The 243,793-nt window shown below is 42.7% G+C and overlaps 6 protein-coding genes across 14 annotated transcripts; 4 read left to right on the top strand and 2 right to left on the bottom strand.

Annotated features, from left to right (window-relative positions):
* Nucleotides 1-4,063: 4,063 nt before the first annotated feature.
* On the top strand, nt 4,064-21,328 carry NMU (neuromedin U). Its single transcript, XM_074589301.1, has 9 exons — nt 4,064-4,313; nt 7,678-7,736; nt 11,405-11,452; nt 11,551-11,610; nt 12,151-12,180; nt 12,287-12,337; nt 18,869-18,922; nt 19,849-19,888; nt 20,989-21,328. The coding sequence occupies exons 1-8, from the start codon at nt 4,184-4,186 to the stop codon at nt 19,882-19,884; spliced, it is 468 nt and encodes a 155-aa protein (XP_074445402.1). The 5' UTR covers nt 4,064-4,183; the 3' UTR covers nt 19,885-19,888; nt 20,989-21,328.
* A 3,349-nt stretch (nt 21,329-24,677) lies between these two features.
* PDCL2 (phosducin like 2) lies at nt 24,678-31,215 on the top strand. The gene is given in 7 exon segments (XM_074589478.1): nt 24,678-24,716; nt 25,658-25,778; nt 26,259-26,349; nt 28,822-28,965; nt 30,491-30,699; nt 31,057-31,183; nt 31,185-31,215. Coding segments are annotated over 7 exon segments (762 nt in total).
* A 4,097-nt stretch (nt 31,216-35,312) lies between these two features.
* On the top strand, nt 35,313-99,463 carry CLOCK (clock circadian regulator). 8 transcript variants are annotated; one of them, XM_074588096.1, is made up of 25 exons: nt 35,313-35,470; nt 46,493-46,594; nt 49,669-49,756; nt 55,788-55,846; nt 64,664-64,778; nt 67,313-67,403; nt 69,045-69,104; nt 69,297-69,445; nt 73,820-73,911; nt 75,154-75,243; nt 76,731-76,851; nt 77,957-78,070; nt 80,134-80,252; nt 84,113-84,195; nt 84,421-84,527; nt 85,171-85,318; nt 85,536-85,611; nt 86,462-86,603; nt 86,993-87,093; nt 88,050-88,139; nt 89,046-89,192; nt 91,345-91,551; nt 92,793-93,001; nt 93,305-93,557; nt 95,881-99,463. In XM_074588096.1, the coding sequence occupies exons 6-25, from the start codon at nt 67,357-67,359 to the stop codon at nt 96,067-96,069; spliced, it is 2,544 nt and encodes an 847-aa protein (XP_074444197.1). In that variant the 5' UTR covers nt 35,313-35,470; nt 46,493-46,594; nt 49,669-49,756; nt 55,788-55,846; nt 64,664-64,778; nt 67,313-67,356; the 3' UTR covers nt 96,070-99,463. The 8 variants fall into 8 exon arrangements, with proteins under 8 accessions (XP_074444197.1, XP_074444191.1, XP_074444198.1 ...); XM_074588090.1 differs by having other exon boundaries at nt 89,034-89,192; XM_074588097.1 differs by having other exon boundaries at nt 35,334-35,448.
* An 8,301-nt stretch (nt 99,464-107,764) lies between these two features.
* TMEM165 (transmembrane protein 165) lies at nt 107,765-118,627 on the bottom strand. Of its 2 annotated transcripts, none has more exons than XM_074588088.1 (6): nt 118,403-118,627; nt 116,780-117,005; nt 114,030-114,205; nt 113,014-113,196; nt 110,083-110,188; nt 107,765-108,687 (listed from the first exon to the last, which is right to left on the bottom strand). In XM_074588088.1, exons 1-6 carry the CDS (start codon nt 118,574-118,576, stop codon nt 108,611-108,613), a joined length of 942 nt encoding a protein of 313 aa, XP_074444189.1. In that variant the 5' UTR covers nt 118,577-118,627; the 3' UTR covers nt 107,765-108,610. The 2 variants fall into 2 exon arrangements, with proteins under 2 accessions (XP_074444189.1, XP_074444190.1); XM_074588089.1 differs by having other exon boundaries at nt 116,780-117,002; nt 118,403-118,615.
* A 286-nt stretch (nt 118,628-118,913) lies between these two features.
* On the bottom strand, nt 118,914-126,721 carry SRD5A3 (steroid 5 alpha-reductase 3). The gene is made up of 5 exons (XM_074588085.1): nt 126,314-126,721; nt 123,391-123,542; nt 122,783-122,977; nt 121,261-121,383; nt 118,914-120,720 (listed from the first exon to the last, which is right to left on the bottom strand). The coding sequence occupies exons 1-5, from the start codon at nt 126,508-126,510 to the stop codon at nt 120,461-120,463; spliced, it is 927 nt and encodes a 308-aa protein (XP_074444186.1). The 5' UTR covers nt 126,511-126,721; the 3' UTR covers nt 118,914-120,460.
* Nucleotides 126,722-189,936: 63,215 nt separating this feature from the next.
* On the top strand, nt 189,937-223,089 carry KDR (kinase insert domain receptor). Its single transcript, XM_074588084.1, has 30 exons — nt 189,937-190,160; nt 191,642-191,732; nt 192,244-192,440; nt 193,614-193,738; nt 194,069-194,237; nt 195,480-195,619; nt 195,815-195,983; nt 197,578-197,689; nt 197,783-197,946; nt 198,786-198,942; nt 200,042-200,162; nt 200,756-200,864; nt 201,590-201,934; nt 202,842-202,988; nt 203,144-203,275; nt 204,926-205,032; nt 205,442-205,577; nt 205,850-205,954; nt 207,180-207,293; nt 208,532-208,620; nt 210,630-210,786; nt 212,261-212,361; nt 213,705-213,827; nt 213,971-214,082; nt 214,480-214,579; nt 214,696-214,801; nt 216,657-216,808; nt 220,267-220,363; nt 220,476-220,564; nt 221,431-223,089. The coding sequence occupies exons 1-30, from the start codon at nt 190,109-190,111 to the stop codon at nt 221,648-221,650; spliced, it is 4,038 nt and encodes a 1,345-aa protein (XP_074444185.1). The 5' UTR covers nt 189,937-190,108; the 3' UTR covers nt 221,651-223,089.
* Nucleotides 223,090-243,793: the final 20,704 nt, after the last annotated feature.

The following is a 243,793-nucleotide window of genomic DNA, read 5'->3' as shown; positions in this document are numbered from 1 at the left end:
GGAGAGCCCTGAACATTTGCTGCCATCAGCTCCCCAGCGGCGTCTCTCTCAGCCCAGGGGCTGCTGTTTCTGTGCTGATTTCCAGTAGTTCAGCCAAGTTCCCCTCACTCCTTCATTAGAGGCTCCTGAGGTCATTTAAATTTTACTAATTCATAAAGGAAGAACTGAGGCATCATCTTGGATAAAATAATAAAATAACATTCTGAGAAAATACAGGGCCTGTCATGCCTTTGGGTTTTGTTGTTGTTTGTTTCCTATTTACAGGGAGATGTCCCTGAAGACTTCTACTAAGTGAATCTCTTTTTGAGTTAAGTCAACGCTAATAAAGCCCATTCAGAGATGCTGGTTCTTGAATTGAGGGACTGTTCTTCATGGATCTTTTTCTGTTCTGATACAAGCTTCCTGTGCATTATTAGTTAGTAATATCATAGAATCATAGAATCAATCATAGAATCATAGAATGTGTTGGGTTGGAAGGGACCTTTAAAGGCCATCTAGTCCAACCCCCCTGCAGTAAGCAGGGACATCTTCAGCTAGATCAGGTTGCTCAGAGCCTCACCAAGCCTGGCCTTGAATGTCTCCAGGGATGGGGCCTCCACCACCTCTCTGGGCAACCTGTGCCAGTGTCTCACCACCCTCAGTGTAAAGAACTTCTTCCCAATGTCTAATCTAAACCTGCCCTGCTCTAGTTTAAAACCATTGCCCCTCGTCCTATCGCTACATGCCCTTGCAAACAGCCCCTCCCCAGCTTTCTTGTGGGCCCCCTTCAGGTACTGGAAGGGGCTATAAGGTCTCCCTGGAGCCTTCTCTTCTCCAGGCTGAACAATCCCAGCTCTCTCAGCCTGTCTTCATAGCAGAGGTGCTCCAGATTTTTGATCATCTTTGTGGCCCTATATATAGAGAGAATACCTTGAAGAAGTGCAATATCTGAGCAGGCATTAGTTGATTATTGAGACATGCCTCCCCAAATTTTAATTCTCTAGAAGGTAAACAATTAAGAAGAAAATCCATGTATGCAACTTGTTCATTCCCCAGAAGGAGGAATGATATTAACGGACCCGTCTGAAGTTGTGAGAGACACCCGTGAGCTCGCACGCACGGACCCATCTCTAACACTCTCCAGTAAGTTTGGAATATTTTGGTGAAGGGAGTGCAGCACGGATAAAAAACTCTCTTAGTGCTTAAGTTCAGAATGTAGGTGGAATGATCTCTCATCATTTTTATCAAAGTCGTAGAAAAAAACCCAGTACACGCTGCCCTCCTCACAGGCTGCGTGTGTGCTCGCAGGGAGGCAGTGACGTACCTCCCGACCTTGCCTTCTCTGAAGACGCAGAAGACGATGATGGTTTCACATACTCAGCTGTGTGATTTCCTTTCCACTAGCCATAATTAACATTTATTCAAGCAACATTAGGAAGAACATAAATATTTCAAAGAAGCTAATTACAGCGTCCAAAACATCCTCCAAGCTATTCGTTTAATGAGGATGTGCTTTGTTCCTGCAGGAGTGTAACATTAATTTCATCAAGCAATTAAAAAAAAACAAAACCAGACACCATAGAAAAAGATGTGTTTTTTTCTCCTGTTTACAAGGATGCTCACTTGCATTTCAGTGAGTTCCTTGCATAAAGATGACAATCATAAGCTATGTAAACCTCCTATAAACTGAGTTTCAAGCTTGGAGAACTTGCTCTGTCAAAATTCGCAGAGTTTTCAGTGGAAATATTGTCTCCGTATAAGCTTCAGTTTGGGCTTAATGCAAATATACATTTTTGCTAAAAGTTATATTGTGTTTTTTTTTCTAGTGTGCGATTAGGAGGATTACAGTTATGCCCAAATCAGTTTACCTGACCCGTGTATCAGGAAATGCAAAACTATATTGCTGCTTTTAGCAAAAAGGCAGAGTCTAAAACGGAAGGGTTGGAAGAACTGGAAGACTGTAGCCTGCTCGGATGCAGATGACGTAACTCGGGGTGCAAATCGGATTGCATGCGTAACGGTTACTGCTTTTGCAGGTGAAAGATTATGGAGCAATGCAAATCCAAGCATAGAAATAAGTCTTAAGTGTTGTTTTTTTTTTTTCCCAGTAAATGGAAGAGCTAAATCTTTCCATCTGGAAATTTTTCTCACCATCTTCAAAATCTCTTTTAACGTGTTTTTGTGCAAGTGGACTCAGCAACATTTTCCAGTCTGCAGTATTAAACCAGCTATCACAAAAATGCAGTTTCTGGGCTAATCAGAGGTCTTTCACTCTTTTTTTCACTGTTCTTAAAACACTCTGCACCATTCATGGGTGTAGAAAGTTTACAGGTATTTAACTCTCCAATTATAAAATACTGTATTTTCTTTCACAATCTATTAAATATTTAACAAGAATGTATTAATTAAAATGCATAACAAATTAAATCCTTCCCCGGGCCAAGGCTCAGGACACTGATTCATGTATTTGAATTCAGATAGATTAGGAAGATAACCTTTCAGCGCTGATGACTTCCCGTTTATTATAATGTTTTCTGAATAAATGTCTTCTGGTTTTATTAACAGACGCCAGAACCAAGTGCAATTCCTTAATTTGGATTGTTTTAAAGCAACTCTTTTAATTAGGTAGATATAAACACATATAAAATACAAGCTTTTTAATTTATGTACTGGCTTTCCATTGACACAAGGATTAATTGTGTCCCCAGTCCTATTAAGGGAAGCTTTGCCACCGGATCTGAGGGAGAAGATACTTCTCTTACTATGAGAATTTTATGGCATCTCAGCGTGCTGCTTGGCAAAGCTTTTGAAATGTTGATGGCTCGTCAAAGCGGCCATGGTGGCAGAGCACAATTTGTAGCACATACGACTAATAAGGGTAAGGGCAAAGAGCAGACAGCAATCGTAGAATCACAGGATGGTTTGGGTTGGGAGGGACATTAAAAATCACACAGTTCCAACCCCCTGCCCTGGGCAGGGACACCTCCCACTAGACCAGGCTGCTCAAAGCCCCATCCAGCCTGGCCTTGGACATTTCAATGGAAGGGGCAATGCTATGATTATAAATTTGAGTTACCTTTTGCTTCGCAGTGACACCCACCGCTCTTGTCAAGCATCTTTACTCCACCACCCCCCATTCATCTCCCAGTCAAAACCCACTGACGTGGTCGAAAGGAAGTACACATTGTTTAAGAACAATCTCTGATATTTTACCACTGTCTCACAGCTGGACCATGATGTAATATTTCCTTTAAAAGTCAGAAAAAAGCAGCCAAGCTAAAAAATAGGAGTGAATGGGAAAAGAGAAAAAGTGGAGATAAATCATAAGGATAGACTGTAAATTGGGAGATGCTGCCCTGAAATGCTCTCTGTGGCATCTTGGGGTTGGAGCAGCACCTCAGCTGGGCAGGATCATCCCGGAGCGAACTGGGACTGTCAGGCATGTGCCTTTGGAGGAAGCCAGGCCCTGCCGCCGGGCTGGGCAGCAGGAGCAGCTCAGGACCAGCACCAGCATCCTGCCGGGACTGAGCACAGCCTGGTGGTTCGGGGTGGCATGTCTGGTAAAATGGGGCTTGTGGCGATTCAGGGGCAGCTGGACTAAGCTGCAGAAGTGTCTCTACAGATCTGGGGTCTGTGTGCTTTTGAATATGTTATAATGGAGCTGTGTCAGCTGTCTACAGGTATAAACACCACCTAAGAACCAGGTCTGCAGCTGTGTTGTGAGTAAAACGCCTTGCTAAACACAGAATTAGGATTTTAATCCCCAAATGTCACCACATTACTGAGTTCTGTTCCACAGGGGGGCTAGAACTAGATGATCTTTAAGGTCCCTTCTAACTCAAAACCATTCTATGATTCTATGATTTTGTGTGTATTTAAGGCATGGGGAGAGTCAGGAGCCCATCACACCCCCCTTGCAGCACGGGGGTCCTCCAGAAAATCCAGCAACCGGCGGGTCCTAGGGGACAGGTGGGTGCGTATCCTCAGAGCCTCCCCCCGCCATCCCATCCACCCACCTCCTCCATGGCTTTTCCCCGCCAGGCTGGGCGAGCAGGGGCAGGGGGAGCGGCGGGGCGGGGGGGCGGGTGGGCAGGACTCAGCCTGATGCTCGTCCACGTGTCAGGGAGATTTAAAAAGTTTGGGGAGGGAGGGCACGGCCAGAGGAGCGGCCGGCAGGGAGGCAGCGCAGGGGGACACCGCGGCCATGGGACACCCCTGCCACCAGCAGCCCCCCCAGCGCTGCCGGAGGAAGGCAGGGGACGGCGCGGCGCCGCCGGGGTCCCCGCTCCTCCTCCTCCTCCTCCTCCTCGCCTCCTCGATGCCTGCTTGCGAAGGTGAGGAGCATCCCTTTGGCAATCCCTGCGATATTTTTTTTTTTTTTTGGGGGGGGGGCGGGAGGAGGTGACCCCAGCAGGTTGCCAGCCTGGCGAGGGGGCTGCGAAGCCGAGCCGCCTGCTCGCCGCCGGGCTGGGACGGGACGCGAGGCCGGGGGAGACGCAGGGATGCGCGGGAGGCTGGAGATGCTGGGCACGGTTTCAGGGGTTGGTTTTGGGGGGGTTTTTCCTCCTGTACCCCGGCAGGATTAGCCTGTCTCGGCAAAACTACACGCCAGCAACTTGGAGAAGTGGCTTTTGTTAAAAGCAATTTCGTTTTAAATATATCTTACTCGGATTTAAAAGCTAATTCTGCGATGTATCGCAGAGTTGTAGGAAAAATTCGGACCCTCTGGAAGGCACTTAGCCTAACCTGAAGCAATATTCATTGCATGAGGAGTCTCTGGGGGTGGGGTTAAGTGGGAAAGGATAGAGCTGCTTTAAGCAGAGAGCTCGATTATCTTGATTTAATTTGAAATGTTGTCTTAAACCTGAAAGTTGCTATTTTTTCTAACAGGGAGTGCTTGTTTGACAAGCACAGCTAATGGGCTTTTTAACAAAATGTACTCCTTTCTATTCTATTTTCCCACTACAGATAGATTAACTACATATACCTTGCGGAGTAAAGTAACATTACAAAATAAGTTGGTGTGCAAGGAACAGTTCGGTTTTGTTTGTATTATATGTGTGTGAGTTACTTTCACCAGGAATTTTTGTTCTGGTTTGATGTGGGTTTTTTTAATATCAAGAATCAAAGAAATCCGAGTGCAGTATACTGAATATTCCGTTAAAAATAAATTCCGGAGACATGGAAGAAGAGAGGGAAGGAAAAGGAGGGCAAGGAAGGTATTTGATCATTGTTCTCACAGATATGATTGCCAGGAGTTCGTGTAGGGAGAGCCGTGGAGGGAAGAGGAGATGTAAGAAGTGAATCCCAGGTTGAAAAGTGACTGACACTGTGCAGCTGCCATTCTGCTGCCTTGGGAGAAGCTGAGTTTTCAGAATTTGGCAGAATTGAAGGATAAGAGAACAAATGTATCACGGATAGCATCAATTTTGTTGGAGGATTTCCTCTTATATGTTCCTTTTGAATAGGATTGCTTTCCTCAATAGCACTTGACCACCCTCCCCCCCCACCCCCGCCGTTATTTTGTGTATATTTCAAAATAACTTATTGTTTCCCTGCATGTGCCATTGTGTATGTGTATAAATGGATGAAGACCTGTGCGGGGGGGACACATAGTCCCGGGTGTGAGCACAAAGCAGATGGGACTGCACGCAAAATAAGAGTTTTGTGAATAAGTGGAGAAGGGTTAAGGAAACTTAGGAGGTGGTGAAATAATTGCATCTCCTCTGTCCAAAAGTTTATGCTCCAGGCAAAAAAAAAAAAAAATGTAAAAAATAAAAGTAAGCTGTAATATTCAGGCTTTCTTGCCTGCTGTCCTAAGCTTTACAGGCTATTGGATTTCTTCTGCTCCCTCTGGAAAGCCTTGGGAACCAGGCAATGGTAGAAACAGCGTTCAGTGACAGGCAGGCAAAGGTTTAATGGGGAAAGTGCGTTGATTTGAGGTGCTGCCCAGTTCCACAACCAGGATACCAGTCCCAGACAGTACTGCAATTGGAATACAGAAATTTAAGAACAGAAAACAAAGTAAGAGAATTGTAGCACCTTTCGTTTATTTGGAGTTATTCCTCGAACTAAAACAAACATCAAAAAGAAAAAAAAAGCAAATTTTCATCAGAAAGCAGTTTTCCTATTATGTGAACCTCCTAGAGATTTCAGAAATATCCCACTTCTACACAGGGTGAAATTAAGACCCCTTCTAATTTTATTTTTTTTTTCCAGAAAATAAGCATCGAGAATAATTAGCAACCTTAAGTCTGTACCGGTACCAAATTACGGTTTTGAAATCTGCCCTTTAATGCCTGGAACTAAATGCTGTTGCAATTATTGTTATTAGTGGTACTTGTAAAACAAATGGAGGTGACGTACGTTCATACCCTGCTCACCTGACCATTCTAGCTAAATCTACCATCACCTCTTTTGTGTTTACTTTGGTCCAACTGTTTGGAAAAAAAATGTGACCACAGGTAATTATAGACTTGGAGGTTATAAAATCTCTAATACTCTGAAGACTGCAAGAACAGTGCATAAACTGGTCAGGCATGGCTCATGGGCAGCAGCTTTGGGCAGGGGGATAAATTAGATGACTTCGTAGGGTTTCCTGCAGTCCTAGGACTGTACAGATAAAGCACCACCCTCTCCAGCACCAACCTCCTTCCCAGGTGAGTTACAACGCCATCCCTGGAGACATTCAAGGCCAGGCTTGATGAGGCTCTGAGCAACCTGATCAAGTTAAAGATGTCCCTGCTTACTGCAGGGGGGTTGGACTAGATGACCTTTAAAGGTCCCTTCCAACCCAACGCATTCTATGATTCTATGAACACATCCCCACATCGATACACTTGCGTGGTCTCTAGTGTGCCCACAGTTCAGTGATGTTCATTTCTATTATTTACAGAGACTCTGATAATGCAGTATTATTATTAGAAAGATACGGACAGATAAAATAATAGTATTGAAAGGTGGATATTCTGGGTGCTGGGCCAGGAGGGACCCAGAGACAGTGAATTCCTGGTTTGTAGCCTGGATGGGCAGAGGTGGAGAAAGGAGCTGCCCTCAAGCCAAGCACAGCATCGCTGCAGCATTATGGAATCAAGAACACGTTCAGTTTTCTAAGGGACTGAGCTTGTCCACATCACATACGCCACAGAGAGGAAACAAAGCTAGTTACACATGTACTGTCTGTCACCTCATGTCACAGGTATTATTAATATGCAAGAGTACGTTACATAGCACATCTTTAATTGTTTAACTGTGACATGCAACAAAGCAAGAGGTAGGATCCAAATTCTCACCTTGCGATGCAAACATGCTGGAGGTGAGCTCAGTTCTCAGAAAGCTCGAGGTTGTAGATGCTGGAATGTGTTTTCCTGAGCAGATCTTGGCATTCAAGAGTTGCCATGCAAATTTTATTGCCTGCTACTTATTGCTGAGAACGGACTAATGCCAGCCTGACCCCTGGTGAAAGCTGAGTGACTTCCACACTGTCTCTTGCTAGGAGATCTGAGTGTCCATATCTGCTATGAACTTGTGAAGAAGCCTCCCGTGTTGCTGACATAGAACAGGCAGAAACTGATGGACAATGATGAGTGTGCTAGGTATCATCTTGTGTTTGGAGTTTTTATTGAAATCACCGATACGGGATACTTATACAAACGACCTTTGCTGTACAGCACTGCTAAGTGTGGTTTGTGCTTCCAGGGGCACCGATGCCATCCCAACCACTCGAGGCAGATCAGGATTTGCAGCTGTGGAAAGAGGTAAGCAACATCTGTGCACTGCAGTATGGTATACTCCATTTCTTCTATGCCCATCCTTGCCATGGTCACACCTCACTCTCCAGTGTTTCTCTTGCATGGAGTTCAGGTCCTTCTTTTTCCAGCCCTGCTTCTTCTGTACATCTCCTATCCTGACATCAGCGAAGAAGTGAAACATCTTGTTTTCAAAGATTTTCTGAATAGTTGCTCCAGAAGAATGTTGAGGCTGGGTGTTGAGATGTTGTTTGGGGAAAAGACTGTCTTGGCTCAACGGAGAGCTACGTTTGATAACAGTTGTCATCTAACTGTCCATGACCAGGCAGTCACTGTCCCTGCGAGAAACACAGCGTCCCATCTAGTATTTTTATAGTCTGTACACAATTGTTTCAACTCATCCAGTCTTTCCTCTTACTTCTTCTGTTCCACTCCCAGGGCTGGGACACCGTATTTAATCCTATCCTGGCCTCTCAATTTGCTAGGTAAAGGGTAATGTACCGTGTCAATTAGCCCCTCTAACATTTTGCTACTGATCGCTATCATTACTTCCACTCTCATCTTTGAAACGAAAGTGTGTTTTGGCTCTTCCCTGCCCTTTTGGAACTGATGGAGTGGCAGGGCACAACACGCAGAGAGGGTTTAGCCGGCAACTCACGTGCCCTGGGGTGGCTGTAACCTTCAAGTACTCCATTGACATTTAATTTTGTAGCTTCTGGTAACACTGGAAAGCAAATGACTCACCAGGATTATAGATGCAGAGAGTAACTTTCATCTTACTGTGGGCTTTACAGGAGACACTTCCCTTGCTGCCAGCTCCCCTTAAAACGTTTCGGTAGTGTTGACTCAAACACCAACATATTCCTAGGCTGGCACTTGAACAAGCCCTGGTGGTCTTTTTCTCCTAGAAGAAAGTGGTCTCTTGGGAAGTAAGGCCCTGACAGCTCTAAGGAGTATATGAAAATGAGACATTCTGGATTAAAACTGCTGCTTTACACATTTCTGCATTTATTGCTAAGATTTGCTATTTGTAACACAGTATTTGTCCCTACACCAACTGGAAGCAAAGGCAAAGTTTCTATTGATATCAGCAAACAAAAAAGTATGCATAAAATACTAAATTCTGGGTAAAATTATGCAACTTAACTGTTCTAATACTTACTATTATAGCAAGAATAATGCAGGAGTTGAGAGGTTCTAAGGAAAGAGAATTAGATGCATAGGGTTATACCCTAAATCAACATGGCTACAGAATCACACTAATTCACCAGAGTTTTCTGGAATGAAAAGAATCAGTTCTTCCCCGTTTGTTACTTTATTAGTGGATCATTCAGGAGAAGCCCTGCCTCTACATTAACTTGGTAAATGACTCCCAGTTTATAAATATGGGAACTTTGTAACTAAGTATTGTGTTCCTCTACTCGTCTCTCACATACTTTCATTTCTTTATGTTATTTAACCAACACCAGCACATCAAAGATGATGCGAACTATTAATTATTTTTTTTTTAAAGGAATTAACAGAAAATGGCATTTCCTCAGCCTTTGTTTTGTCCATGCAGGTTTTGGCTGAGAGATACTGATTTGTGTTTGACACAGTGGAAGGCACAGTATCTTGTCCTGCTACTGAATTATGGTAGTTCTCTAATAGTCACCTCCAACTACAAAACAAGCGAATAAACAAACAAACAAAAAAACAACAACAAAATCCCTCACCAAGAAGAAACAGCAGATTTTTAGCGGAGGCTTCCACGGTGACTTCAGTTTAGTTTCTCTCATTCGCTGCTCATTTCTCCCTCTACGTTTTCTTGCTCTGAAAGTGGTGAAGCTGAACTGATATACCCGGAGACAAACAAATGCGTGATGAAGGGAAAAGAGAACGGGGAGGATCTGTTACCAACAAAAACTACTTGAAAGGGGAATTCTGTGAGCTATTAGCTTTCCCAGTATCTCTGCTAATGCTTTCTCGTAGATTGTCTCCAGAGAAATGAATCATCTCTTGTCTTGAAGCGCTCAGATATGCATTATTTGTTTATTGCTTTCTTCACTTAATGTTTTCATTGCTAAAGAGTGTTGTTTAGGGCTTTTTACATATAATAAAATCGTAAGACCCATTGCATTACCTACTCTTTATTTAAAAAAAAAATAATTTTAATGCCGTCTATGAACTAGATGACTAGCAAAGCTTTTTGGCATCTAGACAAACAGTATCAAATATTCAATGCAAGAAATGTTGCATACCAATGCAGCTTGATATTGATACCATTTTAAAGTTATATACTGAAAAGTTAACCTTTAAAGTTAACTTGAAAGTTAACTTGAGATTTTTTTCTTTTCCTTACAGAAGACTTAGAGCTTTCAGCACTGGTAACATTATTTCCATTAATTCCAATGCCCTTAATTCCATTTCTTCTCCCTTCTTGATTGACAACTCTGCTAAAATTGATTCAGTAGTATGGAATTCTTTTGTCTTGGCAAAGACACAATAGAAAGAGGATGTGATTAATTGTCTACACAAGGTAATGAACAGTAGGGAAATGACGGGTAGGGATTGCTTGTTCATTACCTCTTCCAAGACAAGATCGTGACAGCACTGAATGAAGCTGGCTTTTAAAAGACTGATCAAGACAAATGGAAGTGCACTGTGTAGGAAACCACAGGACATTGGGGATGCTAAAAGTCTATGATGGTTCAGAGAGAGATTGGTCAAATTCAAGGCACAGAAACCCACTGTGATTGGAGAGCGTGGGTTTTACTAGAGCACTGGTCTCTTCCTAGGCACTTCCCTGGGTGCCAATGTATGGCCAGTTTTGGAGATGCAGAGCCAAACAGACATTTATTTTGATCCAGGTGAAATGGCTGATTGGGTTTGGGGCTTCTTGTTTTGGTTTGTGGATTTATTTTTGGATTTTGTTTTCTTTTGTGTCTATGTGTGTAACATTCCGTTCTGTGCTGACGTGTCCAAGTTCAATTGCAATGACTTCTTCCACGGTGCTCTTTGAGTTTAGATCTCTTGAAATACATTGAATATATCTCTTACTGGCACTGGGATTTGGGAACCATGTCCTTTAAACAAAATCTTGTGAGGGTCCTCATTTGCCAAAGAAAGCAGCGCGAACCTTGGGTATTGGCTGCTTGGTGACTCACACAAGTTAACCGGCATGCATAAGTCGTGCTGGCACATATCATAATCGTTCAAGAAGATGCGTGTGTCATAAGCCTGCAGGGAGGCTGGAATCCAATCACAAGGGTGGTGTTTGAGGACTGCTCTTTGAGTCACTTGCTTTGTCATTTGTTTCGTAGTTTTGTATAATCCAAAGATATCACAGAAGAGATGTAAGCTCATAGTCCATACCCCAGATGCTTAAAATCATAGTTTAAAATATGACTTAGTCTGAGAAGGCTACAAAGAGGAGGGATGTGCGTGGAGTTAGAGAATAAAGGACCCAGATATGTATGTGTTTGTTGTGATCAAACAAGTATAAATTTATTTATTTGGTCAAGGGCTTTTTTTCCCCCTTGAATACAAAATATTTTATGAATGTACCTATAGGAATTCCTGATGGTGGACAAGCTTGCCATACCTTTGGCTGCACTGAACTGGTTTTGAAATTACATGTATTTCACTGGTTTTTATTAACCTGACTTCTTAAAAAAGAACTGTGTGAAATTTTACAGATAGATGATGCGTGTTCTGCCTACCTGTCCAGAGATTCTCAGCCTCAGGTGAGTCAGAAAGAGGTTACTTTATTATTTTGATACTGTTTGTTGTACACAGTAGGATTGGAAGTCTAATACCTGAGTTCATGTTTTCTTTACATTAGGCATCCAGTGCGCTGGAGGAACTTTGTTTTCTGGTCGTGGGTTTTCTCCAGAAACCACAGGTAACACACACGAAAGGCTACGTAGCATTTCTGAAGCCTGATAGCTCAGTGTGCCAATGTCTGCAATGAATTCTGAGGACCCAGTGTCTGAAGTGTCCCTCAGTGCTGGAAGTAATACTATCAGTTCTCACTCTGAAATGCTATGTGTCCTAACTCAATGCCTGTTAAAGACTACAGGGAGACTACAATGTTTGGAAAATAATCTTCAGGTTGAATACAAGGTTTCAGATGTTTTTATTGCTCTAGATTAGAAAAATGATGAGCTCTCTATGGAGAAAGAAATTTACCTGTAAGAGCATAGGGACATACAAAGGAGCATCCGCTAAACCCATCTACTCTTCTACTGGAAAGTAATCAATGCTCCCTACAGAGTTTAAAAAGAGTAGTTACATTGATAAGCAAAGACATGTAATGTATCTGTCAAGGAAGGATGATATTCCAATCTGGTACTGAAAAGTTTATAATGTAACCAAAATTACCCATTGCGCTTTTTTTTTTTTTAACAAATAAAAGCTTCTCTACCAATTATTATTCCTACAGGGTTTAGATGAAAAAGACAACACCAAAAGGGTAAGATTTCTATGTATGTTTTATGATCACACTAAAATTGTCGAGAAAATCATAACACCCTTGCCCTGTTTTGTAGTAAAACCCCACTTTTAATTTTTTTGAACAGTTCTTATTTCATTATTCTAAGACTCATGACTCAGGCAACTCAGACATCACGGTAAGTGGCGTAGCACTTCCTTGTGAGTACGTGTGTGCTTGTATGTAAAAACAAGGTAACGTTCCTTTTTGCAGTGGTCTCTCCAACTGCATAGCAAGCTCTGAACTGGGATCTTTGTGTTTAAGATATAGAATACACTTTAATAACATGGAAGATGACCATCAATACAGTCCAAGAGTGTAAAAAAACAACCAAACACTCACAGAATCCCAATTGCATCTTAATCTTGTAGTTATGACATTTAAGAATAAGACCAAATGCTTGTTTCTGGTACTGGAACATAACATATGTAGTGAAACAATGTGGATTTATAGAAGCTGAGAACATGACCATAAATGTCAAGAACGCTTAATGAATTTTTATTCATTATTAATTAAATTGTATGCATTTATTTGTGCATGTCGTAAATATGCATCAGGCAAAATAGTATTTAAGTATCACTCAGATTTTGGTTTATATTTTAAATGAAAAACATGATTTTAAGACCAGCCTCGTATTGTTGATATAAAAATATTCTCATAATCCAGCAATATAAGCAAAACTACATGCGATCCATTCTTGCTTTTAAAGTGCAAACATAGTCTGTTTTTTCTGTGCATCTATGTGTCTTTTCTGTGCACGATAGGATTTTGAGAAAGTTCAACCTATTCATTTTTTTTCTCACGTCTTAACAATTATCTGATATGTTAATGTCCATTTTTGCCTTGTTCTTTACTTTTCTTCAGAAATATGCAGTATATTTCCTAGAAAGTGATATTGCTGACATCGGGGTCAGTATTCTTGTGATAGAACTGCTCTGGAGGTTTTGATGGTTATGCGGGCACAGTGAAATGAGCTATTTCTGCTTCAGAGATTACTGCATCCGCCTTCGTCCCCATCCTGAATGCCTTTGCCCCTGCCTGCTCCCAGGCATTGCTGCTTTCTCACTTCTCCTGGTTTAGCTGTTCAAGTGACTCTTTCTAGCCCAGTTCTCAGAGATACTGACTTAGGTGAGATCCATCATTCTTTGGCTTTATTAACTTCTCTCCACCTTCCTTGGAGGTATTTAAAAGACAGGTAGACGTAGTGCTTAGAGATATGGTTTAGTGATGGTTTTTGTCAGAGTTGGGTTGATGGTTGGACTCGATGATCTGAAAGCTCCATTCCAACCTAGGCGATTCTATGATTCTGTGATTCTATGACTGCAAGACAGAGCCCAAGTGGGAAGCTGGGATGCCCTTTAACTCCTCCGCGACATGTCAGGCCTCTACCGTTTTAGCTATTATGATGCCACATTGCCTACCTTAGGTAGGCAAAATTGGCTCCAAGTAGGCAAGTTCATTTTACCTATTAACTAGAGTATCACTTTGGTAACTCTAGTTATTCCATAAATTGTATTTCTCTTTCTTGTATCACTTTTCTAAGAAGTAATGTTAAAAAATACAATATTTTTAAAATTATGTTTACATGAGTTTAAGGTTGAAAGTCGTTGACAGAACATGGGGTTTCTACCTGATCTTCCACGGTGGACTTCTCTCCACAAGCCCGCGTGGTTGTGTTTTGCGAGGGGGGCACTTACACTGCACACAATGCCACCGTGCTCAACCAGGATCTCTGCAAGCATAAAGTCTTGCTGGACACAAGGAATTTCACGATTGGAGCTTGTGCAGTGGCCATGTTACAGCGACCAGTGCCATGGTTACAAATTTTCCCTGAGAATGGATCCCTCCTGCACACTGTTTTCTAACAAAAAAATATTTTTCTTGCTGCAATTTAAGTTACGTTGAGTAAAATGAACTTTTCAGTACAAAGGAGATTGAAGATGCTAACTTCCACAGCAGATAATGGTAGAAATGTTAGTAGGAGTAGTGTGTGGAAATGTTCTCTGTACCACTCACAGAGGCTGATCAAAGTCTGAATAATTGCATTTGCCGTTCTGAACTTTCAATGAGTAATGGTGAGGGCGCATAGCTTTTCCCTCCATCGCTGTGTGAGTCACAGTCCTAGTGTAAATATAAATGTTGGTACCTGTTTGTTGTCAAGTCCGAAAGCTCAAAAAAATAAGTTTCTCAACTAACATCTTCGGTCCTTTTTTGGTGCATGTTTGGTCCATAAGGCAATACTGCAGGAAGAGACGTTTTTTGCATAATATGGTCCGAATTTCATTGTTGCTCATGTGTCTGTGTTCGTGTCCTCTCAGTCGTCTGTCCTGCATCCTTTGCTGCAACTTGTTCCCCAGCTTAATGAGAGAAGAATGAAGAGATACAAAGTGGACGTATGTAATCTTAAACTCTGCATGTTTGTGTTCTCACACTCGTGATTTATTAGTTCTTCTAAAAATGTCCTTGTACACCTTTCTGCTCATAACATTTTTATTTTCATGATTTAATAACACAGTAGTGTATTTTCATCAGAAATGTGAGGTTTTTCTATTCATTAATTAGTGAAAAATAATGCTGCTGATATTTAACGTTTAAAACAAAAAATACTGAAGTAATATATGCTTAACAGAACAGTGGTAGAACACAGAGCTTGTGTATCAAAATGGATCTGTTAGTTCTTTTATAAAAAGAAAAATACTTTCAGTTATCTGTACCATTAATTGCAGTTGAGTCATATTTTCTAGGGGGGTGTCTTTTTTTCCCCCCGTTTGGAATTCAAAACATATCTATTCCTTAAATATATACTATTTATGACTTTTAGCACTAAGAATTTCCAAGTAATTTATAGATGATTTTACTGTTTAACTTAAGGAGCAGATAAGGAAGTTCTCTATGGAAGAATAGAACTTTCTCTATTTTCCATAGAAAAGCAGTGTGTTTTGGAACAAAAGTTTCACAATAGTTTCAAATAGCCCAGCTGTTTCCAAAATATCATAAAATTTGTGTATATTTGTTGCAAATGCAATTTCAAAAATCAAAAGGCAGATGGCTATTAATGTCCATATCTTTAGTGTGGCTATGGAGAGAAGAGAAAAATTCAGGCTGATGTATAAGAATCTTTCTTTACAAGAATGCTAAAGATTCAACTATAATAGAGTATACCAAAACCTAAGACGCAGATTCTTCTTGGTTTACATTGACTTCAGCTTGGTTATTCCTTAGATTCACTGATATGATTCCTCATAGTCACTGATACACAAGTTAAATTAGTGTACGAATGTATAGTATTTAATACTCAGGTAGTGGCATCCCCATAAGTAGGACTTTTCCTTTATTTATCCGGATAAAGGCTGTGTTGCTAATTGCCAAATTTTCAATGAACTCTTAATCCTATGATTATGTACATCAGCTTTCATCTAGTCATGGTTGTGGTCGGCAATACTATCTAGCCCTCTCTTCGGATCACAGCATAGTCCCAACTATATTCCCTGAATCACGTTTTTCTTATCCAGTGACAGAAAAAGCACCACACTAGTTGAGACTATATTTTCACCAGTCCAATATCCTGTGTCCAACAGTATCTTGCTGTGCATAGACAGGAGAAACGTAGAAGGACCAGAGGAAGTTTGGAGCCATCAGTCCTCTGGTGTACTCTCTAGCTTGTCAAGCACCTCCTAGAGACCTTCCGAGCTGAAGGCTTCATCTGGACCATTATGTAAAATAGTCATTAATGGATTTAACCACCTTTGATTTCTCCCTATCTGTTTTAAATGATTATTTTGTGATGTTTTATCGTTTGGCATTTAGGCCTATAAAGTGAGGAGATCATTAAATCCCAAGGAAAATGTCTAATACTAAATATGCACTTGAATACATTTTCTTCTGTAAGGCTGAGGCCAAGAGAAGCAGTGACATGGCCAACACATACAGAATATAGCCATTTTAAAATATTCATAAACCCAACACAAAATCTAAGGAAGCAATTGAAATTCTAAATTGAATTGCATTTTATAGAAAGCAACTTTTTTGTTTTCCTGTTGTCAATTCCTGCTGTGAATACCAGTCCTCTTGTTAAAGGTGTTATTTACTGGTGTGCAGTGCACAAACACTGGACATTTACAAAATGCTATCATCTTCTAGAATCAATTTTGTCTGCAGGTGCTTTTGGGTTTGGTATTTTTGCATGCACCTTATCTATTTTAATGTCATAATAAACCTTTGAAATTCATGTATATTGTGCCTATCATATTTGTTTATGTGGCAGATTTCAGTGCATTTTAGTAAAAGAGTTTAAAATCCTCTCTAAATGTTATTGCTAAGGGTCAGAGCAGTTTACAAGAAAATGAAGAAAATACGGAAAAAATCTGCCATCAATAATAAAAGTAGGGCAAGTATTCTCTGACTATGAAAAATCTATAAGTCTCCCTTTCCCATAGACTCTACCAGATGGGCCGATGGGGAAATGGCATCAGTAAATCCTAAAACCAGTAGAGAATCAAAGCAACTCTGCCTAAGATGTGCAGAGGAACTCTGACCCCACGGTGCAGTTCCTACAGGCTGCCCACCTTTGGTTGGACTATGTGGCTCTGGTGTCACAAGCTGTGCTTCAGGAAGGGTTAGCTTGCTGATGATTTTTTTTTTTGTCTCTCCTCATACTGGGAAGAAAACCAAAACTTGCTGTACATAAACACACCCACCTCTCTCCCCGACCAGGCAAGGAATTGAAGGAGAAAACATACTCTATTAACTTTATTCTTTCTTCCCAGTTTGGAGTGATACCAGATTTTGTCACGAATTTGATTCCTCTTGAGCTCCATCTTGACTGACATAATATGATTTAAGGCAGAAGACATAAAAGCATTTTGTTCACAAGTCAATTGAAGAGATTGAACAAGATAACTTTTGGAGGGCAGACACTAAACTCTAAATAAGTACAGTTCTTCATGAATGCATATGTTTCTGTATACATATATACATGCAGGTTTATGAATATACATGCATGTACGCTATAGAACATATTAGGGTGTTGTTTTTTTTAACATCTCCAAACCCTTGAAAAGTACGCGGCAAGTGTATAATGAAGACAGATTTTAGCTTCAGTTATTTTCTAATATCAACCTCCTGACATGAAATCAAACCAGGATATGATGTAATCTTCTTTAAGAGGTGTCTGGTTCTAAGTAGAGAATGGCATATTAGTATGTTAAATGTCCATGAAATAAATCATAATTCCATATTAGTAATTGTACTCTTGAGTCCTTTAATGTTCTAGATTAATTTCTTTAACTTGCAACAGCTGCCTGGGTTTTTTTCTGTTTTTATGTTTGTTCACACATTGAATAGAAATAGTAGAAAAATAATGAAATACAAATACCATTAGACACTCCAATGGCAATGCACAAAACTCTACTAACAGGTGAATTTTTAGCTTTTTCCAATTATAAACCCCCTCTAGTGTTGAATGGATGATAGATCTGAGATGGGTATTTCAAACCCAGGTAATGCTAGGATGAGGCGGACAACAGGAATAAAAATCAGACACATGTTTTACCTACAGCAAAGAAACTGGGTGTAATGGTATACCCGATGAACTGAAGTTGAAATTAAAACCAAGACTCAAAAAATAGTGTATAGCTTAAACCCTACTTCATTTGAAAGCTTCCTTGGATTGAAGATACTCCTGTGTTAGGAAATGATGGGAGCCATCCTGTTTTACACGATTCTTAGCACATTCAAATTGCAAATGGAGTGATTGCTTTCTATAACAACTCTGGTTATGATCATAGCCCGAGAGATCACATGATCTCAGTTCTTAATTGAGAAATACCATCATTGCTAAATAAATTCCATCTAGATTTTACATTCTGCTAAGCACAAGATTCGAACTATTTTGTTTCTGAGTTGGCCTGTCTCTCCACCTGCAGGACCGACACCTCACTCATATAGCGGATATTAGCACAAGCAATAAGAATCCTGTCATTAAGCTTATGTGTTCTCTGATCATGAAGGTCTCATTAAAATAACTGGATACTTCATGCTTTGTATTTGTTACATTTAAATGGAATTTCTGTTTTCTTCATCGTTAGTTTCCCCTGCTTTGCTGTATGGATTAGTAGACAATTGTTTCTCGGTGTGCGCAGCGCAGACAGGGAAGAATATCATAAGCACTGGTCTTTTCTTTGGGGGTTAATCTGAGTGGGGTGATGAAGATACACCTCTGTAAACAGTCTGCGATCTCATTCCTGGGCTGGAGCCTGAGTATTTGTGGGTTTTAAGCTTTGCCTTGTTGTCTGTCTGCAAGGTGCAAAGACCAACTTGATTTTGTCTATAGAGACTCCGTTACCATGAAGGCACTGGTTGTGTCTGGGTAGTGAAACCCGGAAAGTGGAAGGCAAGGGCTGCTCATCATTACTAGTACCGTTCTAAAGCAATCTGAACTGAGCCAAAACTTGAGGTGGAATTTGGCCCTCATTCATGTGTTCTCTGCTATTTCTACATGACAGCATGGACTCCTTGTTACTGGCATGGAGAGATATATATAAAGCATGCCTTAAGGGGCAAGGCTGTGTAGTAGTACTGAAGAAATGCTTTTAATATGTACATAAACAACCTCTCTATATGGATTCACGTACAAGAGTAGATATGATTTGAAATACTTTTTTTTTTTCAGGAAGAACTTCAAGGACCTGGAGGGATTCAAAGTAGAGGCTACTTTTTCTACAGGGTATGGTTTGTTTGACTTTGTTTCTTTTCGTTTTGTGATGTACTGAAACAGATACTTTCCCATTTTCCTTGTGTTTTGACCAGTAAGATCAGAAACTAGATACAGAAGTTCTCATGAGAATGAAACTATTCTGTTCATCTTTGGTGCCATAGAGCCTTTTTAGTCCATTTTTGCAATATTGAGCAAGTTAAAGATGGCAAGTCAAACTTAACAATAATTCTCTTGGTTTTGGTTAATCTTTTTTTCTGTTTAAATAAGAAAGTGGCTAATGAAAAGAGGGCAAGTTTGTATAGTTGTATTTCTTATGTATCAGGATTGGATCTGCAGAGCTCTTACAACAGGCCAAAGTTATTGGTGATATTAACACCGATGCATTCATGATGCCAGAGTGAAAAGCAAATTCTTATTAAGCTCAGCCAGAGATTTTCTATCAGCTTTAGAAGACATTGTATCACGTTCCTTTGTAGTGCAAATATTTCTGAAATGACCATGGTGAAAAGTGAAAAACTCTTTGCCTATATTAAAGAACAGTCTAAAAATAAAATCATTGAGTGACATGTATTTCTTTGTTAATTACAACACTTACACTGCAATAATAACAACAATCTGGAAGCACATCTTAAGAAAATGCAAAAAGAATTTAGGGATAATGGTCTCTTAGAGTGACTTCTTGTGGCTTTCTCCCCCTATAAAATCATACAAGATGGGTATAATTCATTCTTCACTCTGTATACAGTAATTTTTATTTTATAATTCTCCTCCAGAAGTGGATATTAAGCAATAACTGGTCTTAGGTTTATCTTTAATGATGATCACATTGACAGAACTGAGAAATTTCCCAATTTCTATACATACCAAATTGGGTGGCGCTTTGTTACTCAAACCAGTCAGTTTTATGGAAGGCTTATTGGATATTTGTCTTTCAGCCACGCAACGGAAGGAGATCAGTGGATTTTCACTAAAGAGGTATGTATTTAATGCTTTTAATCACAATCTATATTTAAATTAGTTTATTTTTATACAAATAGAGCACAATATTTATGTTGAGGAGTAGTCTCAGAAAGCCTTTAATTGTTTGGCCAACTTAGATTTCTCCAGGCAAGCTCTTCCCAGATGTGCTAAATTCATGTACGTTCAGGTGAAGTAAATAAAAGCTGTAGGTACTGAGTTCCTACAACTGAGAACATACAGCTGTTTCAGGCAGCAAGAAATAGAAAATATCCCAGATCTGTAAGCAATTTGGAAAGTTAACAATGGTGTCAGGAAGAACTGATACAACTGGCTATTGAACATATACTGACATCCTGTGGGCAATTCTCCTGTTCTTACACAGCAAAAAACCTCACACTGAAACTAAGTACCGGCTTCAGGATTTAATTTCAAATCATTCACCTCTTTGGAGCAATATAAAAAGGTTTCCCTATGCCAATATTATAATGCTCTGTTTTCTTATGTAGAATCATAGAATCATAGAAGCTTCATGGTTGGAAAGGACCTTTGAGATCATTGAGTCCAACCATACACACACAAAAAAAAAAAACCAAAAAACCAAACCTCTACAATCTGTGCCACTAGAGCATGCCCTGAAGTGCCACATCTAGACGTTTCTTAAACACCTCCAGGGATGGTGACTCAACCACCTCCCTGGGCAGGCTGTTCCCGTGCCTGACGGCTCTTTCAGTACAGTAAAGTAGTTCTTCCTAATATCTAATCTAAACCTCCCCTGCTGCAACTTCAGCCCATTTCCTCTGGTCCTGTCATTATTCACCTGGGAGAAGAGGCCAACACCCACCTCTCTCCAACCTCCTTTCAGGGAGTTGTAGAGGGCAATGAGGTCTCCCCTCAGCCTCCTCTTCTCCAAGCTAACCATGCCCAGCTCCCTCAGCCTCTCCTCGTATGACCTGGTCTGCAGACCTCTCACCAGCCTGGTAGCTCTCCTCTGGACACGCTCCAGCACTTATACAACAGTTAACAGTTACTTATACAACTGTCTTACATCTCTATCATATTTTAAGTATTTAGTGTTATATTGTACCAACAGCTAAAGCTTCATTCTTATTTTTCAGGATTTTAGATTCCTGACCTAGAACGAATGCTGCAGGAATGCTGAGAACATGGACATACTGTTTTCCTTACAAAAATTATTCGTTACCAATGTACAATTAAAAATGACTAGAATGTAAATGTTCTTAAATTAGATTCCGTTAGGATTCAAATGTTTCTTTACTTTGTTGATTATATTAAAAGCATATTAAAATTATTTGTTTCCTAGTGTTATGATGTTTACAGCTGTGTGTAATGCAACTGTAAAAAAGTCACAGAGTATGCATGCAACATTGCCTCTAATAACAGTTATGTACATTTATTTTCCCTTATAAATAAAAGCACTCAGTTAGAGGGTTGTTTTAATGAGGGTGTTTGCGATGTAGACTACCGATTTTTTTTTTTCGGAAGATATCGTAAGTGGTTTGTGCAGCCTTTGAAATCCCAGCTTATCGAGGCAGGCCAAACAAAAGGTGTGGTTGGCTTTTCAAGATGATGTTCTCCATCCCTCCACTGGCTTCGCTGTAGCCTGCGGACTCCCGGCAGTCTGCAGGGTCGGGATAAGTGCTCTGCAGGTGGTCTACACAACTATGTTGATGACAGAGGAGTTGGCAGTCCTCAATAAGCCTTAAGGTTAATAGTGCTTCACTGGCTGAAAAAAATTAGAATCTCTATTCCCTTAACTAAGGGAAAGTGAATAAGTTGCCTGTTTTGAAGAAATATCTTTACTTCTTTCAACTAAAATACGACATCATTTTTTTAGCTATGTCTTTTTTTTAGCTATTAAGAACACAGAAGCAGTATGGTTCTCATTTAGAAGAATTAACTGCATTAATTAAATTCTTCCAGAATTAGGATCCGTTTGAAAACTCAAGTGTTTTTGATGTAGAATTAAAGAAATTCCACTCAAAAAGAACAAGTTAGCCTAACACTCTTCCTAGCTTCTCCCTCTGAATTTGTTTTCACACCATGGTTGAGTTAAAATATGATGTTGAGGTTGTAATTATGTTTAAAGTGACTAATTCAGTGTAGCAGCAGATTCTTGTTCTTAACATCGTTTGAACTCACCTCAGCATTACTGCTCCTGCTCCTGCAAGCTTGGACGAGCCGCTGAGCTCCAGAAGGTAGCTGGGAAAACAAGGTGGAAGCCTCCGAGGTGGAAGGCGGGTTAAAAAAGTCCTTTTCCACTTCTTACCCACTGGTTTTCACTCTGCAGTGTGCTCTGCCTCCAGTCGCGCTGGTGCCATTATTTGTGAACTGAGGACCCCGTTTTATATGACCCCTGGTCGGAACTGACGTGTGGCCTTCTGCCACAAAACGCTTGTTATATTGTATTGTATTAAGTTAGGTTATTTGTTTCAGTTTTCCCCCCACGCTGCCTTACACCACACCACCGACAGCTTCCACCCAAGCAGGCCGTGGGAGGAGCAGGCCGTGGCTGAATGGCGGGCAGGGAAGCAGGGCTGCCTCCTTCAGTCGCACCCCCAGCCTACGGTGGCCCAGGCTGAAACTACCCCCTGTTTGATGGGTTTGTTTGTTTGGTTTTTGTTTATTCTTGCTTGTTTTCTGCTTTTTTTTTCTTCTGAAACTGTTTTGTCAGCAGTAACTGACAACCAACAGGCCAAATGACTGGGGCCAGCTGCCACCTTGCTGCCCACCTGCCTCATGCCGCCATCATTAGAACTGGTGAGGGCAGGGCAGCCCTGCACCAACAGCCACCACCATCCTGCCACCGTCGGCTTGGTGGCCATCCTGAGGAGAGGCAGAGCCTGGGGGGAGCCATGCAGGTGGGCAAAGAGGGTCACCCCAGCCCCGAGCTGTCCTGGCGGGGCGGCAGCTGAGATGGAGGGCAATGAGGGAGTTGGTGCCGGGATGCCAAGGAAATGGCGGAGGCTGGGGGGGAGCGGTGGTTGGGGCCAAGAGGATTGAAGTCACCCAGCCTTTGGGCTCCCAAACCTGATATATGCATCACCCCGGCAAAGCTGGTGGTAATTAACACTGTCATTAGCAGCAGTGAGAAGTGTTATGAGATTTTCACTTGGGATTGTGGCCTGCTAGTAGAGTAATACTGCTTCAAACGGTCTAGCTTCATACTCCAAAACCAATTTATGTTGGATCACTTTTGCCATCGCTTGGCTCCTTTGCACTCTTACCCTCAAATATCTTCTCAAGTTTTTGACACACTTTCATTTATTTGGTCTGTGCATATTACTGCAACCTTGAACTAACGTTAAGATTAACTTTTAAAACATTGATTTAACTCAATTTGTTAAAAAATTGTTAAAGGTCTGCTAGCTTCTGATCTTTTCTTCCTTGAGACCGGAGTTCAGATTGGTCAGAGACACCTGTTTCTGTTATGTTTACTGTGATCTAGGACTCCTGATCCAGTTGTTTTTTTTTTCCTTTTACATTTTGAGATGTAACAACATCTAGAAAACGTCCAATGTTCAACTGGTTACACAAACATATTGAACGCTACAAACATTAAATAGAAATAGTATAAAATACACCATTTCAGTAAAATACTATGGAAAGATTTTAGGTAGGACCTAAATTTACAGAAAAAACACAATATGCCAAAATCTTTCCTGACAAAAACAGGCCAGAGCTTATCTTTTGTTACCTACATTCCAATTCTGTTTCAGTAGTCCTTTTTGTTGCGTGGTTTCGAAATTATTTGTCCAGTTACGATTGATGATTTTTATTATTGCTTTTAATGCCTCCTGATTCTTCGTAATCCTTCTGCTACGGAGAAGGATTTGCTTTCTGTGCAGTGGGGAAATCTGATCCTGAATTAAGACAGGAAAACGTACACTTGTGTGGAGGCCAAAGTGCACGTGCATCATCACGCATGTTTCTTCAGTGGCTCCCTTGGAGGAGTAGCCCTCTTGGTTCTGTGGATTTTTTGACATCCTGGCTGTACCTAAGTCAAAATTCTGCATTGGTGAAGGCTTGAAAACTTGCAGTAACACTGACTGCAGGACTTCTTTATGGAAGTAAACCCTGGGGAATTACACTGCAGCAAAATCTTCATTTGGGTTTTTCCTATTCCAGACCTATTAGAGACCATCTAATTCATCAGATTGTATATGGAGCTTCTCTTTTATTTTTTCCAATGGATTATACCAATTACTTTTCAATCAAAGAAGGAGAAAACATCACTTATTCTTAATTCTGTATCTACGTTTTCATATGCGGATAAAGTTAAAGTAAGTTTGCTAGTATATTTGAAAGACATGGTGATGCAACTACCATGTTCTTAGAGGCAGACTGTTACAGGAAATAATTTTCCAAATATTATAACTAACTACAATGGAGTCCAAAATCTGGATACAGGAGCTTTGCAGAAGGAATCAATTAAAGTATTCAGGTATGAAATCTCTTCTTTATCTTAGCAATAAGGCACTAGATGTTTGCAAAGCCAGAATGCTCCAGTAGTAGTGACTATCGGCAGCAGTACCCTTGCCTGCAGTCTGCTCAGCCCATGCTCCATGAGTGTTCGAGGAACTCTCACGAACTACTCCCACTTCCTTTCCACTCCAAACCCTCCAAAGTCTTGCTTCCTCACTCATGCCAGAAGAAACTGAGGGAGGTAAGAGTCTTCTCCTGAACCCGCTGTACTTACCTTCCTTGTGAGCAACAGCACTATTCTGTTTACTCTCTGTGTGCGTTTCTCAAGTATGGTTTCATGGCTAATGTATGTACTCATGGCATGGTAGTAATCCAGTGGAAATCCTGGATGTTTCCTCAGGTAACATTTTTGTCATGTACTTTTTGTTCATTTGATGCTACTTTATTAATGAATCATAAATATCGCTAAATGTTTCTGATATATACATATTTATAGAGATTTCTTTATGGACATTTTCAAACAAGACATTATTTCAGGGCCATAAACCCCACACTTTTTGATTAACCTGTTTTAAAATCTGCTTTACTACTTCTTATCCATATTCGAGGCCTCCTAATGTGTTGCCATTCTACCATTCCAACAGTAGTCCAGTTACAATAAACAGATTCTTTTAATGTGATAATTTCTGTAGAAATGTAGCCTTATAAATAGTGTACAGTTCCTTCATCTTAACCATTTAATTAAAATTACCACAAAGGTAGACTTAACACCTACAGAAGACCTGTGTTATTAACATGGTCTACGAAGTAACTTACGTTGACACATTAATATTAATCATTAACTTAAAATAAAAAGGTCTTTTTCTTCTGATTCTAGGCATGCTTTTACATGTTTATTCACACCTTATTACATGTTTATTCACACCTTATTAATAACATAAAAAAACATAAATAAGATACAAAAATCTTGCTTGTATAAAGCTCTATTTCTTTAAGTGTGTTTAAGTAAGCTGTGTATAGTTTGGGGTTTCTGAAGTAGGTTTCCATATATCTTTTAGACAATTGTTTAGCTGATAATTTGGAGACTAATTGTTTTATCTATGCTTAAATTTTGAGTTTTCTTTCTACCTTTTTTCCTTGCCGTTTTCTGTTCAGAAGTGAAAAATGACAAATGCTCATGATAGAGAATGGTCCATGAAGATACTGCAGCCTTTAAGTAATGGTTTCCTTTTGTTACATCCTTAATATATGCCAAAGTGAAAAAGGCCTGGTTTTGGTTTAAAAAAAAAGGCACACAAGACTGATTTGTTGATTTAGTTTTGTTTCATAATATCAAACCAGGATCCAAACGAATTTACTGAATGGAATGACACAGAGACAGATTTTAGAATACTTCCTCCAAAAGAAAAACTGAAAGATGAAACTGAAGAAATGGTTTTACACTTGCAGAAAGAAGCAGAAGGCAAGTAAAATTAAAAATACATGCCATTTGTATAACAAAATTTTTAAAGTGGAGGTATTTTCAATAATGCTTTTTGTAACGTAAATGTACGATAATTATATTTTTATTTTAATTACTTTCGCTTGGTTATTTTAAAAAGGATTCTGAATTAAACATACAACACAGTTAGTGACAAACATTATGGCATGTAACATGTATGGATAACTAATTTTCATAACTTCATAAAGGAAGATTCACATTCTGAGAAACTGGTAGTAATCCGCTCCTGTATTTCTGTATTTTCCGCTATAGTTATAGTTAAATACATTTCTTTTTTTCCTCTCTCTTACCCAGAGTTATGCCAAAGTTGACTAATTTCTGAAATAGTACTTCTTTTTCTTTCATTAGTTCCATGCCTGTGTAATACTTCTCATACATTAAAAATGTTTGCAGACACTTTGGAGAACAAAGGGTAACTAATTTTTTGTTTGTTGTTTCTAGTGAAACTATATGAAAGAATGAATCTTGAAGAACTGAAGAAAGCTGAAGATGACTTTGATGAGGCTGATAGGAAAGCTATTGAAATGTAGAGGTAAAGTGAAATATTTCTACCCAGATAAACAGTGTACGTGTTACTATTGTACTTGTACATGCCCCTGAAAAATAAACTCAGAATCTTTTGAACAGCAATGTCTGCTGACGGACACAACTGCCCTTTTTCATCTTCTACTCCTTTGCCAGCAGACAGACAGCACTCACTGTACCGTCCTACTTCTCCCTGATTACCAGTGGCAAAGAGAAGCAGTTTACACCATATTTTACTTCGACATTTTGTTAGAACAAAATTATTCCCCTTTTAAAATACTTAATTTAGTCCCAAAGCCGGATATTTAAAAGAAAAAGAATAGAAAGGGCCACAATGGAAACCACTGTTATACAATCCCAGTTCAGCTGAAGAAATACCGTGCTACTGTATGTAGAGGTGCATTTTATGTTTGAAGTGTTCTGTACTCAGCGTTTACCCGAGCTACACAAGTAGCTCATTCTCTGTTTGCCTGATTAAACTGTATCCCTCACTCTGCCACTCCAAAGATACTTTATTCCAGTCCTTAGAAGTCAGAGAAATGGTGATAAATATTCAAAGAGAGGAGAAGTTCTGTATTCCGTTTTCTCTCTTAGCAATTTCCATGGATTTCAAGGCAGGAGGAAACGGACAGACAGTAGGTCGTGGGTATCCCTTTTCTAGTGTGTTGCACAGGAACATTAGGAAAAACAAGGTCCCAACATACATGGCCCCACCTTTGTGAAAGATACTGAGTTTGTGCATATGGACCGTGTGCCAGCTATATCAGGATGCAGTGCCATTAAAGAAGAAAACTGTATTTCAGTGCTGAAATCAAACTGTTTAGTATTTTTAATTGATAATTAAATAATTAATCTGAGTATTAGGAACAAAATACATTTCTGCCTTTTGGATAGCACTCATTTCTGGTACAGCATGCTTTCTAAATATATTATTGAAATAAAAATGCAATGTAAAATGTATTATAAACTACAGTTTCACTGTATCGTATGCTGCAGTTGCGATGCTGGAATGGTGATAGTTGATAAACTTGTGTGGTTTTGAAAGATGGTTATCAAGTCAACTGTGGACCCCTAATACACAACTATTGTGTTTATTTTGCTTCTTGTCCAAGACTAATTTTAATGGCTTTTTTATTTCTTACTTCATTTGAAGTTCATATTGAATGAAGGCTCAGGAAAGATCTAATCAATGTCTTTAAATATCTGAAGGGAGGATATAAAGCAGACAGAGCCAGAGGGTTTCCAGTGGTGCCCAGTGGCAGGACAAGAGTCAGTGGGCACAGACTGAAACACAGGAGGTTCCCTCTGAACATCAGGAAAACTTGTTTTTACTGTGAGGATGACTGACACTGGCACGGGCTGCCCAGGGAGGTTGTGGGTGGACTCTCCGTACTCGGAGATGTTCAGAAGCCGTCTGGACAACCTGCTCAAGGCTGACCCTCCTTGAGCAGAGGGGTTGGACCTGATGATCTCCAGAGCTACCTCCCAACTTCAGCCATGCTGCAATTCTGTGACATACCATGTACTGTTCTTAGGCATAACTGTGGCACAACCCAGGACCTTATTCAGCTATTTAATAGGACTACACCAATCATTTTACTCACAGTATCATGCAGAGCCAGCATGTTTTATGCATTCAGGTTCAGAAAACTTTGGCAACTTTTATGCAGACTTAGTAATTATAGCTATACTGGACATCCACATGTATATTTTTGTAGGCATTTTACAAAGTACTGTGCTGACTTCTGCAGAGCTCTGCACACAGAGCTTTTACACAGAATAAAAATGCTAATATGATCAAAAATTTCCTCTGTCTACATTCTGTACTTACTGCTTTTGCATTGTTAAAATTATTCTAGTGCTAACACTGTGTAACTAGTACTGTATTCTCATAACATAATAATTCACATAATTATGTGGAAGTTGTGAACCTAAATTATCATGCATTTTTGCTAGAGTATAATAACATTGCAGATATATAATCTTTTTTGAAAAAGCCACTTCTATAGTGGCTTTCAGTTAGTAAAATTAATCTCTGCTTTTAGTTCAACAAATCTCAGTGAGGCATCCTCCTTTTCCAATTTGCAAGGATTTTTATAGATGAAGACTGCCATCTACTGTTTTTACATTCCCATTTTCATGAATTATTTTAAAATTGTCTCGTAAATACTCGTATAAGTACTGGTAGTTCTTCCTCAAACTAATCTCATTTTCAGAATCATAAAAACAATTAGTACCTGCTTTAATTTTTTCTTGGTTTGTCTCAAATGATAAACCCTTGTGCAACATGTTTGTTACCCATTTCCCGTATTTTAATGTTATCTTATTGAATAAAAAGTAGCATGGAAGCCATTCTAGCTCTGAAATTACATTAGAAGACCTTGAGCTAAAGGGTTACTCAAAGCATTTTTAAAGGTAATTAGAGAAATGCAATAGATATTATTTTAAAGTGCATATTTTATTATTACTTTTTAATTAGGCAGCAACGCTTGCAAGAATGGAAATGTCTTCAGAGGAGGCAAAAGTATGGGGAGCTAAGAGAAACTGGTGGAGAGCAGTATGTAAAGGAAGTTACAAATGCTCCAGAGGATGTTTGAGTTATAATTCATCTTTATCGGGCAAGGTAACTACATTCTTGCTTAAGATGTTAAATACTTCAATAAAGAGAACTGAACTGGTAATTAAAAAGCAATACCAAGAAAAATGAAATGCAATAGACTAATGAAATAGCTATTGTTTGGAAGCGATGGAATCATAGAGCATGGGACCTCCTTGGTTTGTTAATTCACTTTGTGGGAGTGAATCACTTCACTTTTGTTCAATTATATGAAAGATTTCTTTTGCTCTCTATGCTTACCACCACCTACTGAACCTCACTGAGATTTCTGAGTTTCACTGAGAAAGTGGTGTCCGCTGTCAGCGTTAAAGGAGTTCGTTTGCAGCAGTGCTCTTCCAGGATTATTCTACCTTTATTTCCCCTTTAACTCGAACAGATCAAAAGTCCAATAGGAAAAGTCTCAGCTGTGAAAACTGACGAATGCTAGGGAATTTGTTGGTTTATTAGTTTTCCAATAAATTCTCTAATGGTAGCAGAAGTCGTGACAGGATCCAGCAGAAATGTCAAAGGACTCCCATGATTAGTTCAGCATATGTTAGCGACTCTATTAGATGTTTTTCAAAAGCACCAAGAATTAGAACATTTAATGCATTTTTTACATTCAGACGAGTTTTCTCTTCTGTTTCTCTTTCAAGCCTGTTGGGAGGAAGCTTCTTTGATTCTCCTCAGTTTTCATGAATTGAGTATTATTTCCAGGAGCAATAGGAATAAGTCGATCACATGAAATTGTTCAAATTGCAATACTTTAAATTTACAGATTTGAAGAAAGAAAACAGCAGCTTTTCTGGATTTTCATTGTTTTTTGTTTACTGGTGAAGCAATTCTGCACTTTACCATTGCATAAATACGAGTCTGTGAGGAAACTCCTAATTCCTTAGGAAGGAATACGAGATCTCCGGAGTCTCTCCTGGCTAGTAACAAAACCGCCTCACCGGTCTTTGGCCACGAGAGGGTGCTGCTGGAACTCGTCGAGGGTCCATAGGCTAAATCGGCTTCTGGAACTTCTGGCAGTTCCAACAAAGATGCTCACTTCTGAAAGGTTAACGGGCTAGAGCGGAACAACAGAAAAACATCAAACCTTTACAAAGGTTTTCCTGACGTTACTTAGATTTTACTACAAGAATTGAACGAGTAATTAAATGTCAAACTGAAAGCCAATTCATAGAAATTAAAGTAAAACTTATATTACAGATTAAAAAAATCTCATTTAAAGTCTAGAATAAGTGGACAAAATGAGCTTTAAAATCTTCACGGAGAACAAAATTGAGGCACGATGCTTGAAGCGTCTGGCTTTCCTGACATGTTGTATAAACTGTGCCTATTATGTATTTTAACTTGGACAGCTCTTTAAATCACAATGATCTTAGAAGCAGTTAAGTAAAATTTGTGGTGCAATTCTTATAACAAACTACAGTAGAAGCAGACTATAAGAAAACATACATTTATTCTTCAAAGGCTTTATTTTTAATAACTTCAGTTATTTTACAAATCATTTACACCGCTATTGTCATACTTCCTTATTCTTTTCTAGCATCCCACTGTGTTTACTGGTTAACGACCATCTCAGCCTGCTAGCCAGGAAGTTTCCAGAAGTCAAGTTTCTCAAAGCCGTTGTAAACAGCTGCATTCAGAGTTACCATGACAGATACTTACCCACAATACTTGTATATAAAACTGGTGAAATAAAAGGCAGGTTCATTGGAGTAGCTGAATGTGGGGGAATATATCTTAAAGTGGAAGGTATGAGAAATATTTTTAAATAATTCACATTATAGAAAATTTTATGTTGTCTGTAACTGTTAGATCTAAAGATCGCTGCTTAAAGGCAGAAAAGGGTTTGGATTATTTTTGTAGGAAAAAAAGTCTGCAAAAAGCAAAGAATTAATTTATCTAATTCTGTGGTAAAACTATTGGATAAGCATGGATATTTTGCAATTTCATGGTTAGCTATTTCACTGGGATAAAGTTGGGTTGCTGCAAGGATGGTTCTATTTTTTCTTGTTGTTGAGCTAGAGCTTGATCTTTAGTAAAAGTCCTTTTCCTCTGAAGTGAGAATTTATTGCAATTATTAGAATAAATTGTAATTTGTTTTTACAGAGCTTGAATGCAAACTAGCAGAAGTTGGAGCAATAGAAACTGACTTAGAAGAAAACCCCCAAAAGGACATGAATATGATGACACTGTCAGCGCAAAATATTTCTGCTTGTGAAGACACTGATACAAAAAAGTGATGCGATGAAACCACGTATTACTTGAAAAAATTCTAATGCAGATCATCTGTTCTGATATAAATTAGCTCAAACGTAGTTTTTTACTCCTTTGCTAAGCCTGAAACAATTAAAAAAAGAAGTTTTTCTGGTTTTGATCTGTGGAAGAAAACTGACGTAGTAAATGAAAGCAATACTTACCTTTGGATACGTATAGATGCCTGTCACTGACACCGAGCGCCTGCATTCTCCCTTTCATGCAAACTCTGCTTCGATGGAAGGGGAGGGTATTGGCTGGTGGGCTCTAATCCGTACTTTCTTCCTCCTTTTATCCAGCATGCGTGCCAGATACTCCTTTAACTCTCAGCGATATGACCATAGTGGAACTCTGCTCTGCTACGTGCCTTGTCAGTGCCCCCCCGAAAAGGTGACCCAAAGACAATTATGTGTACAGCGATACAAAATCAGGATTCGGCCCTGAATCCATTGACTAACAGTTCCGTTTGTTTGACAGGTGTTCAGGAATTTTCTCCAGTGTCAAGGATAATCTTCCCACTCATTTAGAATACTGACAGTTGGATCAGTTGTTCCTTCCTAAGAAAAATAAGTACATCCTTAACAAAACAGTTTACGGTACAACTGTAGGTAAGCAAAATTACACAAATGAAGAGACCACACTCCTGACTCAGCATTTTTATTATGAGTAGTGAATGAAATTGTACAGTACGAATGTTATTTTCCCAGTGACTCATCCTAAAAAAAACCCCAATCTCAATGTGCTAATGAAGATTTAGTTATATACAGCTGACATGGTTTATAGCATCAGGATGCAGAAAGAAAAATGAAACAGAAACAGTCCACTTAACAGTTCACACATTGATACCTCAGAAGAGCAAGAAAATTAACATCACTGTTTTTTTCCACCCACTAGGATACAGCTGCGGTATTAGTAGATACCGAACAGCAGATACCTCTCCTAGAAACTTTTATTTTGCAGATTCAAAGAGATAACGAGTAGATGCATTTCAGAGATAATGGCTTATCTGCTGGTTCAAACTAAAGCGAACTAGTAGTTTTAAATGTAAATAGGTCATCAGTGACTTCAGATATGATTCCACAGCCACGTCAGGTAAACATCAGTGTCGGCTGCTGTAAAAGGAGTACTACCACCCGCTTCCTCTTAGCGGTGAAGCTCCCTCCTGCTACTGTGGCTGCCATGAGGTACATCGGCACAATGTGCAACTCTGCAAGTGCTCGCGTTGTCACACTGGAGGCAATAGGAATGTGTCACTAGACATGACAGGAAAGGGATGAATCTCCCCTTTGGTGACCCTGACTTCATCCAAGTGAAGTGACCCTGCAATCACGATTACAGCCATCACATGCGACAAAGCAAAATCCAAGGGAATCTGCAGGTTAAAAGGAGATGTTTCTGGTTCTTAGCCGGTTACACCATTTGTAGGAAAAGGGTCTAGGAATGAACATTAGTAAACCTTGCTTTACAAGGATTATGTAGATTGTAACAGGCTTTAAAGTCTGCACCTTTGTTAAATCCCCTGATTTTAGTATTCTGGAGTGATGCGAAATTTAGTTTCAAAAGAAGCTTCCTCAAGGAGATCCTGTTCTGAATATGCCAGTGAGGATCAAAAAGGAACATTCTGCGCAGAGGATTGTTCTATGGCTCTGAAGCATATCATGCACAAGATGGCGATGACAGTTCTGCAGGAAACATGGCTATAGTTAATGGAAGTAAACTGGAAATTTCTGCATTTCTGACCCAGTTTAGTCCCATCGTTCAGTAATTCTCAGAAGATTTCCTGCTTGTAATTTGGCAATGTCTGAAAATTATGTTGGCTCTCATGTAACCTTTGTGAGTGAAACAAAACTATCACTACACACCAGAGCAAACTCACGTTGACAGTAAGAGCCAGAAAAACAGTATTTCTAGGTGGAGAATAGTTTCACAAACCCACACCATTTCTAAGCTTTCTGTCCTGTTCCTGCAGGATCCTTTAAAATACTTTCAAAAGAGAAGCAGCATTAAAAAAATTACCTTAGTTAAAAAATTACCTTGGTTAGGCCACAACCTCGGTGGAAAAATGCAAATATGTGTGATTTCCACAGCTACATTGCCTGTTTTGATCTTGTCAAATACCAGAGAGTAATTTGCTACTGCGACACTGCAGTAGGTAGGGGTTATGCTCCCATCCATGCAAGGTGTGGAGTCAGACAGTACAGTATCTCTGCTTTCTTTTACTGAAGAATTACTAGTGGTTACTAAAGATCTCGCAGCAAATTTCATACATACAGCTTGATGCTATTTTTAGTCTCCTGATTTCTTGGCTATATTCTAGTTCTGGTAATTATGCATTTTTGTTGCAAAATATCCCTGCATTTTCTCCTGGATTTTCCATTCCTGCTATATCCTGTTATCTTTATTACATTTTATCACAGGAGTATTATTGTAATGATTAATTTTGTTTATATCACATTTTCCTCAATTGAAAGCTAGAAATAGAGTATTATGAATCAGCAAGTAACAAAAATAAGCGTTCTTACTAATGCTTTTTAAAATTCTTCCAGTGGAAAAACTGAGGTCATGGTTAGCTCTTTAGCAGCATTACTGCTAAAGAGGTTCCTGCCCCTAGAAAACCTTTGCAGAAGACTTTGGTCACAAGGTGAATCAAAATGGGAAAGTGATCTACCCAAAAAGTAAACCAGAAAGAAAAATCCATGAGATTGTGCAGCCAAGACAAATTCCTTATTTCATTCCAGACACAAACACTAATTAAGCTCCTATAGATACACATTTGTAATTATGTTTTTAGATATATTGCTGTTTAGGGGATCAACTGAAAAATAAACATCCTTGTAACTGAGAAAGAAAGCAGGGAGTATTTACATAGTATTAGCACTGAGCAACGTTTTATTTTGCAGGAACAGGTTTATGCTAACATAATCAATGCACATTTAAGCATATTCCAGTCCTGCAGGCGGCTGGAATCCATTATAGTTGTACATAAAGACCGTGCAGTATCAGTCAGTCATCTCCGATTAACCCTGACACCTGATGCTCTCTGTATTTATTAGCTGTGCTGTTTCACAACTTTCCCTACAGTCAATAGCACAGGCACATCTTACAGCTTTTATAAGTTTTACCAACACAAAAATGCCTAATTTTATTATGAGATAGCCCTGCAAAGCCCTGTGACAGCTGTGTCTTCCTGTGCCAAAATGATACATTTTCTGAAGAAATCTACACCTCCTGTGTGCTCTGCCTAACCAAATACTTCAGCCCTTACACTAAAACCCATACAGGGCACTTCAGTTTATCAAGTTCGCAGTTACTCTTTTACCTTACAGCCACATAAAAAAACCCAAACCAAACTGTAAGGGCTGGCAAACCAGAATAAGGGACTTAAACTGCTGCTTTTCAAGCTGGAAAGCGGGAAACGGACTTGCTGTGAGCCTTGCCACAGTTTGCTGCTCCAGAAATCCCCCAGACCCCAGCAGCCAATGTCAGCGCCGCACAGCGCAGACTGCACAAACCGTGCCATATTAGCACGGCATTTTAAAAGTTACAGGATTTCATCAAACGTAGGGATTTTAAACTCGGCTAGGGTCGTTTCTTATTTTTAACGCTAGGTAAGACTATTTTATAAAACCGGTATGAAGAACCTTGTACGAGAAAGACAAGCCCGTTCCCTGCCGCTCCATTAAGTCTGCACACACCGATAAAAGATACCGCCAGGCCGGGTCTCTTGTACCCCCAAATAACGCGTGGCGGCACCGTCGGCGCTCCAGGTCCCCCCATCTGCCAGCCCGGCTACCGTCAGCTCAGCGAGCGGCCGGGCCGCCCCCGCGGCCGCCATTTCCCCTCAGCGGCGCGGCGCGGGGTGAGGTGAGGCGAGGTGAGCCCAGGTCAGGGCGGCGCGGCGCCTCACTGCGCACGCGCGGCCCCCCTCCCCTCTCCCCCCCCTCCGCCGGGCGCGCAGGCGCAGACGGGCTGTCGGCCGGGCCCGCGCATGCGCGGCGGCGGCCCCGGGGCTGGAGCAGCGGCTGCTTGCAGTGCGCCCGGGCGCACGCGCGGTGGCGCGAGGCGCCGCGGCTGCTGGCGGTGGGGCTCGGCGGCGCAGGCGCTGTGGCGACGGAGGAGCGGGGAACGGGGGGGGGCCGAACTGGGGGGGGGGGACGATACTGCCGGGCCTGGCTGCTGGAGGAGAGAGCTCTGTGCCGGCGGGCTCGGGGCTGCGGCGCGGGGAGAGGCTGATCGCCGGGAGAGGTCGGGCGGTGTGCTGGGCCCGGTGAGGAGCTGTGGGGCGGGGTGGGAGGCTCTGGCGGGGCCCGGCTGAGGCGGCGGCGGGGGAAAGGCGGAGGGGAGACGTTAAAGTTTGACAGTGGCGGCAGGTCCCCCTCCGCCTCGGGGGCAGCGGCGGCGGTCGGGGAGGGAAGCGGCTGCCCTTGGTCAGGGCGCGGGCGGCGGCGGGGGCGGGGGGCGCTGGCGGGGCAGCCGCTAGGCCCGGTGACCCACTTTGCTCCTGTCACAACTCCCGGGCACGTTTGGAGCCCTGCCCGCCTGGCCCGGCGCCCGACCGGGCCGCTCCCGCCACCACCACCATCTCCTTATCCACCCCCAACCTTCCGCTGCCCGGGCTGCGCCGCCGGGGGGCTCCCCGGCATCCCCCGCCGAACCGAGCCCAGCCGCACCGCGGTGAGCCGGAGGAGGAAGGGGGGGGTGGTTGCACGGTGAGGGGTAGCCGGCCGTGGCTGGGCCTCCGGGCCCTCCCCGCGGCGGGACGGGGTGGCGGGGCCTGGGGCGGTGGGGGGTTGGAGGGGGCCCGGCGGCCGCGGGGCTGGAGCCGCGGGGCTTAGTACGGGCTGATTTGTTTCCCCTCTGTTAACTTTATTGGGGTGTTTACAATGTGTTCGTGCCCTCAAACGTGAGGGCTTCGCGATGGCCCACCCCCGGTCCCCTCCCGACTGGGGTGTATCCTTAAAAATCGGTGTGTCAGATACTCTGAGCCTGTGTGAAACGCGACCAGCGAGGGACTGCAAATCCCTGGTACCTCATTTTTGTGTTTCTCTTAAGGTAGATTTGGATTTGTGGTTGGCTTCGCTTTCAAATTCCTGGTGCTTTAGGCCTGGATATAAGTTCGAAATCTTATTATTTTTTTTTCATGATGAGGCATGCTTGTAAACTAATCAAACATATTTGCAGTGAGATTTTTATAAGACCGTTGTTTTCATGTACACGTTAAAAGTTGACCTACTAAGAGGCACAAGAAAAGTCAGGTATAGCTGTAACTGGGATATGAAGTGGCGTGTAGAGGCAGAATGGCTGATAATAGATCCTGATCCTCTAAATCCTTCAAGTAAGTATCTTTTTTTGATGACATAGTTTAACAAGCGGCGTTTTTGGTGGCGTTGTTGACTTAAACAGGCCTGTCTGTGCCTTGCTCCCAGCCCTCCACCTCGTTGCTGCCCCCCTCAGCACAACGGTTCCTGGAACTCTGGCCTGTAACTGGGTTGGGGAAATGATCCAGGTTAAAATTAACTACTTTTTTTTTTTTCCCCTTTTAATGTGGTTATATTTAACCTAGCGCATTTCTCTGGGTGACAGGTGTGCCAGAAGGCAAGAGGATTGTTTAAGCAAATACTCTAGTGGAAGAAGAACTTGAGAAAAATACACCTCAACTCTGGTAGTCCAGGCAAAGTTCAATATGAGTAGTTGCAGTTGTTTCACCCTGTTCAATCTTACAGGAATAAAATTGATTTTGTCTATGAATACCTGCAGGTGGCCAGTATTTGACTGTTATAATAGAGGAATTCTACTTGACAGGACTAGTAACTTTGTGATTATTTTTGTTAATAAACTGTTGATTTTCATACATATCCATTTCAGATACTTTCTCAAAAGTGTTAGAGATGCTGCTTTCATATTACCAAACATTACACGTTCGGGTTAGAGTTTTTGGTTGAATGTGGGCGCTAGCATTTTTAAGGTCTGAGAAATTTGCTGGCAAGGCAAGAGTTACCTCTTCTTAACAAACAGTCCAAACAGGGAAAAAAAAAAAAATCTCCCGGGTTGATATTTAATAGTTTAGGATGTCATTCAGCCATGTTTGGTTTTTATTTCTTCCGCTTCATGTTCTTACATAGGAAAGTTTTGTAGGTAACATACAGGTAAAATAAAAGGATGTGAGGAAAGCAGAGAGTGTCTTTATTAATGCTCAAAGGACCCCATAGACTCTCTGTTGTAGGTAACTTTACACTTTTTGTACTCAGCAATTTAAAAACTGCATGGTAATTACTTTAAATTTAATTTGTAGTGTTGGTTAATTATCTTGTTAGTATAGAATTTCAATGAAGTCATGAATCTTCATGGATGGATTGGTCTTGCCAAGGAAACTGCGGCTTTCAAGAGCTTTGAGCTTTTGCTATTTTTTTTTTGACCCTATTCTAAATTTGTGCAAAAAGTTGAAGATACAAATTAGTAGTAGAGTTACTGACCCCCATACTCCCCACATGTTCTTTATATGAAATGTTTTTATCAAATTGAAAAGTTGTGATTTTTTCTGTATATACTAAAAATAATAGATTTTTGTTGAAAATAGTTGTGAATCAAAAACGCAATTTTATTCTCTAGGTAATTTCATAATTTCAAAACAGCTCCTTTTTTAGCTATGCACCCCTTCAGGAGAGATCTATAATTTGCTGTCTAAAGCCTCTCTGCTTCAGCCTAGTTTTGTAGATTAATAATATGGATAGTTCTCCTCTCAGAATAGAAAATTAGTACTCTAATATAGTTTTTAGTACAAAACACTCCATATAATTAGGAAGAAGCAGAATTACAGCTAAGGTGCTTTCCTTTTCATCACATTGTAATGAGTTTGTTTTTCTTGAGGAAAAGACTTTGGTAGATATTTGAAGTAAAGAAAAGTGCATTTTAGTGTTTCAGCCTTTTTAAAGTACTCATTTCCAAATGAACCCTAGAAATTATCAAGGCTGGATGATAAAGCAGATCTAGAAATGTTTCCGAGGATAGAAGGTATTAATAGATAGTTGCATAGCAAAGACATCAGTAGTTGTTCCTGCTGGTCTTGCCTTCTCTTTATTCATTTTGCAGCATATTTTTAACCTTTCTATGTTAATTGAGATGGTTCACCCTGTAGAAAGCTCTACTGGCACCACTGAAGGGATGGCAGAACAACAGGAGAGAGTCGCCAGGCTGCTGGGAAAGCAGTAGCTCGTTTAAGGTGGCTTTGTCTCTGGAGGGGAAAAAAATGTCTGTCTGTGGTCTCAGATATGCAGCCAAACCATTCAATGGTCTCTCTCACCTTCTACTAGTACTGAGTTATTAGTAGTGGTATTGGTATTAGTATTTTGAATTTAGTGGTCTTTCAGAATAGAAAAAGGTGTAGGAAGCACGCCTTCAGTCAGGTTGCAGAGTCTGAAATGAAAAGTTCCAGTGTCTCATTGTAACTCTGGCACAAGCAAATTTGGCTGTATCTAATGGGAAGGTATCTCATTCAGTGTTGTGGGTGGTCCACCTGGGGGAAAAAGGTTACTATTGCAGTTAGTTATTTTGTTAACTGGGTTGATGGTGGTCTGTAATAATTTGAAACTGTTTGTTGGTTGTTTCCCTGCTCGTTTGTTGCAGGAGTGAAAGATGTGAAATGCAAAATCACGGAAGAGGAGGGAGACTCATGGTTAATGCAGCTGTGTGCTGCCCTGAAGGATTGAATTCTCAACCCTACTGCTGCCACAAAATTCCTTTGTAATGCAAAAGCCACTTTAATTTTGGCATACCTCATGCCTGAGTGTTTAATTTTATAGCCTTAATATTCTCTTGCCATACTTTTTATGTGTAATATAAATTCTTAATTATAGCTGCTTTCAGAATATATAATCATATATGTAAAAAGTTTCAGTGCTCTGCGGTTGTTATATATTTAATATTATGTGGAAGCAACAAGGCTTCTCAGATTCTTTCAGTAGTTTAGTGTTGCACGCTTTGGACTCTTTCCAACTGTTACATTTTGTCATTAAAATCACTAAATGTTCTGAGGAGCGTTGCTGAGTATATTACAAAATCATCATTAGTAGTATTAATATTTTATTAAATATAGATCCTTAAAAATTAGATATACCCATGAGATTCAAGACTGATAAAAACCTCTATTTAGAGAGTGAATCTTATGAAGCTTAGTAGATAGTATGGGCATTTCTCATCTTCATGATAGAAATGTAGCCAAATTAGGCATAAATGTACCTACTTAAATGCTTCATCCTTATAACTGAATTTAATAATCTTAGTATGTGAGAAAGCTTCAGTGTTGAAGCTAATATTACTTTACCTATAATGACAGCCTGGTACCACAAGATAAACGGCACTAGAATACTATGCTTATGTTAAAATAGAAGAAAACAGTTCCTGGAGTAAGACAGATCCATTTAAAGTGGATTTAAAAACTAAATATATGTGGCCTTGCTCCTCTGTAGAGGTCCTTTTAGAGTTCCATTAAAAAGGATATTTACAGGTATGCCTGAAAAGGTTTTTGATGTATGTTACTTTGGTATATGGCCAGATCCATAAAATAATATACAGGAATCAAAACTGTGATTTAGATGGATTTTGGGTGTCTAGCCCAAATAAAATTGTAGCCATGTGTTGGCTAAACTTTACAGGTCTCTAAGTTTTCACTAGTAAAGTCTTCCAAACACCTTGAAGTTTTGTTCTCGCTCAGATCATCCATAATCTTGTCACAACTGAGCATCTTGGCATCTAAATCTGTTTACTATTCATAAATTAGGCAATCTGTAAATTAGGCATTCACTTGTCCAAAGGCATGTTCAAACCACACCTCAGGCACACCTACGGGATTGGACTCAGACCAAAACCCTGTGGTGACTCTCTCTTTTGTTCAGAAACACAAAGAGGGGGAGGAGGAAGAGGTTTTGTTGATGTCTCTTTAATCAACAAACAAACAACAAACCAACAAAACTCCAAACCCTAAAAATCCACTTTTGCTTGTGTATAAGATGACTAAAGTCTAATTGGGCCAAAGAGAGATACTAGGCCACTTGTTTTGTTGGAGAAAAAGGAGGGGAGAACTTGTGTTCTGGCCTGTGATCCAAAGCCTATTTTGTATTTGCTTCCATTTAAAATTTTAATGCCATTAGGAACTGGTAACCAGGACTCGTCTCTCTTAATTTGGGTGCCCCTCTCTCTAGAGAGGCGTTGCACACTGCTGGTTCTGTTTTGTCCAGCAAAGCTTTCCTTTTTATTTTTTCTTCCATGTTGTGAAGATTGCTGCCACAATGAGAAGTTGCGAGTTGATCCACCTGCTGAGAGATTACGGTTTGAACCCTTTCTGACAGAGATTGGCTTTCAGACTTTTCTGTTCCAGGTTACTGTGCTGTAACCCATGCTACTGGACAAAATGAGAGGGCATCTTTTTCCACCTGCTGGCATGTTCAAAGAATATATTACTCCTGTTTTGATGGGAGCACCTTTTGCTGAGGTGCTGGAGGGGGTTCAGAGAAGGGTAACAAAGCTGCTGAGGGGTCTGGAGCATAAGTCTTATGAGGAGCAGCTGAGGGACCTGGGGTTGTTCAGCCTGGAGAAAAGGAGGCTGAGGGGAGACCTTCTCGCTCTCTGCAACTACCTGAAAGGAGGGTGTAGCCAGGTGAGGGTTGGACAGGTGATAGGACAAGAGGAAACAGCTTCAAGTTGCGCCAGGGAAGGTTTAGATTGGATATTAGGAAAAATTTCTACACCGAAAGGGTTATTAAGCATCGGAACAGGCTGCCCAGGGAAGTGGTTGAGGCACCATCCCTGGAGGTATTTAAAAGACGGGTAGACATAGTGCTTAGAGATATGGCTTAGTGATGGTTTTTGTCAGAGTTGGATTGACGGTTGGACTCGATGATCTGAAAGGTTCCTTCCAACCTAGGCGATTCTATGATTCTATTCTATGAAAAGCTTAGCTATGCTTGTCAAGGACAGGGACCAGGATTGTGAGTACTAACCTTACCTGTGCCCTAGGCCTTCAGAAACAGGTGAAGGTGAAGGCATAATATTGTGTTCACTGGTTACCTTTATGGTTTGCATCCCTACTAACTTTTTCAAAAGTCTTGCTGAGTGATGCAACTCTCCTTGGTTTTGGTACTTCAGAATTGTGGATCCTGTTGTATGAAATCCCCTTTTTGTGCCCTGCTAATAATCTCTTTTAGTGAAGGCTATAGTTTAGGGTAGTGTTGCCTATTACAGACAGAGCAGGCAGCACAGCTTAATTGCTAACTCATCACATGGTAGTGGTGTTGCTTTGGGACACAGAGAAGAGGCAGAGTATCTGGGAATGGGCTGATCATCCAGCATGATACCTGAATTTTAAGTACTTTATAGTAGGTTTTAGTATCGCTAACAACATCATCTACAAGAGTTTTTAGCTTGTAGCTCCACAAGTTTGTGAGTATATCTCAATTGCTTGAAGAAGGATGATCTCAGATTCTGTAAATGTCTCGTTATCTGCTGAACTGGTAGGGTATCCAGAAAGTTCCAGGACATTTTTAAACACCATCAAGGCAAGTGTTTGTGACCGTAGAGGAGGCAGACCTGTAACAAGTGGCTGTTGTAGGAAGAATTTCCTAACGTGCATTAGAAATCTTGAGGAAATACGTATTTTCACATACTAAATTATGATCTTAGAGAATGAGAGTATGAGATACTAAGGTGCCTAATAAAAAAAGGATACTTCAAAATAAACTGTATTAATATAGCTAATGTCATATTTCCAATTCTGAGAATGTGCTGCTGTTGTAAATAAAACATAAGTGACTATTTTTACATTTGACTAAAGTTCTTAATGTCATAGTAAATATTAGTTTCTGGGATTTAGGAGCATTTGATGTGTGTGTTTATCTGTTTCATTGCATAGTTAGTGTAATGTGAGAGGCTGGTTTTGCCTTTTTGGTTGTGGCTCTTACTGACGTGCACCCTGACAGAGCAATATTCTGTCAGTTTGGTGGTGGCTGCTGGCGAGTAGGTGGTTGTGAATTCAGAGAGGGTAGACTCCTGCTGGTGTGGTAAGGTAGTGGTTTGTTATTTTTCAGATGGATCTTGTCAGAGAAATTCCAAAGCTTTGGATCTTCTGAGTTTTCATCAATCATCCAAAAGCTTCAAGATATATTAGGGAAAAAGTGTTTGTTACGTGGAGTGACTTTCCCAGTCCTTAGTCCGCTAAAGGTATAGTTTGAAACCTAAGTGTGAAGTTATGAAAAGCCAAAGAAATCAGGATACATTTTGCCAAAATCTGCTTACTTCCCTTGTCTCAGTAAACAACCAAGAAATTTTCTCCATTAAAAGCTGTAGGGAGTTGCCTCTTTTTTAAGCCCAATTTCCTAAGGAAATGTGATTTATGTTTTTTCCTGGTTTTCACTCATTCTTTCCTTACATATTCACCACTAGCTTTTGAAATCGTTGACCAATTGCAACCATGTTTGTAGGAGAGAGAGAAATCTCAAAGCCCATGATGTTCCTACAGGTTTTGGGAAAACAGGCAAACTGGGTAGAGAGGAACACACGTCGCTGCCCTCTCTTGAGACAGAGATAATGCAATGCGGGTTTGGCTCTGACCTGCTTTTTTTCAGCAAGCGCTGGCTCTGCATTGGATAGAGGAACCGGAGAGGGTTGTATGTTCCAGCGGGGCTTGAGGAGAACATGGGGCTGTTTTGGAAGGGGATGGGGACTGAGGATCTGGTGGTGTGTCAGAGGGGCGATGGCAGGGGAAGCTGGCTCCTCGTGCTGGGGGAGAGGAGAGCTATCAGAACGGTGCTTTACTGCCCACTGAAAAACTTGCTTAATGTTAAGCTGATAAAAGGTATTTTGACCATCAGCCACGGAATTATTGTCCTGATCAGAATTAGATGGTACTATATTTCACTGACTGCAGGGTTTGGTTTAGTATGTAAAATAAATCCTTCTGAAATAAACAGAATAGCTTTAAGGTGTGATTAAATTCATATTTTCCCATTGTTTCAGGGGCAAAAAATGGTTTTGGTGTATTTCTTTGAAAAGACCAGAACTTAGACTTCGCTTTCAGTAGTAAAAAGGAAAAGAAAGTGTAACTTGACCTTAAGGAATAGGACTTTTCCATCTAAAGGCCGTAAGGAATAAGTGCTTTTAATAGTAGAGAGATAAAACTGATAGGGTGCCGTCTAAAGATGTCTGTTTGTACCAGTTACTGTATGGAATATGTCCATTAATAGCCAAAGACTAATATTTTTCTCTCAGCATAGGAAAAAAAGGTAGTACCTCCCAAATAGGGTTTCCCGTAAACCCACTCCGCTGTCTTGTAACATGGAGTTATTGAGAAGCAGAAGGAGCTGGACTTCTGTCTAGAATGACATTTCTGGTTCTTTCCTATCTTGCCTATGTTCGCGTTACCTATTAACCATGATAAACAGCAGACTGAAATTTACCTCATTATTTTCAACCTATAAGATTTTATCAAGTCTCAGTGGAGAATTTTAGTCTGTCCTACTCATAGGCTTAGAGAAACTTCTGATAGACTTAGTGAGAGTGAAGAAAATTCTATTAGCTTGCTACTTTCATTTCCTAGAGAATTTGCTGCTCAATTCACAAATTTTAATTCATTAATTTCAAGTATTAAAATGCGTCAGTTTTAAAATATCTTAGTGGACTGCACAATAGTTAGGTGACTTTGATTTGTGCTTATTTGCAAGTAGTTTTCATAGTAACAACAAATATTCTAAAGGAAACAGGATTTTCCTCTGACTGTGATTAGAAAAGCAAGTAGCAGCATGAATCACGGCTTCCAAGAACTGTCGGAATAGGAATGCAGGTTGTGTGTGCCCCCCACTCACACACTTTTCTTGCTGTCAAATTTTAATGTAGTAATGTGATTTAATAAATTTTTTCTTGCCATCCACGGCAGCAACATTCATTATATATAATCAAGCTACTACTAGCAGTTGCGTGGTTGAGGATGAAACTAATGTAGTAGTTCCAATGATAACTCTCTAACATCTCAGCAGTTTTGCTTAAAATATGTTTTCTGAAAAAAATTTTTTTTTTTTGTTAAAATACTGTACTTCAGGGTTTGGTTTTTTTCAAACTGTTGTTTTTTGTTTTTTTTTTCCAGCTCAGAAGCATTAGCTAAACATTTTGTGCTGCACTAAAGCTTTGCATGATGTTTCATAGATAGTAAGATACAGTTCCAGCCTTGGAGAGCTTGTGATCTTAATTGCACTGACATAGAAAATGAAGAGAATGACCTCAGAAATGGGGACAAGGATTCAAATGAATAAGTGAGTCATAGTGAGTGAATTAAACAAGTTGTTGTTTCTAAGAACAGAATAAGGTACATCAGCAAGGAGGAACATGAGAATACAGAAGCAAAAGACAGCATAAAGCAAGTCCAAATATTATAGGGATTTGAAGGAAAAGAGGGAAAATCTGTGTTTTTTGCAGGATCTGGAAAGCATAATAAAATCAGAAGAGCAGTCTGAATCAAGATGAGAAGTAACTAGATGTTAGGAAATGGGGCAGGAAAAAGATATTTAAAAACTTATAAATTATGTTGATGGATTTGGATTTTATTGGGGGGAAAAAAAAAAAGATGAGAAAGGAAAAGGATTTGAGCATGTGCTGGTTTGATGGGTTTGGCAGGAAAGTCAGGACGCAAATTCTAGTACTTAGATTTTTTTTTTTTAACCCCTTCAGAAATTTAGCTGTCAATTTAACTCGCTGTTAAAGTGAGTAGGAAAACAACAGGCAACTGTGCCTGAAAATTCAATGTCAGGTGTTTGTGTTGCTCTGTCACTATCTCCTATTACACCCAGTTTCTGTATAAGCTGAGGAATTTTTATGAGTTTCGGCGCAATTGAGGTGAGGCTATACAAGCTTCTAACATCAAAGGTAATTGAGGCACTACCACTTATGAAGTCAAACGGATCGCAAACTTTTTTTCATTAAAATAACTGAAACTGCTTTTCAAAATTATTTTAGTTAAACTGGTATGATAAAATTTACGGTTGATTTATATTGAATTATGTTAGTCTTTGTATTGCTGGCGTAAGAAATGAAAAATAACCTCTCATAAACTTCTGTATATGTTGTTTTTTAAAATGGCACTTAGGCACTTTTCCTGCACCGTAGGGTACAGTTTGGCATTTCTTATTATACTGGTATTTGATTAGAAACGTTGATTTCTAACAGAATATTTCATTTTACTGCATAGAAAAGTAGAGAAGTAAATGATAATGGCCTGCCTTGCTTATCCCATTAGACTGGACCAGTAGACCTTCTTCAAATATTGGCATTCTTCCTCCCTAGCTGCTTCTTTCTATGTTGTATGTACTGGGGACAAGGTGGTAAAGAACAGGGCGTTTGATGTTCCTTTTTTTTTTGTGTGTGTCAAAGGAAATCTGCCTATCCTTGCATACGATGGAAGGAAATAGATTTATGTATACCTTAAAGGATGTGCCCTGCCACGTGGGAGTGCTGAGTATAAAGCATCAATAGCAATAACTAGCAGTAGTTTTGTCAGCGGTAAGATTTTATTACCAAATTGGTGCCTGCGTATTTAAAACACAGCACTGTATGTAGGAATGTGGAACTTATGATCTGTAGTAGATGGGGAGGTATTTCTTTGTGGAATAAGTAGAGTGTTTGTGAATAGAAATACCTATTGTATAGTTAGCTTTTGCTCAGTACAGCTTAGTGAAATTAGTTTTCATTAGTGAGGAGAAGATGTTTGAGTTTTTCTTACACTGTTGTGTGCCATGTTCTCGGAGAGTTTTAAACTGTGTTCTGAGGTGGATCTCATCTCCTGTTTGAACCATCATATACACACACACAGAGTTAAGATTGTACTGATGTATTGTCTTTCCAGAAATTTGCCTGGTGTATTGTTGGTGTTCTGCAAGGTCACAATACACCCCAAAGCAATTGTAATATAATAATTGTAATATTAATGTTTTGTAGGCAATGTCAGAACCGTAACTTTAGTGTTACCATTAGGCTGTTGCATTTGTCTCGCGGATCTGGATTTCGGGCAGTGCCAAAGCTACGTAAAAGGTGGTACGCAATTTTGAAGTTCTCCTTCATGTGTATTTACTTCATTATGGTGGATAGAGGAATTGGAAAGTGAAGCTGTGGACAGTTTAGGGATGGAAATAAAGTGACTGAAATGGCAGGAGAGAAAGCAAAGAGCAGGAACCAAGGGCTCAGGTCTAAAAGTTGTTTTGCATGGATTCACCTTTATAGAACTGTGGGGTTTTTTGTTGTTGTTGTTTTTCAGAAGACTGTGCCAAAGAAGACTTTTGCTCAGATGACATCACATTTGGACTACTAATGCTACCCACCCACTCTACAAGGCACAATGCATTTCTAGATAATTTAAGTAAGTATGTAGATTTTTATTGCTACTAGAACAGTAATGCTTTAAACGAAGCATCTCTTTTTCAACCTCAGGCAAGGTAGACATTACACTTCAGTTTGAGATTGAAATTAATGTTGTGTGGGGGCAAGAATAAACTTCTAATGAGCTTTTAATAAGCTTTCATCCTGTACTGGAACACAGAATGAAACAATTGAACTAACTGTACCTGAGCTGCCTTGGAAGCTAGAAGGAAAAAAAACCCAAGACCTCACGATGGCACTGCCCCCAGCAGTGCAGTGTGCTGATGTGGCCCGGTGGTTTCTGGAGACTGAATTAATCTCTCTCCCAGGGATGTGTTGCAGTGAATGGGCATATCTATCGCTGTGCTCGCAGCTTTTTTGGGTGTTGGTGGTTGCTTTTTTTTTTTTTTTCCAGATGCTCTTGTTAAAGTGGAGATGAGCTTAATACCCTATTAATGTAAGAATATATAGAAAGCAAAATAATGTATCTTAACGGGTTCAAGTAGCAATATCTCTGTTCACATGTCATCTTATTTCTGAAAGGGTGGCATCTCCCCGCTTCCTTGATTGGGCACTATGTACTGTCCAGCTGAAGATGGGCCAGGGAAACGCAGATTTTCATCTTTGCAAGATTTGTCTTATCTTGCAGTAAGGTTACTAATTGCTTTGTACATCCATGGTCACACAAAGGGAAATGCACGACAGACAGGGCGGTTTGTCTTAGGAGTGACAAAAGGGTTTGGATTCAATGTATCATGAGGGTCATGGCCATGGCCCCCTCTCGCCTTCGTGTAGGTGTTCATATGTTTTCTCTTTGTAAGTAGATATTATTGTTAAACTTTTACAGATGTTCCGTTGTTTTTTTGACTGGGTTCAAGAAACTGATGTATTTGGATAGATCAGACGCTGTGCCATTGCTGAAACTGGATGATTTTTGTCTTGCTGGCAGAAACCCTTCCTATATTCCTAATGACTTCTCGTGCATTGGAGATGTTTGGTCGTGCGTGAAGGAAAGTGAATGGAGTTACATGTAGAAGTGCTTGTAGTTAATGATGCTTGACGCTTTCTATTCTAAGACCCTGCTTTTAGTTGATTATAATTTAGCAAGACTTAAATCATTGAGCAGTAAGTCAGCCTGTGTCTGAGAATGGGATGAGGGGAAGGAATGTACTGTTTTCTTGATTCAAAATGCAACGAAAATCTTGCCACTGGAAAGATAAAGCACCTCCATATGTTAGAGCAAGCACTCGAGGTTTTAGGAGAAAACTTAAACTGTTATGCTGCAGTATCAGGCGCTCTTTTTTTGCCTTTTTTTTGGTTGTTTTTGGTTTTGTGCCATCCCAAACTCTTGCATTAGGTGGCATGATACATTCTGAAAATATGGTTTGTACCAGTTCAGTGATTTACGTAAATCCATTTCATCTGTCCAACTCAGATGAGGTAGATATATTCCAAATCCTTTTAGTCATAACCGGACAGAGCTACTGAGCATGTTCGAGCTGGGCTGTGAGAAGTAAACAGGCCTAATCTCCTCTACTCCATTGTAATGTCAAGTACAAACACTGAATAAGGAGGCTTTCTTCTGCACTCCTTGTACTTTTCCTTAACAACATCCTCCGTCTACTCTTGATTCTGTCTGTCAAGTGCTGCTTCAGTAGTAATTTCCATAACTGTTGTGCATTTTTGATTCAACTTTTCTACATTCTTTGATTTTTATTTTTTTTCTTCTTCATTGCTGTTCTTGTGTTCAGAACAGCCTATAATAAAATAGATTGATTTGAACAATGCATACTGTGTGTGGTTAAAATTATGAAAAACTTCGTTTTGAGCATCCTGAAAACTTAGGCATGCTGTGCACCTTTGGTGTTGCTTTTCAAGTAACCTTTTTAGACCACGAAGTCTTACTTTGCTTTATTAACAATTTTTGTTTTCCAGGGTGTACTTCAGTTTCTTTCCTGCTTGTCTCTCCATGGGCTGTTTTCCTCCACATTTATGTTTTCATTAGTCCTTTTACTTGTCTTTCTTCCTCAGAGCTTTTTTTTTTTTCTAACTTGTGCTGAAAATCCTCATTTTAAAACTGTTAAGTTACAGAACTTTTGTATTTACTTATAAAAAATGGCTTTTATACGTTTTTCTTAATGTTTTTCATAGAAGTGTGAAAAGCAAATCACTAAATATAGAGAAAATACTTTTGGCACTGATTTGTAGAAATAGAAGAAAGATTCGAAAGCTGTTATGCTCTTTCTCACTGACTTGTGGGGCGCTGTGAGTGCTTGCAGTAGTGCCTCTGTGCTTCTCTGGAAATGTGCCCACATCACTACTTATGTAAAAACACGTTTACTTAGGAGAACAGTGAAATCAAACCGGTCTTACTCCGATTTGTTCTTATACACCTGCTGTAAAAGGGCAATGAATAAGGAGTAGCAGCAGCACAATCAGAGCCCATCCACAAGGAATGGGAAATGTAGTATCGTAGGGTGGTTCGTTATCTTGGTCAAAATTATTGGGGCTGCTCTGTCTGCCACAGTGAAGAAAAATTGTGACTCATTAAATCAAAATTTGTTTAATAGTGTATAAAGAACTAATGATCTGAAGATGGTCTCTTGGTTCCTAACTGAGATTTAAGGGGAAAAAAGAGATTGTTTCTGATTTTTCTGTTATTAAAACCAGAATTTTTTAATGGTTATATTATAATATACATAATATATTATCTGAATATAATACTTACATTAGAATTCTGTAATTGTTTAACAGGCTTTTAAAAAAATCAATGGAATAAGTTGTTTTTAATGTTGATGAAAACTGCTGCCAACTAATTTTTGTTATTAAAACCAGAATTAGCAGAATTAAAACCATTAAAACTCTCGGTGTTTTGCATTGAAGCCCAGGTCCACACAAAAGGAAGGTTCTGGAATTAAAAGGATTGTCATTATACTTAAAATTTTCAAATTATGTACATGTGAAAGTTTGTATAGTACTGTATAGTGTTGTTCTGTGGTTTGTTTTTTTTTTGAAAATTTTTTTCTTTAGGAATTGCTTTAAAGAGATCTAATTTTCTTTTCATCTAAATTTTAGCAAATGCAGAGTGAAGCCCGTTCTTTCATTTGCAAAAACCTTCTGGAAGATTACTTGGATGTTGTATATTGAATGTCAGTGAAACTAGGTGAGTGTCTGAATATTTTGATTATTCTAGGCAACTAATGAGTTAATCGTGTGTGACAAAGTCCTGTTTATAACTTCCAATGCTAAGAGAAAGTCTGGCATTTAACCTAAAATGTAGAAGATTCAATTATTATATAAACAAATGACATAGCTCAGAAAGAAATTTAAAAAAAAAAAAAGGGCAAAGATTAAGCAATATATTCCTGGCTTTACTCCTAAGGTAAAAAGCTGTATGTATGCCAAATATATTTTTATCTAGTGTTTCTGTAATGAAGTTCTTCTGTAACGTAACTTGCTTGATTAGTTTCTCTCTGCATTTCTGTCATGGTGTTTCTGTGGCTGTTCTTTGAGATGTTGTTTACAGCCAGGCTAATTTCAGTAGGCTAATATTCCTCTGTCATTAATCTGATTTTTCTCAATTCACGTAGTTGCTTAGCACTGGATTTAGAGATCAGTTTGAATGATTGAAGCAAACACGTGCTCATCTTTTGAATTTTGTTTGAGTTAGGGCAAGTTAAATCACAGTAGTAGTGCTTACACGCCTGTCTCAGTCTACACTACCTGAATTTCCAAATAAAAACCAGCACTGACAGCTCTATCTGAAAGTTCAGAGTTGCCAGAATCTTTGGTTTTCTCTTGCTGTATTTAATAGCACAGGTAATAGGAGGAAATAAATAAATGAGAGAAAAATCTGAGAGAAATAAAGGGGAGACAAGAAAAGAAGTGAAATATTTAAAGTGGGAAAAAAAAAAGGATGTAAAAGATTGAGTGAAGAAAGGAAGAAAAGAGAAATGCAGCCAAAATGAGAGGGATATCCGGTTTTGTGTCTTCTGCTGAATTGTGGAATAGGGGAAATAAATTCTTTTTATGGTAGCCAGCAGATTGCCATGGTACAGTCTTTCAGTTGCCTCAAGTATTCTGTTTTGGTGAGATGACACCTACTTTGATTAGTCTGGTTTGGGAAGGTAGGATGTCATTCTGGTGTATGCATTACCATTTTGATTTGGATCATTAATACTGATTTGGAGAAAATCTTTCGATTATCTCCCCTTATCGCATACTTGCTCAGTGTGTCTGAACAACATTCCTGTCCCAGAAAACTAGTATGTAAGTTCAGCTGTGGGTGCAAAGGGCTCTTCTGTCTCTATTGGGGACATACGGATCTGAATTGATTATTAAAACCCGGGAAAACTTTGAATGGCCTGTGTGATGGTGATATTTGCTTCTGGACACCAGGTGAAATCTAATCCAAACTAAACCCTCTTGAACAGCTAGCATAGAAGTGCCAGCACCAGCTGCTTTGATCTACTGATCCATTTCTACTGCTCCACATTACTTGCTAGTGGAGACATAGCCAAAATTGTTCACTTTGGTTATAGGTCAGTAGATGAGGGCAATGAACATCTGTGACATGTGTCTATTCTACAAATCCAGTTACAAGTTTTGGTGCTAATATTTACAACTTTTAAAGTGTCATTAATGGTGGGTGGTTTTTTTGTAACTTTTGTTAATACAAACTGTCAAGGAAACAGACAAATACTACAAGTGACAGTAAATCAAATGACTAAATCATAACTGCTTTTTGAAATTTTGGTCGTTTAGTCTGTTTTTTCTTCCCTGCTTATATTCTTAAATTGTCAAAAATAGCAGTCTTCTGATTTCTTTAATTTCATAATTTTCATATAGAATTATAAAACTTGTATAGTTCTCATCCTAAGTGTTTTGCTTGAGTCACTCATCTGCAATGAAAAAAAAAAAAAAGTCCAGTGTTTTATTGCAGTCATTAAGTAGGAGCAAGACAAAAAATGGAGGTGTGTTCTTCACAGGTGTTTGCGTTTATTACCATCTTTCTGTGCATTGAGCTTTCATGAATCAAGACAGATTTATTTTTTTTTCCTGGACTGAATTCCTTAATTTGAGGTTGTAGATGGCAGTTGTTAAGGTTTCGAAAATTTAAGTAATATTAGTTGCCAATGTTAAATCATTTTACCTTGAAGTAATACTTGTAAGAGTTCTCCCTGTCTGTCCCGTATAATTTTAAGTATGGAGATTCCCAAGAATTTTGCACACTGACTGCTAGTGTAATATCTCACATGTCTAAACCAATGATTGAAAGGCAGGTCCTGCCTGACAAACCTGATCTCCTTCTATGACAAGATGACCTGATTATTGGATAAGGGAAAGGCTGTGGACATTGTCTACCTAGATTTTCGAAAAGCATTTGACACTGTCCCCCATAGAATTCTCATGGAAAAACTGGCGGCTCACGGCCTGGATGAGCGTACGATCTGCTGGATCAAGCACTGGCTGGATGGGCGATCCCAAAGAGTGGTGGTCAATGGAGTTAAATCCAGCTGGCAGCCAGTCACAAGTGGTGTCCCTCAGGGCTCAGTGTTGGGACCATTTCTGTTTAACATCTTTATTGATGACCTTGATAAGGACATAGAGTGTGTCATCAGCAAGTTTGCAGATGACACGAAGCTAAGCGGGAGTGTTGATCTACATGAGGATAGGGAGGCTCTACAGAGAGACTTGGATAGATTGGACCGATGGGCCACTGCTAACGGTACGAGCTTCAACAAGGCCAAGTGCCGGGTCCTGCACTTGGGCCACAACAACCCCATGCGTCGCTACAGGCTTGGGGCAGTGTGGCTGGAGAGCTGCCTGGCAGAAAAGGACCTGGGGGTTCTAATTGACAAGTGGCTGAACATGAGCCAGCAGTGTGCCCAGGTGGCCAAGAAAGCCAATGCCATCCTGGCTTGTATTGGAAATAGTGTGACCAGCAGAAGGAGGGAGGTGATTGTCCCCCTGTACTCAGCACTGGTGAGGCCACCCCTTGAGTATTGTGTCCAGTTCTGGGCACCTCAATACCAGAGAGATATTGAGGTGCTGGAGCGAGTGCAGAGGAGGGCAACGAAGCTGGTGAAGGGCCTGGAGAATAAATCTTATGAGGAGCGATTGAAGGAGCTGGGACTGTTTAGCTTGAGGAAGAGGAGGCTGAGGGGAGACCTCATCACTCTCTACAACTACTTGAAAGGACATTGTAGAGAGGTTGGTGCTGGTCTCTTCTCACAGGTAATTAGCAATAGTACAAGAGGGAATGGGTTCAGGCTGCAGCAGGGTAGGTTCAGGCTGGACATTAGGAAAGAATTCTTCACAGAAACAGTGGTCAGACACTGGAATAGGCTGCCCAGGGAGGTGGTGGAGTCACCATCCCTGAATGTGTTTAAGAGTCGTTTAGATGCGGTGTTAAGGGATATGGTGTAAGGGAGAACTTTGTAGGGTGGGGTTGATGGTTGGACTCGATGATCCCAAGGGTCTTTTCCAGCCTAAATGATTCTATGATTCTATTAGGACTAAACTCAGTGATACTTCTTGTTTATTAGATCTTTGCAGAATCTAGGTCTTAGCTTTGACTGTTTTCCATAAAATTTTCAAGATTCAAGTAAGATTTCTATTGACAGAGACGTTTAAAAGGACAGCCCTATAATATAATAATTAAAAAAAAATCTAATGTTGTAGCAGCATAAGAATCAGCATTTTTCATTTTTTTAATAAAGCCAGATACTTTTTTTCAAATCGTGTTATTTGCAGTGTAATTTAAGTTGCTTTTATTCAGTCTATTCCCTCATGTTGTAACTAGCATCAACATATTATAAAAGTATATTTTATTCTCTTAGGCTTAAGCATCTCTCCATTCAATTTGTATAATCCTTTCTACTAGAGCGTTTATTACTGCCATGTGTGTATGTAGCACTTTAGCTAGCAAAAAAACCAATGTGTTAAGTAAAAAATCAAAATTTAGTACTTAGCTGCTTCATATAGCAGCTTTGGGAGGAGGCAGTTTCAAGCCTCATTTTAAAATGAAGAAAAATGTCGAGAGTCAAAACATCAGAATTGTAAGCCGGCAAGATAATCTTGTTTTACAAATAGTGCAATATTATGTTGAAGTGCGTATTTCATTCTTATTCTATTTGCGTATTTGTTAATGTGTTAGGCATAACTAAAAGGTTTCGTGCCTTAATGTACACTTAAATACAGTACAGCTGTTTTCACTAGCCTCTTAGCATGTGGCTTCAACATACAATTTGTATTAATTTCAGGATTTCCTGTGAATATTGACAGCTTTTGGAATCCCATTCCTCGATGCCACTGTTAAATAGGCTACTAGCAAGATCCTAGGTCATTGAAACCACATTCACAATGTTCGGAGCAGAAGAGAATTGCCATTTAAAATAAAATCTGATTATAGTTTTACTTTTTGATAACTGATATATTAATTGAAAATTGGAATGGCTATAATGCCTTTATAAATGCTTTCATAATGTTACTTTTCAGTACTTAATTGGATGATCTAAGTCAGGTGCTGTTAATAAAGTGGGAAAAGAGCCTATACGGGTGGATTACTGCATTTGCTTTGATCTAAAATATTGTAAAATATATCTAATGCAACGTGATTTTTTTTAACTAGATCCTACTTGATGTGGAGATGGCAGTCTTCTAAGCAGTGCTAATTTCAGCATCTTCAGTAGTGACCTGGAAGGGAAGGTTTTAAATGTTTGCGAATGAAATATGGTGATGCTAATTTGGGAGGTGTTGAGAACTTGAGAGCGCAGAGAAAGCTTTGAGGAGCAAGAAGTAAGCAGACTGAGACACGTGTTTTGGTAGTTAGAAATAGTGTCGTCTGATCATTCTGTGAAAGAAAAGCTTGAAAAGTGGTAAAAGCGCAAAAAAAAAAAAGCTGAAGAGTTTAAAGTCATGCAAATATAGTGAGTATAGTCTCAAGTAGTTGATATGATTTTGTGTTGAGTATTGTAGATGGTAAAAGGGACTAATAGTTCTCACGTAAATAACTTTGAGGACTTATTTGAAATGTTTTAAAGTTTATAGGTAAGTATCAGGACAGAACCTGATTTTCCACAAATACAAAAAGGAGATGAATTTGTGACCTCTCTTTTTTTTCCCCCATACCTAATGTTGAAAATTCTTACCTCAAATATGGTAGGAGCAAAGCTTAAAAAGGTGTGGCCTAGAAATTCCTCAGTTATATTATGGTTTATGTCTTTCAATCAATATTGTGATCTTAAAATATTTTTGAAAGAGCTAGGGGAATGGGAAATAGTTGACAGAATTTTTGCTGAGTGGTGAATTAGTCTGCAAAGTCCAGAAAGCCTTCCTTTTAAAAAATTCCCAATGCTTGAAGAGTAATATTGTCGTCATAATTAATCAACTTAATTTGTAATTAAATTGTCTGGGCCCAATATTTTGAAGATCGTACTGATCTATGGAAAAAAGGAATTTGTTGGTCTGCTTTCGCTGCTTCTCTGGTGACCCTCAGAAGGTGAATTCGGTGGGTTTTCTGGACTCGCTTATTTGGCACAAGCTCTGAAAGTTTCTGCTCATGTCACCAGCAGGCCACAAGGGAGGGAGGAGTGCAGCAAAATTATATTAACTTCAGAGTTGACTTTATAGGCTTTTTGCTATCGCTGCGTTGCTGTTTCTGCTTAGTTCATGCAATGTATTCCCCCCCCCCCCCAATAACTCACCATCTTTCCTGCCTGAGCAAGTCCAGTTACTGACTAAATGTTGGCTGTTTCTTTTTTTTTTTTTTTTTTTTTATTCTTGCTTATAGCAGGGTGGCAAAAGCATACCTGTCCCCAAAGTGGTTACAAAGTGTTTTGCAAAGAGTAAGACAAGAAGAGTCAAGTCTTTCTGCCTTGGTTTTGTCCATTCTTTAGCCAAGACGTTTCCTCTCTGCAATTGCAAAACCTTTTTATTTTGTTTTATTTTTTCCCTTTCCTTTTAAGGCACTTCTTGCCTATGTGATGTGAAGGACTTGTCCTGTATCTCAGGTTTTGCAATCACTGCAATTCCAGTTGAGCCTGGATTGTTACATTTAAAGTTCTGACAAAAGAGCAACTGTAGTGTTTCGTTTCATGAAAGTAAGGTGTAGCACAATGCAGGGGTTTGGAATTCTGTAATTGTAGCATTTAGTTTTTATGTAATGAATAACCTTGCTCTTTCTACAACAGGCAGCTGTATTGGGGGAATAACTGAAGGATCCACTGTCAGACACCAGAATTTTAGTAAAGTAAGTCTTTACTTTTGTTGTATCTTGTTAATCTTATGAATATAATGGTCAGCGTGCTACTACAGAAGCGTATTTTGACAAATTACTTTGGAATACACTGAAGTTAGCATCCCCCGGTGTTTGCCGTGTTTCATTTTGTTCTGGTTTTGTTCTGCCTCATTCTTTTTTCTTTTGTTATCGCTTCCCGGTCTCCAGGATGATGTAGAGGACTTCTAGGGGAAAGGGGTGGGGGAGGCAGGGAGGAGGAGCTATTAGTAATTGGTAAAAATTGCTAATTTTTTAAATCGGTAATTTTTGACTTGGACTGTGCTTTAGTGTTGGAGCTTAAAGCGTTCCTACTCTCTCGTTTTATGGAAATGTGAATGTGAAATCTCACTTCTTTCTTTTTGAAGACGCTTTCCGACGAAGTGCACTGCCTACTCCATTCTTCAGGCAGTCAAACAGTCCACTCTTCACAAAAGCTTCACAGAATAATTTAGCTGTGCATGAGTCACCCGCGCTGGGAAATCCAGGCATCAGAGCACTTCCACAGCTGCACAAATCGAGGATTGTGCAATCAACTTGGAAAAAAAAAATTATGCCCATCGCTAAATATTTTTAAAATGCTTTATTTACGTGTTCGCATTTCTGCATGAGATGGATAATTACATTTCAGATTAAATATTGACTTTCTGAAACACCTGTTACTTCTTGGGTGCCATGTTTTTGGGTATTGCTGTTTGCAGGCTGTCCCAATCTCTTTTTATACAACTCTAAGAGTTACAAATAGCCACTCTTGGTACAAATCATTCTTTCATTAAATTTTCTCAGTTTCATATCGTTCATTTTGGTGAATACCCTTGTGTAAGTGTCTGTACTGAGGTTCATCTTAAAACAGTCACAGTTCATGCTAATTAACATCCTATTTGATAGACAGGTTGATAACGACTTAGCAACACATCAGGTATATAAACTCTTGTGCTTTACATTTTGCTTGAGTTTCCCATTGACTCTAAGGCTGAGTTCTGGATTCATTTTCATATCCAGAAGCTGATGGATCAGTGTATATAAACAACCCTTGTTCTGTCCAGAAACTTAATTTGTGATGGGTTGCCATGTGAGATGCAGCAATGCTTGGGAGAGTACAGATGTTTCATTTAAATATAAAGCAGACTTCTCAAGTAGTAGCTACACTACTCTTTTTTCTTTGAGCACAAATTGGAATCTCATTTTTCCTAATTTTGTTCTTTGGTTGTAATTTAACACACGGTGTAGGTCAGCATGAAACGGCATTGCTGCCAAAAGATGTCTAACCTGGTGATTCACTGCTTCCCCTTCCCCTGTGCCAGCACAGCTTTTGAGCAGCCATATGGCGAAACAAATTTAGTTGATTTAGCTGAATGAAATAATATTTCAGTTAGTTTTAGGCTGGACCAGTTTTCGACTGTGTCAAATGTGTGGTCAGAGATACTAATGCTAGCAGAAGAGAGGGAATTCAATATGGGTGTGGAAATGAGTGGTCAAAGTAATGATCAAAGGCTAACATGAAAAGTTGCAGGTTGACCAAAGAGTTTGGTAAAAGTACATAAAAATATAAATAACTATTACAGTGTGAAGTGCCTCATCTGTAGCCATGTAGTTACCTCCATGGTCTATGTATATATTGGTTTTGCTGTCTTACATATGGTAATTCTTCACCTGTGGACTGATTCAGAGGAAGTAGTTAGACTGTTTCTCCCACATCCTAGGTGAGTACCCTGTCTACCAGTTAGGAATAAGTCTCCTGTTTAAAAAAAAAAAATAAAAAAAAAATTGCGTTTATTTCATGCCACTTTCCCTCTGTCCCCTCCACCCCTTTTTAATGTATGTGTAACAGAAAGGGTAAGATGTTTCTGGATATAGGGATGTGCTAGAAAATAGTATCTTAAAGGAACAGAATCATAGAATCATAAGGTTGGAAGGGACCTCTGGAGATCATCTAGTCCAACCCCCTGCCAGAGCAGGGTCACCCAGAGCAGGTTGCACAGGAACGCGTCCAGGCGGGTTTGGAATGTCTCCAGAGACGGAGACTCCACCACCTCTCTGGGCAGCCTGTGCCAGGGCTCTGCCACCCTCAGAGTAAAGAAGTTCCTTCTCATGTTTAGGTGGAACTTCCTAAAGTTATTGATATGAAATAGTTGGTTGCCTTTTAAAAGGTAAGGTGGATTATAAACCAAGCAAAACTGATTTAAGACTTATAGCTAGATCCTTAAAATTTCTCCTAAATAGACTGTAAAAGCGTTGGGTGCAGAAATAACTTGTGTACCTTAACTTCTTACAGACCATCTTGGCCATCTGTTGACTTCTTGAATTTCTGAAGATTTTAGAATGTAATAGTAAGATGTGTGTGTAAAAAAAAAAAAAAAAAAAAAAAAAAAAAAAAAAAAAAGTATAGCTGTGTTCATTTGGACATAAAAGCTAATAAATATTCATTGGGTAGATTTTTCTGGTGTAGGATAGAATTTTGGAACGATTCATCAGTGTGAATTTCAAAACCTGCTTTTTAGCTGCCTTTCCCACCTCACAACACACATATGCATACTAAAAGTCTGGCAGTTAAGGTCCTCGCCTAACACGTAGGTTCATGTTTTTCTGCAAGATTAATTGTAGTGGATAGCTGAGTGTTTGTTTTTGTCACAGTAATGATAGTTGTAAAGTCTCACTTTCTAAATTTAAACATGAGTTTGTCAACATTGAGCAGAGATTTTGTATGGAATCGAAGAATTTGCCTTATCTTGCTTTGAATGTGTAATAATTATGTCTGTTGAATTTGGTAATTAATTTTCTCCATTACAGTTCTCAAAAATTAGCTTACTTTCTATATCTAGACACTCTTTCCTCTTGTTATTGGGGTAGAGGAAAAACAACGTTTTAACTCTTCTTGGTCTGTCTCATTTTTCAGTTGAATTTTCATATATATTTTCCAGTGTAGGAATAAAGTGTTTAATACATTTTTCCTCTTTGGTTAGGTTTATTAGTATTCTTGGTATTATTTATGCTCTGAGGAAAATGAGACAAACTGCTTTAGACCAATTGTTTAACATCTGTATCTGATAGAAAACATTTAAAATTGCTAATGGTCTGTTTCATAAATATGCACATTTGTAATTGGATGAATCATTTCAAAGTGGTGTTAACTCCAGGATAAATATCTTGGTACCATATTTTAATTTTATTTTTTTTTCTTAAAATTCTATTAATATTGAGAAATCATCAAGTGAAGAATTTTATTTTTTTTCGTCTAGTAATGTTATTCTGTAGAAAGCTGTTTTGTATGTAGCAAATAGTTTTCTGGGATAATTACTAATATTCAGTAGGAATTTAAACTTTTGAGCATGTGTGTAGTATTTTTTTTCCCTTTTCAATTTCTGAAAAAACCCTGCCAATTGCCTACCTTCCTAGTTCCCTTTAAGAGACTGGAAGAAGGAAGCTGGGATTTTATTTGTTGGCTGTGAAATAGTCCAAGTTTAGATGCTGTGAGAGAGAATAGCAGAATCTCCAGATTTTACACCATCTACAGCGCTTTTTCTGCAGCGCAGTGAACATGAACTTAGAATCCATTCTTGAGCTGGCTGCCCGCAGGTTGTTGCTGCTCAGAATCCCAGTAAAGGAAATGGAGATTTAGAGAGAGGTGAAGATTTTCAGTTTTGAATTATAACACTAACATGTTAGCTTCTCTTGATTAAAGCTCACCTTGTGAAGCATTGGTTTTTTTGTTAAGCCCCGTTTAAAGGGGAGGCAGTAGGTGTACTTTTCAGCCAGGCTTGATGATGAGCTAAATGGTATTTTAGGTGTGCACACACAGTGTATTCTCTGAAGTCTAACCCATGGCTCCCTGTTCCAGATCCAGCAGTGGCAGACGTAGTTGAGAGGTTCCTCCCCCTCCTTGTCGAGGGGTACTGTTCCTCAGCTGTGCCAATTACCAAAGGTACATGAAGCCACACTTTTTAATAAGAACATGATAATAAATATTATATTTAAAACTGTGTGATATGTGGGTTCTTTTAGACACATCATTTCACAAATCAGCTTCAGTGTGCCTCCAGAGCTGAAGTGGTGTGCTCCTCCAGTAAAAGCCATGGAAGGGTGGCAAGAAGCAGGGTGGAGCCTCATAAATAAAAGCGAGTGCAAGTAGAATTGTAACATAGCCGCAGACTTTCTCTTGTACAGACTAGTCACACAGGATTTATAAGCATTATTTCTGCCACACTTACGGTTTTGTTATTGGAGGAAGGAGTTCTCCAGTAAGGAACTGAGAATGCAAAGAACTGAGGAAAATATTTTAAATGAGAATAAAGTAGAATAACAATCGATGGACAGGTCATTAAATGCTGCCTTTCAAATTTTTCTTATAAATTTGGTTAGGTTTGTACTACTTCTTGATTATCCTTTATGCTTGTCTACTCCCTGCAAAGGTAATGGACCTAAGCAAGCTGCTGTCACAAGTCTGGCTAAAAGCTTATAACTGTAAGCAATATCCTCATAGACAGATGGATGATGAGGATTTGAGGAAAAAAAGCAGTTCTCTCCTGCCTTCATCGCATATTAGTCTGTCCCACTGTCAGGAGAGAGCTTTCCTCTGTAACTTGGGACTGAATGCAGTTTGCGATTTCCATTTTTTTTCTAGCGCGTGGTTAGAGGAAACACGCCTGTTCATCATTCCTCTCTCCACTGGTGTCCACTCACAAATTTTCCTATTAAAAGGCCATCTGGGCTCAAGCTGTGTGGATGTCTGTGCTAGAAACAGCACTCTCCTACTCTGTTTTCCTGTATCTACAGAAGATGACATTTCTGGGATGGGTCAGCTCTTTGCACAAGTCCAGACCAAGATTACTGTTGGTTTGTTGACACGGTAGAGAAAAGTTTGCGCTGTATGACTATTCCTGGCTGCTGGAATAACCTTTTCAGCTGCAAAGTTTGGACAACATTTCTTGAAATTCCTTTTGGCCCTATCTTCTGATATTTTTGTTTGTTGGTTTGTTCTGCTTTTTTTTTTTTTTTCTTTTATTTTGAGGTAGGAAATGAGAGACACATAAAAACATAGTATTTTAACAGAGCCTTTGATAGCCTGTGAGAAGGGATCAATCAGTCATTACCCTAATTTGCTTTCGGTTGGTGTATATACCATTGCAAGCAAAGGAGCGAGTACCTCAAAACCTGCCAGCTTGTTCTGTTAGGCCAAACTATCTGATTAGAAAGCAGGTTATGGTTTACCTGTCTAAAGATCTCTCACTCTCTCCAAACGTTTATGGTTACTAGAGAGGAACTAAACCAAAGCAAATTCTTCCCCTTTTCCTCCCCTGTAAAAGAGCTAAAGAGAAAAATGGTTGGTCTGGGAGGGGAGCGGGAAACCTACGGAGCAAAGAGCTAAGTGGAAAACCTGAGTGATGGTGACATGCTGTTCTGGACGTGAGATAATGGATGTATCTCTGCTTGTGCGTTACAGTGGCACGTCCCAGAATAAAACTACAGAAGTTCATAATCCAAGTTACCAGAAGCAAATGCTTCTTTGCTTCTGGCAAGGAGTATCAAGAAGGTTTATAATTATCCTCAGAATCTGTATGATGATGGGTGTCAAGAAGATGGGGTCAGGCTCTTCTTAGTGGTGCCCAGTGACAGGACAAGGGGCAATGGACACAAACTGGAACACAGGAAATTCCATCTCAACATTAGATAAAACTTTACTTTGAGGGTGGCAGAGTGCTGGCACAGGCTGCCCAGAGAGGCTGTGGCGTCTCCTTCTCTGGAGACGTTCAAAACCCGCCCGGACGCGTTCCTGGCCAGACTGCTCTGGGTGACCCTGCTCTGGCAGGGGGGTTGGATGAGATGGTCTCCAGCGGTCCCTTCCAGACCCTGCAATTCTGTGATAAGGAATAGGGCTTTGGGTGCTGTGCTTACACTGGGAGTCAGGTTCTGGCTCTGCTTTTTGCTCACAGTGTGTTTTTTCTGCTCCTTGGCTGGCTGACCCTGGTATGGAACCAGTGGTGGAGCTCTGCTGGGCCATCACAAGCGCAGACCAGCGTGCTGTGATTTTGCTTCTCTAAACGAGATCTTCTCTCAAGCTAATCCTCAGTGATTATAATAACTAGTTTGCTCCCTTGACAAAATAGGATTACGGCACAGAGATCAGGTTGTATTAAAGAAGTTAATCTCTTTCTGTTTGCAGAAACTCTAGTGTTGGAAAACTGAATTGTTTCCTATATTTTTCCTGTGATCTTTCCTGGGTGAAAGTATTTGTCTTAATAATATATGTCACCTTGCATTAATTCTGTCCGAGGACTGTAATCTGTAAAGTCACAAAAACATTACTTATAAAATCAAGATATTTATATAAGAGTCTTTTTTACAATATAAGGGCAATACTGATTCTTTCTCAAAACTATTTAGCGATGTTACCGTTACGGTGAAGTGCTGGAAGCGAAAGGATTTCAGTCACTGACTACATACAAAATGAAGTACAAGCAACACATTGACTATTGTCCCAGCCATTTTTTAGTCCAGTCCCGACAGAACATCTGTCATGAGCAAGACTGTAGCGTAATTTCACATTTTGTTCAATCTTTGAATTTGTTTCTAAGATTTAATATCGCCAACGTGCATGCCAGTATTAACGATAAAATTGAAGTTACTGAAGTTGTTTCAGTCTAAAACATGGAATGTGTTTATCAGATGGTGTGAACTTTTCACTATTACCTTCGCTTGGATTGTGGCTTTTTACCCCATGACTTTCTCAGAACCTTGTTTCTTTGGCCAAGCAATAACTTGGCACCCAGTGACTCCTTGCCTCTCCGTGAGCGGTAAGTCAGCATAGCGCAGAAGTTGCAGTCTTGCTAGTTTTTGTGATTTTGCTAAAGATTGAGCAATGTTGTGTATTAATAGTTTGTATATCCATGGTAGCAGCTAAGGTTTTTGATTGAGGACCTCAACTTTCTTAAAAATAGTAAGTTTCTAGCCTTCCGGGTTGCAGAAAAGTTTAAAAACATGCACTGAACATGTACAAAAGACATAGTATCTGGAGACAAATACACATAATTCATTGTATTTAAAAAAACTTCATGAATTGTGGAGATGGACCCATGACCTTTGGACATTTGAGGCTGACCACGCTGGCGTGTGGGCGTCTTAACCTTTCTGCTGGCTTTCACAGGCATGCCATTTCTACTGAGTTAGAGATCTGCGTGGTTTTGGTTACAGAAGCTTTTCCACTGCGATGAGCTTTCCTTTTGGTCTGGTTTAAGCTTGCTTATTTTCATTTATGACATAAACATATTCCTTTCCTCCTCGTCTTAAAATCCCTTTTTGAAATATCCTTAAAAACTTCCCTTTTTTTTTTAATTTTTCCTTCTCTTTTAGACATTATCAAGTACGGTTCTGTGCTTAAGTCCTGTGGTGTTTGTCTTAAGTGTTTAGTTGTGATTTATTATTCTTTTTAAATGCACTACTGCAGAGATGAGGTCTAAAATTTTCCTCCTCGGAACTCTGTTAGGAGCTGGGTGAGAGTTGGCAGAGTTGTTGGACTCCAAGCAGTTTAAAAACACGGGTTTCATGTTGCAGTCTCTGTAACCTAGACTTCCATGGGACTCTCTGTCACTATTAATGTTTGCACTTGTCAAACGGAACAAAACAGAATAGGAGAGGAGGCTGTAAGCACCTAAAAAAGTAGGTCAATGGGCCAGCAGGTTATTTGGCCAGAAAAGAGCGAGTGGCTTCATTGAATCATGCTGTAATTGTTTTTCTCCTGTTGGCAGATTGTTCTGCTGGGCTTTAACTGCCTATGTTAATATTTGCATCTCTATTTTAACCGCTTAAGAGCCTCTGCTAGGTGCAGGGGAAGGAGAAACGAAACTTCTCTAGTCAAATAAGAGAAAATTCTGGTGTTTTCCATAAAATCCGTTAATGAATTTAGGAGTAGCATAAGCTTAGTTTTTAGATCCCAGCCTCCTTTTTAGAGTTTAATAGGCTTTAAATTAAATTTTCTGGAAGTACTACATGTACATTGTATAGTGAATACGTTTTATTTTAAGAACAGTAAGCAAGGCAGAGAGAAACAGGATAAAGAAGGGAAAAAAAACGATTTCGTGTAGCTTAAAAAATGTAGAAAATGGCATGGTTCAAGGGAACAAACTGTATAAATGAAAAGTAATGGTATAAAGAGACTGGAAGCTGGTGATCACTTATACTACTGCTGAGGTTTTTTTATGGAAAAAGTGCATTTGTGAGGTAGGTTTGCAATACATTCTTGAAAGTGTTTTTGAAGTGGGTTTTGAAAGAAGGGGTTAATGACTGTGTCTGAGGGAGCAGCAATAATGTAGCTGGGCAACTTTGGTACTTGCCAGTAGCAGCATTTTACGCATTCTGGAGTCCTGAAAGTGGCAATTTTGGAGACTGTGAGAGGAAAAGACATAACTGAAAAAGCCAGTGGAGGCCCAAGTAAGAGTTTCAATAGAAAAGGTGTTGAAATAATGGCATAACGATATACTTTGAAGGTAGCAAGTGGAAGTGAAGATGTAGATGGCGTGGGAGATACTGAACTCAATGGTAAAAATGACATCAAGATTAACGATTGGCATAAAGTGATAGCTTAAAGCAGAATGAAATTGTTTCAGAATATCCATTTTATGAAGAGGAGCTTTAAAGCAAGGTGAATTCAGATAGTGAAATACTTGGGGTATTTTTAGTAAGCAGAATATTACATTTATAAATTACTCTTGGAATGATTACTTCTCTTTTATTAAAAAAAATAAGTGATTGTTGTAAAACTCCTTGATTACAAAATTCTCTTTTTTTATATTTTTACAGTTCAGAATTTAATGCTTTTCTGCAGAAGAGGATACATCTAACTCCACGTTGTTCTTCAAAGGAACCAGGTTTCATCACTAAACCTCACACTTTAACAAGTCCCAAAGTGTAAAAGGTAAAATTGTACTCTTAATAATAATTAATAAGGTTCCTGTGGCTTTCAGTCTTCAACGCTGAAGGGCTGAGTAGCAGTGTTAAGTAGTGTCTTTTTGTTCTCCAGAACATGAGGGAATTTGATTCTCAGAAATAGACATAGTCCTTGATTTCTTGTAGTGTTTGCTTTAAACTTGAGTGGTTTCATTGGCATTATCTCTGCAGTCTTGCCCATTGGCATGTGTAAGTGCTGAAAATGCTTAATGTATTGCAAATTTGGATGCAAAGACAGAAGGGTCAGACATTGAAGAGAAACAAATGCACTACAGGTGCGTTTCCTGTAGTCTTTAAGTTCTTTTAACTATTTGTCTTGGATACCAAATCTAAGTTGCTAGTTCTGACGTAGGACCTGTATACTGTAACAAGTGATTGATTTTGCTGAAATCTAGAAATCATGTGCTTTGTTAAAGTGAAAATACCCATTCTTAAATTCTGATTCTGCATCGTGAAGATGTCAGTTGTGTCACCGGTGAAAGGTTTTTGTATTTATCTGAACATGTATTTTTCTTTTGCAGATTAACGGAACAATGTATTTTTTTTTTCTACAGAATTTCATATTACTCTTGATCCCTATAATGTTAGGTACTAAATTAAATTAAACATTTTAAAAGGGCTAAAAATGTAATCAGTATATCCCTGTATTAGCACGTACTGTGTAAGCTAAACAAAAACAGGTTTCTAATGGGTGTCTTGATTTAAAACCTAATTCCATGCCAGTGGTGGTAGTTTGTTTTTACAGCTGTTAACAGTAAACATAGTCTGTAAACTGTGTAAACAATAAACATAGCAAACATAGACAGCGACCTGTCTATCGCTTGCTTTTGACAAAAATTTGACCAAACACTTCTTCTCAGTTTACTTTCCTCCTGCCATTTCTGGCTGGTTTTCAAATAGCATAACTCTGTTTCTTTATAAAAGCTGGCCAACTAATTTGGGAATTTTAATTTGTCGGTATGGGCAGTACAACTGTTATTTTAAAGAACTGGAGCGAAGGAGTGGTTTGCTTCCCGTGTCTCTTCAGGGCACTAGGTTTTGGAGAATAAAGGCAGGATAAAGTTGGGCCTCATTAATTGAAGAAGTGGCTACGGGGGCTCATGGGGAACTTGGGGAAGCTGCCTGCACACCTTGTGATCCTCCTTGAAGGAGATGGTGCTGCAGCACAGCTCTCCCAGCTCCGTCCCCGCTGCCTCAAGTTACGAAACTTTGTGGGGAGAAAAAACCCCATCTTGTGAAGCAAACCTGCATAGTGTGTGGCTGTTGTAGATCCTGAGAGAATTCGGTGGAGACATAAGCTTTTTTCCTCAGTTTCCCCACATATTTAAAAACTGGGATACAATTTTCCTGGAACATTTTGCAGACTGTCCGGATCATGAAGTTGCAGCTGCCATTTCTCTTGTGGTATTACCACTGCTGGTTCCACTGAATTTGGCACTATCAGAAACAAACAAATCCTTCCTTCTCACAAACCATGAGTCACTACAGTGACTAAACCTAGCTCCTTTGAAATAAATGCAATGCATTTTTACTACTAAGCTTATAACATAGTAAAAATTCCCAAAGACGTGCAAGTTCAGCTCATATAAAATTCCTTGCATCATGCAGTTCTTCCTTAATGACTGACAGTGTGACAGTCCTGCGGCTCCCTTTGAGCAGCCTCTGACATCTGACTTTTCTATATCAAGGAGAAAGGTTTAATTGCATTGGTTCATGTTTTCACAAACATTACAGCCTTTCCATATGTTCATGTAATTCTGGGGTACCTAAGAGTTGGTTCTTGTTGAATTAAATACTTATTTTAATTTTATATTTCTTCTCTCTCTGTTAATATTTCATTTACATTCTTTATTCAAAATCATGTGGACACATGAAAAATGAAAAACTTCCTACTGAACCATTGTAAAGAATAAGTGACTGCTTTAAGAAATGGCCAGATTAACTCTAACTTTCTCACAGTATGGAGGACACATTCTAATAGATACCTTATTGTCATCATTTCACAGGTCTGTTATAACAATGTGCTTGAGAAAAAAATATAGTAAGAAATAAATAATAGCTGTAAAATACTGTATCCCAAATCCTTTTTGTTTGTACAGTTTCTAAATAGAATGTATTACTACTGAGGAGTGTACTTTATGTCTGTTCAATCTTCAACATTTGGAGAGTCTTTTAAGTAAAAGTTAAAATAGAAAACAAAAGCTGTATCTGAATCATAGACAGAAAAAAGGTTTGTATTGGTTTAGTCCAGACTTATTTATCATGAAATCTAATAAAACAATGTTCTCCTGAACTCTCTGGCATGTAAAATGAGATATTAAAGTCCGGGTTGTGGTGATAATGGAGACTGCATTAGAGAACGTAGGAGGGCAGAGCAGAAGGTTGGAAGAGAGGGGAAGATTTAGAGCAGCTTATAGAGCAAACAAAAACTTCACTAGGCTCTAATGAGGAACATGCTTGTTCCTCCAGAGTCACGTTTTGATGGTTTTTCTTCTCTTACAGGCAAACGTACAAATGTCTACCACAAGACTAAAGTGTGATATGTTATGTTTTTTACCATAAGCACCCATAAAATGAGCTCCATTGCAGACAGGTATGTTAATAGACAGTAAGAGTTTTGGGAGAATTACTGTTCAATGCTTTCTTTAATAATCTTTCTTCAGTGTTAATATATAGAGAATATTAATTTATGCAATAAATAAGAGGAGTGAGTTTTTGTCTTTTTTTTTTTTTTTACAAAGTTATTTTAGTAGTTGTTAGATGGGTTGCTTTGTGGTCATTGGAAATAATGATTTTTATTGTTTGAAATGAGTCTTAAAATGTATTGCTTGTTTTCAGACACGGAACAGCATCTGTGCAATTTGAGTTGATTTTTGATGTTTACTTCAATTTTTTTTGAGTACTTCAGTATTTAATTAAGGAAAACAAAGACATTTAAACAACTAGTGATGCTGCAGATGATAGTAAAGTGACCTGCTAACCTATTTCAAGGGAAAAGTAATAGCTGAGACATGGTTTCTGCTTGATTCCTTGAGCTGGACTTTCTTAGCAGCTTAGGTGAACATCTGTCCTTGATATTCTGTGTGTTGCCATTTTTGAGACCTCAGGAAATGAAACTTGCATCAAATTTACAGAAAGTTAAACCTGCTCTAAATAAATAACAATAAAAGGAAAGGGTAAAACTTGCCTGAGTTTCTCAGTTCTTTTAGTGAGGTTTTGTGGCATTTCATTGAAACTTCAGCCTTTTGAATATACAAATTCCTTTTAATTGCTTTATATTTATGTAGTAAATGTACAAAATAATTGCTTCCTAACATCACTGCTTATCATAACGTACGATTGCTTGATGACGTTCACTTGCGTTAAGGGAAGGAAACATTAAGATAAAAAAATTAAGGGTGGACACAGAGTCAGTGTGGACACCCCTAAATAGACTGAAAGCAAACACAAGAAGTTAGAGAAATAAAATGTGAAAATCTATTATACAGCACTTCTGGAAAACAGAAGAACAGTTTTGACTTGACTTTTAAAACAAAAGGAAATTAAACAGAAGTGTTGTATGAAGCATATTGAGGCATCTTCAAAGGAAAACATGGTTTTATGTTGATATTTTAACACCTCTTTAGCCTCAATGGACAGTTGTGAATTAAGGAAAATTTATGTGATACTTGTTAGGAAACAAACATAATGAATAATTATTGTTACTGTTTACTGTTGATAGTGATTTCTATTTATAAAATTACATACATGGATGAAGTATAGCATATACCTCAGCATATGCCAATAATGATACTTCAGTATTTAGGAAAAACGTGCTTTCTTACTATTAATATTTCCAGTAATTACAATAGAAGTTGCCAATAAGTAAAAATAAATTATATTTGTCCTCTCTTATGTTTTCAAAAGGGTACAGTAATCCAAATAATCAGGAAGCTAGAAAAATAAAATTACATAGTTTTCAATTAAGTGTTCGAATATAGAAATAGTCTGACAGTCCTTTGAGTTGTGTCAGAAATGTAAGGGGTTTTTGCTTTCTGTTTAGTTAAGTGTCTTGCAGGAAAAACTTATAGCAGATGTAGCTTCAGGTAATTGATGATGGTCTTTGCAAGACATCACAGTAAAACAGTGCTTTGTTTTCTTGATGTAATGGAGATAATGAATAACCTTTTTCTCCTTTGTTGTGGTTGGACTGTACAAGAGAGAAATTTTACACTCTAATATTTGTTTCTTTCAGAAATGATGGAAGCATTTTTGATGGGCTGGTGGAAGAAGATGACAAAGATAAAGCAAAAAGGTAAGTATTAAAGTTATTTAAAACTAAGAAATATCCTATACTTGTACACTTGGGACGATTTCTAAACAATAAAAATGTGAATCTTTAATAAACAACCGTATTATTCAACGGCATTTCTTTTGCTGTTGTTATGCAGCTTATTGTAAAAAAGTGTCATATTTGTTATAAAACGTTTCCTGTTTTGTTTTTCAGAGTGTCTAGAAACAAGTCTGAAAAGAAACGTCGAGATCAGTTTAATGTCCTTATCAAAGAGCTGGGTTCCATGCTTCCAGGTAATGCTCGGAAGATGGATAAATCCACTGTACTGCAGAAGAGCATTGACTTTTTACGGAAGCACAAAGGTAATTCTTTGTAATAATAAAAAAAATTTGTAAATTCTTAGTTATTTTAATGATATTCACTTAGTACATAAAACATTGACAATTTTGCAGCTCCTTTAAGTTAATTGTCAAAAAATGTCCCCAAAGAAAGATATTCCTAAGATCCTAATTTAGGTTGCAGAGATATAACTATGTTTTCGCTAATATTTTGCAACAGCCAGTACTAATATTTTTTTGTCCCATAGTTGTCAAAGAAATCTGTTTCATAAAGAGAAGCATTTATTTTTGAAATAACCTTCAAGTTTTTTGTTGTGGACAGATGGAGACCTTTGGAATATAGTGGCTTCATAAGACCCAAGTTGTCAAAGTTGTGCTTCACAGGAAAACTCTGCTGATCCATTTCAGTGGAAGTACTTATTTTGATATTTAGATAAGACTGGTCTGAACAGTTGGTTTGTCTTTCCAAGTCCCACAGACAGCAAGATAAATCACTGAAAAACCTAGTCTGAGGGAACTTCATGCTCCCTCTCTTCATGTTGTGTATCTACACAACTGGCTGCTTTCACAAAGGGCCTTGCAGTCTCCAGCAAGCAGTATCGGGGTAGGTTGTTTGAAGAGAGGGGGTGGCATGCAGTGGGCATACAGACCAGGAGCACGGGCATTTTCTTTTTTCATTTTAGCTGGGGAAAAAAAAGGCAAACAGAAAATCTATAAATACTTTTAGCTGGACTTTCTAATTTTCAAGACATATCCACTGATGTATTAGCCAATGAGTCTGTGTTTGGTGTTTTGTAAACCATTATGTGAAATGTCAAAATGATGAGTGTCTTTGAACATCCTTGATTTGTTTTATTTCTCTGGTTGTTTGCGTCAGCTGATGGTGGGATATACCCAGATATGTTGTACTGAAGTTCATTACAGGTTGTTATTTCTGTCACGAGAAAATTCTTCTACCAAGTGTACACTTATTTATGGCTGTTAGATATTTCTGTATATAAAAAAACCCTGTTCCTGCTCCTACACTTGTTCTTAATATGGCACCTTGTGGTTCACACTGCCAAAAACAAGATTAAAAATTCAAGAAAATGAGCTGCTTCGGTAGTTAACCTATTTCCCTGCGTAATTTCTGACCATGCATACTAACTAGAAAGCAGTAGGCACAAAAAAACCAGCTATTAGGTTATAGAATAAAATAAGTAAAGCTGCTAAGTGGAAGGATAGGTATGTATTTATCAACAGTATGTGTGTCAATTTAAGGTATGTTAAGGTATGATACATATTTTTCCATGCCCTAGCGCATCTCTTCCATTAGTGTTACGGTTCAAGTAGCACCAGGTGTGTACTCAGTACTGCTGTTAAAAGGTAAACATAACAATTAAAATGGAAAGGGAGGGAGAGTAATTTGTGCAAGAATTCATAGGTTTGGGGTTTTTTTGCCAGTTAAATATTGATTATGCTGCTTTAATTCTCTGAGGCATGCTCCTCTCATAACAAAAACAGTATGAAGGCTCCTTTTCTGTAAAATTCAGTTCTGTAGAGTCTAAGGCCTTTGTGAAAATTGATTCTGTTTCAAAATCACTTTATTTTGTATTGATGATTCCTGTCATTAAATAGAGCGTAGACTGAACACATGTCAGCCGACCAGCAGCACCAGTCATAATTTTGTCTTCTAAGTGCTTCCTGAGATTATTTTTAATTTTTTTTTTTTATTTTTTTAGGATAAAGGGGAAGAAGGCAGCCCTGGAGATGGGTGCCTTTTAGGGCATGACGCTTTTGTCCTTCACCTGGTGGGACAGAATGCAGCTTTGGGTGACTGCAAGTATCATATTAAGGTCTCTAAAGCTCCGGCTGCCAGTGCTTCGTAGCATTGCTCTGCACTGGTTTACATTAAAATGTTCTGGACAAAATGTTGGCAAAGGTCAGAAGCGTTCTTTGCCTCCTGAAGGTGCTTGGATCTGTTTGTTACAATAAAGCAGAGAGTGACCCTAGCAATAAATAAATTGCTCAGCGCTGATTAGCCGCTTTATTGTTGAAAATCCTACTGTGTTCAGCCACCAGGTTTTGATTAACTGCCTTGCTTCTGGTTCTTTCTGGACCATTTCCACATTGGCCAGGCTTGGTACTCTGGCGGCAGCTCCAGAGGAACTCTCTGAGCTGGTTATTGGCCAGCATGGATTCTGTTTCTCATTGGGGAAAAACAGCAGACTAAGCACACTGAAATTATATTACTGAGAGCTTCTCCTAGGCTAGTACTGCCTATCATCTTCCTTTGAATTTGTAAACAAGAAATTTTTGAAAATAATGAAATACTGAAGAATTTTGCTGCTTATAATTACAACTAGTAGACTGATACTCATACAGCCCGCAGATAAATGCTACACAATCACAGAATGGTCGGGGTTGGAAGGGACCTCTGGAGATCATCCAGTCCAACCCCCCTGACAGATCAGGGTCACCCAGAGCAGGTTGCACAGGAACGCGTCCAGGTGGGTTTGGAATGTCTCCAGAGACGGAGACTCCACCACCTCTCTGGGCAGCCTGTGCCAGGGCTCTGCCACCCTCACAGTAAAGAAGTTTTTCCTCATGATTAGGTGGAACTTGCTATGTTCAAGTTTGTGTTCGTTACCTCTTGTCCTGTCACTGGGCACCCCAGCTGGCAATTTCTTTTGAGGATGCTCAGTGCTGATGCAGAGTTGCTTCAGATCCAGGAACTGAGGTCTGGATGAGTGCAAGCTTAGTTCTGCATCTTTGTCTGGTATCTAGCTCAGGAACATGACCTCAGAGTCATTTATCTTTGAATGCAACTCTCTGCCATAATTTTTAAGCATTTCTCTAAAGTTACCAAGTCAAACAAGTTTTTTTCCTGTTACTTTGGCTCGGTTTTCCAATATCATACTTGTTCAAATTACGGAAAATGTAAAAGAACTCCCATACTCGTGGTAAGATAATTCAGAATGGTTCATTAAAGGCATAAATTTTAGTTTTTCTTTAGTATAAATCCTTTCTACTGTAGAAGCCAGACTGACTTTTCAAAAAGATACCATTTCAAAACAGGTAGTGAAAGCCTGATCAATTTATGCCTTTTGTGAGATTTGATCATTGGAAATTCTGGTTTGTCTTATTTGTTGGTATTTTTTCCCCCTCTCTGTGCAGCACTCTGCTTCTTGCCAGTTTCTTGCATGACATTGCTGCTGTTTACTGTTCTTTTAGCTAAGTCTAAAGCTCTTTGGTAAAGTTTTCCCCCTTCAGTCTGTGAAAAAAAGCCCTGAACTGTTCCAGCCCTTTGCATATTTAACTCAGTTCCAGGTTTTCTCTTCTCTTTGAGCCATCTGAACTAACAAACCAGCTTACGGCCTTTGTACAGACTTGTGCTTTAGAAATCAAAAGGCCTTAAAGATGTAGAATCACAGAATCGCCTAGGTTGGAAGGGACCTTTAAGATCAGCGAGTCCAGCCATCAACCTCACCCTGCCAAAACCACCACTAAACCATGTCCTTAAGCACCACGTCTACAGGTCTTTTAAATACCTCCACATGGTTTGGTTCTTTGGGTTTGTCTAAATTCTTCATTCACAATGACTTGTTCAGGGTTGCTCTTACAACCGTTACGTCTGTAATGGCCTTGTTGCTCATCAATACCGAAGTACTATGTGGTCTCGCTTCTTGTTGTTTCAGTTATCAGTTGATAAGGGAGCGTCAGCTTTCAGAACCTGGGGTCTAGTTTTGCTTCACACCCATTGTTTCTCTCACCTATGTATGGGAAGTTAATCTATATATTTCTCTAAAGTCCTACAGGATTGTCTCTTCAAAATTTGTCTCTGTGTACGAACCAGACCATAATTCTGCAGCGGAATATGTCATACAGCTCTTAACAGTCTTTGGTGCAAACCTATTCTTTTCTTAATGTAACCATATTTCTTTACAGAAAAGGGTGGGAAGAAGAGAAAAAGGACAATGACAACTTTTAGTGCAAAGGTTAAAATGACCAGGATTGTCCACGATACTTGAGGATTATATGTTTTAATAACCTAAATTGATCAGGAATTTTGGCTTTCCAAATCCTTGAAAAACAACACTCAATAAAACGTTTTATTATAGTCTCAGAGGAAAGAATATTTTTCTATTGTCAAAATCCATTACTTACTGTCATTAACTTCAGCTTTACCGTGAAGTCTGGCAGGATGGTAGCACAACCTGGTAGAAGGAAAGAGAAAACAAATCTCATTATGACATAGGGAGAAGATACTTACTTGCTTTTTAAGGAGCAACATGCATATGTAATGAATAAACAACGGGAGAACCTTCTGCTACGTCCTGCTGTGTATATATGACTTAGTGGGAAAAGAATGGCTTTTGGAACTATGAATCCTCATATTGTCTATATGTTTCATTGTAGAAATTACTGCACAATCAGATGCCAGTGAGATTCGACAGGACTGGAAACCGACATTCCTTAGTAATGAAGAGTTCACACAGTTAATGTTAGAGGTATGTTATTTCTGTTTTTCTGGGAGTACAGTATTTCCTCAGAAGAGAGGCATTCCACGATGAATTTTTTCAGTTTGATGACATAACTTTTTGTATTTTATTGTATCTATATGTTTTCATGAAGATAAACAGTCAAAATTCCTGTGTGTGCAGTGCAATGCAAAACAGTTTTTATTTTAATTGAATTTCAATTACATAAAACATTGTAACAAAGCAAGTCCACAAATGAACATCTTTACCGTCAAATTAAAGTGGGTATTTTAAATTATCAACATAAGGAAGGTACTAGTCAAATAAAGAGTTGTTATGCGTAACTTAAAATCTTAATTATAAAAAAGGCTCAACACATCCATGTAACTTGTGAGAAATAAAGTGTTTAATTTCTTTGCTTGTTACACTTTCCAAAAATGGTGTGTGAGCATTACTTTGCTAAAGAAGATTACATGAATAGTTGGATTACTACTAGAAATAAACTTTCAGAATGAGCTATCATTTCCTTGGAAATGAGAAGTTATTTGTATCTTGCTAGTGAAACAATTTCTAATAATAGCTAAATGAAAAATATTACAGTAAATGAACAAGCCCTTTGTGTTTTCATTCCATAGTTAAAAAGATGTGAGCTTTAAAATTTCCTATTTAGAAATACGGTCCTGTCATGCCTTTGTGTTTTGTAGTGTTCAACTAAAAGATACTTGCGTTATGTTCCGTGGAAATAAGTTTGAGTTAAGTAGAAGATAAGGCAGTCAGAACTGTATCTCACAGTTTTCAAGTCTCAGTAAAATCTTGCTGTAATTTTATTTTGCTGAGATTGGGAATATTAAGATTTTAAATACTAAAATTCATTGATTTTACCACCTTTTTCACTTGTTCTTCTCTTAGTTTTTCCACCTCTTCTTGCTTTTGTCTCTAGCTCATTTTTCTGAGTTTTCTGATGTTTAAAATTATGATGGAATTAAAAGTAACAGGCAGGCAGAGTGGGAGATGGGGGAAACAGTATAGCTGTATATGGACTGAAGTCTTGCTGCTGAAACCACCGGTTATTTAGGAACAGAACAGTATGGGAATCATAATGCTTGTAGTGTAAAAGCAAGACTAAGAAGTTTTAGTTAGTGAAAGTTATTCTCATTTTTATAATAAATGAAACTAAAACTGGTCTAAATTATTTTCCATGTTGAATATAGCTTAACGTTTTTAATATGCTCTGTTTCTTTTTGTTTAACTGCCCATTATGTTTAATTTCAGGCTCTTGATGGTTTTTTTTTAGCAATTATGACAGATGGAAATATAATATATGTGTCTGAAAGTATAACTCCCTTACTTGAACATTTGCCAGTAAGTACAAATTGCTGTCTGTAGCATACCACTTTATCTATGGATGGTGTTCTGCTATGAGTGCTAATTAATTGTTAGCCTTTTTGGCATTATAGAACAGATATATGCTTTGTGCTAATGCTTTTTCTTCAGTGCAATTCCGTCCTGTGGGTCTGTCTCCTATATTAAACATTTCCTTTGGAAATACAGAATGCAGTGAGCACTCTGTTAGGCAGAATTATGAAGTGCCACGCCAGCATCAGTTTCTCTTCAGCATAACTGAACTAACACAGTTGACTGCAGGAGACCCTTTAGAGTTCACACCTATCACAGTCTCTACAGCAGTCAGAAGAGTGTTGCTAAAAGGCTATATCCTTGGAATTTTTTTAAACTACTTCTTTACTCCTTTCTTGCCAAAGAACTCTTATAAGAAATACATTGCTGCTGGTTCTCCTTTTTAAGTTAGGTATATAATTTGGGTTTTATCACACTCAACTCTTCTTTAATCTTGGTGGCATAGATCACTGGTAAATGTAACATCCTAGGGTTTTTTTTAAAGTTACCTTTGAATAATGTTTTTCTGAAATGAGGCTAATTAGTACTCAAAAATACAAACAATGAATAAGCGAAACAATGAATTATTTTTTAGAAGAGAGGGACAAGTCATTGTTACAGGCTAGTTGCCTTACTGTGATAAGAGTATTTTGTAAGTCTTGGAGTGGCATATTTAAAAAATGATTCTGCAAAACACAAATTCCACTAAGGTATGCATGATATCAGCTCAAGAATTTACAAAAATGTCCAGGTAATTGTGATTTTTTTATATTTTTTTTTTACAGTAGAGTTTACCAGTTTCTCAGAGGCACATTTGTCCTTTGCTTTTGGGTGTGATTTATATATTCTAAACATACATTCTATGATCCATCTTTTCTGAGTACTTAATCAAATGCATTTATGCATATAATCAGTTGTTCCGTTTTATTGCATGCATCTCTATGGTTCCCAGTTTTGTGTACATAGTTGGGGAATTGATTATGAAATTTATTCATAAAATCAATTGCAATTAGATATAATTATTGGTAACATAATAATCTCTATGATGTAGAGAGAGACTCTTTTTTGTTCCAAGACATTGTTTCAACGTATTGGATGCCACTGACAGGTTACAGTGCCCTAGAACAACACCCTATAATTTCTAATTAAAATACTCCTTTACTTGGAATTGTTGCATCCCAGGGAGGTTAATTCAAGCTCCATTGAACTTTGATGTGTATGTCTCTCTGCTGCATTCATCGTATTTTTCATTAAATGGTTCACAGTGTCAAAATTAAGACAGATCAAAGCGAGATTTTTTTCTTGCAAAATATTCATGTGTATTCCAGCAGGTGGCTTTGTTGAGTCAGTAATGTTTTTTCTGATCTGTGGAATTGTTTTGCATTAAAATAGTAGGCTTTGTGACATTGTGTGTCTTCCATTATTTTAATGCTTATTAAATCTTTTTCTTTCAGTCTGATCTTGTGGATCAGAGTGTATTTAATTTTATCCCAGAGGGGGAACATTCAGAAATTTATAAAATATTGTCTTCTCATCTGCTGGAAAGTGATTCATTGACACCAGAATACTTAAAATGTAAGTAGTTACTGCGGGTTAATCCCGGTGGGGAGCTCAGCCCCAGGCAGCTGCTCACTCCCCCCAGGGGGGTGGGAAAAGAATCAGAAGGGTAAAAGTGAGAAAACTTGTGAGTTGAGATAAAGACAGGTTAAGAGGTAAAGCAAAAGCCATGTACACAAGCAAAGTGAAATAAGGAATTAATTCACTACTAACTGTCGGCAGGCAGGTGTTTAGCTGTCTCCAGGAAAGCAGAGCTTCGTCAGGTGTAATGGTAACTTGGGAAGACAAACCGTCTTCTCCCCATTCCTCCTTCTTTTCCCAACTTTTATTGCTGAGCACGATGTCATATGGCATGGGATAGCCCTTAGGACAGCTGTCCCGGCTGTGTCCCCTCCCATCTTCTCATGCACCCCCAGCCTACTCGAGCAGAAAAGGCCTTTGCGCTGTGCAAGCACTGCTCAGGAATAACGAAAACATCCCTGTGTTACCAGTGCTGGTTTAGTCAAAATCCAAAGCACGGCACCACGCGAGCCGCTATGAAGAAAATTCACTCTACCCTAGACGAAACCAGTCGTGTTAAAAATAATCTGCTTTGTATCACATGTGATCAGTTCTTTTCTTGCTGTGTTATTTTAGCAGAAACATACGGGTGAGCCCTGAAGAACAGAAGCACTTCGCCCCCCCCCCAAAAAAAATAAAATTTTGAGCGTTGGATTGCTTTTTACTCTATGACTTCCCCATGTATTAGAAATGTTCGTCTTGTTTATAAAGCTTCTATTTAGGCAGTTGTAGGAGTTGGCAGGAATGAAAACATAGCAGCCTAATGGGTTTTGGAAGCACATGCTTTAGTAAAATTAAATTTAGGGCAGGTGCTTCTCAAAAATAGGTCTAGTTTTCAGGGGGTTTCTGTGTCATTAGCATTCAGACCCTTCATGCACAAATTCTAAAGGAGTCCTTTTCTTTAGGTTAGTTAATGTGCTGGTTAAAAGCAGTAGCCATTTGTAATCACAACTTCTACAGTATCTCAATAAGTATGCAGCTTAATTATTCCTGCTTTCCATTTCACATTTCCTGTGAGCTTCATCAAGCATGTAGCCTTTTAATTTGTTTATTCTTTTCTCAGCAAAAAATCAACTAGAATTCTGTTGCCATATGCTGCGAGGAACAATAGATCCAAAAGAGCAACCTACCTACGAATATGTAAAATTTATAGGAAATTTCAAGTGTTTGAATAATGGTAAGTAATTTTAGGGATGTTGGAGTGGAATACTTGGGCACCTTCATGGTTAAACAGGCTTGGGACTATTGTGCAAAACTTAATGGTGGACTAAAATCAGTCTTTCAAAAGAAGAGCTTGAAGCAGAGTTATATCACTTCTATATTGTTTTAAAGAAAAAGAAGAAAAACTGCCTGTCAAGTATTACATGTCTGTGCGCTTGAATGCAAAATGTGGTAATTATGCTTAATGCTTTCAATTAAAGAAAACTAGTATCTTGTAAAACATTTTTTAAAAGAATGTAAGAGAAAATTAAGCAAATGCTTTAAAATAAATAGCCTGAATTCAGTTAATTACGGATAATCCATACTTAAGCAGGTGACTAAGTAACTTGAATATCAGTGGTACTGAGAGTACCTGCAGTGAGCTGGGAAGTAAAATTTAGGTTTCCCCCCCATTTCGATTCTGTGCTTTCACTGCCAAAAATTACCACTCCGGTAAGTGGATGAGCCATTACAGTTTTCTGCACTGAATTCTTTCTCCCTTCCATTGAAGTTATTTTTATTAGTTATGTACTAATATTACTCCTCTGTAGTACATCTCTGATTTATTTGGCCAGCCCGTGCTATTTCCTTGAGAGGCAGGTTTATTTGGTCAGCCAGAAAAATATTAGCAAACCCAGCATCTTGTAAATAAACCTATGCTTTTTTATGTGATACCAGTATTTTTCTTACAAAATGGGGAGAGGTTGAGTCTTTGTGCCAAATGCAGGTATGTAATATTATAGAAAAGACAAGAAACAGGACTGAAAAGGGCAAATATAGTGCTGGTCTTGGAAAGAGGAGGAGTTAGAAACTGCAGACCTATCGCTTGCAATTAAATATTGGGAAATATTCCACAACAAATAATTAAGCTATATATGTGAGCTTCAGGAAGCTAGCAAGGAACTGAATAGCAACCACTGTGGATTTTTCAGGTAGAAACAGCATCAAATCAGTTCAGTTTCCTCTACCAAAGAGTAACACACTGCATGGGTAAGAGGACAAAAGGCAAATAAATGATGGACTTTATAAATATACTTTTGACAATTGTCATATTCTGTTCTCACAAACGTGCAAGAGAAGCACGTGTTAATTGAAATAGTGGGAGAGAAACTACAGAAACTGGTTGGAAAGATTACTGATGTTCACCCTCAAAATGGAGTTTTCATAGACTACTGGATTTGATCGGTATTTTCATTAATGTTATGAACACAGTTTTCAGTAATGAAATGATGCAATAACACTAAAAACAGGATGAGAATTCAGCCCCACATTTAGAAAATAATTTTTTTAAAAAGAAAACCCCTCAAGTTGACTAAACAAATGCAAGTCACTACGTTTAGGAATAACAAACTATTTGAACATGGAAGAAGGTTACAGTCAGCGAGATCGCAGGCCTTGAGGAAAAGGATTTACTGTGGAATGTAAACCAAACAGGACCAAATCACCATGGCCAATCACCAAATTGTGAAAATGCAAAAGTCTTCCTAAAATATAGTCTAAACCACATGAAATAATCCCTCTGCACTTCTTAGCACCCGTATGTCCTCATTCTGGTTTTGACGCCATTTGTCAGAAGGAAAGCAGATGGAAGGAGTTCAGAGTAGAGCAATGAAAGCATTCAGAATTTAAAAATCTAACTTACAAAGCAAGATAAACTCTGAAGAACAAAGGAGAAGGGATAAGATAAAGACTTTAAAGATATTTTTGAAGATGTATTCCAGTCATTTTTAATAGTTACCAAGAAGGATTAGAATTGTTATTAGTTTCTTAAAACTGCTTTGCCACAGATAATATCATGTTAACTGTAATTTTAGTTCTTTGAGAAAGTTAGTTGATGACTGTGTTCCCAGTACTACTGTACAACTACTGTTCTGTGCATATATACGTGTATATATTATACGTAGCATTTTTCTTAATGCATGTTAAGTTATAAGCAAATCACATTAGATAAATATTGGGCCATTTGTCTTGTGACATTACTGCCATTTTTCCTTCATGCTTACATTGTAATCTGTGTTGACCTCATCTATTTTCCCTCAGTTCCCAACTCAGCGCACAACGGTTTTGAAGGAACTATTCAGCGATCGCACCGGCCTTCGTATGAAGACAAAGTTTGCTTTGTAGCCACAGTTAGATTAGCTACACCTCAATTTATCAAGGTATATACAAATGAAATCACTTTTATATATCATTTTTAAATGTACTCTGAACAATAAAACTTCAGAGAGAATGCACACATTTCAAATGCGATTAACGGAAAACATAAGCCATTTTATTATATGAAACTGAAAGTGTTTTATGTTTCTTAGGTAACATAAATAGGTTAAATGTTATGCAAAGTATCAAATACGGTTGCTATCGTGAGTGCCATTTCTAAATAATCATATCAAATAGTAATATGCAAGAAATAAATTTAGAAATCCATAGAAATATAATTTAACAAGTTTAACAATCACAATGAAAGGTAACACTGAGATTCCACTTTCACTGGAAAAATTAATCATTTTAGTTGACACTTGGATGTGAAGTTTTTGCTGCTGGTGATCTTGCTGTAGTTTGACACAGATGCAGATCCTTTAGGGCTTAATGAAAGCTTGAATTATTTGTCAGCAACTGAGAGTCAGGTTTGAGGTAATAAAAGTCTTTGTGTTTCAGTACTGTTTTGTTATTCAGTAACTCAGTTGTTTCAAGAGGACGTTTTGCTTAATTGCTAATGCACAGTGAAGATATCTTTACAAGTTTAGAATTGGATGTGTGTGAAATGTATAGACTTTACTAAGTATAAGCCTGTTCCTCACCAAAATGAATCAAAATAAATACTCAGGATACAGTATAGGATAGTCTGTGATTGTGATTCAGACTGTATGTTTTCTACAAATATATTAATCAAGGTACAGGATAGTCTGCTATCAAACATCTGTTCTTACAATTCATTTGTGAAGAAATGCCATGAAATGTGTATGGCACATGGTTAGGCTGCTGTCTGTCATGCAGAACTCTTTGAATATTTCAATATTCCGCATGTAAGTTGAATGCAGTAGTGTCTTAAGCTGAAGGTTGTTGGTGGTATCCTCTGAAGACATGGTCTACATACTTTGCACTTTGGAAGTGTAGTAGGGAGCCTGTGCAGAATCATATAAACTTCTTCAGTTTTGTCAGGCTGAATAGGAATTGGGTCTCTCCAGCCTGCATGCCAGAGAGAGTTTGGTGTTTATTTTTCCTGAAGCCATGGAAATCTTTCATCTGATGCTTTTCTTCCCGTGCGGGTCTAAATAATGTTCTTCCTGTTATGCCTATGGTTGGTAGAGACGTTAAATAAGTGATTTTTTGCTTCACAAAATACATGGGGAAAAAAGACCAACCTAGCAGTATTTGTAAATATTTTTATCTGTTAAAGTCTGACAGTTTAGAATGTACAATAGTAAAATTTTTGTGTTTCCTACTTCTGGAAGAGAATATTTGGAGGATGAGGAACATCCATTTATAATCTTTCAGGTCTCTTGGTCTCTTGAGGGTGAAAGCCTTACAGATAATACTCTGGCCAAATTTTCATCCCTCTTCACCTGAACTTCCAGGCCCTGAGAGCCTAAGGAACCTTTCACGTTACAGGGGTTTAAAGATCCTCTCAAGGGTTTCAACTTGTGCCGTTCATCTGAGAAACATTCTTGTGAAGAAGATTAACATCAGCATGAAAACTTTTAATCTGACAATGCTTGTTTATAGTCTTTTGATGCCATCCGTTATTATCGAGGCTAGCATTGACTAGACTCTAGCAAATAAGTGTTACGGCAGGAACGTTAACATCCCGGTAACTTTACTAACAGATGCGTGATGCGGCCAGTAATGAGATGTGTATTTTAGTACTGGGTCGCCTTATTTAAGGTAGAACCTGCCTGCTCATCTGCCACTTTTTATTTCAGATGGTATATGGTTCTGTGGTTTTTTTTACATAGAATATAATTTCTCAAGGGTATACAGTGCTTTTGCAGAAAGACATAGTATTCAAGAGAATAATCTCTGAAAGTTCACATTTTTATTTTCTGCATATGACCCCACCACTTTTGTAAAAAAATGTGCCACAAATTTTGCTCCCCAATGAAGGGATTTGGTTCTATACATTCTTTAAAACATTTGTCTTGCATTTTGGCTGGTAAATGATTGAATCCTATCAAGAAAACAGGATTAATCCAGCCAAAAGGATTCTACCTGAATACTTTTTCTTACAAATGGAACTCCTGTCTTTTCTAGATATGTTGTTGACAACATCAACAAGATGCCTTGTTGAACAAAATAGCTTCTACCCAGGGCTATTTTACAGTGGAATATCTGTAAATCATTAATATAAATTCATTGAGTAATCAGATACTAACCTGTTGTCAGTTCCTCTCTAACAATGGTGGTTCGACTGTGATTTTACTGCCTGCACTTAAGTTATTTTTCCTTTTGTTTCAACTCGTGCCAAAATAATTACATTAAAAGAAACGACAAATCAAAACTATATCTCAAGGATATAGGCTTGCTCTGTCATTTCTTTGCTATGAGTGGTGCTTTATTAAATGCTGTAATCGTAGGAAAGTAGATGACCTTTGGCTTTTAGGTGTAGTTTCACTTTTGAAGGTTACGTTTTGCGAACTGGAAGTCACACCAAGAGTCACGAACTTGTGCCCAGAGTGCCAATGGCACAAACTTGTGCCATTACCTCCGTCATATATCTCACTTTCTGGTCATTGTCTTGAGATTTTACACCAGTGAACGTGAGGAAAAAACATTGCCTAGATAGGTTGACTTTTTTCTTTCATAGAAAGAAAACTTAGAAATATCTATTTAAAGAAATGCAAAATATCCACTTAAACTCTTTGTATTATAACCTGAAAGAATGAAAAGGAAGGTGGCCCCTTTGTAGGAACAAGAGTTCGTCTTCTACTGTATTTTTCCGCAGGGCCATTTTAGTTATAGATGTTTGCAGAGCAGCAGTGTGCTCGTCTGTCCACATCTGTCGTGAATGTCGTCCTCTGTCAGCACAGCAGCGGGTTCCATACTCTAGCCTTCAGGACATTTTTGTTGTATCTGATCATTGCTAGATTCTACGGTGTTCCTAGCAATGGGAATACCACTGCAAGCTCCTGCAAGTGTGGCAAAGGTGCACAGGTGTCCAAAAAAGAATGATTTACTGATCTCTGTTCTTTATTGTAGTTCTTTGAGGGGTATACTTGTATGTAGGCATGTATTCCATCATCCATCTTTCTTCTTGTAAGGGAGTACGAGTGGAGTTTGCAAAAGAATCTTGGCTTGGGGTATTTATCTTTGTTACTGTCTCAGCAGGAGGCACAGTCCTTGGAGGGGCGTCTTTGCCTCTCTGGAAGGGGACAATAGAAATCGACTGACATGCACTGATTGCACGTATGTCTGAGTGGAGTACGTTTAAAATGATGTACAGAATACCTTGAGGATTTGTTGTAATAGTGGAAATACAAACATTTCTCTTACCGTTCATGAGTTCTAAACGTCACAAGAGAGTGTTATTTGTAGTACATGCCTGTGCCCTCAAGGCAAAGTGATTTGGAGTACTCCGTACTCACTAAAAGGAAGAATCCTGTCCCTAAAGTCAAAGTAATGTAACCATCTTGCTAATGTTTTTTACCCATTATAAGCATATACTGTGATCAGTGTCTGGTGCGAGTGTTGCGTCTCTTCTTTTGCTTGTTACACGTTAAAAGCATAACTACAGCAACTATGGATTTCTGCTTGTACTACTGTGTTTGTAGATACTGAGCTTGAGTTTAATCTCATGCCGGGGCTGTTCTGTTTAAATCAACTGAGTGTCAGCCCGGCACAGCTGAGATTAGTTTCTGTGTCAGTACTATGCATCTAAACAAGCAAAAACAACGAAGCTGTCTAAAAATGGCATTATAACTGTTGTGAAGTTATCTACTAACTTTAGGTAAGTCTGAATTTCGAAAGAGCTTATGAATTAGAATAGAGCAGTTTTGAGAGAGATTTTTATTTTTTTACTTTTTAGGAAATGTGCACTGTTGAAGAACCCAATGAAGAGTTCACATCTAGACATAGCTTAGAATGGAAGTTCCTATTCTTGGATCACAGGTGCAATTCCTTCTATGTATAGCAGCAATAGTAGCCGAATCGCAGTGGTGACTGTAATATTTAGAGTTCACTAATCAGCATTAAGTACGCATAGCTTGCGTTGGGTTTAATTTTTAATTTTTTTCAGAGCACATACTGTAAACAAGAAAAGTTATATAATGAAACAATTTTTGGTTGGGTTTTTGTGTGTGAAAATAAAATAACATTAATTTTTGTATTAATTAGGGCACCTCCGATAATAGGTTATCTTCCATTTGAAGTTTTGGGAACATCAGGCTATGATTATTATCATGTGGATGATCTAGATAATCTCGCAAAATGTCACGAGCATTGTGAGTACGACTAAGCTGCTACAGTAAAACGGGTTTGCTTTATAGATGTCAGTTTAAAGTCTGTCAAGTTGTACAAATGTTGTAGTGAAATTTAGTGATGTATTTGAGTGAAGTGTCTTTACTCCCTTCATTTGACATTATTGCACTGCTGATCTTCATCGTTTTTCTTTTGATACAGAACTAGAAAACAGATTTAACTTTATCTTATAATTTAGAGTTTTCTTTGTGGTAAACTGGAATGCACAGCACTATGACTAATATTTCTCCAGTTCTTCCAATAGCATTTTAAAGGCTTTGTGATGTTTAATAAATGCAAAAATTTTTTAAACGTGTAATAGAATAAGCTTTCTGTTTAGCTATGGTTTTCTTCATAGAGCTATATTTAAATTTTTTCTACATAAAGTTATCACAATATGTCAAAAATCCCAGAAAAATAGAAGTTTGAATTCTGCGAGTTCTCTGAAAAGTGCGGTGTAAATTTCTTTGAAAGAAAGCTACAGTTTTAAACCTGTTCTTAGTCATTGTCATAATACTGGATTTGGATATGGTTTTGGGCCATATGAAGCCACAAAACAATGTTTATTATGTAATTGCAATGTTTACAGACTGGAAAGACAATAAACTTTATTCTTCACTTTTATAGTGATGCAGTACGGGAAAGGGAAGTCATGTTACTACAGATTCCTTACAAAGGGACAGCAATGGATTTGGCTGCAAACGCATTACTACATCACTTATCACCAGTGGAATTCCAGGCCAGAGTTTATTGTCTGTACGCACACTGTTGTAAGGTAAGTTACCTTTTAAAAATCTGTATTAGAGAAATTCTAACGGCATGGAAGCTGTATTGCTGGTATTTTTGGAGGTAGAGAAGTCATAGCAGTTTAAAGAATCATTGGAAAACTTCCTGGGATACTTTGTAAGCAAGGTACCTCCGAGGAGTTTGGTTTTGAGGTATTTTCTAAATCATCCAAGAATATACTAGTCATATTTGGTTTGTTCTTCTAGTTATGCAGAAGTTAGAGCAGAAAGACGACGAGAACTTGGTATTGAGGAGTCTCTTCCAGAGATAACAGCAGATAAAGTGAGTGTCTAATATAATTTTATTTTACCTCTTCTTTCTTTCATAGTAAAAACAATATGTAAGCACATACACAGCAGCAAGAATTGTTTTGTCCTGTTACAGATAAAATAATTATTTTGACCTCTAAATAATATGACTATGTAAAATGATCCAAGAAATCTTGGAAAGGTGTTCGTTTAACTGTATTCTGCCCTGAACTCTTACCCTCCTCTTTCCATGAGTTCATGCGCATGTAGTTATAACATGGCAACATCCATAAGTCCTTATTAAGATCTGATTCCCGCAGAGTTTGATTCATAAATGTTCTTCCTTACTGGAGGCACCCATAATCTGCAAAACCAAGGTCAACACACAAATATGGCTTAAAGGAATTCACAAGAGGAAAGTGGGGGCTGGTCCATTGTGTGACTCTGTCCCACTTCTTTGAAGTATACAAAATTCATTTCAAGTTAATGCCCTTGGAAGCTCAGTGAGTCTTAGATAAGCCAGCTTGTGCAGATGCTCTGTCGTGTTTTCCCATGGCAGTTCAGCAAGTTTCATTTGATAGTGCTCCTTGTGGAATTAACTCATCCTCCCTCAAAAGAATAAGCAGTTCACTCCTGACACAAGTGTTCAGAGTGAACTGAGTTGCTAGGGAAGGAGGTCAGCTCAGCAGTCAGTTTGTGGCCTGTGTCTGCGTGCATTTTGGTTTCTAGGCTTATATGGCTTTGGTTTGGTTTCTTTTCCAAGGATAAAAGCCACAAATGGGAATTGAGCTTACAGTTACCAACCAGACCACTGCTTCTGCACGGTCACCTGTGTAAGGGGGTTGATTAGATAAAATAATTGTTCTTTGTGTGTGTCTCTTCAGAGTCAGGACTCTGGATCTGACAATCACATAAACACAGTGAGTCTCAAAGAAGCACTGGAAAGGTTTGATACCAGCCCCACACCTTCTGCTTCCTCCAGGAGTTCAAGAAAATCTTCACATACTGCGGTATCAGATCATTCATGTAAGCACCAACTGTTGAAAATGTAATAGCCTTCCAGGTGAAGACTTTTTCTACTTTACTTACTTTAATCAAATGCATTACTAGCAGTTAACCATCATTTTATGAAAAGTGTGCAAATGAAAATGTCCTTTTTGAGAGTTCAGAGATCTGCCGACCACTCAGATTTGCAGAGGTTGTATAGTGACTTCTATTTCTAAAAGTACAATAGCAACCTATTTCAATCCATCGGATTGCCTTATTGTTGGATAATCAGGGTATAAAAAGAGTGCAAGCCTTCAGCCGTTTTTTTTTTTTATTCGTGAAAAGCTTCTTGGGATTTGATTATTGCATTGCAGAATTGAGATTACTATTAACGTGTCTCCCTCTGTTGTAACTCTGTACGTTGTCAGCAACACCAACTAAAATGACAGTGGACACTAGCACTCCTCCGAGGCAAAGCTTAACTGGTCATGAAAAGACAGCACAAAGAAGATCGTCTCTGAGTAGTCAGGTAACTCTTCAGAGAAAAAATTTGTAATTATCAGTGTAATTCACCTTTAAAAGGTATTATTAAATCTATATCGTCTTTGTTTTATTTCTTCTGAAAGCACATAATTTAAACTGTAACAGTTTCACTTGGAATACGTGACTATCAGAATTGTATCATCAATATACAACTTGGGTATACTGCATTTTAAGGCAATATAATAATTAATGATATGAGAATGCATTTTTTGGCATTAGGGTTTGCAGGACTGTGTATGAATCTCCGCTTTCTCTCATACATAAGTTCTTCCTACAATTCTGCATTTTATATAAATATATGTATATAATTACTTATACACTCACACATACACACACACACACACACACACACACACACATATATATATATATATAAAATTGCTAATGTGATGCTGTGTATCCCTGTAGAGAATTCACATAGCTTTATGACTCTAAGAATATTAGTGAATACTTTCATATAGTTTTTTGGTGACATGAGAAGATGTCATGTTTCATGTACTTGGCACTCATGTTCCAGTTGAACTAATACATTCACTTCAAAAATAGGATGCTTAATAAAATATGCATTTTTAAAAAATATTGATTTAAGAATAAATCAAAGGAGTCAATTTCCAAACATGTTGAAAAGCTTTTTCCTTACCACAAGTAAGACTTTTAAGCAGTTGTAATTTCTGTTTTTCCTGTTTTATACCTACTGCTTTTGTATATTTTTAGCAGTGGAAAAATTATATATATATATATATATAGTATTTATACAATCAATTGCTCTTGTGTTCCCAGTTCTCTAATATTTATGGTTAGATAGTTCAGGAAACATTTACTTGTTTTTATCATGTGTTCATATGATGCTATTTTGGAATTAACACTTTATGTAAAGAAATATTTCATGTCAAGTATGAAGTTCATTCTCTTCCAGTTATGGAACAATTTTTTAAATCCTAGTCTTTAAGCTCCCAGTCTCTCGGACAACCGGTAGCACAGCCAGCCATATCTCAGCCTGCAACTTTACAGCTCCAGTCTGGCATGTCCCAGGTATGGATTAAGTTGGTTTCTTGTTTAATTTTTAAACATTCTGGTTCTGAATAGGTTAATTTCTCTTTCAGAAATTGCATTCTTTGGTGCCAAAGTCACCTTTAGCATTATTTATTCTCTTGAAATGAGCAAACTCCCCAATTTGACGCTTCCATTATTTTTTTCCTTTCAGTTATATGTGTGGCTGTAGTTTTCAGCCTTGGCCATTATAAACACAGATGCAAACACAATTTAAGATAAAATACTTTAGGATATGAATTTAAAAATCCTTCAACTATGCTGGTAACTTTCTACTGATATGCTTGTAACACAAGGCAACTTAATCTATGATACACTTTTGTGAAATAAGAACAGTGGTATCAGATCCAACCAGTATGTCCTGTATCAAAGTATCAAAATATCAGGTTATACTGATGTGCAGGGAAGAACAGATGTGGCAAACATAATTTCTCTATGGGCTTAGCCTTCAACAGTTTGGGACTGCGGGTATTCCCAAATTAATTTGCATATGGTTTAGCTTTGGTTAATTTTTTTTGGTAAACTGTTTGGTAAACAATTCTGATTTTTAACCTGAGAGAGCTTTAACGTTCTTAGTACCATGTAAATTCCTATGGCATTTTATAGAGTCTTGGTGATTTGGACACCAGTCAGTTTCTTTTGCTATGGATTTGTTTTTATTAGTTCACCAATTCTGATGCATCAATGAAATGTGACATCAGTGAAATGTGAGTTCTGTGACTTTTTCATGCTAATGATTTTGTCCTCAGATTATGGTTATTAGCAGTTTAAAAAGCGGTGCTTGAATTCATTGCTACTGTGGAGGAGCGTGTTTACTGCCTGTAAATGAAATGTCATTATTTTTGCTCAGCTTTTAATTTATTCATTACACTACAGCCTGTGTTTCAGTTTTCAGCTCAATTAGGAGCTATGCAGCATCTCAAGGACCAGCTAGAGCAAAGAACACGCATGATAGAGGCAAATATTCATCGACAGCAGGAAGAGTTGCGTAAGATTCAAGAGCAGCTTCAAATTGTCCATGGTCAAGGGCTCCAGGTGAGTTACTGTAACTCTTACAGGTTTGATCTGTAGAGAATTCAGGCATCTAAAATGAGACTTGGGCACTTAATTCCATAAGTTGATCCTCCCTACCCGCTGACAGATGCAGTCTGGGCCTGGTGTGCCTAAAAGCCATAGCATCTGAAACCACTGTTCGTGAAACTAATTGCCATTTTGCTTCTGAATGGATCTGGAAGTGCCCCACTGTGTCTTGTCAATGTTGAGCAGCTCAAGCCCGCCTTCTGCCAAACCCAAATGTAAAAGGATGCAGTGGTAGTTCCTTCTTGCAAAGTTTTGCCGCCATTAGAATATTCATCCAAAATGTGCAAGATAAGCATGTATTTCCCTCTTTTAGCTCAAAGGTGTCAAATTCCTACCTTTTGTTTCTTAAACTGTCCTGTCAGGCTGTGGCCTACCCACATACCCTCCTGGTGAAGTGGTTGTACTTTCCATGATGTACTGAATCTTCATCTTCATGGCTGGAAAGGACCTTTGAGATCATCGAGTCCAACCAAACAACCTACACTCTCTGCCACTAGAGCGTGCCCTGAAGTGCCACATCTAGATGTTTCTTAAACACCTCCAGGGATGGTGACTCAACCACCTCCCTGGGCAGGCTGTTCCCGTGCCTGACCACTCTTTCAGTAAAGTAATTCCTCCTAATATCTAATCTGAACCTCCCCTGCCGCAACTTCAGCCCATTTCCTCTGGTCCTGTCATTATTCACCTGGGAGAAGAGGCCAACACCCACCTCTCTCCAACCTCCTTTCAGGTAGTTGTAGAGGGCAATGAGGTCTCCCCTCAGCCTCCGCTTCTCCAAGCTAAACATGCCCAGCTCCCTCAGCCTCTCCTCATATGACCTGGTCTCCAGACCCCTCACCAACCTGGTAGCTCTCCTCTGGACACGCTCCAGCACCTCAATGTCCCTGTTGTACAGAGGGGCCCAGAACTGAACACGGTACTCGAGGTGAGGCCTCACCAGTGCCGAGTACAGAGGCACCATCACTTCCCTGCTCCTGCTGGCCACGCTATTCCTGAAGTAGTTACTGAACCAGAGAAGAAGTCTAGAGGACGCATTACTCAGTCAAGCAGCTGACTACTTGATAGCTGTATTTTAACCAGTATATTTTTTTCTAATTTTAAACATTCTCTTTTCAGCAGCGCTCCCTGGAAGAAAAGAATGACCCTATTAGGTTTTTCTAGTTTAAGAAAAAAAAAAAAACAAACCCCACCCAAACCAAAAATATACCTTAAGGAAATAATGTAAATATTTTCAGTGTGGATTGTGAATAAAGAGTAGAAAAAATTACTTCACAGAAGTATTGAATATGTAGCTTAAGTTCTGTTGAAGAGTAGGAGTTTCTGGCATGTGCCATTTTCAGTGTTTTATCGTGTCTAGCGTTAAGCCTGACAGCAGTAAACTTACAGATGACACAAAAGGAGACATTCCCAGCTCTCTTCTCATGCGCTGTGGAGGGACCTTGTTCAAGTCTGTGGAAACTAGGGAAAATATAGAAGAAATAATTGAGAAAATACCCAAACCGCAACAGTGCTGCACATTCTACCTTATTACCCTGTCCCCTCGTAGTCTTGGGCCTAACTTTTTGGAAAGACTCAAATATTTATGTGCTGAATTCAGTTTATTCTGATGATGATGTTGGAAAGATCACTATAATCATTATGATTTCTTTGTTGCCAAGGAAAATTACATTCTTGGTGCTATGCCTGGATCTGTTCATTCTGAGATTTTCTTCATTTGAATTTGTTTCACTACTGGAGATCCTACAAACAGAAATGTGATCGCAAATACATTTTGTCTGTAGACAGTTGTAGACTACGTTGCAAGTTAGTCTCTAAATAGTACTTTTTCTTCAAGAACAAATATTAAACCTTAATGTTTAGGGCTCTATAAATCAGGATTTTGATTCGTATCTTACCAATTACAGTAGAGTCTCTGAATATTGACCCCATATGGGAGTTGGGCCTTTTGCTGTTGGTGGCTGCAGTGCTGTTTCAACACTTCTAATTACCAAGATGAAACTTTATTTTATATTAATTTAAAATAATTAAGTTCAGTTTCTCTTAAAACGTCTTGCACAGTTAACAGATTTTTCTTAAAAGCTAACTTGTGGATATTTTTTTTTTTAAGATGTTCTTGCAGCAGTCAACTTCTGGACTCAACTTTGGTTCTGTGCAGCTTGCTTCTGGAAATTCTTCAAATGTTCAGCAGCTCACGCCAATAAACATGCAAGGTCAAGTTGTTCAAACTAATCAGACTCAAAGTGGGATGAACACAGGCCATATAAGTGCTCCACACATGGTACAGCAGCAGCCTTTGCAGAGTACTGCAACGCAGGTAAAATTCTCATTATTGATTTTGCTGGAGAGAATATATGCTCAAAACCATACCTGAAACACAACAATAGCGTCCCTGACATCCCCCTCCCCATTTTTTTGGACCAATGTCCTTTGAGTCGTATTAATTTCTTGATGTTCCAAGTTTTACAATTGAAATGCGTTTATGTTCTTGATAATGCAACTTCAGATCTTGTTTTTATTTTAAGACTTAGGCATGTAAATATTTAATAACAAGTAGCTTTTTTGGAAAGACCAGTATCAAGAAAACTTTTAGCTTGCCTTTTTTTGAGTGTCTCTTAATTTTCTGTTGACGGAAGGCTCAACTTGAAAATTGTACTAGGTTAGCAAATAACTAGAAAAGCATAGGAGCAGGACGAGCATAAATTGGTGCTTCTGCAGTTGACTTTTCTACTCTTCGGCAGTTTCAGTTAGATGCCATAGGCGTATGACATCTATAATAGCCTTTTTCTTCTATGACTTTATTCAGTTTCTTTTGATTCCATGTAAACTTTTGAAATCCACAGTATCTCACAGTGTTGTTCTGCAGCTTTTCTATCTCTGAAATTTTGTTTGTTTTTTAAACCTACCACCAAGCTCATATACTGGGAAACACATTGAGCAGCTATTCATTTTTCATCTTCTCAGTCATACATGACTTCAAATCCTCTGTCACATGTATCTCCATAAAAGCCTGTTCTTCAAGCTGAACACTTCTGCTGGGTTTGATCATTTTGTATATGGAGGCTCTTTATACCTCCGACTCTGTGGTCACCCTCCTCTGAACCTTTATCCAAATTCCATACTTTCTTTTCGAGATTTGTGAAGAGGCAGAGTAGTGGTGCACAGTGTTACCATCTCGGCAGTAAGCTAGTTCCAAGCTTGCAAGTAAGAAATTGATTGACGTGGTGTGCACATTTCAGTCTAAGCCTGGCACAGAGATGCTAAAGGAGTAGAAAACAGGCTCTTGAGCAAACAGTATGCAAGTAGCTGAAAAAATACAGGAAAAAATAACCTGAAGAGGAAAAGAGGTTAATGTAAGAGATTTTCAGATGTTTGAGGGCCAGTCCCACCTCCAAGTCCTCAGTCAGCAGAAATACCTGCGTACTTGAAATTGAGCATTCATTCGTAATAGAAAAACATTGTCAGTTGTGAATAATGGGCAATGACAATGAGGAGGGCAGCTGTAGTACCTGGCTATGTTCTAATTACTGTCTCATAAAATATTTTTTTTCTTTTCAGCATAATCAACAAAATGTAGTTAGTGGACACAATCAACAGTCTTCTCTTGCCGGTCAGTCACAGAACACAGTCTCAGCACCTTTGTATAACACTATGGTGATTTCTCAGCCAACAACGGGAAATGTGGTCCAGGTTCCTTCTAGCTTACCACAGAACAATAACCAGAATGCTGCTGCAGTAACCACTTTTACACAGGAAAGACAAATCAGGTATATCTTCAAGACCAATATTCAGATGACTTGCTATAATGATATGCTTACGTAGCTGCATCATATGCAAAAGGAACTAAAGTAGCAGTAAAAAATCACGTGATTTATTATTTTAACTATATCTAGATACAACTGTTAAACTAAACTTTGCCCAAAATAACATGTTCACAGGCTTATCAAAACCGTTGTTGTTATAGCAAAGTATGAGCTTCACAAATCTGCATTTCTCAACTGCACATGATGCTTGATTTTTCTTTTTCCTGAAGGGACTCCAAATCTCCAAATATCTTTTTCCATTAACAGATTTTCTCAAGGTCAGCAGCTTGTAACAAAACTTGTCACGGCCCCAGTAGCGTGTGGAGCAGTGATGGTACCAAGCACGATGTTTATGGGACAGGTGGTGACAGCTTATCCCACTTTTGCTGCCCAACAGCAGCAGCCACAGACTTTATCGCAGCAGCAGCAGCAAAGTCAGCAAGACCAGCAGCAGCAGCTCACCACGGTTCAGCAACCAGCTCAGCCGCAGCTGACCCAGCACCCCCAGCAGTTCCTACAGGTAAAGCAGCGTTCTCTGCAAATTTTTCAAAGTCCTGACACTTTCAGCATTGCTAGCTTGTCCTAGAGGTGCTTTATCTGCAAACAGAGCGCTTAAAATCATAGAATCGTAGGATGGTTCGGATTGGAAGGGACCTTAAAGATCATCTTGTTCCAACCCCCCTGCCATGGGCAGGGACACCTCCCACTGGACCAGGTTGCTCAAAGCCCCATCCAGCCTGGTAACCTATGACCAAGCCTGATGCGTGAGATAAGTTTATTCTGAAGCCATTCTTTAAAATCTTACTACTTAAAGGAGAGCTTGTCTTTCCTGCAGTTTCACTTTCTGCTTTGTCCTGTTCTATATCTTTCCTTTGAATCACTGCTCTTAGTTGAGCATGGGATGAAGAAATGGATGTTTCCCTTTAAAACAGCTTGCGTTTTCTTTGCTTTCTCATATTAATGCAAGAAGGTATGAGAGATGACCTCAAACAGAATTGCTTGGTCTGGAAAGCAGCGTGCAGCCCAAAGCAAGACACATCCTTGTAACGTGAGGCATGAACATCTGTCCAGTGAGCAGCAAGTAACCTTGTAAGCAAAAAGTAGAGAATAACCTTGTTTTAGTGGAGAAAGAAGAGAGGACAGATTAAAAGAGAAGGAAGGCGAAACCCAAAGGCTTTAGAGATAGGCAGTCTCGAAAAGAAACGAAACAGAAGGTAGAAAGAATTGATGGGAAAATCTGTTGCCGTTTGTTGATTCCAGTTTATCACGGGCATGTAGCTCACCAGCAGGTGATGTTGGTGGGGGAGATGTAGTGGTAGGAAGAACGTGAGAAGAAGCGCCTCCAAGAAGACGTGGGTTAAAAATTATCTTAATTTGACCTCTGATGTTGCCTTCTCCAAAGAAAGATAAAGCCCATGTAACTACCACAATGTAGTTTGTGCACGTTCTTAACATTCTTTAACTACTCTGGGATTGTAAATTATTTTTTTTTTACTCTTTAAGAGTATACATGATTAAATATCCTTATTTTGCAAGTATTTCTTACTATGTCTGGTCTCCCATTTGCACTAAATTTGGGACCCTGTGCATGGTTGGAATATATACAAGTGCAGTAAGTAATTGGGGGTTTAACCTACATTTATATGCACAAGGAATGGTTACGGTTGTGTTTAGGGCTGAGTAAAACCTTTTTTCTCTGGGTCATTGGCGGAAAATACTATCTTGTTGAAAAAATCTTTCATGGGAACACACCGATTTCAGTCGTGCATCAGGCAAAGGCTTTTCGGCTGCAAGTTGACTCTCAAGAAGAGGGCTGAAGAATTTTAGCACTCATGCAGCGGGAGGCTCTTGAACTGAATCAAACCAGAGCACAGATTGGCATGTGTTCTCTGACAAGTCTGTAATAGATATATTAAAAATATATATATTATATAAATGTGTATATTATATAAAAACAATACCGTAACAACCATGCCGTTTAGCAGTTTGGTAATGTCTGTGCCTCTGTTTATAAATTATAAAGGTTGTACAAGTTTGACTTAATTCTGGTGAAAACCAGAAGATCTGTGAAAGATGAAGATCTCCAAAGGTCTGTTCCCTGTCCTAGAGTTTCTCTCCAGGCAAAAGTTTAGTATTTTTAATACAAGCTATTAAAAGTGCTAGAATTTGAAGTGAAGCAAACACTCTTTAAAAAGGGAGAAAAGTGCTTTTCCTGCCTCTGCTCACTGGGGCTTCTTGCAGTCTGAGTCTGTAGGTGCGGCAGTCGATGTAGTTTTATTTTCTACTGCAGCGTATGTTTCTGGATTGAGACATCCAAGTGCATTTGCGCCCATCCTTCGTTGCTTTTCTTCGGTAACCGTCATCTTTTAGTTCTAAAAAGATGAACATTAAGACAAAGTACTATTTCCAGTAGTAATTAATTGCCTTCAAAGGAGTCGTTTGGGGCTGCAAATGCAGCGGTTTCGTTGTTCATTTTGGCTGGGGGGATAAATGTGGGCTGTGCCAAGCCATGGACTGTGTTTTCGTTTGACTGCAGTGACAGCCACCTGCGCTTGTTCAAATAGATTCCTTAAGCCCTGTTATGCTCGTGTGGGTTGAAACGGAGACAAACTGCCGTGTGTTCCTACCCATCGTCACGGGAAATTACGGCGACCAGTTACAGCTGTTTTATTAATTGGTCAGATGCTCATATGTGCTAAACTTTGCATTGTTTGCTCGGCTTAAATGACCAAATCAGAAGTTTATTTTGATTGAACCCTTGTGAAAAGTTTCAAAAACCAGCGAGACCTGTGTTTCCCGGTGCATCAGGAAAAAAATAATCTTTTCCTATTTGCCTGTTTTAGACATCCAGGTTACTTCACGGAAATCAGTCAGCTCAGCTTATCCTCTCTGCTGCTTTCCCACTACAACAAAGCACTTTTACTCAGTCCCACCACCAGCAGCATCAGTCTCAGCAGCAGCAGCAGCAGCAGCAACTGTCACGACACAGAACTGACAAGATGACGGATCCTTCCAAAGTTCAGCCACAATAATGTGGGGCTCTGCCTCTGGGTTGGTTTTGGTTTTCTTTTTTTAAGCAAACTACCAGGAGGGGGCTGCTCCACAACACGGTTGCACTGAGGCTGCGGAGGTAGCAGGACAAAGGCTTTCTAACGCCGCGGTGTTGAGATCTACTCCTGACTTCCAGAATCTGTTAAGAAAAGCCACAAGACGGTGGTGGGGACGTGGCCAACTTCGATAGTTGCCCTGGTTTCTGTGTTCTAAAGGATTTGCTGCCATGTGTTAATTTGTCCAGGTGAAATCTCAAAATGTGACTGAAATGAGAGGGATGCTGAAAATATTGGTATTTTTATCAATCCTGTACATTTTTAAAGTGTTAAAATGGACACGGAGCAATTGTTTGAATCAGCAGAAAAAAAATGCCAGGAATATAGTCCAAAAACCATCTAATTTTTTTCAGATGATTATGGGACAGTAAATATTTTGAAAATGTTGTGTGAAATCCAGTTCTCTGTTGTACAGATGCTGTAAAATATTGTGTATATGTCTGCATAAAAGGAGAAAGAGCAAAATATTTTATATGATGCATGAAAACGTAATCTGTTCTTTGTAGGTTTGAATCTCGTTTCCCTAAATTCTCACGCCATACTCAGCCTGATGTTTTCCTCTGTTCTACCCTTTTTGTTTACAACACGATGCATCGTTATTTTCACCCTTAATGTGGGCACAAGTCTCTTGTTTGTGCTTTGTCTGTGATGTCAGGGTTTGTCCGGTGAGGTACAGTGTGTGTTGGTTAGTTGACTTCTCGAAGTTAAATTATTGATGAAGCTGTTTGAACTGGTGATCACGCATCAGGGTTCAGGACATTCAGGTTCATGAGGATCATCCATCGTTTCATATAATTAATTCATCGTTTTATTTGAAAAATAGGAATTTGCACTGCTTTCTTGCGGATGGTTTGGAATTTTATTCCCCAAAGCTATCTTTTGATATAGTTCATAGTTGGAAATATTTATGTAAAAGGTTTAAAAAAAAAAAAAAGAGTAATTTTCAAGAATGTTTCAGTTATAGGAGTAATTTGCACAAAAATATATTTACATTTAATAACCTTTTGGGCACTTTTTAACCACTTTCTCTGTGGTGAGAATTGTAACTTGTTAAAATATGTTGGAATCTTTTTATTCTCCTTCAAAACTAAGTCAGAACTAATTCAGGGTCATTTTAACAACAACAACAAAACCCATAGTGCCTTGATTTGAATTCAGGTGATAACGTTGAACATCTTGAATTACGACGTCTTCAATCTGTAACCATTTCCGATTTTGAAGTCTTAGTACGTTGTCAGCCAGACTTGTGTCTCTTCTTCATAGCTATTTCTGTACCTGTGTTGGTTTTGATTATGGTCTGAGTTGAGAACATGAGCATTTTTGAGTGGTGCTCCCCCTCAAACACTAGCCGGAAACAGAGAGGAGTCTCTCAAATCTCAGACCTTGAAGGTAATGCTCTTAAAAGATCAACAAAATCTAAAAGTATCCATTACTCTTTTTGCAGGAGGAGGAATAATAAGCTGATTTTTGTTGTTGTTGTTGTTTTAAATCATTTTTGTAGCGTTTAAAGTGTGCGTTGGGGGAGATCATGGTTGCATTTAACACTACCAGGCTATTGATTTTAAGAGATACCACTGAACTAAGACTTCAGAAGGCAACTTCACTTTATAAAGAAAATAAAAAGTTCCAACAGATAGGATGTGCTATTTTAAGTAAACGTTCAGTAGGTTTTTAAGGTACTAGTTTGTGGAAACCAGAACTTCAGAGGGAGATGAAAAAATGCTGATAGATCTGATGATTAAAAACAGTAAAAGCAGTTAAAATTAGTACTAGGGAGAGAAAGCTGGATTAATCTTGAATGCTGAGGAGGAGCTGAATGAATGTAACCAAATGGTGATGGACTATTTTGTACTACGAAGCAGTTTGATTGTATTGCTGGAGGAACCAAACCCACAGGAAGGCGATACCGGTTTGGCCAAGCCTTTGGTGGAGTCGGTTGCGTTCCGAGACCGGCTTTTGCCTTCGCACGCGTCCCACCCTTAGATCTTTTGTTATTCCCCCGAGTTACAAAGCAGGAGTTTGGCACCAAAAAAGCAGAGTAGCGAACAAGGAAGGAGAGTGGGAGAAACACAGTACCAAAGAGAACGGGATGGTTTTCTGCTCCGAGGAGCCTCTTGCAACCTGGAGCGAGGAACAGATGCCAATACCAAACACAGCAAGGAAAACTTCCCCTTCTTTAAAGGGATTTCTGGCATTCACTGGGCTGGAATAATTGTCCAAAACCCCTTTCTGTAAAGTTCTGTGTAAAGAAATCCTGCCTTGCTCTATTATCCCTACCACGCCATTCCACCTTGTTTCGAAATTAAGCTGCGTTGACTAGGCGTCTGTGCTACTTTTGCTTAATGGAAGATAGGTTAGATTAAAATTAAAAATTAACCAATTACCATAATAATATAGCACTAAAAAAGAAAACTGGGAGAGCTTTAATAGTGCTGTTAGAACTATTGAATAGCGGTAAAATAGGTTTTATTAAGCTATTATACTGAGAATTACAGAAAATAGAGATACCAGCCAGACAGTTAATGATGCGGCTTTTTATATAAAGCTTCATTTAAACTTCTCATCCTCTTTCCCCCTTCCCAAACACTCTGGTGTGCTGCTATCGGTCTGTCAGTAAAAAGGCTAAGCTCGGCAAGAGAGGAATTAGGTGATGGCTGAAAGAGAACTAGCGAAACGTCCGCTTTGATCGCGCAGCTTTTCTGTAACCCGGGAGGGAGGTCGCTCCGTTGCAGAACTGCCGGCGAGTAGAGAAAGGAGAGGGGACGGGGAAATTCAAAGAAACAAACTGGAAAAACGGAGCACGCGTTTGAAAAATTCCTGCCACGAATCGGGCAAGCGAGGGCGTAGACCTTGCGCCAGATTCCGTGCGAGGATGCGGATGCTTTGTTTCACAGCTTAATGACTAAAAAAGCGTATTTTTTTAAAGGCTCTGCAGCTTTTCCCCTGTCGCTGAATCAGTTGCTGAACTCTCCTTGATCTTTAGTGGGAAGAGGAGAACCAGGCTGTCGCCTCTTAATCAGCCTTTTGCTTCTGCCCGGGCTCCTTTACTACACTCGTAGACTTAATTTGCAACCTCCTAATAAATAGCAGGGTAACGAAGGCCGCGATGCTGCAGGTTCTGGAGGGCAAAGGTTAGAGATGGCTCCGACAGAAGGGAAGGAGCCCGTTAAGGAGAGGGTTGGGCTTATGAAGGACCGGGCTGGTGGTTCCGAGTGGCGCGGAAAAGGCGGCGTGACCGCGTGGAGCTGAGGAGACAGACATTGTTTGCCTGCGATGGGTGAGGATTTGAAGAAAAGCTTCTAGGATAACTTCAGAGGGGAAAAAAAAAAAAAAAAGAATATAGCTTATTTTTATATTATATTTAATATATATTGTATTTGTATATAGATACGAAAGGATTCTAAGTAGGAGCTCTCCATATGCCTTCCATTTCACCTAGAGGGTTTACCTTCTGCACTGCGGTTCCAGTGTGTCACCACCTTCTGCGGGCGTCCCGCCTGCTGCCAAACACCAAAACCAGTAACCCGGTATCCTTACAAGAGAGAGGTTTCGTTTCAGCTTTAGGTGAAAACAAATAAACTGAAGCTATATCAGGCAGGTTTTTTCACAGCAAAAGAAATTCTCTTAAATAGCACTTTCTCTTTTTTTTTTTTTTTTTTTTTTTTTTTTTGAGTAATACCAAGCACTTTACTGAAAAGACTATTTGAAAAGCAGTTTATTTCTTTAGTCAGTGAAACTGTTAAAAGCCGGGGGAGGGGGGGCATCGAGGAATAACTTAACATGCGTAAAACTGTCAAGAGAGACATTTCTGGAAAATGTTTCTTGAATATGGTGATCCTTCGAGGCTCAAAGTGCAAAGATTAAAAAGGCTTCTAAAACCTGGGGGGGCTTCGTGTTTTATGTGGCCAGGGGACGGGATTAGCGAGGAAGGATTCCTCGGGTGGAAGGAAGGAAGGAAGGAAGGAAAGAGGCTTTTTGAAGTTGCACGGTTGCCTATGAGAGAGAATCATCTGGCGGCTCGTTTGCCTGCTCGGTAATTCTAAGTGTTCCTTAGGATTATAATTTGCCTGGAAATGTCGGGAAGGTGTAAAGATGTGGCCTTTTTCCAATGTTGGAGTCGATTCAAGAGCCGTTTCTATTTTGCGAGGTTTCAGCCGGGTATCGTTACGAGTGTTTTAAATGTCGGGGCATCGGGAGGTGCCGAACGTGTCAGATTCGTAAGTGTCTCTATTTGAAATCATTATTAAAATTAGATGTACAGTCAGAGGGCTGGAAAATGGTTATTTTGATTAAAAGGGAAAAGAGACTAGTTTTAATAATTAACCTTTTATTTTTTTACTTATCCCTGGTGGAAAAAGTTGAAGAGAGTTAAGTGAATTTGGATTTTAAAAGACGTATTTAAACAAATCGTAGACAACTGTGAGAGAACGTTTGAAATTGTCTTGGTCGTCCACGGGACTGGATCGTTGCTTTTTCACTGTCATGATTTTTAACACTACATTCCGTGTCTTTTTTTTTTGTTTCGTTTTGTTTCGTTTTTGGTTTTAAACAGGTGATTTTAAGCTCTGCTACGCTTCATGCTCTGTCATCTGCATGAATTTTGCCGGCATGACGTGCTATAGTCGAAGAAATTGTACCGAAATAAAATGGGGGGGGGGGGGGGGTGAAAAACACAAAACAAAACACTGTGTCTCAACAAAATACTGTATGGCCTAATACAGAGCCCCCAGCTGAGACTGCGAGATGCTGCATTAATAGACAATCAATGGGTAATTATTTATGAAACCCTTCTGGGAACGGTCTTAAAGATGTCACTGCTTTGAAAGCGGTCGGTCGGCGAGTCGTTTTTGGTTTTTTTTTTTAAAGGAGAAAGGTAAAAATTATTTATTTCCAAATATATCCGGCGGGATTTTGAGTTTTTAAGCAGTGTTGATTTCACAGCGTCTTGGGTTTCGGTTTTGTTTTGTTTTGGTTTTTTGGGGTTTTTTTTTGTTTTGTTTTTGTTTTTTTTTTTTTTTAACTGGCATTAGATTTGTATACGTGCAAGGAAAACAAACAGAAAAACCCCGGTGCCGCTCATATTGACGTCAGGAAATGTAGATACAGTTCCCTGGTGTTCATGTGACCATTACTAACTGTCAATTTTTTAACTGAATAAATGTAACTCATTTAAAACTGTTGCTTTCGGTAGCTTCCGAGGTTCTAGAAGTTGGGTGTTTTTTTCCTTTCCCGAGTTGCTCGATGCGGGTGTTGCCCGGGTGTCGCGGCGAAGCCTCTCCTGCCCTCCCACCCCTCTGACAAAGGCACTTTCCCTCTCCCCCCCACCCAGAACCCACCTGCGGGAAGTTGCTGCGTGTCCATGTCTTCTTCTCTGCCCCCCTCCCCCCGGATCTCTTCCTAAACGGCCGCCCCGCTCGGCAGGCCGCAGGCCTTTGAGGTGTGTCTGTACGTGTCCGCCTCGGGATTTACTCGCGCCGCGTTTATTCGAAGGTGCCCGACGTGGCCGCTGCTGTCTCTCCGCGTGCGCGTGGAGGGGCGTTTGTCAAGCACGGCCCTTCCCTCCCCTTCTGGCAGGGGCAAAACGCCCTCCTTCAATTCTCCCAGCTCCCCCTTTTTACCTGGAACGCCGGCTGCGCCACTGGAAAAGGAAGCCGAGACTCGCCTGGGGCTGAGAGCTCTGAAGAGCTGCCGGGGGGGGGGTCCTAGTCCTTTCTCCCCCATCCCAGAGTGAACATTAATAATTAGAAATCGATTACGTGTTCAAGGAAAGGTGGGAGGGAAGGAAATCCATTAATTCAAGCTGCCCGGAGAAAAATTATAAATATTCTTAGCTATTCTTTCTGCAGTTCTTCCTGTAATCCCGGGCTGTCTGTAGTACCGCCCTGTGGAGATACTGAGCTTTTGCCTCGGGGAATTAAATAATCCTCGTGCGAGCTTTGTACCGCTTCCAGGTGCCATAAACCCCCCCTGCCCTGGGGGCCAAACCGACATTAGCCAGAGAAGTGCTCCGGTTGTGGCTAAGAGCCGTCAACACCCACCCGCGATAAGACCGATAGCGCGGAAGCGAGCAAGATTTATCAGTTTTCTTAAAACTGAACTTTGGAAATATCAATATATTTTTCCATAAGCTTATCAAGGAGAAGAGCCGGAATTGCACCTTGCTGCCGCACCTGAAGCAACGCCGTTCCAGGGGCGTTTTGCTGCCGCGCAAAGTCAGAAACAAACAAACAAAAAAAAAAAACGGGCTTTACATGAGAATGCTGCTGTTAAGGACTTGTAAAGATTAGCAATCCAAAGGTTACCTGCGCGTCTGAGTCTTGGGCATTTAGTGAGAGAAATTCCAGAAAATTTCAGCTGTCGGAGGGTAAAATATAATAAGGAACAAGAATTTCCCTGGTCTTAGTGGCATTCCTTGGAGCACGCGGTCTCTATCGCTGTCGCACCCCTTCGGCACCTGCGTTTTCACTTGGGAAGTAGCTTGAAATCCTCCAGAAGACAGACGCATCGTACGGGCGGAAAATGTCAGGGGTTAAACGGAACCTGTCCCGACGGCCCGGAGCTGTGACTCGCCCCGGTGCCGCCTTCTGGGGCCCTACGAGGTTGTCTGTGGAAAAATGCCACGTCAGTACAGCACGTGCCGTCCCATCGTTATCTCCCCGTCTCTGGAAATGAAGGATAACTGGGGTTACGTCAGGATGAAACTGCCCCGTCCTCTTCACTCAAGAGCTGAGATTTATATATTTTTTTTTTAATATACAAAATCCGGGAGGGACATGTAAGAGACTCAGCCCCTTTCCAGACTCGTGCTGTGAAATGGCTCCTGTGTGCAGAGCTCCGGCCCCGTCACCGTCACCTTTCCAGACTCGGTATCCAACTCGCCCATCTCGAAGGAGCAAAGCCAAGCCCCTTGCCGGTACCTGGCGGCTCTGCCCCAGGAGCTGCCTGTGAGCCGGACCTGCCCTTTGGTTCAACAGGTTTCCTTTGAAAAACTTTGTCCCGGCAGGACGAAAAATCATACGTTTGCCTTCATCGTTGCTGCTTGATTGCACTTTGCCACGTACGGTGTAACGCGACGGGCTTTACCCACGGCTTGGGAACAGGCACCTTCCAAAGGAACAAGCACAAGCTTTTCCTTGTTTTAAACATCTCGGTTGATGTGAGATTATTTTTTTTTTTCATCCCGGTAGAAGTGACCCGTCATCGTCTCCATTGTGTCTCTGCTGCCGGGAAATGAGCAGTTGCAGGTAGCGATGCCCTTTCAGAGACCTGTGTGCACACGCAGACAGATGCTCATCCCACTTTAGATGCTACTTTGAGGTCCCTCTGGCAGCAGGTCCCCAGCGGGAAGAGCTGCGGGACGGATGAGAAACCTGTGCTGGGCAGTTGCCTATTTATTATTTCCCACTTTGTATCTGCAGCGATTTGCAGGGCGTCCCTTCAACGCTTGAACACTCAACTTCATTTCACATTCTCCAGCTACAACAGGGCAAGAAATTGCACGGGACTGCGGCAATTAAACACTTCGGCTGGTCACCTGAGATAGAACCACAGAATGGTTTGGGTTGGAAGGGACCTTGAAGATCACCTAGTTCCAGCCCCCTGCCATGGGCAGGGACACCTCCCACCAGACCAGGCTGCTCAAAGCCCCATCCAGCCTGGCCTTGAACACCTCCAGGGATGGGGCAGCCACAGCTTCCCTGGGCAACCTCTTCCAGTGTCTCACCACCCTCACAGTAAAGAATTTCTTCCTAATATCTAATCTAAATCTCCCCTCTTTCAGTTTAAAACCATTACCCCTCGTCCTATCGCTCCACTCCCTGATCAAGAGTCCCTCCCCATCTCTCCTGTAGCCCCGTTAGGTACTGGAAGGGGCTATAAGGTCTCCCCGGAGCCTTCTCTTCTCCAGGCTGAACAACCCCAACTCTCTCAGCCTGTCCTCACAGCAGAGGTGCTCCAGCCCTAAAATGCAAGGCAACCCCCAAACTTACTTCCGTTTAAAAGGGAAAGAGCGCTATTATTTAAACCTTTTCTATATTTTCTCCCTGAAAAGCCAGGCCTTGGCTGGCTAATGCACCAACCAGCTCCTGCCCTACAAGTACCACCACCTAGGAGGTGGCTACACGTGATGACCCGGGACAGAAGCATTTATAAAACCACGTGGAACACACCAGGTTTTATATATTTTATATATATATATATTATACCCAGGACACACATCAGACTGGCTCTCTTGTCTTTGAGATTTTGCAGTTCCCAGCCCTGCAAACGCTCCCCCCAACCCACCCGCGAGCAGCTCAATCGCTGCCGCAGCAGGACTGAACTAGACACATGGTCGTGTCTCTTCCACGTGAGCAACCTGATGTGGCCAAAAGCACCCAACCGCCCTCCCCGAGGGCCTGGCTGCAATTACACAGCTTGGGCGTCTCCATAATCACCACATCTCTCCCGCCCCCGTTTCCCACAGCATTCTCCTGGAGAAACTGGCTGCCCATGCCTTGGACATGCATACCCTTCGCTGGTTAAAAACTGGCTGGAGGCCGGGCCCAGGGAGTGGTGGTGAATGGAGTGAAACCCAGTTGGCGGCTGGTCACAAGTGGTGTTGCCCAGGGCTCGGTACTGGGGCCTGTTCTGCTTAACATCTTTATCAATGACCCGGACGAGGGCATCAAGTGCACCCTCAGTAAGTTTGCAGATGACACCACACTGGGTGGGAGTGTCAACCTGCTTGAGGGTGGGAAGCCGCTACAGAGGGATCTGGACAGGCTGGATCACTGGGCTGAGGCTCATTACGTCTCCCAAGTGACAGGCGATGGGACAAGAGGGAATCACAGAATCTTCAGAGTTGGAAGGGACCTCTAGAGATCATCTAGTCCAACTCCCCTGCTAGAGCAGCATTGCCTAGAGCACATCGCTCAGGACTGCATCCAGGCGGGTCTTGAAAATCTCCAGAGAAGGGGACTCCACAACCTCCCTGGGCAGCCTGTGCCAGTGCTCTGCCACCCTAACCTCAAATGGCCTCAAATTGCACCAGAGGAGGTTTAGATTGGATATTAGGAAAAATTTCTTCAATGAAAGGGCTATCAAACATTGGAACAGGCTGTCCAGGGAAGTGGTGGAATCACCATCCCTGGAGGTGTTTAAAAGACAGGCAGACGTGGTGCTGAGGGACATGGTTTAGTGGTGAACTTGGCAGTGCTGGGTCCATGGTTGGACTTGATAATCTTAAAGGTCTCTTCCAACCTAGGCAATTCCAGATTCTGCTCAGCCTTGGTGCTTCAACGTGCAGGCTTAATGCTGCTGGGACTTGGTAAATACCTCGTCAGGACAGTACCTCAGCGGTGAGGAGGCCAGTGCTACAGTGGGCTGCTGAAAAGACAACACAATCCATTCCCAAACGCCCCGTGAGCCTAGTGAACTGCACGGCTCCTTCCATCAGACAGACATGCCCCATGGTTCCTGCTTTATCTCTTGGCGTAAGGAGAAGTAGAGGGACAAGAGTTTCTTTCATGAAGAGATCAGTAACTTCCACTTTGGGCAGAGGGTGGGGAAAGGAGGGGCAGGGAATGAATTATTGCTCACGTCCATCAGCACCTCAAGTGTCACAACACGAGCTTTCAGCTCCTCTGAATTCAGAGGGCACCACAAGTCAGATCTTCTCACCTTCTGCCTTCAACATCTCCAGGGAGTTTCAGCCCCGGGGCCGGCGGCCCAGCTCACAGACTCTCCCAGAAGGGGTTTTAGCTTCATCTCACCAGACTTAAGTTCATCTCACCACGACCACACCCACCTCTTCAACAAAGACCCACTGCTCTGAGGAGCACGGGCAAAGGAAAGGCTTTAACAAAACGTGGAAGCTTTTGATGCAAACTCACCCTTCAAGGGTAAGCCACTGTTACATATATATCTGTAAAGAACATGTATGTGCACACGCGGAGTCCCTAAGATATTAGCCATACCTTAAGTATCCAGGTATTTCAAGAGAGGACAGTGCCACACACCTCCCCGATGGCAGCGCCCTAGAAACAGAAGAAGGAATTATGATGAAAGCTGCTAAAACGCGCAGTTGGCTGGGCACGAGCGCTTTTGGAGGCTGGGGAAGGACACCAGCTGTGCAAGATACATCACGGCAGGCACCGCGCTGCTAAAAATACCCCAGTGGTGGCCACCATCACCCTCCAGGGGCTTCAGTTACACTCTAACAAGATTCTTTACATTGTGAGAAATTCCAACAGGCCCTTGACAACATTTAATCAGTGTAATTAGTAGCAGCTCCTAAAGCACCTCCTCAAAGCTTTTACTAAAATTTCATGAGCTATCTATCTAATTTTGGAATAGATTTCCAAGGATAAGTCAATGTTTGTGCCTTTTTTTTTTTTTTAAAAAAAAGAAAGGAAGACCACTATCTGAACTAAGTCCTACCAGCCAAATACATTGCTGCGACTGGCCAAAAGCAGTACTTTGCATCGTGTATAAGTTTGGAATAGTAAAATATAAGTGTGGGAGATGCAGAGATTTGTTCTGCAACTTCACATTTACCTCTACAAACCACACGCTAAGTAACTTCATCTCTCTGGTGATCCTAGCTGTTTTCGTATCAAACCAGCTTTAAGCAGCACATGCAAAGTTTGGAAAGCTTCTACATTAGAATATGAACGACTGGTTTGGCTTTTTGGACTTTGAGAAAGAATCTTCAGCGGGATGAACTGTGGCACCACAGCGACTTCACCCAGGCCGCATCTGTATGAACGCGCTGTAGTGCGGCTGCACCACTTTTGATTAATACAAGCAGCGGCTGCCCAGAAAACAGTTAAAAGTTTGGGCTTTTCCCTGTTCCTGCCCTGTTTTGACACAACCTCTGCTACAAATGCCCTCTGCGCAGGGGCTGCGACACACCACGGACAGAGTGTGTGTCTCCAGGCTGTGGGAAAGGAGAGGCTGCAGGTTTTGACAATGTTTGGATCAAATGGAAAAAAAAACAAACAAAAACCCCACACAAATACCAAAACAACAAAAAAAAAACCCACCCCAAAACCACACCACCAAAGCAACGCAGTGCCTCACCCTGTCATTAGCGATGGCGCTGCCAGCAGCGGCCTTCCTTCAGGCCAAGATGTGGACGTTTAGACCCGGAGCTTGAAAAAACGCAGCCTGTTCCCACACCACCGTGCGTGACAGGCGCTGCGCTGCTGCCCTTTTAGAGCTTGAGAAATGTGGGTTTTCCAGGCGGAGAAACCTAAGAGAAGGATTAGCAACTGCTCTGTTTGTGAGCTACAAATGGAACTGTCAAATTTGTCGCACTCTGTATTACTCCGGCTTCAAGGCAAATTAATAATATTAGAAACCGTATCTTCTATTTTACAAGACTGAGTGACTGAGTAGATCTTAGGGGGTTATTTAAGCCATTAGCTCAGAATCCAAATCGTCACTGCAGAGCAGAGCAAAGCATGCACTTCTGCAACCCACACATCTTCAGCAGTCAACATTTTCAAAGTCTTCGTAACGCTGGCATTTATGGTCTCCACAATAAATCTAATAAAACTTCCCTCACCTTAACTACACAATCACCTCTGTGGCAGGAATTACGGGAACCATCAAAAACAATACTGAAAAAAACCTCAAATGGAGACACCGTGTTTTATTAATACTCTTCCAGATTACATTTCTATTCCTAAAGAAAAACAGGAACACATCTAAATCTAAGAATTCCATTATTGTTCAGTTCTGGGAATGAAATATTGTTAAGCTGGACCATTTTATTACTTTTCGTATACTTTAATATTTCAAATTTAAAAAAAAAAAAAGTCAAAGAATACTAGCTCCAGACAGATTGCATATTGAACATGGTAGGTTGTTAATCACCACACATCAGTTTCCTGATAAAAATCCCTGATTAAGAACTTTTCCCTCTAAATTAAGCATATAAAACTCTCTGTCAGTGGCTCAGCCACTCAATGCTATAGGAACTGCTCCCAGGTTTCTTGTTGCTTCGATTATCCAGCCTCGGGCGCAACCTGGAACCGGTGTCCTCGGAGGTGGGAGCCAGCAGTTTTCTCCTTAACGCCGTCTGTTGAGCAACATGGGACAAGACACCATCTGCTTTGAGAAGCCTTGAGAGTCGGCTCTTGAAGAAAGAAGAAAGGTGGCCATGTGTAACAGAGGAAGAAAAGAGGATACTCGTGAGAGCAGACCCTCAAAACTCAGCTGAGCCAGGTCTGGCAAACAAGAAAACCAGGCAAATCCCACCACAGGAGCAGGCACCACAGAGTAAACAAACCAAACAATAAGCAGATCTCCACTGCAGAAGCTGTCCACAAATGTGTCAGTCCCATGAATCACTCGCTATAAAAAGTTCAGTGTCTCATCTTCAGTGCTTGTTTAACTATAATTCTGTACATTATATACAAAAATGCACAAGGACAGCTGCTTGGTGCTTCCAATCCTTGTTCTTCTGCAGTGATGAAAAATCTTAAAAACCAGAGTCTGGACTTATAAATAGTGCAGAAAATGCAAATGCTAAGAAGACAATGCCTCCTATGATTGTCACTGAAAAGAAAAAACAAACCAAAAAGAAATTAGATGCTGAAAGTTAAATGTCTTCCATGACAAATTACACATTTCAATTTTTTTTAAATGTCAGTTTCACAAATAATCTTACTTTAAAATTTATGCTGCAAACAGCGGACGTTGTTTCTAGCTCCATGTCAGGAAGCCCATATGCCATTCCACTAACCGCATCTACGAGAATATATTCCAGTCCTTAGAAGGACACTTTGTTTTACTATTTAGCTAGTATAAAACTGAAGTTGACGCCTGCTGTTGAATATTTGACTGTACAGGGGAAAAGAAGATACAATATTCTCATGCTGGAGCAAGCCATCAGTGAAGAGTGACATATTAATTAGCATATTTTGCACAGTTTAGGTAACTATATTGAGAGAGACAGTATCAAAAGCATTAACTGCTTGCAATGGCCACAATCTGCTGGAGGCTGGGACAGCATTCTGGGAACGCACCACTGTATTTGGACCGTTCTCCTACTCTTCTTTAAACAAGCTAATGAGTTCGACAGATCTTTGGTCTAACCTAATTAGGCCATTCCTGTGGCCAAAGATCCACGTTGAGCTAATTAGGAGCATATGAAATCATTGTTAGATTAGCACCTCGTCATCAATTTCCTCGGCAAACAAACAAAACCAAATGCAGGTTTCACTTTTTGCAGTGAAGTTGGTTTTTCTACAACCTCTGTAACTACAGAAGAAATATTCCGAATGAACACTTCACAGCGTGAAGCAGCTTCACAGAATCCTTCCAGGGTGCGAGAAACCTCACTACATCACAGGATGGACAGTTGAAGCAAGCTACAACCTAACTTGAGGAAAAACAAACAACCCACTGTAACCTTACCGGTCCTTCCTGTTACAGATAACAAGTATGATAAAAAAAAAAAGCCACATACAGAGTAGCTTTTAAAGCTTTTATAAGGCTGGCATAACTTGTACTTACGCACTTCTCTTGCTCAACTGAAGGTCTGCACTCAGAATTGTGACAGAATTTCTATTATTGTCAAACAATATGTACCGACTATTCAAAATACTGTATTTCCTTCATCTGGTGTCCTACAAGCTAGCTAACAGTGAAGCAAAACATGCTTCACCTGTGTCCGTCCTTAAACGTGGAGCTATGATACCCATTTTGACTCCTTAAATCAGAGCCAGTAAACTGTTAAGTTCAATTAAGGCCAGACCTCTCAGAAGCACCAGCCCACGGAATGAGCGCAGGGTCACCCCGCCACGAGGGGAGCTGGGACAGAAAACACAGACTCAAAAAAAATAGTTTTGGGGTTTTACAAAAGTTTTGAGAAAGACTGTTCTCAAGCACGTAGTCATTTACACCACAAACACTACCAGCATATTTTTTTTGGTTGGAGTTTTCACTTACCAGTCCTAACAGAAATTTTTTGTGCTATCATTCTCCCTCCAATAACTGCTAAACCAGTGCACAGGCAATGTCCCACTGTTCCTCCTACTGCCACACCATAGGGGTCCTGAGGAAAAAACACAGAAAGGAAACATCAGCACAGCTGAAAAAGCCACTAGTGCAACGACAACCTCCTGCCATGAAAGAGCAATGCCTTAATTCCTTGGAAGATACTCTCTGGTGTTTGCTCTGCTATCCATCACTGCCTTAAAGACCAGAAACCATGTACATCAGCTAGTGAGACAGACTTAATCAAAACCTGACTAATATAGGAGCATATGGCATGTTTCAACCAAGAAGCATCTTCAAGTTGTTAAATATAGACCCAGAAATTGCTCTTCTGTACTTAAACAATTAAGCAACCTCTAGAGGGAAGGTGGCAGCTGTTGTGAAACACAATATGCATCAGCTGGAAGAACACCAACCTAACTATAAACAGAAAAATAAATCCATGAACTGCAAATGAAAGCCTTCGGCAGCTAAAACATTGTGATTCCTTTGTCCAGCTACACAGTTTGTGCTCTACACTCTGCCTCCCCAATCATCCAAAGAGGGAAGTGTGAAAGAATTTAAGCTCAGAGGATAACAGATTGTTTTCAAAGTTTATTTTTAACAACAGCCTTCACATCACTGCATAACAAGCAGCTACTCAATATGTGAGCAACTCTTCTACGTAAAGAGGTTTCTCAGATATACTTAAAAATTACACAGTTAAGGGCACCTCATAAAATGGAAGACTTCAGCATTGGAAACAGAAAACAATATTTTAATGACCAATAACAAAGGCAAGGTAGGAGTGTGACTTTCTGTTGTACAAAGATGAATGAGGGAAAGTGCAGTTGAATCCCCTGCACATCTCTGTAAGGCTTTTAGCTCTGACAGGAAAAAAAAGCTGCCGCCGTCACGTGAGGAATGCATGAATTCCTAACAGGCAAACAGCAAAACTGTCTAAGAAATTATATGGTAAGAAGAAAAGACATCACTGACTGGCCAAAAGAACCAAAACCACACGCCGGTGCGAAACAGTGGCGAGTACCAAGCAGAGGACAGGTAGGAAACCCCCAAGAAACGCAGGTCGGAAGCAGGGCTGTGCCAGCAGAACACACTTGCCTCCAGGATCAGGACCCAAAGTTCGTGGAAATCCCCATTTCTCTGCGGTCAGCAGTTACCTGTATAGCCCCTGCTGGCAGGGGGTGGATCTCACCCCCCACCCCATTCCCTAGAGCTGTCCCTGGAAGGTAACAAGTTAGGACGGCTTCCCTCGGTGCAGTGTCTCTGGGAGCAGAAATGCTCAGACACAGCAGCCGAGGCAAAGCCAGTCTAGTGGGACATTATGGAGTTTCCTTTTCTGTTTCCTTAAACAGATGAACAATTCTTACACAGTAAGCTACTGAGGTGTAAAATCAAATTCTTAAGGACTGCTATCAGGACTAGATTCATGAAGACAGACTTAACTCATTCCCCTGGTGTATGCACTGAGACAGCCAAATTATCACCCTTTTTTTTTTCCTCCAAAGGAGCCCTGTATGTTTGCTGTGACAGGATGGACACTGCTCAATAATGAGCAGTAGGATTTTGTTTTCTTTTCAGTGAAGAATGTAGGGTCCCAGCTGACTCGCCACACTACTTAGGTCTCTGAATAAACAAAATTTCATTCCTCATAAGCACTTCTGTAGTACTCCTGCTACATAACTTAGTACTTCACAAACAAGGACTTATCTGAATATATTATGAAACAAAGAGGTAAAAAGAATCCCACAGATAAAATGAATAAAGATCCAGATCATAATCATTCACTGATTTTGAAAGACAAGATCAAGATATCTTCAATTCATTTTTTGCAGCATTTGTTTTTGTAGCATTTATACAAACACTTCATATGCTAAAGGCATAACATCCCACAGGCCTTAGTTGCAATGCTCAGCACTTCACAGATGGGATGGCACAGCCTCGTGAACACTTCCTAATGGGACACTCAGAAAATGCAAACCAGAAGTCAACCACCACCTGTGAAAAGATGGGCTTAAGGAACTTGCCTAGCACCATATAAAAACTTATGAAGAGGCAGCATAATGATTCTGTGTTTTCCAAGATGGCATGTACCTGTCTGAAGGATGAGATCATCCTCTCGTCCTGCTGTTCCCTGCCTCCTTAGCTCTAACCACCTTCCCTGAACTGTAACAGAGAAAGAGGTTCCTACAGATTATAGCCTCCTTCATACACAGCCCTGATTTATCCCCAGGGAAGGTCTGAAAGTGCACTGAAAGAAGGCCTAGGGAAAAAATGTAAATTATCTCAATGCATGAAAGAACACAGGCAAGCTACTTACGTTTATTAAAAGGCTGAGTATAAGCCTTAAATTTCGTTTAAATATAATACAGTTATATACATTCCAATCATTATGTTGAATATAATTTCATTTACAGTATTACTGCACAGCAGTTTAGGGTTTATTTTAGTTTTATACACTGTACTGTATTCACTTAGATTTTTTAAAAGTTGTCTTTTTAACAGCTTTAAGTTCCCTGTAATGAAAGTCTCTTTTTAAAGCTACTGTGTTAAAACTGTATGGCCACACAGATCAAAAAAAAAACAAAAAAAAAAAAAGAGGTTCTGTAACATCTCTCAACACTGTAACAAGAACAACTGTATTCAGCTGCGTGATATAAAACAACTATTTCCAGAAATGCCTCTGCAGTCCCCATCATGTTACAATAGCTTTAATAATACACGGAGCTTCAGTGCCTTTATTTTTAGGTCTCGCCACAGCTGTAATGCTAAGGCACAGCAAGGGTGAATCTGGTACCTCCTGCAAGAGTATTTTGTCTCTCCTGGTTCTCTGCGGGCAACCCAAAGAGGGCAAAAAAACAGCGGACATTCTGCAACACTCACCTCTCTGGCGGCCAAGACTATGGTTGTTAATTGGGAACGATCACCCCATTCTGCTAAAAACGTCAAAGTAAAAGCTTGCACAAAGATTGGAGAAATAAAATGTAGCCACTTCTTCTGAGGTATTGTGGTTCCCGGCCCTGATTCCACATCTCCTGGCCCATTTAACAGTTTAGTTCTCTGAAGCTGTGGAAGACAAAGGAGAAAAAAACCCCACCCAACCGTAAGATTAGAAACATCATCTAAACAACCCAAATGAAATACTTAAACAGTAAAGCTAGCCATTTAGTATCTGGAATGTTGTTAGCCACTGACTGCTGCATTATCAATATAATATTTATACTAGACACCACTTAAAAAAACTAGCTACATATATGCACACACATATGTGTGTGTACACAAACACACGTATATATACTTGTAATCACCTCTAACCTCCAGTTATTGTCCACCTTGTGCTGCTTGCACATAGGCAGCAACTTCAGTAGGAACAACACCTGCTTTCTAACCACTGGTTTCCTCCTATTTGGGAGGGGATCCCCCTCTTCCCAAGCGGTGGCTCTCAAATTAGGATTTGATAAAATTAATTTGAAAAAAATGTAAATAAATAAGATTAGTACTCCACACTATTCCGTGGAAATGGACCAGTATATTTAAAGCTATAACAAAGACCTTTGCGGCAACACTATAAACCTCAGCATACACACAAAGAAATAAAAAGTAGAGATGAGAGTACACTGCTGATGTCCTCTCTGCTAGTAATGCATTAAAAAAACAAACAAACAAAAGGACTGTATGGAGAAAGTCCCTTTTTTCCTGAGAAGCCAGGCTTGACCCAGAACTGGAATAACCTGTTGAAACAGCCTCCAGGGGCCACTTCTGCCACATTTACCACACATTTTGTGTGTCAGATTATTAATCAGACACAGCTGAACACCCCAAACATGGCAGTGCCCTTCTGCAGCTTCACGGCTCTAACTATTTCATCAGCCATAATTCACAGAAAGTTTAGGGCTTACTTCCTCGTCTTTTTTTTTAATTTCTGCTTGAACTTCCTCCAGCTCTTCCTGACCCTCATCCGGACTCATTTTCAAGCCTTCCCGAAGCATTCGGATGCCAAAAATGGCAAACAGTGCCGTTGACACATAGTATGTGTACACACGAGGAATAACTGTGGTGGCATAGCCAAACAAAACTGAAAAGAAAACAAACGCATCATTTAAAAAAATAAGCATGAGGATCATAATTGTTTTTCCTACATCTAAGAAATGTTCGCTAGCAAAGTCTGCTATTCAAATATCCACCAACAAATATTGCATCTTTTATTAGTTCTGTATAATTTTTTAATTCTTTTTGGCAGGACACTCTAGAACCTCCAACCATTACTAGTCGTATCAGAGACTGAAGTCGATTAACACGCAGACAAGGCACACCAGGCAAAGTTGATGTGCTGCTATTCCCAGTGGCCAGTCCAAGCAACGTTATCTTTCCCATCGAGGACTATGCAACTCCTGCCTTTCTCCAAGCATGCCATGAAACTATCATCTGTAATCACGTAAGGTTAATTCCATGTTTATATATGACTACATGTTGGATAGCATCTCTTACCAGAAATTTTATTTATCAGATAAAGTTAGGATAAGATTTTCTACAAGGTTTTCTACTAGACATACCCACAAATCATCCAGCTGTACGAATCCATGTCTGTCTTCTTTTGCCAAGTGCAAATACCTGCACGTTACTATTCCCTTCCCTCCCACACTCCCCACAATCAATGTGTCCAGCTTTGATCTTCCTTTAGTTTAAACGCATTGATCCCACTCAAAACCCAAAAAGCTACCTCCACGGTGCATCTACTTTTACGGGTATTGAAGGCAATCAAACGAAGCCAAAACTACTTCTCAAAGAAGAAGTATGTATCCAGGACAAAGTACTTGCTACTTCACAAAGTAAGACTAGTTAACATTTTTGGACAAAAAAGGCCTGTATAAATGACAGGAAATTAGAACTCCACACCTAACATCCAAGGCTGCTCAGACCATGTGCTCACAACTGTTTCTGTTGGTTTACTCTATGTGCCATTAGCTAAAAGGAAGCATATTACCGTGTGTATTTTCTTGCACACGCTTTCTCACTTGAAAAATGCACTCAGAAGTTACTACATAATCTGGAAATTAATCCACACTGCTGCTACCAAAAGTGAGACCAGGAGACCAAAATTAGTCAGGCTGTACTACCAGAAAACACAGCATGTACATATATGAATAACAGTATTACTTGCATAGCTAAATAAAAAAGGAGTTAAACTAAACTTCTTTTTAAAGACTGAAAATATTGAAGCAAAGCAATGCCAGAAACTATATTAAAAGGTTTTTTTGGTTTTTTTTTTAGCATTACTTGTGTATACAACTATAGAAACAATGGAATAATCAGAATGATAAGGCAGCTTATTTTGTCATAAGGGTAGAGCTGTCTCTAAGCACAGCTTGAAAAAAAAAAATCCCAAGTAATGATCATTTGGAGCCAGTGAGTTTAAGTGAGCATGTCTTCATGAAATCAAGGTGGGCAAAAACCCCAGGAATTTGCAGACACAGCTTGTGTAAAACAAGGGGCAGTGGAGAGAGGTAAGAAGAAAAAAGGAAAAAAAAAAAAAAAAGGGCTCCTTTCTAGAAAAGGAAGAAATAGGTGAGAACCTCTAACTGGGGGATAAAGCAGAAAAGAAAGCTGTCATAAAAAAGCAGCAAGAAAGACTTAATACAGAAAATGTGAAAGCCATAATGGGCAGGAGAAGAGAGGTTGCAAGATTTACAGAATAATTCATCACCTGCGGTACTAAATAACATTAAATGAAGCAAGGAGTGCAGAAGTGGAAGAACCATCAAAGACTGTAATATTAAGTGAGTAATTGAAGAAACTCATACAATGCTATCATTACACACAGTGCAAATGGAAACCGCTCCAAGACTGCAATAATAATTGCAACAATATATATATAGCAATAGCTACACATCCAAAAACCATTCATAGAAACAATTGCCGAGAAGCCTGAAGCCAGTTAATTGTCTGTCTCCAACATATATATAAACCAATGAACACTATTTCAATTATTTCTGAAATGGGCATGGCTAGAAATGAGCACACCTACAACAAAACTTATGCTGCATCTGATATACCTGAAGGCTGCTCCATTTTACGATCGCTGCTACATAAGCACCCATGACTACAGGTTCCTTAAGTGCCACCTGACACCTCACTCCCTCCCCAGCTCTTGGCTCTGTCAGTACCACCCATCCCAACGGATCACAGCAGAATGTCATCTTCCACTTACGCAGCTCCTAGCGCAAATCCAAACAGCTACACATACAGGGATACAAGTCAGGCGAGGGAAATTTCACATCTATTAAGAATCTTTCGCCTTAGGAGGAAAAAGAGAAGTCACTCCCACATTCCCTTTAGGCATGCTAATTTAATAGAAGCTAAAAATAAAAAGGAAACTAGCGGCCCAAAAATCAAAAGAGGTGCTTAGGCTCCCAATCCCATGCCTCTTCCTTAAACTCATAGTGAGGTCTAGGGAGTGCAAACACCTCATTACAGGTAAAAGCCTAAATATTCAATCTGAGACATGGTCCCCAGGAAAACCTTCACACTCTCCTCAAAATGGGAAAACTGCATATATCGACTACCTTCATTTTAATTTCAATTAAGATTTACTGATATATATGTACCCAGCACATTTTAAGAGGTGAAACAAGAAGAAGAGAGTGCTAACCTGATAAACACGTCATCAGTCCCAAGGCAAGCATAGCACCAGCTAGTACAGTCAAACGGTTGTACCGCATTGCCATGATGGCTGCAATGAAGAAAGTCTTATCCCCCAGTTCGGAGACGATGATGACTGAAATAGCAGCCACAAATGCATGAATAAAGCCCAAATTAGTCTTGTCAGCTGACTCTTCGTTGACAATGTGAACTGGAGCAACTGGTGACGATCCCTTCTGTAAGAGGGGGAGAAAAAAACAACAGAAAACCCCACTAGTTAATTATACTTAAATAATTAGTTCGCAGAAGTACCTAGCCTTGTATTTCTCCCGTCATATCACACTGTGTAGTGTGACACTTTAAGTATATACCTCTCACGCAGCATTAATGATCATTAACTAGTTACTGGCTGCCACCTACCTCAAATTGCTAGGTAGGCACTTAGCAAGATCAGATCGTGCACTGATTATTAAAGCAGTACTTTACTGCGCACACTATTACCAGAACATGAGAACCACTGTTAAAACAAAACATGGGGAAAGTTGCTTGAGTTCACCTCTAATATTGTTGTCTTTCCAATCCCTGGCTACTTACTTTATGACCTTCACCAAACAAGCAATTTTCTGATATAAATATTCAGAAATTAACTCTTCAAACTCAAATTGGGTGACTAGGGTAGCTTAGCAGAAATATGAAGTCCTTTGAAAAACTGTCAGAATCACCTTCTTCCCCTGCAGAATCTCTACATCTCAGCTGCATTAAAATTTTACTCTTTTTTTTTGTGCATGCTCCATTTGTTGAAAACTAGCTTAAAGACTTGCCAGCGGTCAAACCAGACCAGCAGACTCCAGATCTCACTTACCGAAGTGTTTACTTTTACAGGACTTAAAGACACGTACAGTCAAGAGCGAGACCCACAATGAGGAAGTCGATGTTCAGACGGCTTGACCAGAGTCGGCTCAGAAAGCCTGTTTCAGCACATCCACCAGCAGAGACAGACTGCAACGTGTTTTAACACGGTGCCTTCCCAGCATTCCACTTTTATAACCGCTGTAAGTTTGGGGGTTTAGTATTTAAAAGTTTCCATGCTCTCTATGGTACGCAATGACTTCCCAGAGTTCCTGCACCTTTAGCAGTGCTGGAATTTTTTTTGCTGTTTATGTTTAAAACCTGGCACGCTCTACGTGCTACATCAAGCCGTATGGTAATCGTTTTTTCATCCAGTGTGCTCACCCGGCACTGGAATCCCCTAACCAAGAGCACCAGTTAAAAAAGTTTTAACCGAAAGAAATTAATCTTAAATATCGAGGGAAAAAAACTGGCGGGTTCTGAGTCGCCAGAAAGCCTGCTTCCACCTGCTTCTGAGGAAGAGGTCGGTTAGCCCCCTCAGCATGCAGGAAAGCAGGGCACAAAAATATTTATCTGGTGAAGAAAAGCGTTAGTCCATTTTTCATAACGGACGTAAATTCTCCCTGTTAGCAGAAAGGGGGACAGCTGCAGGGCCACAGCGAAGGAAAGCCCTGCAACCTTCCCTTTTTCTGTCAAAAGAGAGGAATTTCGGGGTCCGCCGGCCTCTGAAAGGCGAAGCGTCCTGCAGGCCGGGCCCAGCCCCGCCTGCCTCGCCTCACCTCACCTCAGCCCGCGGTTCGGCTCCCTGCGCCGCCGGCGCTGGCGGCGGTTCCTTCTTCCTTCCGGACTCTTCCTCCGGAGCGGCGCTCAGCCCCGCTGGGGCCGTCAGCAGCAGCGCAGCCGCCATCAGCAGCGCAGCGGCCCGCCAGAGCGGCGGCGGGAACGGCGGCGAGGCCATGGCGGCCGAGCGCGGTGCTGAGAGGAGGGAGGGCGGGGAAGCGGCCGGGCCCCCCTCGAGGGGGCGGAGCTGCGCCGCACCCATTGGCTGCGCACGCCCGCTGACGGCCGCCGCGGACAGATGCCCCGCCCCTCGCCCCGCCCCGCCCGACCCTGCCGGGGGCACCGGCGGGTCCCGACGCCGACCCCCGGGGAGACCCGGCGTGGAGACGCGGGGAGACCCGCTGCAGCCCCCGCGCCGTGACCCGGTGAGGCCCATTCTGCACATATTGTACCAAGTGACAGCTCCTGTCTAGCAAATACACAGCTCAGCTTTGAAAAATTGCACAAAACAGAAATAGGAGGCGTAACGAACCGTTTTAATTAGAGAATTCATAAGACATACCTCAGTGTATAAAAATTCTTCTTATATATAAAAGAATATATGCATTTAAATAGAAAACACGCTGAAACAGCAGCATCCATATGCTACATCACGCAAACTCATCATTCACTCCAGTATCATAAAAATGACCAAAATATTCAATGGTTCAGTGCAAAAAGGGTTGTTCAGCCTGGAGAAGAGAAAGCCCCGGGGAGAGCTTACAGCAGCCTTCCAGTACCTAAAGGGGCTACAGGAGAGACGAGGAGGGACTCTTTATCAGGGAGTGGAATGATAGGATGAGGGGTAATGGTTTTAAAATGAAAGAGGAGAGATGTAGATTAGATATCAGGAAGAAATTCTTTACTGTGAGGGTGGTGAGGCACTGGAAGAGGTTGCCCAGGGAAGCTGTGGCTGTCCCATCCCTGGAAGTGTTCAAGGCCAGGCTGGATGGGGCTCTGAGCAGCCAGGTCTAGTGGGAGGTGTCCCTGCCCATGGCAGGAAGGTTTGAACTAGATGATCTTCAAGGTCCCTTTCAACCCTGAACATTCTGTGGTTCTATGACAAAAAACACCCTGTGCTGAGTGACATCATCTCCCCAGTAAGGAATTCCTTTGCAACACTTGTCAGGTACAGGTTTTCGTGTGTTCTCTGCCTCGGCAGTTCATTACACCCGCTCCCACAGGCTGTTTATGAACGAGCGTAGCCGTGGTTGCGGTCATCCTGCATAACTGCCCCCTCTAACACACGAGAGATTCCAATATCCTGCAGTAAGGATGACAGAACCGTAACCAAGAACATTAATTTCCTGCAAACTCTCTTCCACTGTCTCTCTAGACAGAGAACCTTCCATGATTTTCCCAGCTTAGGGATAAACAAGGAGTTTTCATCAATGAATACTGACTTCGGTGCAGAGAAGAGCACGCAGAGAATGTGTCTGTTTATCTCCGCTGCTGAGCATGAGTCATTCCTCCACCGCAGCTTTCTCTGCCCGCTTCTGCGCTTGCAGTCATAAAGCAGCGGTTGGTTTTAATTATCAACAGGGAAGCACAGAAAGACAATACTCAATTTGCCTCCCTCTGAAGTGACTCAAGGAAAAGAAACTATGAAAAAAAAAATACGCTTAAATCCTAGACAAGGCATGAAATACAGTATTTCAAATGATTCCCTGCACCCTCCTTTCTCTACACAGTTTCCATGTGTATGTATTTTGGCTTGCTGCACAACAGCAAGTGCTTTACGCATAAGATATAATTCTAAAACAGAAAGAAGCTAATTAGCATCTCTTCAGTTTGAATTAAGGTCTTCAGCAAACCATTTTTTAGCTTGTATGATACACAGACACCTTACATTTCCCCACATAAATTGGTAACACGGATGAGAATATCATTAAAATTATGAGCTTTTAAGCTAGAACTAGAGAAAATGTGCAATTTTACCTTGGCTTTAATAAACCGTAAATCTCTTATTCCCTTATAGAAAACATTTTCCAGTTTGCACTAAAGACACTTTAGAATAAATATTCTAAAAAACAAATGGTATAAATGCTTTTCGATGCTTTGGGTAGGAGCTGAAGTTTTTCTGGTAGAACTCGTGACACAAAACAGCAGCCAGTGCCTGGTTAAAAAGAACGTACATCACTACACACCACCACGTCGCGTTGTGAAATCCAAACGTGACGGCCATAGATACATATATCAGGAGTTCTGCAAAATAATGAGGGCAAGAAACTCTCTCAAACCAGTCTCCGGAAGGTACACTGTGGCTCAGACTTATGACCTTTCCTGCAAACAAACAGAAAGAAATCAGTTGGAGAAAACGTGCATGAAACAAACTTTTATCTTCTACTCACAATTACAGAACAATAGGCTCATTAAAGTTATCATCATCATCCACCTCCATCTGATCTGGCAGCTTTGCACTCTTTAATGAAATAAAACGCCACCTCTGGCTGGTTGCGCAAATACAGAGTAAGGAAACCTATTTTTAAGCCCACAGGGAGACAGAAGGGAGGTCCTCGAGGAGTGGCACAAGTCCCGAGCATTAGCATGTGTCTGTCCTTAGGATCACAGAAGCTAGACCTTCATTTAAGCTCTATAAAACTACATATACAGACACAGAGACACATACACACACTCCCCACTCAGCCATCCAATCTCTCTTCCAACAACTTCGTCTAATCTACTGAAAGCCTCACAGAAAGCACCCCACTACAGGAACTGAAAAATATGTGTGTTTTCAGGTATTAGAAGGTACAGAAGCCTACTGGAACACCCGGGAAAAAATTATCTAAGTAAATCATTGGCAGAAATGAAACTTCTTACCTGATTTACTTTTTCTAAGATTAGCTAGAATCACAAGGCATCTGTGTTGGTGGAGAGAGGCCCAAATGTACATCATAACTCCTACAAAGTGATACCAGCAGATCTGCATAGAAAGCTCTTTTCCTGAACAAAATACATTTCATTATTATATGACCAGGAAATACCTTTCCAACCATCATCCCAAAACACTGTATACATTTTTTAAATGTTACTGTTTTACAAAATTCTAGGAGTGAGCCCCTATTCCCTTGAAAACTGCTTTTAAATCCTGCATCATTTAAGTGCTCAGCTGGTAGTTCGTTTCTCTTAACCACTCTATACTAAATATATATATATTTATATATATTTTAATATATATTTTATATATATATATTTATATACATTACATATAACTAGCTTTTAATCCAGTAGCTTGAGGTACAGCATGATGCACAACCAACACATAATTGATAAATTAAGACCTCAGTATTCAACACTGTAATTCTTATCATCCTAATTAAAGATGTTGTCATGGCTCAGGTCAACATCTAAATACACAGTTGTTTGTCTTTTCCACAATGAGTGAGATACATACGCACGTACATGCATACATACAGCGACACATACATACACATGGTGCGAACCACTTAGGCCTTCAAAAAACTGTTACCTGTATTAAGGATGATTTCCAATTTACAAGCCAGTACACCTTCTCTAAGAATCTACAAGATGTGAAAAGTAGAAGAAAGGTCCAGAAAGAAAAAGGCTTTATCTAGACATAGGATATTAGAAGGTTCTTTTAAAAAAATCGTTGGATTAAACTAGAGCTGATGTGGTTGGAAGTGGTTAAAAACTTCACTAAAGTTACATACTTGGCAGTGACCACCTTATAAGAATTAGTCATGGTAGAAGCGCTACAACCAGCTCGTGATTCATCTGTACAGGGGAACAGCAGCTCAGTTGTGAGACTCGGCGGATGTGTTGGCAGAAATAAGTCATATAATTCAAATTTCTCCTGCATTAATGGAGACATTACAGTACCGAGGGAAAGAAGAGACTGATGCAAGGCAGAGCAGTGGCAAGATCTCAGTGGAAAACAAAGGAGGTGGCCAAGACAGCCTTGCAGACTCACCTTGCAGGAAGGCTTACAACAAAAAACAAACTCCAGTTTGAGAACGGAAGTTGCCTAGTGGCATTTGAGAACTGGTACCTACTACTGTCCTCCATAAAGCATATGTATCTCAATGCAAATCTGACAGGTAATGATCCTGAAAGCATCTGTGTGAGGTGTCTTTCAGGAAATAACAGTGATGGTTAACATGAAAGTGTGGGCCAGTGTCTGCGTATATGTGTAATTCTCGTTGATTATATGAAATACTGAAATGTAGTTACTTTGAACTATGCCAGTAAGTATTTTTATGTCTCATCAGTTAACACACTTCTCATACAAGCAGCCCTCTATGAAACCAAGTGAACCATTTCCCACGACGGAAACAAATGGGAGGAAAAATATGCCTTTAGTAATAACTAAGCAGGCACTTACCATTCCTGACGTTAGTAGGCACTTGACATAGCACAGTTGAGCCAACGGCCACGTAGTAAGCAAGTCCAAAGCAATACTGCACGATATGAATGACGCAGTTGGAAAATATGCTGGTCCAGAGGCATTCTGCAAGTCTTCGACAGCTATGCAGCCAAAGCAGCAGGAGAACCAGGAGCACAGAGAAGTGCTCACAATCTGCTTCCAGATAAAAAATAGCAACTTTGAGACAGACAGGAACAATTTAACCCTGACAATGTTTCAAAAAGGCTATTCCGCCCCCAGCATATTTTTACCCTCACTTTAAATTAAGTGAGCACTGGGAAAAATATTTGTAGATCTGAGGCACTGCTGACCACAGCAAGATTAATTCTGGAAGGTGCTAACAGCCCTTTCTGCTAAAAGGACTGCTGAAAGCCATCATATCCATAAATTAGCATGATTTCTACCTTGAATAATGACAAAGGGACTTGGTATTCCAGGAAAGTCACTTGGAGCCTAGTTTAAAAGCAGCTGATGAAGTAGCACTTGAGGAATACAAATTCAGCACAGGATGGTAGTGCAGCTTTCTAACATTTATATGGCCACATCATAATAGCTGGAATACTTGCCCGTGTCCTCGCTCTGAGAATCTCTGCCAAGAGCATGGTGCATGTGCTGGATCCACGATGGGAGTGACACTCCAAGGAACTCAGCTTGGAAAAGCCAGATCAGCAGAAAGCCATTCCAGAGCACAGAAACCACATAAAAGTGCGTAAACCACCTGTGGGAACAAAAATGGGCTTCATTAATATTCTCATCGTTCCTTAGTTGGAAACGTAGCTGCAGGACATGCTTGCCTGACAGTGAGTACGTTCCTTTTTGGCTCCCACATCAATAGGTAGACAACTTGGGACTCCAGTGATACCAAGCAGGAATAACCCTAATGCCTTCGTCCCCCAGCAAAATGCTGCCTGGAATAACCTCTAATTCAGCTTACTATACTAACCGTAGCTGCACTAAAGAGGAGAAAGTGTAAACCACACATTGCAAAGGTATTCCTCAACGTTTACAACTAATCATGATGTGCACAACTTTATAATTTACACCACTGAAAGCATGTCCAAATTATTTTTCTGGGCAGTTCCAGGTTGTTGCACCAGCAGCACTCCCACTTTCCTTAGTTCTAGTGGATGCATTACATGACTTGTTAAGTTCACAAATGACAAGTGCAGATGGCAAAAGGCATTCAGAAGTAATTAGTCAGCTGTGCACTAAAATATCTTGCCCCTCTGCAAATTCAGGGTCTGTGACAATCACATAGAAAAAAAGGAGAGACCACCAAAACCACTGGGTGATTACAAGGCAAGACCACATGTTTTTTTTAATAAAACGAAGTAAGCCTCAACCCCATAACACACTTATAAAAGCTCATTATGCATTACTTAAATGCAATTATGGTCAAGACAGGTAACTGGATGGACTTAAAACAGCCTACAATACCCAGCTCAAACTAAGTGATGCAGTATTTCCTTTGCTTTTAAAACCAGAAGTCCTTCTGGGTATGAATGAAAATCAGGATCTCTGCAAACGCCTGGAAAGAGGTGAAATATGTATCATGAGAAGATGCCAACAGCCTTGCCTTGAAAATGTAACTATTGGTACAAAACTAGGATATAACTGCATAGTCAGAGAAGGCTATATTTCTCTGGAAATATGCAAACTTTTGTTTTCATGGGAGTGTAGGGGTACAACACCCTTGCTCAGTGAAACCAAATAAAGTGACCCCCTCCCAAAAAGGCTCAGGTGTCTCTCAACAGCAATACAGAGGCCAAGTCAGAACCGCAGAGGTAGTGAGCACTCCTGCACACTCCAGAGTGCCTTGCCCATTAGTGGTTGGTATTCCCTTCAGACGATCCCTTCTCCTCTTCAGTTTCTTCTCCGACCAAGCAGAGACAGCAACATTTGCTCTGTTGATTTGCAAAGGCAGAAGTAAAATTTAGCCCCTCTCCCCTGTTTTCTGCTTCAAAGACTAAGAGAACTTGTATACCGATTAAAAACTTCACCTCCCAAGTTTCAAGCTCTTTCCTTACTGTTACTCAGTAGACTTCTGTCTCATCACTCACTAGGAAACTTTCTCCACATGCATTGCTTTTTGCTACCAGCAGACAACCAAGCCCTGCCAGCTTAGCAGAGACATGCCCTGCGAGCTTTTGGCAATCCCAATTACGCTGGGGACATATCTGGCCTACAGAGCGATCCAGCACTGCTGTGTCATCCCTCAAGGACACAAATGTTCAGTATTTGCCAAACCAACCTGAAATGAATCATAACATTTGACAAGATGGAACAGCAAAGTTAAAGACTATCCCAGGCTAGCGAAAATACAGCGCTTGTTTGGAAACAAGATGCAGATGAATGGAAACAGAAAATGCCTCAACAGCTACCTTCTGGATCTTCTCTGTTCTTTCAGTTAGCAGGGTTATGGGTTCACTACTCAAGTAACAGAATTGCTTTGTAGATGTTGAAAGCTCAAGACCAATTCCCTGAAAAAGCCATGTTTTTCAGACCCCATCTTCCCTAAGTCAGAGAAGTCATCTTCCCATGACCCCATCTTCTCTAAGTCAGAGAAGTCATCTTCCCATGACCCCATCTTCCCTAAGACAGGGTGGTGGGAAATTGCTGTTGGAGAAAGGTGAACTCAAATGGGAACCTACCTTAAGAACGTGGCACTTTGCAGTACGCTGCAAATAAGACAAAGCCTTAATAAGCCCTTATTTTTGCTAAGGGTACCTCAGAGCTTAAACACCCCCCCGGATATTTTCTGTAACCAGAAGCCTGATAACCAAAATACTACATTACAACCTTCCCATGAATAATAACATGCTGTGTCATGAAACTTGGTTTGAAAGCTAACAAGCTCGTTACACAGGGGGCAATCAGATCATTGGGTTAAGCTGCTGGCCAGGCAAGAGCCTGTCACTACTGCATTCAAGTCAGAGGTGAGTTCTAGTCATGAATCTCGAATGATCAAAAAAATGATGAAATCCTGTAATGTATAGAAAGCTGTATTTTTTTTGTTTGTTTTTGTTTTTTCCCCCCTCTTTTATCCTATTAAACGCCTATTACAAGATGTGTTTGGATAATACAGTGGATCTTCCGCCTTTAATTAGAGACTGTTCACAATGCAGGGTCCAGACTGTTATGTTAACGTGCTGTTATTAGCATGCTGCGACACTTTAAAAAGAATCCGTGAAGGAAGACGACGACTGAGAATCGGTTTGAGACAGTAAACCCGTGGTACATTTGCACACTCAGGAGTCCGTACTCCCGGGTCGCCCACCTCAGCCTTGCCAGGAAGGCTGGTTTTGCAGACGCTGCACAGCACGGGGATCCAAGGGGTGAGGGTTTTTGTTCCAATGCGGGAGACGTGGGCCCGGTATGGCGGCCGTCCCTCCGCTGCCCGCTTCCCCAACACCCGAAGCAGAGCAGCGTTCCCTCAGGGGAGCAGAAATGGCAGCCGGAGCCCGCCCTCTGCGCCGCCCCCTCCCTCACCTCTTGGGCACCTGGAGGAGTCGCAGCCAGGCCGGGCGCTGCCCGCCGCCGCTCTTCGTCTTCCCGTAGCGGATGAGATCCTGGAAGAGGCCGGAGACGGAGCCGCCGGGCCGCCCGGCTCTCCATAGCAGCAGCAGGAGAGCCGCCAGGAAGGCGGCGGCCAGCAGGGCCCAGCCAGCGGCCAGCACCCCCAGCATGGCCGCGGCCCCAGCGCCGCCGCAGGCCCGCCCCGTTCCGCCCACCGCGGCCCGACGCCGGCGCTTCCCCTTCCTCTGCCCGCCCTGGGGAGCCCCGGGACCGGGGCGTGCGGGATTCGGGGACGCTGTGGTGGATGGAGGGGGGGATCTGTGTTTATGCCGTTACCGAGTGCATCGCTGGCTCCATGGCCGCTTTCCCCCCGGGTTCCGCGGCCGTGGGGGAGGTGCCGGCCGTTTAACGGCGCCGGGGAGAGGCAAAGCCACTGGTCAGGCGGTGGCCTCCCCCGGTACCACCCCCGCTCCTGGTGAGACCCCACCTGGAGTCCTGCGTCCAGCTCTGGGGCCCTCAGCACAAGAAGGACATGGACCTGTTGGAGCGGGTCCAGAGGAGGGCCACGAAGACGATCAGAGGGCTGGAGCACCTCTGCTGTGAGGACAGGCTGAGGGAGTTGGGGTGGTTCAGCCTGGAGAAGAGAAGGCTCCGAGGAGACCTTATAGCGGCCTTCCTGTACCTAAAGGGGCTACAGGAAAGATGGTGAGGGACTTTTTACAGAGGCATGTAGTGATGGGATGAGGGGTAATGGCTTCAAACTGGAAGAGGGGAGATTTAGATTGGATATCAGGAAGAAATTCTTTACTGTGAGGGTGGTGAGGCACTGGAAGAGGTTGCCCAGGGAAGTTGTGGCTGCCCCATCCCTGGAGGTGTCCAAGGCCAGGCTGGATGGGGCTTTGAGCAGCCTGGTCTGGTGGGAGGTGTCCCTGCCCATGGCAGGGGGGTTAGAACTAGGTGATCTTCAAGGTCCCTTCCAACACGAACCATCCCATGATTCTATGACAAGAAAGGAAAGGCTTTCCTTGCCTTCCTTGTGCCCTGAGAAACCAAGAAGCCAACCAGCTTGGCACCAAAGGAAGACGGTTCCCTGGGACCCCCAGGGAATGACCCCCAGCCCACATCCCTCCTGCGTGCGCATGGGGATGCGGGCCAAGCCTTCCCTTCTTAAGAGAGACCCAAGTGTGACTTGGTGGCTGCTCAGGTGCTGGGTTGTCTGAGCAAGTATCACTGAGTCAACTATATGACTCCGAGCAGGTACCGAAAGATATTTCAAACTTTTCATAATAGATATGAGAGAAGTAATAAAGTTTAGTGTGGGCATAGTTATACTAGTACTTCTTAATGCTCTAGAGTGAAATAAGATTTTAAGTCAGGATTCTCAGGAAAAAAATAGTTGGACTGTATTTCCAAGTCTTTAAATACGGAACAACCTAATTTGGTAAGTCTTTAGTGCTACTTCAAACCACCATGAAATCAGTAGATTAAGAGAATAAAGCGAATGTCGCCACCTTGCAGCTCACTGAGATTCAGGCCTGAAGTACACACAGGTTTTTGACTTCAGGAGGAACTTCTGTTGATAGAGATACGCTTCCACAATGCCAGTGTGGCTGCCTTCCTCATGATACCTCGCACGGTATCTTTAAAGGTGTGGATGACTTTTTCCCATACGGGATCGAATTATGTCATAAGCACTTTAATTGTATCCCAGCCAGCTACCAAACCCATATACTGTCTTTTTTTTGGGTGTAGATCAGGCTTGAGTGAAAGAAAATTTTTAAATTTTACCAACGTACTCTCCTAAAAAGACGTAGAAACCCTCCCTAAATTATTTTGACATGTATGACTGTGTTAATCCATCCTGTCAGTGAATCCCACCAAGCAGCATGTGCTCAGCTGAAGAGCTCATAACATCAATAACATTCCTTTGGGAAACAATCGGAGCTCAATCAGTGAGAAATACGTGGTGATTTTTAGGTAGGAGAGCTGAGCTTTCCTTACCTACCAGCTCTGTCATCTGCATGACGGGGCAGGATTAGCTCTGGAGTCAGGGGCACAGAATTAAGAGGCAAATCCCTTAAATCGGCAGCAGCCAAACCAGGGGAGCTGGGGTTGACAGCGGTTTTAAAGCACTTTTAAAAATACACTGCAGATTCTCCTGGTGGAAATAGTCTGGGCCATAAAGAGGGTCCTTCCTTTGAACGTTAAACTTTTAAAACTTCAAATAGCTTTGCTCAGCAATTTTGGTGGCCAGCGTGGATGCCATTTTCTTGAGATCATGGTCTGAAGACTCCTGGCTGGGTGTATGGCATGGCCCTGCAGCATACTGAGAAGGTCCTTGGCTTCCACTGCACCCAAGTTACGTTTTTCTGTGCAGTTTGGGCTTTGGGGGTGTTTGTAAAACGAAAGATAAGGAATGTGGCTGTTACAGTGCCTATGAGACAGTGGCGGGCAAAGGGCTACCTGTGTGCTGCTGGGGGATGGAGCTGATGAATGACAGCAGGACCCCGGCAGGACAGTCACACGCACCCAGGGACACGCAGTGCATCGTGCCGTGTCCCCCTTTGGGGTGACAGGTACCCAACTTCTTGGCGCTTCAGTCATCTCCTAAATTTAACTAACCCAGAGCCGTGGAGGTACAGCTCTCACGGAGGTCAGTGAGCTAGCAAAAGTTTGATATCAAATACTCTTCCGGCAATTAACCTTTGTTTAAGGAATGGAGAGCAGAAAGGCTCTATGCATGGGTCCGTAGCGGACGGTAGGATCGAGGCTTTATTTCTCCTTGGCTGCCTGTGTCACCATCTGCGTTGCATTGGCTGCAACGTTACTGTCAAAGCCAGGGAAAGAGCGATTTAGTTGGCACAAGCCAAGCCTTGCCCTGCACTCTGTCAGGATATATAGGTGGGAAGGGAGAGAAATGAGTCTGAGGAGAAGTACAGTTGTAACAGACAGAGAAAATCCTTTTTAGTACCTGTCGTGTTCCTTGGCTCCAGCACTGCTGCCACGTGAGGTTTCCTGTGGGACAAGTAAAAGCCACAGGGTGAATGCCATGCCCACAGACCAGCCCATGGCAGGGACCATGTGCAGCAGCTTAAAGGTGAGAAAAGCACTGTTTTGGTGAACACTTCCTCAAAAATTACTTCAATCTACTATGAAAGAGCTGCAAAGTCACCCATCAGCAACTCCACACCAAGTCCCACAGTGTCCTCATGATATATCATCACCGCTGTAATTATTACAGTGAACCGTAGGTTGCAAGTGGCAGATTTAATGGTGGAAGAAAGACGGTGACTTATATTTATGTACCAGTCCTTCCTTTGCTTGTGGATGTTGGTTCTTCTCCCGCTGTATTGCAGAGCAGTTTTCAGTTAGACGGGCAGACGCTAGACTTCAGGTGGGTCATTCGGCAAAGCTGGTGATGAGCAGAAGGCTGTGAAGTTGCATCCCCGAGGCTTTCTTGGCTGCAAAGTCAGTGCTTCCCAAGGCACCCCCAGCTGCCAGCTGGTTCCAGCCTCGGCCGGTGCTGCAGCAGCACAGGGAAGCAGGATCTGACCTTCAGATGTGGTCCATTTGCTGGCTATTTCATCAGAGCTTAGGTAATTGGAGGAAGAAGGGAAGGAATAGAGCCGTGGGTCTGGGAAATGGTTTGAAGGAGAGAGGAATTGCCAATTGGTCCTCTGAAATCTACCTTCTATATTTATATTTGCAAGTTATGTTGAAGAGAAGATGTAAGTTGTACACTGCTGCTTCTCATAATTGTGTATAATTTTTGCACAGCAGTTAAAGCCCTTCTCTCTAGGATTTTTTTCCCCGTTGCCGTACATCTGTGACACATTATGTCACCCGTGAGCGGTAATGATTTTCCCGCTTTTTAGACGAATGGTTCCCTCTAGGTGGCACCAGCACTCTGCGGTTCCCCCGAAGCCCGCCCGCCCTGCACTGGGCTCTGGCTCCTGCTGCCCGGGAGAGCACGGGAGGTCCCCGAGCATCCTTCCAGTAACCTCCGAACATCCTTCGAGCATCCTTCCAGTAACCTCCCAGCATCCTTCAAGCATCCTTCCAGCAGCCTTCCAGCATCATCTGGAGTACTGTGTCCAGTTCTGGGCTCCCCAGTTCAAGAAAGACAGGGAACTCCTGGAGAGGGTGCAGCAAAGGGCTACCAAGATGATTAGGGGACTGGAGCACCTCTCTTATGAGGAAAGGCTGAGGGATTTGGGTCTTTTTAGTCTGGAAAAAGAGACGACTGAGGGGGGATCTTATCAATGCTTGTAAATACTTAAAGGGTGGGTGTCCGGAGGATGGGGCCAGGCAATTTTCAGTGGTGCCTGGGGACAAGACAAGAGGTAACAGGCGCAAACTTGAGCATAGGAAGTTCCATCTCAACATGAGGAGGAACTTCTTTACCCTGAGGGTGGCAGAGCACTGGCACAGGCTGCCCAGAGAGGTGGTGGAGTCTCCGTCTCTGGAGACATTCCAAACCCGCCTGGACGCGTTCCTGTGCAACCTGCTCTGGGTGACCCTGCTCTGGCAGGGGGCTGGACTAGGTGATCTCCAGAGGTCCCTTCCGACCCTGACTGTTCTGTAATTCTGTGATCCTCTGAGCATCCTTCAAGAATCCTTCCAGCATGCTTCCAGTATCCTTTGAGCATACTTGCAACATCCTTCCAGCATCCTCCAAGCATCCTTCCAGCATCCTTCCACCAGCAGTGCTGCAGGGCTCTCACCTCGCAGTCCCTCCTGGCATTAGCGATTTGTGACAGTAGATATACCGATAGCATTTGTAGGCTTTGTAATTTGACAATTGCAAATGTTTGTGGTTGCATGTTAGCTTTTCATGGCAAATATATGTTCTCAGCTGTGTGACACTTACTGCATCTTAATGGGTGGAATTCAGCTTACCTAACTTTACCCATGTAAAACCTAACTGGCTGAAACTAGTTAGGTGGCTTCCTAGTATAACTGATGGAGATGGGCATCTCCTGAGTGCCAGGTTTTTTCTTCCTAAATACAGATGTCTCAGCTGTTGAGCTGAATCGTCCTCCCTGGTGAAGATCCTCCTGGTGGGAAGAAAATCTTAAAGGATCCAGAAAAAAAATGGGTATAAATTATTTACCCTCACGGATCTGGATTTGGTTTGATGAGTGTCATGCAAAAAAGCTTTCACCTTGATTAAAAAAAGCACTTTCCCACAAAGGTCTGTGTCACACAAGAGGGTTATCTGGGAGTGTAACAGCTTCGTGTTTCCTGCCTGTTAAGGAGACCTGCTGGGACAGTTTATAGGCTGCTGTGAGGCATCACATAACTTATTCACCAAGGAGAATGGAGAGAGAGCCTGAAAAGATGGTGCGCAAAGGGTGGGAAAGAGGGTCAAGGCTTGGCTGAACCGTATAGAAAATGCTGGTGTGAACAGACGAGAGCTCAAATTAATGTACCATGAAGCTGGACTCGTGTGGGCCACTGTGGACTGTCATGTCTGATAGCGCTTCGTGAAATGCCTGTAGGGGTGGGAGAGCAAAGGTCTGCTTTGGAGATTTCCGACTCAGACCGTCATATTATTCAAAGGAATTTATCTGTGCAAGGGACAAAAACTCTGGACTTGATAGACTTACTCATTGATTTTATGTGGTGATTTAGGTTTATTTTCTTAATTTATGACAAAGAATAGGGAAATTGTTCAGTTACTCAGATGCTTTTTGCTGGTTGATTTGTTAAATTTTTTTTCCAAGGAAGACTTTAATCTGCTAACGAACACCAAAAATCTTTGTGGGTAAAATAACTACAGGTGGGTGTCTTGGCAATCTCTGTGAGATGGGATTTGATGTGAATTTAGGATAAGGACAACCTTAAAAGTACAAATCAAGGCCACTGTCCTTCAGACCTTTATGAACAGGCTTAAAGCCAATATGGGTGAGGACACTTAAATCTAGATGCTCAGTTATGGGACATGATAATCTATGTTAATTAAGTTGGTTGGTACCAGTGGGTCTAGGAACTTTAATTAGTAATGCATTTCTTGATTCAGCTAATTAGCATAATAGGGTAAAGTCACACACGTCTGTGATTTGTGGGAAAGTAAACCAAGGAAGCCAACAGATTGCTATATTTTGAAGGCTAAAATACTAGCCTGTGCTTTACTGGTTTTAATCATTGGAAGATAATACCGAGATACTGGGGCCAAGAAAACATAAATCACAGAGCACAAAAAAAAAGCCCTTAGAGATGTGAGAAACTTGCACTGAAACGCACTTCCCACCATTCAAGGATCACTACGTGCCCTTGGTTTTCAAATTAGAAAATGTGAGTGTTTCCACTAGCTGACGGAAAGCAGGAATTACTCTCTGATAAGAGGAGAGCTCCTGTGCAGGACTGGTGCTCCTGGGATCAACACTGTTATGTTTCCATAGCTCTTAATGCATGATTCATACACACGAATCCGTAGACTTCAAGGTGTGACTTCTACATCTCTTAGAGCTGTGATACTAAGACACATGATTTATTCACTATTCAGCTATATTACTTGCTGAGTTTTCACTGATCACAGCTAGCAAGTATATATATTTAGTTTGACCTGGAATCTGAGGAGACAGTTTGGAGTTTCATTTGGAGGTAAAAGCAGCTTTATTACAGTTTGTGTGATATGGTGCTGATCACGGGCTGGTCGCGTGCTGTGAAGGCCAAGACTGGGCAAGTCGTTGTTTGCTATATGAACCTGCATTTGGATTTAAAAAAACCTATCATTTTCTAAGGAAGTTTGTAAGGGAGAAAACTACCTAAAGCTCGCAATTATCGCTTGAATCATTTTGATTTGCAGAACAGCTTAATGAGAAATAAATACCCCTTTAGTTAAGATTATAGTTAAGTTATGGTTAAAATGAAAGCAGGGAAGATGACTTAAACTTCCCAGGGATGCATCATTAATACTTTCTTTGTCAAAGGCCACTGGTCCATGATACAACCCCAGGGCTTGGCAGGAGCAGAATTCAGACCCTTAATAGTAGCAAATAATTGTCTGACTCTGTACCAAAAATCCTCAAAGGAATTATGGAAGACATATTCACCTGTTTCTGTCTTCTGTATATTGTTTTATATTCTTTTAGAAATATGCCAGAATCTATTTGCTCGGAAAATGATTTTCCTGGACTAGAGACTGCATTGAGGTATGGGTTCAAAAGTGAAGGTTTTACCCTGAGATTCCTGTTGAAAATTTCGGACTCAAATACAAGAGCTGAGAGTTCAGGGGCACCTGCTGCCTGCCAGAGGCGAAAGACCAATGCTGATAAAAGCCATGGAGGGCGGTTAGTTTTAACGGGGCTATAAACTGAAGAGGGAAAGCTCTAAGTAAACTTGGCAGGCGATGAGAAAGGTAATAGCAACATTTATAACTCACAATTGGGAAGGGTCAAAATTACCTCAAGGAAACAAAGACCGTTTGTATGCTGCTTTATGCACTCCGTGGAAATGGATGGCATTAGTGGCCCTTTGCCCTCTGGGTCTGTACGGAGAGTATTTTAATGCTGGTACCTGTTTCATAGGAATCAGCTAGGAAACAGAAGGGAGTTTGGGACATAGCTGCTCTTCTCTGGGGCTACAGAGGTTGTTCCAGGAGGATAAAAGTTGCTTCAAAACTGTCTGAAGGGAAAGACTTTGTCTACAACCACATCTAATGGACCACTCCGTGGCTCCTTTCCATTTGGAGGTTGCTTTTCATTCAGAGGGCCAGCCTGAAAGCATGGCCTACGTGTGGCCAAACTCCAGAGCAGCTAAGCTGTACGTGTGTTGGCATGACCGGCAGCTTATTTGACTGCCGTATTTGACTTGGCTTGCCTTGGAGAAACTCTACAGTGGCTGTCAAAAGGAGCCTGCATATAGTCCCTAGAGGTCATGGGGAGCAGGGTTTGTGCAGTTGCTGTTCTACTGTTCATGTGAGTCATTCACAGCGTCCACAGGAGCAAGGACTGAAAACTATCTTTTTTTTTTCTAAAATGTGTTGTAGAATGATCTTGGCTATGAATTTGCTCTTTATTATATAGAACCTGTGTTCTAACTCTGGGATTTCATCTGCCATGGAGAAAAAAGGAAAAAAAAAAGTCCTTATGCTTTGGTGTTCCTAGGGAGAGGCAGGTTCAAGATGTGGCCGTTGATCTGGTTACACCTCAAATATCCATATGGCCCCATTTGGAAAGAAGAGACTCCCCATTTTGTATTACAGTGTTGTAAACAGAGAGAATTGTGAATGCAGCTGAGTTTGTTTTAGATACCCAGTCTATATATGAAATCCTGTACCAGGACATTTGCAGACCATCATCCACATTTATTGTGGGCTATGGGAATGCTATTTCTGAGTAGCAGAAGAACCTTGTTAAATGAGCATCATCCAGAGTGGGTACCTCTCCCTTGGTACGGGAGGCCTGTGTTCCAGAGGTGATACTGCCTGCTTCATCGAGGCAAACGCTAGGTTTGAAAATGCCAGGCTATTGCCCTGTTCTGGAAAGCAGAAGAGTATTTTATTCCATGTTACCTGTGTTTTGCTGAGTTGTGCCATAGCATGAAGACATAGGCTTCATTCATACTTACTGGTCATCCTGCCTTGGGGAAGATACAGCGGCTTAAGGAACCCTTACTGTCTGTGACCTGCGACTAGAAATAAATTAAAGTTTTCAACTACTAAGTACAGTTAACAGCTGTAAAAACAGCTGTAGAAAATCATTTGTGTTGCTAAACTTAAACATGTCACAGGGGAATGAAGGCTGTTTATGAATATTCAATTATTTTTTTTCCATTTATCCTTATTGTATAAATATCATTCTGGCAACTTAACTCTTCCTGATTAACTCAACGCAGTATCAGAAAGATAATTTAACATCTTTGTTTTCTTACTAATGCAAGTATCCACACGTTGTTATAAGGGTCAAAAAGGTGATAGCCCAGCTAGCGCATAAGGTCTGTGCTAATTGTATGTGGTTTGTGCTTCAGGCTGCTGAGTGACCTTAGCAGGACTTGGTCCTAAATACATCTGAGCTCAAGCTTTCAGTCCTGATGCGTGGGCTGGAAATGAGACGAACTAGTGCTGGCTGTGCCGTATTTCCAAATGAAGGTGTCTCTCTGCAAGAGAATGGGATTTTTATTCAAAGGAAATTAATTTTATCTGTAGCTTGTGCTTACAAATCCCAGTCTGGTTCTGAATGAAATGGGGAGCAAGAACAGAGTCAGCTCCACTTTAGCTCACACATCTTGTTTTATTCTGGCAAACCCTTACTTTGCTGTGTTCTTCTTCCCTTACTGGCACATGCTTAATTTTGTATACCCCTTTTTGCCAGCTGCTTGATTAATTTTTATCCTGGCTTGCTTTTCTAATTGATTTTTTTGTAGTAACAGATTTTTAAAGGAATTTTTTTTTTCCCCCGGTGTGCTTCCTGACAGAAAATCTCTAGTAAATATTTATCAGGAACGTGTTATATTAATAATTATCTCAATAAATATTTATTAGAGGCGTAACACTACAAAACCCTGAAGAATTGTGATAAATATGGCCTACAGCCGAGACAGAAAGAGTGCCTGAAGAGCACGGTGTGCTGCAAATATGTTCAGATGCAGCTGATCCATGAGAAATATGGTGACTTTTAGGTAGGGGAGCTGAGCTTTCCTTACCTTCCAGTTCTGTCATCTGCCTGACGGCGCAGGATTAGCTCCAGAATTAAGAGGCAAATCTCTTAAAAATCTCTTAAACGGCAGCAGCCAAACCAGGGGAGCTGGGGGTTGATCCTTTTTTTTAAAGCACTTTTAAAAATACCTTACAGATTCTCCTGGTGGAAATAGTCTTCTCGAGTTGATAGACACGTGAGAAACCAGAAGGGTTTTTGTGCTAGAGCTGGGCAAGCATGCCTGCGCCCACTTCATTCACGCCTGTGTGCAGGGCTGGGCAAAATAATTAATTAAAAAAAAAAGTCTGGAAATGGTAAAAGCAAATAAAAGGTCATCCACAAGTTAATTACTTGTAGTGCCTTACCTACAGATTTCCACTGACACAGGCTGCTCTGTTGGTCTCTGAACTAGGGGCTAGAAAAATAAACGGTTATGAGCGGGTAGATATGATTGAGGCGTGTGGGGTCTCCGACGATAAATAATCTCAGCTCTTGTGCTCAGATACCGCGAGCTAACGTCATGACCGACTCGCCAGATTCATTGTGTGCCGTTCAGCAATCGAGACAGCGGTTAATAAATATTCTTATTGTCCGGGCTCAAAACAAAGCTGAGGTCACGCGGGGCTGGCACAGTTACCTAGGAGGAGATGCAGGCTGCGCTCTCCAGACTGCTGATTTCTGGGCTGTTTTAATGAAATCTTACCCTGACAGGCTTCAAAACCCTTGGAATGAGAGCAACAAGATGACTGTCAAAGCAGTAGGGATGTATTGCTTGCGTGTGCCTCTCTCTACCCTTCGTGCCGGGAGAATAGAGGAACGCACTGGCTCTGCTATACCCATGGCTCTGTCATACCCATAGCTCTGCTGTGTTTTAACATATGGAATACTATTCCTACTGAATTCACTCCCAGTCCTCAAAACAATTAAAGGGAGAAAAAAGGGGGAGATGAAAACGACAGCAATTTGGACCAGAATGTCCAACTAATTTAGGTTTTTCTTTCCAACCATGCAGCCCATAGTGGGGAGAAGTAATACAGCCAAGGTAGGGTCACTAAACCTTCTAGGCTGGCTTGCCTGAGCCAGCGCTCAGGGTAGACAGGGCACAGGGCAATAGGTGATAAAGACCTCTCCTGCTCTGCCGGTTGTTTACGCCATTTCAGAAGGGTGTAAGCAGCCCTGTCTCCTGCTCTCATTGACAGGGATGTAGGGATAGAAGCACTGGGCGTCCTGCATGATGTGCCTGCTGGGCTGGCCTGGCGAGGGGCATGAACACCGCTGGCCAAGAAGACAGACCATGGCACATCACAGCTCTAACCAGGCCAGAGTGACTCACCCTGATCCTTCAATTTCAGTTATCTTGCCACTGATTTAGGTCTTTTTTTCAGGAGCCTCTCCCTATTCAGCAAAGGATTAAACCCAAGCTTACATGGCTTTGCTGAACAGGGACAGAGTTAAGCTCAGGACCTTCTTTATATTTATTAGCGCGATAGTCAGAGGTCTGGCTGTCATGAGCAGCGTATGTAAGAACTGTGAAGGCCCACTGAATCGCCAGCCTGCTGCTCGTCACTCCTGCATTTTGATGGGACCATCTGTGCAACGCTCATGCCGAGTCCTTCTGTTTGCCCTCAGCCCCTGCCTGACCTGGTGCCTGGGAACAACGGCACTTGCTTCCTCCCTGTCTCTGCAAAAATCATAGAATCATAAAATGGTTTGGGTTGGAAGGGACCTTAAAGAAAAGATCATCCAGTTCCAACCCCCTGCCGTGGGCAGGGACACCTCCCACTAGACCAGGCTGCTCAAAGCCCCATCCAGCCTGGCCTTGAACACCTCCAGGGATGGGGCAGCCACAGCTTCTCTGGGCAACCTGTTCCCGTGCCTCACCACCCTCAGAGTGAAAAAAAAAATAAAAAAAAATTAGTTTTAACAGTATCTCCTCTGCTTACTGGTGCTCAGTGATCAGAGGGTCTGATGGAAACCTTTGCATTCGGCATTTCCTGCCAAGGTCACCCCTTGGCTTAAATTCAGCTCCCGACCTGCTCAATGAGCTCCTCTGAAAATCCATCCTGGCCAAGGAAACACGCATCTAATGTCTAGTTTTTCATTTCATCCCAATCCGGACAGTTTTAGCCTGCTGTCCTGCCTAATTCACCTCCTAAGGGAATCAACAGCTTCCAACTTGTTTAAGGACTTCAGGAAAAGCACAGTTTAATTCCCAGCGATCTGTGCTGGAGCGACGTCTGTGTTGGAGCGATGTCTGTGCTGGAGAGGCAGCTTCGGTGTTCGTCACACCTAAAAATGCCATGACAGTGGGTGTTTTTCTCTGCTCGGCTCCTTCCTTTTATCTGCATGCAGCATTTGTTTCCACTTACATCTAGAGAGACTTGGAAAGTGATCTGATGAATTAGAAGAGGCTACTTAGGAGGAAATGAAAATAACTCTACTCAGCTCGCTGTGACTTCCTCAAGTCTCTCTGTGGCTAGTACTAAGCTGTTATGATACAGGATTTTTGAGATGCCAGGGAGGGAAAAACAAAGGGGTTTCTGTGTAACACTAAGTTTTCCACCTGGGGTTTTGGATTCCTGTTTGTGGGATGGACAGGGAGTTATCCCACCGCTGCCCACCAGCAGCGCCGAGCCCTCGCGTGGAGGGGTCTCGCCTTGCAGGAGCTCCAGTCTGGTCTGTACCGAAACCCCTGTACACTCCCAGAGAAACAAAAGGGGATTCTTTCTTCATTTCTTGTTGGAAATAAAGAACAGGCACAAATCCTAGCAAGAAATGCCAGGGGTTCTTACTTCCCTCGTTTCTTTCTGCTTTGGAAATCAAATGTGGTTTGTCCTGTTCCCCACAGGACAGTGGGGCTGGTCTGAACAAGCCACTGCTGAGGATCCATTAAATTCTGCTATCTTAGCTTTTTTATAAATATTGAACTGTATTTTGTGTTTTTCCCGTGCAAAAGTCTCCCTCTCTCTTTCTCTCCTTTTTTCTCTCTCTGTGTCTTTTTTTTTTTTTTTTAAACCATGCAGGAAATGTTTTGGAAGGGAGAGTCAAGAGACTTAAGTCTGGAATTTTTATGTACACCAGAAACTTAAATGTGTGGTTCAAGCTGATAAACTTACCACACCTCTTTCTGTTTTCTTTATAGACTTATTACAAATATCTGGCGTGGAACCGAGATTTATGGTGTGAAGAAAAGAAATATAGACCATAGGGACATGAAAAGATAAATCTCAGGAGGAGACATAAAAGGGTTTGTTCAACTTTTAAACTGTTTCTTAATGAAACAAAATAACAAAAAAAAAAATAAAAATCAGAACACTCATTTTTTAAAATGTTCAAAAAGAAGCTGTTGAACGTTAGTGATGCCACATATGAAATACAACCTCTATTGTTTTATGCCTGTGTTGAAATTACATATCGAGCGTCCAGTCCTGAGTTTCTCGTAGCATCACCGTTTGCATTGCTCTCAGCTGGAGGTTTGTGTGAAAAAAGGAAGAGCAAGCACAGAGTGCTCGAGCTAGGTTTTGAAACTAGAGCTGCCCAAAATTTCCCAATGGTGCATTTAGGAGCGCTTTTTTGGATTCATTTCAGGTGGAATGTTTTGTGAAAAGGTGTACACTTACATGAGGTTTAATTGAGAAAAGAATAAATAGAGAACTTACATTTTCACTTTTCCCTTATATGGCATTTTGAATAATTCTAATCAAAATGAGTCTTTGTGACTTCGGTTTTGACAGTGTCATGGACTCTGAAGCCAGTGTGAGCATACAGACCCCCTTCTTCCCCAGCAAAGATGTGAGACTGCTGTGAAAGTTTGACCTAGAACAACATTTAGGGGAAAAAAGGGCATTTACTCTTGACTTAGAAATTTTCAGTGGTTCAGAATTCCCACAGCCTTTGTTTGAGTGATTAGTCCCCACAGGCAAAGAGGTTACACTTTACTTCTAATCTGAAGTTGTGTGGCTTCAGCTTCTCACTTTTACAGACTTACACCTTGGTCTTCTATGGATTTAAAAATCCAGCTCGCAGACTCAACACAAGTGCATGCACCTGTGATCAAATCGTCCTTGTTCTTATTTGTTAATTTAGATGAGAACCACCACTTGCATCTGTCCACGAAAGACACAACTCCTTTGTGGCTGTTTGTGGAATCTCTGTCGGTCGAGCAGAGTCGCTCTTTGATTGCAAGCACCAGAATGAATCCCACTGTTCTGGCAGCAATTTCATCCATGCCAGACAGGGAAAAAATCTAACCTTCCTTCTCAGTTTATATTATATGACCAAGAATTGCACAGGCCATCCTATTGCAATTATTATCAACCAGTGCCCCATTAATACCTAAATACAGTTTAGTTTGAATAAGACAGTGTGTTCAATTGGTCCACCTAATTGTTTAATAGTTGAACCAAAACCTCAAAAATTTTGCATGTCAACATCATACGTCACTTAAATTGTATGAGGATAATTTTGTGAAGTCAGTAGGTTTCTACAGTGTTCACAAATAACTGGATTATGTCCTGGGTCCACTTTTAGGTTTTTACTGAGGGTGTCTTTGCCTGGAGTGGAGCTCTTTTGCCTTAGGAAAGGGGGATTTTAGGAAGGTGTAGACTCAAACTAACATTTTTGAAAAAAAATATGTGCTCTAAGTCTATGCAATTCAGTCATCTAATTGCCCAGATAAATAAATAAGGATTTACTTTCCACTGGGAAACTAGAAGATCCTGGATGAGGAACTTAATTGCAGGTGTAGTCTGTCCCCGCATCACTGGGGAGGGTTATTGACCTTTAATGGTTACTTGGTGTTCCCCGTGAAAGGAATTCTTGAGTTGTATAACCACAAGTAGCCACACCATGGTACTGCCACCACGGCTGCTCTTAGCAGGCACCTTTCCCAAAGGCTAGGTAGGTGTTCCAAGGCCAAAATGACTTTAGAGATGGACCTAGTCATTCAATCCCATCAGGATGCCTCTCAGATAAAGAAATGAGACACCTCAGTAGGAACAGGTGGGGAATTTATGCTGCTCTTACCTGAGTTGTCATTTTCCTGTGGCTAAATAAGATATTTGCTCCTGACGCTTTCAAGAACACGAAATTAACTGAAAAGAAAATCTAAAAGTAAACAGATTATCTCTGGGCCCTAAAAAATGAGATTGCTGTGAAGAATTATGTAATTCCCAAATTCGAGCTCCAGCCAGTGCAAACCTTCAAGAGCAGCCTCATCTTTACGGGGATCTACTCCGAGCTTTAAAGCATCGATGGCTCCATGCTTTTGTCATGAGCACGTAGTAAATGTGTCTAAACACAGCTACTGCGAATGTCTGGAAGTTACCAGCTAAGGCAGAAGCAGCTAATTGAATACAGCACCAGCAGGCTTAATAAAAGTGCATTGATTTTAATGTTATGTGGAAATTTTAATATTCAAGTGACTACATTACTATTGATTGCATTGCTTATTCTAAAAATGCCACAGATAAACAATTACTAGAATTTATATGTTAATTTGACTCAAATGAAGTGATTTAAAGTAGAAGGAAAAAAATGAAAACAAAGCATTAACCAATTCTTTTACTCACTTTTTTTTTCTGGTAAACAAGACGTTTCTGTGATACAACTGCTGTTTGACTAAGAAGAAACATTGATAATTATAATTTATTATGAGCCAACCAAGTATTTTCCATTTGAACAATGATTTTCACTTAGCACGTTGATGTTGACAGAAAAAGACCAAAGGCACCCTTGTGACTTTACCAGCATGTCATAACAAAATGAAGGCTTAACCTGTTTCTGAAGGATTGACTTTCAAGCAGGAAACTGGGCTATTTTGGAAACTTAGCTAATGACACTGTTATTTTTTCTCCTGAGTGATAAGGTTGATGGATACATACCACTTGTATTTTGCTTAATCCTTTTTCTCCCATGCTCAGGACTATCACTTACACCACGGTGTTGATCAATCAATGTATATTAGTATCTAGCTCTACTGACAAATGCTCTGGCTCCGTCGTTTGCAGCTGTGAATTTATTTTGACAAAATTATCTTTTTTCCATTGGAGAACTGTAAAGACTGAAATTTGCAGAGGGACCCAGGAGGATTCAGGGAATTCATCTCTTAGTGAAACCCCAGAGGCACCAAGTGCCTGTGTGCCCCAGGAGTCCTGAAAAACCCAACTAAAAGCTAATTAGGATCTTCCTTATGCACCAAAATAATGTCACAGTACATCTCACATGATAGGGTAAGTTTCTATAAAATTTGGAGATATAAGAGCAATAAATACCCAGACTTAGGAGATTCAGAAAGGGAACCAGTAACAGTGGCTACCACAGGTGTTCAAACCATTAATTATTTTCACTGAACCTTTACCAAGCCAGCTCCCCAAAATAAATTCTTACAATGAGCAGACAGTAAAGGATATAATTGGATTCCAGAGCTCTGCAGTGTCAGCGCTTGGCTTCCTTATAGAATTTAAAATCTATTTTAACTGATGGGGAAGAGTCTCCAGTTTGAAGAGAAGAGATGCTCAACAAAAACATGATTTTGCCATCGCCCGACACTTCTGCAAGGTCACGGGGGCAGATAAACAACTTCCTGCAGCTGCGGCTACATCTGGCACACGACTGAGGCAGAGAGCGTGCTTCGCAAAGATAAACATATCAGGTTGTATCTCCATAGTCTCCTACACTTCTGGATAAAGCCTGGGGAACTGAACTTGGCCCTGCAGTGCCAGCGCTAATTAATATCTGAAGCCACTTCGGCGCTAATGAATCAAAGCAGTGAGTTTAGAACCACCCCACTCCAATAATGTATGGTGACCGTGGGTAGCTTGATGCCACTGTGCTGCCCCTGAAGCCGCTGGTGATATTTCTCACCTGGAGACCGTATCTACCATCAATCTGCAGATGAGATGCTTCTGGGGCAGCCTGCTGCTGGATACCTGCGCTGGGGAACGGCTTCCTCGGGGCCTGGGGTTAGAGGCTGCCCCTCTGTGTTCCTAAGACACATTTTTAGAAGACAACTCTCTCTCTTCGAATAGCTTCAATTCAGCAGACTCGGTTGGTGGGTATTTCTGGCATATTGTCACTCAAGTAGTTGGTTTTTTCCTCAAACAAAGGCTGTCACAGCGCTTTTGGGTGTACGGTGGGATGGCTTTTGTTTGCTAACTGAACAACCTCAAATCAATAGATGATTTTCGACTGACCCCAGGTTGAAGCTTTTTCGCATGTGCAATGAGACAGGCCAAGTTAGCTTTAACCTGGATGGAAGGTTACCAAAAGGAAGTAATGGAAGGATACCAAAAAGGAATTAATTACATTTTGCATCATTTTTGTATTTGGACAGTAAAATAGCATTGCACAGCTGGAGAAGCATTTCCCTTGTAGCCCATTGGGTGAATTGTATGCATGTGCCTCTGCAGGTTTCTGGAGGGAGATCCAGTCCCGAAAAGGTGCCTCCCTCTCTCCCTGGAGTATCCCAGGAACCTGGTTGCCCCAGAGGGCAATACAGACCCTCCTCTGAGGCTGGAGGGGAGTAGAACACCCATTCCTCTGCTGAGGCTGGGCACCCTGTGGAGTAGGGAAGTGCATCTGAAAGGGAAGGGCAGGCAGTGCCCATCATTTGGATTATCTTATATATTATTATTTTGGATATTGGTTCAATGGCAAGTATATTGGTACGGTCCCACAACTGGGACCCGCAGCCCCCTGAGCCTGGTGGAGCACCTGAAAAGTGCCCCACACGCTCTGTGCAAGAAGTCCTTGGAGAACCCGTGTCCCAGGCAGTGCCTGGACAAGTCTATCCATGTAGGACGAGGGGCAATGGTTTTAAACTAGAGCAGGGCAGGTTTAGATTAGACATTGGGAAGAAGTTCTTTACAATGAGGGTGGTGAGACACTGGCACAGGTTGCCCAGAGAGGTGGTGGAGGCCCCATCCCTGGAGACATTCAAGGCCAGGCTTGATGAAGCCCCGACCAATCTGATCTAGTTAAAGACGTCCTTGCTTACTGCAGGGGGGTTGGACTAGATGACCTTTAAAGGTCCCTTCCAACCCAACATTTTCTATGATTCTATAATCCATAACACATGGCAGAGGCACCCCTCTGTGGATGCAACACGGCGGAGGGGCTGGGCAGACACAGAGCTCCTGAGGAGCCTTTGGCCGCCCTCTGTTCCATGTCAGATAGCAGCTGGTGATGGAAGGATCACATTTGTACCTCTCGTACCAGCCACATCCCCATCACAAGGAGCTTTGCCCGTCCAGAGGAGAAGCAGAAATCCTCCTCTGGAGGCAGAGGAGGACTCCTCTGCCCTTAGCTTGGCACTGAGGAATAGCTGTTTGGCTGCGTGGTTGTGTTGGTAGGAGCACCATTTCCTTGTTTGCTTATGTGTTGGGCAATTGCTGGCCCTATTACCTGTAGATGCTTACAGTATCTTCCATAAGAAAAGTAAAGTTTCTAGGACCTTGGCCCCAGATTTATCCTGTCTGGAAAAAGCATAGTTTTTGGCTGAATTTAATTCAGTTTAGCGAACAAGCAAATTAAATTAATGAGTTATAAAACATCTCTTTTCTTTGCAAAAGCCCCAGTTCTGTAACAAGCCATGTCAGGTAAGTATTTGTCCACACTTCGACACATCAGAGGGAGAACTGTAGGAGCTGACAATATACAAGCCATTTGATGTTGTGTTTCTACCCTGCTTCCTGGCAGACACCTCTCGGGGATGACAAGGGAGTATCATTTTTACATGACGGTGTTTCTACCAAACTGCTGATAGAGCCCTTCACAAGATCACAGAAGGGTCCGTATCATCTGATTAGCATTTAGAGAAGCTGGTCGGCCGGGAGGGAACCGCAGGAGACCAGAGGCTGCCACCCTCCAGGGCTGAGAGAGGAAAGACTCAATCAGTGGTTGATAAGGCTGAGCAATGATAAATCACAAACAAAACTCCAGGCTTAGGAATTCACAGCGCAATCTGTCATGAATTTCCTTCCCTTCCTTCCCTCCCCAATATCTGATGAGAATTTGCCTTTTGAAATGGTCTCTGGCAGTACAAGAAACCAAGTCAGTGAGAATTGCTGAGCTGCGCCTGGCTTTTGTTAGTTTTCTTAGGGCTCTTTTTATTTTTTCATAGCTATATCTTTGTGTGTATGTGTGTCTCTAGGTCTACTTATGCAAATTTGGCTGCTAGTAGGTGATAGCAGGAGGAATTTTGAAGTTCAAGGACCATTTTTGTAATGTTAAAATGCAAAAAAAAATCTCACGCGAGAAACACTTGGTACCAGCCTATTGACACTTCAAAAGAGGGGGATCTGAAACCTGCCTAGGAGGCCCAGTTCCCCCATGAAGCAGACTGCAAAATCCTTTAAACAATCATTTTAGAAATGACTTCAAATGAAAAAACCTTCTTTGCAGGAGGTACTTCTAGGGGGAAGAGTGCTTTCCACATCTCCACAGGTTTCTAACCTGTGTGAGCCAATGCGTGGGCTGGAGATGCATCTTCCCAGGCTGTGGCTATGGAGGAGAAGGAGGACTGTGGTGTCAGTGTAACAGGACGACACATTTGGTGAACGCACATCTCCGCACTTAGCTGCCCTGAATGACCGTGCGGTTGTAGGTGTCTTCTGCTTCCTCCCCTCTTCCCCGTGCTCAGCATTTAATCGATGCATAGGGAAGATGCTGAGATTTTTAGTTCTCCCTTTGCCTAAGTATGGTATAAATAGGACTTAGCAGAGTATTTCCCCTGATTTCAGCACTTATAGTCGCGCGCGTACGTCCTCTCTCTCACTTTCAGGGTACAGCGAGCAGCGGAGAAAGCAGGTCCTTGTTTCGTCTCTGTCCCTGGGCACAGGAGTTCCCTGTGGGCTGTGAATCCCCTCCCCAGCACCTTTTCCACTCTGCTCCTTACTTGAAGGCTGGGGGCAGGTGAGTGCTATGACCCATCTTTTGTATAAATCAGTTCCCTTCGTCTCCTCAGAGAGATGCCAGGCGAGCAAAGCACACAGGAGTGCCACGTCTCGCAGCTGCATGCCCGCTGCCCCTCATTTCTGCAACACACGCGTGCTCCGGGCTCAGAATTGGGGTCAAATGATCCACATCTACCCCGCTGAGAAGCTAAAAACAAGGAAGAAACGAGACTGTTTGAATGGACCAAGTGCAGAGGAAAAAAATAGGGATTTGAGAGGGAGCAATGGCCAAAAAAAAATAAATAAAAATGCCAGAGACCACAAAAAAGCAGGGAAGAAGAAAAGAAGGCACTTGGAGAAAAATTCACCACAGCGACCATACAGAAATTGCACATTCTGCTGCCTAGTTTGAGGGACGTATGGCAGGAGCTGCTCTGAGCCTCTCGCAGAACTGTGCTTTAAAAATACATTAAAACACTGGCTAGTGCGCTTGCAATGAAACCGGTGGGTTTTAACCTAAACACCAATGTGATCCTCCTCCTTTTCCATGGGACATTTTGGGGCAGTGTTGCACTGATTCGCTGTAGCACCTGATAGGCCGAACCGCAGAAAGTATAAATGTTCTTTCCAAAACGATGAGAGAGAGAAAACTGTTACCCGAGGGTAAAAATCATGTATCGCATGGCTGTGATAGCCTGTTTTTTTACATCTGTAGCAATTCTTGCCCTGTAAGAGCAGCGGGATTCCTCCCAGGGACGCCCGAGCTTGCAGAAACGCTGACGCTAGCCTGATGCTGGTGCTAACAACGCGCACTGCTTACTCCTATTAGACAATAACACGTACCCTGGGGTGTCTTCTGGCTTTTGATTAAGCTCCCTGGGATTCCGGCTTTGTAGATTGGCCATTGTAAATGGAGAGGCAGAAGAAAGATGCGATCGCCTCTGCTCCGAGGGTGGTACAACCACCTCTCCCGGCAGGAAGCGTTCAGATGCCCTTGATGACAATGGGCAAACAGACAGTGTTTTTGTTTATTTTCTCATAAAGTGCTGATGAACAAATGAGGCAGAGGCATTAAGAAGCTCACACTGTGAGGAGAGATTTGAGTTTATCAGCTGCTTCTTGGCAGGGTAAATTTTACATACAGTGAGAATATAAAGTAATCCCTCCCGGAGGGGTGAGACTCTAGAGTTTTGTTTCATAAATAAAAGGGGAGGAGGGCTAGCCTTAGAGATTTGCTCTTTTCTTGAGTCAAGTTTGAATAATACAGTTTATTTTCTCTGACCTTCTTTGGTGTAACGTGATCATGAAACACATCACAGCTAGCTAGTCTCTAGCTGAGGGGCAGTAGAGGATGAGACGAAGCATTGCTTAGCAATATGGTGTAGTGATGGGTTTTGTCAGTGTTGAGGGTCGGACTCGACGATCTGAAAGGTCCCTCCCAACCTAGGCAATTCTAAGATTCTGTGATTCTATCTATGGCTAAAGAACAGTCTTAAAAATACTTAGATCTTCCCTGACTAAGAGGCTAAACTCTGCTATTAAACTTTGTTCGTTTGACGGTCTAAGCCTTATGATGCAAGGTGCCATTCAAAACTTGGGCTGGTATCTACTGTCGCTGAAATCATCACAAAGGGCTCAAAATACTATGTACAGAACCTTGCCCGGCAAAAAGAGGCAGTAATGATCCCGAGCGATCACACAGATCACATGCAGAGCTCCATCCTGCTGAGCGGGGAGAGCCGAAGATACGGAACCTCACAACGAGCACACACAAATCTTCTTTTTCCTGGTACCCTTACGTAGGACATCTTTATATATTTCAGCAGAGAACTCATGCTACATGGCAGATTTGGAAAACATTTTGGAATTGACGTGAAGCAAAGTGGGATCTTCCCTCCAAAGCATCTGGAGGCCAATGGCCACGTCCACATGATCTCTTGTAAAAAAGGTGATGCCATATGGCAGGAAGCCATTTATCTGCCTTCATTGCTGTAGGGAGTGAAAATTGACAGGACAATGCTATCTGCAAGGCTCAGGGGGCTGGGTCAAATCCTGCTTACCTTACTTATGTAAATAGTTCCCTGCATCTCAATAGCTCCGTGTTGTTACAAACTGTCCTGATTTGCACTTTGCAAACGGGAGAGCAGAAATTGCTACCAAATCTTCCAAATGGAGCTTTTTCCCTCCAACAGAAAAAAAGCTTTGTCCTGCCCAACAAGATCTATCTGCACTCCTGCAGAAACCCAGTAGCGTTTCACAGGGAGTTTTCTTTTGAAGTTTGGCTGTGTAAGGCAGGAGGAAAACCTTCCCTCCCAAGCATAATCCCGTACTGTAAAATCAGCTTTATATTTATTTATTTTGACATTCAAACCGCTCTTTTTAATGCATATGTATAAGCTCTTAGGGATTTAGGTCTTCATCGCTTGGTGATTTGCCTAGTATTTCTCATAGTCCCCTATACAAGGGAGCTATTTTTAAGAAACTCCACAGTTTTGGCTTTGCCATTCCTTTACAATGGTTGGAGAGGGAAGGCTGGGGCGGGTGGGGCCCAAAATATTCAAGGGTGGTTTTCCACAATCAGGAACTCGAACCTCTTGAATTACTGCCAGGTCTTCCTCTCCCATCCATCTGAAATGACTTAGAGCCGGCGCAGGTCATGTCTGAGCTTCGGCAAGAGCTGTCCCGTGTTAGTCCCACGGAGACCCTGCTACGCTGCACCTGCCTTTGAAAAACAGAAGATCGGCATGGTGAAAAAGCACTGAAAACAATAAAGGAGGGTGCAATGGTTAGGAAATTATCCTTGAGCGCAGGCTCCGCCTGTGCCATGACCTTCTCTGCTGCAGTCTTCCTGTGCAGCTGCGGCCGAGCCCCTGGGGCTGCCGTCCGTAAAGGATGGGGGGCCCTACAACCTAATGGGATCACCTCCCCAGTGGCCATGAATGCGGTGCTCAGCCCCCCTGGGCACCCCAGATTTCACGGCCACACTTCCACCAGTGCCTATGGTGGTCTTTCTGGAAGGGTCCCAACCCCGGCAGTGCCGTGATGGCCCACGTCTCACCCAGGAGTGACCCGCAGTCACTTTCTCCCATTGCCTGACACTGTTGGAGCCCAATTCCTTAATTCCCCCTTCTACCAGATGATGTTGACTGGGGAGAGAGGGGGAGAACTCATGCATAATCTTGGATTTGGGAACAAAGATGTGAGGTAGAAATTGATTTTGAAATGTTTTGCTTAGTTGTTTAAGTATGCATGCATTTCTTCTGAATAAGATGCAAAATATTATCATAAGACGCAGCAATTCAGATGTGCTCATCTGGAATTAAATGCAATCTTGATTTGTTAATTTTGGCATTTGTGAGTGTGTGTGAAGCTGGAAGAAGAGTGATTCCTGCAGATCTGTGTATTGGCCTGGCAGGAGACTAAAGAAATCGAAACAGCATAAAACCTGGGATAGGATTTGGTCTGCCTAAATCCCACACTGATCCTACTTTCTTGGGCTGGTTAATCTCTCTACTGAAGCCAGAAATTATAAGCATAGTGTTAGCAAACCCATACCCACACTTTTAGGCCTGTCCCCCTTTTTGCACTAATCAAATTGCTAGAGAACCCCCCAAAAATGGGGTCTGTGTCTCCTCCAGTTGAAGGAGCCCGTCTGCCTACATCTGACCAGGACGTGCAGCCATTCATCCGCCTGCCGAGCAGCCAGGGCAAGCAAACTCCTCAACGGCCCTTCAAGGCCGGGTCCTCTTCCTCCAGGCAGGGGGATTCCCCGGCTCGTCCTTCCCCTCTTGGGGACACCCCGTCAGAGGGTGGAGGACTTGATTTTACCAGCATGTGGGTAAGTTAGGCACCTAAATTAGGCAATGAATCAGCTAAAACATGGCATTGTCTCTGTCTTTTCCACCAAGTGAAGATGTGCCACACAGTCATAGAATCACAGAATTGCCGAGGTTGGAAGGGACCTTTCAGGTCATCGAGTCCAACCATCAACCCAACTCTGACAAAAACCATCACTAAACCATATCTCTAAGCACTACGTCTACCTATCTTTTAAATACCTCCAGGGATGGTGCCTCAACCACTTCCCTGGGCAGCCTGTTCCAATGCTTAATAACCCTTACAGTGTAAAAATTTTTCCTAATATCCAATCTAAACCTTCCCTGGCGCAACTTGAGGCTGTTTCCTCTTGTCCTATCACCTGTAACTTGGGAGAAGAGACCGACCCCCACCTCTCTACAACCTCCTTTCAGGTAGTTGTCGAGAGCAATAGAGTCCGTTGATCTTGGTAGGTCTCCCCTTTGTCTCCCTTGTGCTTCCAATGGCACCCCTGAGACGTGGCACTGCTTCAAGGGGAGGACAGAAACAGGTTAGAGCAACTACACTCCTCCACCTCCTATCTAACTAAATGAAGAGCATTAGCACGAATTTGTTCCACACACTGATTTACCTGCATGGATGGGGCTCAGGATTTATATTTTGGAGGTCAATCTGTTATTTACATACATTTCCAAGTATCCATAAATCCACACTTACATACAGGAGGAATATTACCATTGCACTTTGGCACCAGTTTCCACATCAGTTTAATCTTCTGTATTCATAAAGGGGATTTACAGGGAAGACGGGTACAAAATTTTTAGCAGGGTCTGTTGCGATGGGACGAGGGGTAATGGCTTTAAAATTAAAGAGGGTAGTTTTAGACTAGAATTTAGGAAGAAATTCTTTACAGTGAGGGTGGTGAAACACTGGCACAGGTTGCCCAGAGAAGTGGTTGATGCCCCATCCCTAGAAACATTCCACGTCAGGTCGGACGGGGCTCTGAGCAACCTGATCTAGTTGAAGATGTCCCTGCTCATTGCAGGGGAGTTGGACTTGGATGGCTTTTAAAGGTCCCTTCCAACCCAAACTATTCTATCGTTCTATAATGAAAAAGTCTACCATTTTTCAGGACTTAAAAATTAGGCTCCAAATTAAAATATACTCCTTCTCTATGGCTCTGTCTGCATAATATAACACCTTTAATGTGGACACTAAGGGCTTGACTGAATTTCGTATGCTCAGGTACAAGGTGCCATTTGAAATTCCCTGGGGTACTCAGGGCACCCCAAAGGGTGGGCAGCTATGGCAGGTGGTCTTCAAGGGACTTATTCCTTCCTGGAGGAGTCTTGTGGGATACCCCAGGGCATCTCCAGAGGTACTACATGCAATTTATGGGCAGCTGAGTCAAGCCTTCGCTAACTTAATCTTTGTCCTCTCTGCTACGGTTTTAATTGGTTGCTTTGACTCCTGAGTCACTCAGGTCCCTAAATGTTTGTTTTATAAAAAGCAATTTAAAATAGAAATATAGAATGGTAGTAATGGGGGATCCCACTCCTGCTAATATTTTGTCTTAAGTAAGTTACTCTGTGGAGAGGTCTATCATGGCTTGTTTTTCTAGAAAAAAATGTTATGAATAATGAAGGAAAAATGCATTCAAAGGAATGAAATTTCTAAATGATAATTTATGTCATTTTCATTATGCTCTGTAACTCTTTGAAAAAAGTTCCATTGTTTGGTGTTATCAGGAATTCCAGTGGGAACTCCCTAGAGAAAGGTGCTGTTGGCTCAGTAAATCGCTTTTCATTTAAAACATTACTATAGATGGGCCCATACATGAGATAAGAAGGAGGGGGAGGTTAAGAGGAAACAATAAAATATGCCAAAATGTTCTGGAATTATGGTGCTGAGTTGATATTATTTTTTTTCATTTCCTTTTTTTCCTCCTGCATTGTCATATGAAGAACATGGCTCATATTTTCATATTTTCATCAAGTGGACAATACGGCTTCAAAGCTCTGGGAGGAAGGGGAAGGCTTTCTTCCAAACTTTTCAAAACCTCTGATCTGTCACATAAAGCAAATGTATTTATAGAGGAGTAATTAGTTGAAATTTTATTTACTGCAGAGGCTTGCGCTTTGGTTGCTTGAGGGTTCAAGCAACTCCTTCTTTGGAGTCCGTACCCTGTGGAGCAACAAGAGTTGTCAGGTTGGCAGAGGATATTCCTCATTTCAGGGAAAAACAATATGTACAATTAGCAATACGTCTTCTGACCCAAACTGTGGGTCTGAGTTGGGGTGGTTTTGGTTGGTCCCTCCTTCCTATCCTTTTTTTTTAGACACCCATTTAGACACAAGCAGCCCACCCCCACTGCCCCAAACAAAACAAAACAGAACAAAAAAATCTCAGCATTTTCCTGCTCCATTTTCAGCTCTCAGACCCTGTAAATGTGCAGCTCAACCCCAGTCCTTGCAGGTAACTCATATTTTAAGAGAGGGTTTCTATTTTTAACCCATCCTTTTCCTTCAAGAGCCCAAGTATTTTGTGCATGTATCCTGCGTAAAGGAGAGTGGATCTCATGCCCCCCGATTCAGTTTGATTTCGCCCAAGTCTCATCGTATCTGTGCGTTACAGAGCTGAAGGGATAAAAAGAGCTTGTGCTACAAATTCCGTTTAATGTATTCTTCTTTTGCACTGAAATTGACAATTCTTGATTTCTCTTCAAGAGACTCTGCTCTTCCCCTTGCTGCCTGAAAGACTGGAGCTTAAATGCAGTGATATTAAGGTCAATGTCACTCATGCTGATAACTAAGAGAAAAAAATCCTGTGGAGTTTTTATATTACGGCAAGCTTTGTATAGTTTTACAGCAAAAAAAATGCAAGCAAACTACTGGTCTTTGTATTTCTGTGGTGAGAGAAGCATTTCAGGGTTCTCCACCGTACTTGCTCCCAGACTTTTACAAGTCAGAGCAATGCAGTTGGATTTGCTTGGTACCACTAACGATTATTAAAAAGTTATTTGCTATTTCTTGTTGCAGATGTCAGCCCTTTGAATTGGTATTGCTCGTGCTTGTTGTCCGCTTCAGGGTACTTTTGAAAAAATGGCGTGGCTAGAAACAGTTTAGTTGTTTTCAAGGATAAGAAATAAGAATATGCTGCTTTCCAATTTTAAAATGGCCAGGTTTGTTTGGAAAACTGTTGCTCCTCACTTAACAAAGAATTCAAATTAAGGTGTGCATTGATCCTGTGCACTTTTTTTTCCGATACATAAATCTTTTTAAAAGTAGCCATGATCTGAAAATTTGATCTAGAATTTTTTGCCAACATCTCAGAAGAGTCTTTCCTGGATGAACTCTCTCTGTGTCAGTTCTTGCCATACACCACCTCCGCTCAGCACCTGGGTCACTTGATGGCAGGATGCCAGGGCAGAGATTGTGCCTGGTGTATTGCCTGTCAGCTCCCGAGTTTTAGGAAGTAAGATGGCAATCTGAAGGAGTGGAAAACACCACTGTTCCCCTCTAAGGCCAAGATTATCTCTCCTTGCTTGTGGACTCCAATCTTCCAAATAAGAAAGTGGGGCCTGGGAGTCCCGGTAGACAACAAGTTGACCATGAGCCAGCAATGTGCCCTTGTGGCCGAGAAGGCCAATGGTCTCCTGGGGTGCATTAAAAAGACTGTGGTCAGCAGGTGGAGGGAGGTCATCTTCTCCCTCTGCTCTGCCCTGGTGAGGCCACATCTGGAGAAAAGAAGACTGAGAGGGGATCTCATCAGTGCTTCTCAATATGTAAAGGGTGGGTGTCAAGAGGATGGGGCCAGACTCTTCTCAGTGGTGGCTGGTGACAGGACAAGGGGCAATGGGCACAAACCAGAACACAAGAAATTCCATCTCGACATGAAGAAAAACTTCTTTACTTTGAGGGTGGCAGAGCACTGGAACCGGCTGCCCAGAGAGGTGGTGGAGTCTCCTTCTCCGGAGATACTCAAAACCCGCCTGGACACGTTCCTGTGCAACCTGCTCTGGGTGACCCTGCTCTGGCAGGGGGCTGGACTAGATGATCTCCAGATGTCCCTTCCAACCCCTGCCATTCTGTGGTTCTGTGTATTCAACGCTGACTTCGTGTCTCACTGCTCACACGGATTGAGTAGTGCTTAGGGGTGTCACCAAATCAGACAGCAGGAATTAATATTTGTTCATCACAAGATCCTCTGGTGGAGAAGAGAATTTCATTCCTTGGCTTTGCATTAAGAGGAATGTTCACTGTTTAGGTTATGCTATTTCTGAGTAAAGCAAGTCTTCCCTCCCCAGAGGTTAATATTCGGGGCTTTCTTTGAAAAGCTTCACTTTTTCGGTATTGGTAACACCGCTTCCTTCTTAAACTCAGGAAGATAAATGTAAATGGGAAGCTTAAAGATCATTAGAAAATGCAAACTGAAAAGCATGCTTTTCTTTCCCAAATTGCCAATTTTAACATGAATTCTCAGGGTTTCTTTTCCCCAGCTGTTTCTCAAAACAGCCCTCATCTGCATCAAAGCCAGCTTCCTTGGGTGTTGCTCCTGAGAAAAGTCAAAATATTTCTTTTGCAGTTTCTTTGAGTTAAAAATCAGTTGGAGAGAGAGAAAATGCCGAATGGGAGGGAGAAAACTGGCATTCAACCAGTGGACATGCCACAGCCTAACAACGGCCAAATAGTAGGGGTAAGTAGGAAAAACAGGAAGGGAAACAAATTCACTTTCATTAGGAGAACTTCAGGATTTCACCTGTAATACTATCTCCTTCCCTGGTGTTTGTGTAACTAACAGGCTCCATGTGAGCAAACAGCCCAGCCGATACCTCTCTTGTCGGGTGTTCGCAGCAAGGCTTTTTCTCCCTCGGCACACATCTTACGTGCTAATTGATTCCACCTTCCCAGAAGGGCAGGATTTCGCCAGGCGGCGTGTCCTCGGCGCGTGTCTGCTGCGGCACGCTGCGGGCACCCGCAAAGAGCAGGGGGGAATTTTTAAGAGTGCGTCTAATGGCCTTTGCTTCTCATTAAGCCCATAAGGGTAAAAATGACTCTCCAGGCTACTTGTGACACTTCATATTTTTTGCACAGTGCTTCTGTAATGTAATCACCCCTGCGTCATCTGCCTGAGCCTGAACCTTTGAGATAGCAGGCAAATCCCCTGCTCGATGGACCTCCATGGCTTTGTGTTAACTGTAGGGTTTTGGGGTGCTAGAGGGTAACGCTCTGTCTGACCGTATTTGTGTGCTTGTATTCCATAAAATATTTTCTAAAAAATATTAAATCGTGACAGCTGGAACAGTGAATTTGATGTAGGACTAAAGGAATGAGCAAATCTACTGTTTGTGATAAAGATGCACCTCAAATGCCTTGATTTCATGGGGCGTCGAGTATATTTTTTACCAGGATTAAGAGAGCGATCCCTCATGTCCTTCTTCTGATTGAATTTAAATGCCAGGACAGCAGCTCTTCTGTAGCGGACTCTGCTTTGTGACTTGATTGCAGTAATGCTAAGACAAACTCTCTCTGTCTCCACGTGTCAGCGAATGCCGTACTGAATACGGAGCATGGAGCTGGGTGTTCCGTGGCTAGGACAGCCCTAGCAGCCTGTGGCGAGAGCGCTGGAGATCCAAGCAATGTAATTTGCACGGGTCCAAAGGAAAAGCTAATTTGGGGGTCAGTGGTATGGACCTTGGGATCTGTGCAGTTGCCTCTTTAAAATGAGAAAGGGAAAAGCAGACAGAGCACAAGATCTGGACAGAAGTAGCAGCTTCTAGGGAAATGGAGCAAATGTATTGCCATTCACTTGAAGTTTCATCCTCTAGCTTTATTCCACTACTAGGGCTTTTCACTCGAGACGTGACATCACTTACAACACAGGTGAAGTTCTACTGCCCATGCTTGCAGCGACTTTTCTCCGGGAGATGCCCCAGGCGGCTCTAGCTCGGTGTGGGGATGTGACCTGAGGAGAGGGGCAGTGCCTGGGGCGTCAGCGGGGTGAGCAGTGAGGTAGGGCTGAGCGAGGAGCGAGCAAGGAGCAACCCCCCCACCCCCCCACCAAACTCTCAGGCTTCTGCCTTCCTCGCCCGCTGACAGGCAAGCGTCTCCTGAAAGCGACTTCTGCATTTTTCCTTCTCTTGTCACACCTTTCTGCAATAATATTCCGAGAGTTTAACAGAACAAAAATAAATTGTACTATCTTTGTTCAGAAATAAACTCCCTCTTTCCAATATTTTTTTTAAATTACTTAAATCACAGAATCACAGAATGGCAGGGGCTGGAAGGGACCTCTGGAGATCATCTAGTCCAGCCCCCTGCCAGAGCAGGGTCACCCAGAGCAGGTTGCACAGGAACGCGTCCAGGCGGGTTTGGAATGTCTCCAGAGATGGAGACTCCACCACCTCTCTGGGCAGCCTGTGCCAGGGCTCTGCCACCCTCAGAGTAAAGAAGTTCCTCCTCATGTTTAGGTGGAATTTCCTGTGTTCTGGTTTGTGCCCGTTGCCACTCATCCTGTCGCCAGGCCCCACTGAGAAGAGCCTGGCCCCATCCTCTTGACACCCACCCTTTACATATTGAGAAGCACTGATGAAATCCCCTCTCAGTCTTCTCTTCTCCAGGCTAAGCAGACCCAGGTATCTCAGCTTTTCCTCATAAGAGAGGTGCTCCACTCCCTTGATCATCTTTGTAGCCCTTCGCTGGACTCTCTCCACTAGTTCCCTGTCCTTGAACCGGGGAGCCCAGAACCGGACACAGCACTCCACGTGCGGCCTCACCAGGGCAGAGTAGAGGGGGAGGATGACCTCCCTCCACCTGCTGGCCATGCTCTTTTTAATGCACCCCAGGATGCCATTGGTCTTCTTGGCCGCAAGGACACATTGCTGGCTCATGGTCAACTTGTTGTCCACCAGGACTCCCAGGTCCCTCTCCCTGAAATGCCATACTGTGTACTGTGTGCCACTCCATGCTCTTTTTTGCAGTACCAGTCCTTCCATAACTTAATATGATTTTTGGTTCTTTTTAAATGATGGCTGGATTCTAAATTATAAGCCGTCCCTTTGCATTTTGCTTGCCAGTGCTTTTCTCTTAAGTGCCAGCTTCCAGATTTCTCGCAAAATTCAGCTAATACCAAATACTGCTTCCCTGCTTATTAACCTGGAAAACGTGGCCAAGTCTCAGCTGTAAATGATACTGTTATTGGCAGGGCACTGCTCAAGGTGGTGAACTCGGGAGAGGGATTCTCTTTCTCTTATTTGTTTGCACAGTACCCAGCTGAAGGAGGATTTAATCCCTGCTTGGACCCTTCATACACCACCGTATTAGAAGCAGGAGTTCAACTGCTTGCTCAGCCTGAACTTGTTCTCTGTGCAAATTGTCAGACATTGTTCAGTGTCTTATTAACTATGCCCATTAAGTCTGTATTTAATTAGCATGCGTGCTCTCTGACATAATTGCAGTAATGCTAAGACAAACTGCTTCTCCACCCAGCAGCGTGCACCACGCCGAGCACAGAGCACGGAGCTGGGCGTTCGCTTCTGATAGCTGTAGGCAACCTGAGATCGCCTGTGTTTGCCTGTGTCCCATCCACCACGTACATCTGTGTGCCCGTCAGGCGTTTGCTTCTGAAATCTTGAACTTTAGAAACAAATCAAAAGGGACCTTGTGTGAACGGTGCTACTGGTCTATCAAGAGTCTTCAACCCATGCCTGCTACGTAAGGATTTTTCTTTCCTCGGCAATAGGATAATTCAATGGCTGTTCACGGCGCTCTTCCTTCCTAAAGCATTACTTTATATTTGTGAATTGGTAGGCTAGGGATCTGCTCCGCTTGCAGGAGAGCTTCTTTTCTTTGCAGCTAGTCAGGACAGTTTGTTTTGCCCCTGACAATGGAGATAAGATCCTGTGATCCTGTTCACCTGTACCATGCTCCACATCTTCTCACAAAAGAAAGAGCTTATTCTTTTCCAGAAACCTCCAGAACACTGTGAGCAGCCTGAAGGTCAAACCTGTGGCTTGGTGTATGAAAACCAGAGTGCTAGGATCGTGCAAGTAAAAATAGTGATAGAGCACTAGCTAAATTACAAGATCGTGTGAAAGATGACACTTAACTTTTCAATGAGGTCACCTTGAAGTGGATGTAACCTCATCTTTTACATCACCTCCACTATGAGATTGCTTGAGTTTCTCAATGAGACTACTTATGACCCACCTAAAGATCAGTGCGTGATTACGTTTTTGCCTCCAAAATTTACATAGAATCATAGATTCACAGAATCATAGGGTTGGAAGGGACCTCTGGAGATCATCTAGTCCAACCCCCTGCCAGAGCAGGGTCACCCAGAGCAGGTTGCACAGGAACGCGTCCAGGCAGGTTTGGAATGTCTCCAGAGACGGAGACTCCACCACCTCTCTGGGCAGCCTGTTCCAGTGCTCTGCCACCCTCAGAGTAAAGAAGTTCCTCCTCATGTTGAGATGGAAATTCCTGTGCTCAAGTTTGCGCCCGTTACCTCTTGTCCTGTCACCGGGCACCACTGAAAATTGCCTGGCCCCATCCTCCGGACACCCACCCTTTAAGTATTTATAAGTGTTGATAAGGTCCCCCCTCAGCCATCTTTTTTCCAGACTGAAGAGACCCAAATCCCTCAGCCTTTCCTCATAAGAGAGGTGTTCGAGTCCCCTAATCATCTTGGTAGCCCTCTGCTGTACCCTCTCCAGGAGTTCCCTGTCCTTCTTGAACCGGGGAGCCCAGAACTGGACACAGTACTCCAGGTGCAGCCTCACCAAGGCAGAGTAGAGGGGGAGGATGACCTCCCTCGACCTGCTGGCCACACTCTTCTTGATGCATCCCAGGATGCCGTTGGCCGCCTTGGCCATGTTTACATCTTTTATGCTGTTTGACCATCTTACTCTATGCTTGGCTGATTTTGAAGGGCTCGTGGAAGTCTGAAATAAGTATGTCTAAAGATTAGACTTATTCTGCTGTGTCTTACTGTTTGTTGCACAAGCAACTATAGTTTTTGTTATTCATCACAGCACTGAGAAATAATGTACAATAAGTACAAGGAAAATCTGTCTGGAATACTATAACCACAAAGACTATAATAAAAATCAGAGGTTAAAATCAAACTAATTGAAGTTAAGCAAAAACTGAACTGTTTTGTGTTTCTTGAATATCACATCCTAAAGCTCTTTTCTGTTAAAGAGGAGAGGAAGGTTTGTTAATGTGCGTTTGGTCTTTAATATATTACCACTGGAGACTGTAAATTTCGTTCTCTACAACTATTTGACCGGATCAAAAGAAAGAGCAGCAAGAAGAACTGAAACATGAGTATGTGCTGAATTAACTTTTTATTTTCTTTTAATTATAAAAGTTATAGCTCTGTGCCGCTGACAACGCTAAATTTCGCATTTGAGGCCTTTGGGATTGATACATCCTTGAAGAGGTAAAAAACCTCATATTTTTCATATGCCACCAAATGGTTTACTTCTATTTAAATCAGCCCTTCTTTGTAATACTTAGTTCAAGCAATTTTTAAATTTTTCACACTACGTGGCTAACCAGGCACTTAACAAGTTGACCCAAAAGGTTGTGTAATCTTTCTCCTTGAAGATATTAAAAACTGGACCAGCCAAGGCCCTGAGCAACCTGATCTAGCTTTTATGTTAGATCTAACTTAGGAGCTGATATCTCCAGAGGCCCCTTCTAGCTGAAATTATTCAAAGTTTCTGTGTTTCTATGGGCTAGTTTTAACACTCACAACAAAATATTGAAAGCAGATCAACAACTGCGCTGTCAAACAAGGTATATTTGCGTTCGGAGGAAGGAAGAGTTTTGTGATTGCTGGAGGCAATTATTCTTTGCTTGCCTTCCTTCTGCCTTTGGAATGACTTTCAAGGTGGGCTATGTTTTGTATTTGTTCACAGCATGATGGACACTCAATGGATCTGGAAATACACTCAGCTGCACACAAAAGGAAAATATTCTAAATATAGTTAAGCTCTTCCGGCTGGACTTAAACTAATCTTGTTTTAAAAAAAGAATGATCCTGTACACTTCCCATCACCAGATCTAAGCATAAGTGGTTTACATAAAATGCAGAAGAGCAGAAATCCCAATGGAGATTGGAGCCTTTTCTTGAGCAAACACTGCCAGTTTCTAATCCAAATTGTGTGTGACACTGAGATGAAACCGTATTGTTAAGCAGCCAACGGCACTCAACAGCAACCTTGATGGTTGCCAATGTAAGCACCTGGGTAGACAAAAAAACAGGCATTTCTGAACGTGGATTTGTCATCGAACTGTATGTCGGGGATGTGTGTTTTCCACCACAGGCAGAAAGCTGCAAAATGCTGTCAGGCAAACGCCCTCTCCATGGAGCCTCATAAGGCAGCAACCACCACGTGGGGTGGGAAGAAGATGGGTTGCAGATACCAAGGAGTACAAGACCTCTCCTTACTTTTTAACTCCCTTCATTTTTTATTTTTTTTTTAATATTCATCATGTAGAACTATCTAAAGCTCAATGTTTCTAATCCCCGTGCTGAGCTGAGGAGCCTGGCTCAGCCTCAGCTGCTGTGCTGGGCTCTATGGCCCTCACGGGATACCCCCACATCACTGTGCTCTGACATCTAGTGGCCACGAAACAAAAAATATGGGGTTTTTTTTGAGCTCTACAGCATGTATTGAACCAGCCAGTTACATCAGTAAATTGTTCCCCTAAGAGAAGCGGCATAAAGCCTTCATTTAATGAGCTGCAGAGTGTAGCTGGCCAGACTTCAGGCACACGAACGTTTCCCCTGAGCAAGACATGTCATTAGGCATTTTTAAAGATTAAATTCCCTGTTCAATGGGAAATATTGTCCCTGTGGAAAATGGTTAAGGAACATGAGGAAGGTCCAAGAAAAGAAGAAAAAAATCCCTGAGTAGAGTTCATTCCACGTTGTGCTGTGGCACGTGAGTTTTGGGACCAGTCACTGGCTGGAGTTGAAGACAGAACAAAGCCATGTGAGAAAAGCCTGTTTCCTTTACACTTTCCAACATAAAGGTCTATATCTCTGCTGGATAAACACAAAGTTTGAGTCATGGCTCGCTGCAGAATTACTTGGCAAAAAAGGAGTCACTTTATGCGGGCGCAAGTGAAGAGCTTGAATTCCCAGCCCTGGAAACCAATGCTCACCATCCACTACAGATTATCACAGTGAGCACTGACCTTTTTCGTGTGCCAAAAAGACACTGAATTATATGCTATGGACTCTTCGTTTTGACAGATCCATGATGAACGACTCCAACTGGGGAAAGCCTCCTGCTAATCTTGTCTTCTCCCACTCGGTGCCATGCTACAGCTTAAATGCTTAAATCTGAGGCACAATTAACACACGCAGAGGCTTTGTGCCGTGAACATGGGAACTGAAACGACCCTTTCTAGCTCTGCTACCACCTCATCTCACTTTAGGAGGAGCTAGGTAAGAAAAGTCTCATTCTCAGCTGTCTTTTTGCATTCCCAGATACTTTGCGAGTGAAGGGACTTTTTTCAAGTATAACCTGATACAAGTCAGTATCTTCTACTCATGAGCTTACAACGGGATCCACCTCTGTATTATGAGGCTGGTAAAATTTCACATCTAATATACACTTGTGCGTTTTCTATGATGAAGGCAGATACATCAGGGATGCATCTCAAAGAACCATGAAGTCCTTTACTGTCCCTGGGCAGGATGAGGAGGTAATAAGGAGCTTTATTATTGGGCAGGAACCTATTAAATGGGGTGTTGCTAATGCTGGTTTCATGGGATCACATGCATTTTCCTGGTGGCTTTAGCCCAGCTTTCTTCCAGGTGCTTTCTCCTGCTCCTCTCCCTTAGCAAGCGCTGGGTTGGAGAGTGGTGTAGGTTTTTCTCATTTTCTGAAAGTCCCCGTTGTTGCTGTCAGTCAGATCACCAGCCTTTTCATCAACCCGTTGGGAAACTAAAGAAGAAATAACAGATGCCGCTCAACTTAAATTCATGTTATATTGAGTTTTTGAATGAAATTATTATGTTTTGAAACTGATATATGTAATTTTTTCCTTCTTTCACTTTCTGTTTTGTATGTGAGAGAGCATAAAAAGGTAGCATTTGTCCTTTTCCATTCATTGCGATTTGTGAGTCTCTCTTGGGCTGGATTTTGATTTCATCTTCACCTTGTGATTCTGACAGGTGATCCCTTCCCTACAGTTCCTCCTTTCTCTTCTTCTCTTCCGCCTTGGCAAAATAAGGCTTTTATCATTCTCTGAACTGACACCTTTTAAGGATCCTTTGGAGATGCTTTGGTTTGGTATCACCACCAAACTTTCCTCTGCCACGTGTGTCATCCAGCTCTCATTTTGGATGTTGTCGAAGGGATCGTTGTGATCGTTGACTGCTCCTGGTGCCCCAGCCTGCCCTGAGCCAGCTTGTCCTGCTTCTGGGGTGATGAAAAGGAAAAAAAAAAAAGAAGTTGAGAAAACTATTTTCCTGGAACCTGCTCTCTCTGGTTTAAGAAATAAATGAGCGAGGGTCAACCACGGGCAGGTTATCTCAATGACAGCAGCGGGGCTGATGGTGCTCGTGCTATGCCTCTGCAGGGAACAGGAGTAACTTGCTCCGTTTTGGAGTTGCCTCAGGGAGAGAGAACGATCGTGTGGCGAGGCAGGTCGATACCCTGCCTTGGCAGCGTTTTAGAGTTAAATTTGCTTTCTCTACGTCACAGCCTGCTTGGGAGACCACGCGTACCCTCATGATGTTAGCAATAGTCAGGACATCTAGAAAATTTTCTGCATCAGGAAAATCTACTGGTAAAAATGATGTCCTTAAAAAACAAATACTGGTTTTGTCCATTATGACAAATAGCAACGATAATTTAAGATCAGGGTGTCCAGTCCAGCTACCTGCCAGAGCTTCCCTGTGAAAACAGCTGGAATAGTTTATCTAGGACCGCTTCTCTTCCTCACAACAGCTGATCGTATGGTCTGTAATTCCTTTCTGGATGTGTGAAAAGTTTGCATGCCTGACTAGTTCAAGGTCAGTGGATGTTAACGCTCATTTGAAAGGGTGAGGGAGAAGCTCTGTGCAATTTTATCTTTCCCACTATCTCACTGCTCGTTTTTCACTTCTCTCCGTTCCGCGAGGCAGCAGCTCTCAGCACCTCCCAAGGGAGCTGAGACCTCGGGGAGCTGACCCGAGGTCTGCACGCAAGCTGTCTCCTCTGGAATCCCAGTGGCCCACTGGATTCATCTGGATAATGGGAGAAGCATTACCTCGCCTTCAGCTTGGAGACCAGCGCAATTCATTTTTGTGATTGTCTCAGCAAAGGTGATATAGAAACATTTGAAGTAAATCAGTTGGATGATGCACAGAGTTAATGCACACAGTACATCACCGTGGTTCTCCGAGGTTACCCCGTTTACCTGGAATAAACATTTACATCTGAGCGAATAAATTGCACAATGATGCTAATAATAAATAAATAAAAGGCACCGGGGTGCTGGGCTCTTTAACTTCTATTGCAAAGGCTCATTTGAAGTGTATCTGCAAATCAAGATCAATGCACCTAAGAAAATCACATCCAGCATCTAAAAGCTGATTATTTGGTTTCAGTGAAAAAAAACCCCACTCCTGCTAAGCTTTGGCAGAAGCTGCATCCATAAAAGCAGAGCTGGTTTGAGTGCACTTTGCATCGGCTCATAGAGAGAGACGTTTGCTGCAAGCTGCTCCCAGTTAGTCTTCAAGTCACTTCTTTCCATTGCTGAGACACCTTCAGAAAGCTTTTTTTAGGTAATAGTGCCACTTTCTTGTTCATCTTTAATTGTGACAGTCCTTCTGTTACAGCGCTTACGGACTCCATACAGTCCATACTCTGACACTGAATATTATTATCACATTTTTCAAAGATTCATAGTGGTTAAAGCCAAAACATCCTGATGACTTCTAAGCTCCGTCCTGCTTTACGCAATGCAGCCGTGCATCTGGCTACAGTGACAGGGTTTGAAAATCCCCAAAATTATAATTCTAGCACCTTCTGTCTTTACTGAGCATTCCCTCACCCACTTCAACCTGACATTCATGCAGACAGAGGTATTATCTTACTCAACAGCTAGACATTTATTTTATCACCCACAACCGCAGGTGATGCCTTAATTTTAAAGGAATTAAAGCTGTATGTTACCTTCCCGAGTCTCCATTAGCATGTGTAATAGAGCATTAGCAATTTGGAGGTGTAGGAAATTTGCTGTCATGGCACTGTTCTGCCATACAAATTAGACACATAACGAGCAGTTGTGTCCTGTTGCCACAAATATGTTTATCTGGTTGTGTCTTTACAGTAAGCCATTTTTTAGCAGGCATTTCTAATTGAATAGAATCACAGAATCATAGAATCATAGAATGTGTTGGGTTGGAAGGGACCTTTGAAGGTCATCTAGTTCCAGCCCCCTGCAGTGAGCAGGGACAATACGGAATTGTAATAATAAGGAATAATAAGATTATTAAAGAAAATAATTTACAAATTCAAGGTGGCATAATTACTTTCCAAGAATGTAAAATATTAAAAGCTAATTGTTTTTCAGTGCAGCAGAAGCTCTTTCCAACTGCATTGACTCTGGGTTTTTTTCAAGCCTGAAGCCCATGGCTCTACACAGCTCCGGCACCGTCCTACAAACTTGTCTGGCATTTCTACCCACCTCGTCCAGGGATGTTTTTTTTCAAAGCCGCTGGTTCCATCCCTCCTGATTCCCATTCTGTGGGCAAAGTCAGCAGGGGATGAATCCTGTGTAGGCTCTTTTGTGTTTGCATGCTTGTGTGTGCACGTACGTATAGTATGCATGGATTATCAGTTAAATATGTATTGACATACAGCGTAGGCAATAAAAGCTAAGGCCAGAGCTTAACTCTTGTCCCTGAATTTCTCTTTCCCCTCCTGTGTTCTGGTCCCTGCTGGCAGTTTACTGCAGGAAGCTATACACTAATCAGCCTGTAAAACGCTGCTCTGGGGGAGACGGTGATCCCAGCCGCAGGCTAGGACAGATAATAGACTTGCCTCACTTGACAAAAAGATAAAAGAGCTCATTTTGTTCCTCGTTATTTCACTGGTTTGGGGAGGTGGGTTCTTTCTCTCTTGTTTAAATGACATAAACAACGCCAAGTGTCAGGACAGGAGTGGGAGCCTGTCAATGCAGCCCTATAATTAGAAAATTTCCATGCACGAGGCAAAAGGGGTGTCTTCAGGCCACTTCCTGACCCACTCACCCATAGATCAAAAACCTGAGTAAGATACAGATAAGAAAATGCCCAGGAAATGAAACGTGCTCCATATTGCTACTTCAGACGGCCTTATTTTTTGCTGCGGCTGGGGGCTGCCTGGTGCAGCACTTCTGCCTAGACACCTCATTGCATCGCTGGTGAATTTAAAAGGGTAGCAAGGCAAAAGGCTGCTCTTCTGTTGGGGCCAAGCATTTCGTCTTCCTTCCTTTGCTCTTCTTTCTTAACCAGAGTGTAACTCTATGGACGCTGCCCAACGCCGTGGGAGACAACAGACTCGCACTTGCATTGCGAAGTCCAGAATGTGTATTTCCCCTTCTCCCCTCCCCCCTCTATCTCTAAAAATTGCCCTTCCCTAATTAACAGCAGCAGAAAAATCCGCCAACCAACCCCAATGAGACGTTACCCCTGTTTAACTTTTCTATTCAGCTACTTTCTTGCTGGCACGACCCCGCCAGGTAAGCACCTTGCTCTTTGCGAATGCCTGTGCTGTACTCTCCAACCTGCCTCCCAACGCTACAAGCGCAGAACGCGCAAATTCAAACAGCCGCAATATCAACCACGTGGCCACTTTTTGGTATTAAACGCAAATTACTTAATGACAGACTGCTTTAAAGTATGTCTGCTCGGTGCTGGGGAGAGGTGGAGTGGTTCACTGCTGCTGTATATAGGGAGGATAGAGCATCTGATCCGATCTCACGGGTGAGCCTGACGTCTTAATTCTCATGAAAAGCGCCACGGGCCCTCCAGCAGGGGCGTGAGGCCAAGACCTGGGTGCTGTGGCTCGGCTGAGCGTGTGTGCAAACTTCTCACGAGCGCGAGAGTTAAGATCATCTGTCAACAGCTCCGTCCCATAATGTGCTGAGAAGCCTGGCCCAGCTCCAGGGCTAATTTTAAGCATACGAGTAGCTTCTCTCAAATCGGTGAGAGCGGCAGGGTGAGCTGCTGGCTCCGGGAGAAGGATGCTTGGGCAGTGGTACGGCTGGACCCCGAGGAGAAAGGGACACCCCGAAGTATAAGCTCAGGGGTCGGCAACCCAAGCTCAGCTGTCCCCTTTCCTACACGCACGCAGGGTTGCTGAGCTGCTTATATTGCATAGGATTTCCTGTACTGCATGATCAAATCCCATGTGACATGAGACAAGCGTATGGGATATGTCTTTTCCGGTATTTTTGCAGCAAGCAGCCATTCTTCCGGATGGTTGGGAGTCCAGGCTGGCGGGAAAAATGGCTATTGCACACCTACAGATAAACAGCACGGTACGTACCACACTTACCGTGCCTGTGCTGTGCTGTGCTGTTAAACTGGCTGTGCACGGGGCTAGACAGATGCTAGTGTGTCTGTCTAAGGGGAAAATACAGCCAGAACCATCACCAGGGTCTCTAAAAGCCTTAATATAGTGAACTTGGGCAATAGTAACGTCTTCACTTCTGCTGGGAGCTCCTAACTCTTACCAATGAAAAGACCCAAAGCGATGCCCAAATGTTTTACAACGTTATTGCCTCTTTTTGCTTGGCCTGAACGCATATGAGCCTGTAATTTTATGTAGATGTCACGTAGATCACATTTTTAGCAGCCAAAGATTTTAACAGCTTTCAGCTATTGAAAGGTTTCTGGGCGATGTGCAATTATTAGAAGAGCAATTTAGTTTCAGTTTGCAGAATTTTCTAATGAAGATCGTATCTTCAAAGTCGATACAGTGTGCCCGTCTTTTATCCAAATCACTCACTATCTCAGCGAAGGGCATGTCTATTAGAGAGCAGCACTTACGTGCAAAGCGCTTGTTATCTGAGCACGTTTAACTAGTTAAGTTCCATGTCTCCAATGTCAGCCAGATAAAGGCGGCTACTGTATATTTAGGAAACAGCCTGCAGAAAAATTCTTACCAAAATACAGAATCATATGGGACTCTGCTTTATTAAAAATGACTTGTTCTTTCCCAGCCTTTTCAGATTCCTATCTAATTTAGTGATGGTTTTTTGAGTTTGAGAGTGATGCCTTGCCAGATTTCTATCTATCCTTTGTTCTTCTTCTTCCTAACTCATTTCCAGAAGATGTAGCCTTTTTCCCTTTCTAGCTGAACAGCAATATGAGCGTTATAAATCAGTCCAATGTACCAGAAGGGTATTGGCAAAGGACTGAATGATTTGTGCCCCATATTATGTTGAACCCGGCAACCATTGTGCTTATCAACTTGTTTAATTGAGATGACCCATTTTTACTCATGTTCCTTTCCCATGAACTAACCTGGCAAACGTGTTGGCTACATTGCAAATACCCCTTAAGAAGCACCTTGCTTTCTTCTTCCGAACACTGATATGGGGCTGGGCATCTCGCAGAACCGAAAGGTCCTCTGAGTGGCTGCATGGGTTGTGTTGGTTGCTTTTGGTTTGGTGGTTTTCTTCTTCTGAAGCGCACCCCAACCATGCCCAAAGAGGTTCGCTCGAATTCCTCTTGCTGCTTCAGATGCTATCAGTTAAAAAATCAAACCATTCCATACGGATTACAGTCAGAGAACATTGGCAGTTAAGAATCAGAACCAAATGCTTTCTTCAGAGGTGTTTTTTCTTTAATTTACAACAAGTAGAAATTCAGGAACTTCTGTTATCGACGAGGAAGCCCAGGAACAATAGCTCTTTCCTGTAAGTATCAGTAAAGTGATGACTAAACAGGCACTCAGTAGCCAGACAGTAAGCAAGGCGACACGCTTCACTGGGCATGCACTGAGGTTAAGGATGGCTGCTGAGGAAGATGGTGAAATTGGACTTTATTTATTAAAATTTTCTGCCATCTTCCAAGAAGGGGAAAATGATGACAAGACCGACAAGACACACTGACTGCTGGTAAAGTGCAGCGAGGTTATTTGATAATGCATTATACCCTCACACGGTCCAAGCTTCTTGTGCAGCTGTATCACAGCTGCGTTTCAAATTATGGCCGGGAAAAACAACCAACGCTTTCTGCACCAGTCCTGTTCTGCACTGTCTGGAGGCACTGGTTATCTGGTTCACCCAGACCCTTTCACTGTGAGGGTGGTGAGACACTGGAACAGGTTGCCCAGAGAAGCTGTGGATGCCCCATCCCTGGAGGTGTTCAAGGCCAGGCTGGATGGGACTTTGGGAACCTGATCTAGTGGGAGGTGTCCCTGCCCATGGCAGGGGGATGGACTAGATGATCTTTCTTTAAGGTCCCTTCCAACCTAAGCCATTCTATGATTCTATGATTCCTTGGCCTACCAGTTCACCTCCTCATCAGCCATCCCCTCAGCCCAGGCTTCAGGGATGCGGTGCCGGTTGCTCTACCAGAGGTGACCCGCACCATGAGTGCAAAAACATCAGTTGCTTTCACTTAGTAAAATGAATCCAAGATTACGAGGACTGTGCCTGGAGAATATCATCTTGCTAAGTGCTTAATGGGCCCATGCCAACTCTTGAAGGCCCCTTTCTCTCCAGGCGGGAGCAGATACGGGCTGTTACCGTGGGATGGAGACAGCACCATCCTGTCTCTTGCGAGGAAGGCAAGTCTCAAGGCCATGGGAGCTGCTCAGTGGGGATCCAGCTGGCACAAGCAGGAAAGCAGGACCTCCGGGCTGTGGTGTGGGTGGTGTTTTTCAGAAGTGACAGGAGATGAATTTGGGCAAGTCTGTGTTCATGCATGACTGGGGAATATTTTAATAGAATATGCGCTAGGGTAAGATCCTAATTAGTGTAAGTACAATTGCTTCAGTCAAGATCAGCTGAATAAAATACTGTTTTGGTGTCACAAAGGATGGAATAGTTAAAATAAGAAAACCCCAAGTTTATTTCATCCCTCCAAGACTTGCATTCTCATCATGACTTTTCTCAGTTTCTGGTGATTTCAATGATGATTAAATCTCTTCTCAGATTCTGATGATCTCCTTCTGGCCCAGCCCATGCTTCTGGTTATACCCCATCCTGTGTGCACATGCGTGTGCCTGCTCCGGGCACTGCTCTGATGTTCCCAGCATGACAGCAAGCAGCTTTTGCTTAGAAAAGAAGGTAGATGAATTTGTTCAAAAGACTTGTTGAACTCGGCCCCTTATTTCCCAGAGAAATGAGTTGTAAAGGATTTATTTGTCATAAATTTTTAGCTGAGTTATTTCTGCAGATAACTTTTGGCTGCAGACCATTTGCAGAGTTTGCAATTAATATGGGAGATGCGAGATGATTTGCTGTAGGTTGCATGTGAAATTTCTGCTCCCTTGGCTGGATGAATATAACTCCTAGAATCAGGTTTCTTGCAGAAATTCTTGTGTGTATAAAATCTGTATTTACTTTCTGCAGGTTCTTTGTAGTGTATGGTTGATCCTGCCAGGGGCTTAGCATACTGTCCCCGCTCCAAAAAAACACTTATACCTGTGCTTAAATTTAAGGGAAAGATTAATTCCCCAGAAGTCAAGCCGAAGTTATTTTGAGCATGTGTAAGAGAAAAAGCAGTAAAGTTGGTTTAGGGTTATATGATCATGAAAAAATGTGTGTGCCTTCCTTGTCCTCAAAATGATGCTGCAGCGCTAGTCCTGTTCCTGCCCTGGCCCCGTGCTCGTGGCATCTCCACTCCTGCCCAGCCACCCCCTGCCCCACTATTCTGCTCAACACCAAAGCCGTGGTGGCTCTGGGAGGGCTGTCCTCCCCAGCTCCCGAGGCCTCTTCACCTTCTTCATCACTCCTAAAAAACTGTGCCCCAGATCCACCCCCAGTCAGCATGAGACAAGCATCCTCCTGGTTGTGTCCAAGTGGAGCAGTTTCGAGATGTTTGAGACACAACTTGATTCTCATACCAAGTTAAAGGAATCATAGAATCATAGAATGGTTTGGGTTGGAAGGGACCTTAAAGATCATCTAGTTCCAACCCCCTGCCCTGGGCAGGGACACCTCCCACTAGACCAGGCTGCTCAAAGCCCCATCCAGCCTGGCCTTGAACACCTCCAGGGATGGGGCAGCCACAGCTTCTCCGGGCAACCTGGGCCAGCGTCTCACCACCTTTTTTGTCCTTGTCATGTCCCTGTCAGGCCAGTTGCCCACTGGCTAACCTCTTCTCTTATCCCTCAAAGGCCAAATTGGTTAGTTTAAATGGAGATGATTTCAGTGACTTTGAAGAAATTACACCAGTTTATACCAGCTTCAGCTTTCTCCCACAACACTTCTCTTCAGGAAAAGAGAAAACTTGCCCCTTTCTAAAAGTGATTATGTCAAGAAGGCATCTGATGGTGGACATCATGAAACCATATAGGAACACGCTGTGCTTTGGACCCCAGTACAGAAATACCCAGGCTAGGTGTGACCAACCTGGGGATGAGGATGCCTCTGCAATCCATCTAGAAGCCCTATTCTACAGCAGCGCACACAGACCTGCTCATTGGGAAGTAGTCTAGGGCATTTTGCATCCTACTCCATCCATCGCACAGCCCCAAGTCCCTAACTGCCTCCTGCGGCTCCTAATTTCCAGAGCTGGAGGCTGAACACCTGCACAAATTTCCAGAAATCTAACTTTCTACTCCTGGGCAAAACTCCCTGCTCCAGTGATTCATCATTGAGCCATTCTTTGTGGGATTTATGGTCACACGTGGTGATGCTGTGCATTCATGGATCTGCACCCTGTTCCAGCAGGGCAGATGGCCTCAAGTCCTGCTACGACGGCTGGTGTAGGAAGAGACCATGTTGGCCCATTTTGGCTGAGTCTGGGAGACCAGAGGTCCTGTGTTGGTGTAGATAGTCCTGATGTGCAGGAACTTTCCCAACCCCTCAACAAAAGGCTTTGCATTCCTCTCTTGTCTTCATGATTCACAGGCATGCAGGGTTCTGCTGGTCTCTCGCTTTGGAGCCGCAGCCCTAGGAACTCATCATTCATCACGCTGCCACAGGGAGGTGGGAATCGGGGGCTGCCCTGCGATGGTGCGGTGGGGTGGAACGGCCCAGTAGGGGCACAGCTTCGTGCAGGCGAGATCCCCCTTTCCTGTTTGTCCCCTTTTCAAAAGAAACCTAATCCAACAGCAAATAAAACCCCTCTTGCGAAGGTCTTTAGACTTAGGACCCTGTTTAACCCTGAAGCAGAACTTTATCTTCCTTTTCCAAACGTGGTCACCTGGATGATGACTGAAAATGCTGGTGTTGCAATAGAGAAAGGCTGCCCTCGTCTTTTCTCTGTCAGCAGTCAGAGGGCTTCGGACTTCAAACTTCCAGAGTGTCAGCCTATCACCTTCTGCAAAAGCTATTTCTATTAATAAATACACAAAATTAATGACGGGGCTCCCACCATTCCACCTCAGCGTGCAACAACAGTTGTGGGTAAGCCCCACGTGAGAAATAAGTCCTCACAGCTGCTATCCTGTTAGCTTTAGCTATTTTGTTATTTTGGCTAAGTTGTCAAAACGTTCATTTCCTGATGTCTGGGAAACTGGCTGAGCAGCCCCTCCAGCGCTGGGCTCGGCTGCTTGCTGGTGAGATAGAGAGAGGCTGGATACCAGAGCGAGCCCTAATGCAAAGAAAGGACTGCTCTTTTCGTTCCTCGGCAGCAGTTTTATCTTATCTGCGCACATTGCTCTTTCCAAATCAAGACCAGCCTTTTTATTATTATAAACAACTGGAGAGTGGGAAAATATTCCCCGAGGCAAGAAGCAGCACTTGGAGTAAAGCACTGTAATGGAAGCTGCAGCACGCAGCAAAATTAATCACTCCTTAAGACATGTTCCTGCTCTCAGTGCAAAAGTGACTATCGCACCCAGTGGTACACAGGCAAATGTCAACTCTGTGAGTCCAACAAGACTGAGGACAACATGTTGAGTCGCAGCTTTTAATCGTGCAGGGTTCAGTCTCACGAGGTGCGGCAGCCGAGTGTCCCAGCCGCGGTCCCATAGTGCGTGTCACTGGATGCTTCAGCCTCAAAACACTCTTCCCACCCATGGAAGGCACAGGAGACACGTATATGCTTAAAATTGAGCACATATGCTCAAATCTCTTCAGGAGCAGCAAGGGCAGGACCTTGCCAGACCGAGCTGAAGCAAACCGTTAGTAACTGGACCCGCGTGGGGTCAGAGCACAGTTCTTGTGAGAGCTGATGTCCAAACTCAGTTCCCTCCTTTGGAGAATAAAGTTGCTTACTGAAAAACACAAGGTTTTGTCAACGAACCCTATTAAATTGCATGATCTCTCCCATCTCTTCTTCCTGCACTGTGGTGCTGCTGCTTTTTTATTAGTTGTTATGATCATCCCCATTATTATTGCTCTTACTGTGGATGGGCTTGATGCTAACCGTTACACGCGGAGTGCCTGGGTGTTTTGCAGTGCCGGCGTGTCCCTTCACGCAGTATTTTCTCCAGCGAAGCGACCGAGCCTGGCTGTGATCGGAAGAGGGTGTTTGTGAGAGCGTGGTCAAAGTGCACGGCACAGCACAGGATGACAGCCTGAGAGTCAGCCCTGCAGCTGGTGTGCTGCTTTGGAAAAGGTCTCCGTCAGCTCTTACAAATTTGCTGATGTTATTTCATTTCCATCAAACAGGCCAGGAGCCCCAGAGCTGTCTCTTTGCCCATCTGCACCTTGCCCGCCCTGCACACCTTGCTGAGAGCTTGCTGAGAAGGTTCCCTCTTCCTTTCAAAGCCTGAGGCCACTCTGAACCTATGACGAGGTGCTTGCAAGTCAGTCAAAACTCACCAAGTTCTTGAAATGTGATTGCCTCAGAGCAGGACTCTGCTTTTTAGGGGTCTGTGAACTTATTTTGATCAACAGCTTGCAAAGGGAGACAGAAAAGCAAAACTTCTTGTATGAAGTCAAGGCTGGTGGAAGCTGTTTGCAGAGACGTCCTCCAGACTCTGTGCCCTCAGGAAGGGAAAGGTGAGTACAAAGAGGGAATTGTGAATGTGATTCAGTGACACTGCCACTTATGCCAGTTCTGGAGATGAGTTTTTTTGAAAACGGGAAGCTTTGCAGGGAACACGAAGCACTAGGCTCAGTTGAGACAGCAGCGTTATGGTGCCATTACTTGATTTACCAACTCCGACCTAACTGCTCACTGCCAACAAGGGGCTAATCTCTGCTTCGCAGTTTTTATCATGCATTCCCTACCCTCAAGCAATTGCATGATTATGGGCTGTGTTGGTCCGTTGAGCTGATCTGATGGAAAACTGTTTCTTGGAAGTGGGTTTGGTTTCTGCCAGATGAGCTCAATGGACCAACTCTAACAGTGTCATTATGGCCGTAAAGAGAAGCAATGACAACTTATGCCTTGGGGTGTAGGAAGGGATTCTTCCCTTTCAGTGCAGCCTGGATCGTGCTGGAATAGGTGAAATATTCAGCTTCATTTTCAGAGGCCACATCTGAGCCATCAGCTGGACCAGCAGTGCTCAGATTAGCCCTAAAACCGGGACTTGGGATACCGGTGTTGAGGGTGGGAGGGATCTGTGTTTCCTCCAGGGCTGTAGCACTAATGCTGGCCCTAAGGAAGCCACAGGGATGCATGGCTGAGGCTGGGGGAGAGGCTGGGACCATCTTTCTTTGAAGCAGTCTCAGCTCACCCGACTTGTGAAGCCACAACGTCAGGACCTAAATCCGCCACGGTTTGTGGATAAAGGAGGTGAAAGCTGCTGTGTCCAGTTCAGGTGAGTACTACTTGTAAAACACAAGTCCTAAACCAATGTTTTTCCATTAATGTCAGCACATGAATGTCGCGGTGAGTGATTCAAGCACAAGATTTTGAAAGCTGACCATCTAGAAGATTTGGCTATTACTACAGCTACATGGTCAAAAATCTGTTTAGCTGCCAAAAGATGTAATTTCATACTCATTTGCAGTTCCCTTTCCATGGCAGGGGTCACGGTGGCACTTATTACATACAAGGAAGATGAGAGACCAAGCCATGGCATCAACAGCACACCTCTGAGTGGACGCAGAGGTCTTGTGCCCGTGTTGGCCGTGACTGATAGTTGAGCATTTTTTGTTAGAAACTGATGAGCATGCCTTGGTATCAGCGACATATAAGGAAGTGGAAGGGGGAGCTCCAAAACCACTTCTGTGTTCAGTGATGCTTCATCTTCCTCTAGAGGTGTCTATCACATGGTTGGAAGGTCTCTGGCTAAGTCCATGTTGTGAAAAACCTTAGGAGAAGATATATACCTGGTGAGACGTGATGGATTTAGGTGTCCAGGTCCCTATCTGTTCAGTCTTCTCCTTTCCCAAAGGCTCTTGCCCTTACCGAACCATTGCAGTTTATAGTCTTTTCACTAAATAGGCACTCATTCTGAGCTATTTTATTTTGCTGGATTGTAAACCACAAGGATTCAAAAGCTATCTCAGGAGACAGTGAGATGTCTTAAAGCAAAAGGAGCAGCTTCTGAGAAATGGGTGACAGAAATCATGAACTTTTCCACCCATGAATCAGACCTTCATTCAAACAAAACCCACCATTTCCCTATTTTCTTAACCGTTCACATTTCTTTTAAAACCAGAGACCATGCAAAAAACTTTGGATATCTGGATATTTATTTCTGCCAAGTAAAGGTACTGAAAGAAACTTGTTAAAAAGGAATGAGACGTTTAGACATATACAGCTGCCTCTAATGTGTTTTTTGTTTTTTTCTCGGATAGGGAGTACTTGGGCAGTAGACAAAATGAAGGAAGGATTAACTTCAAAATGTGGGGGAAAAATACCAAAGCTTTGCGCATAGTTTCTACCTGGACTGAGCATTAGGAATGTGTAGAACCCTTGAAATGAAAGGCAAGATTTCAGCTTGCTTCACCACCAAAAGAACCAAACATCAAATGAATGTAACTGGTCCAGGAAATTTAGCCGGTGCAGTTGTGTGGTGTGCTGGATTATCCGTGAAGAGCCTGATATTTTCTGTAAGTCTAGTTCCACTTCAGAGTCTTGAGACGCTTTCACTTACATTGTGCCTTACTAATTAATTGCTCTCTGATGACTAGAAACGCAATAGACTGGCAACTCCTAATGAAAAACCATCTGAAGGAAAATTATATGAGTCTTCCTGGGTTTCTCTTTCTTTACTTTTACTCAGAGTTGATAAGTTCAGAAATTTCACCGTAAATTATGTTTTCACTTTCCCCTTACTTTAATCTTTAGTCTTGAAAGCGCGGCGTGCTTTAGACGATAATGGAGAAATGTATTTTAATCTTCCTTGGGCTGGGATATTGAGCAGCCCCTTCTTTAAAATGCACTATAGGAAGTGGGAAGGGGTGGGACTCGGCATACAAAATAAGGGCTCTGCTTCCTGGCAGTTTATTTTCCGTCAATTTATTTTATCTAGGTCTGGGTGTGCTTGCCACTTTCACTGGAAATCCGTGTTCGGCTCTGAGTTTCAGGAAAGGATGCAAGAAGTAAAAATCAAATGGAAATATCCCCCGTAATGAAGGGGGCTATCACAGCCTTTTGCTACAAGATCCCTTTTATGTGTGAAATATTTATTAGTCCTTGCCTGTTCATTATTTGAAGGGATATCTGAGCTGGTGTATCCTTAGGGAATCATGAAGGGAGCAGAGGGAATGTTTACAGTGAAAATGGTGCTTAATCTCCACGAATGACAGGAAAAGATTAAGCAAACTACAGATAAACCATCTTATCATTCAAAAGTATACACGCTGAATGCGTTGTAAAACAAATACACAGCTGCTCTTTAAATCCTTTGTGCATCAAAGGACCAGAAGCACAAAAAAGGACTTATTCACCTCAAACAGGATTTAAGTGGACTCTCCATAAGAAGCTGACATTTAAAAAAAAACTTCCACTGAACAACCACCTCAGTCTAGCATCTGAGCTGGTTTGGAAGTCCCTGTTGGACCTGGAAATCAGAGTGGCTTGTTGTGCTGCCTCCACAGCAGAGCGATGTTGGCGTCGGCACCTCCGTACCCCTCCGAAACTGTTCCTGTGCTGGCTTCACTGGGCTATTAGAGCCTTTATTTTAGGAAAGGCTGCCCACGGTAGCCCGTTTTATATATAACGCAGTAGTCAACTCACATATCCAAGAAGTGGGTGGCTTGGGTTTTATGCCCTTTCTGGTTAATGGTAATTCAAAACTGTGGTTGCCAACATTGGGTGATGACTGTCAGGCTCCAGCAGAACCTACGAAAAACCTAAATATTTAGAGAATACATCCGCTTGATTGACTAATGGCATTTTGAGAAGAGTTTCATAGATGGAAAATTTTCTGTGCCTGTAAGACTTTTATCAATAATGTGGGGGCTCATGAGATACTTTTCTCACTAACGTGTTCAGAAGATACCTAACTGTTCAAATACTGTGTCATTTTCCCACCATAACATTCTCTCTCACAACTACAGCATTTTCCTACCTGTTAATGTAACAAACCCAGAGATTTCCAGCCTTCATAAAAGTTCATTTTGCAGAGCCTTTCCTGGCGTCCGACCCTGAGATGAAAGCTCTCCCTCACGCAGTCCATTACAATTCCTCCTTGGCTTAAAGGCTGCATTTCCAAAGTGCCATATGGCTCCCACTAAAGATGATCACGGTGACTGAGCTAAAGACAGAGGCAATTTCATCTACGCCTGGCAGAGGACAGTGTACAAAACCTTCAGTGGGGTGGGTAAAATGTGGAGTACCTGACTTGCTGTTGCGCCATGTCATCTCCCAAAATAAATCTCTTCCAGGTTAAGATTGTCCCCAAATATCATCTCCAAAATTTGAGGCAAGGATTTTCCTGTATCAGAAACTCACCTGTCTGTCACTGAGTGTTGATGTTCATTTATGGGGAAATGAGCTCTCTGTTCCTACTGCGTAAAAAGCCCTGCCACACACTCACGGTGGAGAATTAAATCTTTCTCTACTCCCATTGATAAAAATAATGACTTCAGGTAGATGAAAGCCAAACATCAAGTGTGAAGTCTAACCTGTTCAGGAGGAGAGGCTGAGGGAGCTGGGCATGTTTAGCTTGGAGAAGAGGAGGCTGAGGGGAGACCTCATTGCCCTCTACAACCGCCTGAAAGGAGGTTGGAGAGAGGTGGGTGTTGGCCTCTTCTCCCAGGTGAATAATGACAGGACCAGAGGAAATGGTCTGAAGCTGCAGCAGGGGAGGTTTAGATTAGATATTAGGAAGAATTACTTTACTGCAAGAGTGGTCAGGCACTGGAACAGCCTGCCCAGGGAGGTGGTTGAGTCACCATCCCTGGAGGTATTTAAGAAACGTGTAGACATGGCTCTTCAGGGCATGCTTTAGTGGCAGAGACTGTAGGGTTGGGTTTTGTGTGTGTGTGTGTATGGTTGGACTCGATGATCTCAAAGGTCCTTTCCAACCATGAAGATTCTATGATTCTATGATTCATACTGGAGAACTCTAAACTCCACTGGTGGAGATAACCTCCCCATGTATTTGAACCAATAGTAAGTGAATTCCTGTCCTGAGAACCCAACTTTAAATCTTCTTCTAATAAACACAACAGATTTCTACAGACTGTGGAAACGCTTCATGATAGATGAAAGTCAGATGAAAGTGTCCTTCTTTGCATGGGTCCTTTCTATCGTGTACCACTGACTGTTGTTTGTTAAGGAAGTAAGTCTGATATCAGCTCAAGGGTGAAACTCTGCTTATTTGCTGGTGGAAGTGTCCGTGTGAGGACTCCAGACACTGCAACCAGAAGATCATATCTCAGAGAAAGAATTACTTGGCATTTCTTTTTTCATCACACTGAGCCAAATTCATTATCGACTTCAGAGAAATTAAGGATTGCTCATTTGGGTAACTGTCAAAAGGATTATACAGCAGAATAAGGCTATCAGAAATGTTGGGGATTTTTTTCTGTGTCTTTTGGCACTCTCAGGGGGAGTTAGTTTTAAGTGGCATTTTAGACATGCTAACATTAATCAATGGAGGATGTCCATGCAGAGTTTCCCAGTCTGTATCAGTGCCAAGGAGAGCAGAACAGGACTGACAGAAGCCTAGTTCCTTTGGAAGCACAGTGGTTTCTTTTTGGAAGGCACTGGCCTTTCAGTTGGCCATGCTGTGCGATAAATAAATCCAAGAAGCTTTGGCATTTGGCGCCTGCAGTACATCTGAATGAAGTAACGCTTTAACACTTCGGGTTTTTGCGCAGCAGAACCAGCAGAGCTTAGTTTCCCCATGGACTTGTGTCCTCTCGGCAGTCCCTGCAGCTTGACCCCGGCTCCAATGCCTATTTCTATGCCCATGGGGGCACCTGTGCTGTGGGCAGTCGGGAGCTAGGAACAAGGTGGCTGGCAGGCTGATAGGTGTATGCCCTTTTGCTGCCTGGCTGCTGTCAGAGAGGTTACCCGTCCCCTAGAGGGACAGCAAACTGAGTCTTTCTTCTCATCTAGCTGCCAGTTTCCACAAACATAATTATCTGTGCCATTTCTAACCCCCTTTCAACTTTAACAGCAATTGGCCAATTAATTCAAAAGCTTGTGAGAAGAGTGGGACTTACAGATGGACAAACAATGGGATGGCACAGTTTATTTCCTTAGGACAACAGGCTAAAGGTCCATAAGTATGGAAATTTCTCCCAAGAGGTTGAGCTATTTAGTTTGTTCCCCCATTTCAACTGGACATGGAAGATACAGCAAGTCAGCACCTATCAGACCACTTCCAGTCCTGCCTAGGGGACAGATCCAGCTGTGAGCAGTAGGATTCCTCAGTCAGGTTTGGTTAGAAGTTCCCCATTCCCACCTGGCCCAGAAGAGACACAGGATGATCTTTGATTTGAGAACATTCTCGATGCTCAGTTTGGATTCCTTCCGAGTTCAGTTGCTTAATTTCTAAAACTCCTTTTGTCCCCATGTAGCCGCAGGCACACAGAAGATGCTCTGAGCATCAAGAGACAGTCCTAGTCCTAGTGTCTTGGTGATAAGAGTTGGAAGGGCTGGAATTTGTAACTATTTCTACGTAAATAGCATTTTGTGGTGAAGCCCTCATTAATATGTTCTGGGGTCCCATGGCTTTCCAAAGTCACCGTGCAGCCAGTGGGTGTTGTGCTACCCCTTGGTCTTTCTTGTCCTCTTGGGGAACACAGTACCAGGGACTCACCTGGGAGGGCCTATCTCCTCTGCTCAGTCACCCTCCTGCAATGGTACAGCCTGAACGAGAGCAAACAGGCAGTAATTTCATTTGTTGTAGCACCAGACTAGCAGCCATCCCATGAGTTGGGTCAATAAACGTAAGAAAAAGTTCACGTTGAACTCTAACGGGACTGTAGAGACTTTTTTTTTCTTCCATGATGATGGCTCCTGAACACCCTCCAGCTGCAGCTGTTCTCTTCTGTTTTCTCAGAAGTATCTCATAAGAGAGATGCTTATCCTGAAAAACTTACCGGGGGGAAAAAAATGGGAAAAGAGAATGTAATTTAGAATAAAGTGCAAATGACTCTTTTTTTCTGGGACTCACAGCATCATGTTCCTTGAAAGGAGAGGACAGAAGCACGTTGCAGTGGAAATGCTGCTTTGTTTTCCAATATTAAGGATGGTTTGAACCCAAGTACGTTCCCGTCACACAGCTATCATACGGAGTGGTGAAAATAGTGAACCCTGGACAGGGGGAAGGTACAGGACGCGGTTGTGCTGGCAGGGCCGGTGCGCAGGTGGCAATCCCTCTCAGCAGAGGAGCCAAGGGTCAGGAAACATGTGGAGCTAGAAGGGCGGAAGAGAAAGTGGTGAGCCCGGACTCGGTTTTCCTGATGACAGGCATATCCAAGAGGAAGGCTGGAGGCTACAGAAAGCGACTTTCGCTGACTGCACCAGGCGAGCGTGGTGAACCTCCCTACTTATCTCTGCTCTCCTGGCTGGCCGGGGCCATGCTCAGAAGGTCAAATGGATTAAGGAAGGGAAGCAGAATGCAAAGTCCTTTAACAGCTTTTAATCAGGACCCGTCATTTTTTTCCCCCCCTGCTAGCTAGAAACCATACACCTATATTTTCCCACTTGCTTCCTTTAATAACTGGATAATGTTATTATATATCAGTAGGTGTGTTATTCTCCCAGCATATTTTGACATCCATACTTTGGGTTTCCCTGAAATATTTTTGCACCGGTTCAATCAAAATATTTTCACAGCTTCACATGAAAAAAAAAAATTAAAAAATATCTAGTGACTGAAATGATGGCAAGAGGGTGGCAAACCTACAGTTAAACTGCGCGAATAAAGTAAATGCATTACAGATGAGTCAGAGGGAAAGGAATGGGAAGACAGAGAGGATTATTAAACATAGTGAATTTTCATACATCTGTGGATGTTAGAGAGATTCATTCTTCCCTGACTCCAGTTGCTACGTTTTCTGGGTTAAAAAAAAAAAATTATTGTGATTTTTAAAAATGTAGAAGCGACGACTCCATCCTCAGATTCTCACCCTTTATAAAACAAATATTCCTGTATTTCCAAGTCATTTAAAATAAAATAAGTCTTGTTGGCAGGTATCCGTGACCCCGAGCTCGATGTCTTCCTTCCTTGAAGCGCTCAGTTACCTTTTTCTTGGCACACGGCAGTCAGCAGATGTCAAAGAATAAGGAGGCGTATAGTGCCAACGCTTTGGTGCTGGCACAGTATTTCGTGCAATAAGGGGTCTAATTTCAGGCTTATGGAGAATTCCTGCTGACTCTCATCCTGTGGCATTTTATGGACAACAGTCCAAACCCAGATAATCTGAGATCTCTGAGATTCCTACAAGGTTTTCACCCTAAACAGCCGCTTGCTCCGCTTGTTTCTGAGTGGCGATAGCTGTGGCTTCAGGAGAAAATCCTTCCAACCAGTTTAATCCTGGAGATTCGGCATCCCTGTAGCCTTTTGCACCTGTGCAGCTTGCACCTTCTGCGTCTACCTGTAATTCCTGAACTCACAACTCCCCGCCTCACCTCTTCTCCATTGCCCAGCAGTACTATGCTGGTCTCTGCTGGAAATGCCACCGCTGAAGCACAACCCCTGCGGAGAAAGCAACACCCCAGGGGACAGCCTGGCCGCGCTCCATCGCCCGGCCTCCTGCGTATCAGTGCTTTGTGTCCAGGGCTCGCCTGGAAAATGTGATCCTGAGGATGGAAAGGAAGAGAGCTGGGCGCTCTCCCAGACTGCTCCCGCGGATGCAGGATGGGTCTCTAGGAAACCCTCCAGCCCAAGGATCTGGGCTTTCCTTCAAGCTTCCTGAGCCTTAACCAGCTCCCCCTCTGAGCCTGGGCAGGAGGAAACGAATGTCCTCCTTGCTTGCTGTGAGTGTTACAGGGAAGGGTCACCCTGTTTACTTCCACAACAGAACGGATGGGAATAGTAATGCATTTCTTGCAAGCATTGAATCAGCAATTCAGTGAAATGAAATAATTTCACAATGCTTGCCAGCTATGTTTGCTGTGTAGCTAATAAATGCTATGCTAGCAGAATTCCAGAAATATTCCTGACCTCCCACAAAGTACAAATATGTATGTATAGCTTTGGAGTCCTCAGTACAGGAAGCTCATGGACCTGTTGGAGCGGGTCCAGAGGAGGCCATGAAGATGATCTGAGGGCTGGAGCACCTCTGCCATGGGGACAGGCTGGGAGAGTCAGGGGTGTTCAGCCTGGAGAAGAGAAGGCTCCAGGGAGACCTTAGAGCCCTTTCCAGTACCTAAAGGGGGCCTACAGGAGAGATGGGGAGGGGCTGTTTATCAGGGAGTGGAGCGACAAGTTGAGGGATAATGGTTTCAAACTGAAAGAGGGCAGATTTAGATTGGATATTAGGAAGAAATTCTTTACTTCGAAGGTGGTGAGACACTGGAAGAGGTTGCCCAGGGAAGCTGTGGCTGCCCCATCCCTGGAGGTGTTCAAGGCCAGGCTGGATGGGGCTTTGAGCAGCCTGGTCTAGTGGGAGGTGTCCCTGCCCAGGGCAGGGGGGTGGAACTAGATGGTCTTTAAGGTCCTTTCCAACTCTAACAATGCTGTGATTCTGTGTATATGTATATCTAATAGCCCCCATATACATGAGTGCACAGTTACTGTTTGTCTCAACACAGTGCTAACATTGCTATTATATATGATCCTAAATTCCCCCTGGATAACACACAGGCTCAGAGTCCTTCACAAACTACTCGCTGACTGGCTGTAACTTCAGTTCAGTAAATATTCCTCTTCTCTTCTGATGGCATTTGCACTTAATTAATGAAGAACGGTGTCCCAGTGGGCCCCCTGTGTTGCCCGTGGTTTTCAAAGGTCAGACTACATGCCCTAATATTTCCTTTTGGCCCTAATGACGACTCTATGAATTTTGTGCAGGGTGTGTTCGGGCGCCCCCCTCCAGAAAACAAAGTGGGATGTATTTTTTAACCTTTGGTTGGCGACAACCTTCGGTGAGACAAACTCACCAAGTGTCTGGTCACTTCCTTTTCTTTCCTGTTGATGCTGTTCTGCTGGGACCTAATGCTGCGCATCAGCTACTAAACGTCCAGAGGGTTCATTTAGCTACAGCCATGGCAGAAAACAGTGAGAAGGCGGTAAGATATCTGCTATGGTGTTTCTGCTTGGATGAGAGGTGTGAGAAAATAGTCAGGTGTTAAAAAAAAAAAAAAAAAAGTGCAATCAATCAGCCAACTTGCTCAAAAAGGCAAAATACGTAGAAAACAGAGTTTTAGGTTAGTGTTTCTGGTTTGGGGGTCTCTGGGTTCTCTGGCTGCAAGAACTGAGGCAGTCTGCTTCCCCAGGCTGTAGAAAGGCGATTCGCACCCCTGTAAATAGAGGAATTTGATCAGCAAATAATCTGAGGCATTCTCCCTGTTCCTTTGCAAACCTGATTAATTTGTGTCCTGGAAGAGGAGTCTGAACAGAAGCTGAACATGCCACTAGTGGGACACAGTTCTTTTCTTTAGGACATATGATGGCCAATATCTCATAACAGTAAAGCAAGGAAAAAGTTTAACATGCAAATAGGCAAATAGTTGCGATGAACTTTTATACTTTGTAAGAAAAAGGCTTTTGGGACATGGATGTCAAAAATCAACTTGTGTATTACAACTTTAAAGTGATTAATCACATTTAAGACACCATATGTGCAAATAAATCCTGACTGTAGCCTACTTGAAACAAGTCTTCCTCACTGCTGAGATAAAAGTAGTTCTTTAGAGGGACTGTGAGACCCAGGTGTGCTAGTACCCCAGAAAGTCTTTAGAAGAACAGGAGAGTGATGGAGATCCCTCCTGTGTCTGCACAAGCCCCTGCTGTGCCCTTTTCTGCATCTTGTGGTTCCCCATGATCTTACATCCCTACATTGTGGGGACCCTACATTATGTCCCACAAGACTATTCAGTTACCATCCAGTTCTCCTGGCGGCGAAAGTATTTGCCAGGAAAATGAATTACCTGGAAGGAACAGGTTTGGTCATTTCCCCAAATGCTGTTTAAATGGACCGGCAAGAGTTAGTTGAAAGAGAATTCACACGCTATGGACGCATGGACTGTAAACTGCCGTTGGCGCTGATTTGGGAAAGTCATTTGACGTCATTTCAAGCAATCACCACACAGTGCCGCCTGTACTTTGGCAACCATTGACACATTTCAGAAGTCCCCGTCAACTTGTGCCCTGAGGTGTCTCCCAGGAGTTCCTGGCTGGAACCAGGGCTGTGTGAACAACGGTTTGGAGGTTGGTGGGGGTTTTTTCGGTTTAGTTGCTGAACACAAAAAGACTCACTCCAAGATACCTCCTAAAAAAAAAAAAAGGAAGAGGTATCAGCTCAGACTGACTGTATTAGATTTTTCCTGCTGAAAAGAAATGCTGAAATGTTGTAGGCTGGATGAAATGTTACACTTGACCTAATAAAGAAGTGCTTCATTTTTGGGTTGCTTTATTAAAGAACAGGAAACAGGAAATGGTATTTCTATTAATCATGAATATGCGGGCCTTGAATAAACCTGAGAAGACTATCTAATACCCACTTCTATTGTAAACCAGAATTAAATTTCATCGCTGACAGAGATCTGTCAGACCCGATCTTAAACACCTCAATTGATGCCAGTCCCAGACTCCCCAGACAACCACATTCAGTGCTTAACTGCCCTGAAAATCAGAAAATGTTCCACATTATCTGAGATAAGTCTGCTGTCCATAAAATTAGACTGATTATTTCCTCCCTTACCCTTGGTGGCTATGAGGATAATAGATCGGGGACCTCCAGCCTTTCCCCACTGGAAGGCTGTTATCACACCCGTCTGTCCAATCTCCTCTTCTTCTAGATTGAACAGGCTCAAATCTTTCAGCTTTCCCTCATAGGCTGGGTCTTCACAATTTCCGACAACACTTGGCTCTCCTTTGAGTTACCTTTGAGTTTCAACTGCTAATCCTGTCCTATGAAGTGCTGGCAGTTTTTTCGAGTTGGTGTGACCTGTAAATTTTAGGCTGATTTCCTAGGGAAACAGGACTTACCTAATCATGTTTTATGTCTGTCTGTTGATTTTTTCTACCTACTTGACTCATAATTTTTTAACCCTTCTGCCAGTTTCAAGCAAACATAACAATGGTCAAATATCTCTAAGATACTAAGTCCATACATATTTCATTTAAAAAGCGGTAGGATGTAGGAGAGAGACCTCATTCGAGCCCTCACCGCTGGAAGGCCGCAACATGATAAAATCCTTAGCTGACACCGAGGCACCTCCATGGCAGAAAGGTGCTACAAACAACCCAAAAACCTTCACTCGGAGATCGTTCCTTAGAAGATATGGGGGACAAAAACTTCCTGGGAGCTGGTGTGTGTTGCTTCTACTCCTAATACAATGACCTCTTGTAAGAATATGTTGGATAGGCTGGCTCCCTGTCAGATGAGTTTATAATTTTTATTTCTTTCATAACAAACCAGTAACATATATTTTGGGCAGACAGTTTCCCAAGCAGTTGGACTTCCACCCCAGAGCAAATTCACCTCCGGGAGGCCTGGCTTCAGGTCAGTAGAAAGCCTCAGGCACCACTCCATAGCGGATGGGCATTTCAGGTTTCTTGATGGTACCATTCTGCATCGAACAAAATCCTTCAGTATTTGCAGGGATGAGGGCCAGAATCCAGGTCTCTCCTCTAGGACACTCTTTGTGAATAGTGTGATGCTCACTCCCTTGTTCTCCTTCTCCTTCGGTCAATATTAAGGGAATTGGCATACAAACGCAGCCATGTTGACCAAGCGACTGAGGATACCGCCTTCCATTCCTGCAGGACAGAGGTGAAGGTGCTCTTGGGAGATACAAATGTCCTCCTCACGGGAGGGGACACAGTGAGAGCGTGCAGAGCCAGTGAGCTATTGAAGAAAAAGATTTTGCCCTTCTCCAGCGGTTTTGTCGAACTACGCTTTGAGAGTTTTTTCATGGACTTACCAACTTTCAGCCCCCTGCCCAAAAAAAAGAAAAAAAAAAAAAGAAAACGAAAGAAAAAAAGAAAGAAAAAAAAGAAAAAAGAGGGGAAAAAAAAAAGTATTGCACGTCCCCGATTTCTGTGTAAGAATCTGTAGCTTGTCCCTGTCACCAGTTGCCCATCCATTAGCCTGACTGACCACACGTCCAGGGGCCCAGACACTGAATTACTCCCTGCTTCCTGCTCAGAAAGGGATGCTTCAGCGCTGCTTCCTGCTGCAAGTGGGAGAGAAATTTCCAGAGGCTTCAGCCGCATAAACAAGCAAAGGCATTTTCCCCTTCCCCACAAACCCTTTGCCTCCACAAGGGGTTTGGCGAGGAAAATCAGCTCGGTGGGGAAAAAAAAATAATGAACATAATGAAGGGTGCGTAGGAGCCTGTTGTCCTGGCGGGAGCAGTTATATGGAGCTTTAGGACACGATGGGGGCAAGCGGATGAACAGTGAAAGAAACTGAATTTTTCAAAGATATGTCCCTAAAATTCCGCGTGCCTCCAACCACAATTAGGTGCCAAGGAGTAGAAAGATGTATCCAAGGCAAGTTGGATTAATCGGAGCCTTGACAGCAAGGAACCTGCTCCTCCAGTTTTGTTACCATCAGCATCCAGCCGAGCTAGAATAAAGCTGCTTTGGGGTTACCCACACACGCTGAACCCACACCTCCTGTTCATAGCTGGACATAGCCAAGGGACATGTTCACAGATTCCAGCTAAGGTCTCAACATTTCTGGCGTACTGTGGAAACAGGGTCATCCAAATCTCTACCTTTAGGCAACTCTGTCTGAAAATGAGTGGGTTTATGCTTTCTCATTCCTGCTTCCGTGCCTGTTCTCACCTGGGACATTTCTAACCGGTTTCATTTCTAATCGGAAGGGTATATTTTGTCCTTTGCAATGCCACTTGCAAACCAACACATTTTCTGGGGTCTACACCTGCAACACGTGTCATGCTAAATGTGTTTCTGCTTTTGCATGTGGTTGATATGAAAGGTGATGGCGTTCGATATTAAATGGGTGCCTTCGCTTTTTCTTTTTTGTAGCGGCATCTTGAACGTGTTTCCGTGTCTGCCTTGGCAATGTTATCAGTGCTTGCAGCCCCAGATGTGGCATGCAGCTGTGACCACGAGCCGCTCCGGCCGCTGGCTGCCACATCCCAGACGTGTTCTGCGTGGGACATCGGCCACTTGCAAACTTATTGAGCTACATGAGCAAGGAAGCACAGAATCGGTGTCCCCACTGCCAGCCCTTATCTCCCCCCAGGTTGTTATTTGAATAATTAAGCAAAAAAAAAAAAAAAAAAAAAGGCTGGCCGGGCTCCTCAGAGGTGCTGACGGAGCCAGTGAGCCCGGGAGAGTCGTGACAGGTCGGGGAGGAGAGGGGAGGGGGGGGGTTGTGTGCTTCCTCTGCTGCTTCTTTGTGTCTTGTTTTTAATGAGCTTTTGGCGACCGGAGGAGCAGATGCATAAACAAAAGCTTGTTAGCCCTGTTTGGCCAAGGCGAGACTTCGTGCCCCGTTCCGTCCCACAGAGCGTTCCCAGGGACCATCCGCAGACACACAGTTTCCCCTGCACAAGGGCTATGGCAGAAAGAGGCTGCAGGGAAGGAGGAAAATAAGCCCAGGCGCTGGAAACACGCTGATTTCAGGGTGGGAGCTGCTCTCCGAGGGGCTCAGGGAATCGATCTGATGAAACCCGGAGTGATGCACGTGGTTTGAACGCATCCCATCCGTCGGCTCCCAGCTCTCCTGCAAATCTCCAGGTCCGGTCCCTCACTGGGCTCAGTGTGGGCTCAGTGTGGCAGGAGGGATGAACGTTCATGGAGCTCCTTCCAGCCCCCCGTTTCTTTACTGGTATTGTCTGGCCAAGGCAGGGGCAGACTTCTCTGAACTGAGCCAGATTTGAAACGTCTTGTCGGGATTGCCTGTCATTTAAAGCAAGTGAGGGTGCTGAGACGAAGGGTGCGATAGCCTTAGAAGCCATTTCATGTTGTTTTTGGGATCCTGGGGAGTTTCCCAGACTTAAACTGTCTCTGAGGAGGGAGGAATTCCCACCCTCTACTCACTCAATAATGTGAATATATTTGGCTTCTCTCGCCAGCTCCCCACGGTTCAGCACTGGTAGTCTCTGGTGCAAGCTGGGCTACGCTAGATACTCAGGGACGAAGGATGACACGAAGGCTGTGCGGAGACTATAGCCTCAAAGGCTGGATAAGAAAGCTGCCATGACTTGAATCACTGGGGTTTTGGTTTTGTAACCAGACATCTGTTGTCCCATGGCTGTCACGGTAGCAGTGTATTTAGATGAATCTGTCACTTGGACTTTAGGTGACCGCCTTTCTTATGTGCTCAGGTCGATTTTTCTCTCAGAGGTTCCCCATGGCATCTTCCACTGACAATCCACTTGAGAAAGCCCCATCAGAGATCAAAATAGAAAAATCAGTGTAGCAAAGCACATATGATACCACACACCCCGTGTCGGTAAAGCCACCTCACATCTTTTCTAGCTCTCCCTTTCGTTTCCAGAGACTCTTAGTTATAGTTTTTATTTGATCTTGCTAGAGGAGTATTCCCACAAACTCCATATAGATAAGTAATTTGATTCACATGAAAAGCCTTGCATCTGTAGAATGACTCTCCAGAGTAAAGTTATTCTTGCGCTTAAATGTTTACCCCATTCAAGTATCTGGAGTGTAAAGAAGTTGTCTTCTAGTTTGCTCATTGGTATCACAAATGCTCCTGGTACTACAGGGATGGCAATTCATACAGTGAAGCAGCAGTTCCCGCAGCATTATTCTAGTTAACGAGATTATACTGGCAGCCAGGCAAAGTACTGAAGGCTGTGTCCCTTTTCGGAAGCGCAGTATAAAACTGAGATCTCAATGGGATCACTCAGGGAGATAAAAACACTTTGTGCTTTTGAAATGTGTGCTTCCCTGTGGATGCCCGACATTCGCAACCTGCAAACTCCTCACTGACGGCTGCTCAGTTCCATGTGTGCACCGACCAGCCCCGAGGTTTCTGTGCTTTGGGGGTCAGTCCCCCTCCTTGCCTTGCCTTTACCTTTGCCTTGCCTTGCCTTGCCTTGCCTTCCCTTCCCTTCCCTTCCCTCCTCTTCCCTTCCTTTCCCTTCCTTTCCCTTCCTTTCCCTTCTCTTCCCTTCCTCAGGACACTGCAGGGGAGAAGGAGGCAAGGGGACACGGCAAAAGCCAAAGGGCCAGGGGAGGGCTAGCATTCATCTATCTTTGCTTAGAGATGCTTAGGGCAAACAGCGAGTATTTGTTCCCGTAAAGCCCAGGCACGAAAATAGTTTTCCACAATGAAACCAACCACCCCCCTCCAAACCGCTCACGGAATAGCAACGACTGCACATGGAAGCAGAGCCGAAGTGGTGTTGCAGTAAGCTCCAGTTGCACATCACCTGACTGAATTTCAGAAAAGTCACAAGTTAAAATCAAAACAGCGGGATATTTTCTACAGATTGCATTTTTGGAAGCTCATGTAGGAATGCAGAAAGCACTAAAGTGAGCGGCCAGCGATTTTACTGTGTTCTATGGATCCTGTAATAATTTCATGTGAATATTTTTCAACTTAGCCCTACAATTTCATTTGCTTTGTTGACTAGCTAAACGGTTTTGAGGGCAAACAGCTCTTGCGGGTCATCCAGCCCCTATCAATTTTTTTCTCTTTGTAGTCAAACCCAACAAAACCAGCATCACCCCAAATAAAGTCACCAAATCTGGCTCTTCAGCAGTGGGTGCCACTAGGAAGGGGTGGGTTCTCACTAGGAATTTGTCACTACTGCACAAACCCTGTGTGCAGCCTGGTCTCAGCAAGGGTCAGTTGTTTAGTAATCACTGCCAGAGTTCCCAAAATCCCTTAGAAATACCAATGACCTGACCCGCAGTAGGATGGAGGTGGGAATAATAACGAGGGCTACCAATTTTCTGGTTTAAGAGCTGCTAAGAATAACAAGAACGCATTTTATTTGCTGACTTGCTGCCTCTTCAACCACATGAGCCTTCTTTGACTTTTCGTGGATTTTATTGGATCTCTGGGAAAAATCGGTATAGAAGTTTACTTTCTCCCACTGCCTGTATCTTTCTGTGAGCAACAGGGGTGTCATTTCAAAGGAAATTACACTCATCCCCTGGTACAGTAAAACAGCTGGAATTGCATAGCGTGCAAAATCAAGTGGCTGCTTCATTAACTTAGTCGTTTGTGGACACGCTCACATGCAGGTTTGCAGGGAAAGGGAAAACCGTAGCATGTGGAAGTAGATATACGCATATGCAGGCACGGTTGTGTTTCTATCTACCTGATTATCTACCCATTTATCTATGCATCTATCTACGCAGACGTATTTATCTCCCCCAGAGGCTTTATGGTCACGTGCATGGATAAAACATTAATTTGTGCTTATTTTTCTCAAGGGACCACCTCAGGAACTCCTCTTTCGGCAGTCCCTGGTTAATAATTGTGATTAAAAGGCACATTAGGGTCCCGGTCTCCGGGGAGGAGGGGGAGCTCTCGGGGCTCCACACCGGAGCATCCCCGCGGGGGCGTGGCCTGGGGCGGAGCGGGCGTGGCCTATGCATGGAGTAGGCGGTGCCTGGGGTGGGATGGGCGGGGCCACGGCGACAAGCCCCGCCCCCGGGGACAAGAGGGGCGGTGCTGCTGGCCGGGGTCCCGCATCCCCGCCGTGCGGCGAGCATCGGCTCGGCTCGGCTCGGCTCGGCTCGGATAGGATCAGTTCGGCTTGGATCGGCTCGGTTCGGCTGCTGGCCCGCCGGCGCCGTCGGGCCGAGGGTTGCCGGCGGCCGCGGGATGGAGCTCGGTGCGGCGCGGCTGCTGGCGGTCCTGCTGTGCCTGGCTCCCGGTAAGCCCTCGGAGAACCTTCGGCGGGACCCGGGTACGGCCCCTCCGGGAGCCGCCGGGGTCGGCGGTGGGTGAGCGGGTGCCGGGAGGGGCGCGGGTTTCCCTTGGGGTTGTCAGGGCTGGGGAGGAAGTGCGAGCCCCGGGTGGGATGCTGCGGGATTGCGGTCCTCCCCTCTCCCTCTCTCTCTCCCTCTCCCTCTCCTCTCCCATCCCATCCTCACCTCTCCCATCTCATCCTCTCTTCTCCCGTCCCATCCTCTCCTTTCCTCTCCTCTCCCGTCTAGTCCTCTCCTCTCCTGTCCTTTCTCATCTCATCCTCTCCTCTCCTCTCCTCTCCTCTCCTCTCCTCTCCTCTCCTCTCCTCTCCTCTCCTCTCCTCTCCTCTCCCTCTCCCTCTCCCTCTCCCTCTCCCTCTCCCTCTCCCTCTCCCTCTCCCTCTCCCTCTCCCTCTCCCTCTCCCTCTCCTCTCCCGTCCTCTTGCCCTCTCTCTCCTGCCTGGCCCGTCGGAGAGGGCTGCCTGACACGGCATAGCATCCTGCTCACTTGGCTCCAGCATCAGGCGCCGTTTCCGAGAGCAAAATGTCCCTGGAGCCAAATGCGGGAAACCCGTCATCAGCGAAGAACCTGCTCGGGATGCCAGTGATTAAAGCGTGGGGAAATACTAGAGAAAACGGGAAGGTCCCAGTCTGGCAGCACTTTCTTGTTGCCCGTCGTAGCTGGCTGAGCTGTCCTGGTTGGGACTGGCTTGCCCCGATGAGGCGGGATTCCCGACAGTGATGGGAGCAGCCAGGGCAGAGGGAAAACCTCGCCCTGTGGCACTCAGAAATGTTGGGATGTTGCCTCTGAGAGAGCTCTGGCACCCAGATTGCAGCCCTCGCGAGCCCGGGCGGCTCGGGGTGGGCACCACGCAAGGCCTTGTGCGAATAAGGTCTGGCAGTAATGGATTTTTGCCTAACTGCTTAGGAGGAAAGAGATATCCTTAGAAAATCATGGGATAAAATAAATTCATGGGATCTCAAATTTGTGACAAACTGTAAAAATAGTTTCTTTACGTAATTCATTGATCAGCAGTCTCGAAGAACATAAGCATATGCGATTTATTATAAGAAAAGTTGGTAATCCCGTTCCCCGGGGAATGAGATCATCAGATGAAGGTTCACTTCGTTTCAATGTCCCACATCCTCTCGATAGACCTTGAAGTTGGCAACGCAAGAAAACAGGAACTCCACCCTGGCTGGCTGAATTGTAGTGCTCTGCAGCTAGCTCCTGACCATCTGCCTTTGCTTCCTGTTATGACAGAGTTTTTGAACTTTCTGGGATGTGTGAAAAGTCATTATTTACCCTTCACTGCTAAGTAGGTGATGTGAAAGCGTCCGCTTAAAACATGCTGCATATTCCTGTATTTAATGCTTTTCTGATTGAGTAGCATCTACTTGGTTTATTGGATTGATTTGAGGGGGTTTTTTTAACATGTTTTTGCAGGTTTATTTATTTCCCTGGATCAGCCAACCCTTAGCATCCAAAAAGATGTCCTCACAATAACTGCAAATGACACTCTAAATATTACTTGCAGGTAAGGGCAAATCTGTCCAGCCTGATTTTGATGGGGGTAATTTATGTAGTGAGGTTTTGTACAGAATCGCAGGTGATTCGGTCTATCTCCCTTCATCCCTCCTGTTTCTCCCGACTCCCTTCGTGCCTCCCCCCGCCTCATTTTTCCTGGACAGACTTTAGGAACGATCTTAGAGGGCTGCAGCAAGGGAGAGCTGGGGAGCACAGGGTGGCCAGGAGGAGAAAGCGTCAGCCATGTCCGCCTGTAGCCCACTGGGGAGCCATGCTCGTCATGCTCCCTTTTGGGAGCTGTGTCACTTAGATTCGGCAGGACGCAAATCTCAAGTAGCTTCCTTATAGGTGTTAAGGTCAATTTACCTGAATTTACCCTATGGGGCTTGATGCTCCATGTGACGGGATGAAGGCCGTTCCTCTCCATAGCCGTAGAGGCTGGCAGGGTTGGGGTTGTCCACCTTGGCATCAGCACTGGTGCCCGTCACATGCTCACGCTCCTCTAACGTTTGCTTTCCCAGCGGTCAGAGGCCACTGGAATGGTCCTGGCCAAGCAACCAGAGCAGTGCTGAGAGGCGTATCTCCGTGACAGACTGCAGCGACGGCCCCTACTGCAAGACACTCACTGTCCTCAAAGTCATTGGCAATGACACAGGAGACTACAGGTGCCTCTACAGGGACAGCCAGGCAGCTACGACCATTTACGTCTATGTTCAAGGTAAGTGCTCACACAGCTCTTAGGTGGCTCTTCCCCTAGCCTCAAGAGAAAAAAGCGATACCAAGTATCTCAAAACGGTTTTGACATTGAAGTTTATTAGCCCTAGTATTTTTGATCCTGTGAAACTTATTTTTCTTGTTTTCATGTTGAGGAATTACATGCCAGTACGTGAGGAATTACAGTATGCTACTTGCCGTCAACAGAAACGCCTTTGTACCTGTAATTTTGAACTGACCGCAGCACTTGGTCTGCTCTTCTCCTCCACCCAGAACTTAGCATTCGTACGTCTGCTGCGCTCTGAGCCTGTCCTCATGGACACAGAGCTATTACCGACCTCAGCAGGAGTTTCATACGAGGGAGAGATTGTTTATTTATAAAAAATGACAGATCCTATCCCTTTTGCAATTTGTACTGTCTGATACCATTAAAAAAACCCCAAAAAACCAAACCCCCAAACATGAACTTCCATACGTTTGCTGAACCGTCGTGGTAGAGTCTATTGAGGCTGTAAGAGCAAAGTTTTCAACCTCAGGCTGTCACAGTGCAGCTGAGCATCCCAGGCGCTGCGAAGCCTCTAGTTAGATGCTCAGCTTCAGCGTATTCTGCACGTTCATCGAGGCAGCTGCCTTTTTGCACTCATGGCTTCCCACTCATTTTCTTATGCGCCCCGTTTCCTTTTTGTTGTTAACTTACCGCTCCCGTTTTGAAAAATGAGATGTTATTCTGTACATGGGTTAGCTTGTTTTATAAGATCATGAACTTTTTTTTTTTTTTTTTTTGTCTTGTCTGACTTTGAAAAGGATGCTGCCGTTGGGGGAGCCAATGCAGCATGTCACTACTTTTAACCGATATTTCCTGTAATACTTATGCAAGGAAAGTCACAGCAGGGTAAATCAGATTTTTGTCGGCACAAAGACTGCGGTGGCAGGAAGCTATTCTCCAAAGCGTGCACTGCTGCTGATAACTGTTTTGAGAATAATGATATTGTAAAGCTGGGGGGGGGGTGTCTGTGTGTCTGTCAAAGTATGTGCTCTCTATTTAGTGCCTTCATTTAAGTGTTTTACCAACAAAACTGATTTCAGAAGAAATAGACAGGGAAAGACAAAATTGGAAAAGTTTCCTCTGTAATCATGCGACAAATAATATCCATTTACCGGTTGAATATTCTTCTAGATTACAGATCTCCGTTTGTGACTTCAGTTAGTGATCAGCTCGGCATCGTGTACATCACTAAGAATAAAACCGTGGTAGTGCCGTGCCTCGGAACCGTATCAAATCTCAACGTATCCCTACATGCGGTAAGGAAAAAGCCCATTATTGTTTTAAGAGTTAGTTGAAATCACTGTGACATAAATACATTTCTTAAACATTTCTTTCCATCCTTGGGAATTTTACAGCCTGTGATTACAAGGTGAGTGCTGTAACTGTACTCACCACGAGTACCCATCCACGATCCTGCGCTCTCAAAGCGTGGAGGGATTGCCTGTCAAAGGGAGATTGCCTGAGCTCGGATGTTAAAACTGGGGTCCCGCGGTTACGGAAAATGTTGGACTTGAAAATTCAGGGTTGTTTGATTTTATTTTTTTTTTGGTAAATCTGATTATGTATTTTATCAATATTTCAAACAGAAATATCCAGAAAAGATATTTGTTCCTGATGGTAAATCGATTTCATGGAATAATAAGAAAGGCTTCACTATACCCAGTCATTTAATCAACTACGCGGGCATGGTCTTCTGTGAAGCTAAAATAGATGATGAAAGCTACCAGTCTGTGATATACATAGTCGCAGTTGTAGGTAAGCCAAAGGTTTTTGTTTTTTTCTCTATAGCCAAAGTTATTTTGCTCACTACAACATACTGAACCAATTACACTTGGTTGGACTCGGGGTTATTCAATACTGACAATGCAGCTAATGCAAAATGGATGCTGTGATAGATATTACTTTTCTTTTAAATGCGAAGTATTGTGTTCTTTCTGGTTGATCACTGGGATAAGTGCTTCTATTTTTAGTGTTTTACATAGATGCCAGGGATTATTTCTTTTTCCTAACAATGCAAGCCTTTTTCCTGAAATCACTCTGTTCTGTGCTTTATTCACTTATCCAGGATCCAAGTCATAGTTGAAGGGAACTAGAGGCAGGCATCCATCAGCAGCAGATGGGAGGGAGTTGGTCCGAGGGGCTACCAAGGGAATGGGGGGTCTGAAGGTCGCACTAGGAGCTAGCTTGTCTTCTCTCCTTCAGACCTGTGTCCTGACTCTCACAGGGGTTTATGCTCTCCTGGTGTATTTTATCAGCTGTTCATCAAAACCCAGTAATAATGTGATGATTGTGCAGAGGCTCGAGTCTCAGCTGAAACTGCATCTCTTCCTTTTTTTGGCTGAGGACACGGTGACCACCTTATGCGGCCAGGTGGCACCAAGGCAGTCTCGCCTTGCCTGGCAGGAAAGGCATAGCAGCCCTCCAGCCCTGACTCGGTGCCGCAGGCTCTTGCTTCCCCACCAGATTCATGAGTCCTCGCTCTGGCTTGGAGCAAATTCAGAATTTCTGCAGAATTTCTGCTTTCAGAATATTCTGTTTCGGAATGTTTTAAATATTTTATTGCACAAAGTAAACTTTGGATAATTTTGCCAGTGTCGGACTGTTGTTCTTGATAAAGTTCCTGCTCGCTGCTGGGGAGAGGGATGTATCTCCTTTAGTTTCAGGTCTCACCTGAAAGGGTGAGAAGATTGTGTCTAAGCCAGAGGAACGGTGTGGGTCGCCATCTCCTGCCGGGGGGGCTCTGGTCAAGTGCATTCATGCTGCTGTGCCATGTCTGACGTGGCTCTCGGGTGTGAACTGCTCAGAGCAGGCACATCCCTTCCCTCCAGGCTCCTTTGTACCACTATCATCGTGCTGTGCTTGAGGCATCAAGGGGCCTCTTTGTAGTTGGGGTTTCGGTGGGACTTTTGGTGAATTCACTGGGAAACTTGGTGCCGAGAGCTGTAAAGAAACCTATTTTTACCCCCATGTTTTGTGTGTGCCTTCTTCTCCCTCTAGGATACCGCATTTATGACCTGACGATGAGCCCGCACTACCAAGTAGAGCTGGCAGTGGGAGAAAAGCTTGTTCTCAACTGCACCGTAAGGACGGAGCTGAACGTAGGAATCGATTTTAGATGGGACTACCCGTCCATCAAGGTAATTCCATAATAACTTAAAGGTGCCAAGATCACAATGGAATTTGATTTAGGTATAATGCCGCTCCCTCCTTTATAATATTGACAAAGCAGATGGTGATGCACAAAGAAATTGCTTGTCTATACAGGCGTGCAAAAGGTGACAGGAGGAATTACAATAAAATTCCCCAAAACATCTGTCTTTTATCTATTACAGGAAAAACGTGCCACCATAAGGGAATTAAAAACCACTGCAGGAGAAGTAAAGAAGTTTGTAAGCACTCTTACCATCGACAGCGTGTCCTTAAGTGACAAAGGTCGATATACTTGCGCAGCATCCAGCGGTCGTATGAACATGAAAAACAGCAGTTACTTCATTATCCATGGTACGGCATCTTCCACTTCGGTTTTGTTGGTTGCTTCAGATTTGGGATTGATTACTGGGATGCAGAAGAAGGCGTTTCACAGAAATGAACCAAACTGCAGCTACAGTATTTCTCTTGCAGCCACTATAGGATTATTTTTATACCACAAGCTTAGCTAATAATAAGGATGCTGAAAGCTGTAGGATAGGAAAATGGGCAGCAAAGTAAACTGAGGTAAGCTTCTGGTCCTCTTCTGGGTTGACCTCCTTGAGGTCCCGTAAAGCTGAATTTGTGTAGATGACTTTGTATAAAGGTTGGCTGTTCTCACTCCAGGTGAGCTTAGGCTGGATTCTGGTGGCTCTGCGGGACAAGAGTCTGGGTGGGCGTGAATGAAGCTAGGAAAATAAAACTTTGAACTTTTACATTATGAATAGATGAATCAAATGGAGTTTTAGTTGTAAGGAAATGATGCAAAGGAAGCAACTTCGGCTAAGTGCATAGATAAGTACGAGGCCACATCCTACAGCCTGTTCTCAAGCCCCTCTTGGGCACAGCCCCAGCAGCTCCACAAGCTTACCTCGAGAAAAAAAATTGCCAGCATGAGAATGGCCCATTTTTAATCACTGACTCAGACAAAAGGGTTTATATTTTCAAGGAGACTGGTTTTCCTGAGGTCTGATTTCAGGGGCCAGAATATTAATGGCTCTTTTTCTTTTCTTTTCTTTTCTTTTCTTTTCTTTTCTTTTCTTTTCTTTTCTTTTCTTTTCTTTTCTTTTCTTTTCTTTTCTTTTCTTTTCTTTTCTTTTCTTTTCTTTTCTTTTCTTTTCTTTTCTTTTCTTTTCTTTTCTTTTCTTTTCTTTTCTTTTCTTTTCTTTTCTTTTCTTTTCTTTTCTTTTCTTTTCTTTTCTTTTCTTTTCTTTTCTTTTCTTTTTTTTTTTAAAAAAACTTTCAAACTTACTACGTGGCACAGGGATTCAAGATAGAATCAGTTTTTCCCTTGGGTTCTTTCTGTTTCTCTTCAGGAGCCAAAACCAGATCATGTGCTATAGTGAGTGTACCAGATATTGAGTCCACAGCATCCTAAATCTTAGCCAAAAGGCTAATCGCTGCCTTAGTCGGAATGCAAGTTTGTAGCTTATAACAAGTAACGTAAATCATTTCAAAGTATTCTGTGACTGCAGCAGTCCAAATGCATACTTGAGGAGAGGCTGAAAGTCTCTAAGTTTATCACATTGTAGTTTTGAATACTGTTATTTCCTGGAATGAGTAGATCAAGCCAGTTTTATGATATTTATTTATTTACTTACTTACTTATGTATGTATATTGGTCTGGCAGTTGGTGCACCATCCTGAAAGCCGAGTCTTGTCTCTGCTTTCCAGAGCCCCCCACTGGGGAAACTGGTCCCCTCCTCCATGCGAGGGAAAGGACCGGGTTTTCATGGTGGGTCCAGAGCCCACCAGTTCTCTCCAGATCCCAGTTTGGAGCCAACTGTGCTTCGCCAGTGGCATCCTGTCACTGTCCTCTATTTGTCATCTGCTGTTAAGTGCTAACCCAAACGGAGACCACTTATGCTTTTGTCCAAGTGGAAAGGCAATTTCATTTAATTCTTTGCAGAAAGTCCTTTCATTCACCTGGAGAGGATGGAGAATGTGGTCGAGACAAGGCTAGGCGATACAGTCAAAATTCCCGTCAAGTTTAAAGGATATCCTCCACCAGAGGCAAAATGGTAAGAATCGGGACACAAGCTATTTGGAAAACTGAGCTATTCTTCGTCAAGGTAAATCTCTTAAGTATTCAAAGCGCTGTGTGCTTTCTTCAGGTATAAAAATGGAAAAGCCATCAACGCAAATCATACAGTTAGACTTGGCTACACATTAGTGATCGCTGAAGCAACTGAAAAGGACACTGGGAATTACACCGTTGTCCTTACAAACCCTACTAACAAGATGCAGAAGAGACATACCTTTACCCTGCTTGTGAATGGTAAGTGGCGCACCAAAGGGGTACCTTTCTTTCACGTGTGGGTGTCATGTATTACCCTTCTTGTGATTAAATTCATCCCAGAGCTATGAAGGCTGGGGTGGGTGGCCGGGAGGAGAGCACTTGAACCTCAGCCCAGGGAGGGCAGAGGTGGCCCGTCTCTCCTGGCCCCAGGACGTGCCGCTCGAGAGGCTGCAGGCTTCTGGTGTTGTTGTGATGATACTTTGTGTGGGTGGTTTTTTTTGTTTTCTGTATATTATTTCTTTGCCTCTGCATCCTGCTCTTTTCCTGCCCTCCTTGCTGGCCGTGCTGCCGGAGTCCTCCCCCACCCTGCTCCATCCTGGCCCTCTCCCGCCTCGCCCATCCTTCCTGCCCCACGCGGGCTGTCCCTCCTCTTCTGCCCTGCCCCGTGCAACCCTCCTCCTCCTCCTCCTCCTCTTCCTCCTCCTCTCTGCTCACCAGGAAACAGCCTAGCCCACATGCTTTGAAGACAGCAGGTCTTGGGAAGGGCAGCAGGGCTACGTGCAGTAGGATCCGGACTGGGGAATTATATGCATTTAATGGTTGGGCATGGTGGTGGGAGGCTGGGGGCTGCATTTTAAACCAGAAGGTAACGGAGGAAGATTTTATAGGAGATCCTTAAGCATTGCATCTTGAGGGCCTGGTCCTCATGGTGTTGGGCAGGTCCACCCCTTCCCAACACGCTCTTGGAGATGCTCTGCCTTGTGCTCAGGTGTGGGGCACGGCATGAATTCGTCGCTGTGGGTCTATTGCAGTGCCGTTGGAGAGTGATAGATATGTTGATGGTAGTGGGAGGTGTAACCTGCTGCTCTCTCCTCCAGTTCCCCCTCAGATAGGTGAGAACGCGCTGCTGGCCCCCGTCGACTCCTACAAGTACGGCTCGACGCAGGTGCTCACCTGCACCATCTACGCCGTCCCACCGCCCACCACCGTCCTCTGGCACTGGCAGCTGGAGGAGGAGTGCACCTTCAGCCCCCAGTGAGTGCTAAGCCATCTTCTGTGGCTGACACAGCTATTGAGGGATGGTTGGGTTGGGTTGGGGTTATTTTTTGGGTGCATCCCTTGTCCGGGCTTGTTAGCGAGTACAAACCCAATGGCCAACGAAGAACAGATTGTTGTCCGTAATAGACAGTGTTGCAGGCAGGCTCTGCCAAGGTCATCGTTGTCGGCAGAGGCAAGGGCCACCCGCAGCGAGGAGCCGGCAGCGCCTCCGTGTTGCCATCGTGCCTTCTTGAAGGGCGTCTTGGCTTGCTCGGAGTTTCAATCTGCATGACCTCCCGTCGGATCTCCTCATGAGCTGCAGGCTCAAAACTCCATCCCAAACAGAGGAAATTTGCTGTTTATGCTAATTATGGATCCTTGCGGTGTTCTCTTCTTTTTTTTTTTTTTTTCTTACGCTAAAGTGCTGAATGTGACGGTGCTCTTTATCTGTGTGAAAGTGTATCTGGGAGGAAGTGCACTGATTGATGTTGGGGAATGATAGAGAGAGTGCCCGACTGAGATTCACGCAGCTTCCCTTATCTGGGCCTGCCATAAGCCCAGATTTCCTTTAAAAAAAAAAAAAAGGCCAGAAAAAAAAAAAGCATTCTTCTTTCCTGTTGTTGTTTTTAAAATGATTTCCACTAGTTTCTTCCTTTGGTGCTTGGTTGCTTCCTACACAATGGCTACTGTCCTCAAGAAATTCTTGTAGGGAGTTCAGTGATTTCTGTGTCTCTCTGTCTTCCTTTGAACTAAATTAACTTGAATCATCCATTTATGAATGGAGGTTTGTTCCCAGAATAGCTGCTTCCCTCCGAGCATCCTGATTGAGCTGACACAGGCAGATTAATTAGGAAATTCACCTTTAGGCATGGGGGTTCCTTATTTTACAGAGCGCAAAGGTCTCAGAAGGTTATAGGGTGCAATTTAATAGAAATATTTCCATAAACGTAGTCTTCCCTCCCAGATGCAGGCTGTAGCTGGTGATGCATCTGATTTATAGATAAATATCTGCATATTATAAAGAAAGCACAAAACCACTTTCTTGAAGGGTGAATATTTGTCGTATCTAACGTATATATCTCTACTTATACCTCAGGAAAGTCCGCTCAGGAGCCAATCCGTATGCATGCAGAAAATGGAAAGTGATCTCAGAGAGAAAGGGTGGGAATCAGGTTGAAATTAAGCACCGCGTCGTTACTATTGCTGGGAAAACAAAGGTGAGCAAGATTTTCTTTTCTGTTGGCTGGGGATGATTGGCCCTGTTCAGCAGTCCACATATCTGGAAACATTTCGCTAGAGATGGGACTCTTTTCACCTATAGCTAAACTGGGGGGTGTGCTCCCAGCTGGCTGTGGAAGCTCCTACTGAAGCCAGTCAGCAGAGACACACATTTTCAAGTCCTTTAGACACTGACCCCAAGTGAGTCTCCATTGACGAACAGAACTTAGATTCCAGCGCTTACCTTTTAGCGGTCTGAAATTAATTGAGTTAATCTTGCCAATAACTGCAATAGGGAGAAGATGGAGAGACCGAAGAGCAAAATGAGTTGTGGGTGCAGCATTTATTAACGCAGATACCAAAGTCTGCCTTCGGCAGGCTGCTTTTTCTTGTTTTCTTTTGCCTGATTGTTACACACTTAAGGACAAAAATGTAGACTGTGCTCCTGCCGTGCCATGGATTTGTGCTCTGGGGGGATTTTTGGCTGGGCAGGTACCTGCAGAGCACTTTGCTGAGCTGTCGGGGCGGTCAGGCTCCGGGACGCGCTTTAGAACTGATGCAATATGAAATGGCTCGATTGTTCTTTTTGTAGACTGTGAGCACCCTCGTGATTCAAGCAGCGAACGTGTCTGCTTTGTACAGATGTATGGCTACGAACAGAGCTGGGTCAAGCGAGAGAGTTATCTCCTTTCATGTGACCAGTAAGTATACCCTCTTGAGGCCAGCCATGTTAAATTGGTGTTATTTCATCTGTTTCACTAATGGCAGGTGCTTCAACATTGTTGTCTGGTTCCTGTCCTTTATAAAATCCTTTCCTTCTTTAGGAATTTAGGTTTTCCTAATGCAGCCTTTAAAGTCAGCACTGAACTTCAGCCAAGTGATTAGCTCTGCTGGCATCAGTGGAGTGGCAGTCCCCTGAAAATGATGCAAAACGGGCACTGTTGTGCTGAAAGTGATTGCAGTCGCTGAAAAGAGCTACAGAGAAATTATGGTAGTGTCACAAAATGAGTAAAGATCTACTGTAAGAGCTAAGGCTAGCGTTTTCGAAACCAATGGCAAAGAGCTTCTGTCTCCTTGAAAATCAGTCCCCGTATTCACAAGCCGAAATATTATTTTAATCCAAGTCTAAAAATGAACTATAAGATAATGCTAAGAATCATCTTAGGATGCTCTAAGTTTCTACAGGATGAGGAACTGTATTGATTACACAGGCCTGCCTTTGATCCATTTTAAATGTATTGCTTTTAATGAGATTGTACTCTGTAGATGATTGATTGATTGATTGATTTTTTCCGTATTTTGTTTCCTTATTTACAATTGGATAAGGTCAGGATAAGGCTATATTTGTAAAAAGGCTTTTTCAAGTTAGCATGGGCGACAAAATGGGCAACCTAATAGGAATTCCTTTTACTTTTTTAACTTGCAGGGGGACTTGAAATTAATCTCCAGCCTCGGAATCAACTCACAGAGAAGGATAACATGTCCTTGCAATGCACGGCAGACAAATTCACCTTTGAGAAGCTATCGTGGTACAAACTCAGCGCTCATGCTTCACAGACTCCCTTTGGAGGGCTGCCCATGCCCGTTTGCAAGAACCTCAATGCTCTCCAGAAGCTGAATGCGACGGTTTCAAACACCAACGGTGAAAATGTCACCTTAGAGCTCATCCTCCGTAACATCTCCCTCCAGGATGGAGGAGACTACGTTTGCATCGCTCAGGACAAGAAGGCTAAAACACAGCACTGCCTGGTGAAGCACCTTACTGTCCAAGGTACAAGATCTCTCACTGTCCACCAAAATGGGTGGCTGCGTATGAAAATAATTGCAGTAGTGTCAGTTTTTGGTATCTTCAGGTCTTGCGTGTGTTGGCTTAATGGTGCACTCAGTTTGTTAAATAGGTTTAGACCATTTGTTGTAACACACAGGCGTGGGGCTTGTCTGGGCAGAAGGGACTTACTATTTCCTCAGTACCAGTGAGGAAACACTAAGCGAGCCACCGTGCTGAGCAAGGAGACGAGTCTGGCTTTTGCCCAAACAATGGCACATGTTTAGCTCAATAACTTCTCAATTTCACTTTTCCCTCTAGCTGTATGTGATGTGTATGTTCATGGCGTTAATGCTACTGCTTCGTGTCACTGGCTCTTGAGGTTGAAGTTGTGTCTATAACTTAAAACCCTCGTGAAGTGATGCCGGTATTCAGGCGCAAGGAATGCAAGGGGTTAATCAATCAGCTTTTCCCACAAATAGGGGTGACTTTGCTCTGGGGCCTCGATGTCTAAGCTGGTTAGGCAGATTCAGAAAAATACCTGTGCATGTTCATGGGCTGTCCCGAATGGATGTCTGATGGATGTCCATCAGACAGTATCAGACTTCTCGTAATGATCCTGGAAATGGAAATGCGAGGGAAGCAATTTCTCACCTATTCCTTCTTCCTTCAGCAGCCTGAGCAGTTACAAATTAAACCATCTAAGGCGGGTTATATCAATACTGCTAAAATTTTCTTGGCTATTATCATTTTTTCATGTTATGTGGAAGTTTAATTATGATCTTAACGTGACCACTGTGGCTGTCGGTGTTATAAAAGGATTTGAGTGTGTAGAGTGTGATCAAGTGCTATTACTGCAAAAATGGATGCTTTCTTTGTGGTCAGTAATTTTGCCATATTTTCAAACCAACAGAGCCCATGGCACCCACAATCGTAGGAAATCTGGAAAATCAAACAACAAACATTGGGGAAACCATAGAAGTGTCATGCACAGCGAACGGCATTCCTCCTCCAAACATCATGTGGTTTAAAAATAATGAAACCCTTGTTGAAGATTCAGGTGAGGATTGCTCCTTTGCTATGAATTTTCTATCACTTAAGGGCTTTCTTTCCTGGGACTCTCTGCTGATTTTCACCATGAAGAGCCGCATTTTGAATTTTTAACGCAAAGTGGCATAAAAATAGCGGAACTAAGAATCGTGGTTTTTTTCCCAGGTATTGTTTTGAAAGATGGAAACAAAACACTAACCATACGTCGGGTGAGGAAAGAAGACGGAGGGCAATACACCTGCCTTGCCTGCAACGTCCTCGGATGCAGAAAAGCAGAGGCTTTTTTTTCAGTGGAAGGTTAGTGTTAGCTTCTTTCCTGATTGTGCATGAAATCTTTATAATCACTAAAAGGAAAATCTACTGGCTATCTGGATCGGAGATCTGAAAATACACCGTGAGATTTGCGAGAAATCCTGACCATTCCTATCAAGCTCCAATTGGGTGCTGTCATAGCAATCATAATCCCAGCTGTTGGTGATGCTTTCCTCTCCACAAAGTTGTTTAGTGCTTTTCAAAAAAAAAAAAGCTGAATCTGTCTTGCTTGTGGTTGTAAAGAAAACTCTGACAGTCTACATTCCATGGAAACCCATGCAACAGTCTAGGTAAACCTGCAGATATCCTTGGGCATCTCTATTGTCTTGGTAACAAAATTGTCATACTGTGTTTTTTAACAGTTGTAACTTTTTAAACTATGTAATTGCAGCATCTAAGAAAAAACAAGTGAAGTCTTTGTGCAATCTGTTGCGATTCCTGTCCCATTTTGGTGATAGGAACAGGTAGTAGGTTTAGGGTGGGGGACTCCAGCCTTAGTCCACCCAGCTCTGAAAGCAGCGTTTGTGAGACTCTTCTCTCATGTGTTCCAGTCCTATTGTGGCACACCAAAATGCAATTTGCAATGATAAACAATAAATCCTAACAAGAGGTTAGTCTGCAGTCTGAGTAGCTGGAACCACGATGGACTTTCCGCCAAGAGCTTCAATGAGAAGCCTCGAACTAAACGCTCCTTGCCCTTCATATTGGTGCATTTTCAAAATTTAGGCACTGATTCCTTCACAAACCTCTGTCTTATAAGTCAGGGTGATTGTCCGATCTGTTCCGTTAAGGTAATTAAAGCAGTATCCTGTTATTCTTATAGGTCCCATAAGGACATTAAGATGTTGGGCAATGTGTTTACGTGGGGTGGAAATTATCTGCAGCTGACATCAATGTAGATTTCAGCTGATGCGGGAAATATGGCTGGGGCACGTCTGTAAAAGTTGGAAGTCTGTGTAGGACATACTGTTTCACTCCAGGAAATTTATAGTGCAGCTCATTGGGGTGACGCAAGGGAGTGTGCTATTGTGTAGGAAAATCTGTACGGTTCGAGGGATGAAATACAGGAGCATGATGTGGGGAATGGGAGATGAGAAAGGGAGCTACCCTTGCTCATTAAGCGATGTTCAAGTGCTATCTGCTAGAGACTATTTTACTGGAAAAAGGATGTTGTAAATAAGTCCTTATTTTCATGTGTTGTTGTAGAACCACATTTTTTCATGGCCCAGATGAAGCATGTAAAGAGACAAGAGAGAGATTGTTCTCTCAGCACTTATTTACTGTATGACGGGGCTTTTTTCAGTTTCTGGAGAAGGAGTCATTGATCTTGAGCATTCAAAAAAAATTTCTTTTTAAAATGTGAAATTTTACTTTTATTATTTTCCAAAGGTCCAGCTAATGTCCTTGGAGCAAAGCTGATGGTAAGAAATCGGGTGGCGTGTAAACCAGCACGAAACTTAGCAAAATATTCCAACATAAAACCCCGTTTTGTTTTGTTTTACTTTCGTTTCCTTGCTCCGTGTTGCACTTTTAAAACGAACCTTCAGAACAAGGACCTCCATTCTCTACTTTAATGAATGAACAAAACCAATACGCTTCCAACTATCACTTAGATATTCATTTATTTCTTCCCAGGCGCTGAAGAGAAAACAAATCTGGAGCTCATTATCCTCGTTGGCACTGCAGTGATTGCCATGTTCTTCTGGTTGCTTCTTGTAATCATCCTCCGGACCGTTAAGCGGGTAATGAAAAAATTCTCGTCCTGTCCTATCGGCACTGGTCTTGCATGACAAATGAGAGCTGACTTGAGGCCTTTTGTGTTGTTTCTTTTCATTGTTCTTAAATCAACAGACACATTTTTTCTCTCCATGCCGTAACATTCTTGACTGGAACCGGGGGCACAGAAATTTGTTTTTAATTGAACAGGCCCTTGCAAGAGAAAAAAAAAATGTTTCAGCTGGTTTTGTTTATTAAAAAAAAAAAATAAGTGCAAGTAATTAACGATGATCGCACTTATGATGACATGGTGTAGGGGAATGGTAGCCTGGCATTTCTGGGAACTAGTGAAACACTGCAAAGTGAGAAAATGGCACTTTGCCTGCACATGGCCAGCAAGAAATCTGTGCAACTGCAACTAATGTCATTTTCCAGGCCAACGGAGGGGACATGAAGACTGGCTACTTGTCAATCATCATGGATCCTGATGAAGTCCCTATAGACGAGCACTGCGAACGGCTCCCGTATGATGCCAGCAAGTGGGAGTTTCCCAGAGACCGGCTAAAGCTAGGTGTGTCTTCATCGCACGGGCTGTTTAGTGATGCTGCAGCCAGCCCTGTGCTGGGGGGAGGTTCAGGTCCTGGCTTGCCGTGGGGCTGCCCTGATGCAGGACTCCCCGGGTGGACTCTGTGGTCCCGTAGGATATAGTGCATCCTCTCCCCATTATCAGCCCTCTGTTGATTTCTGGCACATAAACTCAGTTTAGAGTTGCTGTTTATTCTGCCTCTTTTGCCCACTGTGCCAGGCAAATAAATCGGAGTGTGTTCGTCTTCTCACTTCAAGGTAAACCTCTTGGGCGTGGAGCTTTTGGCCAGGTCATAGAAGCAGACGCGTTTGGGATCGACAAAACCGCTACCTGCAAAACAGTGGCAGTCAAGATGCTTAAAGGTAAAAATGGTGACTAAAACTTCACCTCGAATACACGATAGGAGGATAATTGCCAATACTATAAGCAGTAGATAGAAAAAAATCAAAATGTTTGTACCAATGGTGTATACAGGTTTAGCTTAACCGTTGGTGTCGTGAAGCAATGATTAGGGAAAGTACATGCCTTTCCCTCATCGATAACGGGAGCAATGTGACTGTGGTTTCTTAGCCATCCATTTGTAGTTCTACTCAGGTTCAGAACATAAACTTGCTCCTGCAAGCAATTTGCACGTGTCCGTTTTTGCCTTATTCAGCCTGGTAGGGAGCTTTCTGCAAGTCTCAGACAATGGCTTCGGCACGCTCCAAAATGAGTCGTAGTTTTGAACAGCTTTCTCCTCACTTTAAAGCGTATTATAGTGCCTCGCATTCGCCACAGAAAAGTTGAAAGCTGCATTTCTCAGACACAGGGTTCCTGAAGAGGACGTAGCTGGGACAGCAAAATGGGGCTTCCAACAGCTGGGGGGCTGTATCCCACCCTCTGTACCGGAGGAAGGGTGGGAAAGCCGGGGGATTTCTGACAGCGCAGTGTGAGCAGTTGAAGACCTGTTGCAGACTCGTTGCAATGGGATGAGGGTTTAGTAATGACTATAAAAGTGGGAAACCCTGTCCCTCTAGCTTCCCAGTGCTCAGGCAGCCTGCAGAGAGCTGCCTCCTCTGCCCTTCTCTCCCCACTGCCTCGGCTCTTTCCTCCTCCCCTTCTATCCCTGCGGGATGAGGACACCAGCCACGTCTCCAGGCTTTTGGTGAGGCTGCAGGGTCAGGCATGTTTGGCCTTGGCCCTATCCCCCCCAGTCCGTGGACCCATTGGACCCTTAGTGTGGACCCCAGCAACAGCAATGGGACAATAATATTTCTAACTCTTCCTGGCTGGGAGGGTCAAACAGCAGAGTGCAAACTGCTCAGAAGGTCTGTAGGAAAAAAGATGCCTGCTCATCTGGGTTGTTTGTGTCCCTGTTCGGATGTACTGCCCTTGGCAAACTTTGGAAAGTGTTTAAAAGCAGAGCAAACCCAACCCTATCATGCATGTTCCTAGCTTTCTTCAGTGTCCCGTAGCATGGCTGACCCAGGCTACCAACCAACAAGACTTCTCACTAGGTGGGCTGGAAAAATAACAGAAGAAAACACAGAGGAGGGGAAAACCTTTCTGTCTGTGATGCTCCTGATCTGTGTTGTTTTACCTCCGCAGAGGGTGCGACCCATAGTGAGCACAGAGCTCTTATGTCAGAGCTGAAGATCCTCATTCATATTGGACATCATCTCAACGTTGTCAATTTACTTGGAGCCTGCACAAAGCCCGGAGGTGAGTAACTTCTCACTGTTACTTCTCAGAGTAACTAAGCCTATTTCTGCCATTTCTGCTGCGTAGAAAATTGAGTTGCAAAATTAAGGGCTGGAAGACATAGCCTTTTTTTAAAAAAGAAAAATTCTGATAAGGGTGAGCAGGTCCAGGGGTGGAATAAGCGCTCAGAAGCCCCGAGTTCCACATCCAGCTCCATCCCTTAGTTGTTCTATCACTTGGCTTTTCTGTACCTCAGATCCATTTTTATAGTGGACGCAACCGCTTTGGGGCTGAGTCTAGTACCAGATTTAACAAAGTTGGTCTTATTCTTGTCACCGGGTACAGCACGACTGCAAGTTGTGACTTCCCTCTCCAGCTTTGCATGGGCTGTGGGTGCCTCTGTGTGTGTGTGTGTGTGTGTGTGTAGGAGGGGAGATTGCAATTTGGAGTCCAGCTCTGGGTGGATGAACCTATTTTACTTTATAATCGGGGACAGATGTTTTCCTTAACAAATCCAGCACTGCATGCTAATTTGGAAGAAATTCAGTGCAAAGTAACTCAGTAATAATTTTTCAGGGAAGCTGACTTGTTGGCTTACTGTGGGATCAGAATTTAATTTGTAAAGTTCCATGACAGAAGTGTAGTAGTCGAGGGAAACATAATCCATAAATATTTCTTTTCTTGTTTATTCCATAGTAAAATAGGGATGGCCAGTGTCTGGAACATAGGATGGAAATTTATCATGCAGCATATGCCTATATGAAGCAATTTGAGCATGAAATACCACATTTGGACTGTACATTAAGGCATCTATGTCTGAAACCAAGATTCCTGGTTTAAGTGTTAAGGAGTTAAACTGTCTGCGCAAAAAAGCGTGGACAGTAGTGTGTGTGCATTATTGCAGGAGAGTGGTTAATTGCACTGAAGCTCATTGAAATATGTGTGTCGCATCCTTACAATGTCAATGAGCATAGGCAGTTGCTGGCACTTGAAGTACAAGCACACCACTATGCATTTTCACATATGAATTAGGCCTGTGATTTTCAAAAGTATGTGCTTTCTTTTCCTTCCTTATACAGCAGAAAAGGAATAATTTCCCTTCTTTGATTAGAGTTTATTTTTTTATTACTGGTATTTTTAAAAACCTCTGGGTAGTAGAATGCTTTTTGAAATGTGTGTATTTCTAGCCACAGATGATCCTGTGAGATAAGATGGGATATAAATGGTCTTTCTAAGGAATTGCTTTATGTGTTGTACAGGCCCACTCATGGTGATCGTGGAATACTGCAAGTTCGGGAATCTCTCAGCTTACCTCAGGAGCAAGAGGAGCGAATTTGTCCCGTACAAGGTAAGGAGTCAAGGTTAACAGTATAATGTTTGACTTGGTGGGTTTTTTCCACACACGATGTTTCTGTTTCTAGTGCAGACTGAAGTGGCGGTCCTTGGGGACGCTGAATATCTAGTACTTCTCATGGGAATGAGAGATGGCAAAGACATCAGAGGTCATCTAGTCTTTCCCCTGGCCCCTGCAATGTAGCTATTTTGTTATTGTTAGCTTAAAATGTGCAAAGGAACTGGGCTTCCACTATTTCCCTTGGCAGATTGTTCTACACTTGGCCGTATCTGTCAGGAAGTTTTTTCTGATTATCAGCCTGAATTTTTTCCTTTCTTAGTTAAGCTCCAGACCACCTTAAATAACTGCGCTCCCTGCGTAGTGTATATATGCATCAGATATCACAGAATCACACAGAATCACAGAATGGTTCGGGTTGGAAGGGACCTTAAAGACCACCTAGTTCAAACCCCCCTGCCCTGGGCAGGGACACCTCCCACTAGATAGATAGATCTAGAAGGTATTCATAGGTATCTTCTGTCATGCGATTATTCTTTCCACGATCCCCTTGGCTCATTGCTGAACCAGAATCATAGAATCATACAATGTGTTGGGTTGGAAGGGACCTTTAAAGGCCATCTAGTCCAACCCCCCTGCAGTAAGCAGGGACATCGTCAACTAGATCAGGTTGCTCAGAGCCTCATCAAGCCTGGCCTTGAATGTCTCCAGGGATGGGGCCTCCACCACCTCTCTGGGCAACCAGGCTATACATATTTTTTTTGCTGTTAATCATTTCGAGTAATTGATGTATATGATGGGTGGACGTTCAGCTTTTCACCTCCCAAGTCCTTTGCGAAGGGGAGCTCCATCACAGCACCCCCTCTTTGCAGCCCGATTTGAAAGGAGGGGGAGAATGGAGGCTGGCATTTCCAAACTCATTTCTGCATGCCTCTGAGAGGGGGTCTGATTTCTGGAGAAGGTTGGGAGGATCCATCCCCTCCGAAGGTCAGATTGATGAAGAGCATGGCTGCGTGTACCCAGCTCTGAGCATCACGCTCGGGACCCTACCCTTTTTCACCCAGGGCCAAGAGGAAAGCCCCTGGACTCTGCTCTGCCACGCTGGTGGACATGAGTCTTCCTGCATCTGCTGTGTTTAGATCAGACTTTCTTCAAACCGCTTGTCGGTTCTCCAGGGGGTTATTTGTCTTTATCCTTGGAGTCGTTGTTTACTATTTTATGTTGGCAAAGGCAACTTGCTGCATCCTCTTGTGAGGTAAAAAGGATAAACAAGTATCTGAGAGGCCTTGAGGGAAGAGGCAGGGTTTCACGAGGGTGCTGACCTTTGCTTACACAAGCGGTGGGGATGGGAATCGGCAACGGAAAAAAACAGCCCTGCCAGGGGAGAAAAGTCACCAAACCGAAGCAGGAGAAAATGGAAACATGGTGGAGGAAGCCTGCGGGTCCGGCATGCTCCCTAGAGGCATTTGGTAGCATAGGAGAAGACAGAAATAAATCAGATTTTGAGAGCTGCAGGGGTTTTGGCCAAGGTAGAGGTTTAGCAGAAGGCCCTTTGTGGCAGCGGGAGGTAAAGCCGTAGCAGTATGGGGTGGCTCAAGTGTGTCGGAGGGGGTCCGGCAGCATCCATGTGTGCTCCACAAGTGGTGGGCATCAGGGCGCTGAGAAGGTGAGCTCCTCCGTGTGCATTTATTCCCCCACATGTGGAGGTGTTGCTGGGGGTGGCCGGGAGGACATGGGAGCAGGCTAAAGCCATGCTCCGGAGTGGCAGAGGGTGCTCGAGCTGGTGGGCCATGGGTTGGGGTTTGCCATCACTGTCACCATGCCAGCCTGGTGCCCCAACCAGAGCTGGTCAGAGCAGAGCGACCGGTCATGCCAGCGCTGGGCTGCCCTCCCTGCCTTTGCTGCTGCCCGTGGCTCAGACTGTGGGGGCCGTCATTGCCTCTCCTGAGGAAGTTTCTGGTGGCTTTCTGCTTCTGATTTCTCCCGCTCTCCTCTCCCATTTCTAGACCAAAAGTGCCAGGTTTCGGCAGGGGAAGGAGAACTATGTTGGTGACGTCTCCATGGACCTGAAGCAACGGTTGGACAGCATCACAAGCAGCCAGAGCTCAGCAAGCTCTGGCTTTGTGGAGGAGCGGTCCCTGAGTGACGTGGAAGAGGAGGATGGTAGGATATGTCTTCTCCTGGTGTTGGAATAGTGGTCATTGGTGGGGGCTGATGAGGGACGCTGGGCACCGTGTGATTTCCAAAACTCCCTCAAAGCTGCACGTGGGGTAATTCCTGGATGACCAAGCTGTGGATTATCTAGTTCAGCATCCCAAACCCCTCATCCCAATCCCAGATAATGAATGTCCTGTCTGAAAAGGGGGTGTTTTTAGTGCATTGCCTCATGGAGATTTGTCTATTTAATGTCCCAGAGTCTCCAGGGAAAATCATGGAGCACAAGCTCTGAAGGCAGTGCAGAGATGGATGCTCCAGGATGTTAACTGAATTTCCTCAGTGTTTACCCAGAAGTTAAATATCGTGAAATGCCATCTGCTTCACTGCTTGTTAGCAGAGAGGCTGATTTGCCTTCCCTCTGCGCAGGTGGTCTGTCAGGAACAGGAAACCTGAATTATCCACTCATTCAAAGCCTCCCCTGGATATACACACCCTCTGCGTTTCGCTGATGCGTTTGCCATGTTCTCCTTTGGCAGAGACAGCAAAGTGCTCAGTGCTGCCAACATGTTTCAGAGACTGCTAATGTCAGCAAGCGGTGGGGTCAGCTGGGTCAGGAGGGAGCCTGTAGCTCAACTGCCTGTACCTCAATGTCTACCAAAAACCATTTAATGCAAAGAAAACCAGTATGTTAACAGGGAGGATGATCTTGTGGTTTCAATGCGATCATAATAGGCGGTCTCAGGCAGGCACTTAATGCATTTCCGCACCATTTTGGTCCTTTGCAGACCTCTCTCGTGTAACCACTGATCCTCTGAGCTGGGATGTTGTAAGAAGTATGTAGACCCACAGCAGGCCTTGAGATGAGGGTTTTAGCCACCAGTGTTGTAGTTCTTGGTAGATGTCCTCTTAAAATCTATAGCTGAGCAAAGTCATTGAGTTGTTTATTTCAGCAGGAGCTAAATGCCTAAGTATCTTGGTTGGATGCTTGAGTACATTATTCCTCCAGGTCACTAGGGGATGAGGTTACACTTCTTCTACCCTAAATTAGCAGGGCTTTTTGCCAAATTCAAGTCTTTCTCCCCATGGCATATTCTTCCCCTGTAAGGACTAGGTGGGACCTCCCTCTCATTGGTTTCCAAATTCATCTGCTGAAACCACAGCAAACCTTTCCTGTGCTAGGAACTTGTGAGTTTTGGTTGGTTTTCTTTTGGTATTTTTTTTGCAAATCTTTCCACTGGTGGGAACTCTGGAAATAAGCAAAGAGGCCTCGGGTATAACCCGTCATATCAAAGTTTATTTTACGCAGGACTGGTTTGGTGTAAAATGGGTTGTTAGTGATAATTATAGAGCAAAAAAAAGGGCTCAGTTTGCTCTTCCAGTTCAACGTGGCACAAGGTTAAGATGGACTTTTACCTAAGAAGCAGTTACGGGTGAAATCAGTGACAAAGGGCATGTTTGACTGTCATCTGATTCTTTGCAGCTGGTCCTGAAGACATTTGCAAGAACCCTTTGACCATGGAGGACCTCATCTGTTATAGCTTCCAGGTGGCGAGGGGAATGGAGTTCCTGGCTTCACGCAAAGTAAGGAACTTCTCAGGAAGAGTGGCATGTTATTTATTTGACTGTAGGAAATAGTGCTGGAGGTCCATAGAAGGAAACAGCGTGTTCATCTTTGGACTAGCAGTCATCCGCAGCAGTTTCTTCTTGCCCTAAGACATACCCGAATCATTAATACTACAGAGGGAAACAGCTTTTATTGGCACAAATGTTAGTGATCTGTATAAGGTTTATGGGTCGCCGATTCATAGAAGAATGATTAAGTAGTTGGAGGAGGGGAGCTGGCTTATGAGGACGATTAAAGAAATTAGGGACAAATCCCTGGTAACCAGAGCTAAACTAGAGTAAAGGAGTTTGCTCTGAGGAGGCGGCCTGTAACTTGTGCAGCGGGATTGGAAGGGCAGCGTGAGAAGAGACGGTGCCCACCTGTGAAACTTCATGGATGACTCCTTGGCGAGTCTCTTGCCAAAGACACCCCAGCAGTCAGTAGCACCTCACCTGCATTTTGGCCTTCTAGAAGTACTTTTCTGCAGTCTGATCCTAAATGGATATAGTACATGTATCAAAGGATGTAAATTCCAGCAGGAGCAAGGAATTGCCTGCAGTTATATAGAAAAAAAATGTACTTAGAAATGGGAAAAAGAAATAGAAACAGGGAACACAACACTGCTCTAGAGTGCAGGCTAGGAGTTCAAGAGCAGGCTTTGGACTCTTTTCTAAAAACATGTGTTTGTCTACATTTCACACATCCCTGTTGGTGTGTGTATGCAAAAATATGTCTTTCCAGGATCTGCAGTTCTAGTCCACACTAGAAGCAAACCTGCAGCCACTTTCAGAGCCTGGCTTTTTTACTTCAAGCTATTGAGGCTTGAGTTTTGAAGTCTTTGGGTTGTGGGCTGAGCTGTCGTTCTGCATAGGGAAAGACATGGACTTTTCTCTCTGTAGTGAAGAGCAGTTTGTGTTGGAATCGAATCGGCGTTTTAGTGTGGTATGTTTTTCAGGGAGAGAGTTGAGTACACAGATTTGAGTGAACCTAAGTAAATTGAAAGGTAATCAGATCCGAACCTCTTTTGTGTCAGCTTCTTAGGATAATTAATTAGCTAACTTCAAAGGCCCTCTCTGCATAGTGGATAAACAGACGTATGTTTGGACTTGGGAACACAAGTCTCCCTGAGCCAAATCAGTTGTGACCATCAAAAAAAGCCCTTAAAATCAGTAACTGTCGATGCTGAGGTTTCTTTTTCTTAAAAGGTTTTAAGAATTATCTGGCCTTTGAGGGTAGGAGAGCACATATGTGAAAGAGATCAGCCCCGTGGACAGAGCTGTGACGACGGGCAGCGTATGAAGTTGTTTACTTCTCTTTGCAGTGCATCCACAGGGACCTGGCTGCTCGTAATATCCTCTTGTCAGACAATAACGTGGTCAAAATCTGTGATTTCGGCTTGGCTCGAGACATCTACAAAGACCCAGATTACGTCAGGAAAGGAGATGTAAGTTTCAGATTCTCTATTTGAGAGAGAATTAATATGAAGTCAGAGCTCCTTTTTTTTTTTTTTTTCACCTTAAATGGGTTTGTGGAAACTCAATGTTTTGCTGAACTGTGATACCTTTTTGTTTATGGAAATGCTTTCAGGCCAGACTACCCCTAAAATGGATGGCACCAGAAACCATTTTTGATAGAGTGTATACCATTCAGAGTGATGTATGGTCCTTTGGAGTTCTGCTGTGGGAAATATTTTCATTAGGTGAGTCACTTTAATTTTGCTGAGCCGTCTTAAATTTTAAACAACAGAATCTGAAGAAAACAGTCAAAGTGTTCTTGGATCCTCTTTAGCATTTTTTTTTTTTTAGTCCTTGAAAATTTCCTGTTTATTTTCTCCATCAAAATAAAATACTCAAATTTCCTTAAAAATGCAAACGTAGGAAGATGGACTCAAAATGCTTCTTCACAGAATTTCAGTATGTGATGATGTGCCTCATTTACTCGATCAGTTGCTGTTTCCATCATAAATATAAATTGTTCGCACATCCGAATATACTGAATTACCTTATTAGCTCAGGGCATAGCCAATTATTTGTTTGAAAATCAATCCCAGAATTTCAAAGTCTAATGTATTAAACTTACCGTTGCTCTCATTTTAGGGGCATCACCGTACCCTGGAGTGAAAATTGATGAGGAATTTTGCAGAAGGCTGAAAGAAGGAACAAGAATGAGAGCACCAGACTATACAACACCAGAAATGTGAGAAACTGTTCTTCCAGTTGCCCACGTTTACCCCACAATAGCAGCAGGTGCTGGAGCAGGCAATAGGTGCTCTTTTCTTTATGCTGATCTTCTAATGGGCTTTGTTCTTCTAGGTACCAAACAATGCTGGATTGCTGGCACGGAGATCCTAAGCAGAGACCGACTTTTTCAGAGCTGGTGGAGCACCTGGGGAATTTACTGCAAGCCAACGTCCGTCAGGTACATGAAATGTATTCTCTGGTTTCTAAAACCACCAGCTGAACCCTTCCTGTCCTGCCAGCCACCACAAAATCCCGTAGTTGGGTACTGTCCACTGGAGCCATCGGGGAGCCTGGGCTTCTTCCACCGCTCCCGTTACTGACTGGCAGGTGGGACAACTTGCAGAGAAGAATGACTTAGGGGTGGGAAAGATCAAACAGGTCTGTTGTGGTGACTAAAAGCCACCTTGCCCTGCCAGCGAGGGCTTCCCATGACACCACGGCTGTCGTTACTTAGCTGTCTTACTGGGGGAGTTGTTGGCGCAGGCGCCGTTCCCTGCTCTGCTGAGGATTTCTCTACAGACCGCAGAGGCATTTCGTCAGGTAGCTCCCGATGACCTTCCCGTGCCAAAGATGGATATCTTAGCGTATGTGAGGGTGTGGGCTGCAATGCTTTTAATGACTCTTCTGGGAAACGAGCATGCAGGCATTTTGCTGCCTGTCAGCAGCTCCACGCAGATAAGTGTGTTAAGACTTGTCCTGTGCGCAGGCGTGGTGGTAAGAGAGCCCACTGCGTCCAGGTGGGGTACACGGGCTTCCCTCCCAGATTCTCCATCTTGTGGCTCCCGCTTCATGTAGGGAGTGGAGAAGGCCAGGGCAATAAATGTGAGCACTCAGATAAGGAGACTGCATTTGGCCACATGCTCTCCTATTAGATGAGTTCTCCCTTTCTGATCTATTGATAATGATGGGAACTACCTGTCCTTCCAAACTATCATGTTGTCTGTGCATACCAAAACTCAGAAATGATACAATTTGTTTACTTTCCTAAAGATCAGCTTGAATCTTATGTATCACAGAATCACAGACTGGGTGAGGTTGGAAGGAGCCCCTGCAGGTCATCTGGTCCAACCCCCCTGCTCAAGCAAACCCACCTAGACCTGGTTGCCCAGGACCACGTTCAGACAGATTTTGAATATCTCCAAGGACGGAGACTCCACAACCTCCCTGGGCAACCTGTGCCAGCGCTCGGTCACCCTCACTATAAAAAAGTGTTTCCTTGTACGTTCAGAACATACTTTATGTATATTTGCCCGTAACCTAATATGGTTGGATTGCTAATGATTAAGACCCTCCTGTCATGAACTGAACTGTCATGATAACTAATAGCTAATTATGCATGTGTCATATTGTAATCCAAAAGGGATAGATGCGAAAAAATTAGAGAAAAGGTGGTATCTACTAAAGGATTTCTTATGGGCCTATAAATAGGTATGCAGTACCGAAAGATGCATAATCCATTTTTCTCTTCATACTTTAGAGCAGAAATGTAAACAAGTGGAAGAAATTTTTAAAAATGTTGTCCTTGTTATTCACATCAAATTAGATGGCAAAGTACTGATAGAAAATTTCCTTTTTTGCTATCTCCTTTTCATTCTTTTTTTCATTTACTTCTTATACTTAATTTGGTCTTTCTGATTAATATGCTGTATCTAATTCAGTCTCAATTTCAGTTTAAGGTTATTTTTTTTCTCAGGTTCATGTTCTTTGTGTCACGGAGATTCAAACGTTGCTAAAAACTACATTTTGTATTTCAAAGACATCAATAAAAAGTTCAGTTTATACATTATTTTACAGAATGTCATATAAAATTCTCAATTTTTTTTATCTAAAACTACTTGGCAGTGGTTCTTATGAAGTTTCCTTCTTTTAACGTAGCTGATCCTGCAAAGGTGGTGTAATGTTCACAGTTTAATAAAACAACCGAGGTAGCGCCGTTGGAGTGATGCGTTCTCCACATACGCCTGTGTATCTGTTTATGTCTGTGTATCTCTGTAGCCCATTTAATTTTTGTATTTTTTTGCTGTGTTCTACAGGATGGTAAAGACTACGTTGTCCTTCCTTTGTCAGTATCGCTGAATATGGAAGAGGATTCGGGTCTCTCTCTCCCAACTTCACCTGCTTCCTGTAGGGAGGAAGAGGAAGTCTGTGATCCTAAATTCCATTATGACAACACAGCAGGAATTAGGTATTTTATATGGTGGACATCCTACTGGGGCCTCTGGGCAGGTTTTGTTCGTGCTGGGGGCAGGGGAACTGAAAGGAAGAGACTTCAGCTGCCTAGTCCATATTTAACCTCCTCCATAGGGATAAGAAGGAATCTGTAGACTTTTTGTAGGCAAAAACTAGTTTCTTACCTCCCCAAATCCTTGTGGTGGGTTTTTTTGCTACCCTTTCAAGACTTGGTATTTTCATTAAAATGTTAGTTTTTAAGAACCAGAACAAATACAAAGTTTTACTGATCCAATTCAGTTGTGTTCATGCTCTTGTATTGCAGCTCCCTAAAATGTTAATGGTAATAGGCCTATCATTAATAACTTTTCTGGCATTTCCCCTCCTAAAGTGAAATGCTGGTAAATAGGTCATGAATTGATAGACAAAGGGAATGTGACCTAAATAGTGTTGTCACTGTTTTTTTGTCCACTGCTTGCTTCTGGTGGGCTGCTGGGGCATCCACAATGGACTAGTAGCTGTAGATGCTGTTGGGTGTCGTGGGAGAGGTGACTTTCCCCTGAGGAGTCTGTACTTGTTGCTCTTAAGCAGGGCTTATATTGGACCTTGTGAGGACCTCGGGCACGGGATGTAAGGGAGAAAGGTATTTTCTCATCCAGTGCTGCCTAAGATCAAACTCAGCCACTTAGGTGCCAGGAGCCCTGGGTTGCTTGCCGCAATCTCAGAAGAAGGAGAAGGATAGAAAGAGATGGACCCAACCATCAGAGCAGAGATGGACTCTTGGCAGGCTTCACGTGGTTTCCACAAAGTGGACCCCCCTCCCTCACTGCTTGTATTGTATCCACCAAAGACAAGCAAAGTTCCTAATTATTTTAGGTGCTGCAGGATGACATTTATATGTGGTCCTGGGAAAGACTAGGTAGGCACGGTGCATTTCACCCTTCGGTTGAACTTATGGTCCTAGAGCTGAACTTTGAACCCCACGTTTTAGTAGCGGGGTAGTCCAAAATACAAATATTTAAAAGACACAAGGGCATGATTTAACACTGAAAACACCACGCTTATTTTCCACTTCTAAAAATTCCTATATGGCTTTTCCCGATCCCCACTTCCTGTTGTGAACAGAAGTAAAATCTCTCCGTCAACCTTTGAAAGAGACTTTGAACCTCTTTGCTCTTGTCTTACAGCATGGCAGGGTTGTGAAAGCATTTGTGAAACCATGCTAGGAGAGGCAAAGGAGGGAGCTTAAGACATGCTTAGGGGCTTTGTTTTTCTGTTCTGGTAGCTGAAAATGGTTTTGTAGGCATGAATCTTGCTATACACGTAGTGGAAAAGATTGATCTGTTCAGTAATGTCTTCTTCAATCTTCACGAAAGTACTAACTATGAGGAGAGGCTGATAAATACAATCTCTAAATCAAAGCTGGAAGAGGAAAAGCAAGCACAGGGAGAACACGGAGAATATTAAAGAATTTTTAGGTTGCAGAGGCAAATTAAAATCAGCAGGACCTCCTAACATCTGCCGTATTTGGCTTAGGAAATAAATATGCAATTTCTGATCCTTGAAAGATTGTCATTAAGAACAGTCAGGTGAGGTAAAGAAGATTTAAGGAAGTGTAAAGATAAAGCCTGTTTTTGGAAAGAAAAGAAAACGAGTAACCCTTAAATCAGGTTAACTTGAATCCTAGGAATGATCCCGGAATAAATGATCAGATAAATAATGGTAAATGTCTACAGAAAGTGTAGTAACTGAAAATGTCCAGAGTGGATTTGTCAAGAACAAATCAACTCAAACCAATCTAAGTTTCATTTTTTAAGGAGAATATTTGGTCTGGTGGATAGCAGGGAAGATGGGTTTTTTGTTTTATGTAGGGCATTTTTTAGCCCTTTTTTATGGGACAGGCTATTACAAAATGTGAACACGTGTCAGGAAATACTGGCAGGACATCAGCAGAGCCCTCACTGCCACCGGGCAGGAGTCAGACTCCATGCATGGCCTCTCTGCCTGCACACTGTTCCTGGCCCTGCTTGCACAGTAGCTTGGCTTAACCAGGAGGATCTCGTTCATGGTAGCCCAGGTGGAAAACAGAGGCTGACTCTTCTCAGGGCCAAGCAGAAGCATGACTCCCATACCTGGGAGGCTGTTCAGGTCATGAGGCTGGGATTCCCAGTCCTCACCACCCTGGTAACTGTAGTCCTGGCCATGCAGTTCTGTGCCTGTGTGGACAATCAAACGTAAGCACGGAGGGAGCTTTCAGACTAAGGCAACAAGTTGTGGAATGAACTTCTCATCATTCAAGGTCAGATAGTCCAGGAGGGTGAGTGGACTAGGTTGTCCATTAGATGTTTTTGGTCCTGGCAGGGTTGGATGTGAGGTGGATTAAATGCCATTGGAGAATAGCAGGAAGAGAAGACATGGTCAGTGCAGAGATCTTGAAAGAAAGGTTTTGTTAAGTCTAGGAGGAGAAAATGGAGAGAGAACATAGTAACAGTTTTCAGTATATTAAAAGTTGCTCAGAAGAGGGTGTTAACTAATTATTCTGTGTCCCCAGCAATAGGAAAAAAATTATTTTCTGCAAATACTTGGGTTTAATATTTGAAAAACATTCTAAAGTGTGATTGAGCACCTGAGCAGGCTACACAGGCAACTTGTAAAGTCCCCACCAGTTGAAATAGATGTCTGTTGGAGACAGGCAGGACTCAGCAGAGCTGGACTCAAAGCTGGGAAATGGGTGAATGATGCTCTTAATTGCTTCTAGCTTTGTGCTTCAGGTGGATGCAGGCTTCTCTTCTAGCTCCGTGGCTTTTTCTTCATTAGGCGTTAGGAACATAAATTTGTCCTGCTTAACTGGGACAACATCCATTTTATTCCATAGCCACTTAGGCAGAGAAAGCTGCGGGAAGCTGTTTTGTTTGCTGTATTAGTACCTCCATGAAAGTCAATTTTTTATTAATTTTTTTTTTTTGTCCAGTATTTTTTATGGATGTCATCCTGACCAGAGGGCTCCTTTTGGAGAAGAGCCTTCAAGAGAGATGTAGCACTCCCTGTCCCGATCCCCACGGTTTGAGGGCAGCAGTCTGCTGTTGTTGTCCTAGGTCCAGCCAGGGGTCTCAGAAGTGCGGTCCAAAGGAAGAGACACATGTCTGTGCTCCAGGCTCCTCTGTTTGTTATCCTTCTAAGCAAAGCTCGCAGGAAGTGAAGCCCTCCAGTATAACCGAGCAAAGGAGCTGTTTTCTCAAAGCCGTTTCTTAGAATTTGCTCAGGGATCAAGGTTGTCAGGAGCAGGAGGTCAGAAACATGCCACGGTTCATCCTTTTCAATAAATGGATATTTTGAGGTTTGCATAATATGTTTTGACAAAAAGGATTAACTTCTCTTGTAGAGAGATAAAAGGATTCTGATATCATTGTGCCGTTTGCAGCCAAGTGGTGGGTAGTGCACACAAAACTTCTTTTTGTTTTGTTTTCTTTTCAGTCAGTACCGACAAGGTAGCAAAAGAAAAAGCCGCCCTGTGAGTGTGAAAACATTTGAAGATGTCCCATTGGTAACCCCTGTAAAAGTTGTTCAGGAGGTGAGTTTGTTTCTTGTTTGTACGTCTTTTCCTTCTGTTGACGTCTTTTTTTGTGTGGTTAGAGTTTTTTTTAATCCTTTTCCATTTTAATGCATTTCTAACACCTTTGCAGGAAAACCAGACAGATAGTGGGATGGTTCTTGCGTCTGAGGAGCTGAAGACATTGGAAGAGAGCGATAAACAAGTGAAAATACCCTTTAGGTAAGGCTCAGGCTGCACGTGGGATTGAATATGACCTTTTGCTTGCAGGATGTCAGAAGACTGATTGGTTTGTAAAATTTTTTTAGAATCTGCCTCTTTTCTTACTGTATTTTTAAGAACACAAATTAAAATTATGCACTGTATGCCTGGCCACCTGCATTTGGGACCAGGAGAGGAGAGGTAATGCAGCTGTTGGAAGCAAAGAACTTGTATTTATCAGCTGCAAAAGCATCAACCACCCCTTGAAGGAACTGAGCTGGTGCACACAATTGAGTGTATTTGTGAAGGTCTATCCGCAATGACAAAGAGGTCTTTTTTTTTTTTTTTTCCTTTTTCTTTCTTTTTTCCTAAAGCTGACTCTTGAGTTTTCAGGATGTAGCTGGGTGTATTTTCAGAGCATTGTACAGGGGTGTCATTGTGCCGTTCACAGGAAGCACGGTGGCGTTCATGGAGCTGAAACCTCACGTATGCTCTCTGAGAGCTTCCCAGGAATTATTTTTTTTTTTCCAGGACAACTTCAGTGCAAACAAAGGCATACTGCAGTTACGATTGCACCACAGCTGAAATGTGTGAAGCCTCTCAAAGTCTTTTTCTCCCATTTCATCTGCGGTTGCAATCCAACTCCTCGTATCGCCATAAAATTAAATATCTTTTTCATACGTTAGTGAAGTTAGGCCATATAAAAAGCTCTCTCCTTATAATCAAATGCATGTTTAAAAAGGCTTGAAGCCGGTTTTGCAAAGTGCACCATTTTGCTTTGGTTGTTGCTGTGATGGAAAGCAGCTGCCGGCAGGAATCGCCCACCTGCCCTCCAGAAGACGGTCTCCACAGCTCTCTCAGCCCTGTTTCTCCTTGCCTTTCCGCAGCACGCTGGTGCCCAGCAAGAGTAACGAGTCCGTCATGTCCGAAGCCTCCAACCAGACGAGCGGCTACCAGTCCGGGTACCACTCGGACGACATGGACACCACCATCTACTCCAGCGAGGAGACTGAACTCTTGTGCACCCGGGAGGCTTCGCCCCAGCTCTGCCGGGGCCACGGGCTCGGCTACGACAGCACCACACCACTCGCCCCCCTGCCGCTCTAGGGCCAAGCTCCGGGTCCCCCCGGGTTCCTTGCCTGGGCTGCTGGTATCCAGGTTTGATGTATAGAAAGACCGCGTCCGTGAGACTGAGAAAAGACGTTTATTTTTTCCTGAAGAGGATGCAGAAGCATCTGGCAGCAAAACCGCGCCGCGCCGGGCTGCTTGCCCCGAGGGGCGCTGGTGGCTGCGGTGTGTGGGTGCTGTGCCAACCCGATGGCAGAGGCAGCGTGGTGGCCTTTGGGACCCCGGTGACATGCTGAGCGTCTGCCGGACGCAGGCAGCAGCGCAGCGTTCAACTGAACTGTTTCTAGTTGTACGAAATAACGGCACAGCCCTGCGCGTTGGTCTTTTTCTGTTGTTTTTCCCTTTGCGGCTGGACTCCAGGAAGGAAACAGCACGGCACTGGCTTCTTGTTTCTCAGAGTTATCCCTTGCTTGCACCTCCACAAACAAAAAAAGGAACCTCCAGCTCAAGGCTGTGGCACTCACCGATGGCCTGAGGCTAAATATAGGTTGGGCTAAATATAGGTGGGGGCGATGGTCTGTGTCCTTGGTGGAGAAAAAAAAAGTTGCCATACCAGCCCTCATGAGCTGCATTTCCCTGGAAGACTTGGCCGGGGAGGTTTGTTAGTAGCGGGGAGGCAGAGCACTGAGCCGAGTGATGGGAGATGGGTGCCGAGGGCACGCTTTGAGCCACCTGGTGTCCCTGTCCATGGCAGAGGGGTTGGAACTAGATGTTCTTTAAGGTCCCTTCCAACCCAAACCATTCTGTGATTCCATGCATCCCCTCAGGGGGTGGTCTCGGGGTGGCTCTGCCCCCCGTCCTCCCTGGCACCCTTGTCCCATGCCAAGCACCTCCCTGCTTCTGAGCTAGCCTGAAACGGCTGCAGAAAAAGCCTCCGGGCTTTGAATCACCACTGGGGTAGCCTTTACTACAGGTAGAAAAGGCAATATAATCTACCTTAGGACCGTAGTGAGCCCTCTGGTCCTGATGGGGTATCCTAAGGGCACCCTACCTTCTCATCTCATCCCCCCAACCCTCTGATGTAGGTCTGACTCCTTCGCTTTGCAAACTCCAAGTCTGTTTGCACCGGCAGAGGTCTTGGTTTATGTAGTCTTGGGAATCCGTGACTGGTTTCATGGCAGCTCTGATCTTCTCCGCATGGTGAGATTGTGACTGATTGTCGGACAACTTCTTACCTGTGCTCTTGTAGTCCCAGAGCTCTAATGATAGACACCGTGCAGGCTACAAGGTTTTAAAATGTAAAGCTATTTCTACTGAGTCCTTTTTTGTATTTTTATAATGGGTTTTATTTTGTTTGTATTTACTATAATGTCAAATGCTGGGAACCATGAATATAAGGCGTATACAGTATTTATAGCCTCTTTATGTAGAAATAAATGTAATATATTAAAATATAAATATATATATTATATAATGGATATTGTACTGTTCACATTTTGTATTGGGGTTCTGTAGCATTACAAGGGTCACAAAATGTTTATTAGCTAAAAATTTTCACTTTATTAAAGGGGACTGGAGATTTAGAGGTGGGGGCTATGAGTAGATCTCTTTGCTTTCCTTGCGTGTATTTTCTTATATCCTGTCTATTGACAGGGAAGTTTGTCAAGTTCTACTTATTTCAAGTGCCAATTAATGAATCTAGTAATTTATACCACTGTACGGGTCTGTGGGTACCTATAGTAAAGAAACTTCAGTGCTTTTTAGCAGTGGGCAATAAGTGCCTTTTAGAGAAACGGTCAGAGGAATAGACTGCATGTACAGAACTGAATCTGCTCTGAAAGAGTTTATTATGTTCCGTTAGGGAACGGTTGATCTAATTGTATTGTGGCTTTTGCCTGGGGAGTAGCATTTCCCCTTCAAGCCTTATTCATCTTTTCCCACTTGTGTTTCTTCAGTCTCATGTCGTATAGCTGAAATGTTGTCCCCGCTCTTGTGTAACAGCATCTTCCTTTATTTTAAATCTGTACTTAAAGATCCCACCTTTTCACCCCGTTGTCCACTTTTTGGCCTTCTCTTCTGCCCTGTGTACACTTTCATTCTCCGTGCCAGGGTGGCCACTGTTGGGGTATCAGGATTCAAAGCATCGTAATAGCTTGTGCATGGGAAGTTAAACCACAAACTTGATTTAATTTCAAACTTGCAGTTTGAAATGAGACCTTTGTAGGCTACTCCGTAGTGAGAGCACTTGTCTAGGAAGTGGGAGATCTGACTGCTAAACTCTTCTCAGGCTGACCATGAGACTAACAACTCCTATACACTGCGTGCATGCCCCAGCTACAAGGCTATGGGATGTCAAGCTTCAAAGGTTTCTCCATTCCTCCCTCTGAATCTAAAGCTTTTTACAGTCAGGAATGCAGGAGCTGGGAGGTCAGGTAGGAAAATAAAGGTGAGGCTTCCTAGATCTGCTGTAAGGGCTTGTATTTTCCTGTATATATTTGACATTTATCTTGCTTCCCAGGCAAGAGTCTAGCCAGTAGAGTATGCTCAACAGACAATGCTACATTCTTTAACATCCTCCCTCCCCAATATTCTTCAATATCCTTAATGAAAGTATTCTTCTATGTATTATTGTACAATGGACATAAAATACGGACGCTGTCAGAATCCTGATGGGTTGAGCCACACGTTGGAGAGTCCTGGCACAGAGCTGGAGCTGGAGATCTGTCGGTGATGTCCATCTGCCCTAGATATGGAGCTCCCCGAGGTTTGGGATGTTCGATTTAGGCGTCTAAATTTTGTAGTTCTGTTTCCTCTCCAGCTTGGTGTAACACACGATGTGTGCCACATACACAGTCAGATGTGTCCCTGTGTGCTTGTAGTACCTCTAAACCAGTCGTCCGCCACAATGCAGGCTCATGAAGTTGTAATATAGCCCTTTCAGCTAATGGGTTCTCATTTATAACTCTTGTCAGCCAGTGAAACTCTCATGTGGGTCCAAATCATTTTAAAGATGCCTGGAAAATGTGGGAACTAGCACACACCTGCTTTAGGAAAGGAAATTAGCTTCTTTTTTAAAAAAAAAATAATTACATATATTCAGTTTTAGCAATGTTTCTATAAATGTGTTCATATATTTGGCATCCAGCAACACAATTCTTTTCTTAGACCATGGCCATTACATCCTTTACAACACCTGGACTTCTTGTTGTATTCTGGATACAGCACGTTCAGCTAAACCCCAGTCAGGCCACATCTGTCTTGGTAGCGGTTTTAAATTCCAAAAAGGGTATTTTCAGTGAAACGACAGACGTATAGTGCACAGATTTCCATGCAGCAAAGAATCAGCATTTGGATCAGCATCCTTATCCATGAAATGCATGGGAGATTCCAGCCTGGATTTGAGCCCAATGAGCTGCAAACGGAAGGGGCACTGGTGAGATCAGGGATCCAAACACATCGCTGTGAGCAGCTGGGTAGGGGTGGGGAGGAGCAGTGATGGGGTTGACTCCTCTGGTTCAGAACTGCCAGAAGGAACTGCAATTGCCGGCAGGTTTCGATTTGGGGAATCCAGCAGAGCCGTGCCTGAAATAGGCAGTTTTGGGGCTTGAGGATGGCTCATGTTTGCTCTTATCAATGTAAACACAGCCCATCTGAAGAACACAGGGGCATTCAAACGTGGTAGCTGCGTCCTTCTTCCTGCAAAAAACACTGTAAAATTTATCTCATTCTTTGCATGGGAATGTCTTCGCAAATCCAGTCCTTGCCTAAGCTTTTCTTATTAACGCATCTCCAATCACAAGCAACTGCATTTCACACAATGATGATCCTCCATGTCTTCTTCTGATGCGATCATCCCCAAGCACCATGCCTGGGGACTTTTGGGACAGACTGCTTGTTAATTCTAAAAGCAGTGCGTGACTAAAAAAGACTACAATCACAGAGCTGCTGAAACTGGGGACAAAAATCTCCTGCTAATTACATCCCTTTCTGATGGTTCTAAGGCTGGAAAACATAGTTGGGTAGCATGGATAGCCTCCAGATATAAAGCCGGAATTTGCTATTTTTATGTGAAACATTCCCAAACCGTGAATCATCTGAGGTTTCCCCTCATTGCTGATACTTGAGCACACACCCTGTGTTACCTCGCAGTATGGGACCTCGCAAAGCAACAGCAAGGGCAAGGAAAACAAAGTTAACGTTTGTTCTTCCTAATTGACAAATTTATTAGGGACAGAAGTTAACCAACAAAGACCTTTTCTTTGGACTTCAGCCCTGGATTTTCATTCTGCCTGGCTGAGCGTCGCATTCTGTGTCATAATATATGTCCTCAGCTCCTCAACCCCTGACACTCGGGCTGATTAAGTCCCAGAAGGTCATTGGGAAACATAGCAGGAGCTCGTACCATATGGTACTGATAAACATCTCAGCATCAGAGATAAGGAGCTGGTCAATGTAATCTTAGGAAGCTCAGGTTTTGTTGCCATAAAACTATACAATGTAAAGCCTAATCCCTACACAGATTTAATTAGCTGTTAAACGTATCAGGTTCATGATGAAGGGTGTTCTGGTTACCTAGATGTTACTCCCTGACTGCCACCAGTTTGTTCCAATGTGAAGTATCTCTGCCTTGCAGCTTGTTAGGATGACATGTTATGGTGAATGATGGCTGCTCTGTAAGTTTGGGGGGAAAAATAAAAGAATGCAGTTTCCAGGCCCAGCTCCAGCATCAGACACAATCTCTGCTGCCAGGAAAAATGGCAGCGCAATGTGGTTTCCTGAGTCTTGGTCAAAAATTACTTTCTTAAAAGGTGGAATATATGAACTGAGATTTAATTGGGTTTTCCAGGGGGAGCTGAAGCTGTTCAGCATCCCACCGACTCCACACTGCTCTCTCTTTCGCTATAGTCGTGCTAAGTGGCACGACCAGCAATGGTTTTGTTGGCAGAATGTATTTGTTTTCAATGTGTTTCAATGGTGGAAATGTAGCTACTTTTAGTTTTATATCTCTCGGTCTGTTTTCGCGCTACGGTCAGAGGTGTGACTGCATCGCGCTGTAGATAGATAGACACAAGGGAGTTTTCATCCTGCCAGGCCACGCAGCAGTATTGGCGAGGCTTCTGCAGCCTGGGCTTCTGCTTGCCACAGCATCGCCCATCCATATTGGGGCACACAGCAAAGCCCCGGCTGCTGGCACCAAGCAGGGGACACCTCTGTATGTGCCACAGTCACAGCTTCAGCTGCATCCACATCTAGGAATGACCACAGGGATGGAAGTTGTGTTTGGCTTCTGGAGTTTTTTCCATTTATGGCTGCCCTAACCCATGATTATACCCGTGTCATGCACCTTGGTGGCAAAGATTATCCGTGATGTTTGATTTCCTTGGTTTCAGAATGTCGTTCCCACAATCTCTTTCCAGACTCGGTTGAGGCTGGAGGTTGCAGTTTGTTTTCCACCCCTCGTTCCCCGTGTACCAGACCCCGGCTCTGTGGACTCCGGTTCACCCGCAGCAGTGGCCTTGGGTTTGGGCCTGACACTCTGCCTGGACTCGGCACTGCTGCATTGGCGTGGAAGCATGGGAGAGGAGCAAAAGGCTGAAAGGAAGTTTTAATAATTGTTTACGTCCTTTTCACATATGCACAAGTCATTATACCGGAGAGCCGGACTTTAGCACCGGGAACCCAGGGAGAGCAAAGGGGTTTTGCTCGCTGGAGACCATCAGGTTGCACCGTAGGACTGGAAGAGCATCGCTGCTTACTGATGGTCATCGGGAGGCTGCTTTGCAGTGCGTGCAGTTCCTGCACCTTTCATGCAGTAACAGGGCCCCTTTATCCCTAATATTTTCTAGGGCTTCACTTGCAGACTTGCACGGTGCACTGGTTATTACTCTGTTCACCACGTCCAGCCTACGTCTTAAAAGCTGATCAGGTGGGTAAGGAATTTGAACCAGCAACAGGCCCTTATGTTTCATATCCTTTGATGGATTTTCCACTTGCTTTTTGAACCCATGTAAAACCCTCAGCGTCTGCGACATCCCACAGCAAGGACTTCTTGCATGCAGATTTTCACTTGGTGGCCCCAGCTGTTTTCCAGTACACTGACCAAGGATTTCCTACTCATTTTCTCCATGTTATTTAGGATTTTAGGGACAGCTATCCCCTCGGTCATTCCCTTTCAAGACGGAATATTCCTAGCCCGCAGTAAAATCTGTTTGCATCTCCCCAAACCTGTAAATAGGGCCCCTTGGTGAGAAGGTGACAACTGCTTGGCGTGGTTCCCAAGCAGGTCTCCGCGAGATACCCGGCTTCCGTCGGGAGGAAGGAGGGCGTGGGACGGTCAACATAGGACGGCATACTGTCAACCCATTCGCGTGACGGATGTACCGCAGCACGGGCAAATGTGGGTCCATGTCAAGATCCGACACTGCTGGCATCTTCTCGGCCTCGCTATTTTTGGCCGGCGAAATGTTTCTGAGGGTTGGGCTGGACTTGTCTCCTGTGCGCGCCCCGTTCCCAGGCTGTTTGGGCTGGCTCCCGGCTGGCTGCGGGGAGGGATAAGATGCAGAAAGCACGGATGGCTCAAGGACGGCAAACAGGGGCACCATTTACCACCCCAAACGAGCAGAACAGAGTGAAAGCAGGGCCTATCTTATCAGTTACTTACCGAGTTAAGACTCGGGGGTATAAAAACTCTCTTTAAACTCTGGGTAATACCCATAAACGCAGCCCTTAGGAGATAACTCCGCAAGTGGAACTTTTTGGATGCACTTATGTGTGGTTTTAAATTACAATCACAAAGACATCTTTATATTGTCTGATAAACTTCTTAAGCTGGAAACAACAACTATTTAACATTACAGTTTAGTCAAGTACTAAAACAGCAGGGAGCACGCAGCTAAAGCGATACAATTATTAACGTATGGCTTGGTAATGCTATCAAAACAATGGCTTTAGGCATTTCAAGCCTGCTTTCGGGCTAATGTCACTAATTTTTCAGGAGGATTATTAAGTTTTATTAGCAATTTGCATCTCAGTATAATTATATGGATATTAGAGAAATCAATATTGTATAATGTAGAGTCCCTTAATGGCCATACAGTTGTTGAGTCTGTTATGGGACCAGCTTTGAAGTCAATTTAAGGAGGAATCTTTATAATTCTGCTGGAATTGGGCTTTGCATGATGAGGTAGACGCCTTAGACGTGGCAGAGAGGGTTGCAAAATCTGTCCTCAGTCTGGTATCTTTGCATTCAAGTGACAGTTTTATGACTAGACTACAGAAAATCATTGCTGTACGTTTAAACATCTTCCCCCCATTCTGACTCCTAGACTTCGTTAAAATTCCTGACCACTACACAGCTTTCAAGCAAATTGGCATATTCTTATAAATAGGTTTATTGAAATCACCGTGTCATAATGGTGCAGCGGTTTGTCACCCATTGCAAACATTCACTGATCTAAGGTGATGTAAGGTGGAGAACTGTCTGCTGCAGAAGTGCCTGTGACAGATTTCTCCCCTGAATTGATGAAATGCTTTTTATTTTTCATTATATAATGTTTTTCCTTAGGTCTCGGCATATGACAGTTGACCAGAGCTTAAATATCGTGGCTTTCTTTTGTGTAAAAACCCCAAGGTGCATCTCAGGCAGCTTTTGTTTCATGAGCTATACTTGCAGTACCTATATTTTCCGTGCAGCTCAGCCCGGTGTTTCTTTGACACTTACTCAGACATAAAGTGGCAAAATCACCAGGAGAATCTGCCTTAACTTTCCTCAGGCTTAACCCTTACCCCATGGGGTTTTGTGCTGGCAAAGCAGCTGCCTGACCACAGAGTGAATCCAGCCAAAAGACAGAGCTGATTGAAAACAAATTGTTGGGTTTTTTTTTTCTTTGGTTTTCTCAGGTTACTCTCAACTCAAATAAGTCCCAGGGCGCGGTTTGCCGAGCCCCACAGCTGCAAAGGGACATGGCAGGAGGGAAAGCGGTGGGTGCTGGCAGTGGTGGAGAGGGATAGCTTCGTTCCTTCCTCCGGCTAACACCGCTTGTGACGATAAAGCCGTTGCGGCCTTTTCCAGCGGCAGCACGGTCTGTCTGCGCAGCTGTAAGCAGGTACCAGCACAGCATCGAAGGGGGAGAGCGACACACTCCTCCCTCTGGAGCATTTTTCGTAATGTCAAGAAGGGCATCTTTCCCTGTCAAGCATATACGGGTTTATCCTTCTCCCTAGCTGAGAGGATTTCAAGTAAACTTGGAGATATTCCTGCAGATACTTAAAGTCCTCAACAAAACAGTTCTCCTCATTTCTTTTATTTGTGTTGCAGAGAAGAATGATAATACCTCGCTAGCTCCTCACATGAGTTGTACGCATCTCACAGAAGGCTAAGATTTGTAGGAAAAAGCTGTTTTCTGTCTCCTCCAGCACAGGAACTGGTGAGCATCACCTGAGAGCGACAGGGGACAAGTTCAAAACAAACACAAGAACATGGGTTTTCTCTGTGCCCACTGAACCTGTGAAATTCTTTTCCACAGGTTGCTCATATTTACATCAGTTCAGAAAACGGTGGAGCAAATTACGAGAAGAAGAAAGCATCCGGAGGTCCTAAATATAAAGATGCCATCACAACCTCAAGAAATCTCTGAGCTGCAAATCGTGGGAAACTGAGATGGGATATTTGGGAGAAGTTTTCTATGTTCTTATCCTGCTCTTTTTCTCTTCCTCAGGCTTCCTCTCTTGACTGATCAAGCCCCTAGAAGGGTGCTTTGGTATGCTGGAGCACCTCTCCTATGAAGACAGGCTGAGAGAGTTGGGGTTGTTCAGCCTGGAAAAGAGAAGACTCCAGGGAGACCTTAGAGCCCCTTCCAGTACCTGAAGGGGCTACAGGAAAGCTGGGGAGGGGCTGTTTGCAAGGGCATGTAGCGATAGGACGAGGGGCAATGGTTTTAAACTAGAGCAGGGCAGGTTTAGATTAGACATTGGGAAGAAGTTCTTTACACTGAGGGTGGTGAGACACTGGCACAGGCTGCCCAGAGAGGTGGTGGAGGAGACATGGAGACATTCAAGGCCAGGCTTGATGAGACTCTGAGCAACCTGATCTAGTTGAAGATGTCCCTGCTGACTGCAGGGGGGTTGGACTAGATGGCCTTTAGAGGTCCCTTCCAACCCAACACATTCTATGATTCTATGATTCTACTGTGGTATGACCTGCCCTGAAGCTTTTGTAAGACAATTTGTAAGCTCTTACACTTAACTAAAACATTGGCTTGAGACAGTCATTCTCTGCAAGAGTTACAGTTTCCAGGCTGCATGTAAAAGATCCCAGGTGTGCATTTTTCAAGCCACGCTTAAACTGCTCTGCACTGAGCCCTGTGCTAGTTCGTGAAGGCAATTCTGCTAAAATAGATCTAAGTGGTCCCGAGCCCTTGGAAAATGAGCGTGTCTCCAAAGAGAGAAGGAAGGGGCAGTGGATCAGACACCGTGGCTCATGTGAGTGGCTGCAGCCATCGGTGTGGTTGCAATGATGCTTCAACCCCACCGTGTCAGCACAGCCCATCCCCGGTGTCAGCGGCTTGTCCAAGAACCGTGCAGCCTCTGGGTGAGAGACTTCAGGCCCCGATTCTTGGCCCTTTGGCTGCAAACAAACAATGCATTCCTGACATTGCAAGTACACGGTGAGAATATCCTCAGCTCCATCAGGCTGCTGACAAGTTGTGCAGAGGAAATCTACTACAGCCTCAGGAACTGATGGGTTTCCTACTCATTCTCAACAGATTGACTTGCGCTAAATATATATATCCTGTATTTCCACACGGTCTTGGCAAAGAGGTCAACCTGTTTACTCTTTTTTTAAGACAGAAAAACACAAGGTAAATGTAAAGTGGGAATTAATAAAGGAAAAACCAAATCACATTTTTCTTACCACTCCGTGCTTCTAGCCCAAAGTTCACTGAACGCTGAATCCGACCATGCTCAGCAATGCGCAGAGAGGGAAACTTCGTTGGCATCATTGGGAAGCATGTGCAGCTAGTAGTTTGATAAGGAAAAAACTCCTGGAGACTAAACCATGGAAGGGCTAAACAACTGCTGAAAGTCCATAAGATGTAAAGATGGTTTACTTCAGTGTCTTTGCATGTTGCCTTGCCTAACGTTTAAGAGATACTCAGATATTTTGTCTTTGGGAAAATCTCCAGTGACAATACGTTGCTAGGTACAGTGAACTCAGTCCTGGAGCTGCTGGGACTCCCACATCCACAGCTTCTCCGCAGGGAAATAACTGCCCGGAATATGAGCTTGACCAAAAAAGCCCTGTCAGATTTGAAGCTGAGCACCAAGCACCCGGCAGTATTGCTGCAGCTCTGTCAGGCCCTGCACAGCGCCGAGGTGAGAGATCCGGATCCAGGGACTGCACGAGCCACATGCGATGCATACGGGCAAGAGACCTTCACAGGTCTGTAACACAGCGGTTAACCTCTATGACTGCTTCCAAGCCTTCTTTCCCATCAAGTTGAAGAAACCGAGCAGACAGCCTGATAAAGCTGCGCTCCGGAAAGTCCATCTCCCTCTTTCAGCTTACACCTCGCTATCCGTGTGCCGTTCCAGCAAGCCACCGTCTCACTGTAAGCCTTTTCCCATGTAAGAGATATGATATGAGCTTGTAAACAAGTTGCCTCGGCAAATATTGCTGTAAGTCTGGGGTGGGGAAATTTCAGAAATGACTTACTTGGCTCCCCCTTTAAAAAGACTCTACCTTAAAAGTTGAAGATTAGCCCTTAGGTGTTAAATACCCAAATAGGGTTTTTTTCTTGCTGTTTTACTCCCTTGCTTCACATGCACACTGACACCTTAGCGTTCCAGTCATCCGCCCCTCTATCTTTAGAGTAAGGCCGTATATTCTTCCTCTAGCTTTCCTTAACTATTGCTGGGGATAGATGGAGGTGCAGGTAAGGCTGTGATTGGCATTGTCAAAGCAGGAGCTAATCCGCCCCTGGGGACAAATGTTTACTGTTCTGCTAGGAAAGCAGCAGGGAAAACTCAAGTTACAGCTGGATTTCTCTAAATTCAGCCCTCCCCAGATAAGGGCATTTTTAAATAAAATAAAACTCGCTAGGGAAAGGATATATTAATGTTACCCGAGATTGGAATAAAAGGGGAAAGCAGAGAGGTCTGTTTGCAGAGAGAGAAACCGAGTCGAGCCCCCATTGACGCAGCCCCATCAGACCTCCTTAATGCACTCAGGGCACAATCTGTTTTGCTGCAGCTCCGTGGTCTTTCCTGGGAGCGTTGTCAACCTGTGCACGAAATTTGCTTTCCTCCACCCCAAATTTGCTGACTCAGTTTTTTCCTCCAGCAAATGCGGAGGAGATTTGCTTTTCCTCCCAAATTTGTGGTTTGAGCTGGGGGCTGTGGGTGGATGGAGCATTTCTCAGGCATGGGAAATCCCTCGGCAGGAACGGCTCCTCGTCTGCCTTCTGAGCCTGGAACCAGCGAAGCTGACAAAGCTGCAGCTCCCGCTCTTGTGGTCACATTTCTTAGTGCCTACTAAGTCACAAACTCCATTTGAAGGCTTTCCCCAGCACTAGAGTGTATATAAAAGAATAAAATGGAAAACTAATGGATTAAAATGGTCAGTGGATGAAAAAGTCACCGCAGGGGCAAGAAGGAAGGACAGACAATGCGATTACATTAGAGTGATTTCCTGCCCGAGGTCTGCAAGAACCATCAGAGTGATATTATGCAAAAAGTTAAATGCCATATACACAACATGCCACAACCATTGAATACCTCTTTTTTTAGCGAGTTCATGGAAAACTTCAGTGTTTTATCTAAAGTTTACTGGATTTTTGCCCTTATACAAGCCGTTTCCCTCTGAGGAACGTCCTCCTGCAAAAGGAACTGGGTGAAACTTTGTCCTCATTGAAATTCGTGAGTGTTTCACCTTTGATTTTAATCCAGCCAAGATTTTACTTGTTGCTATCTCTGCAGGATCTCACAATCTGTGCGTAGAAAAATCACCTTTCACTGGTCTCACAGTTTCTGAAGCCCATGGGACAGTATCTGTGGAAAAAAACAACGAGGCAAATTAGACAACAATAACCCAGGCTTCTCCCTACAAAACAGCAGTCCCCTCCCAGCGCAGCTAGAGGAAGCAACAAGCCAGATGAGGAAGGTAAACTTGGGATCTGAAAGGAAAGAGTCTCTGGCATTTATAAAAGTCAGAGGTTCACACGGAAACCTAGTCACAGCACTGATCCTCTCCAGTCTATTTCAGGACACGCAGCCCTTTTTCAGCTATAGTATTTGACTCATTAGTGTTGGAATATTTGTCTTCTTTTTAACTCTTTGAGTGGAAAACCTTGTGCTGATTTGAAACCATATTGACAGCTAGAATATATAAAGTAAGAGCTGAACACGGAAATCCATTGCCCGAGTGAGAACAGAGAGAAAGCTAAACCACAGCTTCAGCATGCGGTCTGTAAGCAACAGAGCCACTTGACCCATCGTGGTCTTCTGTGATCAACAAACCCATGGCATGGATAAAAAAGGAAACTGCCTGCAGCAGGCACTGTGATGAGGCACAAAGAATGCTGATGCATACTGCATTTCAAATGCTAAAATCCTCTGAAGGAACAGCACAGGCTGCATTTGATGTCTTCTCACGAGATCATGGGGTGACTCAGGTGAGAAGGGACTGCAGAAGGTCTCTAGTCCGGCATCCTGCTGAAGCAGGGTCAGATCTGAGATCAGATGAAAGTCTGCTTCACCACCCCCTGCAGGTTATTGATAAAGACGTTAAACACAAGAGGTTCCCAGATAGACCCCTGTGGTATCCCACTCATTACCAGCCTCTCGGCGGAGGATGACCCATTAACCTCCTAAACTTGATTATCAAACCACTTTTTAGCCATCTCGTTATCCACCTATCCAGACTGTAATGTCCTAACTTGAGATACCAGAATGTTGTGACCAGCAGTCTCAAAAGCCTCTCTGAAGTCAAGGTAAATGACATCCACAGCTCTCCTCTCATCCACAAATCCAGTTATTTTATCACAGAAGACAATCAAGTTGGTCAGACATGACTTACCATTGGTAAATCCGCACTGACTGTTCCCGATCACCTTCATTCCCTTATATGCCCGGAAATACCTTCCAAGATGACTTGCTTCAAGGTTTTCTCAGGGATCAAAGTCAGACTGACTAGTCTGCAGTTCCCTGGATTGTCCTTTTGGCCTTTTTTGAAGATGTGTGTAGCATTTGCTTTTCTCCAGTCCTTAGGAAGAGGCTTCTCCCAATTTCCATGACTTTTTGAAGAGGATAGACCTTGCAATGACAGCAGTCAGTTGTCTCAGCACCTTCAGATGCAGCCCATCTGGTCTCTTGGTGTGACCATCTTTTATTTGGCAAACATTTAGGTTCTCTCTATATTGGTCATTGGTACTAGTAACTTGCAGTAGCAGTAACAATACAAAGAAATTGCCATATAGGATGCTAGAATTGGAAAAACATACACAAAAGGATTTTCATTGTGCCAGTAGGTGAGTGATGATAGCTTTCTTTATCCTTAGAGAAGTCAAACTAAAGCAAAGGTTGATCTCATCTGTTCCTTCAAATTAAGAATGAACCCACTGCCAAGGCTTCACAATTGTGTGAACCTGTAGTGGCTCCACATTTTAACCAAAAGGCTTTTTACATGTTTTTACCTCATTTAGTGGTATGGGTAACACTGAAATACTCATCTCTATTAAACATAGTTGAGGTTGTGAAATTGTCCCTCAGTATTTCATAAAATCCACCCTCCTGCAACAGCTGAAGACATTGTCCATGCAGAATCTTTTCGATAAGTCAGCTGCTTTTGACATTCATCTCAGTGGACTGTGGCTACAACTTCTGGAGGGACCAGAGTCACTTTAATCCTTTAATGACAGAAATCCAAGAAAGTATTTAGAAGTAGTTGCTCCTCAGCCTTACGAGCTCCTCTGGGGGCTACCCCAAGGGTGTAATCTCTTATGTTTTCTAATAAATAAGTCTATATAATAGTAGGTGGGCAAATGAAGGTTCTAGCTGTGATGACATATAGATGTCATAATGCAAGGTTAAAGGATCAATCTGTAGATGATAGCTGACTCTAAGTCTCTGTGGTTCCTGTCCAGGTTATATATTGACTCAAAGGAGTCACTACTCAATGCTATCTCTGCATTAGCATGAATGCAGCTCTGTAGAGTCAAACACTAGATGCCAAGGACTCAGTGACCACATTGTATGTAGGGAGAAGAGGTTGCTTTGAATTATTTCTAGTCTGGTCTCATCATCTGGATGACCATTAGTGGCTGGAACGCGTCAGTTATGTTCCTAGAGCTCACCTTTCTGTCCGGTGTTGTCTGAAGGGACCTCAGTTTGCAGACTCTGCAACAGTGCCCCAACATGACCAAATCATTCACTCATGGGGAAAATGGGTGATTGGTTTCCAAAATATTCCTTCAAAAAGGAACAAAAATGCTAACATAGGTTCAGCCTGAGTCACCCGCTGTGAATATTGTTCTTGACTGTAGGAGTTTCCATATCACTGTTAGTCCAGGCCCGTCTCCTTGCCTGGACCCTTCCTGACACTTGTTAATATAAGCCTTTAGCTTTTCTCAACAAATTGGTTTGAACTTTCTAACCTCAAAGGTTAAGCCTGCTACTCAGTGAGTATCTTATATTATCTGCCTTTATAAACTGGAAGAGGGTCTGTGTCACCCCGGCTGCAGATGTTTGCTCCACTCCTGGCAGGGTTCTGAAATCGCAGGTTACACCTGTTTATCATCTGGAATGAGAAAGGCAACGTGACTCTCTCTGTAGCAGCGCTGTGTTTATCTGAGAGCTCAAGCTCAGGATCGCGAGATCCTCAGGAGACCACGTTTCAACTTGGTATCCTGATTTGTGGCCTCTAATTGTTTGTTTTGAAAACAGAACTGTCACCAGCATCCCTTGAAAACAGAGTGCAGGGCTTTAACTATGTTGTACCAGTCACTTGATATTACTGCTAAAATGAGAGTGTGTGTTGGTGTTAATTGAGGTCAGCATCAGATGTGTTTTATTGGCTTCTGATTGCTACCATTCCAGTCGTTATTACTACTGCTTACCTTCCTATAACCTCCTTGCTCATTCATTAGGTGGTCTATCAGTTAAGTGGGCTTCTTCCCATTGTAACAAATGGCAAATGGGAGATAATAAGACAGTTGGCTTCTGCTCCGTGAGATTAATAGAAGTGTTAGTGCTGAAAGAGATAATATAACATTTCCCTCATTAAAAAAAGGGGGAAAAAAGAAGGAAAAAAAAAAAAAAAGAAAAAAGAAAGACAGGATTCTGCACTTAAATCAGTCTTAAAATTGAAAAGCCAAAATTCCAAAAAAGAATAAGGGGAGCAGAGCATCTGTCAGCACCATCACCTTGAGCAGTTCTGGCTTCGGGGCTAATGAGAAGCACTTTTCTCTGCTTTGGCTTTTAGAAGACACCGTAGCTTCTGGATGACTGAAAATAGTCACAAGGGCATGTACATTCCCAAGTATATTCAGGGTTGGTTGTGTTTCATAAGAAGGAAGCACAATGCGTAACACATGATGCTCAGTACCCTTCCACAGACAAAGCACGCCGACAATCACTGGAAGTCAGAATGCCTTTCAGAGTTGCAGGGCATTTGATGTCTAAGTAGTGTGATGTGTTGCACCGAAATGCTGGGGACTCTCATACTATTCCAGACCACTCCAGGTCATCTCAAGCAACATCTTGAGATGCTGGAGGAATGGGCTAACATGGGCCAACAGGAACCTCACAAAGTTCAACAAAGACCCAGAGAGACCGGAGGAGTGCAGTGAAAAGGAGCCAACACTCACTGTGGGGCGAAGGGTGCCTCATTGCATTGGCCAAGCTCAACGTTATAGTTAGGACAATCTCTTCAAAAGGCTTGGAAAGAAAGAAAAAAGTGTAAGAGAGAACGCTCTCGCCCCCATTGCTCCAGCTCCCTTTGCCCCCAATTTGTCTAGTTGGAAATCTCAATTTTCTTTTCCCCTTACTCTCTTTTCCCACACAAAACTACTAGAGAATGAACTGAGAAGCGTGACCAGGATGGAGCTCACTCCGCCTGCTCAGGGCTTCACATCTTACCCCATAGGGACAAGTCCCAGGGGCTGAGGGGTGTGAAATCAGATGTGCTTGGGGGGACAAGGTTTTTGCACCGAGCCGTGTCCAAGCACTTAAAGGATAAGAGTTCATTGAGTTGCACACGAACAAACTGATTTTACCGTCACCGTTTGGATGTCATTAGCACTTGCTTCAGCTGTCCTGGAATTAAGCTGCATGCTTTTAAAATAAAACATCGTGTTTATCTAGTTAATAAAAATGACTGGCCATGTCCTAATCTTGGGGAGTAATATTTTCACAGAAAAAAAAAAAAAGTTTGCCTAATAAAAACTTGTAATTATCAGCAAGAAACAAGCGATTGATTCATAGAACAACTGAGCACAACTGAAGACTGGTACCTTAAGCTGATCTGTTGAAAGACCTTTGGAAGAAGAAAATGATCATTCATCTTTGCACGTCTTTTGATTGAAGTTACTTTAGGGATCATCTTTCAGAAGGAAAACAACCTTAGCATATAAACCACTTTGGCCAATGTTTACCCAAGCCAAAGCATGAGAACACAACTTAGGTGTGTATAAACAGTTAATTTCATGGGGAATTAGTCTGTATTTCAGGGATCAACAGGGCAGCAAGGTACAACGTGCTTCAAGCTGCCATTGAAACGCATAAATGCCTATGGCAGGAGTTTTAGTAGAAGATGTAATGTTATTCAGAATATTTAACTTTGCAGTTATTTTTCTGCTGTGATAGAAGTTTTTATCTGCAATGAGACCCGACAACATCCGAGGTAACAGCAAAAATGAAAAAAAATGATAGAAGGTGTACTTGTGCAGGGTCCTTTGAGGCTGTTCATGTGAAGGTTTGAAAACCTTATTACAGGTGGGAAAATGAAGTGCAGAGATTAGAACCGACAGACTGAGGGCACAGCTCTTCTGGTAGCCCAGCCCCACGCTGGCGTTCCTGCTACTTCTGGAGCTCGACGTGTGTCAGTGACTGAGTGAAAAAATTCCCACATGTCAAAATTCGCAGCATCTTTAGCAACATTTGCAGACTATTGGATTTTGTAGGCTGGAACGTACCAGGAACCACCATTGTCTGCAGCAGTGAAAAAAATCTGCGCTGCAGAAGAAGCTGCGTGAGAAACGTCTTCCTGCTTCCTCCGGGGTCTTTTGCACTGGGATCTTGCTGGGAGCAGGAGAACCCACAACTGCCCAGTGGCCAGAGGAAAACTCAGAAAACTCACTTTCCTTCCCTCAAAAGACCTGAGAGAAGCACTTGAGTAGAAACTGAAAGAGAAAAAATGTTCAAGTACTACTAGAATTATTATTTTAATGAAATTTTAAAGAAAACCTTCCGTTTAAAGAAAAACTGTATCTCTTTCAGGGAAAAAATATCCCCTATTTTAGTACTTCCCAAGCAGAAAACTACAACAGCAGAAATAATATTTACATTGATTTTTGGAAAAAAAAAAAGTGTATTTAAGATACAATCAATAGACAAGATTATGTCTGAAGAGACATCGATTTAAAAAGTGTATTTTCTGTCTCCACTTTTGCAAGGTAAAAAACTGAATTGACGAGAATCAAAACCAAAAGCCACCTCCAGGTGTCTGAGAAGCTGGGAAGGCAAAAATCAGAAAAAAAGAGCATGCAGAGCAGCGACTGGGAACGTGACTTTTCTCTGGTCTCTGAATTTGGATGACTGTTACTGGGCATTTACCTGCTGGGGTGTAAACCTGCCTGTTACTGGCCAGGGAACTGGTAACGCCAACGGAACGCCAGGTTGTCGTGGTCTCAACAGCTTCTGCTGTCACCATAAAATCACGGTGACAAATGAGGTGGGCAGGTGCATTTAGATACATAGCCCCCATGCCTGGTTTAGATTGGAGTGTAGCCTGTAGGTATACTTAATATTTTTTCCTTTTCGGAAATCTCTACCATTTCCAGCTATATTCCTTGTGGGCAATGCCCCTGGAAATGCCCAGTTTTTCAGAATGACACTTATTTTCCTGGATATTAATTATCCAGGGGAATATTCATCTTGTTCCTACTTACTTATGACTTTAAAGGCTACGATATTTCTCTGGGGGCTCTGAAGTCAGTCTTTCACATCACGGCCTATAACAGTATCTTTTACATAGAAATGTATTACATAAAAATAAATATAAAAGAATCAAAACAAAGTATAAAATATACCCTATAAATGTGGGTTTTTTTCAGGCAAACTTCAAATCAGGAGCTGGCTGGCTGTGCTTCTGTATGCTATGGCATTTAACATGAAAAAAACAAGTCAACAAGATCATCAGGGCTCTTACTTCCAGGAAGCAATCTATTTTTAATGTCACAAATGCTTTCCTGTTTTCTTTTCTCCAAGATTTCTCCAATGCGTATGAAATTCAAGGGTTTAAGCATTTATTTTTTTTTTTCCTTGGCCATGGTATGCGATCAGAGATAGAGATCAACATTTGTTATTTATTTTAGGAAAGTCTTTGCACTATATCAAGCGAGCAGGCTAACATCGATAGGCTTTATGGTTCACAAATGTCACCCTTAGGTCTAGGTGAAAAGCTACTGCTGCTAAAAAGCTTGTGCACTGCGTGTGCGTCCAGTGGACGTGGGATACATGTGCTGAGACTGAGAGTGGTCAGGATATCTACTGATCTGCAATTAGATTACCCATGTTATTATTTTTAGTTCTTATTGAATTGGAAGCAAAGTGAGCTCAGAAAGAAACCATCAAATGGCTCCAACTGAGATCAATGATAAACAATTTTTATTTTTTTCACACAGCAAAAAGCAGAGTAAACACAGCCGAGGTTTGCTCTGGTAGCGATGCTTGTAATACAGCAAGAACATCCTTTTCAAATGCTTGTCCAGACTGCTGCGACAGGCAGAGGGCAAGACGTCTTTAGAGAGACTTCTCCAGGCTTTACACAATCTCTGTGGCAGCTGCAGTGCAGTCTGGGGGTGCCAGGGCAGCGAAGAGAATCGTAGAATAGAATCACAGAATGGTTTGGGTCGGAAGGGACCTTAAAGATCATCTAGTTCCAACCCCCTGCCATGGGCAGGGACACCTCCCACCAGACCAGGCTGCTCAAAGCCCCATCCAGCCTGGCCTTGAACACCTCCAGGGATGGGGCAGCCACAGCTCCTCTGGGCAACCTGTTCCAGTGTCTCACCACCCTCACAGTAAAGAATTTCTGTATGGAAAAGAATTTCCGTATGTAAAGTGTGGATATGCATGGCTGCGTGTACAGCAGATACCATTCTCATATGGGTGGTTGGCCAATGTGTGAGGTTCTGCAGATTAGGAGGAAAACCCAGTGACGGAGCTGATTGCCTTTGTTGGACAGTGAATATCTACAAGAAAATCACATTCTCTGTTTCAGCTCCACAAGAACTTTGGCAGCTGAAGTCAATCAAGATGCTGGTGTCAGGTTGATCATTCCCTGATTTTTCTTTGTAAGGTACCTTTCGCAATGAGCAGATGCTATAGCAGTGTCTGAAAGCAGGTGAAGTGGTTAAAATTGCCCAAACATTGCACAAATGACTTTTAAAAAATAGTCTTTGTGTTTGGATTTGCCAGAATGATAATCTCCAAAGCCTGGAGATTATACTACTCCAGGCTTTTACTACAAATTCAGAAGCTGTAATGCTGTCCAAAAGGACTTTTGAGTTGACCTCTTATAGAACCATAGAATCTGCTAGGTTGGAAGGGACCCCTAAAGGCCATCTAGTCCAACCCCCCTGCAGTAAGCAGGGACATCTTCAACTAGATCAAGTTGCTCAGAGCCTCATCAAGCCTGGCCTTGAATGTCTCCAGGGATGGGGCCTCCACCACCTCTCTGGGCAGCCTGTGCCAGTGTCTCACCACCGTCATTATGAAGAACTTCTTCCCAATGTCTAATCTAAACCTGCCCTGCTCTAGTTTAAAACCATTGCCCCTCGTCCTATCGCTACATGCCCTTGCCCTCTTCCCTGAGGAGTGAGGTGTCTGGTTTTCAACCCCAGTTTTTGCCAAAATCCCTCAGTCTCCAGATGATCTTGCATGTCTTAAAACTACAATGTTTGCTATTCTTATGGATTGTGTACTCAGTAGTGAAACACCTACAATTGCTCTTGATACATCCAGACTTAACCATAAAACTGATTTTCACACCCTCAGATGTTTCCCCTTCTGCTCCATGTCCCCTCCCTTATTCACTTCAAAGAGTGAGTTGTATTTCTGCCTTGTGACCGTTTCTTTATTTTTGAAACTGAATGGCTGCCCATTACAAACTGAATTTAATTGTTTTCTGGTTCTTCATTCTTTTTCATGAGTCATACCAGAACTGCTGATTCTCAGCAAGACGCAGAGCTGGAATTACTAGGCTCATAATGATCTGCACCCATCTTCCTTGCTAGCACCTGCTTCCTTTTCTGGTGCACTACTACATCAAAAAATGTAAGTAACATGGCAAATTCCAGAGCCATTCAGAGTCATTTGGCGTCCATCCACTAACCTTGGTCCACAAGCTGAAGACCAGCTGAAAGCCTGTATGTTGGTTCATTGCCAGTTTATCCTGGAAATCCTTGGTAGCTTTCTTATCCGCTACGAATACATGACTTTGGTGGTCCTCCAGCAGCTCAGGTAGAGTCATCCGTTTCCCTCCCAACCCCAAGCTCCCATGCCTTTGTCTTCATTCTCAGCTGTTTCCCTGGGTTCCTCATGTTGCTGGCTGTTTCCAAGCCACATACTGATGGTCTGTACACCATCCAGGTGACTCAATCTGTCTTCCAGGGCACTGTTCTGCAACACTAAGAGATGCACTGTTCATGCAAGGGCATTGACAGGCTCTTCCGTCTCAGGAATGACCTAGATGATGGGACAGCGCACACACTCAGCATGTTTGCCCAGTACAAAATCAGGAGGAGTGCTTGATACACCAGACCACTGTGCTGCCATGCAGAGGCACCTGGACAGGCCAGAGAAATGTGCTGACAGGTACCTGATGAAGTTCAACAAAGGAAAATTTGAAGTCCTGTGCTTGAGGAGGAATAACCCAGACTAGGGGCCAAAGGGAAACTCTGTAGAGGTGGCCTTGAGGGTCCTGGTGGACAACAAGCAGCCAAGAAGGTCAAGAGCCTCCTGGACTGCACTGGGAAGAGTGTATCCAGCAGGCTGAAGGGGGGATCCTTCCCTGTCACTCATCACTGATGAGACAGATCTGGAGTGCTGGGTCCAGTTCTGGGCTTTGCAGTACAAGAAGGACATGGACATACCAGAGCGAGTCTGGCAAAGGGTCTCACATGAGGAAAGGCTGAGAAAGCTGAGGCTCTTCATTCAGCCTGGAGAAGAGAAGTCTCGGGGGGATCTTAGCAATGTGTATACATACCTGATGGGAAGGAGTAAAGAAGATGGAGTCAGGCTTTTGTCAGTGGTGCCCAGTGGTAGGACAAGAGGCAATGGACACAAACTGAAACAGTGGAGGTTCCCTCTGAACACTTTTTTACTGTGAGGGTGACCGAGCACTGGCACAGGCTGTCCAGAGAGGTTGTGAAATCTCCATCCTTGGAGATATTGAAAACCTGACTGGGCATGGTTGTGGGCAACTTACTTTGAGCAGGGGAGTTAGACAAGATGATCTCCAGAGGCCCCTGCCAGACTCACCCGTTCTGTAAGCCTGTGATCTTTGTAGTATCTGAAGTGGGATGATTCAGTCTCTCCCCTTTCCACAGTTCGAAACAGATTGGAAAACAGTCATAATAATCATAAAACTGACTTGATCCTTTATTCTTATGGATGACTTCTACAATAGCCTGCAAAACTTCTGGTTTCCTTCCGGAAATATTTGTTTCTTAAGTCTTTGCAGGAGCTTATTTCTGCTGGCAAGATCCAGGTTGGGCAGAAGTTTCCTAGTGCCTCCGTATTTCTAGTCCATAGCAGCCAGGCTGTTACTTTTGCTTTTCCAAACCAGGAGTGTTGCAGCTGGGATTCCCATTCCTCCAAGAGTTTGTTGCTTTTATCCATGCTTCAAAAAAGCATCCCAGGCAAAATACCTTTTCTGTGCTATTTTTGTGAAGCCTTCAGATT

This window comes from Larus michahellis, chromosome 5 (assembly GCF_964199755.1).
Source record: "Larus michahellis chromosome 5, bLarMic1.1, whole genome shotgun sequence".
NCBI lineage: Eukaryota > Metazoa > Chordata > Aves > Charadriiformes > Laridae > Larus > Larus michahellis.
The sequence above is the reverse complement of the archived record's forward strand: the minus strand, read 5'-3'. Positions and strand labels throughout refer to the sequence as shown.

Bases quoted from the DNA above. Each gene is read 5' to 3' on its own strand.
- NMU (XM_074589301.1), top strand. From the start codon at position 4,184: ATGGGACACCCCTGCCACCAGCAGCCCCCCCAGCGCTGCCGGAGGAAG. The intron at 12,181-12,286 runs GTAAGATTTCTA...TTTTTTGAACAG, and splicing joins AAAAAGACAACACCAAAAGG to TTCTTATTTCATTATTCTAA. The intron at 18,923-19,848 runs GTATGGTTTGTT...TTTGTCTTTCAG, and splicing joins GAGGCTACTTTTTCTACAGG to CCACGCAACGGAAGGAGATC.
- CLOCK (XM_074588090.1), top strand. From the start codon at position 67,357: ATGTTTTTTACCATAAGCACCCATAAAATGAGCTCCATTGCAGACAG. The intron at 84,528-85,170 runs GTGAGTACGACT...TCACTTTTATAG, and splicing joins CGCAAAATGTCACGAGCATT to TGATGCAGTACGGGAAAGGG. The intron at 88,140-89,033 runs GTATGGATTAAG...ATTACACTACAG, and splicing joins TCCAGTCTGGCATGTCCCAG to CCTGTGTTTCAGTTTTCAGC.
- TMEM165 (XM_074588088.1), bottom strand. From the start codon at position 118,576: ATGGCCTCGCCGCCGTTCCCGCCGCCGCTCTGGCGGGCCGCTGCGCTG. The intron at 114,206-116,779 runs GTTAGCACTCTC...TTTTCTTTTCAG, and splicing joins ACTGATGACGTGTTTATCAG to TTTTGTTTGGCTATGCCACC. The intron at 110,189-113,013 runs GTGAGTGTTGCA...TTTTTTCCTCAG, and splicing joins TAGTCTTGGCCGCCAGAGAG to GACCCCTATGGTGTGGCAGT.
- SRD5A3 (XM_074588085.1), bottom strand. From the start codon at position 126,510: ATGCTGGGGGTGCTGGCCGCTGGCTGGGCCCTGCTGGCCGCCGCCTTC. The intron at 123,543-126,313 runs GTGAGGGAGGGG...TTGTTCCCACAG, and splicing joins CTCCTCCAGGTGCCCAAGAG to GTGGTTTACGCACTTTTATG. The intron at 120,721-121,260 runs GTAAGAAGTTTC...GTTTGTTTGCAG, and splicing joins TCTTAGAAAAAGTAAATCAG to GAAAGGTCATAAGTCTGAGC.
- KDR (XM_074588084.1), top strand. From the start codon at position 190,109: ATGGAGCTCGGTGCGGCGCGGCTGCTGGCGGTCCTGCTGTGCCTGGCT. The intron at 195,620-195,814 runs GTAATTCCATAA...TATCTATTACAG, and splicing joins GGGACTACCCGTCCATCAAG to GAAAAACGTGCCACCATAAG. The intron at 214,083-214,479 runs GTGAGTCACTTT...CTCTCATTTTAG, and splicing joins GTGGGAAATATTTTCATTAG to GGGCATCACCGTACCCTGGA.